The sequence below is a fragment of the Megascapheus bottae genome, chromosome 2, assembly GCF_031878675.1.
Source record: "Megascapheus bottae isolate mThoBot1 chromosome 2, mThoBot2.hap1, whole genome shotgun sequence".
Taxonomy (NCBI): Eukaryota; Metazoa; Chordata; class Mammalia; order Rodentia; family Geomyidae; genus Megascapheus; species Megascapheus bottae.
Window position 1 is genome coordinate 27,725,072 of NC_143510.1, and position 288,358 is coordinate 28,013,429.

The 288,358-nt window shown below is 36.2% G+C and overlaps 1 protein-coding gene, 2 non-coding genes and 1 pseudogene across 9 annotated transcripts; 1 reads left to right on the forward strand and 3 right to left on the reverse strand.

Annotated features, from left to right (window-relative positions):
* Positions 1–8,888: 8,888 nt before the first annotated feature.
* Cfap20dc (CFAP20 domain containing) lies at positions 8,889–192,610 on the reverse strand. 7 transcript variants are annotated; one of them, XM_090323162.1, is made up of 16 exons: positions 192,374–192,610; positions 189,843–189,932; positions 187,089–187,182; positions 175,240–175,312; positions 115,351–115,465; positions 112,024–112,180; positions 96,750–96,887; positions 83,128–83,264; positions 82,333–82,477; positions 80,273–80,389; positions 79,010–79,132; positions 75,179–75,513; positions 50,103–50,306; positions 41,723–41,784; positions 22,469–22,563; positions 8,889–9,736 (listed from the first exon to the last, which is right to left on the reverse strand). In XM_090323162.1, the coding sequence occupies exons 1-16, from the start codon at positions 192,392–192,394 to the stop codon at positions 9,624–9,626; spliced, it is 2,019 nt and encodes a 672-aa protein (XP_090179288.1). In that variant the 5' UTR covers positions 192,395–192,610; the 3' UTR covers positions 8,889–9,623. The 7 variants fall into 7 exon arrangements, with proteins under 7 accessions (XP_090179288.1, XP_090179281.1, XP_090179323.1 ...); XM_090323155.1 differs by having other exon boundaries at positions 8,890–9,736; positions 96,750–96,914; XM_090323169.1 differs by lacking the exon at positions 41,723–41,784 and having other exon boundaries at positions 9,621–9,736; positions 96,750–96,914.
* On the forward strand, positions 101,597–101,708 carry LOC150066622 (U5 spliceosomal RNA). Its single transcript, XR_016534706.1, has one exon. It is a non-coding gene; the product is annotated as a U5 spliceosomal RNA (small nuclear RNA).
* Positions 121,626–122,206, reverse strand: LOC150066623 (large ribosomal subunit protein eL24 pseudogene; annotated as a pseudogene).
* LOC150066624 (U6 spliceosomal RNA) lies at positions 148,919–149,025 on the reverse strand. Its single transcript, XR_016534697.1, has one exon. It is a non-coding gene; the product is annotated as a U6 spliceosomal RNA (small nuclear RNA).
* Positions 192,611–288,358: the final 95,748 nt, after the last annotated feature.

Below are 288,358 nucleotides of genomic sequence, written 5' to 3' on the forward strand. Positions count from 1 at the left end.
CCAGACCCAAAGAAACAGGTTGCATGGTTTTCCTTATTTGTAGTAATTAGAATGTGCTTATAAACCTACAAGTAAACTCAATAGATGGTGAAAGACAAATAATTACAGCTGGATATGATAAATTAAGCCAGACTCCAAACATTCACAGAATGAGATAAAAAAAAGGGTATTCTTAGGAGAGGATCACAAAGGCTCAATAGCTATGTATATATAATCGTATAAAATGATGCTTATCTAAACGAACTCTGAGTAACTGAAACAAGAGTTTTCTTAATTTTGCTTTGTGTTTTTGTGTTGTTTAATCTCTTTTGCTGCTGTTTGTGATTTTTGTATTTTTTTATCTTGTATTTAAGTGTATCTGTTTTGGAAAGGGGAAGAGCAAGCACAGAAATGGTAGGACAAAGGATATAGACACTCACTAGACACTATGTTGAACAGAAACTATACACCTTGTACGGAAGTGGTTTGGGAGGGAAAAACTGGGAATGACAGAAGAGGAATGACCTTGTTCAAAAAGAAATGAAATGTACTCATTACCTGACTTACGTAACTGTAACTCCTCTGTGCATCATTTCACAATACAAATAAATACCCCCCCCAAAACCCACAGAAAGAACATAAAGAAAAAAGTCTTTTTATTTTTTAAATATTTTTTATTGTAATTAATAAAAGGGTTACATGATATTTGCCAGATAGAAGGTACATTAATTCACATACATTGATACCCTTTCACATGTCTTGGTCCTCATTACCCCCCCACCCCCATCCCTCATCTTGTTTTCCCCCTTCCCTATCCAATTTCAAATAACCAAATACAAATATATTCAATATATCAAATAACAAAGTGAGATACTGTAACAATATGATGTAACCAAGGGACAGCAAAAGAGATGAGAGATAACATAGTACATTAAGGACAACAATCATTCATTATATGGCTTTTGTTTCAATATCCTGGAGGTCCTTTCAATTAGCTCATACTATATGGCCTTATGTATCAAGGTTTTGCTCTATTGCAAATCTCTGCTATTAGAGCCCAAGATTTCTACAGATTATGACAAATGAGGGAAACCATTGAGCCTAAGTTCCTTGGAGTCTGGCTTACTTCACTTAATATGATTTTTTCTAAGTCTTTCCATTTCCTTACAAATGGGGCAATGTCATTTTTTTCTGACAGCAGCATAGAATTCCATTGTATACAAATACCACATCTTGTTGATCCACTCATCAACTGAGGGCCATCTAGGTTGGTTCCATATCTTTGCTATGGTGAATAATGCTGCAATGAACATTGTTGTGGTAGTGGATTTAGTATGCCCTAGTTTCTGGATGGTTGGGTAATTGCCAAGTAGTGGAATCGCTGGGTCATAGGGGAGCTCTGTGTTTAGCCTTTTGAGGCACTGCCATACTGCTTTCCATAGTGGTTGAATGAGTTTGCACTCCCACCAACAGTGTAGTAGTGATCCCTCCTGGCCACATCCCCTCCAGCATCTGTTGTTATTAGTTTTCCTGATCCTGGCCATTCTAACTGGAGTGAGGTGGAATCTTAGCGTTGTTTTGATTTGCATTTCTTTTATGACCAGAGATGTTGAGCATTTCTTCATGTGTCTATAGGCCATTTTTGTTTCTTCTTCAGAGAAGACTCTAAATTTTTGGCCCATTTTTTTAATGGGAGATTAGTTTTGGAGTGATTCAATTTTTTGAGCTGTTGATTTATTTTAGATATGAGGCCTTTGTCTACTGTATGGTTGGTGAAGATCTTCTCCCACTCTGTAGGCTTCCTAATTAATTTACTAGCTATGTCCTTTGCCATACAAAAGCTCTGCAGTCTAATGCAGTCCCACTTACCCAGCCTTTCTCTGATTTGTTGTGATTCTTGGTCCTTATTAAGAAAGTTTCGACCTGTCAAGGAGGCCTAGTGTATCTCCTGTTCCTTCTTGTAAAGTTTTCAGTGTGTCAGCTTTTACCTCCACTTCTTTGATCCATTTGGAGTTAATTCTAGTACAGGGTGACAAAGAAGGATCCAACTTTAGTTTTCTGCAGGTGCTTAACCAGTTCTGCCAGCACAACTTGTTGAAGAGGCTGTCTTTCTTCCATTCTATTTTTTTGGTTCCCTTGTCAAAGATTAGGTGGCCATAAGTCTGTGGTTTAATATCTGGGTCCTCAGTTCTATTCCATTGGTCTTCAGGCCTGTTCTTGTGCCAGTACCAAGCTGTTTTGATAATTATAGCTCTGTAATAGAGTCTAAAGTTTGGTATTGAGATTCCTCCTGTGCTGTTCTTTCTGTAAGAAGTGTTTTTGCTATACGGGGTCTTTTATTATTCCATATGAAAGTTTGGATTGCCTCTTGTATTTCTTTGAAGAATGACATTGGGATATTGATGGGTATTGCGTTGAATTTGTAGATAGCCCTTGGCAAGATTGTCATTTTCACGATGTTGATTCTTCCAATCCAGGAGCATGGGAGGTTTTTCCATTTCCTTAGTTCTGCTTTAATTTCCTTTTTTAGGGTTTTAAAGTTTTCATCAAAAAGGTCCTTTACATTCTTAGTTAAGCTAATTCCTAGGTACTTTTATTTTCTTTGAGGCTATTGCGAAAGGAGTTTCTTTCCTGATTATTGCCTCGTTCCTCTCACTGTTGGCGTAGAGGAAGGCAGTTGATTTTTGAGGGTTAATTTTATAGCCTGCTACCCTTCCAAAGTTTTGAATCAGCTCAAGGAGCTTGGGAGTAGAGTCTATAGGATTCTTTAAATACAGAATCATGTCATCTGCAAAGAGGGATAGTTTTTACTTCCTCTTTCCCTGCTTGGATCCCCTTTATGCCTGCTTCTTGCCTTATTGCACTGGATAGGAATTCTAATACTATGTTAAAGAGGAGTGGAGAGAGTGGGCATCCTTGTCTCGTTCCTGATTTTAGAGGGAATGGCTTTAGCTTTTCGCCATTAAGTATAATTCTAGCTGTGGGTTTCTCATACACAGCCTTTATTATATTGAGGAATGTTCCATGGATTCCTAGTTTCTCCAGAGCTTTTAACATAAAGAGGTGTTGGATCTTGTCAAATGCCTTTTCCACATCTATTGAGACAATCATGTGATTTTTGTCCTTGCTCCTGTTGATGTGTTGAATTATATTAATTGATTTGCGTATGTTGAACCAGCTTTGCCTCCCTGTGATGAATCCTGTTTGATCATAGTGTATTTTTTTGATAAGTTGTTGTAGATGGTTGGCCAGTATTTTGTTGAGAAGGTTTGCATCAATGTTCCTCAAAGAAATAGGTCTACAGTTCTCTTTCTTTGATGAATCTCTGTCTGGTTTGGGGATGAGGGTTATTCTGGCTTCATAGAATGAGTTTGGTAAAGAACCTTCATTTTCAATTTGGTTGAAGAGCTTGAGGAGTATTGGTGTGAGCTCTGCTTTGAAGACCTTATAGAATTCAGCTGTGAATCCATCTGGCCTTGGGCTTTTCTTAGGTGGAAGGTCTCTTATTGCCATTTTTATTTCAGTGCTTGAAATAGGCCTGTTGAGTTGGGATAGTTCTTCTTGGTTCAGTGTGGGTATGTTCTTCTAGATTCTCAAATTTGTTGGCATAAAGGTTTGAGAAGCATTCCCTCATGATACTCTGGATCTTGGTAATTTCTGTCATGATATTACCATTTTCGTCTGCAATTTTGTTGATTTTGGTATGCTCCCTTCTTTTTTTGGTAAGATTTGCTAAGGGTTTGTCAATTTTGTTAATTCTTTCAAAGAACCAACTCCTCTTTCTATAGTTTTTTTGGATTCCAAATCATTTAATTCTGCTTTGATTTTAATAATTTGCTTCCTTCTAGTGGGATTAGGATTGGTTTGTTGCTCGAAAAAAGTCTTTTTAAAAGTCAACTCAATTCAACTGGCTGAAGTGTATAAGTTTCTGGGTTAAAAAAAACTGTCTTTAAACACTTTTGCAACTGTAGTGTAGTGTGTGTGTCCCCTCAATCTCTGGGTAGGCAGGGAGAAACTGCTGAGACTACTGTGGAACCTTTGAGAGGTGGGGTCTAGTGGGATCCCTAGTTATTCCCTCTATGTAGTTGTCAGAGTTGTAAAAGCCTGGTTTTGGCCTTGTTTCCAGTCTGCTCTTGGTGTGGGATATAATAACTTGTTTAGTACTTTTGACACTGTGATCCTTGCTATGACGTAGGGTAGACAAGAGATGGATGGGCTTCACCACAGTGTAGAGACTGGGTCATTTGGACTTAGAACCTCCAAAATTGTGTGTTAAATATATCACTTCTTCATTATATACGTGGCTAAAACCAAATAGTAAACTTTTGACTGCCTTTCCTTTTAAGATAACGTTGGTTTAGGAAGACCTCAGGTAAAATCAGGCCAATTTCAATCCCATCACACAATTCACTTATAGATTGTTGTAACTCCATCATTAGTAGAAGTTATCATTTAGACTCACATATGATCAGAGATCAAGAAGGAATAATTTCTCCTTCCAGATATTAAATACTCACAGATAACTTTCAATTATTAAGATACTAAGGACATTCGTCTCCTAATGTCTAAGAGAAGTTTTCACTATAGCAAATTAGAGGTAATTTCTCCCAATATGCAGATAAAAATATTGGCAATAGTTATTACTGTTAGGAACAAGTTTATATGCTTAAATCTCGCCAGGTTCAGCATAAACACTGACAATGATAAGTTAGGCTGATAAAAACGAATCAATACTATTTCCTACATTTCACTTCTGTAATGCTTGGCAGAATTACAGGTGATTAACTACAGAAGAATATGTCAGCAGTAAAAATTAGTGCTATCTGTGTTTCATGTTTACTGGTAATTTAATTCTTATAAGTCAAATTATTTTGACTTAATGTGATTATAAATTATATTAAAGTCACACAAACCATAATCAGAATATTCATTAAGATGTAAAGCTCCATTATTCACAATGAACCTTCATTTAGATTTATCCTTTGTAATGAGTTAACTGTATTACTTATAGTTCTACAAACTTATAAGTTCATATATTGTAAAATATGAAGAAGAATTTTTTTTTATCAGAGAGGTCCAAAGCTCCAGATCGAGGCAATATTCAGGCTTCAATATGCCTTGTTCTGGGTGAAAAGTGAGTCTGAAGAATAATCTTGCTACTGGTTAAAGATCTGTGAAATATATTGGCAGAGTGAAATTGCAAGGGTAAAAAAAGGCAAAAGGATACTGCAACTCCCACTCAAATATACACAACTCATCAACCAACAAATCACAGAACAAGCAACTGGAGGACAGTTCTGTGAGTTCCTATACGAGTCAGAATTCCCAGACTTTAGACAAGTGATAGTCTTGAGTGGCATTTCTCAGTAGTTCTGTGCATGGATCAGATTCTCAGATTCTCTATGGGAAAAGCATTTTGTAAACAAATACATTTGAGAAGTGCTGCACATTCCAGTTCTCCCTTGGGAACTTCTTAGGTATTTTCATTTATTAAAGCTAATGAAGCTTTAATAGGCATGGGTGGCTTATGCCTATAATCCTAGATACTTTGGGAATGAGAGCTAGAGCATCATAGCTCATAGGTATAGGCAGATAAATCCCCAAGATTCCCATCTTCAAAATAATAAGCAAACTGCCATACTAGGGGTATGGCTCAAGTAGTGGAATATCAGAAAATTTTAATGAAAGGAGAAGGAGGAGGAGAAGAGGAAGAGAAGGAGGAAGCAGAGGAGGAGGAGGAAGCCCTTGAAACCCTCTCCAGCAAAGATGAATGATCATCTATCTCACTTCTTTTACCTTCCAACTTGGATCATGGACCTGTTTCTCTATGGCCACTGCATTTATGAATTAGCAATGGAAGTCTTGTTTCTTGGAACATGTGATGGACAATGCTGACAAAGGCTGACAATTTAGGGAACAGAGAATTGGCACAGGGAGAAGAGAAGGAAATGCTAAGTGAGCGCCATACTATCTCAGAGTCCTAGCAGTATGTATTGTGTGGGTCTGCAATGTCCATCTGAGCCTGTTATTGAAATTCTCACTTAGTTTTCCCACAGTGGGAGAAGCATTGGCTCAGAAGTGAGGAATCAAGGATTCCATTTTGCTCTCTGCAACTGAGTGCCTTTGAAAAATGAGCTTCCCAATCTGAATCTCATTTTTCTCAATTGTAAAGTCTGAGGATTGAAAGAAATGGTCTTGATTGTCCTTTCTAGGTCCAATTAGATGATTCTATCTTAACTATTATACTGAGAAAAAAAAGAGAAAATAGGATTTGCTTGACAAGAATTCTCTTTATTGCCTAGCTTTCCTGGAATGCAAAAATGAATGATGTACGAAATAGAAATCCTGTTCTACAACTATACATGGTTTAGTAATTCTTAATTTTCATTATTCCCCCAATTTTGGTTGCAGATTATAGAGTCATTGGCTGTGACATAAAATAAATGAAGTTTTGGTGCCACATTCTCTGTGGCACCAGAGCTTTAAAAATAGGACAGAAACTTCTAACAGCTAGATCATTAATTAAAGCTACAGGGCAATTTAAAAATTAGTTCTTTTAATTAATTGTCCTTAGGGATCCACGTTCTGTGACTATACTACTTTTAGTTATTAAACACAGCTTGTACTTCAAAAAAAAGAGGAACATGTGGTTAAAACAACTGATTTAAATAAAGTCAGTCTAAAAACATGGAGAAGTACAACACAGCATAGTATTTTGCAAAAGTCTTTGTATTTTGCATAAGTTAGCTTTTTTTTTAGTGAAAAATCAAAATTAGTTGAGAGAGAAAACTTGTGACTCCCAGGGAAACGAAATCATTGCTCTAGTGTCACATATCACTGACCATTTGTCATAGTTCCTATTAATTGGGCTCTGAAAAAATGATAGTTTATAGACTGATGACCTAAAGTCATTTGTAAGTGGCACCTTCAGTATACAGAACAAGAAACTGAGTCAGTTTGAAAGCTGATCAAATTATCTTAAGATGTCTTTTCATACTGAGCCAATCTACTGCAATGGTAGGTTTCATCCATAAATACTATACATTTGATTAGATATAGAAACTATTAATAGAGATTCTTTCCCACCGGTATACATAGTACTAAGCAAAAATACTGGTCTCTCATAATTTGAAGTCAAACCTATAATAGGTTTCTCAACTTTGACAGCAATGCTCAATCTTCAATTGCTAGAAGACCAGGCTGCACTTAAGACCAGTCAGTCCTGGTTCAGTGGGTACAGCATGGGGGGTCATTTTCTGAGAGATTATAATATAGCCAGTTGAAAAGCAGCGACTACACATAGGTTAGCCAATGAATGAATTTCCAACTGGACGAGTTGCACTGTTTTGGTTTAAAGGTGGCAGTGTAGCTGGGTGCCAGTGGCTCGTGCCTGTCATCCTAGTTACTTAGGAGGCTGAGGTCTGAGTATCACAGTTCAAAGCCAGCCAAGGTGGGAAAGTCTGTGAGACTCTCATCTCCAATTATCTACCAACTCCCCTCCCTCTTCCCCTCTGGAAATGGTGCTGCTACTCAAAGTGGTAGAACACTAGTTTGGAGTGCAAAAGCTCAGGGACAGTACCCATGCTCTGACTTCAAGCCTGAGAACTGGCATCAAGCCCCCCCCACCCCACCAAAAAAAAAAGAAAGATGGCAATGTAAAGTACATCTACTCCTTCTGTAGGGAACTGCTCAATGGAAATAAACCTACCTGTTTTAAACGGCAAACAAAATGTAGAAAGTGGCTAACCTCCCTGTAGAAAGTGTTCTGGCAGGAGGCCTGAGTAGCTGACCACATTATAAGGACTCAGTTACAAGATCACTTAGAGATGTGCAGCAGAGAGGATTTCCAGACTCCCAGGGTAGACACTTGTTTTTGCCTGTCTACATCACGACAACTATTGTCAACAGCCCCATTTTCTTCTTCAGGGCCTCTCTCATCTTTATTTTGTATGGTCCTGGGGATACTGGAAAAGTTGGCTACCAATTTCTTACACTTTGAGCAGAGACTAGAGGGAGAAAAACATGGCACAGGTATTGGTCACCATCGATCGTTGTGAGAAACTGTGAAATGCTGTTCCAGGGATCCCTGGAGCTGCTCTGATTCCTGGGGCCCCTGGGGCTTTGTTGTTCTGGTGATCTTTAAATTCTGGGATGAAGGATATCTGCACTTACAGTTCAAGAACCTAAATGGAGTGCTCTATCATCATTGAGATCCTAGCTCAAATTCCTTTGTAGGTCTGGTAGCATTCTATACTGGGGTTCATTTTGGATCCTTCATTTTTTGCATAAACTAGCTCAAGGTATCTTTATATTTATGAATCTTAACTGATACAGACTTACCTGGCTTCTCTATTTATGGGGAGAGTCCTGAGACTTTAAAATCATAGTAAGGCCTTCCCGACTCCAGCCTTCAAGGTTATCATCAAGAAAACCCAACACTTAGCATTCTGCATGCATTGTAAAGCTTCATTTGTGGATTTTCATTTCATAAGTATGAAGATCTTGGAAAGAAATTCATAACAAAGGTGTATTTCGAGATGAATAGGATTAAAAAGCTTATCAAATACAAACATGGTTCTACATAATGTATGATCCTTTGAACAGGAGCCCAACTCTACTCATGAAAGTAAAAGCTATTATTTCTTCTATCAGGCAACATTAAGTAAAATTATAGTACTACCATCAAATTCAACTGTACACCAATAATTTTTCATTTCCTATGGTACTCTTCTTTATTAAAAATCTTTATTAAATAACAAAATATGCCTGCTACTACAATAAGTACTTCCTCGAGCTCAGTATTAACGACTTGGCATACAATTCAAGGCTGTCTCTCTGAATGCAAGAAACATGACTTTTGCCTTGTGATGCAGCCAACAGACTTGCACTAGTATAACAGTAAGGACCAAAGAAAGTCTTCCAGGTTTATCTAGGCCCAAGTCACAGGAACGGTAAGGGAGGGCAGGGTGTTCGATTGGTGAGTTCTTGTTTAATCTGGATCCACAGAGCTACATCATTAAAACTCCGTAGTATTTGGTAAAAGATTAAAAAGGGGGAAACAAAATGTACAATTCATAAGTAGAAGTGATTAACAGTGCCATGATCTTTGCACACTCTGAATGCACTAAAATTAAATGGAAGAAGTGGAGCCAGTGTCAATAAAATGTGACCCCCAAAGTCTGATTAGTTTGTTTACTGTCTATCAGAAAGGAAAATTCTGGAAAAGCCTGTGGGATAAATAGGAAGAGGCAGTTTAAAAGGTAATCCTTAGACTATCATACTTTATTTTAAATATAAATACATCACAAAACTAAAGGTACCAGAATACATTTTCTGTAGTATATCAAGCCATCATTTCATTAACACTGCAAAAATTTTGAATGAGTAACGCTTAATTTGTTTATATAAAAATATATGAAATAAAACATGTAAGATGAGGATAAACAAATAAGAACTGATTCAGAGTCCCTTCACAATTTCAAAAATCACACATGTCTACAGAAAGAATGTAGGTATTCTTAACATTGAACGTTATTTACAAAACAGCTTCACTTCTCTCCATTCCTTTCCATTCCTTGGGGCCATCTAGCCAAAGCACATACTGTGATACCTCTTCAATAGAGTTTGGACTCTGGAGGGAGGGGTCATATCAACTCATAGTATTTCCCAGTCTGAGGGTCGAAGTAACAGTTTAGACAAGGGTCGTACAACAGAGTCAACACTTCCTCATCCTCTTCCACACTCAGATCTTCTTCTCCTGTGGGAAAGGGGAACCACAGGCAAGTTAGCTGAAGACCTGGATTCCTAAATGCCACATGAGAAGGGCAGTGAGGCAGGAATTGCTATCACTTCTCTAGGAATCTTTTTTTTTTTTAAGCCAAGTGTTGGGCTGCCAAGGAGGAATGCTGGGGAAATGATGACACACCATACAGGTACTGTAAGATCCAGAAGAAATGCTAGTAATCCAAAAGCCCAGCTTCATAATTAAAAAGGACAAAAATAGCATGGAGACTTTTTTCTTTCATAAAAGCCTATAAAAGAAGAAAGGCATAGGGCCAAAAGACTAAACAGTTATGTTCATTAGGATTAGGGAAAGTATTCAAAATTAATTATCAGTACTAAACTTGCATATGGGCCAGAGCTATATTAAATTCAATTAAACACAGTTTCAGTGACAAAACAGAAAACCAGTCTTCATTCTCACATCCCCAAAGGCTACCAAACAAATATAAATTAATTAAGATAATATCATGGACAAATATAAGATATAGAAAGGAAAACTGTATGTTATGCCATTTGTGGTTTTAGTGGTAGAGATGGTCTCTATTTGCTGGGAATATAAACATGGCCTGGTTTTTCTTGTGATGGTGATTTAGGTGGATTAGATGAAGAGAACATTCAGTGCCTATGTAGTGAACAGTTTCACTAAATGACAAGAAATTAAAGAAATGTTTCAGGATTGGGGATATAGCTCAGTGGTAAAACAATTTTGTTTAATCCCTAGCACTAATAAAAAAAGGTGCTTGTGAGAACCCCAATGTTCCCGGTATTACTTTGATATTTGGAAGTGAGTTCTCAGGAATTCAGGGGGTCCTGACCTTCAAGCTAGAGAGAAGAATAGTAGAGGAAGAGCCTGAGTCCAAGGGCCAGTTCCTGAGGGCTTGGACAGTAGGTAGAAAACCAGCTACTGCAAGTAACACAGGCTTAACAAAACTGCTTCTGATAAGTGTGCGAATGAAAGCCAATGTTCTTTTTTCATAATTTTTATTGTAATTAATAGAGGGGTTACAGTTATATTCGCCAGATAGAAGGTACATTACTTGACACACAGTGATACCCCTTCTCATGTTTTTGTCCTTACCTCTCCCTCCACCCCCATCATCTTGTTTTCCTTCCTTCCCTTTCTTATTTTAAATAAACAGATAAACATATATATATAATATAATATACCAGATAACAAGGTAAGATACTGTAACAATATGAGAATAACCAAGGTACAACAAAAGAGATGAGAAGTAACATTAAGAACAACAATCACACATTAAATAGCTCTTGTTTCCATATCCTGAAGGTCCTTTCATTTAGCCTCATCCTATATATGAAATCCTATGTTTTCAGCAGTCAGAACATATATCTTTCGTCCTAGTACTCAAGAGGCTGAAACAGAAGAATCCTAGGTTTGAGGTTAGCTTAGACTATGGCTGTGTCTCAAAACCAAAAACCCATGATCTTAAACTTCATTGCTCACAGTAATGGAAGGGGATAGTGACTGGATCCCATTTTACCTGGTGCATGGGTATCTTCAGGTCATTGACAAACTGGAATTAGGTTCAAGAGCATGATTGGACGGTGAGGATTTGAAGCTAAACCACAATCATCCTTGCAATAACTTAAACATATTTAATGGGAACTTTCCCTGAACCAGGTATTGAGCTAAGAGTCAGGGATAGACAGATTTTAAGACACAGATCTTGTACTCAAGGGGTGAGTACTGAAGTGGTGAAATGTGCAATCAGGGGAGTCACCTTTCTTGGGAAGTGGAATTTAAAAGGAGTGTCTTGCTTTCTGTTATTTTATTGGTAGAGCCTTGATGGCTTAGTGCTTCCTCATGCACTAGCTCCTTGGAGGACCCGGAGGAGCCTGGGGAATAGGCAGGTGTTACTGTCCCTCTCTTAAAGATGAGGCATCCAGTCTGCAAGATGAGATAGTCCCTACAAAGTTGCCTGGTGACCTCAACCAAGTGTCGAGGGACAAACTCAAGTTTCAGTGTTTTTTTGTAATGTAATGTAATATATAAACAATAAATAGAGAAGCATTAATCTGGGCTGGCTCTGGTGACTTGGGTTCATACATTATAAGCAAGTGACATACCATCTCAATGTGAACAGTGACACAAAACCAGCTCAACCAGAAGCTGCCAAACTAAGCTCTCACTAGGGACTGCCATTTTAACCAATCACTAGCTGTCTAATCCATCTCATAATAGCTCCCCCCCCCATTCCCCTTTTAGTGGAACATCATCACTGTAGTCTGGCAATAAGTGATTCATGAGTTGTTGTGTGCTCCAATAAGCTCTTAAAAAATCTTAATGCACCTAAAATTATCTTTTGACACTATGCCTGATGTTTTTGTGAAGGGAGTGGTATAACACATTTAATTGGGAGCTATTACAGTAAAAGAACTTAAACATAGCAAAGAGTAAAAAAAAAAGTGTCCTACATATTCAAATACCAGATTTGGAAACAAAGGAAATTTGATTTCCTACATATCAGAATGACTGGTCATTGTGACACAGTGCAAATGAATGAGCAGAGGCAAAGAGTTCATTAAGCCAAAATAAACTGGGCTAATATTTTTAACTCCAGAGATGAGATAACTTGGGTAAAGTGATAGCAGCCTTTCTTCCTTCAAGTGGGATGTATGAAAAGTTAGGAAGAGTTTCCTAATGGAAATACATTCTCTACAGAGTGTGAACCAGGAACTGGGGCAAGCACTCATGCAGAATTTTGTGGATAAACCTGCACAGGAAAGGGAACAGATCCAGTGATCTCTCAGTGCATTTGATGAGCTTCTGTGCCGTTAGCTATGGCTGTTTATATCCTTGAAGTATGACAGGATCACAATGGATTAAATGAGAGGCTGACCTGAGCACTGGGCACAATTTCTAATTCAGATCAGGAAGTCAGAGGAGAAAGTTTGTTTTACTTTCTTTCCTTTCACTGTGGTGAGAGTGGTCCTGGAGGCTGGCTTCCTATACTTATTCCTCTAAGTGGAGAGGCTGGAAATTGCTTTCCAAATGTTCAGCTCATCCTAGGGATGACTGACCTCTTTCGGGTCCCCTTTGCACATCAAAGGAGACAATGCATGTTCTTTGCTTTCAACTGTGAACTCCATCACCCCTGTGACATTCGACTGCTTCAGAGAATGGAAATCTACTGTGTACTCCCAATGTGACCCAGGTAGTCATGGCTGCTGTGGCTGTGGAATGACCTTGACCTTACGCAGAACAAAAGCAGCCACTAAAGATTAACAAGTAGTGAGATGGGGAGTTGATACTGCAGAGATGCTGAGAGCAACTGCAGGCCCCAGGTTCCAGCATGTCTGGGGACAAATCGGGACTCTGTGGTGTGCTGCTTGTATGGCTGCAGCCCAGCTGTGGGTTAATTCACCTCAGTGGACCTAGATTTCCTATTTATGAACAATGCCTGTATCATAGGGTTTTGTGGAAGTCTAAATTGAACTTTTTGATAGGCATAGCAGTAATGGTTCAATAAATGGTAGTTTACTGTTACCGTTACTACAGAAGCTACGTAAAATAATCATGAAGAATAAGCTGTAAGTTACTAACTTAAAACAGCTAGAAGTATGGATACAGCTTAAAAGTATGATTTGGGAAGGGCTTTCTTCAGGCATGTGACACGACAAATGTAGACAGAGGCCAGGGTTAGGTCCAAATCCCATGTTTCCCACATCAATGCTATAGGACACGGGAAATTTACTGCTCAGAGCTTCTGTTTCTGATCTGTAAGTCCAGTCATGAATAGTAGCTGTCACAGATCTAAATGGGACTAAGTAACCTTCATCACACTGATAGTATCCAGTAAAAACAGTTAATAATAATCACAATGGAAAAGGCAGGCTATCTAAGGTAGATAAGGAGTGATATGTTTATTTATAAATTATTTCCTTATCCTAATTATCTGTTTTATGTTTTTTACTATTGAAAAAAAGTAGAAGTGGTTTGGAATGAAATCAAAAGCCCTCAATTAGTTTTATATAGAATACTATGATGATGATGATGATGATGATGATGATGGTGATGATGATGATGATGGTGTGTGTGTGCTGGTACTGGAGCTTGAACTCAGGGCGTGGGCACTGTCCTGCCATTTTTTGATTCAAGACTGGCATTTTATCACTTGAGCTTTTTGATGGTTCACTGGTGATAAAAGTCTCACAGATTTTCATATCTGGATTATCTTCAGATCTCAGACTCCTGAGTAGGTAGGATCATAAATGTGAGCCACCAGTGTCTGGCATTTTTTTTTTTAATGATACTGGGGTTTGACCTTAAGAGTCTCACACTTGCTAAGCAAGACTCTACCACTTGATCTACTCCACCAGCCTCTGAATTACTCTTAGAACAATAACAGTCCTTAGACCAACAATGATATATTCTTCAAGAAATATGACTCATTTTTTGCATCAGATGGAATGTTTACATCACTGAGGTTAATGATTGCGAGTCATTCTCTCTCAGGGATCTGCTACTTGGTTTTCTGTCTTTACTCCATCAACACTTGGACAAACTAACCTCTAGCACATAAGAAATAAACACTATATCCTTGTTTTTTACATTCTTTGCTTTTACAAACACACACATAAATATGTAAGTGGGTGCTAGTAAATGAGAAAACTTGCTGCATTTTCCAACCAGTCAGGAATCTTTCAAGATGAAAATAACTATTCTAACAGGCCCTGAGTCATTATCACCCAACGTTGCAAATGGGTCATGCGAAACCAATTCGTTAGTACTGGTTCTGCTACATAATGCATACAAACTCGAACAGTGACTGCTGTATAAATGCATTTGTTCCAGTGCACATCACTACAGAACCCGAACCTCATGCCTTGTAACCATGGGACTAAGATAGGCTTTGTGGGTGTTGGAACCAAAACTTTAAATGGATGTATTTAAAAACTACCAGTGATGGCATTTGTAAAAAATTGGGTGAGATCGTGTATAATTTTATGTTGAGATAAGTACTTTAAACATACATAAAAGGTTTCGTTTTCATTGTAACTTAATTTTCAAGGGCTCCAACTTACATCATTTTGCCAGTACAGTCCCTACGTAATGAAATTATAATATCATTAAGTAATTATGACTATGATGTCAAGCACTGGATATGTTTTGAAAGGTAATTATCCTGCATGGGTATGGGGTAATTTTCAATTATATTCTTGGATGGTGCAGAGTTTGTTTTTGCTCAAAATGCTAAATTGCTCTATTTAAAGACTGGCTACAGAAGCTCTAAAAGGACAAATTAACAAATAAAAACCATTTTCTGCTACCAGGCTAAGAGCATCTGGACGGGGGTCCAAATTACATTTTTATTCTTCTCCACATCAAAAAGCCATTCCTAGTGAAATAAAATTACCTTTCAGATACTAATCTGTTTACAAACTTTCAGCCTCATCCCCTTTGAAATTGGCTAACAACAATAAAGAAAATCCAACCGAGCCAGACCAAATGGAACAGTACTGCCCGTTCCTCCCTTCAAATCAGCTTCAGTGAATCACCCCTTGGATTCACCTTTGAGAGTCAATTAATAGAAATGTTTAATTATCTGTATTTATTGCATTTTAACTGTGGATAATGAAAAGAAACCTGTATGTGCAAAGCTAAATCTTCAGTTTGAAAATAAACCACGTGGCAGACAACTCTGAATCAAGACAACTGTACTTGATTTTCACTTTTCCGATGCTGCTATCTAGGGCTTACTTTTTCTTTAAAGTTAATGTATTTTCTCTCTCATATGGATCTTGAGAACCAACTGGCTATATTTTTTATATGCATACGAACCCACTATTGTTTAAATAATTCGCTGGTGAGTGATCATTTTGTACAGTTGTCAGCCTGAAGATCGATAAAGAGAACATTTGAGATAAGATTCTGCTGAAGACAGGGTGTTTGAAAACTATCCCCCAAAATCCCCCATAGAAGGGCAAAATGAACTTGCACTTGAATCTGGAAGGTCTACCATGAAATCTTGAATTTTTGGACCTCAGTAAACGCACATCTTCCGATAGGAGATAAATAACACACCAGAAATAAAAAAACTAGAAATGAAGAAAAGATACTTTCTTTCAGTGGAAAGAAAGTTATATTGTTTCTGGAAGGCAAATAACATGTCTGTGATTACAGTTTGTGGGCCATTGGGAAATAAGAACCTATTGCAAAAACTAGAGGCTATGTTTTGTTTGGAAAATGTCATTCGAAGGGTCATGTTGAAGATTTGGTTAATTAGGGGTTCTTGCAATTTTACTGGCTCCAGGTAGTAGTCTCTAGCTATGAAAGTGCAGTGATTCCAATGCGGTCTTGAGAGCGTGTGGTTTGCAGCACTGATCTCATTTTGTCACATGTGAAGGAAGGTCCCTAGTCAAGCTATGGGGCTCAGAAGACTTACAGTGGCTAAGAGCATGATTTGGTGTAAGGTGTCCACATTAAGAAAATGAAACTGCATCTCAGGTCTATCAAAGAGAGCTAGGCCCACATTCTGGGCCAGGATCTCTTCTGAGCTGTCTGTGTGGTATCTGGAGGTAGGAATAGCTTAGAATGGGGAAGAGGAAGCCTCAGGCACAAGCAATGTGCTGGTTTGCATTCCTCTGGGAGAGGTCATTTCTAGTGTCCCTAAAATGTAGGCCTCTATATTTAACAGCAGCCTTGATTTTCTTCTCTCTCATTACTTTCTCTACAGAGAAGAGACCTGTGGAGTCCTAATGGTTATTGTTATCTCTCTTCCCTAAAATTAAAGAGAACAAAAGGTAACTAGATGCCTACAGGGGAAGGAAGAGGCATTTCATTCAACAACAGCCTAAAGACCATGAACCAGTTTATAAACTAGGAGTCTAAGTGGGGAGGTTTAGCAGAGTACTGTTCAATCAGAAAGTTTATTAAAAAGAGCCACAGGCGGCATTTCAGTCATGTGGGAATTCTCTGGCCACATTGTGGTGTTGGATGTCAGGCAGGCCTTTGGCAGCATCCTTCTTTATACTTACTGGGTCTGTGACTCAAGATGGGGAAAATACATTATCTCAGGCTGGGAAATGTTGGAAAAAGCTATCATGGGGTAAGGTGCAGAAAAACTCCATGCAATGGCAGGCATATAACTATGTCTCATCAGTGTTAGATTTCATTAGTTTTTAAAATCACAATATTGACCTTGGAAGGGTTGCCCTTCTTTTTTTTTCCTGTGAGACAGTCTTGCTATATAACCCAGGCTGGGCTTGAACCTGCAATCTTCGTGCCTCAGCTTCCTGAGTACTGGCATTACAGGTGTATACCACTATACCTGGCTCTGCTTTGTTTGTTAAATAAATCTTTGAGGTACAAACATGATCCAAGCAATAGCTCAGATCATCCTCGAGTCTACCAGGGGCCAAAATCTCATGGAGTTTTGCTATGTCCTTGATAGCATGTTAGGCTCCAGGAGCAAATATGCTTCCTAAAGCAAGACTTTTAAGACTTTCTGGTCAATCTTGAGGCTTGAACTCAGGAATTGAGTGTTGTCCCTGAGCTTTTTTTATGCCCAAAGGTGGCACTTTATCACCTAAGCCACAGGCTCCACTTCCTGCTTTTTTTTTCCCCCCCAGTGGTTAATTTGGAGATGAAAGTCATACAAATTTCTCAGTCTCCTGAGTATTATAGGTATGAGGCTCCAGTGCCTGGTTTATTTTTAGACTGTTTAGACAAATGTCTGGGAATTAAGTAACTGTAAACAGAATGACTATGAAAAGACCCCTCTATTGGGATGGGACAACTGCCAGATACCACTTGTTTGGGTTTGCTATGAGGATTTGTGAAACTTCTGTAAATTCTTCATTAGTAATTTGGATATTACATCTAAAAAAGAAAGAATCACTGCTTGTTTGCATCTCCTGGGATACGGATTTTGGTTCATAAAGGAATATCCTGTGTGGCACTGTTATAAAGACTGTATTAGAATATTATTTTATGAGTCTTGGGCAACTTTGGATTGTCTTTCTCACTCAAAATCTGTGTGAACCACAAGAGAGGTCTACAGGCTGAAGAGAGAGGTCATTATTATTCCATTTTGGAACTGGTAGGCATGAATAATTTAAGGGTCATATCGGTAAAGGAACAAATGTCAAAAACAAATTGACAACTCTTCTTTGAGCAAAGTATGGTTCATTTTCAAAAGGTCAGTTTGGTAGTTTCCTTGAGTAAGTTCTGAAATCCTCACTTCTCATTTTCGCATTTCGCACGAGCTCCAGGAAAACACATTTTTAGTAAGTGTTAAGGGCACCCTTGGCTAGTAGTAATTGCTATTCAGCAAGTGTATTACAGCCCAGGAGGAACTGTGAAGAGCTGGCAGTTTCTCCATCCAGTGGGGTAGCAGGGATCAAAGTGCGACATTGTTCCTGCAGGCTGCTCTGCTCACTTAAATGTGGCATTTACACTTGAGACACTGCCTAAGCAGAGACTGGCTAGGACATAAAGTCCAATTGGATAAAGTAGGGCTGGAACCTCTGGCTCAGGGGCCCAATGTAACTCATGCACTTGAAAGTTTTCTAGATTATGCATTGGTCAGACTATCTTTTTCTGCTGTTAAAATGCAGTCCCACCTCTAGTTTGCACCAGTGCATTTTGGGTCTCCATCTCTGATGGAGATAAGATGGTTGGTGGTTCATTACGTTTCTCTACTAATCTAAGTGAATTATGCAGAGGTTAATAACAATGCTCACTGTTTGTAGTCTGTGGTTAAAACTGACAAGCACATGTGGGTCCAGGCAGAACACAGGAAGGAGGAATTAATGTTATCTCTTGTTTTTTTTTTTTTAATTTATTTATTTTTAGTATTGGGGCTTGAACCCAGGATGTTGCATTTGCCAGGCAAGTGCTTTGTCACTGAGCTACATCCCAGCCTGCTTTTGTTTTATTTTGAGATATGATCTTAGTATGTAGCCCAGCCAGGCCTTGAACTCATGACCTTCTTGCCTTAGCCTCCTGAAGGCTGGGATTGTAGATGTGTGGCCATCATGTCCGATGTGCCTATTGTTTTTACTCTAAGACTGAAAATGGGTGATCTATTTTCCCTGTGAATTAGCCTGCACAAACCATGCTCACAAAGCAGTGAAATGGTTAGCACAAAGACGTGATATGATGGAAACCTGTGCCCCATTCTAGTTTGAAGATTGACTTGACATTTGACCTAGGGCAAGTCACTGACCTTGTTAAGCAAATTGAGGTCACTAGACCTCACTAGTATTGGCAATTGGTTCATTAAAGGCAGAGTTCTGAGATCTTAACTCCCCTTTAGCCAGGGCAGCTCAGCTTTCATCTCCAGTATATTAGGATTTCATAGGAGCTTTTGCTTAGAAAATCTTAATATATTATAAAATTGTACATATAGGTGAAGTTTAAGAACTGCTGCCTCACATCATCTTTAACTTTCTAATTCCTGGAAATGTATGGGCTTAAGCCCAATATTGTGTTTGAACTCTAGAAATATGCCAACTCTACCACGACAAGAGGGGAAACTGAAAGGCTATGATATTCCCTATTTTTTATGGTTGCTATAAGAGATGACAGTTAAAGAAACTTCTAACCATCCCTCCCTTCTTTTCTCCCCTCCTGTTTTCTTCTAATGAGAATTTAGAGATTGTAATTTAGAGATACACTCCAGCAGTTGCATCAGGACCAGGGATCCAGGAGCAAGCCAGCTCATGGTCTCTGCTCTTAAACTCAGGAAGAAAGACGAGAAACGATTAAAAAAACAGCCAAGATTGACAGCTGTGAAAAGGGCCTTGAGGGAACTGTTAGAGGGGTAAATGAGAGGGCACTGTAGGTGTTCTGAGCAACTTAGGTGAGGATCTGTGGGAAAACTACTATAAGGAGACAGCTATGTGCAAGGACCTAGGCTGGGTAGAACCATGGTCCAATGACTGGGCTTTGTTCTGTCACCACCCTTTGGTTGCAGCTGCCATCTTGTTAACTGTGGCTATCATTTCTAATAAGCAGGAAAGTCCAGGGCTAAAGCAGAAACACCTGGTTTCTGTCTGTCTGTCTGTCTTTAAGAGTTAGGCATTTAGCACTTGAGAAAAATACCTATAGAAAAATACCCAGAGAAATACCTTTAGAAAAAAATGGTTTTCAATCACTAGTTCTACTTATGATTCTTTAAGAAGGTAATCTATTAATTGGCTCAAAACGTGGAATATACAAACATAGTTGCTGGACTCTGTGACTAGAGTGTTTTGTGTTAAAACCCTAGCTCTGCCTTTGTAGTTGCAGGACCTAGGGCAAATGACTTAAACACTTTGTGCCTCAGTTTCTTCAGCTGCAACAGGTACACAAGAGAACATATACGGCATTATTTTTCTAATAGCGATGATGTGGTGGTTAAATGTAGCACAGTCTCTGGCATACAATAAGTGCTACTTCAAGGAAGGGTCACAGACTGCCCACAGCCACACCCTCCTTTCCTTTTTGATGATGAGAAATGGAAATATAAGCCATTATTTTTGTTTGAGAAACACTTCATAGGGACGCATGGAAACCCTATCTTAGTATATAGGTCAGTACACACAGTACGAGTCTTTGTAAAACTACGCCAGAACTATGCATGATTAACCAAATAGGAAAAAAGGTTTTGGTGGTATCAACTAACTACAAACCATGCAAGCACATGAGAAGAGGGGAAGGGACCAGATGGAAAAATTAAGGGTGACAGGCAGAAGGGGATTCTGATCTGATTAACACTGGCTGGCACATTTCCACAATCCTCTGAATTAAATTTGTTCTCAGAGGAAGTTCTGTTTACTTTCAACATACTGGAGCTCCTGCTGCCACAACTGAGCTTTGAAATGGAGACCTTAAGATATTCTTCCAGACACTTATTACCAATACATATCTTGGGTGCCTTTGCTCAAGGACCCCACTCTCAGTTGCTGTGGCTTATTTAGGACAGTTTAACATAACATATTATTTGTTCTTTTACAGCAAGGTCTCCCCCTGACAGCCAAGATTCTATTTTTCTGTCATAAGTAATTATAAATGTACACCTCTACAAAGACTCCCAATTTGGGGAGCATCATCCACTTCACACAGTAAATCACAGAGACATCTTTATCCCTTGGGTGACCAAAATATACAACTCAGATGTATGAGCTTTCACTTGGAATTCTCCATACCTGAAGAAAAATGGGGAGGCTCTACTTTCTCCTTGTAGCAGTTAGAAAAAAAGAAAAATGAAAAAAAAAAACCAAAACCAAACCAAAACCGAACCCAAACTCAATAATCTGGCACTTTGGTTGGACCAATTTATATTGGTTCCTCCCTCTTTCTTTCTTTCTTTCTTTCTTTCTTTCTTTCTTTCTTTCTTTCTTTCTTTCTTTCTTTCTCTTTCTTTCTTTCTTTCTTTTCTTTCTTTCTTTCTTCTAAGCTTTGTTATGGCACTACAAAATTGTCTCAGTGAATTCTGCTCTGAGATTTTTTTGTCATTCCAATTATGTATACTTGATGTCACCCCTCTGCCTACCCTCTCAGACCCTCTGTTTTCACCGAAAATTCTTTTGTGTTCTTCTACCTTGTAGTTCTGACAGTAACCAAGTCTCCTCCTCATAACCAGAAGCTAATTCCATGTTCATGACTCATCCACAAAAGGGATGTCAGGGACATTTTCCTTAGTGTTTCCTTCCCACTCAGTGCTAATAACTTATCATAGTGATGCAGCAGAGCTGTGTCTGCATTAAGGAAAACATGTACAGGCACATGTCACTTAATGATTAGGACATGTTCTGAGAACTGCAAATGTCTGTCAGTTTTGTTGCTGTGTGGATATCATGGGGTGCTTACTGCTTATGGAAACCTACAAGCTGTACTTCAATCTCATGATTTATCTGGTCTCTTACACAGAGGAGAGGAGTTGAGACTGTTGCTGGTGTAGCATGGCATACTGTTTAACTAACTAAGCTTTTCTGTTTTGGAAGTAGGAGTACATTCTAAAATAATGACAAAAGTAAAAGGAGAAAGATTTATATGATCTGAAGAGAGACAAAAGTATAGCAGTAACAGTAATACATTATCATCATGTGTTACATGCTGTACATAAGTATATGCTAACATATACTTGCCACTGGCAGACAGCTCTGTTTATAACAGCATCACCACACACAGGTAACCAAGGCAGGGCAGTGTGATACCACAATGGCTATGCCATTGCTAGATGATGGGAAATTCTAAGCTCCAATAAAAGCCTAAGGGACCATTGCCATATATGATGTTGACTGAAACATCAACAACACTGTATCTTAGTAGTGTTAGAGGACTGGCTCTGCTTTATAATCATTTCAACAAGTAGAATCTTGTAGGTACCATTTTAAGTGCTTGAATACAGGAAAGCATAATTAATACTATGTTGATCTTCCTAAGAAAGTAGCAGAATGGGCACTATATCTAGTATTATTTTACATAGGTGGTAACTGAAAGTCCTAGATGTCACACAGTAGAAATTAGTAGAGCTAGAATTGAAGGTCAACCTCAGAAGAACAGTAGCCAAGTTCTCTATATTCTATGTAGGAAAGAACATGAGTCATTCTATGTAGGAAAACATGAGTCATAGGTTATCTCATTTTGGATGTATAAACCTAAATGATCAACATTTAAGGAAGACAGTGGTTTATTTTCTCTACTAAGAGTATTGTTTTTGTTTCTTTATGCATAGCATTTTTTTCATATTCCTACCTTGAGCACTCAGACTTCCAGAGGAATCCAGATGCTGCTCTGTTGGCTGTTGACTGGGAGGAACAATTGGTGGGCTCAACATGTTTAACCAGTCCCTAAAAAGAAAGTAAAATAAATGAGCAACACTGTAATTCCAAGAACACAAGCTCTCAAGATCAAGACAGGCCCCCAGTTTCTAAGAGTAAAGAACTTGGTTAAGTCACTTGACATTGCTATCCTTCATCTGAAAAAGGAAGATAATGATAATATTTCAGAGTCTAGTTGTCAGGATTAAGTGGATGTGAAACATTTGGCATGGATCTGGATACACAGTTACCTTTCAATAGATGTCAGCTATGGCACCATTTTCAATGAAGAGCACTGGTAATGATTTCAGCCTTCCCAACAATGATAAACCAAAGTGTGGTTGTAGTTTTGCGAAAATTATACCACTAAAATATTGAATGACTACCAATTCCTAAAGCTGAGAATGTCCTTGCAAGACATATTTTTTCCAGAATAAAAAGTATTTCAGTAAAAATTACTCAAGTCCTATTTGTAGTATTTTTGAGACTTTCATTCACCATAGCCATCACTAGATGATGGCTGTTGAAGTGAGGGGCGAGCATGCTGAGTAATTGAATTTTATCATAATACATGAAGGGCAGCAGAAAGGATTTGTCACTGATTTACTTCCGAGCTAATAGGGCATTTTCTGATAAGTACATTTTATTTCATCCATTTAATTAGAGCAGGCCAAAAAAATTTCCCACATTATAGAAAATTACGAGGTCATATACAAATTATCAGCCAGTGACCTCATCACTCAATAAAAGAGAAAAAAATGATACTATGTGATGACAGCTCAGCTTATAGCACAGGAAGTCTGCATCACAGCAGCAGGTGTGCCTGACTCTCTTGGTTCACAGAGTGAGGGAGATTCAAGTGGCCATTGTTGGGAACATGTTATGAAAAGCAAGATATTTACTTCTCAGGCCAATGATTTTGTTAGTGCTACTCCTCAATAGTAACTATGGAGATTATAGGTTTCCTTTTCTCTTGATCAACAAATAATCTCAGATTTATAGAGAAGTGGCAAGATTACAAAGACCTTCTGTATGTCTGTCACCGAGATTCCAATTTCGCCCTATTTGTTAGCAATCATAAAATGTAGTTAATTATTGTCTACATTGTAGTCTGAAAATTAATATAAACATTTACATTTTAAATGGTTTCTTTCTTCCCTTCTTGCTGATTTCTATTTTAAAACATAGTTCAGTACATAAAACATTAACAATTTAAAAATACACAAAAAGGTATATTCAGGTAAGTGTCAGATCATTTTATCTCTTCCTTTCTACATCTCCCACCCATCCCCTTATTCTAACCTCATCCATTCTCTAGAGGGGTTCATTTCATTTGTTCTGGTGTCTTCTTCCCATGTTTCATTATGCAAAAAAAGCACATGCATTTCTTTAAAAAATCCCCTTCTTCCTTATGCAAAAGGTAGTATGCTACGGTCATTCTTTTTAAATTTCTGTAGTTAGTGTTTTAAAAATATAATTATATTGTTATTATTAAGGTGAACAGAGAGGTCACCATAAGTTGGTAATGAGTACAATTCTTTATTACCAGTCCTGGGGCTACAACTCAGGGCCTGAGCACTGTCCTTGGGCTTTCTCAAGGCTAGTGCTCTACCACTTGAGCCACTTACCATTTCCAGCTTTTTCGATGTATGTGGTACCCAGGAATTGAATCCGGGTCTTTGTGAATGCTAGGCAAGCACTCTACTACTAGGCCAAACTCCTGGACCTACAATTCTTTTTGAACTATGTCACCCCTTCTTTCTCCTTCCCATCCCTGTCCACAAGTTATATAGTTCATTTTTCATATAGTGTGTACTGAATACCCTGTGGATTTTCCTTGTGTTATAGCTTACAACATGCTCTGGAGACTATTCTACACTAGTTCATGGAACTCCTTAGTCTTTGTCCCGTCTATCTATCTATTACTCCACCATGTGGATTTACCTTGATTTTCTTTCACTATTGCTGTTTGGACATGTTTCTAATACTTAATGATATTCATTTGGTTACTCTTCATGAGAGAAATCTGAATTTTAATTGCCTCTAATCCTACTATTCTGGATTCATGTAGTTCTTACATGAACTTATGAATCAGCTAATTGAACTAGATCTTCTGAAACTAGATCTGAAAAGGAGAGGCAGTATCCCGATGAAGATGGAGCTGAAAGAAGCGAAGCTCAAGATGCTCTTAGTGCCTACATTTCCTGTCATAGGAAGCTAGTTTAAAGAGAAAACAAAAGATCTTGCAATCTGGATTCTGGAGGAATAAAATAGTATAGACACCAGTGAATGAACTGGGCAACCATGGAAACGTGGGATGAGTAAGGCAGAAGTTTGGTTTAGAAATATTTAGGTATCTGGGCCAGGAGTTTGGCTTAGTGGTAGAGTGCTTGCCTAGCATGCACGAAGACCTGGGTTCGATTCCTTGGTACTACATACATAGAAAAAGCTGGAAGTGGTGCTGAGGCTCAAGTGGTAGACCTCTAGCCTTGAGAAAGTCCAAGGATGTTGGGAGCCAGAGTGGAATCAAACTGTACCTTGACTTGCATCAGATGATGGCTATATTGTCTTATTGCTTTCTGGCCCTATTCTATGTAAATGACCTGAGAATTAACATATGAATGTAACACCTGGAGGTTCCCTGGGAGAGGAGGAGGGAAGAAAGGGGAGTGGAAAATAAACGCGGCAGTCTCGGCAGTCTTTGCCTGGACTGCGGACATCCCGGACCCGGTGTGTCTGTCTCTCTTCTTTTTCTTCCTAGTCCTTGTCCCCTATTTCAGGAACCCCAATCTGCGAACCCTGGTTTGCTGCCGGTTGGCCCCGGCACAAGGACAGTGCCCAGGCCCTGAGTTCAAGCCCTGGGCTTGGCCCCCCCCCCCAAAAAAAAGAAATAGAACATTGTAAGAAAAGAGACAAAGGATATGGCTTTCCCTTTGAAGCCTGAGGATAGTGTGTGTAAATGAGGGGAAGCTAGAAAAATGGGCTGGAGACATAGTAAAGACTAAGCCATGTAAGGCTTTAAACCAAAATGTTTGAGGTTTTACCTAAAGCTTACTCTGGACTTGGAAAGAGTAAGAAAGAAGTGCTAGAGGAATGGATAGGATGACGACAATGGATTTAGAAATACAACAACACATTTGAGAACTAAGGTTAAGACTTAGTAATAGATACCTAAATATTTATTTTTTTTTCCAGTCCTGGGCTTAAACTCAGGGCCTGAGCACCATCCTCAGGCTTTCCTCAAAGCTAGCACTCCACCACTTGAGCCATAGCATCACTTCCAGCTTTTTCTGTGTATGTGGTACCAAAGAACTGAACCTAGGGACTTCAAGCATGTTAGCCAAGCCCTGTACCACTAAGCTGCGTTCCTTGCCCCTAGTTTATTTTTATTTGGCCTTCAGCTTAGCTGTTACTTCAGAGATGTATTGCCTGAGTTCTAGGTCTATCAGTGGACACCCTAGAAGGAAAACCAGGCATACTCAAGATGATTTGAGAACGATTAAGGAAGGACTCATTATAAAGGTAAGGAAGGTATAGAGAAAGCACAAAGGATAATGTAGACTACCAGGGTGGTTGCCTCTCTAGGCTTTCAGCGATAAGGAAAGAGTGATGATCAGAATCCGGAAAGCCAAGGACGTGGAGGGCCTCTTTGAACGAAGCTGAGATTTGGGGCGAAGGTTTGCAGTGAGCCTGAGTTAGTCTTATACAGAGGGAGCATGGGAAAAGCAACCCTAATTTCCTTCTTTGTTCTCACATTTCCATTGGCTGAGGACTATCAGAAACAAAAAGCAATGGAGTAATTGGTATAGTTATACCCATTAGCTTCTCTGGGGGCAAAGAGCAGGATACAGAAGGTGGGAGGATAAACCTACAGAGCTGAAAGAATGTGTCTAGACAAAATCCCTTGTGATTTCTGGACAGTCATCTTAATGTGTGATTATCCATTTAGCTGTGTGATTGAGTCATGTACCTCTTCCACCAAATCTAAGCTCCATAGAGCAGGCAGTCTTGTCTGTCTTCTTCAAGTATTAATTCTTAATTTTTGCTGAATGAATGAATGATTGTAGGAAGGCCAGGGCTATAAGAGAATGACATGTGAGAGCCAGATTGGACACTTGATACATTCTCTCAGGAAGATCCTGTAAGAGGAAGATTAGGATAACATGCTTTGAGAGTAATAGAGGAACAACAAGAAATCTGAAGAGGTAAATAGTTGAGGATGCTATGAGAATTATGCTCGCCCAAAATTTCTTCATTTCCCCTACTAAAAGTGCTCCCAGTACATGTTTACATTATGGTGACATATGTAATGGACTCACATCTCTTTCAAGGCAAAAGCTGGGATAGATGTATAAACAAGTACAATATTTTCATTTCACATCACTCCAGGTTTGTTTGGAGACATATAGCCAGTGCTTATACAAATGGGAAATCATTCTCCTAGCCTCTGTACAATCACTTCTCCTGTCCATATCTTTTGTCAGAAAATCTATAAAGCAAAGAGGATGCAGCTCCCAACAAATGCTCTGTGCTCAAAGAAATCAGGAAAAGCATTAACTTCTTTATACTCATTTAAATATGCTTTATATGTTCTCTGCAGAACTGAATATCTTTCTGGCTTGACAGTATTTTCCCTTGGGTTAAGAAAATATTGATGATACAGCATCATAGGATCATTTTCTAGACATTGCCCCATTAGATATGGCAGGTGATTCAACTCTGGGGACACAAATCCAGGCATCAGGCATCAAATTCAACTACAACACATGAGCAGTAATATCTACTAGAGACAGCATGGAAGACAGTTTTCTTTCTCTATTCAGTTAGCAGTTCTTTTGTAACTTTAAATTTAATATATGTTTCCCTGTAGTGTTGCAGACTTTATGAGGAATATTGAAGAATAAGATAAGACATACATACTTCCTGCCCTTGAAGAATTCACCTTATTGGAACAAATTGGAACACCTTATTGGAACAGACCAATATTTATGAGAGTTAAGTGTTAATTAGGAATTAGTCCAGGGAACATGGAGGCCTGGGAGACTAGTTCAGGGAAGGCTGATTAGCAAAAGTCAAGGAAGGGTTATTCCTGAAGGATGAGAATGTGTAAGAAAGATAAAGAAAAAGACACACTGTCCAGAGTAGAAAGGTGTAAGGGAGCTTGGGTACTTAAGGCAGTGTGAAATGATGATGGGAACTGGTGTATATATGCATTTAATGAAAAAAGCAGGACAAGTAGGATGCAAACTGGAAGGTTCTCGAGGCCCTGGAGATGAATTGAAAGGCTTTAAGCCAAAAGAGTCAGTTCTAAAGTCTTATTAAACTGTAAGACTGAGTTGGGGGCACTGTACGCTGTAAAACTATTAGCTGGTGAATGTCCTGATGATATCTATTGTTTTGAGCAAATGATTCCTCTACTAGAAACTTATTATAAACATGTACTTTTCCAGCTCACAAAGATATGTGAGTGAGGATGTTTATTATAGCACTATCTACACCTGGAAACCACCTAAATGTCCATTCACAGAAAGTACACTAAATAAATTATATTGAAATGGTGACATACTTTCTAGACATTAATAAAGAGTGTGTCTATAAGGTGCCAATTCAGAAACATACCCAAGATCTATTCAGGAAAAGTTTATGAGCAGGCTGTGGAATTGAATGATCTTATCCATTTTATGATAAAATGTATATAAAAATATTTTTAAATTTCTAATACATGCAAGGGAAGAATGTCCAAGAACCTTTTAGCCATTATCACATCTGCCAGTAGAAAAGTGGGGGTGAGGGTACAAAATCTAAGACTTGGTTTTTCGTTTGTATCTTTTGACAGTGATTGAATATTTTGCTTTGCATTTCAGTTACTATTTGTCTTGGTGTTGGGGATGAAACTCAGGTCTTGAACATGCTAAGTGCACTAGTATTAGGCTACATCCCAGCCCTAAGTACTTTATTTTTTAAAGGTAGACCCTCTTTCTCCAGAAGCTTTTATTTTTTTTTTATAGAACAAGTTCTGCAAGACTTCTGAAGCACATTTTAGAAATACCTAAAACAACCAATGTTTTAGGTGACAAGTGATTATTGGCCATAGGTGCTAGACTGATCTGGTTTCCCAGCTAATGGTGGTGGGGGAAAAGGGATGTTTTCCTCAGTGTCACCTAGTACCATCTGAGTTGATCTGAAGAAATGAACTCTATGATGAAGGCTAAATACTTTGGGTCTTTACTAATTTCAGAAGTAACGGTCAAGTTTTCCTTTGCCTGAACAAGTACTTTACCTATAGGTATGACTAAAGGAAAAAAAGAGGTTGGTTTACAAAAAATGCACATCTTCAAGAAACTAATTATGAAAAGAAAAGGGTTCCTGAGCTGAACTTTCCAATGTCAGATAAGACAATTCAGTAACACAACTTGACCAGAATGGTTGTTGTGGGAAGTTAGAAGACAACTTTCCCCATAAACACAGAAGAAACTGGGCTAAAGTTCTTTCTGTAAAAAGATATTTAATATGTTTCAATGTGTTTTTCAAAAGACCTTTTGCGTCCCCTCCCCTTCCTTTTCTAGTTGCTGGAGGACAAAAGGTCTCAGCCTCAGGGAAAAGTAGGCAGTGACTCAGTTCTTTACCTTTCACAAGAACAGAATCATTTCAGGATAAAAATTCTCAAGGAAGTCAGTTTACCTCCTCAAAACAGAAAAACCTAATCAAGCATTGTCTGATTAATTAGAGACACTTGGAAAAAAATGCTATCAAGGCCTACAGCTGTAATCAACTTAATCAACATGCAAAGAGCCAATCTAAGGTTTCCTTGATTAACAAAGCAGAATGTTAAACAGGGAAGTGCGACATTACAGTGCCATTTGCTAAAGCTGTAAATTAAGATTTTTCCTTAAATATTTAAAAGTCAGGTAAGGAGAAAGAAGCCTTTATATTTAATTTCTTATGATGGACACCACAGATATAGACATTTCAATTCCTTCCTTGATAATTCCACGTAGAAAAGAACAAGTTAAATTTAAGTAGTAGAAATGAGCAGTGACTTTGCATGATCCAATGAAGACACACACAGAAAGTCAATTCTTGCTGCACAATGTCGCACAGTAAATTCGCCACATGGTACTAGTTAGTTATTATTTGAAATGGCAGAAAATGATTCACTGTCAAGCAACTTTATATAACACCTTTTTTTTGTGGGTTCTAAGACAACTGCATATTAAGTGCCTTGTAACTGAGTCATTAGCAAATCAAGAGTGGGAAACTTTACAGCCTTTCTAAACTTTAACCAGAGAATAATTGCCTTAAAATTAGAGTACAAAAAATAAAATTATCCAAATCTTTCTGCGAAATGATGACACTTAATGGGGCAGGATGAGTAGGTGGGGTTTAACTTAATGCTTTAATTTAGATTTTGGGGCTTTTGTAAAGAATAACTACAGGGTATCATTTTCATCATTAAGTGTGTCAGATTATTAGATACCATATTTATGTTCTGATTTCCATTTTCTTTTCAAAGTTTGGTTATGCCTTTATGTTCAGTAGTCAACTAAAACAATTATATGCTAAAAAGAAGCTTTTGTGAAGTGAACGACAATTTAATTTCCTCCCAGTACTGGCTGGTTGCACAAGGAAATAAAGAACTAGAGAAAGTTGACAGGATATACAGTTGACTAGATTTATTTCCCAGCATTTTCAGGGTGTGTTGTTGCATTTCAGTTAATAAAAAATATTGTGATAGAACATTGATGTGGATGATAAATGGACTTTTAGACAGAAAGTGGTAGAATGCTGTTTTTAAACATCCTGAGAGGAAATAATCAGAAGTCTTTTGTTGTGTGGACCAGCCCCCCTAGCTTACTCTTAAATAAGGTATACTATTTTGAAACTTACTACTGGTCCAAATCTTCATGGGTTTTAACTCTGCGTTTTGCCCCCTTTATACTCATGTGACATTGAAAATTGAGGCCCTCAGTGGCTGGTTTTGTATATAGTCTAATCTCCAAGATTGCTTCTTCTTGCTTTGTCTCCTGGATCAAAGTCTCACAAGTTCTCATTGCTTTGGAAGCTATCAATGCCTTCAATCAAATGGTTTTCATTTTTTGCCTGCCTTTTCTGGTTGTTCAGAGGGGGAGGTTCAGTGTGGAAACCAACATGTCTGACATTGCTAGGGGCAGAAATCAAATTAATTGAAAAATCTATCACACCCCCATCATTGAATGTTACAGGATTCTGATCCCTGCTCAAGTGGAGCATGGAGTCAGGGCAGTATGGAAGTGGCAGTGTGGATCCCAATTCAATCAGGCAAAGTTTCACGGAAGAGGCAAGAGGGCCATTAGATTAGAAGGTGTTAGCAAAATACAAACTGCTAGATTAGAGTATACTGTAAGGCTGGGGATATCTTGTTTGATAATGTCCCCAATTAAATGAATGGAAATTCGAGTTCAAAGAAGGCAAATAGGCTATAAATTACACCCTGATTGATACTACATCCTGGAGTAAGTTATGGAAAAATTTTTTATGTTTATATTGGCACTCAGTAGGCAAGTAGATTGTGACTCACCAGCAATGTCTGCCATAGACAAAAGTCAGGGGATGGCTACAAAAAGATGTGAATCATGTCTCAGAAATAATGCTAATGACTGAGTTACCATGTATCAGATGTATGATAGCACCGGACTATTTCTTCATATTCTCCAGGATCTCTGATTCCTTTCAACTGTGCTTTTGGGGAAAATTTATTCCTAAAATTCTTGTCATTTTCTACTGCTTAAAAAGACTGTGTGTGCAAAATTTGTTACTTTTATTATTTCAATCCTTGTAGTAAATTTTGTAGTATTATGTATTTAGATAACTAAATTGAGGTTTGGAGAAGATGAATAATTTTCTAAGATTACAAAACTCAGCATTATGACTATAGAATCAACTTTATTTTTATGTACATACGTATGTATGTATGTATGTATGTATGTATGTATGTATGTATGTATGTATGTATGTATTTTGCTGGTCCTGGGCCTTGAACGGTGGGCCTGGGCACTGTCCCTAAGCTCCTTTTTCTCAAGGCTAGGACTCTACCACTTGAGCTACAGCACCATGTCCAGCTTTTTCTGTGATTAACTGGAGATGAGAGTCTTTCCTTTCTGGGCTGGATTCAAACCACAATTCTCAGATCTCAGCCTCCTGAGTAGTTAGGATTAACAGGTGTGAGCCAGGAAGAATCTGCTTTTAACCAATATATTATATATTCCTGAAACCATTTAAACTACATGTCAATATCAAATAATAAGCCATTTTGCTTCTAATTTATTGTCTAGAACTAGTTGGGCTGGTTGGTTTCCCCCTAAGAACTTTTGGTATGATCCAAATATATGCTTACAATCTGGGGAATGGTGAGTGTTTGACAAATAGCATTAATAACTGTTACAGATGATGAATATTCAAGGGTGTCAGAAATGTGTAAATAAGTTTTGCTATACACATTTCAGAATTTCTAGCAAGAGTAATACTACCTACCTCCTACGTTAGATTGTTTACTTACCCTATGTTGCAAGCATTAATGCTAGAAGAGGAAAAAGGTATAAAACATGTTGAATTTTCTATGTTTTCATTGTATTTGTAAAACACAATTTGAACTATAACCATGTCTAGGATTCAAAAGCCCTAAGTATGCCATATTTAGAATATTTGCACTTAGATTAGCTACAAGAATTTAGAATGTAAGTAATTATGTAATGCCATCATTGACACACTGAAAGAAGATACTATGAAATGACCCATGCCTTTCTTATTTTTTGAATGTGAAGATGTTAGAAGAATAACTAATAAACAACTTAAAGGAACTAGAGAAATTTTATTCTGAAAATTCTTGGCAAATCCATCCTTGTCAAATGAACTAAAATGTGCTATTCATATCTCAAATTTATAGATGTAAGAATACAAATTTCTTCAAACTTTTGTTTTCCCAACTATTTGCAATACAAACCCAAACAAACAATTCTTTTTGCTATGATTCAGAGTACTTGATTAAAAGGAGACCTACTTTTATCCACTATCTGTGGGAAAATATAGTAGGTTTAGTCATAAATATTCCATATTCTCAACTACCAAACCTAAAAACATCGTCAATGAAAACAAATCAAGTGTCTTTTAAGCATTTCACTGAAAATAGGTATTAGAAGATAATTTCTTATTGTGATTGAGATTCCTGAAGAAAACTTACATGGTACATTAGTACACTTCGAATGTAATTAACACTAGTGTTACCTATGCTACTTTAGGAAAGAAGCAATTTTAAAAGCCAGTGATGCTTCCTGTAAGGATAGAACTAAGGTATTCTTAATGGTGCCATTTCCCAATTTAAAAGCGACATATTTTAATAGAGAATAGCCTCAAATGTTTTTAAGGTCAAACCAGAAATATGTTGATGATTTAAAAAATGCAAGCCAAGTGCTTTATTATATTATACTAGCAGAATGTTATTGTACTTTAAAAATATCATTAAATCAGCACAAACCTGCACTTACCATTTCCTGCCCATTTTTCACATGGAGCTGCCTTCTGACTATGAGTAATCTGTTAATCTGTTCTTGGCCTTGCAATCCGTCAAAGTGACAGATTCATTCCTTCTCTAATACATAAGATCTTCATTTACTGTTGCCTGGCTGTAACTTTCTTTTTTGCTAGCACTGAAATGTGGAAATTCACAAGCAAATTTAGAGAATGTCACATGAGTATTGTTGCTCACTTCTTCCATTATTCTGAGAGGAGAAACTAAAACTTTCTTGGACTGCCAATGTGAATGAATAGTATTTCCAGAAGCCAGATTTAGTTTCAGTACAAGTGATGTTAAAGAGGTTGGAAAGTGCACACTTGACCCAGTCAAAACAATGGTTATCATGGAATTTTCTTTGAATTCTACTGACTAGTGATTTTTACCTTCTATTCTCAATCCTTTGTGCAAAGAAAAAGATCATTTAACAATTTAAGGATGACATGCTACCTTAAAAGATGAAAGCTTTATCAGCATAAACACCGTCGCTTAATTGAAAGCAATGCTGAGATTTCATTTAAAGTGATTTTCATTTTCATTTTGATATTGAGTGACCTGAGGCCAAGCCAGACTTCAGGGTTTTCATTTTACTGTCAAATGGGTAATACAAATGGTTCTGCTTAAAAATGATTAGATCAATATAAAATGTTTTACTTTTCCTTTCTTGCTTTTATTAGTTAAGTAAAACAAATGAAGGAATAAAAGTCATGAGAATATATAAAATTCTAGCTTTCTTACTGTATTATATAAGAGATCAACAAAGTTTATCAACTACAAATCACCATTTGGCTTCATGTATTATGCATTCAAGTGTCCATGTATTAATTCAAAGGTCATTGTGGTTAATCTGCAAAAATCAAAAGCAAAGTTGTTATTTATTGCAAAATATGGGGAATACTAATTAGTCTGTATTATCTATATAATATGTGGTGTATATGTATATATAAATATATGCTCTCTATATGGTATCTCTGTGCTATCTATATGATACATAATTTTCCCCCATTAATACATCCAATAATGTTTTTGTCCTGACCATCAAGTTGCATGTGATTCAATGGATGGTGGGAGGTTAAGTATTTTTAAAATCACTAGGTTAGAAAAGAATCAGTAGAACAATAAGGTTTGTGTTAATTAAACCAAATCAGCCCAAAGTTGTTTGTCTTTCACCTTGGAGTCATGTGAAAGAAGCTGCATATTTGACTTGTATAGTATTTATGAGACTGAGTAGGGTTTTATGTGGTAATGAACAGCATAATATGAAGCAGTAAATGTTGGCAAATGTAATATATTGCTAAAATGAAAAAATATGTTTTAACTTTAATCAATTTCAAAACACGTTTTTCATATTAACCAAAGCAACATAAAAGGAATCTCAGACAACCAATTGCTAACAAAAAGTAGAGCTGGCTCCTGGGCACAGGAGGCTGTGATTGTTCCTTTGCTAAACACAGTACTGCTCCCCTCCTGCCAAATCAGCATTAGCTGTCTTCACTACCACTCGAGTGACAGAGTGTAGGCCTGGTTCTGCCAGAAGGCCACAGACTCATTGATGGCACATCCAAGTCACTTAGAAGAGACTTCAGATATATGGAACATTGTTGAAGGAACTTCAATATATTTTAAATTTTTTTGTGCTCTTAAGGCTTCTTGTCTGAACATCAGGGATGCTCTTTTGCACTGGATCACAAAATGAATGGTCCAAAAATGAGTCTAGGGATGTGAGTGGCCCTTTGATAATAATCAAGGCCTTCCATTTCTTATGTCCAAGTCATTCTCCAGGACCTGGTCCTATGGTCCCTTCCTCTCCACTGTCTGTCCTCTCTCAGGAGGAATGGAGATGAATATTTAAAACCAGAATTAACATTTCAACTGGCTATAGATTCTGATTACTCTAGAAAGGGAAGGTGAATCTTTTAATTAAAATCTGAAATTATACAATGTTGGAACAGTAAACGATTGCTTTGGCAATTAGCTTCTTTATAGTGGAATGTGAACCACAGGTGATAAGGTTTCACCAGCTAGGTGGGCAGCAGTGACTGGGGAGGCTTGAGTAACTTGGGAACCCAAACTTCTAGTTAGATGTGCTAAGTTTTGTTCTAGAATCTGGCATTTCAGACGTGGAAGCTTTGCGGAGGTAGGGTTATGAAGACAGTCTGTGGTTCTGAAACTCTCATGGAGATAGATTTCATGAATTTTCAGTGTTAGAAAACAAGATAACAATTACAATATTGGTTACTGTTTTCCCAGTCTTGGTGAGTATAGTGCAAACATTAAAAGACAGACCAGGTGAAGGGCTAAGACCCAGTAGCCCATGAAAGGTCAGATTGTAGTGATAGCAGGCATCTCAACAGAGGGAAATGGAGAATGGCGTTGGCTGCAGTACAGGTAGGCACGTCTGAGAATGAACAGTGAAGCCAAGATAAAGAAATCTTGCAAGATGGACACCAAGTCTTCTGCCACAATGGTTGGTTAGGGCCTGAGATAGGCTGAGGCAGGTTACACAATCTGACTAAACTTGCTCAGGTGCATGAATGGATGAGAACCAAGACTAGAAGTGGCCACTAGAAGTGGGCAAGGACAGAGGAGGAAGGGGAAGTAATGGGACAAGGCACTGCCATACGCAGTACATCATCCCTGTTGCCCAGGGATAATGGTGCCTTCTTAAGTCATGTAAGGCAGAGGTCTTGGGTAAAGAGTGGTTAGAGGTGAAAAGCAGATGACATGGGAAATTAAGTTTGCTGTTAGGTATAAATGAAGCTTCTCTGGGGCAGGGCTGGACAGCTAGAAAGTCTGTGTTGGGGATTGAAGAAAAGGGCTCAGGTGTTTAAAAAGCATTTGAATAATCAGACAGGTGGATTCAAACCTTTATGATCAGGAAGTTACTTGAACTTACGAGAGCAGCAGGTTCAGGCTCTTGCCTTTCTGTATATATATCATATGTATACATAGTATGTACACACACACACACACACACACACACACACACACACACACATATATATATATATATATATATATATATATATATATATATATATATATACCCATCCATCTGTCTTTTCTTTCTTTTCTCACTTCCCTAACTATATTATGCCAGCCTGGTAAGGGCTGATGTGGCAACCCAAGCAGATGTCTACAAGTGGCCCACTAACTTCATGGAGTAGATATGAACAGACCAATACCAACGAGCAATTTCCAGTAAGAACACAGCAATCAAATTATGACAAACTATCTATTTAAAGGTTTAAAATGCATATTTATTAGAAATGTATGATTATGGCTAAGTTCCAATGGATATTTTAAAAACAACTCATGGAAAAGATTTTACTTATTAAAATAGGAATAGGTCCAGGTACCAGATACCCTCAAGAAAGAAAAGAATTGCGGTGCTTATGAACTCTAAGTAGCAGCTCATCACACAGAGATGTAGTTCATGCAGAGAGATGGGACATTTGCTTTTGAGAAGTGAGTTCCAGTGATTTTAATTCACAGTTGTGGAGTGTTTGCTGTGTGTGGGGCACTCTTTGAGAGTAAGATTACAGTGAAACAGAGATAAGGTTCCAGCTCATGCATTCTACATTCCACCATCCAGGAAGAAGGGGTGTACAGAAAACAAAGTTACAAAGAAAATATCAGACTGTGGCGTATTATGGTTAAATTATCAAGGCAGTGTAATGAAGGTGACCCTGGGCCATCTCTAATGAGATGGTGTTCATCTGAGTAAGTAAGGGGAAGCAATTATGTAACCATTCATGGTAAGAACTCCAGGCAGAGCTCCCAAGTTAGAACAAGCCTGAAGTGTTTCAGGAAAAGAGAAGACCATGCTGTTTGATGGAAAGATACAAAGTGATTTGAAATAGTCTGAGAGATGAGTTTAGGAATCAGATTTAAGCTTTGGTGTTACAACAGCCTTTCATAAAAATAACTCCTTGGTTGTAAACAAGGCACTATCATTGTCTTCCTATTTTCAGACAAAGAAAGGACAATTCTGGAAAAGATGGACTGAAATTTAACTAGCGACTGCTGATGAGGAAAGTTTTCAGTAGTGTCTGTGGGTAAACCAGCTGCCTTTCCCCCTCCTTCACCTCTGTTTTCTCTCAATTTAAATGCTGATGGAAACTGGGCATGCATGTTTACAACCCTGGCTATGCAGGAGGTGGAGATTAGAAGGATCACAGTTTGAGGCCAGTTTGGATGAAAAGTCAGTGAGTTCCCATCTCAACAAATAAGCTGAAGTAGGAGGCTGCCTCAGTCATGCTGGCTGAGCTAGTAGGAACTTGAGGTCAGTGGTTATTAATCATTTGTCAAAGTCTGCAGGGCTCTATCAGATAATTATAGTCATAAGTATGTTTATGTTACCCAAACATGTGGCAATGCTGAGAGGATTCGGGCCCTCACACAATCTGCCATGACTTTAAGAAACTACAGATAAGTGATAAATCATAAAGCAAACTCTTTACAAAACCAGGTCATTTCCAACTTCTTGGGGATTATAGAATTATTTTCTATACATTTAAAATTTTCCATATATATTTATAATCTTACAAAGCCTTTGACTAGATTTGCTCCTCACCTTAATTTTTCAGTGTTTAACAGCAAATCAAATAATCATTTGCAATGAAAAAACTGGTTATCAATGAAATGTACGTGAACAGACAATTAGAACATAATCACAACTTATTTCCTACAATTCATTTATGAGCAAAAATATCTGGTGCTATTCTGAAGAATCTACCTTAAACAAAGAAAAAGATGTGTCTCAGGGACAGCTCTGACCCCACAAACTAATAGATGGCATTTTCAAATAAATGACTCGAGGCTGCAAATGGAATCCATTTTGCTCTGTTTTCAGCATGCAAGTTTACATGCTAGGAAACATTTCTCAACATGAATGAACTGTGAAATTGTTTCCTCCTACCTTCCACTTCTCTAAATCGTATTAGATTAGGTTAGCTATTTTTGTACCTTGTCTTCAGGGTTGTCAGTGCCCCAAGAGGTAGCGCTAGTGGAATAGGAGGCAGGGGCCCCAGCATCTGAGATGCTGCCTAAATAACAGTGTGTTGGCAACATATAATGAGAAACAACACCCCCTGCCTGACAATGCATGGGAAAATGGCTTTCTCGCAAAGTTAGCCCTGCCAAGGATTGTGATGAAGCAAACCATATATATTTCAATTCCTATATTGTAATATTCTCAGGAAAATGATTTACCATTGCACCCTACCTTGCTCCACTGTCAAGCACTACCCTGTGAGTATAAGTGAATGGCTTTATTGTGAAGAAAACACTGTGTGAATTTATGCAGTGTTTTAGGTATTTTCGACTGAGAGCTAACTCTAAGCTTAAATTTATCTGCCTAGTACATTGTACAGTATCTTAATTTAATCCTGTATATATAAAATGATGAAGATAATGAAAACCTTTTTAGAGCAAAATGTAAATGAAAGACTTCAGGGACATTTTGTTCTGTTACATTAATGAAGCGATTTAAAAGCTCACTCTAAATATGTATAGATGTGGCACATGGGTACATGTAATTTAAGAATTCTAGATTCTTCATTGTTTGGAGCAGATGCACGTAGTTTACTTAATCTAATATAGTAATTTACTTTCCAGAGGCCATGTCTTGCTATCTTCTTAGTGGACATGTGTGCATATGCCTCCCCCATCACTGCTGTGTTGGTATTACAACCCCATGTTTTTCAGGTATCAAGTTATAGATATGAAGACTTCCCAGAGTCTATGTACATAGAAGTTCTCATCTAGGGAACTTAGATATTTGCTTATCTGAGAGGGTATATTCAGAGGCATGTCTTTTTCCATATTAATTCTTAGGGTCTTTTAGCTTTAGTTTTCAGTGTGAAAAATTATAGTTCTATAATATGAGATATAAAGCATGGTATATTATTTGCAAGAAATACACTAAAAATAAATCTTAAGAAGGACCATAGTGCTGAATTACTCATATTATATGATTTAATTTGTCCCATTTTATATAATGATATATGATGATCTCAGAATTTTATCATCTCTGCATTTATGACCCAACAATTTCTTCCTCTCAGTTCTCCAAGCTGCTGAAATACGAAGCCTGAAGCTAAGGCCTATATAGGCAGCAGTTTTCTGCAGTTATATAACACTTTTCTAGGAATCTGATAACCTGATAGCAAATAAAGTTGATAACATTTGTGCTTTGGATTAGAGTTTGTCCTTTTAATTTCATTATATAAAAACAAAAATTACTTCCTATTAAGAGTATGAACATTTAGTTGGTTTAATAAAATACATTGTTCTATTGTAAATTTTCTTATATTCTTTTTGATATTCTATCTTTGGTGATTAACTTGTAAAATAGATATTGAAAGTCATACTACCACATGCATCTAAATATTTATTTGTTCACTTATCTAATATTTATTAAGAATGTTTTTTAAAACAGTTCAGTGAGATAAAAATATGTAGTATCACCTTTCAGTGGTGAAATCTAAATGAATCTCCATAAAAGTAACAAAATCATAAAATTTGTATTGACTTTATAGAGCATATCATTTGGGTTCTTTTTTTAATATATTTTTTATTGTAATTAATAGAAGGGTTACATGATATTTGCCAGATAAATGGTGCCTTAATTCCCACACATTGATACCCTTTCACATGTCCTAGTCCCCATTTCCCTTTCCCCCTCCCCCACCCTCACCTTGTTTTCCCCCATTCCCTATCCAATTTCATTTGGGTTCTTTCTTTTACACATGTTGATGTTTCCATTATGAAATGCCATCTGGAAGGGTTGAGAGACTTGCTTAGATCATATGTTACATTAGTGGAGAATTCAGGAGGATTAGGGTTACTATCTCTTTTTATTGAAGGCAAGGTTTCATTTTCTAACACATATTATTATACTAATTTGGTGAGAATATTTTGAATTTACTATAATCTGGACCAAAGTTGGCTTTCCAGTTACTTTAAAGGCATACTCAAATATAGAAAGAAATCTATCAGAGAAATCTAGATGAACTACAAGGTTGAAAGTGACAAGTTTGTCTATCAAGAGAGATAATGATTTTAAGAATGTTAAAAATACCTTTCTAGGGGCTGGGAGTTTGGCCTAGTGGTAGAGTGCTTGCCTAGCATGCACGAAGACCCGGGTTCAATTCCTCGGTACCACATATATAGCAAAAAGCCAGAAGTGGTGCTGTGGCTCAAGTAGTAGAGCCCTAGCCTTGAGAAAACCCAGGGACAGTGCTCATGCCCTGAGCCCAAGGCCAAGACTGGCAAAAAAAATAAACAAAAACAAAAACAAAAAAAACCCCTTTTCTATATATAAAAAGGAAGGGAAAGCTCATAGTTTCTGAGGGTTCTTGGTGGTTTGGCCCTATGCCCTTACATGGTGCTGGGAGTATGTGGTGGAGGCTACTTATCCCAGGGCAGACAGAAATTGGACAGTGAGACAGGAAGGGGCCAGGGATAAGATACCCCCAATAGCTCACCTTTAGTGATATACTTTCTTTGTCTAGGCCCCAACCCCTAAACTTATCCATAACCATCTGAAATATTGACAACAGCTAGGAATCTAGCATTTAGCACATGAGACTGTGGGGATATTTCAGGGCCAAACAGTAAAATCAGGCTAAATAGTTTAATAATGAGATTCACCCTAGTAACTAGAACTCAAGGTGAACCAGCTTTTCATTTAATTTCAGTATATAGCAGAGATTAAGTGGTATTAATTTCAATGGACAAACTAGTTATATAGCTATATAATAAAAAGCTATAATAAACTATATATGTGTATATATTAAAATTAAATTCAGTTTTGCTTATTCCTAATTTATTTAAAATTATGTTTTTTCCTCATAAATTGACAAACGATTCAGATGCCAGTGATATTCTTGAAATATTTTTGAGATTTCTGGAAGAGAATGACTGTTTGAATTTATATTAGCTGTCTTGATAAATTTAAAGGCATGCACAATATTTAGGCCTAAAATGTTCTTAACATCAAATACTTATGAAAATGAATTATTAGTTCAAATGAAATAAGTTAACGCTGAGCTCATCATGTGCTAAGAACTAAACTGCGAAGTTTTCATACATTAGCCCATTTGAATGTCCTTAAAAATACCGACTGAAGTGATTAATTTTGCCTGAAGTTTTTCATGTTAAACGATTTGCTTAAAAGAAAAACCTGCTCAAAATCCCCATCTAGGGATTTAAACCTAGGTAAGCTGGATGCTGGTGACGCATGCCTATAAACTAGCTACTCAGAAGGCTGAGATTTGATGAATAGTACTTTGAGGTCATCCTGGGAAGAAGTTTGCCATCTCCAAAATAACCAGCAAGAAGGTGGTCTAGAGGTAGGGCTCAAGTGGTAGAGCAGTGCCATTTGAATGAGTACAAGGCCCTGAGACCAGGAGTTCAAACCCTGGAACCAACAAGAAAGAAAAGAAAGAAACAAAGAATTGAAGGAAGAAAGAAAGAAAGAAAGAAGGAGAGAAAGCAAAATAAAGGAAGAAAAGTAAAAGAAAAATGAATTAAGACTTCAAAAGTTCCTTGGAACTTTTAGATATGTTTCATAAAACCAAGAAAAATACAGCCTTCTTCAGATGTTTTTAGAAATTTCAGATTATTAGTGATCCTTACCGAGGATTAGAAGGAGAAGGTAGGTTCATTTCTTTCTGATAGTGGCGACCTTGGTTGACAGGCTGTAAAAGACAAAATGTGTGAGGTATCAATCAGCACAACTCTTAAAGTGTATGTTCATATGCATTTTCAGCTCTGTAATTGTTTTCTGAGACACAGGCTACAAGAAAGGTCTAGGTTTATTTTACAGATCAGGTAAAGTCTCCTTGGGATATCTAGTAAATAGCAGAGTGAATAAATAAGGATCATAGGTTATTTTAATGGCCAATCACTAGGCTTGATTGCATCTACTATATAACTAAAGGTCATATGCTAAAATCCTCCCTTTTGTGGAATTCTTATGCCACAGAAAATGCTTGAGGTTGGTCACTGGTAGCTCATGCTTATAATTCTAGTAACTTAGGAGGCTGAGGTTTATGGATCATGGGCAGGAGAGTCTATGAGATTCTTCAATTAAGTACCAAAAAGTTGGAAGGGACTTAAGTGATAGAACAATATCCTTGCAAAAAAGCTAGTCAACAGCACCCAGCCTTGAGATTAAGCCTCAAATACAGGCACAAAACCAAACAAACCCTAATGACTGATATTTCCAGAAACAAAATATAATAAGATACCTTGTAGAACTAATACTACCTTGTGAGCATGAGTAATGATGCAGAGACCCAGAGACACTGAAAATATGTTTATGTTTCACTGTTAGTAAGTTTCCAAGATAACTTGTACTGCCATAATGAAAATGATATATGTAAATCTTAGGTGAAGGTGGTCCTTTTTCCCAAGTGATTGGTGAGCTGAGAAAATGGATGCTAACACCTAATAGGAATGTGAAATCTCAATTTTTCCTTCCATAAGAAACTGTTACATTGTTATTTTATAACAGCTAAACATGTGCACACTATGTAGCCTGAAACTTTGCCTGTAATGGAACTTGATTTTTTCCTTGGCTTAAATGGAAAGAATTCTGTCAGTTAATATAAATTCTCCTTGGAATATCAACTCTAAGTATTTTACTCATATGATTCATAGCAGTACAATTCCTTTTAGCATTCTTGTTTTATTACATGTTAGAATTTGGTACATGTAAAACACTTTGGCATAATTTAAAAAAATCATCAAAATGTTACTTTCCTACCCAAAGGAGTTGAGCCTTATCACCAATAATAATGTGGCCCACAGTTTTGAACCCAACCATGGCAAATGGTGTGGCAGTACACACGCATATAAAGATGTCCATATTCCTTACTTCCCACATTCTCCTTATTTTAAAAGGTCTTAAAACTATTAATGACACAGGTGATGGAATTTTTCAGAGTAACCTGTCTTCCTCTATGAAGTGATCCTTTAATTTAAATCAAATATCACCTCTGATAATCTTGGTTAGTCGACTACCTATGATGCACCTTGAATTTAAATGTATTCAGATACTTTGGTAATTGAACCAATATCAATGCATCACCATCTCAGTAATAAGAAACAACAGCTGGGAGAACAGTGAAAGGAAAAACATGTCATAAGGCATATTTGATCTCACTAGAGAAATAAGACTTGCAGCAATTTGAAAGTGAAATTTACCTCTATGATTTAGGCTTTATTATTTCATGGCAGAAAAAAGAAATTAGCAAGCAGAGGGCCTTATAGGTTCTCTAGATCAACTCACACTGGTGAGGAAATATTCCCGGTAATAAATTCATTGGTATTCATTCAGTATTTCAGCTATACACAGGCCTCTAGTGAATGGACTTCTGCCTATTTACTTGCAGAGACATTTCCATAATTCTTGAAGAATCATAGTCCTGTTAGTCAGCCAAAGGTCCATTTCTTAATTTTATGCCAGTAATGCTATTTGTACTTATTACAAGCTCCTATTCCAAATGACTTATTCTATTCCTTGGAAAATGGCTACAAGTATTGGACTCAGGTCTCACTTTGGACTACACCAAGAGGACCCTCTCCATCTTTGCTTATGTTTATATAAAACTGATTCAGTGAATCAATGAAGAAAACCACCAAATCAGTGAAAGTTCAGAGTGATTATTTATTTTTATTTTTTATTTTGTTTGCCAGTCCTGGGCCTAGAACTCAGGGCCTGAGCACTGTCCTTGGGCTTTTTCAAGGCTAGAGCTCTACCACTTGAGCTACACCACCACTTCTTTTTTCTTTTCTTTTTTTCATATATTTTTTATTGTACCACTTCTTTTTTCTATGTATGTGGTACCAGGAAATCGAACCTGGATTTTTGTACATGCTAGGCAAGCACTCTACCACTAGGCAAACTCCCGGCCCACAGAGTGATTTTTTAAAAAAAAGTTCTTTTTTTTTTTTTTTTTTTTTTTTTTTTGCTGTTGCTGTAAATGTGATATAGAGAGGGGTTACCGTTTCATAAGTCAGGTAATGAGTACATTTCCTTTTGGACAATATCACCCCTTTCTGTGCTGTCAATGATTCTTAAGTGCTACAAAACAAGTAAAAGTATCTAATGGGACATGGACAGATGGAAGGATGAATGATTTGTTCCATGAAGCCAGATGTCTTCATCTACACATGGATATTGAGAGAGTTAAGGACATGACACCTAAAATGGCACTTGGAAATGGCAGCAGGAGAAGAATGGTTACCCCCATACGCTTTGCACCTGAAGCAGCCCGTAAGACCCTTGTGTGAGAGGTGTTCCCCGCCACACCCAGAAGAAAGGATTATCCTGCCTCTGAAAACTGTCTCAGGGAAAAACTGAAACAAAGTCTGTGCTAAGATTTTTTCAGTTTATTTCCATTAGATCAAATCCTTTTGTCTCATCATGTTTTTCCAGGACTTTCTACATTCAGCTAAACCTAGCATAAAAATGCATGTTTTCACCATTTCTTTAGGTCTTCACTTTCTATGAAGAAGGCTTATGTATCACAAACACTTAAGATGAAATAAATTTGTATGCTTTTCTGTTATTACCCTGTCTTTTGCTGTAGAGATCATAGCCACGAACCTAGAATGGGTAGGGAAAAGATAACTTTTCCTCCCATACTGCTTCTGCACTTAGGTTGCAGTCAATGTATTCTTAGGTAGGTAACATCTTATGATAGCAGAAGAAAAATAAAAATAAAAAATTGGATTTTAGCTATAAGTGGAAAATGCCATAAACAAATATAAAGAGATGGCTATCGATATCCACGAGTTAACTTTTGTTGTCTCATTTGTTCTTCATAGTAACACAATAAACTCCATAGAACCAAGAGCACCATATAATAGGACCCTCAGAGACTAGGTATTAACTAGGTTTCATATCCCTGATACAGTTGAGCCAGAATATGAACATATTTATTCCACATCTCACCCTCTTAACTAGTTAGTAGTACTTACTCTACTGTGACAATTCATGCAGTGTTGAATACAAAGACTTTGGATAACAATTGTGACAAAATTGATTCAATTTATGGCAGGAATAAAAGATGGCTCTGAAGTAAATGTATCTGAAATATAAAAGACTAACTCTCTACTATAAATTAAATTCATCTGATTTAATTCTGACATGTCACTGTATATTTAAAGCTAATAAAGGTAAGTCTTTCTGTATAGTTAAATTCAGGACAAATGGAAAATACAATAGTACTCTGAATAAGTAAAATCTGTTTGGTGGGGTGATTTTCATAGTCACTAAACACAGAACAGCTTGGACATTTCAGTATTTTCTCTTGACAGCACAGATAGTACATTGACTCTGTCTTCAGTTTTTATATATATTTTCTATAGTTGTGGAAGTATATTTTCTTATCTGATGTATGGCTTAGCACAATCCCTTTTTTAGCTTATTAAAGAAAACATATCCAAAGGGAGTTGAGAAGTTAATAAATCTGTAGATGAGAAGGAATTAAGACCTATTAGGTATAATGCAAATGAATTGCCAGTATATAATGTTTTAGATCTACAGGAATTATGTAAAAATCTGATCTCGAATTAAAAAAAAAGATAAAGCTCTTAGAAACCAGGACCTTCCTTTTGGTGGTGCTGTTGCTATGCAGTAGTGCTGGGAAAACAGCACTCATAAAATTTTACCACCAAATCTAAGACAGTGCTTTTCTATGATTACACTGCTAGGAATGTTGAAGTGAGGGAGAGATATGAAGGCTAAATAAAAGAACAAGAAATAAGATGATCCTGTTTTAATGGTGTTATATATAAAATCTATGAAAATGACAATAATGTGGCATGGCTAATCAAGACCATAAATAACTTGTCTGAGAATCTCATCATATGCTTGTAATTTTATTAAGTGCATTTTGCATCAGTTTTTTTCTCCAAATATCTCCTGCAACATGCTATGTTAGATGGATATCTGAAATGAGCATTTTTTTCCTTTTTCAAAGCAGATTTATGTGCTAAGTATTAGGTTATGCTTTGGGAATCCTTGACTTGAAGAAATGATAGCTCTGGGTATGTGTTCACATCTGCACATTAGGCATGCTTTTCTGGAATCTAGGTTCTAGGATGGCCAAGACAATGATAAAATTACCCAAGCTCTGTGGATGCTAATGTTTAAGCTCATATTTGAAACAAGCACAAAAAGCATCTCTTTATTCCCCTTACAGTATCTACAGCTATAAAGAGGGAAAAGTACAAGAAATATTTTCCACTCACTCAATGACCCTTTGAGGAGAACCATTTGTAGTCCTATGTGCAATAACTCAGCAACAGGGGTCTCAGGCTCATATATACCCATGTCCTTACTTAGGTCACACAGCAGCATGAAGAAGTCCTCTTATTAACCCCATTTTGCAGGTGATGCCAGAAAATGGCAGAGCTGGGATTTGGGTCCAGGTGGAGTTTATATTCTTTTGGTGATCACCTGAAGCTTCATCCATTTATAGTTGTTCCTCAAGAACACACACACACACACACACACACACACACACACACACACACACACACACACACACACACACACACACCCCTCCACAATTGTACTGTCAGTCACCATCAAAATATCTCACTTAAAAATTCATTATAAGTAATACCTAGCTTCCCTTGCCAAGGCTGCCTACAGCCCTGTTTTTGAATGTCTCATGAGGCCTACTCCTAACAGAAACCTTTGAAAATTGATTACTTGTAGCCTGTTTTCCACAGAAGTTGTAAAGTATTGTTTTAATTGAATTTGGTTCGAAGTTAGAAACTCTGAAAAATTTGTCTGTTAAAGGCCAATGGATTTCTCGGTAGGTTTGATTTATTTAACACGAGATGCCTACAAAAGGCAATTTTCTACGAGAAATATGGTTACACTTAATTACATTTTAAAATGACTGATTTATTATATCTAAACACCTTTTAAACATATTATTCTGAACTGTATAGATGCTGAGAAGAGCAGCTAAAGCATTAGAGCTCATGGTAAACACAACAGATTTTGCTGTAGACTTCAGTTCACTTGGTGTCAGTTTACTAGTTTGACTGTAATGTGTGTGAAATCATCAGTTAAAGACATTACACGAAGGATTATCTGTTGACTAGCTCCTTCCTTTCCCCCCTTCCCTCTCTGCCCCTCTTTTCCGCTTCCTCGCTCTCCTATTACTCATCAGGTCTTGGAGATTTTTCCTTAACATTCACTTAAAGGATTTTGAATATAAAACATGTTCTATACCATTCAAAATTTTAAAGCAAAACAAAAGTCATGTTTATTTTGGAGTTTTGAAAAAATGAATATACTTGGGTGTTGTTGATTTAATAGTCTGAGAGGAAATTGTGCATCTGACAGTGAGGACTGGAAAAGGCCACAGAGGTGTTGGAACTGTTTGAGGGGTAATCGGGTGTAAAGTATTAGGATATACACCAAGTATATTTAAGAAATTATCACTAGGATGAAAGCACAGAGTGAAAGGTGAAGAGCAGTGAGAGATGAAGTACAAATGGGGGAAGGTCTGAAATTATGGGGATCAGGATGCCAAACTAAAGAGTCAATGGGAGTCATGGAAAGCCTTTAGGAAGAGGAGAGATCAGATCACAAATCTGCATAATAGTTATAATAACAATGATCTTATTTATGTTTAAGTTCCAGATACCAGGGCAGTGCCTTACAAGGTCATAGCTTAGATTGGAACTGTGACACTCTGGCTTCCAAGAAGCGGCTTCCAACCATCAAGGCTGTGGTGCCTGGGCTGGAGGCATAGAGATATGAAGGACTATTGAAAGAATTTAGAGGACAAAATAACCACCATGGCTATGCTATTAAGAAGTGAAAAGAGAGGATCCTGTCTCTGGATTTAGAGTCCAGTTGGACATGGGGAATGAAAATGTGGAAGAAGGAGAGATCCCTTCCATTTTCTGGTTCAAGTACTAGGGTGAGATACTTGTGATATAGGATTATACTGAGATACGGAGATATAAGATGAATAGGTTATCATTGTGATAAGATTATGGGTTCTTTCCCTATCACCATCTTTGTACAGTTTCTGAACAGAGCTGGATGAACTCCCAGAAACACCACAGTGATGCTTGCAAATTGCTCTATTTAAACTCTATGTGAGCTCAGGATGCAGAGTTCATTAACAAATGTGATTTCCCATTTGTTGGTAGTTCCAGTATTGGAATAAATTGAAATGGTTATCATAATAAACATACCTTATGAATACCAAAGGTAGGATTTTCAATATTTTCTGTCTAAAAAATAGATGTTTCCATTTCTCATTTAGTTGAATGGAAGGGTTATTAAGTTCATTACAAGTGGTGTTATTTTGGGCTGTGTACTTCTACAGTTGGAGTAGTTGTCATGTAGGAGACTATAGTCCTTGCCAGAACAAGACAGTGATGAGCACACGGTATCCAGGACAACCAAGAGTTCAGGCTTCTCAGTCCATAAATAATCATTCCTCAGCTTGCCCTCTGTAATGCTGGTCCCTGAGCTGCTTCACAGCAGAATGAACTCTATCAGGAAGCCACCGTTCTCTTTCTTACTTATGGGTTAAAGCAGTGTGGAGGCATAGACAATGTTTTACTACTAGCACAGAGTGTGCTGACAAAAATCTGCATGTGACTCTTACAATTCAAGTTACTTTGGCTACATGGATGCTCTGTATTTAGACAGAGTAACCTGAATATGGATATTTTTCTGGATAGATGCATACTCTTGTGACAGGTTGCATATTGGATGGCTGTATTTAATGGAAGTACAATCAAGGTAAGACAAACCTGGGGGATGAACAGTTAGCAAAAGAACACACTAATTGGAAACTGCTATCATTTTTTTCCTTTCCCATCTTCACGGAGCCAATTAGAATTTCTTCTTTCATGAAGATTGTCTTGGGATCCATCTCTGAGCTGATGTTGAAATTTAGGCCCAAGATTCTAATGTGTGCACTTAAAAAACAGGAAGACAAAGACCTGTTCCAACTCTCTGCTAGGCTATGGTGGTGGCAATGGTCGTACTTACTGAAAACATAAGAAATTCAAGCCCTTGAAACAAGCAGAATGCCTGTCAAGACTCCTCAGATACAGGGAGGTATTAATCAGTAAATACCCAGTGACTTCTACAAAAGGTTATTTCAACCTTTATATTGAAGAATGCTTACTATACATTTATAATATTTTCTCTTTTGTCAATTTAATGAATGAATGCTTATTTAACAAATCTAGTCTCCTCCATGTGTGTCAGGGGTTGGGATAGGATGAGGAATGCAATTTAATACTCAAAACCTACAGTGAAACTGTTCCTTAAGTGTATGGGTTTGTACACTACTATGATTTCAATGTATGCTGAAAGTATTTTTCTTTAGAAGTTCAGCTGCCGATTGTGGGGACTGCTTTCATGAAGACATTAATGTCATGACTGTGGAAGTGGGTTTGTTTTCATGAGGATGGGTTCCTTCTCCTGGCAAATGAGTTTGTTCCTCCTGTCTGTTTTCTCACCATCCTTAATGGCATTATGTAGAACGAAGGTCCTTGCCAGATGTAGTCCCTCTGACTTTAAATTTCTCAGCTTCTAGAACTGGGACTTTTCTTGTTCTTCATGATTTTTTTTATAATAATCTAATCTCGGGTATTATATTAGAATAGTGCAAAAGTAAGATGGTTGACTATACTATGTACTCTTTTTATTCCCAGTCTTGGCTAACGTTTTAATGCAAGTGGGTTTCAAAGTGTAGCCCAAAGATCTTTATACCCCTTCAAGTATATACTAAGCATATATACAAGCACGCTTTTTGACTGTAAATAAATACAATTTAAGAAAAGACAGTGGTACTGCCTAATTTTTGCCCCCAGCTTTCAAAGATTATTTTGGAATGAGCTCTAAGTATTTCCTGCAGCGACTTCTCATTTTAACTGTAGTTTTCCAAGTCAAAGCTAGACTTTGAAAACTTGCTCCTTTTAAGGTCATGGGATGAATGCAAAACACAGCACTCACAGGTGGCAGGCAGGAGTTCCAGGTGGTTGTGTCATCACTGCTGGTACTGATGCTGACATTACAGTTGTCAACCTGGGATGCACTGAGGCCATGGGGTGCCCCGGTATCTTCCAGCTCTTCATTTTGTTGCCGCCGTAGGCTTGCCAGCATCTGCAACTCAGATTCACTCATCTGGCTGGGTTGATAGTTTCTCCAGTTGTACTCCTGACCAAGAGAGAGGAAAATGACAGAAAAAAGGGGCACTTTGCTTAATTTTTTATATGTTGCCTGCAAATGACACTCCTTAGCTTTAACCATTACAATGGTTTCCTCACTGACAGAGGCCAAAATCCATCACAGATCTTCATGAACTGCCTACCCAAGTCCTCCCCTTGCTCTTGATGGACTAGCCACATTAGACATCATAGAGTCCTCAAGAACAGCAAAATTGTGCATGCATGTGTACTTGCTAGCACTCCTCAAATCTGCTAACTGGTAGGCACCCTTTAGGTTCCCAGTGATGTGTCCTTTCCTCAGAGAAGCCCTTTTTTTTATGACAGTGACAAACAGGGTCAGCTCCTTTGTTAGTTGCTTTCTTGACTTTAAGCATTTTCATGTTTAATGTCTGTATATGTTCACCATTACAGGTCTAACCATAAGATACATGGTCTAAGGTTGTTTTAAATCTATGAATTCCTAATCTATAGATATGGAAATCTAACTCCACATTGCCTGTCAGAACTTTGCAATAAAATTAAAGCCAGCAAAATTTGACACACAAAGTTAAACAACTATACAAATCTGAAACGTTTTATAAAAGTAATGTCCAGGAGCCAGGAGTTTGGCCTAGGGGTAGAGTGCGTGCTTAGCATGCATGAAGACCAGGGTTGGATTCCTCGGTACCACTACATAGAAAAGCTGGAAGTGGTGCTGCGGCTAAAGTGGCAGAGCATTAGCCTTAAGGAAAAAGCATAAGGACAGTGCTCAGGCCCTGAGTTCAAGCCCCCTTCTTTTTGTATTATAAACATGAACTTGAAAAGGAGATATGCTTTAAATATGTAAGCACTGTGTTGATTCTATATCATACATTCATGGAGAAAATAAATCATATTTGGTGTAACTAGGGGAACTTTTCCAGAAAGAACATTGTCCCATTACAGATAAATCAGAACTCAGTAGATAGTCTAAAATGTAATGAACATGTATATTTTTTCCCATAAAAATGTTTATATTTAGCATTTATCACAACTGTATTTGAGTCATTGTTTCTGGAGTTCACAAGGTAGGCTATAAGCTCTGCATTGGTAAGCATCATGATTTCCTCTGTTGGGAGCCGAGTGTAGGGCCAGGTTGGCCCATGAATCTGCATCACTGAGTAAGATAACCACACAAAGAATGAGCTGTTGTATGACACCATGCCTATGAACTTTGAGCTAAATCGTCGGTATTGTGAATCACTTTCTGCTGAGACTTGATTACCATTGGGTATGGATGTGTTATTGCTTTATCACTCTCTGATGAGACCTACAGTGAGAATAAACACCTGGACCTCCCCCGCCCTGTCTAACTTTGTGCTGATAGGCTCCTGAACCCTATATTAGCTGAATGGACTTGCTCAATAAACGAGCTCCTGCCTTGACTGGTCTCCCTGATGCGTCTGATTGTCCTCCGGTGAGGGAGGGCTGGGTGTGGGCTGGGTGCGGGCGGTCAGTTGGCCCTCTCCTGTCTTGGCTGGTCCTGGTCGGGGTGTGTTCTCTCTATCCCTCCTGATGGTTGGGAGGGATGAAGGACTAAAAACCCCAACATCCCTCACCTGTCCTTTATTTCATGTCTGGTGCTTAGTAGGTACTCAGCTCATATGTGTGTGTGTGTGTGTGTGTGTGTGTGTGTGTGTGTGTGTGTGTGTGTGTGTGTGCTGGTTCTGGGCCTTAAACTCAGGGCCTGGGTATTGTTCCTATGTATTTCTGTTCAAGGCTAGCATTCCAACACTTAAGTCACAATTCTACTTTTGGCTTTTTGGAACTAGTGAAAAGTGTTTCATAGACTTTCTGGCACAGGTTGGCTTTGAATCATGATCCTTAGATCTCTGCCTCCTGAGTAGTTAGGATTACAGGTATGAATCACCAACGTCTGGCTCAATCAATATTTATGCTGTTTTTAAAATTTTTGTGGTGGTACTCAGGTTTGAACTCAGGGCCTTGCACTTGATACACAGGTGCTCTACCTCAGAGCCATTACTCTAGTGCAACCATTATGACTGAATAAAAAATACAAAAATTTGAAGTTTTTAAAAAAGGAAAAACCATTTCCCATTTTAAAAAAGCACAAATTCGCTAGGCACGGTGGCTCACTCCCGTAATCTTAGCTACTCAAGAGGTTGAGATCTGAAGATCAAGGTTCAAAGCCAACCTAGGCACAAAAAACCTGAGACTCCTATCTCTAATTAACCTCTAGAAAAACAGGAAGTGGTAGGGTGGTAGCCTTGAGCTGAAAAGCTCAGGGACAGTGCCCAGGCTGAGTTCAAGCCCCATGCTCCACACAAAGCACAAATTCATAAGGGAACTAGTGAATTTGAGCACTGCTGAACATGAAAAACAAATATATTTAAATTATGGTAGTACTGACAATGGCTGTCATCATTAAAAGCTGTCAAAATTTGGATGTACACTGGAAACACATGAGATTTGAAAGTCAGAAAGGCCTCAGAGCTAGAATAAACATCTCCTCCAATGTAGAATGCAATCAAGAATTCAATGTATACCCTGTAAAATTAAGAAGAGTGAGGAAAAAGGTTCATTGGGGAGGGATGGGTGTGAAGGTTGAAGAGGATGACTTTGATCAAGATGCACTGTGCTCATAAACTGCTTTAAGTGGCAACTTCTTTGAGTAACTACTTAAAGATAATATAACAAAAGGAATACTACTACAAATCTTTAGAATCTCATATAAGTATCAGTTTAATGCATAGGGCAAGAATTTCTACGTGGAAGCTTTAAAATATTTTATTTCACTCCTCTTTGTATCAAATCAGACTTGAAAGGAAGTACCAGTCCCAACACTGCATTTGAGCAGTGTGATTTACACCCAACATTGGCCTATAACTAAAAGCAGTTTTACAAATGTCTTGTACATTTGGAACTAATGGTATTAAAGCCAAAAAGATCTTTTCCAGGAGACACTGGAAGTTTTAGTCATTCAAATCTCTACACTTACTTTCTTGAAGAGCCCTTTGAGATAGCTACTGCTGTCTCTTGCCTTTCCCCACTTCTCCCCGCATAAGATGTCAAAAGAAAATGTAATTTTGAAAAGAATTCTTGGAGGTTCTAAGACATTAAATTCTTTTTAATAAAGCATTACCATCATCATAATCTGAGATTTTTAAAAGCTTATTATCTAATAATGTGATGTGGAGACTTTCTGGGAAATTGCCAATGGAACTTCAACGAAACCCCTGTGTTTATGGCTCCAGAGCGTGGCACCTAAAGAGACTAGACAACCTTAAGGAATCATGAGTATTTAATACACTTTGAGGGTCCATAAGAAGAGGAACAAATTTATATTCTAATGAAAAAGCACTAAAAAGAAGAAATGAGGAATATGTTAAATTCACAAGAAGTGGTTGAGAGAATAAACACAGGAAAAGATGCTCACCATCCTTGTAATTAGTGAAATACAACTCAAACCCAAAAGGTGACATTTCTCACATCCAGTAAGATGCTTACAATAATTAAAAAAAGACAATAACAAGTGCTGGCAAACATGGGGAGAAATTGAGATTCTCACACATTTCTTGAAAAATGGTACAGCTTATGGCATATGAATTACATCTTAATCAGGAGTAGTTTGGTAATTAGGGTGAGTATGAGATTATTAGAAACGTAATTTTGAGTGGAGCAGTGACCAAATAACTTATTGTCTTTCACTTCAGTTTTCTGTGGAGAAACTGAATTGAATGTTTTGTGACATGGGTATATCATTGGGCTTGTCATAGCTAATAAGTGAAAAATGACATTTTAATTTTTTTATGAAGATGAAATATTTAATATGCACTTAGAATGGTAGAGTTCTCCATTCAATTTGTTTATTTAATCCACATGTTTATACTGGGCCTGAACAGTAACTCTGGGTGCTAGGACAGAATGAGGATGAACTATGGTTTAAGTCAGCTGGGTCTAAGTCCAGACCTTAGTTCTGTCATTCTCCAGCTGTATACAAGTAGGAAAATTACCTAACCTTTCTATACCTCAGCTTATTCATTGGTTAAATGGATTCCCATACTATTCCATACAGAATTTTGGGTGGTCAAATTGCATATCGTATGCTTGGCTCTTGTATTTTACAAATAGCCACACTGGAGATGCTCCAACTTATGAAACTTTATCAGAAAATAGTGTTGGTTATTTTTTTGTCTGGGACAGCCAGTACAGCAATCCTCTTACTGTCTCTGAGATGATAGATGAGTGTTACTGTGCTTAGTTGAGATGCAATGTTGCAAACTCTTCTTCGCCGCCCCCCCGCCCCGACCCCACAAATCATGACCTCCTAATCTCTGCCTCTCACACTAATTATATTGTTATATATGTATGTAACTCATGTACAATTATTTAAAATTATTCCAAATAGTATACACAGTGTAAAACTAAATTTAGCAATTAAAATGGTTGAGATTACAAAGATACATGAAAATAGTTTTACATTATTTTCCTGAACTGGAATGGATTGTCTTTGGGATATGTATTCTAGGGTGAAATCATCCCTCTTAAGGGTCTAATGACTTTGCAACTTATACACATACTTTGTTATTATTATTATTCTTTTTTCATCTCATTTCCTGATTCTTTTCCTTTCAGTCCTTGGTCTGTACTATAGTAGCACAAAAAGCAAAAGCAAAACAAGACATATCTCTGTGAGGCATTTCCCAGTAGAAATTATAATGTGCTATGTGTATCCCAAGTAGATTTGTGGAAGCCTAGGTCTGGGATAAATGGAGATGGGAAGTGTTTGCTATGGGATATATGGCATCTTTTGGGGTGATAAGAATGTTCAAATTAGCTCATTGGGTCTAGCACAGAAGTGACTTTTCAGAACAATTACAGAAAGCTGAAGAAGTCTAAGGTTGCATTTGGTAGTAATTTTAAATTGTTGGCAGTGGAATTAGCCTTTGGAAGGGCTCTCTCCATCATTGGCAGTACTGAGCAGGGGTTGAGAAGTAGCTGGCTGGCCTCTTACTGTCATTTGATATGGTGGAAATATGACAGATTGAGTTATTAATTAATCACACACATACTGAGATTCCATGTCAGGTCCTGTTCATGCTAAGTTTGCAAAGAACTCTGTATTTCTATGATTTTATTTCCTACAATAGTAAAATGTATTCTGACAACATTGTGGAAGGAACGGCCAAAATGAACAGAGAATAAAGTGACTTTCTCCAGAGAAATTGGTGGCAGAGACAGGTAATTAACTTAGTTCTACAAGTTATTTCTGATTTGCAATCTCTTAAGCCATTTTAAAAATCACCAGAAAGGTTAAATCATTTATTAGTGGTATTTTTTTTAAATAAAAGCTTGCAATAAAGTCTTAACATTAAAATGGACTCCAGCATGTCACCTGACTAAATTACACAACTGCAGAGAGACAATAATTCTAACACTAGTGGAATCACAATGTTATATACATCCAGGTTGTACCTCAAAATATCATTGTACAAAGGGAGACATTAATAATTAGACTTGTTTAGAAAGAAAGCATTAATTATCTGGCTGCTATTGGCTCATGTCTTTAATGCTAGCTACTCAGGAGGCTGAGATCTGTGAATCTAATCTCAAAGTCAGCCTGAATAGCAAAGTATGTGGGACTTCCATCTCCAGTTTACCTAGCAAAAAAGTCGCTGAAAGTGGAGGTTTTGTTCAAGAGCTCTAGCCTTGAATGAAAAAGCTAAGGGAAAATGTCCTAGCACTAAGTTCAAGCCCCAGAACCAACACTGGGAGGCAGGCTATATATTCAGCTGTGCTCAGGATTCCAGGCAAAACCTTTGCTTACTAAGCCATTCATTTTTATTGACTTCTCCTCAGATATTATTAGGGGCCTGGCATAGGGAGGCTACAATGGCAGTCAAATGTAGCCATTGCTTTGGTAGGCTTTACAATTAGCAGAGCAAATGATACCCATGAAGAAATGACTGTGCATAAGGTAGAATAATGACTTCATCAAGTAGAAGCCTAATATTATTGATCACACAAAATCTTGATAATGATTAAAAAGAAAACTCGTAAGTACAGTAAAAATATAAACAACAAACAAAACTCCTATTTTAAGTTGAAGACATGTGCACACCCATTCTTCCCACGATTCGAGAACACAAGAGCTTAAGGAATCAAATATCAGCCTCCAGTATTGTATGAATCTTGAAAAGATCCTCTTCTACTGAACTAGTAACAAGAAAATTATAAAAGTCAAGTTTTTTCAGCTAATTTTGTCTTGACACTTTAATCTGAGGTTGAATCTTCTATTTCTATTTGCAGATAATGTTTAATCTCCATTTGACATTTTAAGTAAAAGCTGAAGGTAAATTGGTGTTCAGAGCATCTTCTTACTAGCTAGAATTCCTGAAAAATTGTTTCTAATTTCTAATCTATGAACCTCCCACAAGAGTTTGCCCTGACTCATGGGAGACTCGGGTTCACTAATGAGAGGAATGATGAGAAGACAGAGCTACAAACATGAACAATAAGTGACATATTCTTGGCCACCCAGGGTACTCATAATTTATGGCAGCTTTCAGCATTTGCTTCACCAGGCAAAGGGATAAATTAAAATTTAAAGACCAAGTCACAGACCTACTTGAAAAATTTTGCTAAATATAAGGGATACTATGTCAAATCACATAAATCAGAAGCCAGACCATTTGAAGGAACTGTCTGGTCAGAGTGTAGATTATGTTTTATGTCAATGGGATTCATAATGGACCTAGGCACAACCAGAGCTAATATTGTTAAAGATCTGTGACAAATCTTTCAGCATGTAACCTAGACACATTTTACAATCTTTGACTGTATTCATCCTTTACTATACACAGAAATCCTTTGAAAGGGCTTAGGAAGAGAATTCTTAGATAATTAAACTCATATTTAGTTTCTTGTAAGGGGATAGGCAACTTTTCCTCTCATACATGTGCCTTTGTGCCTTTTTTAGTGGAGGAAAAAGAGCATGAAAGGAATTTACTTTTCACTTTATTTTTTCACATTTTTTATTAGTATTAAGGATACCAAGGATGTTTCATGGTGATATACCCATATCTACATATTAGACTCACCACTTCATTTTCTCTCATCTCCCTTTCTCCCTTCCCAAGTCACTCTAAGTAAGCTCACACTTCCACTTTTTCTCAGGTGTACATAAAGTATTTTTGATCCTATTTGTCCCCACCCAATCTCTCCATTTGCCCTCCCCCTTCTTTCACTAATACCCAAAGCCTGGACAGAACCTGCTTTACATGCCTGTCATTATTTTATATTCAAATGAGAGGCGTTTAAAAAAGTTCTTTAGATCAATTTGTTGTATTTTTCACGGAATACCTTGCTAATCCATGGCTTCATTAGAAATATGCTTCCATACATCTTTCTTGATAGCATGCTAATTTTGAGAAACAATTCTCTGACATAAATAACTAAACTCTACTTATTAAAATGTTTAATTTTCTGGATAGAGAAGTGGGGAAATCAAGATGAGCAGGGGGAGGGGGAAGAGGGAGGGAACCATGTTATGAGAAAGGGTTTCAATGTTTGTGAAGTAATGCACCTTCTATCTGGTGAATATAATGTAACCCTTCTATTAATTACAATAAAAAAAGAAAAAAAATTTAATTTTCTAGCCCCTACCTTCTGATATAAAGTATCTTCTGAGTTTAACAATGAATTATATACCAGAACGAAACTAGTAAAACAAGTTGACCAGGTCTCTTATTATATTGAAGGGTATGCCACCTTCAAGGCAACAGGAGCCTAGGGCACAGATGAAGTGGTAGCCATCCATCAATGGTAACTTAAAGTATGAGGTAAAGAACCAGGAGGAAGGAAAACAGTGACTGACTGGAGAAATGAAAACAGCAGAGAAAAGCAAACAGAAGTTTCTGGAATGGGAAAGTGATCATTTTAACTTAGTCTAATCTGTTTTAGAGTAAGCAAAGTTTGTAATAACAGCACAAATATTATTATGGATGTGCTTTTGTACACCAAAATACTTAAAAGCTTCAAGTCACAGAAAGTTAAATCAACACATGATCCTTGAGCTTCCTTCATTGAAGCAAGTGGTTCATTTTGATTGGTGATTAGCTTTTTGAAGGAAACTCTTGTTTGATCCTGCTTTGTCACGTAGATGTAAGCAAGATGAAGCCTTTTTTTATTGTAATTAATAAAAGGGTTACGTGATATTTGCCAGATAGAAGGTGCATTAATTCACATATATTGATACCCTTTCACATGTCTTGGTCCCCATTATCCTCCCCTCCACCTCCCCCCCCCCCCCCGTCTTGGTTTTTCCCCCTTCCCTATCCAATTTCTAATAACCAAATACAAATAAATCCAATATATCAGATAACAAAGTGAGATACTGTAACAATATGAGATAATCAAGGGACAGCAAAAGAGATGAGAGATAACATAGTACATTAAGGACAACAATCATTCATTGTATGTCTTTTGTTTCAATATCCTGGAGGTCTTTTCAATTAGCTTCATACTATATGGCTTATATATCAAGGTTTTGCTCTATTGCAGATCTCTGCTAGTAGAGCCCAAGGTTTCTACTGATTATGACAAATGAGGGGAACAATTGAGCCTAAGTTCCTTTGAGTCTGGCTTACTTCACTTAATATGATTTTTTCTAAGACTTTCCATTTCCTAACAAATGGGGCGATGTCATTCTTTCTGACAGCAGCATAGAATTCCATTGTGTACAAATACCACAACTTGTTGATCCACTCATCAACTGAGGGACATCTAGGTTGGTTCCATATTTTTGCTATGGTTAATAATGCTGCAATTAACATTGTTGTGGTAGTGGATTTAGTATGCCCTAGTTTCTGGATGGTTGGGTAAATGCCAAGTAGTGGAATTGCTGGGTCATAGGGGAGCTCTATGTTTAGCCTTTTGAGGCACTGCCATATTGCTTTCCATAGTGGTTGAACGAGTTTGCACTCCCACCAACAGTGTAGTAGGGATCCCTCCTGGCCACATCCCCTCCAGCATCTGTTGCTATTCGTTTTCCTGATCCTGGCCATTCTAAGTGGAGTGAGGTGGAATCTTAGAGTTGTTTTGATTTGCATTTCTTTTATGACCAGAGATGTTGAACATTTCTTCATGTGTCTATAGGCCATTTTTGTTTCTTCTTCAGAGAAGACTCTCTTTAAGTCTTTGGCCCATTTTTTAAATCAAACAGAATAGTGAAGATGTGAAAAGTGATGGGGATAAAGCATAGAATATCCTGTAGAGTGCCTGGCACATGGGAGGTATTCCAAACCATAAAGGATTCTTAGTGAAAGTCCTCATATCTTAAGAGTGTTTGAGAAAAAGATGCTAGCCTTGAGCACAAAGAAGCTCAGAGACAGAGCCCCAACCCAGAGTTCAAGCTCTAGGATTGTAAAAAGCAAAGGAAGCAAGCAACCAGAAATGATGCTGAGGCTCATGTTGCAGAGTGTTAACCTTGAGCAAAAGAGCTCAAGGATAACACCCAGTCCCTAAATTCAAGTCCCAGGATCTGCACAAAAAAGGAAGAACAGAGGGGAATAGAAAGGGAAAGGTAAATGTTAGGAGCAAGTTCTACCTGGGAAATTTCTATGCTCAATTCAAATACTTTTTTTCCATATATTTTTATTGTAATTAATAGAAGGATTACCTTATATTCACCAGATATCAATTCAAATACTTATGCTGAATGTTACTTCACCAAATTCTGTAGTTTCAGCAATATCTCCAATAATACATGGAAATATAAAGCTGAGACAATGACCCCGTCTTTCCAGGGATAAGGAACCAGTACAGTTTTGACAAAAATAATGGGCAGGAGTGTCTATTTTATCAAATGAAATGTTCTTCCTGTGTTTAGCATTATGGATTATGAAATGCTACTAGATTTGCCCAAATTCAGTTCTTTCCATCACTCAATATATCATGCATCTACAATTTAGCTCTGAGACAAGGTAGCAACAGGAAGGGAGATCTTTGGGGAATGACTAGACCACCATTCCTGCTTCTGCATCTCTTTTCCCCCTTCACATTCAAGGTATCCTGAAGAAAAAACAGATCTGATCATAGCAGAAGGGAGATGTTAATCCATTCTATCTTACCATATTTGAATACCGAGTCCAAAAAGCACATAGCCACATAAAAACAAATATGGGAGATTCTCATCTCTAATACGCTACTCAGAAAAGGCCAAAAGTGGGGCTGTGGCTCAAGTGGTTGAGCACTAGCCTTGAGCAGAAGAAGCTTAGGAACAGCACCCAGATCCTGAGCTCAAGCTTCAGGAGTGGAAAAAAAATGATAGAACTTATATGACTCACTATAATTCCTTTCCTATAAAAGCTCTTTTTCTTTTCCTGAAGAGAGTTTCTCAATTTTTCACTAGTAACCTTTCAGCCCATTCTGTCTTTCTTATGAAAACAACCATTATGCAGTAAACTCAACCGTTTTCTTTAAGCAGCGGAGGACGACACAGACTTCTCTGTCTTTTGTTTTAGAGATGCAGTTAATGACATGTGCAGATTTAAAATGATTCATTTTTAATTGTTTGGATGCAGTTATATGTGTAGAAAAGTTTAATTACCAGCTATCTACATGGTTGCAATATTACCCAGAAGGCTGTACTTCTTTCTTAATTAAAAATATTTAAACTTAATAATAGAGAACTCTATTAAAATATGAATAAAACATTACAAGGAAGTTTACCAAACAGTTAGCAAATCAATTTCAGTAAACATTCGTTATGACTTACTTACTACTCTTTTCCATCACAGGGAATTAGACAGTTTTGTATCTCTTTTGGTAAAAGTTTTCCCTTCTCCTTCCACAAAATGTTGCTTCATGTTGAGAATGTTAATGGGAAGTCTACATACAATCCTGACTGTGGTGTCTTGATGGCTAAGTTGATAGTACTGTCTTTCACAGCTCAGGATGCAGATAGATTTGTTTGCTATATGCTCCCTAGCATTTCCATCCAGGATCCCCACTACAGACCTGAGGTAAGGTTCTGCCTGATCTTAGACAAGAATCTATAGCACTGTACATTATTATCTGACCAGTTTTTACAAGTTCCAAACCCAGAAGTTTTTTTCCTCAATTGCACCCCATTTCCTACCCCCCATATCAGTATAATGTCTCATACCATTCCTGCTCTGTTGTATCTATTCTTTTTATTTGCATGTGCCTCTCATTTTCCATATATTTTTATTATAATTAATAGAAGGGTTACATTATATTCACCAGATAGAAGGTGCATTACTTCACAAACATTGACACCCTTTCTTATGTCTTGGTCCCCATTTCCTTCCCCCTACCCCTACCCCTCATCTTGTTTTCCCCCCTTCCCTATCTGATTTCAAATAACCAAATAAGCATATATACAATATATCAGATAACAAGGCGAAATATTGTAACAATATGACATAACCAAGGGACAGCAAAAAAAATGAGAGATAACGTAGTACATTAAAGACAACAATCACTCATTATATGGCTTTTGTCTCTATATCCTGGAGGTCCTTTTAGCATCATGCTGTATGGCCTTATGAATCTAGGTTTTGTTCTATTGTAAATCTCTGCTAGGAGAGCCCAAGGTTCCTACTGATTATGACAAATGAGGGAAACCATTGAGCCTATCAACCACTATGGAAAGCAGTATGGCAGTTCCTCAGAAGACTAAATATAGAGCTCCCCTATGACTCAGCAATTCCACTACTTGGCATTTACCCAATCATCCAGAATCAAGGACATACTAAATCCACTACTAACACAACGATGTTCATTGCAGCACTATTTACCATATCAAAGATATGGAACCAACCCAGATGTCCCTCAGTTGATGAGTGGATCAACAAGATGTGGTATTTATACACAATGGAATTCTATGCTGCTGTCAGAAAGAATGACATCGCCCCATTTGTAAGGAAAGGGAAAGACTTAGAAAAAAATCATATTAAGTGAAGGAAAACAGGCTCAATGGTTTCCCTCATTTGTCATAATCTGTTGTATCTGTTCTTGACAGAGAAAATCTGTTGTAGATAAATCTGATTATCTCATTGCCTAACTTAAAACCAAACATTTTTAAGTTAGGCAAACATTTGCCATTGTTCTTGAAATAAAGGCCTGTAGTCCTTCTGGCCTCACCTGATCTGAGTTCTATGCACTTCTCTTGATTTTTCTCATTATCTTTTATTCTCCCCTCGACCACATGGCTCAGCTTCATAGGTCCTTTACTCTTCAAAGATTCTCATTTCAGGAGCACTGTCTCCAGCTGTTCTTGATGCCTGAAAGCATTGTTGCCAGGTTATCAAAATGTCTGGTTTTTCTTCTCTTTTGCCTTTACATCTGAGTTGAAATGTATCCTGCTCACATGGTAACTGTAGTGTCCACTATTCTGCTCAGTGCTGCCACTCAGCCATATCATTCTGTTTCTTTGTTTCCCTACTTGATCATATATTATTTCGTCTACTCATTTATTGTATGTTTCCTAGTAGATGTAAGTTCCTGAGGAGAGAGGCTTTATTTATCTTGGTTAGTGATGTATCTCTAACACTTAGGAGAATGTCTGTCCTGTAGGCACTCAATAGAAAAACAGATGCTCTTCTTTTTATTTTTCAGTCCTGGGGCTTGAACTCAGGACCTGGGCACTGCTCTTTGACACTTTTTGCTCAAGGTTAGTGCTGTGCCACTTGAGCCACAGCTCCACTTCTGGATCTTTCTGTGTATGTGGTACCAAGCAATTGAACCCAGGGCTTTGTGCATAATAGGTGAGCACTATACCACTAGCTATGCTCCCGATCCAAGAAATAATCTTCTTATCCACAAGGAACGCCATAGGCCTTATCCCATCACCTAGCAGGCCATCTATTTTAGAAGCTCAGCTTAGTTGGAAGAGCTCTACAACATGTCAGTGTTCTAAATAAATGGGCTAAAATGCTAGTTAGTAATGGAAATTTCATTCCTGCATTCATATTAACATTAGAGGAACTTCCAGTACCAAGACATTTTTCAACTTTTCTTTTGGCATTAGGGACATGTTATGACTAAACTCATATGGTTTGTGTTAAAAGTTCAGTAGTAAGGCATGAAAGTCAGAATGCAAAAGCTATGAAATGAGAAGAATTTCCACTAAAATAGAATCATGTTTTGAGGTAATAAGGCAAGAATAAAAATGTCACCCAAAGTGGAAAAGAAGTAAAACAATCTCTCTTAGCATGATCCTAAGTATAGGAAATCATAAGAAATTCACAAGAAGTAATAATCCAATATCACAATGTTTCAAAATATAAAATCAATATGCAAACATCATTTGCATTTCTATACACTAGCAAAGAACACATCAAAATGAGATGAAGAGAATTTCTATTCACAGTAGCAACAAAAAGAATACTTAGGAATGGATTTAAGGAAAGCAGTATAAAATCTGTACACTGAAAATGATAAAGAATTGCTGAAAGGACTTCAAAAAGACTTAACTATGGATTAAAAGGCTTAATAGTACTAAGATTATATAGTATTTCCCCAAAAGACCTTCATGTTCGATATAATCCTATCTTACTTGCCTTTCCATCACCAATGAAATATCTAAGGAAAGAACAACAGAGAGGCTCAATAAGGATGAATATTGGTCAAAGTAGTTTATATGGATGTGTACAAAGTGAACAATCAAAGCTGTTGAACTTGTCTTAAGAGAAAGGAAAAATAAGAGCAAAGGAGAGGGTGAGTTTATATACATACTATGTATGGAAACACCACAGAGAAAGCCTCCTTATCTAATACAAAAGAAACACACATATTAGTTGTCTCTTTGGATAATTCTTGAAGATAACCCACCGCTTTCATAACACTTTTCGCAACATTAGTGTGTTGCCTCTGGATAGTGCTTTTAGTCACACAATCCAGGTTCAAGTGGTGCCTTGTCAGCTAAACAGCAGTTATAGTCCTTGGATAAGCTGTGCAATATATAGAGCTTCAGTTCCCTTATCTAAAAAAAAGGGTGGAGGGGCACTAAAAGTGCCTATTACTCAGAGTTTTTGTGACAAATTTTTCACAGAAAATAATTTGGTAGAGTGATGACATACTTAAACATTCAGGAAATATTAACTATTTCTATTTTATTGATAAGGGTGTTTATGTCCATTATCTGTACTAGGAATAATCTAAGTTACTTTTTAAGTAATTTCTACTTTTTTTTGCCACCAGTACTGGGGCTTGAACTCAGGCCCTGTGATTTCAGTTTGCTTTTTCACTCAAGACTGGCGCTCTACTACTTGAGCCATCACCCTACCTCTGGCCTTCTGCTGATGAACTACAGATAAATCCCATGGAATTATCTGCTCGGATATCCTCTGATCTCATCCTCTTTATGTAGCTAGGATAGGCATGAGTCATCAGTGCCTTACCAAGTCACTTACATTTTATGTGACTGAATCAAAGCTTTACATTGTAATACATATATAGAATGTGTTGGCTATGACACATAAGGACTTTTATGTCTGAAAAAACGTGGAATGTAAGTATCATTTGTTCTGCATTATCTCATTTGTTCACTATCTTCCAAGAGGAGCCTGTGGGGAGCTGAATGAAAAAGTACTAATGCAGAAAAAAAATCAATCTGATGGTCATGAATGCAGCCATCAAACTAGCCTAGGGATTTATTTGATGACACTGCTTTACTGTTAACCTTCATTCATATCATTTATTATTTGGGGAACTGCTGCACAGAGACTAGAAAAGTGAATAGAATAATGATGTTTTTATGGCTCCTAATGTAGATTGTTATTGAAAATCTGTCAATTTTACTGGCAAGCTTTTGGCTCAGAAATAAGATCGTCATTTATAATTTGCAAACAGTGATAACTAAAATTATGGGAAGTAACTGGGAAATAAAAACAACTATTATGATGAAAATTACATAATTATCTTTCTCATTAAAAATAGGAGGCATTCCATTATCCTTGGGATATGAAATATACTCTTTAACAGCTGCTGTTACTGAACTAAAACACATCTGAATAGGAAGGAAATACATTACCGATAATCTAAATGATGAAAAGTAAATGGGTGCAAAGTGCAAAAAATCAGTAGGAAGTACTGCCCACCTATGTGAATGACAGAAAAGCCACTTACAGACACTTCAGGGGTCAATCTCAAATCCTCCCTCCCCTTAGATTTCCTTCAGGGAGGTTTTCCTTTCTGAAGCTGCCACTTGATGGGATGGTATGAGCCCTTGCTTTGATAAGGGGATCTGGAATTTTCTGAAAGGGTATGCTTCTTTTAGTGAGGTAGAAAGGACTGACTGGCGGTAGGTAACAACTCATTTGTGATGATTCATTTTGCTTGTCAAGTTGATTGAATTAGGAGATGCCTAGAAACTTCTTGGTTGATCACACTTCTCAGTATATCTGTGTGGATGCTTCTAGAGATGACTGACGTATGGACCAATGACTGAGTAAGAAGACCCCTAATGAATACAGGAGATACTGCCCAGTAGTCTGCAGGCACAGCGGGACAAGAAGCTGAAGAGGGAGGCTGGCACCCCTTTACTGTTATAATCTATGGACACGGGAACCTGGGTTCTTAATCCTTTCAATGTGGAATTTCTCCAGGGCTTTTCTAGGCAGCTTCCAGGCCTTTAGGCTTGGAATGGGGCTGACATCACTGGTTCCTCTGTTCTGAGGCTTTCAGCTTCTTGGATGCGCTGCGGGTACCCCTATCTCTACAATATGCAGGCGGCTACTGTGGGACTTATCCAGCTTGTGATCATGTAGGCCGATCTAATAAAACTCCTCATCTATACATGCTATGGCTCTATTCCTTTAGAACACCCCAACTAAGACACCATTTGGGAAGTCATTTCTAATTACCTCACTGAGGAATTCTGGCATTGTGAAAAGGAAATTCTATCTTGTCCACATTGCAGCTTTCCCCAGTATGCTCTGTAGTACTGACCGAGTTAACCTGGAGTTACTGGGTCTGAAGAACCCTGGATACTATGTTTATTCTGCATTAGGGAACACAATGCAAAACAATTTAATCATAATACATTGTGAATAAGATATTGAGTATAAAAATTCATATGTTTAGTGAATGAGACAAATATATACATATATTTTACCTTAATCTGTAAAGATGAATATGAACAACTAAAAATTTAAAAAGGGGATAGCAAATAATCATTTACTGAGATACCCTTATATTTGGTCTGGATGAAGCATGTATACTTTAAAAAAAATCCCTGGTAACAGTAGAGTATTTAAGAAATAATCACTCCTAGGATATGGAAACAAGAGCTTTATCTTGTGTAATTGTTGTTCTTAATGTACTATGTTATTTCTCGTCTCTTTTGCTGCCTTTTGGTTAATCTCATATTGTTACTGTATCTGACTTTGTTACCAGATATATCATATATACGTTTCTTTGATTATTTGAAATAGGAAAGGGAATGGGGAAAACAAGATGATTGGGAAGGGTAGGGAGAGGAAAATGGGGACAAAAACATGAGAAGGGGTATCTGTGTAAGAAGTAATGCACCTACTATCTGGTGAATGTAACTGTAACCACCCCTTTATACATTACACCAACAATTAAAAAAGGTATAGAAAAAAAGAAAAAAAAAGAAATAATCACTCATATTCATTCCCATAAAGTTCTAAAATAGGATCCATTGGAAGTTATCTAAAGCAACTAAGAATCACATACTTTGACTTCCTGATTGGCTAACTACATGGGAAGAGAAAGAACTATAATTTATGATACTTAACTTATTTACTTGAGGAAATGATATTCTAAATTCAAGTAGTATAGCCTTATTCCAGGCAGTTTAAAAGCAATAATGAAACATGTTTTGTAAGTATTTTTCTTGCATCAAAATCTTGATTATAGAAATTTAGAAGTATATTTAGAAAGTAATTACACAAATTCAGAAAGTATATTTTTCTACGAAATGTGAATCTCCTCTCAAATACAATTGCTTGGAAAGTTGAAAGTGAAAGAATTGTTGTATTATTTTACACATATATAGTACTGTGATTACCAATAGAAGATCTAAGTTAAAAATTTTAAGATCTGAGAAAGGAGGAATTATATAAAATTCTCCTCAAAAATAAATAATGGAAAAGAGAAATGTGGCATTATTCTCATGTCATAAATAATACATTTTATGTAATAAATTTTTATGCTATACACTAGTATGTTAAGGGAAGGACTATGTAACCTTTGTGTGTACTTATGGTAGATTGTTTTCAGTTGACTTCTTTACTTAAAAATAAAAGAAGCGAATATTAAATGATAAACCTAGGTTAGGGTAGAAGTGATAAAAATAAGAGTATATATTTAAAACAATGTTTGCTGTTTGACAAGGTATATTTTAACATTAAATTTTTGTAATCTTTTCCTTCAACTTCCATTTAAAGCCAAAGTTTGGCATTTGAAAGGTTATTGGATGAATGATTGAACTGTGAGACTTTTCCTGAATGGCTGCCTCTCAGACACACTCAATGAGATAAGTATATGGAAAGGTGAGAGTCTGCTCTAAGTTGAGCATAAGCTAAAGGGCTGGGAGTTTGGCCTAGTGGTAGAGTGCTTGCCTAGTATGCACAAAGACCCAGGTTCGATTCCTAGGTACCACATGCATAGCAAAAAGCCGGAAGTGGTGCTGAGGCTCAAGTGGTAGAGTGCTAGCCTTGAGAAAGTCCAAGGACAGTGCTCAGGCCCTGAGCCCAAGCCCAGGGCTGCCCCCCCCCAAAAAAAAATGAAGATAAGCTAAAGAAGAGATTCATCATTGGAGGAGGTCATGTTCTGCCTCTTCCTTCTTCCTTATAATGGGCCAAGTCTTACAAGCACTAATCACTGCAGACGTGGGGGACATAATGGTATACTGGTACATAACTAGGCTATCTAGGGACTGCATGGAAGAAAGGCGAGGAATTCTCATGTAAAAACTCTGCAGTGACACAGGAGAATACCAAAATGACATAAAATAGATGGCATGGGCATGGGTTTGGGGCTAGTTTCTATGCATATCCTGATAGTTGGTAGAGACAGGTGAAAGAGATACGATTATTAGGAATACTGAAGGGCTGGTGTTAAGGAAAAATGATGATGGCACAGCCAGACAGATTTGGGCATTCAATGAATGCCATACTTGATAACTCTATAATTCTCTTATAGGGAGTCTAAGGACCTAACTCTACTTAATTATGATGATTGGGTATTAATATTTCTGTCATTGTAATAGTCACAAGTTGGGTGTAAGTTGCAGGTACAGGATAAACCTTTCTTTCACAGGCTGCTTACTGAGCAAGCTCCTCCTTCGCTTCTCTAGGCACCTGAGGATGTTCACAAAGTCATGGCAGAAAAATCAAAAAGGCTGTCAAAGACACATAAAAATGTTCAATATACATCACTAGGGAATAAGTGGAAGTGATTCTTGCCATTTCTTTTCCACAAAGATACTAAAAGAATCAGTTTGATCTTGAGATAAGGTAAACAGAAAGTGTAGCAAGAACCCACTAAGATTTAGCTGTAAGAAAGTATTGGTAGAATGAGTGGAGTTACTTTTAAATTTATTTTGATTGTGGGACAGTGCTATCTCTTCAGTTTGTTAAATTTTCTATAATGTTATAAGCAACTAGCAGTGGGATTTCTGTGATCAAAAAAAACCCTCTACTCCTTCATTTTCATAATAAAAATTAGCCTAGGGATGTAGCACAGCAGTCGAGTGCTTGTCTGGAATGAACAAAACTGTAGGTTCTATCCCTAGCACTTGAAAAATATATTCAGTATATGACACAAGTGGGACTTACAAGCAGTAAACATTTATTCAATACATATTTATTAGGCTTTTGCTATGTGCATGGCATACTGCAGACACAACAGAAGATACAAAAAGAAGGACATGAACAGCTCAAGGGTACTAAGTTACAGGTAGACAATAGCAAGAAGTCTGGTGTGCTGCTGAACTACAGGGTAATGACTGACCATAATAATGTATTATATATTACAAGAAACTAAAAGAAAGCATTAAAAATTTCACTGTAAAGAAATTGTAACAGTTGAGGACAAACGTTTAGCAACATATACATACACATGTATTGAAACATCACTCCATTAATTAATTAATTAATTAATTAATTTTGAAAAGCTAAATAGCAGAGAAGATACTGCAAAGGTAATACTACCATAAAGTAGAAGGGAGTAAAAACTTTTCTGTTTTACAGCTTTTAGGTATCTTTTTGGAGAAATTCAAAGGAGATTGGAATAACAAGTATTTTGCAACATCATCTAGAAAAGCCCATAACAAACAATTCATTAGAAGTCTATTTTTCTGTTCATGTGCATTCTTTCTTCCAGTTATTTACTTGGGTGAAAATGTTTCTGTTTGTTTCACAAGAGTAGTGGCTATGTCTCTGGAAACGTTCTTCAAGCATTTACGTAGTCATTCATCTCACATTTTTCTTAAGCTGTATCCTGTTTTGGAGATCAGCTGTGAGGAGAGTGAATGTGTTTGAATAGCTCAGTGAGTGTTTTTCCATGAGACTGCTATTTTAAGTATATGGAAAGGACAAGTAGCTGGGGAGTCTACACAGAGACCAACGATGTGTGATGTGTGATGTGCGTACCTTGGCTGTTCCACAACCATTGACTGTGGTTACCCTCCAATTCAGGAAGAGGAACTGTGAGTGCTGAGAACGGTAAGAAAGTCCACATTTAACTAATAATTGATTTTAGTAGGGCTACCTATTTTGGATAGGAAATGGCAAATAAAAATTTTATGATGCAACCAAGGGTCAAGTGCTGGCAACACCTTATTCTATTCTTCAGCAATGCCTTTGCCTCTTTTATAAGGCATAGATGTTGTCTATTGATTTCACACGTAATTTATTTGGGCACAACATGCTTTTGGATTAATTTCTTTCTAGGCAAATTATCTGCATTTGTTACATGCATGAGAAGTTAGCCGACTGATCTGATTGAAAAATCGCCACCTTTTCCCTTTTGCTTTATCATTCAGCTACTGAAAACCTGTACAGCAATTGAATGCCATTTGTCAGAGTGGCAAAGAAATTGTCATGCCATTTTCATATTCCAATCATCTGCTCATCTGTTTCTCAGAAGAACAAATGCAAAATGCTTTTGATTTAACTTAATGTATTTTTTTAAATCCCAAATCTCTTGAACCATTTGTCTTCTGGGTGCAGAAACATTTGTTTGTTAAATATTCAATCATGCCCCAGTGCCAGGAACATCAATAGAGCTTGCCTGATTAACCGTAGCACAGCATATGTATGTTCAAGATGAGAATGATTTCCCCAAGGAGCATGCACTTCCTCTGCTGAACTCTATTTCTTAGAAGGACATGCAGATGGGCATTTGGACAATCATTTCTGGATGTACAAAATGATTGCTCTAGCTGAGTTGTAATTTTGAAAAGATAATTTTAATGACTCTTGAGGACCACCTACTTGGAACAGATGGGACGGGACCCAGGCTCTTTGTAACAGCCCTTTAATGCCGTATGAGTCGGGATAGAAGATTTGTATCAGCCTTTGTGAAAGTGGATGATCATTTTTATTTATATTTCAGACACATTTTTAAAATTCAGTCTACCAGCCTTCTATGATGTTATTAAAAGTTCTGTAATAAAATATACCTATAACATTCCAAACATAACGTTTGATGGCAGTTTTGAATGTGTAACTGAGTGGTTTTTTACTTGTGTCCAATAACAATTGACAGCACCTTTTAATTGGACACTAGCAAGCAAAGAGAGCAGATAACTTTACATTTGTTGATTAAAGAGGACAATTATTTGCATAAATTAGGACTAAAGGGAATCATAGCATAATAAAAACTTAATTTCTTCTTTGGTGCTAAGACTGCCCATTCAAATGTATATTACTATAACTTAAATGTCTTCATGACAACTATCCCCAGGAAGCACTTCAATTTTGGAGATGTTATAGGAAACTGTGCTAGGAATACAGTTTTCTCTGGGTGATGAAAATGATAGTACTATTTTATAATGTGTTTTTTGCCAGTTTGTAAATAAATAAAATGAAATATATGGGTGGCCACTGTAAAGAAGTAAATAACCTGTATGATGTCTGATATTAAAAGGGTTAGAACAAGTATACTTTGTAAACATCTTTACCTATAAACAATAATGCACTACAAAGAAATGAGACAAAATAGGTCTAGTATAGGATGGAAATACTAATATTTGGGGAAAATGAGATTCTTTCAGTTGATTAAGATGAATTCCATTTTTCAATAAGTTAGTTTTATGCTCTTTTAACTGACATTTAAAGATTTCTTGCAAAAATTATTGTCCACAACCAATATCAGCAAGATGTCTTTTTAGCAAAAAGTGGTAGGTAATTAGTCTATAAGTATAATCTTCATCACCTGCCTATAATAAAGCAAGCCAAATCACAGAAAAATGGGCCTTGTTTTCATAGAAGAGCTTCATTATTAGAAAGACATGTAGATGTGAACAACCTAAAAGGATGACTCACACAGAATAAATATTAAACTTGCCTAGAAGATTTATATTTTTGTAATCCATGAAATACAGGAATAAAAATGCAAAGTAATATATTAAAAATTGTTCTATCTTTTCCAACACATACGATGGCATTTAACTTTGTAAAGGCTACCCTAATATATAAGCAACATAGCGCAATTCAAAATACTTGAGCATGGAAAGATGAGTAGATTATAGGTGAATCCAGAAAGGTACAAAGTGAAATAAAAGAAAATGAAATGAAAAGTATTGAATGCTAAAATATCTTCAAAATAACACCACCAGGAGAAGACAAACACAGACCTTTTAATCTGTTATTGGTATGGTTGCCCTTGGTAGACTAGATAGCAGAAAGATAAGCAAGCTTTCTTGCTAATCTGAATGTGATAGATTATTAGCCTATGTAATTTGTGTCCACAAATTACATATGTGCTGACTGACTTTTATACGAGACAAACTGCATGGTGATGCCAGTATTTTCTTCAGTATGTGATATAAGAGCTTTTGGGGAAAAAGATGGCAGTACTTGTATTTCTAGGAAAATAAGTTGATGCATAATAAAGATATTAGCTATTTCAAATTTCAAATCAGATACATACGATAGGAGCCATGCTGGAGATAATGCCAAAATACCAAACAGAGACAATAACAGTAGCACATGTCTGTTTCTTTTAGATGCTTGTGATAGCGTGAAAGGCACTTAGTTTTAATAGCTCTCAAGATAATCCATTTTAGTTTGTCATGATATATTTCTGTAGTGTGTTTTTCAAATGAGAAACACACCTTCAAAATTATACCAGACATGTCGTATGTAGCACAGCATGGGAAATAAAATGTATACTAGCAGAAAGTTAGATGACAGAAAATGCAAAAATTCATACTTTAGAGGCTCTTCACATTGTTTCTGATGGGATTATTAGCAACTTAAATTGCAAAGACAGTTTATCATTGAAAACTTCTCTTAATTAGCCTTTACTACTATGTATACTTTCCGTCTACTGTAATAACATTATTTCATTTTACTTAGTTTTAATGCTATTGAATGCATTTGATTTCCTTTAAAAATACTCATTGGTTTAACATAAAACAAAGTCTTTTAATTACAAGTTACAAATTTCAAGCAAAATAAGTAATCTAATTATACTTATTTGCCCACTATTATTTATAGCATTACATTATGTTTTCCTTAACTCTAATTATTTTACTCTAATGATGGAACATTCTAAAATTAACTCCTTAACTCTAATTACATTACTCTAATGATGTAACATTCTAAAATAATCTAATGGTAAGGATCATTTAATAAACTAGACTTTTCTTCAGATGATAAATATGTAATTTAATATTTACTTATTTGTACAGCCAATAAACAGATAAAATTTTCCTACAGGAAAATAAATGAACTAACCCTTCCAAGGCTTCCCCCAACCCCAAATGAAGAAAATCAATCAGGTAAAGAAAGATAATAACAAATTGAACTTGTTTAAATACAGTAGAGCATTTTTGTTCATTGTATTTTGGTATACTGGTTCTGGTTTGTATCTTGTTCTCTAGAGAACCCTAAAACTTGATAATACAGAAAGATTTCTCACCTTATCTCCCTGGAGGCCACTCTGAGCAGGCTTTCACTATAGGGTATACAGGCAGGAGCTAATGCTACTGGTCACATCAATAGACAAGAAATAGAGGTGAGGGGGAGCCAAGCTACTATGCAATGAGAGTTTAGATAATGCTTGGATAACACATTTGTTTTCAGTTTTCATGTAGTTGGTTTTAAGTACATGGCTATGTAATAAACATCAAGGAGATCAGAAGTACAATTGCTAGCAGCAAAAGAAAGCTCATAAAATAATAACAAACTAAACTATTCAGATCTAGTATTGCTTCTTTTCTCATGAAGCTCTACTGCTGCTTCTGTTGCATATTCTTCACATAGATGAGACAGTAAGTTCCCCACACGGTGTTATTTGAAGTGTAGTTCTCCAAATTTCCCTCATTTCCCAGAGAAAAATCATTTCCCACCTGCCATGATTAGAATTAGTCATTTGGGTTAGGTAAAAAAGATAAGGCTGTGTGCACATGGGAAGAGGATGCACTTATTCCATCAATAAAATGGACTGGAATCAATTGGTTAGATCAGCCAATTTAAACTGTAGAATTGATGACTGGGATGCCTAAGATAAATGATCAATCTTATGGTCTTTCCAGCTTACTTTTAAAAGTATCCGACAACATTTATATACCAATTTGTGCACTAATTGGTGTATAAAGGAGTGTACAGTGGGCTGTGTTTGGGATTACTACTAGTTTCAAGCACTCTCAGAAGCAAAAATATGGTAAAAAGAGTACTTCATGTACTATGCTGAAGAAACTCATTAAAAGTTGAAAATTCCATATTTTCTGCCTAAAAAATTCTACCAGGTGCTGTTCAACTGGCTCTGAGGGTCAGGGGTATGGTTTTACTCTATATCCTACCATCCAAAGGGGATTCCTAAGTTATTTCAAAAGCTTTGTAAGCATACATACAGACATGTTTCTCATTATTTCTATAACTTGTACATAAAATGATTTATATACTTTTATTAAATGACTATATTTTGCTTTTAAATATTTTTTCAGTAAATTTGAGTGACATTAAGAATAAGATTAAAGAGATTTCATACATTGATTCTTTTTGCATGGGATAAGTTTGGCAAAATATAGTAGATTTTTGACAAAGTATTTTCAAATTATATTCAGTTTGATTTTCAACAAGTTTTTTTTATGAAAACTCTTTATGAATTTACTAACTCATCACATATTTATATTCTAGGTAATTCCAAACAGAACACCTTGGTTAAGGCAAGTCCCAGTACTAATTCCTGATTCATTATCTAAATTTTAATTGGTATAACTCTTGAAAGTCTGGGGCCATATGGAAAATAAATAGTCCTAATAGGTCCAAGGTGAAAGATGATAGGGAAATGCGGAAGCCAGAAAACTGTCAACTCAGAATGTTTAGCAACTGCAACAAAATTTCCCCAGAGATCTAAAATGTGTTCCAATGTGGGTCCTGCTAACATATAACTAAGTTGTACATTATTTTTCATTCTGGTAGACAAAGATTAAAATAAAAAAACATAAAAGAACCCTAAAGCTTGTTCCCCAAAATTAAAAATGAAATTTCTGTTAATGAAAAAAGGCAGCAATAGAGTTGCCATAACAACCTGATGCAACTGTTGACTGACAGCAATCTGTTGCATTTTTATAAATAGAATGTCAACTAGTTTTAGTGCTTATTGGAGCTAATGGAACAACTGTGATTTATGACTACTTTACAAATCAAATGGTACCTCCTCACTGCTGTCACCGCCATAGAAATCATCCTCCAATTGTGTGTCTGTCCTCATCGTACTGTTGTCCTCTTTTAGATCCAAAATAAAGGGACACTCCTTTGGGGACATATTCTGAGTCTTCCCATGAGGTGCTGATCGTGGTCTAGATGAAAATGTGAAAATGTCTTTTGGAATAATTTGGGTTCCATCTGCCTGCTGGTCAGGTTCATTGTTCTTGATGGCTTCTGGCCACAAGTGTGGAGTAATGTAGGAGTCACCAGCCAGGAGTGGAGATGGACTGCCGGATGCTGAGCAGGGAAGATGGCCATCATTTTCAGGAAATACCCACTCATCTGACATTTGGAGAAAATGACAAAAAATGAGAGTCGTGTTCCATAAAATTGTCATTTTAGGCAGACAGGTTCAAATTTCTTGTTGAAACAGATTTCTGAAATAAGACCGAAGCCAAAGAAGACAGTGTATCCACCATCTTGTAGTTTGCTAAACACTTAACCGACAGTTCAGTGCTCAGAGCTATAGGTAACTCATTTTCTGTCCTCTCCACTTGAGTTGAAACACTAGCCAAGAAATTTCTCAGAATGGATGAATTATCACCTGTTCCTTATTGTACAAACTCATTAACTTCACATTCAGAGGGGGGAAATATTCCAGAGTTTACAATTTTGAATTGCTAGCATCTTCTTACTACAGGAGGGCAGGGTCCGGTATTAATGAGTTTCTTTGCACAAAATATTTGATCATTGTTTGGATTACAAATGATGGAAGAGAAAAGCCATAGGAAGATGACAGACCATTTCTCCATTCTCCAGGATGAAATAAGGCAATTCACAGATTAAACTGAGTAGACATTTCAGCACCATTAGCATTGTTCATCTGAGTGGTGGCTTCCGCTTGCTAAAATGTGCCTTTATGCTTGATTTGTGGGAGAATATTTTGACATACAAAATCTTGGATATGCAAAATCTTTTTAAAAACATGGTGCCTATTGCTGAGAGAGGTAGCTAATTGAACATTAAGAAATTTCAATCTTTGGGGCTGGGAGTTTGGCCTAGTGGTAGAATACTTGCGACCTCAGTTTGATTCCTTGGTAACACATACATAGAAAAAGCCAGAAGTGGTGCTGTTACTCAAGTGGCAGGCCACTAGCATTGAGAAAGCCCAAGGACAGTGCTCAGGTCCTGTGTTCAAGCCCCAGGACTGGCAAAAATAAAAGAAATTTCAATCTTTTATATGCTATTGAGATAGGGATTTTTTGGTTGTAAACGGTTTTATATTGTATAGAGGGGTTACAGTTACATTCATCAGGTAGTAGGTGCATTACTTCTCACACATTCATTGATACCCCTTCTCATGTTTTTGTCCCCATTTCCCTCCCCCCACCCCTTCCCAATCATCTTGTTTTCCCCCCTTCCCTTTCCTATTTCAAATAAACAAACGTATATACAATATACCAGGTAACAAAGTCAGATGCAGTAACAATATGAGATTAACCATAAGGACAAAAAAAGAGAAAAGAAATAACATGGTACATTAAGAACAACAATTACACAAGATAAAGCTGTTGTTTCCATATCCCAGAGTTTCTTTCATTTAGAGATAGATTTTATAATACCATGATCCAAATGGTTTGGCAGCACAGCCTTTATAGTAAATAGCATTAAAAAGCATGCTTATTTTCTTCTTTAGAATGATAGTGGGAAAAACTGAGCATTTTCTCAATCTGTTCTATTTTTCTTGAAGATTTTCTTTTTCACTGCATGTTTCAATGGTAAAAATCTTACTAGATGCTCATAGCCTGTGTCTATAATCCTAACTACCCAGGAGTCTGAGATCTGAGATTCTCGATTTGAAGCCAGAAGAGAAGGAAGAGAAGTCTGAAACTATATTCCTGGTTAACCAGCAAAATGCTGGACTAAAGATGTGGCTCAAGTGCTAGAGCACCGGCTATAAGTTAAAAGCTAAGCAAGAGTAAGAGACACTGGAGCTAGGACATACACAAAAAATTCTTGTAAGCAACTTTTCTATAGAACCATGCTATGAACATAGTCATTTACACTTGGCTTTGTAGTTATTATGATCACAATAAATGATACTAAGAGAGATATAAGATTTCCCAGCTCCAAACCCTATACTACAAAAGCAAAATGACAAATAACAAAAAGTTTAATAAATATAATTGAGGTTTTTTTTTTTGGGGGGGGGAGATGCCAGTATTGGGGCTTGGACACTATCCCTTGGCTGTTTTCAGTCAAGGCTGACACTACTACTTGAGCCACAGCTTCACTTTCACTTCTATTGGTTTTTGTTTTTTTTTTTGTTTTTTTTTTTTTTTGGTGGTTAACTGGAGATAAGGAGTTTCATGAACTTTGTTGCCCAGTCCGGCTTCAACGATCCTACCACGATCAAACCATGAGTAGCTAAAATAATAATCATGGGTTACCATCACCAGGTTAATACAAATAATATTGATGGCACAAATAGGAAATATCTCATAATTCATCTGTCTTGTGTTAAAACAATATTGTACTGTGTCATTCAGAATGGCCTTGAACTGGAATATAGTCATTTAAATTTCAGGTCCTCCTGTTTCTTCTGACTCCTTAGTGGTAGGATTATTGGTGAGTAGCAACATGCTTAGCCTGGATTTGTTTCTTAACCTAAGGATATCATTATTAACCTTGACTAGCTTGTACACCGGGGATAAATATACATTTTTTAGAGGAAATTGATAAAGGCATGACTCTCCTAAATACAAAGAAAGATGTCTATTGGCATTTGGCCAGTGGTAGGTTGAATCTATTTCAACTGATGTGTTTCTCAGAGGGTATGTAGAAGGTCCTAAGTCAGTGTAGCTACAGGCAAGTAAAGGAGCAAGTTCAATGAGCACCTCTACTTTGGAAAGAAAATCCTTTTGAGTGTTGCTAGGCACATAGTAGGTACGTTGTAAACAGCACAGCAATGAAAATGTTAAAAAAAACCCCAATGGGTTGTGTTATGTGCAGGGAAATGTGAGAGTAATTGGAGAAAAAGATGTTGGGAATGGTTATTAGTCAATTAAACAGTATTTATGACCTTTTGCCAAATGTTTTGTTAACTGTCGAAAAGTTAAAGTAAGAGGAGGTTTTTATTTTTTTACACTAATTATCTTACTACTACCAAAGCTTTTTTGGAATTTGTACTTTTACCTCAAGTATTTCCATATCAATTGTAATGAATAATTTGGTGTGTTTTCTTAGGAAAATATGTAAATTACCGTGTAATCACAATATTGCAGCAAACAAGATAAATGCAAGAATGATCACCTAAACATCTAATTAGTTTCTCTACACAGTTAGATTTATGCTAGAGACACTAATTGCATCTAACATTTTAATGAAGGTTTCAACATTGCATAAATAAGACTGACAAACTACAAACCATTTTCATTTATTTTCCTTTTTTCCCCTTGCTCAGAAACAATTTGCCTTTGTAAAAGCAGCACACACCTGCTAGGCAAGATATGTTGATAGGCTCAGTGTTATTGGCTCCAACCATCTCTCTTTCTAAAAAGGATGGAGAAATGTAACAATAGATGGTCTTTGGGGACTGACAGTATCAGGGGAAGGCTTCAAAGTTTTAAGTTTTCATGATGAATGACACAACTCAGGCCTCAAAACTTGAAGAGAAAAATACTTTCATTTATAAAAGTCTCACATAACTCAGTTTTTTTTAAAATAGGAGATTAACAAAAGATGAGCCATTTCAGCCAATGGCTGTATCACGACTTGTAAACTGATTGGATTTGAACTATTTGGTGTAACTGCATTGTATTAACAGTTAAATGCGAACCTGAGAGATCAGAAGACTGGGCTCCTGAAGTATTGAGTTCTGCTTTCTCTGCTTTTTCTTGGGTCACAATGGTGAGGGTAGCTGCTGTTTCATCTCTATTCCTGTTACTTCCAGAAGAACCACCTTTATTGGAATAAATAACTTCTTTTGATATTTAGAATAAGTAATTTTTGAAGAATAACAGAAATTTGGTAAACTTTTCATTTGATTATTTAAATACAAATGAGAGTAATACATAATTCATTATTTTTTTTGGTAGAAAGTTTAAGAGGTTCACTTTAAAATACTTTGATATCTGCATAGGGGCATTTTAAGATTTAACTTCTACAAGATGTAATAAAAAAGAATTCCAAACCTCATACAATATTTAAAGTGCCTAATTCTTTTTGGATTCTACACATGATGGAGTGACTGAAAAAAATCAAAGTTCTTACAAAATGAGATTTTAAAAGCTGTTATACAGATGATATACAGAAGGTTAACAGTTAAATGAGTCAGGTAATACAATTCTTTTTGAACCATTTCTCCTCTTCCCTTGCTCTCTCCCAGTTCAAATTATGAGTTTTAACCAAGCCCTTTCCTTCGGCTCCTTAAGAAAACTAACATAGTCATTATTTGAGAACTAGATTTTCTATCTATTCTTTTATAAAACTAGCATAAAATTTAGAAGGCTGAATTTCAGCCAACCCAAGAAATCCTACGTTTTTAAGAAATCATGTTAAATGATGCTAGCTCCAGGATCAATTAATATACGTACATTCAAATCTACACAAACGTGCCTCCAATTCACTATTTACATGAATAGCTACCTATATTAATGTGTAACTAGTTACAAAGTTTAAATTTTAACCCATATCGTTATAACATGGCAAAGATTCCAAAGGGAGAGACTGAAAATGTTAACTGGAATTAAGGGAGCTTCAGTTCAAAAGAAAATACATAAATAAAATTTGAAAAAATTATAGTAAAGTCTACAGGCAAGAAGTTCCTATATCATATTTGAGCCATTTAAAGAAAACAATAAGCTTTATTCAACCTTTGAGAATAAGTAGGGAGTCCTTTATTTCTGTGTTATCATCTATTTAATCAGAAAATCTCAGTTAGGGCTCTAGAGCAATTCTTTTGCAGAAAATTTGATTTTCATAATCCCTGTAGAATAGACAATTATATTTTACATGAATTGGCTCATAATCCTTTGAAGTTTACAGACAGCTTGCCCCAAATAATACACAGATCTAAGGTAGTATTGAAATGGTGCCATACCACAGGGTGTCTCTGTCCGTTGTCTGCTGGTGCCTTTTAACCAGAATCTTCTTCGGTTATTAGGCTTATCAGTTGATGGTTCTTGAGGGGGATGTGGATGCATAATAGGTAGACTGGCTGGTTCATTTTAATATCAAAGAAAAAAAGCCAGAACAGAAATGACCATGTCACTTGAAATAATCCAGTAAATACAATTATCACTACAGTGAGAATACTCATCTATCATTCTGACAAAATATGAGGAAATATCAAAACCATAACTTAATCCTTCACAGAAAAGAGGTCTTTACCTTAATTCTGGTTATAAGGACATTTAGGCTTTAAAAATTACTAATGAGTTTTATTTGTGTAAAAGAATGTTTATAGGAAGCTAAGAAACAATGCTAATCATATAATCTTATATGTTAAAATTATTTAAAAATGAAAGTGACAATTTTTCCTTTAAAAGAGAAAATGTAGTTAAATATACTTTTAATAAGATCTTAGAGAATAGTTTCCCAAAGAACTCAAGAGAAGAGATCTTAAGTATAACTTAATCTTAAGTAATTAGCATTTAATATTCAATCCTTCGTTTCCTAGAGCAATATAATATACTTAACTGTTTTTCTCACTGAGTCTTCACAATGACTCCTTGAGGCAACTATTAATATTACTTTAAGAGACAGTCTGCTAGATGCTTTTCCTGAGTCTGTGAATCTAAAAATTCCCTAATTTTGTAGTCACCTTGAGCTCCCCAAAAGCTTAGATTCAGTGATAAGCATCATGTGTTGAAGGCAGACTGCCTCTCACATGTGCATTACCTTCTTAAAAAAAAAAAAAGCTAAAAATTCAGATCACCACCAGGCAACCAGTACCAGAGAAATGCTACAAACATCTTTAAAGTGAGAAAACAACTTTGAGTATGGAAGTGATGTGATCAAGGCTGCATAGATAGTGATAGAGTTGGGACTAGATAACCCTAAATTCATTTGCTTGTAGTAATTTTATGCTCTACGGAGAGGGGGTTATTATCTTTAAAAATGATTTTTAGCCGGGTGCAGAGGCTCAGCCTGTAATCCTAACTACTCAGGAGGCTGAGATCTGAGGAAAAGGTTCAAAGCCAGCCTGGGCACAAAAGGACCTGAGACTCTTATCTCCAATTAACCTCTAGAAAACGGGAAATGGGTCTTGGTTCAAGGGTAGAGCGGTAGCCTTGAGCTGAAGAGCTCAGGAACAGCACCCAGGCCGAGTTGAAGCCCCATGACTCCCCCCCCCCCCAAAAAAAGATTATTAATCTCTAAATCAAGTAAAATATAGTCAAACGTGTCTCCATTTTCAACAGTTGTTAGTTAGAGCAGGAAGGGTAGAATGACTATTAGGGAACTCTAAGCTTTAGATTCTGGACTTAAGCTTTCCTAATGATTACAAGCTATAAATCATATTGCTCCTTTATTAGCCTGGAACTCTCCATTTATAAAATGGGACAAAAGTCTTTTCTTACCCACAGAGCTGAAAGAGAAAATAAGGAGCGTTTTATCAGTTGAAAATGAAATTTAACAAAGAAAACTTAAAATGCACATGAAGTTTCCCCAAATACAGTTACGATGATGTTATTGCACTTCTGCATCATATCACAAAGTAGAAACATACAATACTACAGTAAACTGAAATAACTGAGTACACAGAATGATAGATTCCAGAAGATAACATATATCTAAAAATTCTAGATGTGTTTTGATATCCACCATTATTAAATGGGAATTCCCTGAACTCAAGGTATCTAGACATGAATATAACTTTTGCTTTATCTTTTTTTTTTTTGCCAGTCCTGGGCCTCTGAGCTCAAGGCCTGAGCACTGTTCTTGGACTTTCTCAAGGCTAGAGCTCTACCATTTGAGCTTCAGCACCACTTCTGGCTTTTTTTCTATGTATGTGGTGCCAAGGAATCGAACCCCGGTCTTCATGAATGCTAGGCAAGCACTCTACCACTAGGCCAAACTCCCGGCCCCAACTTTTGCTTTATCTTAACATTTTTCATTATGTTCACAAACTTTCAGTCTTTCTGCAAGATTCTTTCTTACCATGAATAGGTATACTCTGCTTTACTTGGCGAATATTTTCTTTATCTCCTTGTTCCTCAGATATTTCTGCACTGGTCACAACACACTTCTCTACTGTGGACTGCTGGCATGATTGGCTACTTTTGGACCCAACAGATCTTATTGTCTAGAAGGGAAAAGAAATAAATATGACATCTAAAATATAGTAATTATATTTATTTCCTATAGAATGTTTTATGGAGAAAAATGAACAAATAGTGAGGAAAAACTTAGAATAAATAAGATTTAAAAAGTGACAGAAAAATTACTGTAGGAAATTAGAAATTTAAGGAGAAAAATATTCTAACATTGAAGATAAGCAAATATCCTAGACACATAAATTAAAATATGCTTAGTTGCTACATACCATTTCAGGTAGGAGTTGAATTAAGAATCACTGTGTATGTCAGAAATTCTCAAGGTACATGAAACGAATATGTCATCTAAGAATCTGTTCATTGTGGGGTGTTTGATACTTCTTGAATTGCTTTTTTAGAAGGAAAAGAAAAGCACAGAAAGTACAGAAGCATAGAAAAATGTGCTTATATTTGCCTGTAAATTTCATTAATATATATAATGTATAAACAATGAATCTAATACACCATATAATGAAATTAGGCAAAAATGTTTATATTGTTTACATGACAAAAAGGTTTTGATGTCTTTTAAAATACAAACTTTCTGTTTCAAATTATTCCCATTTCTTTTCTCCAGACCTTATGCCTCATCCTTGACCTCACAATTCATTCTTGGATAAACTCTAAACTTTCTTCTTACCTCACTGGATAGTCTCATGTGATTCCTTCTCCCAGACAGTGGAGGCGGCCCAAGAACTTTGGATCCAAAAGCAATGTGACACACATCTTGGTTTTTACTGTTCCGGTTACTACCAGCTCCTCTATTGATGAACTGGTCTGTTTAAAGAAAGGTATGAGTTCATTAAAGTGTATAGTTATAAACACCATGTTATAACACTTCTGAAAGTAGCCTAGGTAGAATATGATTTGAATCACCAGCAACTCTTACCTTCAGCACTTATTAAAAATGTGAATATTCCCATCAGATTAAGGTGTTTTTAACAAGGTTGAAGAAGGGGGCTACAAAAGTTTAAAAAAACACTAGTTTTTCTCCTCATTGAGACCCACTACTAGAAACATTTTCCTTCAAAACAGAAAGGAAAATAGAGAAGCTACTCAAAGTACATCTTCTTTTCTCTTTTAAGAAAATAAAGACAATTATTCAACTTAACAAAATAAATATCTAATTGGATACCCTCTCAGGTAGTTACTAGAATTGTCAGTAGCACAAAATTGGGAAGACATTGCTTCCTTCACATAGTGTGAAGGAAGTAATAAGACAAACAGTTCACAAAGCAGCAGCAGAATAAATGGACCTTGAGTTACTGTAAAATGTCAAGAATGAGAGATAAAGAAATACTAGACAGAATGAAGAGCCTGAACAGAGAAAAGAGATGGGAAGAAAGAGAGGGGAGGTTGGCTGGAAAGAGAGGCTAGGATCATACTAAATGCCTATCCTAAATTTGGTGTAAAATGGGGAGGCCCTAAATGTTTGTGGGTGAAAAAACATCCAGGATATTACATCCAGGATAGTGCAGGTGTGTGCACCACATCTTCTAGACACACAGCAAAATTACATTTCCGAGCTGCCTCCACAGCAATCTGGACTGTAAGGCTCAGATCAGGCTTATGACATATAAGAAGTCACTTCCTGCTTCTTACTATCCTCTACATAACCCAATGCTCTCTTTGCTCATCACTTGACAAGATGCAGAGAGCCCTTTGTAGTACTCTTGGGTTTTCAGGGAAGCCATTAGATGTAAGAAGCTGAGTATCTGACCACACTGAAGGTACTCTGGGATTGAACTGGTTGAGAGGCTTTCTCATCATGATTAGCCTCTATTAGGGTAGACAAGGGTGATGGCTTTTACAGTGGCTACTAACTGGAAATGTGTCCCACATTTGGCATTTTAATATCCACTTGCATAATAATATTCATAGCTTTGAACAATAAGATTCCTGACAAAATCCACATTGCCATCTAGTTCCTGAACCTATATGAGCTACTGGCCATATCAGTTCTGACCTACTATCATGAAACAATTCCTTTAGCTAGCTAGTTGAACTCACTGCCTCTACTGTAGAGCTGTAATAGATAATGTTGAAGTGGCTTGTTTGCTGTCATTGTGTTGAAGCAGAAGTTTGAATAGATGTTGTGGTTCTCTAGGTTAAATGCCACCATCAGGTGACTCCCGAATGAATATAACTAATCCTCTTTTCTGAACTTCACTACTTATATTAAGTACACTTGTCCGCTCTTCTCTGAGACTTATAGCACTTCAAACTGGCACCCTGGCCTACAGTCCATCTACTGTGGGCAGTCAGAACTTAAGTGTCAAGTTTGACATTTCTGCCCTCTCCCTATCTGGTCCATACCCACTTCTCTTTCTCTTCCATCAGGGCCACTATCGAAGTGACCATTATCCTTCTCCCAGATGACCATAAAACCTGCCAAGGATTTACCATGTCTACTATGGTGCTCTGTCCTATTCTTTCTCCAATATGTAGCCTGAGAGGTCTTATACAAACACAAGTGTGGCTGTATCATTTCTCTTTCTCTACTTAAAGCTATTTAATGGCTTCACTGCTACTCATAGGATTAAGAAGAAAGTCCTTCATAGTGCCTAGAAAAATCTGTTCTTATGTATTCCCCTATATCACATTGCTCATTTTCTTTTCTCTAAATAGAAGGGTCTTGTCTTCAGTGACTATACATGCTACTCTCCAGGGTGAGGGCATTTTTTTAAAAGTATGTTTAATTTTTATTGTGTTATCAATGTGTTAACATTTTGCTTCTAGATCTGTTAACAGTAAAGTCCATTACATGCATCAAATCCCTGGTTAACATTTAGGGACATTTTTCCCTTCTGACATTTTTAACTGAGCCCACTTCATTACTGGACAATTCTTTCTGGATCTTCCTTGTTCAGGTATGTTCTCCCAGGCCAGATACTCCCATAAACTCTCTCTCATATCACAGGACTTTCTGGAATTGCACTTTTACATATACCTATGTCATCATCTGATTAATGTGTATGTCTAGTGCTCTGTTTCACCGAACTAACCAGTATCTAGCCCCAGGCTTGATGGAGAGTGGGAACATAATAGGATTGTGCTGAACAGAATGAATGAGTCATTAAATGAGTCAGAAGGCAAGTTGAATTAAATGATTCTAGAATTTCCAACTATGATTAGAATTGCATTTTAAGAAATATCCACATGGGGGTTCTAAGTGTAAGTCAAGGAGGAAGACTCGAGAGGACTGAAGGACTCCAGCATTTGAGACTTGACAAAAAAAAGGTCAATGACTTACCTGAGTAGTAAGTCTCAGGGCAGTATTGCTATAGTATCAGAATCTATGCCTGGTCAGGTCACATCTGCAGCTTCCTACTGTTACCAGACTTCGCTATGTGTATTTCTGTATTCTTCCTCACCCCCCACCCCCAGCCATTTATAAAACGTCCATTTGAATCAACAAAACAATATTAGTTTCTTAGTATTGATAATCCAAATACATTTTAGGCTATTTGATAAACTATTATAGGTACTATTTGCATTTTTTATTATGTAGGAAAAATTCTATGGGGTTGGAAGCATGGGTCAGTTGGTAGAGCACTAACTAATATCAGGTACTAAATTCACGTTCTGAACTCTTTTTTTTAAAGTTCATTACTGTGGATGTTCCCCAAAAGAAAAGATTAAACTAGGGGTACTAAAAAGGTATCAATGTCATGATGTGGTCTTACAGAGAAACTGTGGACTAGCACAGTCTCCAGTACTGGACACTACTGAGCTATCTGTGTTCAAATATTTTACAAGGATGATTTCCTGGATGCACTTCCCCCTCCATATGCTTTATCTAAATGCAAGTTCCTCTCAATACAGTTCTTTTGAGTGAAAGTCCATTTATTTGGTAATGTACTTGCTTATCTTCTGAGCATAGTTAGCACATGGTAGGTAATGGCTAAGTTTTACAAAAATTATGGATAATATGCAAGATTAAAAAGAGGATTGTAGCTGGGTACCAGTGGCTCAAGCCTGTAATCCTAACTAGTTACTCAGGAAGCTGAGATCTGAGGATGACACTTTGAAGCCAGCCAGTTTTCAGGGATGTCTGGGGGACTCCAATTAACCACCAAAAAGCCAGAAGTGGTCCTGTGGCTCAAGTGGTAGAGGTATAGCCTTGTATTTGTTTTAGTTTATTTTAAATAATTTTTGGTGTAGTTTTCCCCCACAAAGTATACAAATACTTTACTATTTAGAGTTCTTTAAGCTTGCTATTACAGTTAACATCAATTTCTAAAGCCTGGTTCACTTGAATAATTGTGTTTATAAATATATTAATTGTCATAATTATCTCATAAAATATAGTAAACTATGCATTAAAGTTTATTACAATAGGGTCCTAATTAAAACCTATAAGGAAAAATAATTTAGATCTTTGGTTCCTAAAATAAAAAAATGGAAGGGAAATTCCCAAACTCCATAAAAAGGGGACAGTTTCTATAATGAGAAAAATCTTAATAAAAGAAAACTACAAGAAGAAATGCTTGCCTTTAGAATTCTAAAAGGAGCTCTTTTGAGAGCTGATATCAATATGCACAAAAAAGGTTAAACATCAAGATTAGATTAAAGTCATGCTGTAGGCATTTCATTTTCTTGAGTTTGTGGAAAATGAACTTGGTGTAGGTCAGAGATGTTACCATTAATTATTTTGCTATTTTACTGAGGGGTACATGCCTTTGTAGTTAGATTGTAAAACCTGAGGGTCTATGCTCTAATTGTCTTTTAGAAAAATAAACATTCATTTTTGTCTCAAGATACAATGTTCTAATTATTATAGCCATTTATGTTTGCAGGGTTTTCAAAGCTTAATCAGAAAGACCTGCTGAATTTTCAGCTCTAATCACTAAGGGGTCATGCTCAAGACTGAGATCTATCATCTAAGAGTCACATCAGAATTAAAGCTGGCACCAGGTCCAGGTTTTGAATTACATTAATTTTTACTGTAGCATATTAAATTATAGAGAATGTAAAAAAACACAAAGGCACAGCAATATTATTCTAGATGAAGCACTTAACTCAAAGTCTCACTTTCTTCTATAAGATTGAGATAATGATCTTAAGTCATAGCATATTTTTGCTAGATTATAGGAAATAAATACTATATGTGTAATGCTGTTTCTAGTAGTTAGAAAATGTTCAGTAAACAGTTGTTAATACTTTCCATCTTGAATAGTAATGAACAATGTAAGAGGTCTGTTCATAGTTTTTTTTTATTCCTTTTGTCTTCCATTCTTTCAGTGGTGTCTGGACACTTGCCCTGGCAGGCACTTAACAAGGCAGGAAACAAGTGGATTGCTATCTTCTATAAGGTGCATAAAGTCTCACGGGGTGATGGATGACAAGTTCATAATTAAAAAGTAACCCTTTTATCATAACTGGGATAAAAGCTATGAAGGAGCTTTAGCAGGTTAGTATCTAGTCTTTTGTGTCAGGAAAATAACATTAAAATTGAGACCCAAAATGTGGAGATTAGCACATATGTTGTGTCTCTATGCAATTTCTACTCCCTCCCCAATACACACCAATATTTGTGATAGCATCATTCCATATCTGCAGAAGAAGAATCTAAGTTTACCAAATCCGTCCATATTCAGAGCTGGGCTTCAGAATCCACATGTCCCAGCATCTCACTCAGTATGCCTTCTTTGTGTGTGTGTGTGTGTGGGGGGGGGTGTCATGGGGCTTGAACACTGGGCCTCGCTGTCCCTGAGCTCTTCAGCTCAAGGCTACCACCCTACCTCTGGGCCTGTGCATTGTCCCTTTCCAATTCAAGGCTACTGCCCTACCCTTGAGTCACAGTCCTACTTCCTGTTTTCTAGAGGTTAATTGGAGTAAGAGGCTCAGGTCTTTTTGTGCCCAGGCTGGCTTTGAACCTTGATCCTCAGATCTCAGCCTCCTAAGTAGCTAGATTTACAGGCATGAGCCACCATGCCCAGCTCTCAGTGTGCCTTCTTATCACAAGTGAATTCGCCTTCAGTGGGACAGGAAGGCATTGCAGAAGTTCTCCACATTAAATATTTATTTTGGTTTAATTTTATAAAGCCATTTAACTAAAAACTTTTGTTTTGCTATCTGAAAAATGGCTATTAATGATTGTAGAAATAGGCACAAAAATTCTTGAATAAAATAATTTAGTAGGAACTAAAAAGGTTCATATAAAACACATTCTTTTAATGTTCTTCAAAGGGAAGTCAGGCATGGGGAAAGCAAGGGAAAATGGAGTGATTTCAGCCCCAGGCCAGTAACCCATATCTGAGAAGGCACATGTGGAATGTGAGGAGACCATGGCTTATTTTCCCAATGTAAATATTTTAATTAAAGCTTTTTATGACTGTTGGAAGACTGTCAGCCTAGAAATTCTGGATGGGAGGAAGGGCAGATAGCTTTCAGGAAAGGTTCTGGGTGATTACAATCTGTTTTCAACTTATGCAAACAATTAAAACCACTATTTAGCCTTATCCCATTAGTACAAAGAAGTTTGAAAGGTAGTTCTCCACTAAAGTGGAGTAGGGCCTTAGTGTAAAACAATGTCATTTGTATATAAAGTTAGGATATGGGGGCTGGGAGTTTAGCCTAGTGGTTAAAGTGCTTGCCTAGCACGCATGAAGACCTGGGTTCGATTCCTCGGTACCACATAGATAGAAAAAAGCCAGAAGTGGTGCTGAGGCTCAAGTGGTAGAGCTTTAGCCTTGAGAAAGTCCAAGGACAGTGCTCAGGCCCTGAGCTCAAGCCCAGGACTGGCAAAAAAAAAAAAAAAATACGAAAACCATAAAGTTAGGATATATTGACAAGATAAAAAGTAATAATGCACAGGGTATTATTTTTGTTCACAAGCTATTAATTTATGAAAAAGTTAAAATTAGCCTAATTTCTGTTCCTTATTCTCAAGCAGCAAAGAATTATTTTTCTAAAAATGGTTTTATTATTGTTATTTATTATTATTATTATTATTATTTATTATTGTTATTCTGAATAATGAGCATGCCTTGTTTATAGGTAATTTCTATCCTTTGGATTTGGAAATAGAGTTGTTTCCTGTGAAATGACTAGGCTTCTTGGGTCAATGATCTTTCAAACTATCAGTGGGAGATTGCTCAAAGAGAACCAATAGGTAAAATGCATCTCTGGTTATATTCTAGCTCTACCAGTCACTAATTCTCCCTCTTAGAGAGCCCATTTCCTCATATAGTATGATGGTTGTGATGGAATCTCTCCATAAAAGGTGTAAGGTAGGGTTAAATGAACTAGCTATATAATGGGTTGTTAAGTGCTCAGAACACAGGGAAACTTCAGTGTTAACGCTTTGATAATGACTGTGATGATTCATTGCTAAATATTATATTCTTATGTGTTCATATCACTATTATCAAATTTGTTCATTTATTTGATTATTTAAGTCAATAAAATGTTTAATTGTGCTCTGGTAAGCTTTAAGTATTTATCTAGGAGCTAGGAATATAACTATAAATTGGATCCCTGAAGTTTTTTTTTTTTCTTGGTAGGTCATGGGGCTTGAACTTGGCCTGGGCGCTGTTGCTGAGCTCTTTAGCTCAAGGCTACCACCCTACCCTTGAACCAAGCCCCACTTCCCATTTTTCTAAGGTTAGTTGGAGATAAAGAGTCCCAGGTCCTTTTGTGGCCGGGCTGGCTTTGAACCTTGTGGATCCAAGAAGTTTTGATAAGCATATTCTAGTGGGAGGGATAAAAACAAGAAACAAATAAGAAAATGTCAGATAGTGTAAATACTTTACACTATGATGATGTAGCTGTTGGAGTCACTAATGGTCATTGATGATTAAATTTACTAGTGAATATGGATCTGAAAAGTCACAAAGTATTTAAAAATCAATAATGATATATTGTAGAAAATAATATATACACATATATACTTTTATATATTTCCTTATTCCATAATGAAATACTTAATATTTCATTATGAGTAGATTTTATTTTGCTAGTAATTTTAGATTTTTTCCTAATATGTATATAAAACACATATTATTTATGCTTTTTTCAAATATTTTTCTTCTTTCTATTTCTTATAACATGTTTTGCTATTTTTTTTTTGTTTGTCATGGGACTTGAACTCTGGGCCTGTGAACTGTCCCGGAGTTCTAGCTCCAGGGTAGTGTTCTACCACTTTGAGCCACAGGACCACTTCTGATTTTGTGGTAGTTAATTGGAGATAAGAGTCTCTTGTGGTGGTTAATTGGAGATAAGAGTCTCACAGACTTTAGTACCCGGCTGGCTTTGAGCCACGATCCTCAGATCTCAGCCTCTTGAGTAGCTAGGAGTACAGGTGTGAGCTACCACAGCCTGGCATGTTTGTTATTTTTGAGATATCTTATTATGTAGCTCTTTAATCTTACAATTCTTCTGCTTCTGTTTTCTCAGTGCTCAAATAATAGGTATGCACCAATATGCCTGGCTGCCTGTAGATATTTTAAATAAAAATAGTGACATTAAGCAGAAAATATGCTTTAACTTTATAGCAAATCTTAGGACTTTAGAAAATACAGAAAATATAAAGAAACCAGAAATGCCAAATAATTGTTTTAATATATCATTGACATAAATTGTGCATATAACTATGAAATTAAAGTTCTTTATCATAAAAACATATAACGAAGTGAAAAATTTACTTCCAAAGTTAATTAAGGTTCCATGTTTCCTCAAAAAAATTCTTACTTATTAGTATCAAAATTGGATCATATCAATGGGGCATTCTAGGGTCAATTTTCACTAATGTGGTTCTGAGACATTTCTAGACCACCATAGGCAGAGCCAGTCATTCATGTTTAGTTTTATGATATCTTACTGCATGGTTACCAAATCAATTCTATACTGTACACAAATAGTTTGTCTCTAGGTGTTTGTTATTATGAGCAATGCTGTCATAAACATCTAAAGGAGAAATATAAGGCTGGTATTAGTCCTGTAAGAGTAATATGATTAGATGTTTCTTTTATATTTAACATATTTTACATTACTAACACTTTTCAATATTTGCCAGAAATTTCACAGAAAAATTAAAATTTACTCTATAAGTGGCTTGTGATATCTATTATAAAGGATTCCAGAGATATTAATCAATATCCATTCTCAATTCTTTTATTCTTAAAAGTTTTTCATTGAAGGAATATGACTAATTATGTATTATTTTTATTAGAGATGGAGGAAAAGGATATAAAATTCAAATGTAACAAGTGACTTGACTGTGAATTATTATCTAACGTTGGAACTAAAATTGTGGAATTTCCTTAAAAAAAACAAGCAATCCTAAAACAAGGATTTAAAAAAAGTCAAACGAAAACATAGAATGTTCTAGTCCCTCTCTCTCTCTCTCTCTCTCTCTCTCTCTCTCTCTCTCTCTCTCTCTCTCTCTCTCTCTCTCTCTGTCTCTCTCTGTCTCTCTCTCTGTCTCTCTCTGTGTCTCTCTCTCTTGAACTCAGGGCTTGGCACCGTCCATGAGATTCTTTTGCTGAAGGCTAATACTCTATCACTGGGGTCACAGTGCTACTTCCCACTTTTTCTGTTTATATGGAACTGAGGGATGGAACCTAGGGCTTTATGCATACTAAACAAGCAGTCTACCACCAAGCCACATTCCCAGCCCTAGTTTTCCTTAAGTTAGAATCTAATTACCTTTCCTCTTAGGTTCTCTTGTTTCATATTAGATTTTGTCTCTTGGCTTGGATATTTCATAATATGGAATCCAAAGAAGAAATTGTAGTATGGTTTAAAAAGTGCCAAAGATCTTGCCCATTATTTCATGATTTCAATTAGATGTGTTATTTTACTGATTTGTGCTACAAGTTAGGAATGTCAGCTCTTTTTATTAAAAAAATTAGTGATAATCCAATAAAAATAATGTTGTAAAAGAAGGGTACTCAGGAAACCTATGTTTTAATTTTTTCTTTCTAATTTTTGAGTAAATTACTAGCTTTGATTTGTACTTAGTGGACCACCGCATCTTGTCATTAGTGGATGAATGCTCTACTATAATAACCAGATCTGATTCTCTGGTTCAGTTAAACTGGGCTTCCATTAATGAAAATAAGACCTCAGCAGACCAACAGTCATTAACTAATGTGAATTGGGAATTGACAAAGCAAACAGCAGGAAATCATTGGCCTTTTGGAAACACAATTATTTTATTAATGCCATTTATTAATGTCAATGCTTTTGATCAAGCTATATGACAGTCAATGAGACATAGTCAAAAAAGAGTTACAGATTTTTAAGGTTTCCTTTTTTGGCCTTTGTGGAAGTGCTAGAAAGCATCCATATGAAATACTACTTCTCTCCAGGCTTCATTAGGACCTCTCAATATGTACATTTATAATAAAATATCAAAATTTACCTAAGCACTACATAGTCAATTATAAGAGCAGCTGTTTTCTCATGTAATTCAAATTTCCTCACAAGGGGGGCCGGGAGTTTGGCCTAATGGTAGAGTGCTTGCCTAGCACGCATGACGACCCAGGTTCGATTCCTCGGTACCACATACATAGAAAAAAAGCCAGAAGTGGTGCTGAGGCTCAAGTGGTAGAGCTCTAACCTTGAGAAACCCAAGGACAGTGCTCAGGCCCTGAGCTCAAGCCCTGGACTGGCAAAAAAACAAAAAACAAATTTCCTCACAAGGAGTTCACTGGTTAGACACCAAAACAAATAGCTCAAATAAAGAAATATCTCCTGGCTTATCTGTGATTAAAAACTACTGTTCTTGGATATATTAAAATAAAATATATATTATATATGAAACACTAATTATTTTTATACCACAAATATCAAGTGAAATGCATTTGTACAATGAGAACCATAAAGTATAGTGTATACTCTTAGCTGTTATAAACATGCAGTTTGAGATATACAATAATAAGCCTATGTTTACAAATGGGAACAAATATAATTCGGATTGTCTGTAAGGAAGAAATCTGCTATAAGATGGTGGTTTTTAATTTTCTATGTATATAATTCAAGTTAACTATGGGGAACTGATTTATATAATTTTCAAAACAGATACTAATATCCTATTCTGTAAGTGGCATTCTAATATGGCCCAGGAAAAATGTTCCTGTTTGATTATAAAACACTGAATTAATGATAAAAATGAATATTTATCTAACTTTCTCTTTAACCTGATACATTTTAAGTATCCTTGAACTTAAAAACAAAACACAAGGTATTTGAATATAAGCTTGTACTGGGCCTTTAAAGACATTAGTTCCCAAAACATTAAGCAACTGGAATAAGGAGCAAAAGGACATTCCCAATCACAGTTATATGATGTGCTTTTCAGCTTAGTCTGTTCTGAAAGCTACCACCACAGTACATTAGATAACAGTATTTTTTCTTGAATAAACCCATTTATTTCAGCCTCAGGGAAAATCTTCCTTAAGGCTGAATTGTGACTTGATATATTGCCTGTGTAATGACATCATTTTCATCATACATATATATATATATATATTTGGGGGTACTTTAATGATTATGGATTGCCAGCAATCTTTTAAACAGTATATAATAAATACATAATTTTTCACTTCACTGTCATCAATGCCTTCATTGTATCAAAAAGTCTTACAGAAATTTGGTTAGCTGTGAAGCAGGTGAAAGTATATAAGAGCTGTTCATTATATTCTGCTTTTCTGCAAGTTCAGAAATGGCAAGGCAAGGGTTAAAAGTACAATGGCTATTTGCACATAGTCTTCGAGGATTACACTGAAAAAGTAACAAACAGATCAAATTCTCTAGGAACTTGCAACTTTGGTCATCTATTATTGACAGGGATTGACATATAAAAGGAACCCTACGAATAAATAAACATGGGATAAATATAGATAATAAATGAGTTCATTTTTCAGTATACACAGTCTATTTTTTGTTTTGTTTTAGCTCTTAGTTTCTACTTTGATGATCATCAAGTCCTTGATTATTCCTATCCATCTGTTACCTGAGAATCCACTAGTACTGCCATTTTTGCCTACAGTTTTTTCAAAGTCAGACCTTCCACTTTCAAAGTCTTTATTCGTTTGAGAGTTTGCCTAGATTGCTGCAAAGCATCATAATTTTACTTCTTAATCTCCTATATCACATGGATTCAAAATTCACCCTGAATCCTGTTGCTAAATTCAACTTCCTAAAACTTTTCATCCTTCTGCTTGAAGAATGTGAGACACACTGTGTTTTCCTAATACAGGTTTTGTGCCCACTTGGTCCATTCTTCCTGTCAATCTCATGGCCACTGACTCCAACATTTCACTGTTTCCTCCCCTTGGGTCAGCCTTCTGGCCACCTTACACTACATAAATTCTATACTTATTGTAAATAATTGGTTACATAAATATGTATTGCCTTCCAGTAGCTATTTTTTGTGGAGGGGGAATACCAAAGTTTTATTCTGAGTTTGCAAATGAACTCCAGCCTCCATATTCTAGAGAGGGTCAGGAGAGCATCTTCTAACATGGTGGACTAAAATCAGCAGGATTACCCATTGCTAGTGGTTTTAATGATTCCAGGGTGAGAGTTTAATCCCATCTATGAGCCTGGGCATCCTGTTTCATGTCTCAGGACTATAAATAAAGTGAAAACAAAAATCATACATCTGTTCCCAACAAAGCCTTTTGTGAAACTAGAATAAGTAGCAATGTTTTATTAGGCTTTTGTAACAAGGCCATAAAATGTTGGGCAATATTTTCATTGATACCCAAGGTGTGACTGTTGTTCTAACTTAATACATCCCTACAGAAATCTGGTATATTTCTATGGGAAGATAACTGCACTTCTGGTTTTCTTCCAGTAACTATTTTTAACACAAATGCCCTGTGACTTTCATTTTTACCTTCCCTCAAGTTATTTCAGTGTTTATGTCATCTGAACCACAAGACCTTTGTGGGATTGGGTAATCCAGTAGTTCTCAAAGTTGACTGTAAAGTGCGTAAGAATCACTAGGGAAGTTAGAAAACCAAAAATCAAACCCAAACCAACCAACCAACTAATCACGCCAAAATCTTTTCCTGAGTTAAAGTAACTCAATCTCTGAGAGATATAGATATCCAAAGAAATATTTTTTATATTCAAATAGTTTTTAAAAATCTTCATTGATTCTAACAGGAGAAATTGAAAAAAAATCAGATTTCTTGATCTGTAATTACTGTTCAGCTATTTGATTAACAGTTATGCTATTCCATAGGTAGAACACTGGCAGCTTTGGCATGTATTTTTGTTTGGGGGGGGGTTGGTTTGTTCCCAGAGTGTGTGTGTGTGTGTGTGAATGTATGTATATCTTTTTTGTGTTGGTCATGGGGCTTTAATTCAGGGCCTGGATGATGTCTCCTTTTTTGCTCAAGTTTTTAGTGCTATACCATTTTGAGCCACAGAGCCACTACAACTTTTCTGGTGGTTTAGACTTTTCGGACTAATGTGGCTTCCAACTGTGATCCTTAATCTCAGCTTCCTGAGTAAAGATTATAGATGAAAGCACTGATGCTTGGTTTAGATAATATTTTTAAATTAAAGAATGTACCATAAAGATTCAGATTCCCAGTTCTTTTTTTTTTTTTTTTTTTGCCAGTCCTGGGCTTGAGCGTTGGGCCTGAGCACTGTCCTTGGATTTTCTCAGGGCTAGAGCTCTACCACTTGAGCCTCAGCACCACTTCAGGCTTTTCCTATATATGTGGTACCAAGGAATCAAACCCAGGTCTTTGTGCATGCTAGGCAAGCACTTTAACCACTAGGCCAAACTCCCGGCCAGATTCCCAGTTCTTGGAATAAGAAAAGTCAGATTTAGTGAGATAAGGCTTGTATTCTTACAAATCAATACTGGCTAAAACTGAATTGTAGTTATCCCTAAGGGAATGAACTTCTAGATGGCTGTCATCCCCTCTACTCCTTAAAACTCCCTCTCAGGGGCAAAGTAGTAATTACCATTTATTGAACCAGTTTCATAGTTTAAAGTTTTGTTGTCAGTAGTAGGGGAAAAGCACATTTCATCTCAACTCCTGCTCCATCAGATGAGCTCACTTTTGAAGTAGAAAGTGCCTTCTTATGTCAAGTGTCCAGCCTAATGTATTAATTATCCTCCTATCTTTAATAGTGAAATGAGATTGCTTGCAGCCTCTGGCCTGGTATATGGCAAGTTCGGTGCTAACAATACGCAAGTGGATGAAGTACAGTGATAGTTATGGAGGAAGCACACTTTGTTGAGAAGTGTAAACATATAATGCTCATCAATTTATTTGCTTTAGTGCATACCTGATTCTGCTGATCTCAGAGGATGACCTCCAAATTTTATTTCTGTTTGGCGGAGTTTAGTCATGTTCAACAACTGTGTGACATGTGGAACATCTGTTGTGAGTTGGCAGCTGCGTGGAATAATGTCTGTGGGTTCATCTGTTGGAAAGGAAACGCCACATACAGCTAGAAATAAAGACAAACATTTATTCCCAACTGAACAGACCCTATAAATGAAACCAATTAAAGTAAAACATTTTAGAGTGTGACTTTAGATGGCTTACTCAACCTTTCTGCCTTGATTTTCATTACCTGTAAAGTGAGCATGGTAATTTTACTGCTTACTTCCAAGTGTCTACAGGAAGAATTAAATGAGATAAAGCATGACATAAGACGTAAGTTCACAGAGCCGTGCAATAAATGAGAGAACTCATTGAAAACACCTTATATTCATTTTTCAATACCAGAAGTGTGACTTCAGAGAATTGGTTAGATGTGATCCATTTCAGATTTCTGGGAATATACCAGCTCTTTAAAGGAACAATAATGATACTTGATTAACTTAAGTTTTCACAACCATTATATGAATAATATTTTCAAGATAGGGTCTTGCTATATACATCCCAGGTTAGGGCAAAATCCTCTTCCTTAAGTCTTCTTCAGTACTGGGATTCCAGGGAGTGCAAATTCCAAGTTGCTGATTTCATTTGGAAAAAAAAAAAAAACCTTAGTATTATGAAAAAGTTTAAAAACTGTACAAAGCTTCCCATTATATCCTTTATTTTCTTCTAATGCTAGCATCTTACCTTGGAATACTCTGAAAGAAAAATAGTTTATTGGCCGAGAGTTCGGCCTAGTGGTAGAGTGCCTGCCTAGCATGCACAAAGACCCGGGTTCGATTCCTTGGTACCACATACATAGAAAAAAAGCCGGAAATGGTGCTGAGGCTCAAGTGGTAGAGCTATAGCTTTGAGAAAGTCCAAGGACAGTGCTCAGGTCCTGAGCTCAAGCCCAGGACTGGCAAAAAAAAAAAAGAAAAATAGTTTATTATACTTAAAATACATTACAGTTAAAATACATTTAATTTCATTCATATCTATTTATGTGAGTATTTTATTTTATGTTCAGCAATTCCTCTAGTGTGTTTTTATCTTGCTTATTTATATGGACCTCTTTTATTTTTATTATTACTTTTAATAATTTTTTCATATATTTTTTATTGTAATTAATAGAAGGGTTACCTTATATTCACCAGGTAGAAGGTGCATTACTTCACATACATTGATACCCTTTCTCATGTCATGGTCCCCATTTCCCTTCCTTCTCCCCCCCATCGCGGCTCATGTTGTTTTCCCTCCTTCCCTATCCAATTCCAAATAACCAATCAAGCATATATATATATCAGATAACAAGGTGAAATACTGTAACAATATGAGATAACCAGGGAACAGCAAAAGAGATGAGAGGTAACATAGTACATTAAGGACAACAATCACTCATTATATGGCTTCTGTTTCTATATCCTGGAGGTCCTTTCATTTAGCCTTATGTATCTAGGTTTTGTTCTATTGTAATTCTCTGCTAGGAGAATGTATGGACCTCTTTTAAAGAAGACATATTAAGTGTTGTTATTTGTAGCAATTAGAAATAGAAATTGGCAATCACTATTATAGAAAGAAATATTACTACAATTATGTATCAAAAGCATTAAAATAGCTATAGTATTTTAATAATTCCACATTGTACAGGAATTTGTATTTGTAAATGTGTCTTATTGGGATGGCTAAAAGTAGAAGTTAGATGAAGATAATAGTCACACAACTAATCCAAAAATCTAATATTTGACCAGAAGAATTGTCCTATATCGTCATAAGATAGTCCTCTGTGTCTTTTTTTTGTTATGTTTAAATAAGAATTTACACCAGTTACCTTATACCTTTTCTAAATTACATATTGGGTAACTAGGAACAGAAAAAAATTTCATAAGTCTTAAGATTTAGATGAACTGTATTCATGGAGCTACAATTCAGAAACTGCACCCAAATAACATCTGCTTGGATTTAAAGTTGAAATGCCTCACTCTGAGATGGTATTTTAATAGGAACAGGGCATTTGAGGAGCCCTAGGGGAGCTTGAATATCTCAGAACATGGGAGAAATGTAAATAATGTATGGCCAGGTGAGTACTGTTAATACAATATATAGATTAGAGAATCAGCATGTAGCTTGCTTTTTCCTTTTCCTATCTCCTCTTTCTGTATAACTGACATGTAATATTACATACTTACAAAAATATGATATAATGCTTGAATTCAATTATCCATTGTATAATGATCAAATCAGAATAATTAGTATATAATTCTTAAACTTAAAAAAAGAAAATAATAGCCACAAAATTATTAGTGTATAAAAGATGTATCAACAGCCAAAGACTGCAAAGGAAAGATACACAAAGGAAAAATAACTAGGTGGTTAGCTTAATCACAGTTTGTATAGTTCGATTTTGGAATTAAAATTTCTAGTTTTAGAATCTCGTAGAAAATGTACCTGATGAATGTAACTGTAACACATCTATACATCACCCTGACAATAAAATAAAAAAATCTAGTGGAAAATTTGGAAGTAAATGTATCAGCAATAAAAATTTATCCAATCACCCTTCAAAAGTCATCTTATAGGAATAAACTATCACCACATTCACAAAAAGCGTATAGTGTCAGGTTTTTACACACTCTGAGACACTGCATTTTCCTAGATTCTAATGTCCTGATCATGAAATAGGAAAAGAAAAAGCTAAGTAATCAATATCACAGTAATGGTTTCTCCCTTCTAGTACTTTCTTTTATATATATATATTATTGTAATTAATAAAAGGGTTACATGATATTTGCCAGATAGAGGGTGCATTAATTCACATACATTGACACCCTTTCACATGTCTTGGTCCCCATTACCCCACCCCCCACCCCCCCCATCTTGGTTTTCCCCCCTTCCCTATCTAATTTCAAATAACCAAATACAAATATATCCAATATATCAGAAAGCAAAGTGAGATACTGTAACAATATGATATAACCAAGGGACAGCAAAAGAGATGAGAGATAACATAGTACATTATGGACAACAATCATTTATTATATGGCTTTTGTTTCAATATCTTGGAGGTCCTTTCAATTAGCTTCATACTATATGGCCTTATGTATCAAGGTTTTGCTCTATTGCATATCTCTGCTAGTAGAGCCCAAGGTTTCTACTGATTATGACAGATGAGGGAAACCATTGACTTAGAAAAAATCGTATTAATTGAAATAAGCCAGACTCAAAGGAACTTAGGCCTTCTAGTACTTTCATCATCTAAATTTTCTCTAGACTTACCAATTTTAGTTTTCAAGTGTTCTTTATCTATCCATCCCTTGTCATTCACATTTAGCATGAAGCAACTGCATAAATGAACTCACAAAATCAAATCATTTGGAAGAATTACATATAGCATTTCAAACTCCTCTGAGTTTGAAAAGATATCTTTTTTCCTTTTAGTGGCATCAGAGTCTGAATTCAGGGCCTAAGCCACAGTACTACTGAAGGATGATTGTTAAGGCAAAGACAGAATGGTGGGAGAATACCAGTGATGTATTTGGTATAGTTCAAGGTATAGTTCAAGGGAGATCTTTAGTGGATTACAGAAGAGATAATTTTTAATATTAGCCTAAATTAGATTAAACACAGCTGCTGAGTCTTCCATTTTTCTTCTTTGGCTATTCACTGCTCAGCTACATAGTGACAAATAAGTACTCTTGTCTATTTTATTTGGCTGTCACTACTTTCTCCACAGATGGCAACAAATCAGATGCTAAGGGAGAAAAGTCTTGTCTGCACTTTTTTTTTTTTAGATAATATCTATCTTCTGGCAGGGTTAATAGATGGAAATAGATAATTTCCATAATTACGGTCTGGGTAATGATATAGTCTAATCTACTCCATGTTTGCTAGTACATCTAAACACACATAATATCTGTTGAAATCATCAGTTTAGAATGTCAAAATATACATTAGAAAAAGGGAGGCTAGGAATTTGGCCTAGTGTTGGAGTGCTTGCCTAGCATGCATGAAGTCTTGGGTTCGATTCTTTGGTTCCATATACATAGAAAAAGCTGGAAGTGGTACTGTAGCTCAAGTGGTAGAGCTCTAGCCTTGAGAAAGCCCAAGGACACTGCTCAGGCCCTGAGTTCAAGCCTCAGGACTGGCAAAAAAAAGGAAAAGAAAGAAAAGGCTATGAAAAAGTTCACAGATTTAGCTGCATGTTGCATTCAAACCAAACAAGATGGTGGAGTTTTTTATGTCTTTGCTACCAGTATGAGATTGTGTAGTTTTAGAATGTTTGAGTGACTCTGCAACCCTATTTGGCCATAAAAGCACCATCAAATGAACCATGTGTTTATGTGTGTTTATATCTCTGATGAAAATCTTTCTAGTTTTAAAAAATTAAGTCATTCTGTGCTTAAAGAACCTCATACATTCTGCTCCTAAGTTACTTATGCTGATCTGAAACTTCGACAAAGTAGCAGAGTATAAAATTAACCCACAAAAATCAATAGCTTTTCTGTATGCCAATGAGCACAGTAAGTCTGAAATAAGGAAAGTAAGCTCCATTTTCAATAGCCTCAAAAAATAAAATATCTAGGAATTAATCAAAGATATGAAGGCTATGATGAAAACTTTAAAAATTGGAAAATGGAAATTAAAGCAGATTTAAGAAAATGGAAAAACCTTCTATGCTCCTGGATGGGAAAGATTAACATCATGAAAATGGCAATACTGCCCAAAGCTATCTACAAATTCAGTCCAATACCCATCACAATCACAACAACAATATTCTAGTTTCTCTTCAGATCATACAAATCTTTTGCCTTTTACTAAAGATTTCTGTGGAAACAACTAAAAAAATCACAACAGCACTCTTTAGTGGTATAGAAGTAATTCAAATATTCATATGAAATAATAGAACACCTTGAATGGCAAAAACAATCCTTGGCAGGAAGAAAAGTGCTGAAGGACTGTCAGTACCAATCTTCATACTCGTATAAAACAACAGCATTAAAAACAGTTTGGTATGGATACAAAAATAGGCCTGAGGACCAATGGAATAGAACAGAAGACCCAGAAATGAATCCACAGACCTATAGCACTTATAGCCATCTAATATTTGATAAGGGAGCTAAAAACACCGGATGGAAGAAAGACAGCCTCTTCAAAAAATGGTGCTGTTAAAACAGGCTATAAATGTGCAGAAAAACTGAAGCTAGAATCTTATAGATCACCTGGAACCAGAATCAATTTCAAATGGGTCAAAGACGTCAATGTCCCAAAAATATTAAAAGGGAGGGTTAGAGGAAACACTAGGGCTCCTTGGCACAGGTCAAAACTTCATAAATAATCATCCAGAACCTATGCTGGGCATGGTGGCTCATGCCTGTAATCCTAGCTACTCAGGAGGCTGAGATCTGAGGACTGAGGTTCAAAGCCAGACTGGGCACAAAGTCCTTGAGAATCTTATCTCCAGTTAATCACTAGAAAATGTGAAGTGGGTTGTGGCTCAAGGGGTAGGGTAGTAGCCTTGAGCTGAAGAGCTCAGGGAGGGTACCCAGGCCCAGAGTTCAAGTACCACAATCCACAAAAAAAGAAAAAGAAAAGACGATCCAGAGTCTCAACAAGTCAAAGAAAGACTAGATAAATGTGACTGCATCAAACTGAAGTTTCTGCAAGGCAAAGGATATAGTTAGCAAGATAAATAGAAAACCCACAGAATGGGAGATTATTCCTAGTTATGCAGCAGACATGGGCCTTATATCTAAAATATACTTAAAAGTTCAAAAAATAAAACCCTCTGAAAACAAAATTCTCAAAGAAACAACCCAATTAATAAATGAGCTAAAGACTTAAAGAGAATTCTCATAAGAATTAAGAAGAAGCAGTAAGAATAGCCAATAGATGAAGTAGTGCTCAACATCTCTGGCTGTAAAAGAAATGGGAATAAAGACAATATTGAGATCCCACATCACCCTACTTAGAATACTTATCAAGAAAACTAACAAGAACAGATGTTGGCAGGGACTTGGCCAAAAGGGAATGCTACTACACCATAGGTGGGAATGTACACTCATTCAAGCACTCTGGAAAGCAGTATGGAGCTTCCTCAAAAAACTAAACACAGAGCTTCCCTATGACCCACCAATCTCAGTGCTGAGCATTTATCCAATAGAACAAAACCAGGCTACACTAAAGCCACCAGCATAACCATGTTCATTGCTTCATTGTTTACCATAGCTAAGATAATATGGAATCAACCATATCATCCCTCAGTGGACAAAAATGGACCAACAAAATGTGGCATATATACACAATGGGATTCTATACTTTCATCAGAAAGAAAGATACTGCCCCATTCATAAGGAAATGGAAGGACTTGGAAAAACTTAAATTAAGTAAAGTAAGCCAAATCCAAAGAAACAGGTTGCATAGTTTCCCTCATTTATTATAATTAAAGTGTACTTATAAATCTATAAGTAAACCCAATGGAAAGTAAAAGACAAAATCACACTTGGTAATGATTAATTAAACAGGACTCTAAGTATTTGCAGAGTGAGATCAAAGTAGGATATTCTTAGGAGAGGATGACAAGGGCTCAACAGCTATGAATATATGATCACATGAAATAGTGCTTATTGAAATGAACTCCAAGTGAAGTTTTTTTATATTTTTTATTTTATATTTTGCAGTTCTTTTCTGTTTGTCTGTCCCCTTCCCCCCTTTATCCCTGTTTTTTATTTCTGTACCTTTTGTCTTTTATGTAAGTTTATGTCTGATTTGGGGAGAGGAAGAAGAAGCACAGAATCAGTGAGACTAAGGGTTGACTAATTCTGTGGTGATACTCACTAGATACTATGTCGGAAATAAGCTATACAATCTGGGGGAGAGGTGCATCAGGAAGAAAAAAAAGTGGGATAAAATGAGGGAATGGGTGACACTTGAAAAAGAAATATGCTTAATACTTATGCAACTGGAACCCCTGTGTATATCACCTTTACAATAAAAATTTAAAAATTAAGTCATCAATTTGAATGCATACATAAAGCATTTTATGCACTACAAATAACTGCCAACATTTTATTTATAGATAATGTTTCAATTTATGGCTTTTCATAATTTAAATAAAGAGTATTGTATGATAGTTTGCTGGTCCCAAACTCATCTATATTCATTTTAGATATGTGGTGCACTCTGCAGTAACTAGCACAGTGCCTATTTAGAATCAAATTTTACCTTTTGTAAACACAAGTCTTTGCCGAAATAAAGTCTGTTTATTTCATTTGATTATTAATTTGCCATATTACTATCCATTCTCTCTAGGCCTGGCATGGATTCAAGTCTCTGTCCTTATAGAGTTTCCTGTAAGTACAGCAAGATAATAAGAAGCAAGTATATTATAGTGGTTATAAGTGCAGATTTTAGAGAAAGCTGTTCCTGGTTTATATTCCCTCTCATCATTTAATAGCCATGGAACTTGGCATAGAAATGATAGGTTCACTGTGTCTTGATTTCCCTAACTGTAATACATAGATATAAAAACAGTGCTTCCTTTATAGTAATGATTAAATGAGGTTTAAGTAATTATTAATATATGTGAAGGAATAAGAAAAGTTCCCAATACATAGGAAGTGGTACATTAAATAATATCAAATGTCTAGTATCATTTTACAGTGATGAAAAACCACTACACATTCATATATGTTTTTGATGAAAAATACTGCATTCCAAAATGACAAATAAACCTTGGCTATACCTACAGTTTGCCTGTCTTGAATGGTCTGTACTCTTAGAGATATTCCCCCACTAATTCTGGGGCTTGACTCTAAGCCTGGGCACTGTCCTTTAGCTGCTGCTTCTTTTTTTCTTTTTGTTTTTCTTTTCCCAGTTCTTGTGCTAGCACTCTACCACTTGAACCATAGCAACACTTCAGCCTTTTCTGTTTATGTGGTACTGAGGAATCAAATCCAGGGCTTTATTCATGCTAAGCAAGGAATCTACCATTAAGCCACATTCCCAGCTTCCTCAGAGCTTTAAAAAATACTTTTATTAGAATAAATTAATCATACATAGTGGCTTCATTGAGATAACATGCATATAGTGTACTTCCATCAGACTTATTATATCTATTACTCTTTCTTAAATCTTCTTCCTCCATTTTAAGTTTTTAGCAAGTTTCATTGAGCATTAAGCTATTTTCATACATATATAGGATGTGCTTCCATAAAATTTATACACTCACTTTCCTTCTCCCCCTGCCCTCAAACCTGTCCCTTAATGATCCTCCTTTTAGTCATATTAGGTTTTTGTTTTGTTTTGTTTTAGGTCTGGATTCATCATGAGTAAAAACATTATATTTATCTTTTTGATCTGGGCATATTTCCCTTAACTTAATGATCTCCAGTTCCATCATTTTTCTGAAATGGTATAATTTCATTCTTTATGGATTAGTACCATTTTGTCTCATTTTCTTTATCCAGTCACTGGTTGTTGGGCACCTAGGCTTGTTTGACTATATAAATAGTGATACTATAAATGTGTGCAGATATCTTTCTTACACGTTGATTTACAGCCCAGGCTGTTATAGCAGGATCAGGTGATAGTTGTATTTTTAGTTTAGTTGCTAGACTAGTTTACTTTTTGACCAATAGTGAATAAGGGTTCTTTCCCCATCGGCTCCAATCCTCTCTACTAGTTGCTGTTGTTTTCTGGATGATAGCCACTCTGATTGGAGTGGAATAGAATCTCAGCACCATTTTGATTTGCATTTCCTTTATAGCTAAGGATGCTGAACATTTCTTTACATATATATTTCTCATTTATATGACTTTTAAAAACTGTTCATTTCCTCATTAATTAACTGAATTATTATTGACTTATCTGTTCTTTTGGTGTTTGAGCTCTTTATATATTAATCCTTTGTCAGATGAATATGCAAGCTTCTCTCCCATTCTGTGGGTTATTTATTATTTGGGGGAATTGTTTCATTAGATATGCAAAGACCTTTTAGTTTGCCACAGCCTCTTAGTCAATCTTTGGTCTTTTTTATTTATTTATTTATTTTTTGCCAGTCCTGGGCTTGAGCTCAGGGCCTAAGCACTGTCCTTGGACTTTCTTAAGGCTAGCACTCTACCACTTGAGCCTCAGCACCACTTCCAGCTTTTTTCTATGTATGTGGTACCGAGGAATCGAACCCAGGTCTTCATGCATGCTAGGCAAGCACTCTACCACTAGGCCGAACTCCCGGCCTCAATCTTTGGTCTTATTTGCTGAGTTAATGGAGTTCTTATTAAGCAAGTTACCACCTATACCTTTATCTTCCAGTGTTTTCCCCTATGCTCTCATGTACTAGTTTCAATGTCACATGGCTCTTTAAAGCTTTTTGAAAAAGAATATTTTATTGAGGGGAAAGTTATATTAGTACTAAAACTAATCATTTTAAAGCAAAATATCCAGTGGCATTTAGAGTATTCACAAATTATATTTCTGTCACCCCATCTTCTTTTAAAACATTCCAGAGAAAACTCCCATATGCATTACCAGTTTACCCCCAGTTTGTTAGTTTGGTAAATATAAATCTACATCCTATCCCTATGGACTTGTCTGCTCTGGACATTTCATATAAATGAAACCATACAATATATGACCCTTTGTATGTGTTTCTTTTTTTCTTTTTGGTTTGTGGTGGGGCTTCGACTCTGGGCCTGGGCACTGTCCCTGAGCTCTTCAGCTCAAGGCTACCACCCTACCCCTTGAGCCACAGCACCACTTCTGGCTTTCTAATGGTTAACTGGAGATAAGAGTCTCGTGTTCTTTTATGGTCTTTAGTTCCTGGGCTGGCTTTGAACCGTGATCCTCAGATCTCAGCCTCCTGAGTAGCTAGGATTACAGGCATGAGCCACCGCACCCAGCTATGTCTTTCTTTAACTAGTTTAACATTATAGGGTTCATCCACACTAGTACATGAATCTATACTTTATTCTCTTCTATGACTGAATACTGATCAATTGTTAGACATATGGCATTGTCTTATTATTCATTTGTTAATGAATAGTTGGGGCTGTTGCCATATTTTGGCTACTGTAGATAGTGCTGCTAGAATCATTTGTACTTATACTTGTTTGCTTACTTATTATTTTGGTCTGCTTTTCCTTCTCATCTGTTGTTGCAAAGATGATGCACAAAGGGGTTACAGTTATGTAAGTCAGGTGATGAGTACATTTCTTTTTGAATGGTCACTTCGACCCCTGTTTTCTCTGCCAAACCCCTCCCTGTGCTTTAACTCTTTTTAGGAATATATTATAGCTTAAGTGCTATAATATAATTTTTATATATTATACATATAAAAGCTATATATAATTTTAGTATCATTGGTTAAATGAGACAGCAATACATTCCATTTATATACTACTATAAACGGAACTGTCCTCAAGGTTTCTGAGAAACAAGTTTCTATTCTATTTTATAGCATTTAATCATAAAATACTATAGATTTTCTTTAGAATAAAACTGTGAGTCCTGAAATACATGACCCATTTTTGTGGGATGTATTGACTCCTGTACATTTACAGTGAGATAATACTCCCTTTCTTGACCTAGGGTAGTTTTTTAGCCATGGAAACTTTAAATACCATTTGACTTCATAAGAAGTGAGAAGGCAACCTTTGAATTTAAGGATATACTCATCTGACCTGGAAATAAAAAGATATGTGGGGAATATTCTACATATTCTAATATTGAATATAAATGTTGCTTGTAGTAAATATTTTAAATACTAAACCATTCTGTTTCTTGAGGAAGGTAAATTGCTGCTGCAGATAGAACAATCAAAGGCTTTTCCTTGAGTTTCACTTTGGTGACTTCCGTGTAAGACATTTCAATACCATGTGCCTTATTTTCTTAAGCCCCTACTACCTCAATGAAGCTACTAGATGTGGTAGTTTTTAGATAGTTTGTGTAGCCTTAAAATTACTAATTCACATTTTTTTTGCCAGTCTTGGGCTTGAGCTAAGGGCCTGAGCACTGTCCTTGGACTTTCTCAAGGCTAGACCTCTACCACTTGAGCCTCAGCACCACTTCTGACTTTTTCCTATGTATGTGGTAATGAGGAATTGAGCCTGGGTCTTTGTGCATGCTAGGCAACCACTCTACCACTAGACTAACTCCTGGCTCCTAATTCACATTTCTTAACACTCAATAAAAATTTTCTGAGGAGACAATGAATGAATGAAAGAATGAATGAATAACTGAATAGACAGCCAATCTCTTATTCACTAATTCATCAAGTATTTATAACAAGTACAAGAATACCAGGTAGAGAAATGCTAAGATATTATAATATAATGTAGACTTGGTCTATACCTTCAATAGGCTCTCAGTCTGAAATTATAACTTTTTCTTCTTGAACTTTTGAACATAGTATATTTATTCTTCATTACTGATACTTTAAAACTGAACTGTAAAATCAGGAGATCTATAAAATTATCATTGGTCTGACATAATGGATCATTTGCTTTTTGCCTTCTCTCTCTTTTGGGCTCTTATTTAATTATCTACACATACGTATTCTGGTTTTTATTTTCAACATGGAGTGGTATGAGTTAATCAATAATTCAATCATACAAATACTTAAAGAATGGCAGTCTTTGTCCCCTTAGGGGCTATAAAAGTAATAAGCTAAATTAAATAAGCATGCTTTATTTACTTGTCTAGGGTCAGATGTTCTTCTGGGCAAGTAAAAACTGGTTAATTGCTTGTTGCAAGTTTCCAATAATTCACTTTCTACTATATCCTATGGTGTAAATAGAAAAAGCAAAGAGGTTCTACCCTGAGTGAAATAAGTTCTAAAGTGAAATGGCATCAGTATTTAAATGAGTCCAGAATAACAAAGAACAGAGCTCACTTAAGTATTTATTATTTTAAAATCAAATCTCAGTAAAGAACTAGGTAACGTTTTCTATGAAAAATGTCTTCAAATTGTGACTTCTATGTCTTTGCGGAAGCAAAGTACTTCTTTAATAAGACAAAAGGGCATGTTTCACTTATTATAATACAGACATCCTAAACACAGCCAGTGACCAAATCTTGACATTCTGATTCCATGACATCATTTATATCATTCTTAAAAAAAATCTCCACTCTTAGTATTCCATGATAGATATCACACTATGCTAAATTACAGCCCTGTTGGTGGCTTGAAATTTGACTTTTAATAAGTAACATTTGTATGACACGGGTCACATTTAAGTTCCTCTTTCGCATTTTCCTACCCTATTAAATAAGGATAATAGCAACATCCATCTTCCCTTGTAAAGGGCCTATGACAATGCCTACATCTTATCAAGAGTTAAGGCTGAAATCATCAATAGCATTAACAACTCTGATTATTATTACCTCCATCTCTACCACCATTAATCATCATCATCACCCATATACTGTCACACTCTTGGATCAAGGAAACTCAGTTTTCTCGATATATTATGTTATGTTATTTTGTCCTCATTTGTATAGTTGTCTTCTTTAGGAACTCTTGGCTTGTTAACTTTTCTGGTGCCTGTGTTTACACACAGAGTTCTAAGAAGAATCACATTTAACATTTCCATGTCATCCAAAGTTTGCAGCCTTTGGCCAGGAGTTTGGCCTAGTGGTTAAAGTGCTTGCCTAGCATGCATGAAGACCCGGGTTCGATTCCTCAGTACCACATACATAGAAAAAAGCCAGAAGTGGTGATGAGGCTCAAGTGGTAGAGCTCTAGCCTTGAGAAAGTCCAAGGACAGTGCTCAGGCCCTGAGCTCAAGCACAGGACTGGCAAAAAAAAACCAAACAAACAAAGTTTGCAGTCTGAGAACACATTATAACTTCTACCCTGCCATGTATCATACTGAACTTCATTGTCCATGAACATGTCAGTTCCTTCATAATGCTGTGCACTCCTTTCTTCTATGCACTTTCTTTTCCTTCTCTCCCTTCTTCCCTCTCCCAGACTCTCTCAAATGTGCAAGCACGTGTGCGCGCACACACACACATGCACACACACAGACTTTTTCCATGACATGATTTTTTTTCTTGTCTCATTTTTTCCTTCAAGACGCAGTTTGGAAAGTTAATTTCCTGGGTTAGTACATCCCAAAATGTGGTCTGTGGTCTACAGACATAAACAGATCCAGGAAGAACATTCACTAGCCTACAGTAAAAATGTCAGCTTCAATCTGAAATTAAGGTTTTTATTCTTTGTGCATACTTGTGTGTGTGTGTGTGTATGTGTGTGTGTGTAACGTTTGATTTAATGAACAGAACAATTGTGGCTTTTCTTGTTTTAATCTGATTTGACAAGGCCAAATGTTGGCAACCTAATATGATTCTCATATATTATATTATATATAGTTTTTGTGGGGCAGAAGATTGAATTTACACATGTGCCTTACACACGGTAGACAAGGACTATATTACTGAACACCTAGACTCTTCAAATATTTCTTAAATTGACCGGCCTAAGAAATACAAGTGCTTCACCAAATGTTTTCCCTATATAAGGGATGCCTCAAACTATTTCTATAGTTTTCTCATACTCAATGTCTAACATAAACTCACACTTATTCATAGGTCAGGTAGTGGTAGCACATGCGCTAGTAAGAAGGCTGAGACATGATGGATTGGGATTCAAAGCCAGCTCAAATAGAAAAGTATGTGTATCCAATGGAATTCTATGCTGCTGTCAGAAAAAACGACTTTGACCCATTTGTTAGGAAATGGAAAGACAGAAAAAATCATATTAAGTGAAGTAAGCCAGACTCAAAGGAACATAGGCTCAGTGGTTTCCCTCAATTGTCATAATCAGTAGAAACCTTGGGCTCTACTAGCAGAGATCTGCAATAGAGCAAAACCTTGATACATAAGGCCATATAGTATGAAGCTAATTGAAAGGACCTCCAGGATATTGAAACAAAAGCCATATAACGAATGATTGTTGTCCTTAATGTACTATGTTATCTCTCATCTCAAAGGACACTTTGGGTAGCTCATATTGTTACAGTATTTCACTTTGTTATCTGATATATTGAATTTATTTGTATTTGGTTATTTGAAATTTGATAGGGAAGGGGGAAAAACCAATACGGGGTGGGGGGTGGAGTGGGGGGTGGGGTGGGGGGAGGGTAATGGGTACCAAGACATGTGAAAGGGTATCAATGTATGTGAATTAATGCACCTTCTATCTGGCAAATATCATGTAACCCTTTTATTAATTACAATAAAAAAATATAAAAAAAAAGAAAAAAAAGAGAAAAGTTTGTGTATCTTCCTTTACCAGCCTCCCTAGGTAGTTTTAAACTACCTAGGTTTCACAGACCAGGCATAGTCATGTCAGACTTCACTCAGAAGTAAGAAGATGAGGTCTACTTCTGAACATGAATGTGGACATCCAGTGTTCAAGGATGCTGTAAGTACAAATTCTGGAACCTTTTAGAGGCTTTTAGAGTCTGCATAGTTACAGCAAATAAGTCAGAAGAGATGTTCCCAAGAGAAGTCTTGTGGTAGAGGATGAATTTTCTTCCCTCCCTCCCTCCCTTCCTCCCTCCCTCCCTTCCTTCCTTCCTTCTTTCCTCCCTCCTTCCCTTCCTTCCCTCCCTACCCCCTTTCCTTCTTGCCTCCCGTTCTCCCTCCCTCCCCCGCTTGTCTCTGAGCTTTTTTTGCCGAGAGCTAGTTAGTGCTCTACTACTAGAGCCACAGCTCTACTTCCAGTGTTCAGGTAGTTAATCAGAGATAACAGCTTCATGGGCCTTCCAGCCTGGGATGGCTTCAGAACTCAATCCTCAGATTTCAGCCTCTTGTCTAGCTAAGATTATAGGTGCAAGCTCCCAGCACCTGGCTTTGGTTGTAGATTTTAAGTCTAATTTAGGAGAGCCCAAGATTAAATAAATATTTTTTTCTATTTTAATCACCTAGGATTCTGTTATTTGCAACTAAGAACCCCAAGTTGGGGGTTATGTTACCATAAATGAAAAAGATAACAAAACCCACAGAAGAAGATAGCACATTTCTGAGACAGTCAGCTATAGTAAAAACAAACACAAGATCTAAGATCAACATGATAGTGAACAATATCTTGAGCGGACATGAAAATCAAATTTTTCCATGCTCCTGTACTATCCCCAAAGCATAGCTAATGTTAAAAACATACCAGAGAATTTAAAACTCTTGACGGCCAAACATACCATCTTTATCAGCAGTGTCTTGAGGCTTTGATTTTAAGGTGAAGATCTTCCGTAGTTTACAGTTTGCTGAGACAGTAATCCCATCCAATGACTGGAAAACTGCTCCCTTGAATATCTCACTGGTGAATGCAACTAAGTCAATACACAGATTGCACCACTGAGAGAGAGGCAGAGCAAAAACAAATATGCTACCTTTGATAACCAGATAAATGAACATACTATATACAAAAAATCTGGAATTGAGACGGTTATCTAGATCAACTTCTCCTAACTTTTTCTTACATATTGCTTTCAGTTTTTCCCCCCAAATATCATCATATTGTAATATATATTGGCCATCTGACTAAAGAGTTCTCATTACAAGACAAGGTTAAGACAGCTTTGGGAAATAATTCTGTATTTGTAGACACTATGCTGGTTGGAAGCTAATTGCAGGTGCTTTAGATCACTTAAGTCTTAAAAATCAGAGATAAGTAGCCAATTGTTCCTTTGAGGGGACTAATTTCATCACAATTAGACACTTAGGCTTGATATTTTTTGAAAAAAAGGCATGGATGAAATCAGAGGCTGGGTTTAAATGGTAGCCAATGCTGTCTACTTAAAACTAATTAACCTACTATACAAAAATAGATTGTTCTAAAGAATTTATAATTATGCCTTGTATTTGCTAGTTTCTTTCAGAGACAAATTTCTTCCCATTAAACAATTAGATCCCTTAATACTTCATCAAATGAGTCTCCAAATGACTTGAGTTAAAAGAAAATATTTCTGTGGGAGAAAAGGAAGACACATTTAACACAGGGACAAAAGTAGGATAAGAATTTTTAAAATTAAAACAAAGGTAGTATTAAAATTCATATTTCTCTTAAATATTAGGCTCTCTCATTATTTGTTTAGGTCATATATAGTCCAATTTGTAATTTTCTTGAAAGGCAAATTTTCCTATAAAGCAATGTAGATTTTAATATAGAGATGAACCTGCTCTTTTCCAGAGCAGAAAAGAGTTTACAGTATACAACTGACTAAATCATCCCTTATATTTTGAGAACATTTCAGCAGTAAAATTCTGTTCCCAGGCCACATGGATATCAATGGTCTCTTTGCGAGTAAAGATACTAGAGTAAGCAAAGACAGAAAGTAGGACCAAGTATAATAGTTATCAGGAGAATGGTGCTGGTGGGGAGTGACACATGTTCTGTGAGACTGGCCAGTGGGCCAAGTTTGGAAGAAATGGAGGATCAGGAAGAGAACCTGTGCAGGTGTCCATAGGTGTCCATGGTCCTTGGAAGAATAATATGCAAAGGCAGAAGTTTGGTGCAGAATGTTCTTAAGTGGCAAAGGAGGTCTATGAGGGATATGGTGAGGCTGAGGAATAAAGAATAAAGACTGAATTTCTGTCTTCTAAGAACTAAGTGAGAAGTGGTAGCTAGAAATGTACATGAAAAGTGAAATATAAGGAACATATGCCATAGGGTGGAATGTCATGGCTTGGTGAAATCAGATTATAGGGTATGAAGGTATTAGACTTTTGTCCAATAATAAAATATTATGTTAGCATTATGGTTGGTTTATAAATCTATTTTCTCTCCCTAAAAGATTGACATCATACTCCAATCCCAATTATTCCCTTTGCTTTTCCCATTAGCAGTTTCCTTTATTCTTCATTCCCATATACTAAGTACTTATCAATACTGGATGGTAGCAGATATTGGTATCTACTTAGACTGTTAATCAAAAGAGAGTCTATAAATTTTTTTCTCACAACTTTTTTACCTTTTGATACTCAATAAGTGTATAATTTCAATAAATGAGTTATAAGTGAATATGTAAGTATGTTATTTCAATAGTTTCTATATTTCTAACTTTACTTTTATAAATATCCCCTATGATTTAACCTGCTGTTAAGCATATTTAGTGAATCTCACATTTTATACATTGCTTTTTCTGGTTTCTGGAATGCCGATTTCATGGTTTGCTACTTTTTTTTTTTTTTTTTGGCCCCCTTCTCTTTCTGGCCCCGCTCGCGCTCCGGCCCCTTCTCGCTCCGGCCCCGCTCGCTCCGGCCTCGCTGGCTCTGGCCCCGCTCGCTCCTCCGGCCTCGCTGGCTCTGGCTCGGCTCGCTCCCGCAAGCTCTGGCCACCACTCGGTTGGGCTCCGCTTGCTTGCTTTCGCTCTCTGTCGCTTGTTGCGGTCTCGTCTCTGCCACTTCCGGCTTGGTTGTGTATGTGGGATACCAAGGAATCGAACCCCGGTCTTTGTGCATGCTAGGCAAGCACTTTAACCGCTAGGCCAAACTCCCGGGCCCTGGTTTGCTACTTTTATTGAGGTTTTTCCATTCATATGTTCCTTTAAATTCTTGAACATATTTATAATAGTTGTTTTAAATCCTATGGTTCCTTATCTTGTTGTTCCTGAATGTTTCTTTTTTTTCTCATGGCTTTTCTCTTTTTGGTAGCTTTCTTTTAAAATAATTTTAAGAACTCTGAATAAATTTGCTGTTTTTGTTTCTTTTTGTCTTTTTTGTTCATTTATATGTCCTTGGGAAGGTAAGATGGGATCACAGAAATGGAGACTAAGGGGTGAATAAAATGGAACAATGGTACTCACTGGACATTACGTTCACAATGAATCATTCAACTTGTAGATCAAATGGGAGGGAAAAATTGGGAGAGTGATGAAAGAGGGGACATTGTCTAAAAGGAAATGTACTCTTTGCCTTACTTATGTAACTGTAACCCCTCTGTTTTTTAGCATTTTCAAATAAAAACAAGAAAACCCATTCCTGTAAACAAATAAATAAATTTAAGCACAAAAATGAGTCTCTTTAAAGGAAAGAATAAATATTGAGAGCAATACCAAATCAAAATCAAAATAAAGTGAAAAAGGCTTGTCAATTGAACTAAGCCCTTTACAGATTACATAACCAGTCTGAAATCTCCATTCTATGTCATTTTTGTAATGCAGGACTGGTGTTTTAAAATCTAGTAGCAGTAGTTTCTTATTTTCCATTCTGCAATCTCCATGCAGTTTCTTTTGCTCAAGTCTTGCCTGGCTTCTTATTTCCTCCTGTGAAATCTCAGTCCTTTATTGTCCATACTAAGTGCTAATTCTTCTGGCAGTTCAGTGGGTTTCTCTGCCTTTCAGAGTACTAGTAGCACCTTCTCTCCCACTGTACTGTCTATAGTGCATTATAATATCCTCTCACCTAGTAGATTTCAAGGGAGAGGAAGGACGGCACTTAGAAATGTTCCTCACTCCCAGAGTAGGCCCACATTAATACTTACTGAATTGAATTTAACAATTTAGGCAACATTCTGTGATACTTACAATTTTGCGCTTGATCATGAAGAGTGGGATTTTTGCATGAAGAGGGGTTGAAGACAGTTCCTTATGGACTGTCGATAAATACAATCTTCTTTTGATGTTCCTTAAATCAGTAATTCTGACAAAAAGAAAGAGAGGAGAAAAATATTCCTATCAATTTAATTACCACTTTGGGTAATCATCAAAATGATCTAATTCATTATATGGACCCTGTCCAACAGGGAGTTTAAATACAGAATTTTTAAAATTTCTTTGAAGAAATAATAAAATTTCTTCCTTAAATTCAAAGTGCTCACAAGGCAGAATGTATAAATTTACTTAATATGCTAATTTATTTCTGTATTCTACGCTAGGTTTCCACAGTCTTCCAGCCTATGAGAAAAATTCAATTTGTATGAACTGAGAAACTGCTAGGCTCGTTCCAACCCCTTAAGCTTGTTATCTTGGGACATACTGTCACCTACTAAATAGGAAAACATTATGGGTTTCTTTCCCTAAAAATGCACCTGTCATTTTAGATAGGCTCTTAGTCTGCTTTGAGACAGGCACAAAACACTGACTGTCGGTTTCACTTCCTAAGCACATATCTTCCAACCAGAATTATAATACACAAGTTTATTGCTCACTATTCAGGTCAACCTGCAGTGATACCAAGGACACTGAATTTGAACATCTTTAATAGATTTAGACCACAGCCATGATCACAAGGATTAGGTTTGCTTCAAATTGATAGAGGCTCATTTTTATATTCTGCTTCTTTTAGGTCTCAGAGGTAACACAGCAAGCTCAAAATCTCCAAATCTGTCTCAGGCTGCCATAGTGCAGAATTAATGCATTCTGAGAAACTCTTTTTTTCTGTGAGAATAAGTAGCATTTTTGTCCTCATGTTCAGAAGCTCTGTCTTGACGTACTACAGTGCTAATTTTCTATAATTAACAATGCCCTAAGGAGTCATTTAATTAAAATTCACTGTCAATATTTATAGTATAATTGAATTGACTATTTAAAAAATCAACATATGGGGGGGTGGGGAGAGGGAAATGGGGACTAAGACATGAGAAAGGGTATCAATGTTTATGAAATAATACACCTTCTATCTGGTGAATATAATGTAACCCTTCTATTAATTACACTTTTAAAAATATATGAAAAAGATCAACATAGTCCTTCCAGGCTGCCTCCTCCCAACTTCTATTCTCATTATTTCCTACGTATCTTGTTGTAGAAAATCAATCATCAAACAATGTTACAAAATAAATGGAGTAAAAAATCTATTGATAACCATACGTTCACTTAAAAAGCAAGAAATATTTTCAACCTATTATCATATCTAAGGCTTAAACCACAAAAGAATCAACTCTATGGAAGTTTTAGGCTTGGATGTGTAAGTAAATGAAATATTTCATTTCAACATTTGTACATGTGCTAGGTATGCACGTGCAATGTACATGAACAAAACTCTAGGTGTGCACAGGTATTTTACTAATGGGATATAGGATCAAACATATGTGGAAACTATTGTTATTAGGGATGCTGTTAAATATTGTTCACAGAAAGTACTAATTAAGAAGAAGAACAGAGTACATTGCCTCAAGCCTATAATTCTAGATAACTGAGTGGCTACTTGAGATTGAGATGCCATAGTACAGGGCTAGTCCTGGCAAAAAATTGTGAGATTGCGTCTCGGCCAACAACTGGATGTGGTGGCATGTGCCTGTCATCTCAGATACAGGAGAAGCACAATAACTAGACAAATGACATATTCCTGTCATACCAGCTACCTAGGGAAACACAATTTAAAGATCATAGTTCAGAGGCTGGTTTAGGCATAAAGCAAGACTGTAACTAAAAAAATATCTAACATATGAAGGTTCTAGAAGTATAGTGTGTATTCAGCTAAAGTGAGACCCTGAATTTAATCCCCAGCACTGGGGAAAAACAAGTTCTGATTAGGGCATGGAAATAAAGCAAAAGGAGGAACTGTATATTAGCCAAAGACTGATCTGATGTTATCAAAAGTTTTTTGTTTATAGGGATAAAACTACATATTTTTATGTAAATTATTTAAGATCTAACTCCAATCAGAATGTTTAAGTATACTGTCATATATAACTGGCTAATGGGACTATAAGAACATTCATTTATTCATTCACACTCATACTGAGCTATGATATATTTCTTGGAGTATATCAGTGATATGATAAAGATAAAGTGTCCTGAGTATCCTAGAGGAAAAAAGCAGGCAAAAGGGTGCAAAGACAATATATAAAATATATACAAAAAGACAATATATAAAAGATTAAACTAGGGGCTGGAAGTGTGGCCTAGCAGGCACCAAGTCCTGGGTTCAATTCCTTAGTACCACATACACAGAAAGATCCAGGAAGTGGTGCTACTGCTCAAGGGGAGAGCACTAGCCTTGAGAAAAAAAGCCTGATGACAGTGCCCAGGCTCTGAGTTCAAGCCCCAGAACTGGCCCCCCCCCCAAAAAAAAGGTACCAATAAATGATCTGCTTTAGACAGTCCTGCTGTTAAGATTTGTACCGTGAAAGGAACATGACAGAGAGAAGCACAAAAGCCAAATTTTATAAGTCTTCTATACCAAGGCAAGAAGTTTATAAGTTTATTGTTCACAGTTGGGAAGCTAGTACAGGCCCACATTCTTCCTTTCATGATTAAGCTATGTTGTAAAAATAAATAAGGTCTTGCTTCATCACTGGAATAAAATTTGCACAACTCTAGTGTTCATTTTAAGATAATATATGTTACTATCTTATAATATTATCAGATAATATGTAATATATAGATAATACATTACATACTTTGTTTATTGGAACTCTAGACTAAACCCAGGGCTATGCGTATGCTAAACAGGTACTCTGCTGTGCCATTCCTCCAGGCCTTTCTATTCACTATTTTCTTAATTGTATTGTCCTAGTGTTTGAACTTAAGCCAGGGTGCTGTCCCAGGGCTTTTTTGCTTAAGGTAATATTCTACCCTTGAACCACAGCTCCACTTTCAGCTTTTTGGGGGATTAATTGGAGATAAGAGTTTCACTGACTTTCCTGCCAGGCTGGCTTCAAATCACAATCCTCAGATCTCAGCCATGCAGATAGGATTACAGGTATGAGTCACCACCTGACTTTAACTTTTAATTTGAGACTAATTTCCAACTTAAAGAAAATTATCAAGTAGTATGCATAAAATAATTGTATGAATTTTATATTCACTTATGCGATGCATGAAATCAGTTGGTCGTTACTAATACTTATGCTTTGCATATCCTTCAAATAAACTCCTTGCCTAGCACAAAGTTGAAAAAAAGTTTTATTTTCTTCTAGAGCTTTATAGCTTTTAGGTTTTACATTCAGTCTGTGATCAACCTCAAATTAGTTCCTCTGTGTTGTATGAGATGACAGAGGGGTAGTTATTTCCTTTTTGTAGTTTATTCAATTGTTACAGCACCATTTATTAAACTCATTCTCCCTTACTAAAATTATGTTACTTTGTTGAAAATCGTTGATCATACTGCATTAATTCATATTCTGTAAGCAAATCTCATATATTTCATGACATTTATTTATGGAGACTCAAGGGCATGGTACTGGCGTTGCCTGTTCTGTGGTGAGGATCCCTTGGTAGATGGCATCATAATGTCAAAAGACTATGTAGGAGAAAGGACGCTAGAGGACAATCCAGGAATTGGGCTCACTCTTATAACAACTTAGCAAGAACTGTCAATTTCACAAAATCTACCTTAATACTTTCTGAAGGTGGCCCCTCAGTACTGTAAGGACCTTGGACCAGGTGTCATCACTTAAGGGTCCATGCAATGTCCCAAATCACCACCATATCAGGTAGATGAAAGTACCAGCACTATGTTCTAATGACAACACCTATATATGTGTGTATGTATATATTTATGTGTGTAAATATATACATATATAGCCACTATATATTTGTATATATATATATTTGTGTGACAGAGATCCTTACATACTCACACACAATATGTATATGCACACATTCATACATTCAGTCATACATACATACATACATACATGTCTGTTTGAGGATATATATCTGGATTTTGTCTTGATGTATTGTTCAGTGATTCATTTATTCTTTCTTATACCAACCATACACTATTTTGATAGGTAAAGAAACTTCAATTTGATTTTGTACAAGATTTGTTTAGACTTTACTTTTCTATATAGATTTTAAGATCCATTTATCATTTCCTATTAAAAAGTTTTTGAGAGTTTATTGGCTGTGTTAAATTGAATCTAAAGATCAATTGTAGGAGAACAATATTGAACCTTCCAATCCACTAACATGATATGTATCTCCATTTATTTAGGCCTTATCTAATTTCTCTACGACTGTTATAGTTTGCATGCGCGAGGTCTTATATATCTTTTGTTAAATTATATCTAAGTATTTTGCTATATTACACAATTGAAAATGAATTTTCTAACTTAATTTCTGGGACATTTGCTACTAGTATAGAAGTACAATTGATTTTTATATACAGATCTTGTTTCTTGTGACCTTGCTTAATTCAATCATGAGTTCCAGTAGCTCTTATATATTCTGAGAAATTTCTACATAAACAACCATGTCCTTGGTGAATTTAAGGCTGCTTTACTTTTGCTTTTTCTATCTTTACCTTTCTTTTTTTTTACTTGCATTACTGCACTGGTGCTAGGATCTTCAATATATACTAAATAGAAGTGATAAGAGTAGACAGCCCTTGCCTTGTTGCTGTATCACTGATGGAATAACCTTCCGACTAAGGATAAGATCACACTTAGCTTTCTATGATCAGCTAAGACTGTTCTCTTATACTCACTTCTATGTCTACTTTTCCAGAGTTTCATTAAAACCAAGAAAATGTATATAATTTTTCTGTATTGATTGAGATAATCTTATTTTTTTCATTTGCCTCTATGTTGAATATTCTAGATGATTTTTCAAACATGATATATTGACTTCATAAAATTATTTGAGAATGTCAGGTGCCGGTAGCTCATATCAATAATCCCAGCTACTCAAGAGGCTGAGATCTGAGGAATATGGTTCAAAGCCATCCCAGGCAAGAAACTCATCTCTACTTAACTACCAAAAAAGCTGGAAGTAGAGCTGTGGCTCAAGTTGTAGAGTGCTAGAGCAGATGAAGCTTAGGGATAGTGCATAGGCCCTGAGTTCACCCTCTGCCCCTCCAAATGATTTGAGAATGTTTCCGAAGTCTTTGTAGGCAACATTTTGTTTAAAAAGGTGCTAGTTCCTTTAAAAATCTTAACACTCACTCATCAATGTCTGAAGTTTTTGTGGAAAGGCTTTTCAAATTTTATTTTATTGTAAAGGTGATATACAGTAGGGTTACAGATACCTAAGTAAGGTGAATACATTTCTTTTCTTCTTCTTTTTTTTTTTTTTTTTGGTTGATTGTGGGGCTTGAACTCTGGATCTGGGCTCTGTCCCTGAGCTCTTCAACTCAAGGCTAGCACTCTACCTCTTGAGCCACAGTGCCACTTCCATGAGTACATTTCTTGTTAAAGTTATCTTCCTTCCTCATTTTCTCCCACTTTCCCTTCTGCAGAACACAAAGTTGCAAAAGCAGTTACTTTTCTTTCTGTATCTCTATCATATTTAGTTCTCCCATTCAGTCTATGATGTTCCTCTGTCTTCCTCCCTGACAAGTATAGTTCATTTCCAATGTAGTGTCTTGTGAGTACTGCTGTTATATTTGTTCACCCTTTGTCCTTTGTCTCACCATTTTGCTATCCCCCTTGCCATCCCCAAATCAGATAATGCATATATAAGACACAGGGTACCAAAATAAAAAACAATGTCAACAGGGGATAAACCAAAGGAAAAACGAAAGAAAAAAAGAAATAAATTCACACAGTACATTAAAAAAAACCCTTGTTTTCACTTCTTGGAATTCATTTCAATTAGCATCAATTTATATGATCATGTATACAACTATTGAGCTACTGTGATCCTCTTCTAGGTCTATCCTAGACATATACTAATTATTACAAAGAGGGAAACCCTGGAGCCTATGTTTCTTTGGGTCTGGCTTTCTTAAGGTTTTTGGGGAAAGACTTTTGCTTATAGACACAATTCCTTTAATGGACATAATTTATTATGTTTATTTCTTCAAAACAGCAACTTAGGTTGTGTAAAAATTCTGTACTCTTTATTTTCTGGAGTTTTATTGATCGTTTCCTTTCTTATTTTAGGTTCAATTTGTTCTTTCTTATTGCCTTAGCTTCTTTTTTTTTTTTTTTTTTTTAAAGTTACAGATAGATCTTTATTTCAAAGTCTGATCGGCCAAACTAGTGTTTTCCACCAACTCGGGGAGCAGAAACCTTGACAGGCTTTACAATTTTTTGCTTAGGTGCAGCCTTTGTGGGAGCCTTAGCTGCAGCCATTGCTGTCTTCTTGGACGCTTGCTTAGCCTTTTTTGCTTCCTTGGCACCCCGGATAGCTTGCTCTCGCTGAGCCTTTCTAACTTCTGGTTTCTGATTCCTCTTGGCCATTATATCAGCAAGGGATGCACCAGTGATGGCCCTTTGGAATTTGACTGCACGTCGGGTTCTTTTCTTCTGAATTTCTTCCGACTGTCCCTTTTTGTGCTTTCTTCTATAGAGGACAGTCCAGTTTATCCGTCGAGGATTCTTCTTGGAAAGGAAAGCTGACTCGCATTTTGCATTAAGAAATTGGAAAACCTTCCCGTCGGTCCTGGCGTAGCGCCTCCCGTGCCCGGGGTAGATCTTGTACCCGCTGAAACTGCAGAGCTCGACCTTCATGGTGGCAGCGGGCGGCCGGGCGAGAGGAAAGATGTGGAAAAGGGAGAGAGGATCATGGGAAGAGCTGCCTTAGCTTCTTAAGGTGAAAGCTTCGATAATTAATTTTAAGACCATCTCATCTGGCATTTTTGAAATTATAAATTTAGTTCTAGGTACAGGTTAGTTTCCTCTTCCAAATTCTGATAAGTAGTGTTTTAATTTTCATTCAATCTGAAATGTTTTCTATTATTTCTCAAGAGTTCTGCTTTGAATCTTGGATTACTTAGAAACATGCTACTTAAATCCCAGACATTAAGGTCTTTTCCATATGTTATATTATTACCAACTCTAATTCTATGATGATCAGAGAAAATACATTTTTTAAATTTTCTTTTAAAAAATTTAGTAAGACATACTAAATGCCTCCTTTAGAAATTCTTTTGGCTCCATTCTGGGGTCCAATCTTCCACAAGATTACAAATCTATGACTTCCAACCATTATCCCAAGAGTGAGGTACACTGTGCTAATTTATCTAAATTATTTATAAAGTATGGAAGCGAATTCCAGTATCTAGTTTCTGAACCCGTTTCCTTTTGTGTTTTTTGAGTTGAACAGTAATGATAAATGCAGGCTCTAAGAACCCAGTTTCCCATTTCTTGGTGACCCTCACCTCCAGCCTCCAGCAGCATCAGCAGGATGCTGTCTGCCGGGTCCTGACCATCTTCAATGTCCAAGAGCTGAAGAATTTATCCACCCCTTAGCTTCAGTAAATCAGCTTGCTTGCCTGGGAAACCACCACCTGTGTATGGCTAAAGCCTATATAAATATTGCCCTATTGGAGGTGGAAGCTGCTCTTAGCTCTGGAAGTCCAGGACAAGGCAGTTGTGGGCCAGCTAAAAAAGGCTCCTTTGTCACCTTTGACTGGGCTTCCGTGGATTTCTCACCTCCAAGGTTATTAAACAGACTAAGTTGATCTTTCCTCCAGGGGAGGAACAGCCGATGGCTACAACTCCTCCCCTACAGTGTGTTGGCTGGGCATTGCTCATATTTACATTTTGTGTGTGAATCTTTTCGATTGATGAAACTCTTCCTACAGATTTGTAAATAGGCTACGATGTAAAATGCAAGAAGACCTCAGTAGGGAATATGGAGGTATGATTTTATATACATAGTTAGAAAAGGATGGGAAATGGAAGGGAAACATCTAAACCCCTATCATCAACCAGAACTTGCACAGCATTTTGACAAAGTCATTGCATTTATTCTTCCTAACAACTCTTTGAAGCAGGACTTAATACTGGTCTCTTACCATTATATTTAATAATGTTCAGCGGTCTTAAGAAACTTGGTCAAGTCTCATAGCTAGTAAGTGGCAGAGCCAGGAGGTCTCCAGATTAAAAAAAAGTCAAGAAGAATAATGGAAAATGGCAAATTATTCGTAAGTCCATCTAACAATTCTAGAAGCTAGTAACTGCCTGTGGGGATTGGCACTTGGTCTAGGCACTGAATTGAGCCACATCTCCAGTGTGTGTGTGTGTGTGTGTGTGTGTGTGTGTGTGTGTGTGTGTGTGTGTGTGTGTGTGTGTGTGTGTGTGTATTTTGGTAGTTAATTTGAGAGTATAATCTCAAAGACCTTCCTGCATGGGGTGGCTTTGAACCATGATCCTCAGACCTTAGTCTCCTGAGAAGGTAGGATTACAGTTGTGAGCCACCAGCACCCAGCAGCAATTCAGTGTTTTTGAAAGATTACATGCTTACAAGGAAGGAAAAGGAGAGCAGCAGGTCTGTAATTATTTATTAGAAGACACATTCTAGAAAAATAAAGTGACCAACAAAGCTCCTAACAAATACAATTGACTTCCCAACAAACACACTAATGGTATTTATGGGAAGAAAAAATCTTAATGGAATGTTCTTTGTATAACATATTCTGGTCTGTCTAGAACTGTTTATGGCAAACAAACTATCCAAGAATCCATGAGCTTATGGAGTCATGGCTGCCTGGAATATATCTTATAAGCTATAAAAGTATAAAATGACTCAAATAACTATCTTTGGATAAGTGATATTTCCTCTGGTACTGCTTGGAGAACTCATCTGTTAAATCTGAGTTAAAATACAAAATTTAGACAGAACTAGAGAGCTGCAATAGCAATTCCAGATCTTTCTTTCCCTAAAGATTTATATCCTTAGCCAGTGTCAGTAGCTCATGCTTGTGATTCCAGCTACTAAGGCTGAGATCTGAGGATCACAGTTTGAAGCAAGCCTATGCAGGAAAGTCCACGAGATTCTCATCCCCAATTAATGACCAAAAAGTTGGAAGTGGAACTATACCTCAAATGGTAGGGTGCTAGCCTTAAGTGAAAAAGCTCTTAGGCCCCAAGTTCAGGTCCTAGAAACAAACTTATTAATAAAACACAGTACTGGGCTAAGGTGCCCTATTTTCATGAGTCTCTTTGGCAATCCAATTCTGAGATAAGGAAGTAGGTGTGAGTAGGCTGAGAGCTGAGTCCATAAAGTGAAAGTGAAGAGTAGGGAGGGTAAGACAATAAAAGGAAAAACCAAGAAAGTGTTCACCTCTAGTGACAATGCTGTTTCATCAGGACTTGTGGAAACATGTATACATATCCCACAAGACTGACCACCTGAAGAGCAGAAGGTGAGAACACATAAACCATTGACTCCCAATTCCCAAAAGGTAGGGCTGCCTCGGAAGCCCAAAATCCCCAACATATCCATAGGTAGAATGGGTTCTCCAGGCACCAAAGAAAGTCCTGGAGTACACTGGAACAGGTTTGTACCAAATCATCCAGTGCAGATGCAGCTAACAGCAGTGGTGGGTCTACAGCAAGCCAGGCTTGGGAGATTTGAATCCTGGCTTCGCCACATCAGCTGCAGTATACTATACCTCAGTTTCTTCATCTATAAAATATGAAAAGTAATAAGGATCTACAGGACTGGTTTAAGAACTGAGTTAGTGAATAGCTGAAAGCATACTTAGAGGAGACCTGATATACACTCAGGAAGCCTCCTGAGTGCAAACCCTCATCAGCCTGGGTGGCTGTGAATTTTTTAATGAATTCCAGATTTTTGTACTTTCAATTTTCTTTTTTTTTGTTTGTTTTTGTTTTTGGTTGATGGTGGGGCTTGAACTCTGAGCCTGGATATTGTCTCTGAGTTCAAGGCTACTGCTCTATCACTTGCAGATAAGAGTCTTATGGACTTTCATGCCCGAACTCGCTATCAACCTCAATCCTCACTTTCAATTTTCTAATAACTAAAACTTGAGTGGTTAATACATGGCCACAAAATCATGACACAGCCTCCATACTGAAAAGAAGAAATGGGTGTCATTATGGACAATGAACTATTTCATCGTGCTGCAGTGAGTTTTGGTTTAAAAACAGCAATGTGGGTGTCAAGTAGCATGCTAGCTACACTACATTTATTTTGCTAGTATGTAAACTTCCCAGAGGCTGAGACCTGATTTGTCATGTTTTTGTTTTTTTGTTTTTTGTCTTTTCCTCACAGAAAGGGGTTTAGCGGTTTGCCATTAATTAGGAAATACTGATGAGCTGTCTTTTTGGAAATCCTACCAAAGTTATATATTTGACCATTTACTGAGAATCTATATATTTCCTCATTGCTAAATGTGGAAGTAGACACTAGGGATACCAAAGTGAATAAAACAAACTCCCCACCCTCATGAAGCAAATATTCTATTGGAGAAGTTACAAGTAAACAACTATAGATATGGAATGCTAACTCCTAGTTATATCCTAGTAAGGGATATAAAGAAAGCTAAAACACACAAGATAATAGACAAGATGTTGGGGTGGAAGGTATAATTTTAGAAACAGTAACTAAGGAAGGCTTCTCACAGAGGATAGTGTTTGAGTGGAGTAAGCCAAGCATACATGTAGAGGAAGAGAATTCCAGAGAGAATTCACAAAATGATGTGAAATTTCACACACAAAAAAGATTTGTTCTTGAGCTATTTACAGTAGATCTGGCTATATGATCCTATATATTTACCAGGAAAACTGGGTTCCTGGGCAGTTAAACACAATAGGAACCATACAATAGGTACACAGCATGACCTCTCTCATCATATAGGTCTGGATTTGGTTCACACAAAATAGTTCTCAGTTAAATGTAGCCTTTATGGCTCTGATATCCAGAAGAATCTCCAAATGATCATGTACCCAAGCTTAAGACAGAACTAGATGAGGTCATGTAAATGGTGATAGAGGCTTATTCTACTGTCTTTGCAAAAAATAAATATGCAAACTTTCACCATTTCAAAATCAAGGATAGTTGGTTACAGAGGAAAAAAATCATGTGCTAAACTTAAACGGTTCTGAAAGCAAGCTGAGTTGCTGCTCAAAAAATTAAGATTAGTCATTCACGAGAGAAAAAATAAATGCATATGTGTGACTACATAAAAGCTTCATTATGCTTATATGCTTTTGGGGGGGAACAATTTAGTTGCTATACAGAAGGCTGCTTGTAAAACAGCTTTTCCCTCATAATGCAGGCCTGATTTTCACCATCTAAAACCTCTTGTGACCTAACAAAAAGGAAAAAGATAAACCACACTAGCTATACTCCTCTTATACTTAAAAGCATGCACTTTGTAAACCCACATATAAGTTAGTATATTGTTATATCCATAAGTGAGCCAGCATTCATATTTAAGGGTCAGCAATGGAATAGAAAACATAATGAGACCATGTTGAGAAAAAATGGGGTAGTCAACAGGAAAATCAACCTCATTTATAATCATATTCTAGTGATCAGCAGGTAGATAACTTCTAGCTATGGTCATTAACAACATTCATTTCAAACTTAACATCTACATTTACAAACCACTTTAAAGTAAAATTACCTTTCAATTTACTTTTCAATTTGTCTTTATTTATGTTTGATTGACAGTATTTTTCTCCCAGAACGACAACCTCTGTGAGAATTTGACTCTATTGTAGCAACCATCCAAAAGTGTACATAAACTCATCTATTCAGATTATCTATTCACTTTTCCTTTCTATGTCCAATCATTTACAACCAATTGTGAGTGTTCACTTTTCGTTAGAATGAACTTGCAAAATTGATGTCAGACTTCCGATGATTGGACTCATTTATTCTAATCATTTGTTCTTGGAGCCAAAATGAGTTTTCTTTTTCTTTATCCTAACCTAAAAATTGCCAAATTTAAATGCATATTTTCAGGAGTTACAAGAAACTAGTGAGAGTGTAAAATAATATCTTTAAAAATGGTAATAGAATAAAATTAAAGGAAAACTGGAGGTGGTTCTGTGGCCTTCCTTACACATTCATTCCAAGGCTTTACAGTTAAGGAATGTTATTCATTTATATTTTGTAGAATGTTTTGATCTCTTCCACAAAAGTTTAAATTGGTTGAAGGTTCTTTCTTTCTTTCTTTCTTTCTTTCTTTCTTTCTTTCTTTCTTTCTTTCTTTCTTTCTTTCTTTCTTTTTGCCAATCCTGGGCTTGAACTCTGGGCCTGGGCACTGCCCTTGGGCTTTCTCAAGGCTAGCACTCTACTACTTGAGTCACAGCACACTTCTTTAGTATGTGATACTGGAGGAATTGAACTGGGGTCTTTGTGCATGCTAGACAAGCACTTTACCCCTGAGCCAAACTCCCAGCCTAGTTAAAGATTCTTTTGTTTTTAGTAAAAAGGAGTAGCAATTCTGCTTTCATGTGCTGTTTATTATAATACAAGATAGTTTTTTTCATTTCTTAATTATCATTCATTACAATGCATACAGGACACATAGGGTTTTAAGTAACCTATGTTCATGGAACTTTCTGAGTCTCATCTGATACCCCTTTTAAAAAAAGCTCATTTAGGCATAATTTACAATTCAAAAATGTTAGTGTATTTAAGGAGTTAAACAACTATCACCAAGATCTAGTTGCAGGATACTGCTATCATTTCAAAAAGATTTCCTGCTCTTGCACGCAGATAATCCTTGTTCAAATCTACTGTCCCAGAGAATATTTCATCCAGTTTTGATCTCTAAATATTTGTGTCTTCCAGAATTTTATGTAAGTGCAATAAAACTTTTCAAAAGAATCTGCATCTAGCTTTGTTCCCTTAATGTTTCTATATTCATGTTGTAGAATATAGCATTACTTTTTAAATTGCAGAACAATATTATAAGGACATACCATGTTTTGTTTACTCATTCATCAGGTGGGGCTATATATTCCTCTCTGAATAATGCAGTAGGAACATCCATGTTCAACTGGTTGTATATATGTTTTCATATAACTGCATTTTTATATTTCACCAGCAAAGTATAGTAATTTCAATTTATCAACAGGTTGATCAATACTTGGTATTGCCGATCTTGTTTATTATAGCCAGTAGAGGATAAGGCATTACCTCATTTTCCCCTTACTTAGCCTCTCCCTAATGATATAAAATGCTAAAAATAGTATCATGTGCTTTGTAGCTATTCATGCATCTCATTTGTTAAAGATCTCTTCAGATGTTTTGTCAAGTTGTAAATTTGGTGGTGTTATCTTTATATTGAGTTTTGAGTTATTTTAAGATGTTGTCTATAAGAATTTATCATATACATAATTATCAAATATTTACCAGATTATAATTTGTTTTTAGTTAAACCTTTCCAAACAAAATTTAAAATTTTTCATGAAGTCCAATTGATCATGTTTTTCTTTTTATTAACTTTGTTTTAGTATTTGTGTTTGTAAACTGATTTTCTAACCCAGGGCTATTAAGATTTCCTGTGTTTTCTTTTTGTGAAAGTTCCTGTGTTTTCTTTTTGTGGTTTTACTAATTTTTACATTTATGTCTAAAATCTGTTTGGGTTTATTTTTGTATAGGGTCTGAAGTAAGGGTCTAAATTAATTGGTTTTGTGCCCAGTTTAGGGCTTGAATTGAGGGCCTAACCACTGTCCCTGAATATTTTAACCAAGGCTGGCACTCTACCATTTGAGCCACAGTTTTACTTCTAGCTTTTTGTGCTTAACTGGAGATAAGAGTCTCATGGACTTTGCTGCTCAGGCTTGGCTTTGAACCACAAAATTTTCACATCTCAGCCTCCTGAGTAATTAGGAATATAGACATGTGCCACTGGGTTCAGCTATCTAAATTAACTTTTATACACGTGAATATTCAAATGCCCCAGAATTATTTGTTGGAAAAATGATTCTTTTAACCATTTAAACAGCCTTAACACGTTTTTCAGTGATCACCTGCCCATAAATATAAGGGTTTATTTCTTGACTCTTTATGCTGCTATATTGGTCTGATGTCTTCTTCATACCATAGCACACTGCTTGAACTTACAATAAAATTTTGAAATAAGTAAATGCAAACACTCCACCTTTATTCTTTCACTAAATTATTTTATTTTACCTTTGGATTTCCATACAAATTTTGAATCAGATTGTCTGTTTCTACAAGGACAGCATCAACAACAAGGACAACAAGTACTCACTGGGATTCTTTTCCTACCAAAAAAAAGCCTAACTACAGGGAGTCTGGCCTAGTGGTAGAGTGCTTGCCTAGCATGCACGAAGACTCAGGTTCAATTTCTCGGTAACACATACATAGAAAAAAAAGCTGGAAGTGTTGTTAAGGCTCAAGTGGTAGAGCTCTAGCCTTGAGAAAAGTTCAAGGACAGTGCTCAGGCCCGAGCTCAAGACCAGGACTGGCAAAAAAAAAAAAAAAAAAAAAAAAAGCCTAGTGAAATTTACAGGAGAATTAGTATCTTAGCAATGTGGTCTCTGTTGGAATACCATTTACAAATCTTTTTTTCATTTTTTTCATATATTTTTATTGTAATTAATAGAAGGGTTACATTATATTCGCTAGATAGGAGGTGCATTAATTCACATACATTGATACCCTTTCTTATGTCTTGGTCCCCATTTCCCTCCCCCCCACCCCCACTCCTCATCTTGTTTTTTCCCCTTTCCCTATCCAATTTCAAATAACCAAATACAAATATATCCAATATATCAGATAACAAAGTGAGATACTGTAACAGTATGAGATAACGAAGGGACAGCAAAAGAGATGAGAGATAACATAGTACATTAAGGACAACAATCATTCATTATATAGCTTTTGTTTCTATATCCTAGAGCTCCTTTCATTGAGTGTCATACTATATGGCCTTATGTATCTAGGTTTTAGTCTATTGCAAATATCTGCTAGGAGAGCCCAAGGTTTCTACTGATAATGACAAATGAGGGAAACCATTGAGCCTATGTTCCTTTGAGTCTGACTTAGTTCACTTAATATTTTTTTTTGTCTTTCCATTTCCTAACAAATGGGGCGATGTCATTCTTTCTGACAGCCGCATAGAATTCCATTGTGTACAAATACCACATCTTGTTGATCCACTCATCAAAAGTTTGGCCTAGTGGTAGAGTGCTTGCCTAGCATGCACGAAGACCTGGGTTCGATTCCTTGGTACCACATGCATAGAAAAAAGCTGGAATTGGTGCTGAGGCTCAAGTGGAAGAGCTCTAACCTTGAGAAAGTCCAATGACAGTGCTCAGGCCCTGAGCACAAGCTTAGGACTGGCAAAAAAAAAAATGAAGTACCATTTACAAATCTTTAACTCACAAAAATATGCTAGAAAACAGTTCGTTTGGGCATGAATTAGAAAATATTTTGTTATAGGTGAGGATTATTTTATTACGTAGTAGAAGCCTAAAATGGAAGACTTCCAACCCATGAAGGCAAAACAATGATTAGAAATTAACTATTTGGAATAAACAAAAATGTCATTTTAAAAAATAATGCTAAAAAAGATTCCCAGATCTAGGACTTTCAAACAGGCCTCACGCAACTTTTTACAATGACCATGAGAGAAGTACAGATAGGGTTGTTCTGATAGGGCCATAGCCCTGTGGGGAATCAATAGACCATCCTTTGAGGTAAGAGCACAACAATTTACGTATAGTGAGTGGTTTATCGAGTGCTTAGTTCAATATGAGAGGACATTTTGTCAATAGCCTCCTAATGGATGCTATACATGACAGTTCAATGCTACAATATACAAACTGGAAAGCCATATAATAAAATCTATATGTCCCTGGAGTCAGAAGATGATCATTTGTAGAGGACCTACGAAAAGCATCAAGAAATATATTGCAGGACTTAGTGATTGTCACGGTTATGACAGATTTTATTAATACAAAATATACTGGTGCCATATTATACATTCCTTCATTTTAGAATACTCTAGAGTAAATGAAAGGTAAAATGAAAAAGCTTTTATTTTTACATGAATTAGGCTGGAAGATTATCAATGGAAACACATTTCTCAATTAAGTTAGAAAATATGCAAAACTCACCACCTGAGCAAAATTCCATTGGTTTGAAATAAGCTTGAGAAGTGGAGGTAAATTAATTAATTTAGTTCTCTAGTCAGTTCCTAAATTTTCAACACAAGAGTTAAGTTTTTGTAAGAGCTATCTTCATGTCACTGATTAACACTGGGAGATGTGATTAAAATGAGTGTTCAAATAGTTTGTAAGGGCATTTAAACAGAACTTAAATAAGTTCTTTGGTTCTTGTCTCCTTCAAAAAGAAATTTTCTTTGAACCATGTCCACTTCTACTTTTTTTTCCTTTTGGTATTATCTTATATCATCTGTACAGTGGGAGATTTCATTATTATTTTTCCACACATTTATGTATTGCAATCAAGCCACTTCTACTCTAATTCAAATGTCATCTATATGTTGATAAGTCAGTCTGTATCTCCAGTCCTGAGCCATCTCTCAACCTCTAAATTGCTTACTTGAACTTTTCCCTGTTTCAAATAAAACACATAAATTTTTTTTTGAATCTTGGAAATGGAGATGTGGCTCAAGGGGTAGGGCAGTAGCCTTGAGCTGAAGAGCTCAGGGACGGAGTCCAGTACAGGGTTCAAGCCCCACAACTTCTCCCCCGCCCCCCCAAAAAATAAAAACTTAATTCTCTGGCCAGGAGAATTCTCTGGGTTCAATTCCTCAGTACCACATACACAGAAAAAGCCAGAAGTGGTGCTGTGGCTCAAGTGGCAGAGTGCTAGCCTTGAGTAAAACATGTTCAAGGAGTGTGGAAAAAAAAAAAGAAATCTTAATTCTCCAGCTTCACTGATTCCCACTAGTTTATACAAGAGACCTAAGTCATTCTTGGTTCATACTTCCTCTCTGAAAGTCTATTGGTTCTATGTTGAATCCATTCATTTCTCTATTTCCTATGTTGTCAGAGTGGTCCAGGTGTCACAGTTCCTTGCCCACATAGCTCCCAACTGGTTTCTGTGTTTCCATTTTTATTTCCTTTCCCTCCAATCTCCAGCCGCAAGAGGATCCAGAGTAACCATCTTAAGTGGACATCAGATTAGTCTGTCATATTTCAGTGGCCTCACACTGCCCTAAGAACAGAATCTAAATTCCTAGTTCACGAGGTCTTTAAATTGTACTATACTCAACAGGCCTTATTCTCTACAGTTTGGGCCTGAAAAAAAAACAGAAGTCCCCTCACATGGCTGAAATGAAGAGATTACTGTGAAATGATTTGTTACAGAGGTCAGGACAGGTTTGTGGGGAAAAAAATGAAGTTACTCCTCCCCTTCCAAAATAACATTGGGTACCTAATATCATTCTAAAATCTACAGGGGCAAGAAAAGGAATTAAGAATTTGAGCTATTGTGTCCTTGTGGAAAGGGCCATCTGCAGGAAGCCTAAACAAAGAAAAGAAGCAAAGAAATAGCCTACTTCCTTCCTATTGTCTGATCTCTTTTTTTCATATATTTTTATTGTAATCAATAGAAGGGTTACATTATATTCACCAGATAGAAGGTACATTACTTCACAAATATTGATACCCTTTCTCATGTCATGGTCCCCATTTCCCTCCCCTCCCCTGCTCATCTTGATTTCCCCCCTTCCCTCTTCTATTTCAAATAACTAATTAAGCATATATAAAATATATCAGATAACAAGGTGAAATATTGTAACAATACGAGATAACCAAAGGCCAGCAAAAGAGATGAGAGATAATATGGTACATTAAGGACAACAATCATTCACTTTATGGGTTTTGCTTCTATATCCTTATATATCTAGATTTTGTTTTATTGTGAATCTCTGCTAGGAGAGCCCAAGGTTTCTGATTATGTCAAATGAGGGAAACCATTGAGCTATGTTCCTTTGAGTTTGGCTTACTTCACTTAATATGATTTTTTCTAAGTCTTTCTATTTCCTTACAAATGGGGAGATGTCATTCTGACAACAGCATAGAATTCCATTGTGTATAAATACCACATCTTGTTGATCCACTCATCAACTGAGGGACATCTGGGTTGGTTCCATATCTTTGCTATGGTAAATAGTGCTGCAATGAACATCATTGTGCTAGTAGATTTAGTATGTCCTTGATTCTGGATGATTGGGTAAATGCCAAGTAGTGGAATTGCTGGGTCATAGGGGAGCTCTATGTTTAGTTTTTTGAGGAACTGCCATACTGCTTTCCACAGTGGCTGAATGGGTTTGCACTCCCACCAACAGTGTAATAGTGTTCCCTCCTGTCCACATCCCCATCAGCATCTGTTCTTAATAGATTTCTTGATCCTGGCCATTCTAATTGGAGTGAAGTGGAATCTTAGAGTTGTTTTGATTTTCATTTCTTTTATGACCAGAGATGTCGAGCATTTCTTCATGTGTCTATAGGCCATTTTTATTTCTTCTTCAGAGAAGACTCTCTTTAAGTCTTTGGCCCATCTTTTTATGGCCATTTCTCATTGGCTGGGAAGCCTAAGGAAATTTGAAGCCTGCGGTTAAAGGAGTTATGTGATTAAAAAGAGTAGGATATAGGGTGGTATGGAGGGGGTGCCTCCCAGGATACAGAGCAAGTGAGAAAATGAAGTGAAATAGACCTGGAGGATTGTGGGAGGAAGATTAACCAGTATACATGCAAATCCTAGCCATGTCCTTGTTCCTCCTCTTCTTGCTCTAGGCTTCATACTTAGGGTGGTCTTACAAGAATTCCCACAAACTTGTACGTTCTCTGATACCTTCTGTCTTCTACTCATCACCATTTTTATGTCCCTTGAAATCTTAATCTAGATTCTATAATTTAAAATTATCTAAATAATATCTCCTTGGATAGCCTTTTGTCTATTTCCTTCAGAGCACCACACTTTGTAGTTACTGTATTTATTTGTATTTATATACTAGAGGAGGAATGTCTTCTCCTCTAGTATATAAGGACAGTGACAATCTGTCTAACAAATGCTTCCCTCATAGTAGGTACTCAGTAAAGGTTAACTGAATGCACACTGGGAAAATTATGTAGCAAAGTCATTAAGACTTTGTCTATAGACAATATATTTACAGAAACATCTGTATGAAATCTACATTGAGAGCATCTAAGGAAACTCGATCTTTATTTTTCTACATTGCATGATTATAGCTAGGAAAAAAATTTTTTTTTCTTTTTTGCCAGTCCTGGGCTTGGGCTCAGGGCCTGAGCATTCTCCTTGGACTTTCTCAAGTGGTAGCACTCTACCACTTGAGCCTCAGCACCACTTCTGGCTTTTTGCTATGTATGTGGTACCGAGGAATCGAACCCGGGTCTTCGTGCATGCTAGGCAAGCACTCACTGTGCCAAACTCACAGCCGGAAAAAATCATGTAAAGTAAAACTCTGCTCTGATAGAGGTTCCATTTCTTATTTACTTAAAGGACAATGTCTGTTGTAGCACCACTGATTTAAAACTGAATAACTGATTCATTTGAAAGCAAGGATAATGTTCATTTCTTTTACTTCTGTTTCTACAGCTATAGCACAAAATCATTAGTTTTGTTCCTTGATGTTCTTGGTACTAGAACATTAGTCATTTTGACATATTTTTCCGTTTTCTTTTTTTAAATTGAAAAATGTAAACAAAAGAATATGAAGTACTTTTGAATGTAGGAATATTCAGCTGTAGATAGCATTTTTAGATAAGAGATGGCAATTGCAAAGCAGTCTTCAATGGTGACAATATTTCCATATGACTATATTTAAAAAACCCAGTGCACATAGACAAAATCTATGACTCTATAGACATAATGTTTTATTACATAGATAAATACGTATCTATGACATCCAAACCCTCAGTCTTATTTTAATTATGTTCTAAAAATCTAAGTGCCAGTGATTGTATGTAGAGATTCCCTTCTTGAATACTTCTTTTTTAAAATACGTCATTTGAAATATGATGTAAAAAATCAATATTAATAAATTCTTTAATAAAAAAATTCCTAAAAAAAATAACAACTAAGTGCTTGTCTCATGTCCTCTGAAAGAGCAGCATCAAGTGATATTAATCTCAAAGCACTGGAACCCTCACTGTGAATGACAAGCGCTTATTTATTTCAGTAAAACCAATCTGTAAAAACCAACCTTTGCCCTCATTTGTACCCTATGTGTGTGTATGTGAGAGAGAGAGAGAGGAGAGAGAGAGAGAGAGAGAGAGAGAGAGAGAGAGGACAAGAGACAGAGAGAGAGAGGAGAGAGAGAGAGAGAGACAGAGAGAGAGACAGAGAGAGAGACAGAGACAGAGAGAGAGGAAAGAGAGGAGAGAGAGAGAGAGAGAGAGAGAGAGAGAGATGAGAGAGAGAGAGAGGAGAGAGAGAGAGAGAGCGAGAGAGAGGAGGAGAGAGAGAGAGAGAGAGGGAGAGAGAGAGGGAGAGAGAGGGAGAGAGGGAGAGAGGGAGAGAGAGGAGAGAGAGGAGAGAGGGAGAGAGGGGAGAGAGGGAGGAGAGGAGAGGAGGAGGAGGGAGGAGAGGGAGAGAGGTGAGAGGGAGAGGAGAGGGAGAGGGAGAGGGAGAGGGGAGGGAGGGAGAGATGAGAGATAGAGGAGAGAGGAGAGAGAGAGAGAGAGAGAGAGAGAGAGAGAGAGAGAGAGCAGAGAGAGAGAGAGAGAGAGAGAGAGCGAGAGAGCCTGGGGGCTTGAAATCAGGGCCTGGACACTGTTCCTCACCTTTTTCACTAAAAGCTGGCACTCAACTTGAGCTACTTCCAGTTTTTTGGGTGATAAATTGCAGATAAGAGTCTCTTGGGCCGGGAGTTTGACCTAGTGGTTAAAGTGCTTGCCTAGCATACATGAAGACCCAGGTTCGATTCCTCAGTACCACATACATAGAAAAAAGCTGGAAGTGGTGCTGAGGCTCAAGTGGTAGGGCTCTAGCCTTGAGAAAGTCCAAGGACAGTGCTCAGGCCCCTGAGCTCAAGCCCAGGACTGGCAAAAAAAAAAAAAGAGTCTCTTGGACGTTTCCTGCCTGGGCTGGCTTCAAACCACAGTCCTCTATCCCAACCTCCTGAGTATTGAGGATTACAGGCATGAGCCATTAGCACCCAGAGTCCATCTATTTGTTAAGGACAATTATGTTTATAATGATCAATCTTTCCTTAAGATCTATGTCAAGGTGGTATATTAGGAGACTGTGGAACCTTTGAGAAGTGGGGCTTAATAGGTCCTTAGATCATTTGGGCACATACTCTGGGAAAGGACTGTGAGACATATAACCTTCTCTTTTCTGGCTCTGCTTCCTGGTTTGTGGTATGACTTGATCCTATGTGCTTCCAGAATGGTGTACTTCCCTTGAAAGAGGTCCAAAACCAAGGGGTTGCCTGATCTTGAACTTAAATCTCTATAAAACTATAAGCTAAATAAACATTTTCTCTGTATAAGTTAATTACTTCAGGTATTTCGATGTAGCAATGTGAAGCTAATATACCAATCAAGTTTTGTTCATAGTCAATGAGAACTACACATTGATTCAAATACTTGGCCATATTCACAGCTTGTAAGAAATATACTACCTTTGCTAACCCAAAATGCACAAAAAGATAATGGTTCTGAATCTGACAAAAATGAAATTCAGGTTCTGAATTTCTATAAAAGAGTATCAATTCTGCTTTCAGCCTGGTACCTAAAAAATGTTGATACTCCCTTAAGCATAGTACCGAGTTTCAGTACTTTAAGCGTTTATCTAAATATTCAACTAAAAAGTGACTGAATCTGGCATTTGCCAAGTTGTTGCTTGAGATGTCTGATGCCCCATATTCTGAGTCCTATTAGACTCTTCAAATAAATGCCCTCACAAAGTTGAGATTTAATGTTTTGTCCCCGGTTTTTCTCTTTTCTTTTTTTTTTTTATGGAGAATCAATATAAGAAAAATCCATTTGAAGAAAACTTTTATAAAAATCATATCCTGGACAGCAAATTGGTTTCATCTTAAGTTCCTATGCCAAATGATTGGTAGTGATTGTCTGGAGAGCTCTGTTAAGGACTGCAAGGTTGCTATGATCGATTAGCAGTGCCTGCCAGGGACTGGAATGAGGAAGTGTGGTGACTTTGTGAAGCAGTTAGACATCTACCATCACACAGCTGAAAGTATGATGTTACACAATGTACTATGACTCATGCAAGGCTAATCAAATGTGTGGCTCCATGTGTAGATAAATGACATGGGCCTCTCACCATTGAGCCTGGTTCCTGTAAGCATGTAACCCTCTGTGTTGTCTTCCTCCCATAGTCAAGTCACCTTAAAACTTGAATAGGTTATCCTAAAAGTTACTAAAATTAACTCACAAAGGATTAAATTAAAACAAGATGTTTCTCAAATCAAAGTAAAAACGTAGGACAAAGAAACCTAGTACGGCCTAGAAAATATAAATGAAAGATAGTAGTACTAACCATATGCAAATGAAAAAGAGCATCTCAACAAAAGGAAGAAAGCCAAAGAGGGGAAAAATAACATACAAAGTGTTCAGACCAGGGACTATTAGGATAATAGTGGTACTTCAGACAGCTCAAAGTGATAAATCATTATATTGTGTTTTAAAGAATTCTTTGCCAGTACCATTTTAGTGATATTAAATTGCTTAAGTGGCCATCTGTGAAGCAATGCAGCAACTGGGTGGGTTTTATGGACCAGTCTGGAGTATCCACTAAAATAGTTACACCTGTTATGTGGAAGCCATTTGTAATGCTCCTTTGCCAATGATAAATCTTGTTAACGCCACTTCCTTCTCATTTTAATTCTGTAGATTACTTAAACCAGAAGGAATGTGGGTATACTAAATTGTTTCCAATTTAACAATGTAACTATCTTTTAAAACCACAATCATACTCTATTTACATACAAGTTTTAGACGGTATGGTTTAGTTTTTAACTTCTCCTTTTGAAAGATTTTTCAGAATGAAGTGGGAACAAAATACCATAATTGAAAGCATAAAAAAAAGAGAACAGAAAAGACAGCCTCTTCAACAAGTGGTGCTGGCAGAACTAGTTGAGCAACCTGCAGAAAACTGAAGTTGGATCCTTCTATGTCACCCTGCACCAGGAGTAATTCCAAATGGATCAAAGAGCTCGAGGTCAAAGTAGATACCCTGAAAACTTTAGAAGAAGGAATACAAGGTACATTAGGTCTCTGGCACAGGTCGAAACTTTCTTAATAACTACCCCCAAAACACAACAAATTAAAGAAAGTTTGGACAAATGGGACGGCATTAATCTGCACAGCTTCTGTATGGCAAAGGACATAGCTAGCAAGTTAAACAGAAAGCCCACAGGGTGGGAGAAGAACTTCACTAGCCATACAACAGACAAAGGCCTCATATCTAAAATATATCTACAGCTAAAAAAATGAATGTCTCAAAAACAAATCCTCAAAGAAACAACCATTCCATTAAATGATAGGCCAAAGATTAAGAGAGAGATTTCTCTAAAGAAGAAATAAGAATGGTCTATAGACACATGAAGAAATGCTTGACATCTCTGGCCATAAAAGAAATGCAAATCAAAACAACTTTGAAATTCCACCTCACTCCAGTTAGAATGGCCATAATCAAGAAATCTATTAACAACAGATACTGGAAGGGGTGTGATCACCACTACACTGTTGTAAACTCTCTCTCTGTGTCTCTCTCTGTGTCTCTCTCTGTCTCTGTCTCTGTCTCTGTCTCTCTCTCTCTCTGTGGTAGTGAGGGTTAGAATTCAGGACCTCACGCTTCTTAGGCAGGAGCTCTACCACTTGAACCAAGCCTCCAGCCCTATTATTGCACAAAGTTACCTCACTTTTTGTCTGGAGTTGAGTATGGACTGTAATCCTTGGACTTTATAGTTCTACCTGTAGTTTGGATGATAGGCACTCACCAGCACACCCACCTTCTTTCTTGACATTGAATCTTTCTCGGTTCAGGAAAGCTGGAATTATGATTCTCCCAGTTTCAGCCTCTTGCATATTTGGGATGTGGGGTGCCATTGTTTCTAGCTATTGATTGAAATGGATATCATGAACTACTTTTGCCTGGGCTGTTTTGTCTGATGATTTTCCCTATCTCAGCCTCTTAAGTAGGTAGGATTACAGGTGTGAACCACTGCACATATTCTACTCAAAGACGGACTTATTGGAAGTAAGGTATCAAATAGTCATCTAAGTTTGATTATAATCACTATACCATACTGAGATCAAAGTAATTTTAAATATAAGTAACAATAATATCTCATATATAGGAGGCCTACTCTATACCCGGCACTGTTCTAAGTGCTTTATTGATATGATTTAATCCTCTATAGGATGTGCTCTCTTGTTAGTCCTATTTTATGGAAAGGAGCAACTCATCTTGGATGTCCTAAACAAGAATCAAATCCAGGCAGTTTGGCCCCATATTTGATACAACCTCTCTTCAACCTAGACTAGAAATTCTAAGTTTAACATGTGTAAGGCATCATTTTTGAGATGGTTCTGGACTATTTTTGAACACTGCAAGTGCATCTCAGTGTTTCTTTGGCTCATTAGAGTTTAAGGGTAAAATGAAAAAAATGTGAATTTGGGTGACTTGAGGAAAGGGAGAATCTAGTTGTCAGAATAAGTCAGTGGAAGCAATCTAACTTGTTACAATGAAATCTTCACTACTTATACAAAATCAGTCTTTTGAAGAATCCAAAAGAACTTCACCTGCAACAGACTAATAATTATAGCTGGCTTTCTGTTTCTGTAACACTATATTTATCAGAACATCCCCCAGGTGGTCACTTTTGTGAAAGTAGGAACCAGATTAGTAATGATGGAGGGTATGAACTCCACCTTACTCCTGCTGCCCCATCCAAATGCATGTCAACTTCAGCAGGCTCTGACACATGGTTAAGCAGAAACATCACATTGAAGATAGATGTAGCCTAATGACATGGAAAGAGGTGCCAAATCATATCCAACTTAGAGGGTCTGGTTTTGCAAAATTTAATTAGCTTACAGTTGAGAAGTAATTTGAAGCTTCAAATTATAGTTATTTAGAGACTCCTGAATTGCTCGTCATTTCACTTTATAAAACTACAATATGAGGCTTAGTTCTATGGGAACAAATGATTAGAATTTAAAAAAAAAGAAAAAGAATTAAAAAATAAGTGGGAAAAAAAGAGAACAGTTTTGAAGTGAGATATCCCTGAGAAATAGCACCATAGCTATAATGGTGGGCCTTTACAGGTGTAGGTGTGTGTGTGTGATGGTACTGGAGTTTTAATTCATGGCCCTACCCTTGCTCAAATGATAGAGTCATACTTCCAGCTCTGTCTGCTTTAATTATTTTTCTGAAAGGGTCTTGTGTTTTTGCCTCGGTTGGCCTCAGGCTGTAATCCTGTGTAGCTGAATAAGTTCAATTTATTTTTTGAGATGGGTAGTATGTATGTGTTTGTAGGGGATTCACCTTCTTCCTAAACTGGTCTTGAACCATGATCTTCCCAGTCTTAACCTTCCAAGTAGCTAGGATGACAGATGTCAGCCCCCTATGCTTGACTGTGATTAGATTTCTTTGAGTCTGTTTTTCTCATCTAGAAATCATCATATCTAATGGAACTGTGGGAGTTAACAAAGTTTGTAAGGTCCTTGGCTCACTAAATTTTGGCTTGTCACTTTTCCACTTCTCCATTTACACTAAGTGAACAATTTCTCCAAGAGTCCCCATTTCTGAATTTTTTTTCCCCTTGCTGTCCAATCTTGATCTGATTAGCCATAGAACTCTACTCTAGTGTTTCATGTTTTTCTCTCAGCAACTTCATGTCTTCAGAAAAGTGACCACCAATGCTGTCTTTCTAATTTATACAAGTCATGAGTCCTGATACTGCAGGATAAACACATACCTGTGCCTATTTCTCTATGTTTGTCTATCATCACTTCTCCACTCATTCCTTATTTTCCAGCTAAAAAACCCAAAACCATTATACTGAACACCAGTGGCATATGGCCTTTGCACATTTTTCCCTTTCATTCCAAAATGGCTTCTTTAATTATTCTATCATTTTTTTAGAAATATCCTCTATTCTATCAACACATTTCTAAAAAGGCAAAACTTGGAAATACATTTGTTCCATAGCATTAAGTATGCATGTCTATTAGAATTTCTCTCTTTGCATACTACTTTTGAAAAACAGTAAGCTTCTCAATTTAATTTATCAAAAACCTTATAGAAAGGTAAAGAAAATGATAAATTATTCTAGTTCGTGAGCATATGTATCTAGAATCCCAAAGGATAGATAACTGAATCAATATATTAAGAAATTATGTATGAAGACCTTCATAGCTATTTCTATAATGAAATGATATTTAAATGAGCATTCTATAATGAAATCTACAAATTTAACAGCTTAAAATGGAAAACATGTGATCAATTCAACAAATGTAGAAATTCAACCTCCATGAGTAAAAATTAACCTTATCAAACTAGGGAAGGAAGCACTTTAGTTTATGACTGAGTTACATATTTAAACTCTGCGACGGTCAATATTGGACCGCAATAGTCTTTACATGTTAAGCTTTTTAACATGCAATAATATTACATGTTACATTATATAATATTTTAAACTTTTTTATATTTACATAACATTACATAACATTTTTAAACATGTAATAATATTATATGTTAAGATGTTTCATGGGGATAGTAGGAGGTACCACTATTCTAGTAACTCCAGCCCCCAGGCTGGTACCTTCTTCCATAATCAGTAGAGTACTGAGATGGGAACATGGTGACTGCCTGGTACACTTATCTACAACTTGCCCATGAAGTGACACACATCACGTATGCTCATCTTTATTGGTTAAAACAAACCATGTTCTACCATGTTCCCATCTCAAGTATGAAAAATAAATTTCTTCTCTTCATAAACCTACTGGTACATGGTATCTTGTCATAACAGTACAAAATGTACTAAGAATATTCCTATACTTTCTTGGACCTATAAATGTAAAATATTTAGCTATCATTATCTCTAATTGTTCAATTGTTTTATTCAATTGTTTTATTTTAAAAATACTTCCCTTTTTAGTAATTAAAAAACTGCAAATGGAAGCCTGAAGTCCAAACAGTAACTTGTCAAAAAGTATGTCAGTATCACAGTTCCAAGTGTTGTTAGTAATCGTCCATTAGCAAACCTTTTGGGCAATCATCATTCCTAAGATACTTACGTGATGTGCTTTTTCTTAAAACTGTCAATTAAGACAACAGAATATGAAATTAGACTAGTGTATTTGAGCAATATTAACTGTCGATGTAATGAGAAACTGCCTAACATTAATAAAGGGAAATAAAAATAAAACATTCATTACCATTTTAAAGTCTTTCACGACTAAAATCAATCAAAAGTTAAAGTTCAGCTGGATGATGGTGGCACATCCATACCACAATCCAGATGATCGTGGTTTAAAGAACATAGGGGGGAAGAAAAGCTGAGAAATTTCATGTACAAGATAACCAGTAAAATGTAGTCTGGAGACATGCTCAAGTGGTGGAGAGCCAGTAGCCCAAGTGCAAGGTCCTGAGTTCAGATGCCAGTACTGGCAAAATAAAAATAAAAATTATGCTGTGAATTTTTTTCATTTTATTCACTAGCCAAAATCAGAACAAGCTAAAATCAGAACTAGTTAAAATAGCTAATTGATCATGTATAAAAAGCAAAGAATCTAGGTCATTCTTTCATAAAAGGCTTTACCTCTACAATACTAATAGCATAACTAAGTAAAAGAAGCAAATACACATAAGATAGCAAAAGAGCCAATGTACTAAAAAAGAACATGTTGTTTTTAGAATTGCTGCTAATTATGATTACATTTTAAATTCTTCCTAGAGTTTCACTAGATACAGCATTACTCATCTCCTGTCTTTAAGAAGTATTTAGAATCACAAAAGTTTGTAAAGAAGACATAAGAGTAGCTCATGACTAAAGACTTTAAGATTCATTAATGAGTTTTTTATATCTTTCCACTCTACCCAAGGACTATAAGATTGTGCAATACAAATAAAAATCTATAAAATGAACTTGCAAATAAAAAGGTTGAACTTACATGCTTTACAAGATGATTAATTTTCAATAGCAAAAGCAAATTAATTTTTACAGTTTGTATAAATATTAATAGCAAGATTTTTGATTAAAGAAAGATTTTTTAACATCAATGCTTACTGCATAGCATTCCATTTTGATAAGAATATGAAATGAGCTACTTTCTTATTCTTAGCAAAACACAAGACAAATCATTAGATATAAACAGAAATGACAAGAATTATGACCTCTGAGAAAAGTGGCAGTTGAGTTTCAAAACCACTTAGTCCCATGGATAAAGTATAAAAATTACAGTCAATGAAAGCAATTTGTATAAAGAAGATCCCAATGGATTGAAATGCCTGGTAAGTAGTTGTAGTACATTGATGGATAGAATGTAATGAAGCCAAGAGCACAAGGAAAACATTCTGTGCTCTGACAATGCCTAGGAAACTGAGATACAGCCCTGATCAACCCTCAGACAGGTCCTGGGAGGATGAAATATTTGATGAAGAAGTTAATAATCAATGAGACAGATGTACTAAGTAAAGTGAAAATACCTACAAACTTTGTCTCATTCAAGAAAGGATAGTAGCTTCTGCTATGAAGATGTGAAATATAGCTAGCATTCTGATCAATTCTTCACAGAAATAATTACTTCTGTAATAATATTGAGCTGTAGTTGATTTTATATATGATATAAAAGCTGTTGAATTTGCAAGCCCACTATAAGATACAAACAGTGGGAGAAAAGTCACTGCTTGTACCATTTTTGAGGACTCTCTGTAATTCCTGGTAGGAGGTACTGCATAGAATAAACAAGAGCTTTCCCACCTGCCTGGGATGCTTGTCTCAGTTCTTTGACATAGCTTCCCCTTCTGGTCTTTTGGGTCTCAGTTCAAATATCACATCCCAAGAAATCCTTATCCTTATTGATTTTCCTAAAGAGATCTTTCTCGGCACTTCTTTATTACTTCATATGTTTGCTTCTTTGGGTTTTGCTTTTTTTTTTTTAACCTGCTCTCTTTCCTGTGTCCTTAGTATTATAGAAATAGATTTTTATCTGCCTGATCACTGAAAATATTCTCAGTGACACAGAGTGGCAATAATAAATGTTTTGATATATTTATTAAATATAAAGTACATTAAATATATTTTATAAGTTTATAATCATAGACAAATGAATTAATGAATTAATTCTATCAAAAGAAGGCACTGATAATTTTTACAATGTGGTCTAACTACATAAAGTATAATCGTGATTCACATTCACAATCTATAGTCACTTCTGTAAGAACCAAATATTCATCAATTCTCCCAGAAGAAGTACTAATACATAACCTACTAAAGAACAGAATGCATTACTAACAGTAGCATATCACTAATGCAGAACTGTTCATGATAGTTCATTACTGACAACTCAAAGAACTTGTCTGTATACTATAAAGCATGTCAATTTCAGTGTTTCAATGGCTGAGTATAATAACTTAAGCTAAGGACCTAACAATAACATCTTTGTGACTAAGTAAACAATTACTAATCCAGATGCAGATTCACATCTATAATCCTAAATACTCATGAAGATGCAATCTGGGGTTCTCTGTTACAAGCCAGAATGGACAAACACATTCTCAACACCCTTATGTTCAGTTAACCAGCAAAAAGCTAGAAGTAGATGTGTGGCTCAAGTTATGAGCAGAAAAGTCCCAGACAGTGCCAAGCTCTAAGCTCCAGCTCCAGTAACAATGCATACAATTATGTCTCCATATTTCATCAGCTATGACCTTTGACTGAAACTCAATGACGGACTGCTTACCTCTTTATAGGATGAGCTGAATGTGAAAAGAAATGCTCCACATATATAATATATGCTCAATATTAATTGGTCGAGTTTTCAAACCTTTTACAGTATTCATACTTAAAAAATGAGCTACATTCATCAAGCCATATTCTTGATTTAGATTGCTTTCAAGATCCCTGTTTGCTTAAATTGAATTAAGTTTAAAACAATGCCTTAAAAGTGAATTAATTTTAAAACAATTATAGGTTTTGAAACATTAAAACATCTGGAAACTTCAGGAAGTTCAGAATATTGTTGATTTCATAACATTATCACTGCTGCTGAATGGCATAATAATGGGTCAGCATTATTAGGTTATCATGGTTATAGTCACTTCAGCAATAAGGGACCTGGCACACAGAGATTAAATGATGTGCCTGAAAACAGCAATTCTTTTTTTTTAATCTTTTTTCATATATTTTTATTGTAATTAATAGAAGGGTTACATTATATTTACCAGATAGAAGGCACATTACTTCACCAACACTGATAACCTTTCTCATGATGTGGTCCCCATTTCACTCTCCCCACCCCCGCCCCTCATCTTGCTTTCCTGCCTTCCCTATCTGACTTCAAATAACCAAATACGCCTATATACAATATATCAGATAACCAGGTGAAATACTGTAACAACATGAGATAACCAAGGGACAGCAAAAGAGATGAGAGATAACACAGTACATTAAGGACAACAATCACTCATTATGTGGCTTTTGTTTCCTTATCCTGGAGGTCCTTTCATTTAGCATCATTCTATATAGCCTATGTATTTAGGTTTTGTTCTATTGTAAATCTCTGATAGTAGAGCCCAAGGTTTCTACTGATTATGACAAATGAGGGAAACCACTGAGCCTATGTTCCTTTGAGTCTGGCTTACTTCACTTAATATGATTTTTTCCAAGTCTTTCCATTTCCTTACGAATGGGGAGATGTCGTTCTTTCTGACAGCAGCATAGAATTCCATTGTGTATAAATAGCACATCTTGTTGATCCACTCATCAACTGAGGGGCTTCTGGGTTGGTTCCATATCTTTGCTCTGGTAAATAGTGCTGCAATGAACATCATTGTGCTAGTGGATTTAGTATGCCCTTGTTTCTGGATGATTGGGTAAATGCCAAGTAGTGGAATTTCTGGGTCATAGGGGAGTTCTATATTAGTTTTTTGAGGAACTGCCATACTGCTTTCCATAGTGGTTGAATGAGTTTGCACTCCCACCAACAGTGTAGTAGTGATTCCTCCTGGCCACATCCCCATCAGCATCTGTTGTTATTAGAATTCTTGATCCTGGCCATTCTAACTGGAGTGAGGTGTCCAAACCTTGACATATAGTGTCATGTATGTGCTGTTAATCACCCGCTTAGTTTATCCAGTCCTATCCTAAGACACCTCAATACAAATGTGTTGTTACCAGACTTAAATAGAGACTTCTCGGAAGAAGAAATAAGAATGGCCTATTGACACATGAAGAAGTGCTCAACATCTATAGCCATAAAAGAAATGCAAATCAAAACTCTGAGATTCCATTTCACTCCAGTTAGAATGGCCATGATCAAGAAATCTAATAACAACAGATGCTGGCAGGGATGTGGCCAGGAAGGATTACTACTACATTGTTAGTAGGGGTGTAAATTCATTCAACCACTATGGAAAGCAGTATGGTAGTTCCTCAAAAGATTAAACATTGAGCTCCCCTATAACTGAGTAATTCCACTACTTGGCATTTACCCAATCATCCAGAAACAAGGGCATACTAAATCCACTAGCATAATGATGTTCATTGCAGCACTATTTACCAGAGCAAAGATATGGAACCAACCCAGATGCCCCTCAGTTGATGATTGGATCAACAAGATGTGGTATTTATACACAATGGAATTATATGCTGCTGTCAGAAAGAATGACATTGCCCCATTTGTAAGGAAATGGAAAGACTTGGAAAAAATCATATTAAGTGAAGTAAGCCAGACTCAAAGGAACATAGGCTCAATGGTTTCCCTCCTTTGTAATAATTAGTACAAACCTTGCACTCTCCTAGCAGAGGATTACAATAGCTCAAATCCTGGATACAAAAGGCCATATGAGATGAGCCTAAATGAAAGGACCTTCAGGATATGGAAACAAGAGCTATACAATGTGTTACTGTCGTTTTTAATGTACTATGTTATTTCTCATATCTTTTGTTGTCCCTTGGTTATTCTCATGTTGTTACAGTATCTTACCTTGTTTTCTGGTATATTGTATATACGTTAATTTGTTTATTTGAAATAGGAAAGGGAAGGGGGAACATGATAAGGGGAGGGGTTGGGGCGAGGGAAATGTGGACAACAACATAAGAAGAGGTATCAATGTATGTGAACTAATGCTTCTTTTATCTGGCAAATATAACTGTAACCTCTCTGTTAATTAGAATAAAATTTTTTTTAAAAACAAGTGTGTTGTTACCAGAACATAACTACTTAAATACCAGAATGGAGTCAATGCTCAGTAATTCGGATACCAACTTGACACTGCCACAACTTCTGAATATGTGGTCATTTTACTTGTTTTAGTTGGACAGAGGGGTAGGGGTGTTCAAAGGTACATGATGAATCTCACATGGTACAAAATAGTTCCATATTAAATGACATTATTGGTCTAAAATAGGAATTTAAAAGAAATACCTAAAAAAACAGGGGTGAAAAGAAAAATCTCATTTGAGTTTCCAAGTGACTTGAAAATTTTTTATCTAAACTAACCCTATTTGAATTTGCATAAGATTCTTCATCTCACATGAGAAAGAATACTATGAATATCACTTTTATTCTGTCCTCATCACACAAGAAATACACAAAGATTATAGCATTTATTTTAAACATTGAAAAATGTAGCAATTATTTTAATGTGCTAAGCATATTATATAAAGGCATCTCAGTGTGAAATATATAAATAATGTGGTACCATTACAGTATGAATGTATATATAAACACCCACCCAGCACTTGAAGTTTGTTTAGTTTCTGTAAAAAAGTCTCTTTATAAGAGATCAAATATAATAAAAATATTTAAGATTATATTTCTAATTTAGAAGATACTTCCGGTTACTATCACTCAAAATCAATCTTCTAATTGATTCTAATACCTTGTTTTGGCTTTATAATGATTTTAGAAATTGCTTCATATGGGAAGAGAAACTATAAAGGAAGAAAACTTGGAATAATTTCCATCTGATTGAAGAAATAAAAAATAGGTTTAAAATAGTGATAGTGATATTGAATTATCTACCATCACAGAAAAAAGAGAGATATTTCATAGATACTAATTTGCCACATAACTGATAAATATTCTCTTTTTAAAGGCTTTTCTGTTTTTGAAAAATGATGCAACCTTAAAAGGAGTATTACTTCCCTACAAATATTCTTCCAAACTTCTCCATAACAAAGAGTATCCTGACCATGATCAAGAAAATTTTTGCTAAAGTCTGTAAACTCTGAAGCGAAGTCCTTGCACAGCATTATTGACTGAAATATAGAAAACAATTTATACCCAGTTCTGGGCTCAAAATTCTATGGGACTTCTCAGGTCTGTTTTCTTTCTTTCTTTTTTTTCCCCTCACAAATTTGCGCACCATCCTTGTGCACGGGCCATGTTAACCTTCTCTGTATCATTCCAGTTTTAGTATATGCGCTGCCAAAGCAAGCACCTAAGGTCTCTTTTCTAGTAATCTTCATAGTGTTTTTCTAAGAACACGCTATTGGCTTCCAATATCTTTTCTTTTTTCTCCTTTTTCATTTTTACAAATCTGTCTTCTTGGGTAACTGCAAAGCACAAGAACTCCTGTGCATGTGCTTTTTCTCTCTCTTTCACACACACACACATACACACACACCACTGAGCCTAATTTATACACAATTCCAAATCAATGGGCTTTGCCTTTCCTTTCTATGTAGTGTTCTAACTCACAGGCACTTTCCTGCCTGCTTCTGCAATTCCTTACAGATGGCAGAGGCTGAGGCTGGAAGTATGATGGCTGGATAAGTGGGGCATTACTTGATCTTCTATCATTTTGATAAGAATTCTATGAGGCAGAGAAAAAGCATATGCCATTATCCTTGTGTTCTTCTTTAAAAAAAATAAGAAAAGAAACTGCAGCACACAAAGAAAGTTAAGTAACTTGCCCAAGGCACCAAACGAATTAGTGTCAGAGAATTCAGGTCTTTAAAATCAGAGCTCTTCTCATCAAATGCAAAACAGCCTTTCTCCTTTTTCTAGTATTTCCCATACATATTTTATCCAAGTGATATTATATATCTAAATTATGCTTTATATGTATGCATTTCTAGACACTTCAACCAAATCATCAAATTATAATTTCCTATTATGTTTTCTTTGAAATGTCAGTGTTTGAAATGATACCATAAATCTTTCAAATATGAAATTAGCAAGAAGAGGAGAGAAAGGATGATTGGAAGCAAAACATAAGAATAACTCCAATGACTTTGGGTAAAGAACCAAAAGATTAAAACAACAACAAAAACAATCCCCTTGTAAGGGAAAAAGTTCTTTATGATAGTTTTACCTCTGTATGCAGTAGGTGGAGCTATGGTACTATTTGTTAGGGTTACAGCCAGGCCATATATCTGAAAAAAAAAAAAAAGTAACAACCCAATTTGCTTTTAGGATATCCATTTTCTTTTTCATTTTCAAATGGTCCTTTCCTGTTTTTAAAACATTTTTTTCCTCCATGCCCTGAGAACCTTTTTGCTACATCCCCTTTTCTCTAGAATGACAGAGGGTTACCATCTTCACAGCATATTCTTATGATGCCCTTTCAAGGACAATTTTGGGAAACACGGCTGTACAAAGCAGCCTGCCTTCCTCTGTGCCATCACAGTCATCACTCCAAAGATTTTCCCATAATCTACCAACTCTATTTTTTTGGACTGAAATAGGACTCTCTTGCATTTGAAAAACTTCCAGAATTACCGCAAACAAATGCCTCAGGTTTTCAATTATTTCCTGCAGAAATCATTGTCCATAGTCTCCTAAAAATACACTATTTGTAGAAATAAAAGGTGAACAAAAATTGTTTGAAAAACATGGAATGAGGATATTTCTAAAAGTAGACTAATTTTGAGTAGTACAAGTATTAATTTTTGAATATTTAGGAGTAAAAAAGTTCCTCTTTAAATAGTAATCAGTGTCTACTATTACTGTAATGGTTAACTTTCTGTTTCTGTGTTGTCGTGATTAAGTCACAGGATGCCCCAAAGACTTGGTTACACATTATCCTAGATATGTCTGTGAATGTTTTTGATAAGATTAATACTTGAATTTGAAGGTTGAGAAAAGGCATTGCCTCCCAAATATGGGTGGACCTAATATAACCTACTACCTGAACAGACAAAAAGATAAAATACAGAAGTTTATTCTCATTGCCTGGCTGTGTTTAAGCTATCAGTCTTCTTCTGCCTTGGGACATGGACCTAGATTAGACTTTACAGTTACTGGCTTTCCTAGTTCTTGGACCCTGGGCTCAGACTCACTATAAGAGCATTGCTCGTGCTCCATCTTGCTTTGTATACATTAGTCTCCAGTTGAGCCAATTCTACAACAAATATCTAATACATACACATACACAAAAAATTCACAATAGGTTATTTTTCTCTGAAGATCCTGGATATAAGTAAAGCAACAAGAATTATTTATCATACTAATCCTTTCTGGGTAACACAAAATTTGGGTTTTCTTGTTAACAAAGTTCATCAGGTCCTAATGTATTTATATACCTAAATCTCACCAGTAAAAATATGTACTGTTTTAATATTTGATAGTATTAAACTATGCTAATAAAGTGGTAAAAGAAAATGAAGACAGCACTTCTCTTTCTACTATCTGGAAAAGCCAGTCTTGTACTTCATATAGCAACCTTATGACTGTCTTTCAAGAAGGAGGTATTGCTCTATAGTCTGAACTGGCCTCCAACTCTCTTGCTTTAGTCATCTGAATTCTGTGAATATAAGTATGTGCTATAACATCAAGTCACATCCCTTCCTTTATTTATTCTTCTTATCAGATAACCATTCAGAGCTTTTACCAAAAGTTGAATGTTTAAGATCCAGAAAGATTACAAACAAGTACAATCTAGGTATATATGACACACACAATGTCAAATCCATGAAATTTGTTAGCAGGAAATACATTTATCTTGGTAAAGTACTTTAAATAGAGAGCTATTTCAGGTTACAGTATATAAACAAATTTACTGACTTGTCTATTTCATCCTAGGCCAGGAAAATAATAAGTATGGTCTGCAAACTGTTTATTACTAATCTTCAAGGATGACAACCCAAATATTACTCAGGTTTATCAGCAAGAACACATTGCATTTTTTCCTAGCAAGAATTTTTCAAAGGAACAGTTCTGCATTATATTGTGGCCCAACTTTCTTATCTCATTGTGATGGCTACTTTTAACGGCATTGTTCTAGAAAATTCTAGGTGCTCTTGTGTTATTTTCGTTACTTATAACGTTTATTTACTTCTTATTTTTATGATCAATACCTGTAATAAGTGGTTTAATCTTCATATAAGCTTTGTAAAATAAAGACTATTATTATTTTCACCATATACATAACAACAGCTAAACTCAAAGTTTGTAAAGACAGTGAGCGTCAGCAGTCTGACTCTAGAGCAGGCACCATTTCAGTACACTTTCTTAAAGTTGAATCTTCAAGGCAGTCTGATGAAGGGGCTGTTATTGTATCCATCTCAACAGTTGAGTGATGATGCTTTAAATTTCTTCCAAAGAGACCGAGGAGGTATCTAATTTATCCCATCTATTACCTCTGGCAACTTCTAATGATGCCCTGAAGTTCACAGACATTGGGGATAAATGAAAAAATATGATAAAATATGGTCTCTGTTTTCATGAAGTTGGGATCTTCATTGAAGAAACTACTAATCAAACAAAGTACCAGGGAGAAGGGCTTGGGAGAGTAAAGTACAGGTCACCAAAATCTTTTAAAACATACCCTAAACCCTCTAAGCCACAAAAGTAGTTAGGTTTAGTCATTATAGCATTGCAAGTGCCCATATATCATAGTCTATTATTTGTACAGTAATGAAAGGAAGAAGGACAAATTTTAAAAAAACCTCAAAAGTCAATATTGATGTCCAGATAGATGTCTTGTGGGGTCTAATTTTGCCTTGGAGAGAAGAAATGGAGGTCTAACAATGACTTATATAAGCAAAATTCCATAGAAGGGAATGACAGAATAGTATGTACATTTAGCTCTTCAATCTAGGGACTGGTCGCTTTGGAATACTAATAACATTCACTTGAACAGTCTTCAAAGGGTTGGCATCTTTATTACTTGAATAAAGTATGCAAAGCACTAGCCCAAATTTGAAGGTTATTGTAAGGAAACTCACTAGCTGAAGAGTCTTCATAGGTGGGGAGAACTACAGTGGCATCAGTGATATAAAAGTGAAACACTGCAAGGCTTTAAGGATTAGGAAGTATTATAAACATGACTCTCAGTTAGTTGACTCTCAGTTATCTGAAGGTATTCATTTTGTGAATTATAGCAACCTAGTTGCTTCTCTCATGCACACAAGATCTCTCTCTCTCTCTCTCTCTCTCTCACCCTCCCCCACCAACATGACATGTAATGGATGCCCTACAGTGCAAGGATGCACTACAGTTTTGATGAGACTGAATGGGAGTCTTTATTAAGCAGAAAACAAAGAAACAAACTTTAGTTTTCAATGATGTATGCAAACTAATCTATTAGATTCAGCAACTAAGAACATTTGGCAAATTAAATGTAACTTCATCTATTAGATTCAGCAACTAAGTATATATGACAAATTAAATGCATTTCAGAATAGGAAGTCATTGGCTACTTCTATAGTTGGATCATATTTATAGTAATATCATTTATCTTTCAGAGCAATAGTCAGATATATGCCAAGCAAGATCTTTGATGGTATTGCCATCAAAGATCCAATTTGGGGAATATCAGACACAGTGCTGGTGCTGGTAGTGGTTATAAATCTCCCCAGAAACATGAAATCTCAATTTACTGGAGCAAAAATCTGAAGACACCTGTTATCTATTTTGTAGAAATGACATGAAAATGGAACTGGATTACTTACATAAATGATGAACAATGTCTGATGATAGTAAAGAATTAGTCAATCCTTATCTTACTACTGTACAGCATTCCAGGAGAGGTTGAAAACTAACCTGCAGGAGGAATGCCAAGGAGACTAATAAAATAGAACATGGTATCTACAACAGGAGGGAGGTTTTCTAATTTCACTTTCATTTCTCCCAATTACTAAGGGCTCTTTTCAAAACTGCTTTTACTTAAACTAAATACAGAAGCAGCTCACTGAGCAGGCACACGGAATTAACTGACATTCTCCTTTTGTTAAATACACCTACTTCTTCTGCCCCTGGCTATTCCCACCTAACAAAGGTCCTGAGAGAGCTGCTTTTACAGGACTCCAACTCTCAATACTTGCAATAAATACAAGCCTAGGAATGTGATGGTGACCCAGCTTCAAGACAAGAAGCTCAAGTTGTAAGGAAAAATATGATAAATTTGAGACCAGAGATCTTTGTTTTGTTCACTGACATAACTTTTTCCCTTTTGTGTCAGTACTAAGGCTTGAACTCTGGGCTTGGGCACTGTCCCTGAGATTTTGTGCTCAAGGCTAGCATTCTACCACTCTGAGCCTCAGCTCCATTTCTGGCTTTTTGGTAGTTAGAGATAAGAGTCACACAGCCATTCCTTCCCAGACTGGTTTTGCATTACAAACCTAAAATCTCAGCCTCCTGAGTGGCTAGAATACAGGCATGAGCCACCAGTGCCTGTCAAGCTGACATATCTTAATAACCTGGATCAGCCTCTGGTGCATAACAGATGCACTAAATATGTACTAAACAAGTAAAACCGTGTATGTGTAGCATCCAGCAATCAGAATCAGAAACAGGAAGATAGCTTTTCCAATGTCAACCTTACATATTTCCTGGAAGCATAAAAAGATAAATTAGAGCAACAATTAACTAAGATGTTTTATAAGCTCTTTATAAAAACAAAAAGCATTTTGATCATATAAAATTTATCAAAATGGAATGGAAATGGAAACAAAAAATATTTATCAAAATGAAATGGAAATGGAAACAAAAGGGGTTTTCCAGGAAATGGAAACAAGAGGCTCTTTTCTTTGTTCTTTGTTTTCTTTTCTGTTCTTGTTTGTTCATTTATCTGTCTTTGAGAGGGTGTGAGGGGCAGCACAGAAATGGAGAGACAAACTGTGAACAAATGCAGCAGTGGGAGTTAAAAGACACTATGCTGAAACTGAACTATACAACTTGCGGGTGGGGGTAGGAGGGAAAACTGGGAGAGAACAAGGAAAGGGGTGATCTTGCCCCAGAAGAAATGTACTCATTACCTCACTTATGTAACTGTAACCCCTCTGCACATCACCTTTGTAATCATATTTTCTTTTAAATAGCATCAAAGCCAGACATAATATCATGTGTATAATCCTAGGAATTGGGAAGCTGAGGCCAGAAGATCACAAGTTCATTTCCAGCTTTGGCTACATTACAGAAAGGCACTGTTTTTAAAAATGTATATACAAAGCCAGACTCAAAGGAACATAGGCTCAATGGTTTCCCTCATTTGTCATAATTAGTATAAGCCTTGGACTCTCCTACCAGAGGTTTACAATATGGCAAATACTAGATACCTAAGGCCATACAAGATGAGGCTAAATGAAAGGACCTCCAGGATATAGAAACAAGAGCCATATAATGCATGACTGTTGTTCTTAATGTACTATGTTATTTTTCACCTCTTTTGTTGTCCCTTGATTATCTCATAGTGTTACAATATCTTACCTTGCTATCTGGTATATTGTATATATTTTAATTTGTTTATTTGAAATAGGATAGGGAAGGGGGGACAACCAAGATGAGGGGAGGGGTTGGGGGGAAGGAAATTGGGACAAAAACATGAGAAGGGGTATCAATGTTTGTGAAGTAATGCACCGTCTATCTGGTGAATATAATGTAACCCTTGTATTAATTACAATAAAAAGAATATTAAAAATAAAAATGTATACACACATATATATACAGATACGTAATATATACGCATATATGTAAAGTGTCATACTATTTAATAATTACCAATAGTAGTTACTGTAAGCTGATAATGTTCCTTGCCTTTAGAAATAGTGAAGAAGTACCTAGCTTTACCTAGACTAAATGCTAAAGCTCTGTATTCTAAATTTTCTTCTAAGATTTGGGCAAGAAGTTATATACATTTGAAATTGTTTTCCTTAAAACTCTTTTAACATTGGAAGATACCACCTTAAAACATACAATTTTTTTATTGTCTTAATCTACTTAAAGGTAAAAATGAAAAATTTTTGATGCGTTGTATTCTTTATACTTTTTTTAATTTAAATTTTATTGTTGGGATGATATACAGAGAGGCATTACAGTTACATTCATCAGGTAATGGGTACATTACTTCTTGTTACCCCTTCGCATGTTTTTCTTCCGCTTTCCCTCCCCCTACCTCCTATCTATGTAATTGTTGTACTTAATGAACTATGTGAAGCTATTTCTTTCCTCTTCTTTTCCCGTTAAGGTTTATCTCATGTTGCTACTGTATCTGACTTTGGTACCTAGTATTTGTATATGCGTTTATGTATTTGAAAATGAGAAGGTAAGGGAAAAAAGAATTTTTTTAAAAAAAATTAGAAGATTTGGCCAATACTGGGCCCTACTTTCCTATTGGGCACCAGTCAGCTGACACTAAATAGAGTGTGCTAACGCTTTAACTATAACAAAAGCTCTCCAGTCTGCATAATTCCCTTAGTCTGACCTATGCTCATATTTACTTCTTTCTTAGTGCCAAAGTCCCTTTGACAGAACCTTGTATCTAAGTCACAGTTCCAGGCTTTCTTAGAGAAATTATCTTATAATGAGGTTCTTAAGTACTGTACCAGTTTCCTTTTGATAGGGTGATAGATTGAACCAGTTCTTCAGCCTATATTCTACTTGTATCTTTACTCAGTAACTCTGTAATGACCTCCCATTTCAGATGTATTTCCTATCACATGAATTAACATATGAGGAGACAAAACATCCATGAAGAACCAAGCCCAGCCATATCCACAGTTCAAGCATATTTACTCAGCCACACTGGTCAAAATCAGCCACCCAATTTGCCCCATAGACAGAAGAGAAAAAAGATATAATGCTTTTAAACTACTAAATTTTGGAAGAATTTGTTTTGTGGAAAACACTAGCAGATACAAAGTCACCTTACACAACGTTGTGTTTTGCACAAACGTTGAAGACTAACATACTCAAAGTGGGTCTTGGATGAATAATGCCGTCATACATTTTTTGTGTGAGTAAAGCTTTCTATCTCTTTTTAAAATATATTTTAGATAATCTAAACTGATATAAAATAACAGTGATTATACATTGTTTAATCCCCTCATTGTATTTCTAGATAGACAATAGCTGTCATAGAATTATCATTAGCTCTAATTGTCATGAAAGTTTCAGTACATTAGTGTAATTAAATGTTTTCACCATCTGATTCTTAATCTTCTTTGGTGGTCAATAGAGACTACATTGTTTGTGAACTAATCAAATTTAAGTATTGATTACTCTCCTTTTGAGATTTAGTGAGGTTTAAAAGACAACGTGAGTAGTAAATCCTCATTTGTTACAACCCCCTTGATATACAGAATTAGATGAAAACAAATTTAGTATTCCATGATAAAAACATTATTTCTTTAGGAAACTGAATCTATTTCCTTCTAAATATATAAAAGTACTTTTTGTTAATTTGTGGATATAGGAGAAAGGAAGTAATTCATTAACTAGAGTTGTTCACCAACAAATAGTGCTTTTAGAATTTCCATATTTCTATGTGTTTTGCTGTATATGTGCTACTTTGTGTGTATTTATATATTATGTATCTTCTGGTAGATATATATTACATATGTATACACGTGGATAGATGTACAAACAGATGAACAGATATGAAAGAGGGTGGAGTATAGTATATTAGTTGTAAAAGACTGTTGTTCTCAGAATGCTGTTCTCAATACTAAAAGCTATAAAATCACAATTTAAACAAAAAAAAACCTCATCAAGGAACAAGACATACACAAATGAAACCCATTAAGAAAAAGGAGAGACCAAGAGCTGTTCTTGTTTTTAGCAGGGCAGGAGAAAGAAGATACCAGGCATGGATGGTATAAGAAGAGACTAGTCTAACTTCTTGCATATGCACTGAAGAAGTGGCACCTGTAGCTAAGAAGCCTGCACTATAAGGCAAGTCTGAACCTGCTAGTTAATTTCTTGACGTGGGTCTTCTAGTATTGGGAATTAATCATTTAGAACAGGAGGCCAGATAGGTTATCTGAGGCACTCTAGAATTTCAACTATCCGAGGCTAAAAGGCCAAGAAAGAGGAAAAAGACCTCTCCACAAAAAGTTCCTGCCTTTGTAGAACATAGGGTATCCTTCCTTAGTGGTCTTAAGTTAGAAGAAGAGGAAGAACAAACTACTAGAAGCTCAGAGCTCTAGGAGCAGGACAGAGAATGCAGAGAACTGCATGGTTGACCTATATAGTAAAGCAAGAAGCCCAGCGTGGACAGCCGGCTATACATTTGGAAATCTGCTAAATTTTACTTATAGTTGTAGTTCAAGGCCGGCTAAACGGAACAACTTAATCTTGCTCTAAAAAAATTGAGGTCAGTAAGGAACGGCATCAAACTAAAGCTACAATAAAGCTTAGACCGGTCAAGCCATAGAGTAAAATAAATCAAGCCTCTTTGTCCACTGTAATCTAAAAATAGAAGTAAAACACATAGAAGCAGGCCAAGTAGTATCAAGGGTTAATAAAAGGAGCTACAGAGGTGATTCAGGTGGAATTATTAGGTAATTGATGATTATCATTTAATCAGCATCAGCCTTTTCTTCATAGGAATACACTTTATAAACAGATAAGTAATTCTAATCAATGAGAGGCACAGATTATAAATTTGTATCTTCTTGTTAGAATAATTTATCAAAAAATAGTATTTACCCTTTTCCAAACACTAACTTAGATATCAGAGATGACAAAGTACAGTTCATCTCTTCATGGAAGTCCCAGCCACTTTGGGGGTATTTGCACGGCACCCCCCCAGCAACAGTCATCAGCACTCAGTGGATTGAGCTAGGAATCATTTTAATAGCAGCAGAGCAACCACTCTCCACCTTCAGGCTGATATAGAGTTTCAGTGGGGCTGAGCTTTTAAAGGTAAACACCACATGCAGGTGATCATAATTACGCATGGGTGAGCATCACTGTATGACGTCACCTTGATGCCCACAGTCAATGAAATCACACGCAGCTGGTCATAACCATTCACAGGTGGTAGAACAGGTTAAGCATTTTTACAAAACCAAAATCAGAATTTGGCTCAGAAGCATAAAAAAATGCTTTGAAAGAAAAGGAGTTGAAGTAGTTATTAATTCAATGTGGAAGAGTCTGCTTCTGAGGGAAAGACATTTTAACTTAGTTTTGAAGACTCAGATTTCACAGATGGAACTGAGAGAATCAGCACAGAGTAATCATGTGATTGAAAGTATAAGGTGGTGTCAGCACTGGCAGTTCAGTGGTCTTAGCATGGGGCTGAGGGATTTTTTTTTTTTTTGGCCAGTCCTGGGGCTAGAACTCAGGGCCTGAGCCCTGTTCTTGGACTTTCTCAAGGCTAGAACTCTACCACTTGAGTCACAGCACCACTTCCGAATTTTTCTATGTATGTGGTACTGAGATATCGAACCCAGGTCTCCGTGCATGCTAGGCAGGCATTCTACAACTAGGCCAAACTGCTGGCCACTGAGGGAATATGTTGAGGGAAATAATTGAAGGGGCTATAGATATGTTTGTTGGACAGATGAAGCCAGAAAGGAAGATTATTTTGAACATCAAAGACCATAAAAAGCTTTCAAACAGAGAAATAAAACCAGGCTTATATTTTTGGAAAATATTTCTAGAATTTAACATTGCACATAATTGTGTATAAACTGGCCTCTTGTAGAATATAAACATTGAATGGTAAGATGATAGGAACTTATAGAGGAAAACAAATTCTTAAAAATCAAAAAGAGAAATAAGATTTTTTTGTTGTTGTTGTGGGTCATGGGGCTTGAACTTGTGGCCTGGGCACTGTCCCTAAATTCATCAGCTCAAGGCTGCCAGCCTACCCCTTGAGCCACAGCCCCACTTCCTGTTTTCTAGTGATTAATTGGAGTTAATAGTCTCATGTTCTTCAGTGCCCAGGCTAGCTTTGAACTGCAATCCTCAGATCTCAGCCTCCTGAGTAGCCAGGATTACAGGCGTGAGGCACCATGCCCAGTGAGAAATAAGATTTAAGAAAGAAGAATTAAAAAAAAATCCCTGAACCTTTTCCATGGTTACAATTTTCATAACTATAGTTGTTCATTAATACTATTGTTATGTTTGTAAATAATGAGGTATACTAAGAAAGCAAGTTTGTTTCAATTTATTCCTACATCAGACACAAGTAAAAGTTTTCTTTTTTACATAATTCCAAAGTAGAAAATGTTTTAAAATAATGTATGATTTCAGGAAAACACAAATACAGGAATGTATTTGTTAGGCTACAGGTACTACAAACAAATAGTGGCTTAAAGAAGAATGAGATTTCCTTCTCCATGTCTAGGGGTAGACAGTTCAGAGCCGGGTTAGTGGCTTTTGTTTTTATTATTACCATCAGGGTCCCAGCTTTGGTCTCCATGGTTCTAATATGCCTTCCCTTGTAGATTTATGCTGCAATTCTATGCATTACTACATTATGAAAAAAAAAAAAAAGAGGAAAGACCAAAGCACCATAGACCACTGGACTACAGATAAGTAGTCTAGTCTTTCCCATTTGCAAAGCTTTCCATGGAATCCGGCCCAGAAAATTCCACTTGTATTGCAGTGGCCAGAAGTAGGTTATATCAGGATTTCTAGCTATGAGGGAATGTATTTTGCTGAGCCCATTATTTTCATAATCAAAATTTTATTTTAGGGGAAGAGAAGGAAAATGGATATCCACAAATAATGAGCAGTGTATGCTATGGAGAGTAGCCTAAAATTCTGTCCACCTTTTCTGTGGGAGCTGCTAAAAGACACATGCTGCTGAACAGTGCATGCCTTTAAAGGGAAAAAAACAATTTTGGGGGGGGGAGTCAGCTCACTTATGCTAATAACACAGGCTTAGACCCATGTCTTCTACTTGAAAGGAGATCACCAGTGTATTGTAATTTGAAGAATAAGTTTAAAATGCAGATAGTAATACTGAAAGTTTACCTACCCATATAAAAGGCTCTTAAAATTCACTCCAAATGGATGGCACTTGATAACATATATCAACTGTCAGTGAGAGTCTGAACACTTGTTATAACTCTACATAGCAGAAGTACTAACACCTGGCCCTATTCGCTATCCTAGATGCTTACCAGGAGTGGTACAAAAAGCCAGCTGCTATTTTCCTTCCTGACTGAATATTTTCCAAATATTAAGCTATTTTTTTGTTATTGCAAAGAGGAAACAAAATTCACAGAAGCAGCATTTAACAATTGGCTACTATATTTATGGCAGATGGCTATGTTTACTATTAGTAACAGTCTTCCTACTGTTTAGGTATAAAAACCAAAAAATCTACATAAATTATATGTTCAGTTGCTTTGTTTATAATTTAACGTAAGGTAATGAGAATTAATTTTATCAAATTATTTTAAATATTTGCCAGCAGGATAAATTCAGTGATGTACAGAAGGATCATACTAAATTTACTGTTTTCTACTTCTTGCCACTAAACAATGTATCAGCTTGCTTTTCTACTGAAATGGAATAAAACAGATAGGAGAGCTAATTTAAACAGTTGTTTGAACATTCAATATTTATAACACAAATCTTGCATGACTGACTGAAAGCAATGAGTTAGATGGTTTAGCTCAGCTGCTGCCTGAAGTGATGGATGGCCTCGAAGAATTTCTTGTTCACTGACCAGATCAATCACATAACAGAATGTAAAAAAAAAAAATCAGTCCTAAATTAGATTCTCAACATTTTCATCAGCATGTAAAACTGCTATAGGAAGAATTGTATCATAAAATATAATGTGAAACTACTTGGAAATAATAAAAATCAACCAAGATGATGTAGAATGCAAATAAAAGAGACAAGGTGAGTGAATGCTAATCTACTTTTTAACTGAATATTAACTGAAACTTTATGACATCTATAATACAAAAAGTGATATCAATTCAAGTGATATCAGGATGGAGTTCAGACTCAAGGGAGGTAGAAGTTTGCATATCATTGCAAGGCTTGTAAGATATTTAATAGTATTTAAAGTTAAATTTTATTTAATTAAAAGGTAGTATTGTGACAATTATTATATATTACTTCTTTTAATTATTTTAATGGTGAACCTTAAAAATACTGGTGAGTGAACAGTAACCTGTCTAAAGTTACAGGAATGGATTACTAGTGGTTAACACCAAATATCTGCATTAGTAGTAGCAGGCAGCAGTGCTACATAGGAAACTCCTCCTTAGTGCTATTTGAGGACAGATTTGACTGATTTATTTGTAAGACTCCACTGTGAGCACTATCTCTTCACTGAGTAATGCCATGTTCGAAGCTTGACGCCAACCATGGCAATAGTACTTCCTGGAAACTGGCAAATGCTACATTTTGGGGTTCCTTAGTGTCTATTCCTACTGAGAGCCAACATTTACCACCACACAGTAGTGTATGCTTATTTCTAGTCTTCAAAGACTAGAGAAACGAAGAGTATAAGGCTGAAATCTCTGATGAATGGGAGCAAAAGATGGCAGACTCAGTCTGGAAACCCTTGGCTATCCCAAAGTATCTGGAGTTAGTAGCCAGGATGGCAGAAATGGCACTGACCACATGTATAGCCCTCAAGTACTCATCTTCTCTTCTCCAGCAATTTTATCCCTGTGAAGAGGAGACAAGTGGAGAACAAAAAAAGAAAAAAGAAAAAATCTAGACACAGAGGCAAAAGGCAAAAATAATTTCAAGCTTAAAGTTAAAAATACCTCTCACTCATATTCACCAATTATTGACATTTTGCCACAGTTGCTTTTGCTCTATGTGTATGTGTGTTGTGCGTGCCACTGTGCTCGTTGCTCTTACATCTTCCCTCTCAAAACTATTTGGAGAGTTAAGTTTCAGACTTCATCTCCTTTAATAAGGACAAAGACATTCACTTAAAACCAATGGACAATAATATAGTGCTATTTAATATGGTGTCAACATACTGTCCTTCATAGCAATTATGTTCTTTGTTCTAGGAATATACACTATATGTCTGTGTTTACATGTACACATGTACACATGTATACATTATATATATATATATGTCTCCATTTAGTCTCAATTAATTTGGAGTGGCTCCTCAGTCTATGTGTTTTGCATTTTTAGAAAGTAAAGGTCAGGGTATTTTTTTGTTGTTGCAATGTCCCTTAATTGAATTTTGTCTGGTGCTTCCTTATGATTAGATTTATGTGTACATCTTTGAAGAAGCAATATACAAGTGATGTGTCCTCAGAATAGTTTCTCAGAGACAGCTGGTTTTAAGTAATGCCAACTTTGATCACTTGCTTAAAGTAGTCTATCTAGTTTCCTTATGGTAAAGTTTCATTTTACTTTAAAATTAGTAGGTCATTTGTGGCGATATCATTTGAGGATATGTAAAATATCTGTTCCTTATTAACTTTGTATACACTTGTTTAACATAATGGCATTTGCTTGAACTATTTATTACTATAATGATTTCAAAATATTTTCTAGTGACACATGTAAGAACAAAACATTTGTAAGTCGTCTACCTACCTTATTTAGCTATGTTTTCCTCTTCTTAAAATTATCTAAATTTTGTCTGAGTCACTTTCCCTTTGCCATGTGTGTCTAATAAATTGATTATAAAATAGATCCTGGAATGGTCTTTAGTGAACAGTTCAATTAGTATATTTCCATTTATTTAGGCACATTTATTCTTTTAGGCCCAATGGGACTGATCAGTTTGGGTGAATTTTAGGACTTTGAATTTGGGATGCTGAACTTGGAGGCCCCTATTAGCAAGTGGTAGTCATCCTGTGATTGAGAGAATAAAGCCAATGCCAGTTACCAAAAGGTGAGAAATACAAAAGATTTTGAACCATTGATTAGTCCCTAAATCAAGTCAATTAATTCCAAAGTTCTATGACTTCCAGTTATGTGAGCTAATACATTTTATTGAGTTACCTTCAGTGTGATTTCCTTTTAATTTTTGGCATAGAGTCCTGCTGCTCCTAGTAACAAGTAGATACTATGCTTTTTGTACCTGCCATTTTAAAAAAAATAGAATAACATTTTGTTAACATCTAATAAAAAGAAACAGGTACAGAGTTTTTTTTGTTTGTTGGTTTGTTGGTTTCTCTGCCATTGTGGCTAGGCACTGCAGTATTACATTGAAGTGTATGAATGTGCAGTGTAGCGCAGTATATATAGCAAGGCCAGGTTCACTTTTCTAAGCCAATAGGAGTAAATGTAAACACAATGAGGCCATTAAATACAGGTGTGTTGAGGTGTTAGCTGAAGCTCAGGGCAGTGAGGTAGTTGGGAGTGGTAGTTAGCAATGAAACCTGAGCTTTTTTTTTTCTTTCCTCTGAGCTTCTGAACCATCTGTATACTAATGAATAACACAATCACATTCTCTGGTTAAGTTTTGTGTTTTTTGGTTTTGCCTGATGGACCTGAAAATGAAGGAGAAATGTATGTTTTTAAATACCATTGTCAGGAATGAGATGGCCATGTTAGGCATATTTGGGGGCTCTCTGTTCAGTTCATTGATCTCTGTTTCTCTTTATACCATAGCATATTTTGATGACTATGACTCTGTAGTATATCTTGGTATCGGGTACCATAATAGCCACAGAGTGGTTCTTGTTCAGGATTTGCATGTTGAGTTTTGTATCCTGCTACTTAACTGGATTTGTTTATTAGTTCTAATATATTTCTAAGTTGAAATTTTTGGGTTTTCTTTTAATTTATGCAAATGATATTAGTATCGTTAATAGTTCAAGTGATAATCGTTATAATATAATAGCTGCATTGTGATAATTTCATAGATGTGTACAGTGTACTTTGAACAAGGTCATTCCTTCTCTACATTTTCTTCTCTCCCTATTTATCCAGCAGAATTTGGTGGTATCATTATGCTATTTTTATCCATATAATTGTCATGTATATTACATAACTACAAAACTATATATAGTAATATACAGTATATACAATGTGTGTGTGTGTATCCAAGATCCTTTTTATTGCTTAATCTTTGATTTTTCCCTTTTCCTATCTTTTCCTTTTTTCCCTCTAAGCCCCCTCTCAAAATTGCTCTTTTATATTCATGTCTCATTAGAGGCAAAAACAGCAGCATGTTGGGTCTATATTCTACAAATGAGCAAAAATGTGATATCTGTCTTTTAAAGCCTGGTTTATCTTGCTCAATATCATTATCTCTCTTTGGCTGAAAATCACATCATTTCATTCTAGTTTTAATTAAAGTAGTCTTTGGGGAGTTCTATTGTAATGTAATAAAGTTATTATCTACAAACCAAGTGCGGTTTGTTCCAGCATTGAAAATCTTTTCTTGAATACATACTCATACCATATATGACCATTCTGAGAAAATTCAGGAAAATTTCTCTGCTTCTCATATACATTGTCTTGCATTCCCTTATTCTTTGATAGTTATCTTGCCATAGAAGTGAAGCTATGAGAAATGTATCAATGTATGTGAATTAATGCACCTTCTATCTGGCAAATATCATGTAACCCTTCTATTAATTACAATAAAATATATATATAAAAAGAAATGTCTATACACATGGCCTGACAAGTAAAAAATAACTCAGGGCCCAGTCATTAGTTTTTCAGAGACAAAGTGTGGAGAAAGGAAAGATGAATACTTAAAAACCTAATTCTCTTTATTTGCTTTCTTACTATTTTCATCATCTTTTTCTAATAAAGCAACAAAACTTATATCAACATATTTTAATATCATATAGTACAATATAAAGGTATTATTAAGAAGTCATCCTGCATACTATACCTCTCAGAGCTGTGGGGATCACAGTAATGAATATCATATAGTTTCTAACCTCAAAACAATCCTACAAGCAACCATGAAACACTTAGAGAAGCGGAGGCTATTACTAGAGGAAGTATTCATGAAGGACAAGCATTTAAGGTTATAAACAGTGGAGAGATGGTATTGGGTTGGACAAAATAATTTAGTCAATAGCATGGAAAGAGGTGTTCCTCTCTAAGGTGGCCAGGAGGAGGGCTAGTAGTATTAGTTATGGAGAGAGAAGTGCTTGAGATGAAATCTAGAAAGTCTAGGGTGTGAGCTATCTGGATAAAGCAGCTTGGGTTACAGCAAATCTTGACAGACCCATGTTGCCAAACATCAAAATTTATAATTAAAATTCAGATGGCAATAATTTAAAAAGAATACATGTTAGAATACCTTGAAATTTAAACATGACTAAAATTTGAAATGTCAATTTAACCAGCTATTAGCTAATTGTAAACAGAAGATTTTAAATCACATCAGTAGGTCTTAACCTTTTTATAGAGCAATGGCATCTGGTAACATTTAAATATGTTCAACCCCAAATGTACATAAGTTGGTATTCTATTACATCTTCATATAACAGAAGTGTATAGGCCCAAACAGATAAAGCAATGGGTAAATTTTACAACTTTCTATCTAGCTCTAAGTCTCATTTCTATGAGTAAAAAATCTAAATACCAGTATTATAATCTTAATCAATTTTGAACCACCAGTATCATACTCGTTCTTCCTCCCAAAAGTATAATACAGCAAAAATTTAAACTGACTTAAGACCATCACAATGCAAACAAATGAAACAAGGAAACTAGCACTTACTGATGTGTGTCAGATGTTAGACCAAGTCTCTGAAATAATATAATTCAATTACCTCTGCTGCTATTTATTGTTACATTTGGGCAAATGGCTGTTAGAAATTCAAAGGACAATGATGGAGTCATTGAAATGGTGATGCCTAGCCCTTGAAAATCTTATGGTCTAGTTGGAGATAAAGGGTTGGTGGTGGAGATAACTAGACCACTGTGTACTAAATGGCACAAACATATATTTACTACATGTATTTCAATTTCTATGGATTCAAATAAAGATTCTAAAATATTTTTAATCTCTACATTAAAGAACTCTACAAATTTAGTAACCAAAAATCAGCAAAAATCAGGAACCTTAGGAATACTATTTTTCCTTGTATAGGATTTCTTCTTGTACTTATTATTGGCCAATTTGATCAAAGCCAAATGATTCCTCTGATGTACTATAAATGCTAATAAAGGTTCCAAAATATTATAACTGTTTAAGAACGCTCCATTAATTAATATTTTCTAAAATACCATCTACTTTATAAATTAATCTCATGGATCCCATAACAAACATACTCTATTTCACACATTTCACATTCTTAATTTTGAATAATTAAAATAATTACCATAATAAAAAATTGAAAACACACAGTGAAAAGGACTAAGAACCAAACCAGAGAAAGCAAAGGACTAAGAACCAAACCAGAGCAGGTATTTCCCTGGAACAAAAATAATATAATAAAAGCAAGCTACCTATGATGATAATGAAGTGACATGGAAGACAGGGTTTGGAAGACCTGTGACTTGCTATGAGTCCTGTTAACTCATCCCTGTTAAAGAAGAGAAAAGACAGTAAAAAGTAGCAAAGGACTGTTCATGATGTTCTAAGTAACTGAATGTCCACCAGCTTTTTGTCAGATACTATTAACAGATGAAGCATCCTCTCTGTGGTTCTATACTTGGTTTTGTCACCTGTCACTCCCTTCATACTAATATTCTGACACTAGGAGTTCCTGCAGTTGTTAAAAAGATCACTGACATGTATACTCAGGCAATACAAGTCAACTCTCTCATTTTGATTTATGCTAATCCACTCTTTACTGACAGAAAACCTGAGTCTATAGATACACAAACTCCTGAGAAAAAGCTGCTTTTCTATTTCTTCTGAGAATTTCATATACATGCCCAACTTGTCTTGAAATCTTTCAGACAAGCAATTTATAAAAATTAAATGGCATTGTACTCTTATACCTACAGAGATGTAAAAACTGTAATTCAACATTCACTGAATATTTTAATACATGGTAAGTAGGTATTGCCAGGTGCCAGTACCTTGTACCTATAATCCTAGCTATTTAACAAGCTGAGAACTGAGGATCACGGTTTGAAGCCAGCCCAAGCAGACAAATCTGAGAGACTTTTATCTCCAGTTAATCACCAAAAACGGAGACATGGAGAGGGTGGCTCACGTGGTAGATTTCCAGCCTTCCAGCACAAAAGCTCAGGGCCAGTGCCCATACCCTGAGTTCAAACCTCAGGGATCAACCTCCTTAACCCACCCACACGCACACAAATTGCCATCACTGTCTTGTACACAAAACTGTGACATGTGTTCTTCAATTTTTCCAGAACCATTATATGAGTAAATGGCAAAACTAGTGACTCCCAAGCCTGAAATAACTATTTACTGCACAATGGTTAAACAAATGCATGGTCTTTTATTATGATTTTTACATAGTAAGAACACTATAAAATACTTGTATGTGTGTAATTTTTCTTTGATATATTACTTTAGCTTTCAGCATGTATCTAGGTTATCTAAAAAAACATACTGTAAAAGAAAATTTAGAAAAGCAAACTAAACCAAATTAAGATTTAAAAAAATGACTTTTTAAAGACTTATGTTTAACAAATACTGCATTTGGCATCTGATTTATATACCTGCCACATGTGTTATCTAAGCTGTCTACATAAAGCCTATTTTAAGACATGCAAATTTAATATATTGGAATGTCAGTATGCAAAGTATATTAAAGTGCGCTCTCTACTAATGCATGTAACAAAGTATACTGATTATGCAAGTACATTTAATTGGATATCATTAAAATAATGAGATTTAAATACTGATGATTTAAAAAAGAAAAAAATAGAAGGTAGAATTCAACATGAGATGCTTTCAAAATGTTAATGAAACTTGCAATGTCATTGCTCTTTTAGTATCCAATACTTCTAGTTTAAAAAGAGCTACTACTGGCCATTTTACTCAGTTTTAAGCATAGTTTAGAGATACACTCACTTGACAATATAAAAAATTCCACTGGGGAAAAAAGATTTCATTGAATAATACTATAATAATAATTTGTATTTGGACAGCACCTCTTTCACAAATAACTTCATAGCTAGATAGAAACCATTATTTTCTTTAAAAAATGCCATCAAAATGACCAGGATTTTCTCTGAAAGGATAACAATTTCAAGAACCTACACAAATGTCATTCTGACCTAAAATTATCAAATTTAGATATTCTCTCCTCTCTGGTACCTTTAACAAGGCTGAAGAAGATGAACTACTTAAGAAAAGCTAAAAGGAACTTGATAGGATTGATGGTGAGGCAGAAGCAAATTCAACAAAGGGCCTGAAACTTCTACTAAATTTATTTTCTGGCTCCTTTGTCTAGCTAACTGGTGGCAGTATGGAAGAGGTGATCTAATAGTAACTTCAACTAACTTACCTTCAAGCTAAGTATTTGTTTGGTGGAGTGTTCTAATTTCCTAAAATACAGAGATGGAAAAATGAAGTTTTAAGGTTTAAATGGTCCTAAACTTTCTAGAATTTCTTTGGGAAAAAAAGTGAACATTGTCTTCCATCTATTTGACAATTAATAAGAGATCACATTACCGTTTACTGTTGAAGAACTCAATATGGGTAGCAAACAGGGCAAAACTCCTACTCCGGGGCTGGGAGTTTGGCCTAGTGGTTAAAGTGCTTGCTTTGCATGCACAAACACCGGGGTTCGATTCCTTGGTACCACATACATAGAAAAAAGCCGGAAGTGGTGCTGAGGCTCAAGTGGTAGAGCTCTAGCCTTGAGAAAGGCCAAGGACAGTGCTCAGGCCCTGAGCCAAAGCCCAGGACTGGCAAAAAAAAAAAAAAAAAAAAAACAACAACAACAAAAAAAAAACACATTTGGGGCCGGGAGTTTGGCCTAGTGGTTAAAGTGCTTGCCTAGCATGCACGAAGACCCGGGTTCGATTCCTTGGTACCACATACATAGACAAAAGCCGGAAATGGTGCTGAGGCTCAAGTGGTAGAGTGCTAGCCTTGAGAAAGTCCAAGGACAGGGCTCAGGCCCTGAGCTCAAGCCCAGGACTGGCAAAAAAAAAAAAAACCCAAAAAACAAAAAAAAACTCCCACTCCGGAATGAGTATCATAAATCCTAGATTGAATTCCAGGTTGAAATTGTTAAATTCCATGCACATAATTTAAATTCAGACTACTGAAATGCAGAGCTCACAAAGGATTTATTAAAATTTGTCAGGATTAGGTGTACTTTTAGAGCTACTTTTGAAAGAATTTTGTTTGCTTCATACCTTTTATCAGCTTCCAAATACAAGCAGTGCTCTAAACAGCTAAAGACTCAACATGTGAGGCCTTGCACCAATAATATTCTCTAGGACCCATGGGCTAAGAATCCCTGCCCTCTCCAAACAGCACATCATGTCTACCCACACAGGCTTTCATCATTTTTTCAACCTACATATTGGAAAAAGCACAGCTGAGCTGAATGAAAGTGAGAAAAATAATGTCACTTCACCAGAGAGGTAACAGTACAAACTGGTTCTCAGAATTCATTGAGATAACGACAAAATCAGGATAGAGAAAGGAACTAATGCAGCTCAACCACACTTGGTAAAATCAATACAATCCCTGTCAAAAACATAATATTCCAAAATCACTTAGTATGATTGGCGGTATCAAATATAAAGCAATGGATTTCTATTTCAAGATGCGACTGGTTCTTTTCCAAGAGTACAGGTTTAGGGATTTCCTCCTGTGCACCAGCTGCCTGCCCCCAGGCTCTCAAACACCTACCAACCCCACATAGGGGACCTGCCTTCATAATGCCGTTTGGAAGGTAACACAAAAATGAAGGAATCTTTAAAAGCATGTTTATGTACTCATTTATCTTCACATCAAACACAGTTGCACTGATACACTTTGGAAAAGAAATCTGCAATGAATAGCAGGAAATCAGCAAGTCATCATGACTTTAATAATTAAAAAAAACAAGAATCCTGTGTGTTCATGCTTCAACACTGAGAGATTAAAAGGATTCTGTTATTTCATTGCTAAATATGTTAGTACAGGGAACAATCTCCTTATTAACTTGCAACACAGAATGTGTTTGGGTTATTTTTGGTAAGTTCATGAAGCTGAGCATCCATCTTACCCACAGATACCTGATTTTGAATAATACAAATTTTAGATGTTAAAAATCAATAAAAGAGATGAAATTGTTTCTTGTTTTCATTAAAACAAATCATTATGAATGTTATCACAATGAAAACACAAAATGCAAAAAAAATAGAAATAGACAAACTCTCAGGCATTTATCTCTCAAAAGAGTAAAGATACCCATCTCAGAATGAAAAAAAATATTTCTTTCCTGGAACTCTGATGGTAAAACTGAAGAAGATGCAAAAACCTTAGCACTTGCATCTTATACCAAGATCCAAATGAAACATTTACTATACATATATGGAGGTGTGCATGTATAGATAGAAAACTAACAGTTGCAAGTAAGGTAGCATGGCATGGTGGTACATAGCATAGACTTCTAGGTTTAGATCTGAATCCTAGGATCAAAGAGTTACGATATCTATAAGCGCTGGCAAATTCTTGAAGCTTTCTAGACTGCAGTTTCTTTAGTGACAAGATCAATAATGACTCTATTTTACAGCTTATTGTGAGGATTGAGCCAAACTAATTAAAATACTTAAAACAATCCAATGTCTAGATACATCTTAAGTGCTTTAAAATGTTATCTATTATGAATGGATGTTAATTTCCTCATTTAGTGTTTGTGATGTAAACACTGGACATAATTGTTATGACATGGTATTATTTTCATCTCATAGGTGAGTCAAGTTAAGTAAGCCTCCTAAGACCCATAGAGGTAAAGTCACAATTTGACTGCAGATCTGCCCATGCTCCTCCATCTGCCTCATACTTCATATGTGCCCTACAGAACATTACGTTATCCTAGCAATTATCAAAATGTAAACTGGTCTTTCTTCCTGAAACTGTATGAGGACAGAGATGTGGGTGTTGCCATTCATTATTCTACCCTTCATCCTCCTCATTCATCCATATTCAGACTCTGTTCTATGCCAGGCATTGTGTTTAAGTCTGGAATATCATGCTTGGTTAATTAGGTTCTCTGTCATCATGCAACTCAAAGGATATCTCAAGGATACATAATTTAAAATGAAGAAAAGGAGCAGGGTACTAGAAAGTAGCATGAGATAAACTTTATTTAGCTGCGAAGAGGAGGGTCAAAAGGGCCTTTTGGAAACAGGCGCACTTTAGAGTAGGAATTCCTGAAACAAAGATAGGGAACAAAAAGAATTGTGCACAGCACCTGGCTTGTGAGAAAGAGAAAGATCCATGAGTTTGGGAAAAGCCAGTGAGCCTGACAAATTATGAGCTAACAGCTAAAGATATGAGAAGAAAGAGATGAGAGACTAGACTATACAGGAAGTTGTAGGAGTTTATCCTCCATTCAGTGGGAATTCCTAGTTTGTTTTAGAAAGATCACCCAATTGCAGACACTAGACAAAAAGCCAGGAGTCCAATGTAAAGCTGAAACAATCGGGAGAACCTGTGATAGTGTTTTGGAACTAGAATAGTAGGAGTGAGTGAGGAAGATGTGTTCAAATTCAGGGTGTTCAATCTTTCCTGTCTACCATGCTGCTTGACAAAAAATAGGATCTTAGTAACATTCACTGTATGAATAAAAGTGATTCTTCAAGCAGAGCTGTTGCTGGCTCTACAGCATCCATGAACCCACATGCATAACCTCCTCCTGAGCAATGTAATCATCTAGTGTGCCTGAGAGACACAGGAAGGGGCTGAAGAAATGATTACTAAATTCATAAACCAGCTGGCAAGACTCCACTTATGAAAACCTCTTGATGTATAAAATGAACCTTTGTGAAACAAAATGCATCTTCCACTCTGACAATGGAAAATTTAGAAGCCAGATATTTTTCTTTCTGCTATGTGACTTTCCAAGCTTGTTAGAGAAATGTATTATTTAAAATAGCCTAGAGCCATGCTACTAGAAACACAGCAAAACACTAAAGGTGCTGAAAGAATGCCCTATCATTTAAGGAAAAAAAAACAAAAGCTGTGGCTAGAGAAGCTATACTCATCAGCTCAACATTCTAGTTTCCTTTGGGTGAAAGCAGTCTTTGTTTTTTCTAAAATAGCAAACTGCTCTGCTTATTATATAATCTGATAAATTTACAAAGCCAGGACAGAGAAAAAGAGAATATCATCTCTGTTATTTCTTTATTTCAACCTTTTTGTCCGGAAGATATTTATTTTGCTAAAACTAGAAAAGCATTGGGATAATTTAAATGTCCATCTGGGTATGAGAATATATGAGGAACACAGGAATCAGTGATAATAATGAACTGATATCAAAATTGGATCATTAATTCCAACACTTCTCAAAACACTTTCCCATATGTAATAGTCCAAGAGCATGAGTAATGGGAACAAATACGTAGTCAAGTTTATTACATATCAGCTGTCTTACTTGGACTAAGTTAAATACTTGCTGACTTTTCAATAACTAAAACTTTGATACCGAAGTAGTCAAAATAGTAGTAGTAGATTGCCTAACCTATGGTGATAAATTCAAGTGTTTGATAGTATAAATAAGCTTAATAATAGTTCAGCAAAAAGAGAGTTCATTGGCAAAATTCAACTACTCTTCTTGTGCAGCTTTCATCCAAAGTGAACTAGCAGTCTCTCCACAACTACTGTGGAAGCTCAAAGCACAGGTGACAGAACACAAGAATAAAGGGTACTAAACTGGATTTCTATGTAAGGAGCCTTAAAAGCTTAAAATATAATTTGCCTTGTTCCATTTTGGAAACCACTTTCCTCTGCACTGAAAATAAAGCTTTATGTGGTACACTTTGTACCTTCTGAATGTCTTTGGAGTCTTGGAAATGCTTTTTTCTGCAGAACCAGAAAGGGGTACATAAGAGCATCAAATAATGCTTTGGTCTTCTTATTCTAAGACCTACTTTAAAGAACCTTGATGACCATGATAGAGGATAAAAGAAGATCCTGGAAGTTTAAAGAGGTTCAAGGCTGAATAAAACAAAGATATAAATTGTTCCATCTTTCCTTTATCATCCAAGAAAATAAGATTCAGTCTTATTAGATAAATTCCATAAATTAAGAATAGTCAAACAAATCAATAATACCTCAGTTTATATAGACCAAGCAATGGCTAATCTTGTTTATTACATACTCATTAAGAAAGACTCTTTCTCCTTTTTAGTTTGCATGGGTAAAACTAGTATAAAACTATCTCTATTAGTTAGAAAAGTCATTGTAGAACAGAAAAAATAAAAGACAAATCTTGTAGCATTATCAGTTATAAAAAGAAGTTAGAAAATAGTCTACTTTAAGTACAACTGCTAATTCAAAGCATACAAATTAGTGATAGTTTAGACATTATTTGATCTAATTTTAGTCGAATCCATAACTCAAATATTATTTTCAGTCACAGAATCATCTTTATCATCTCACATAACAAAAAAGCTCAACTGAATAAAAATTGTACATTTTTATTTTTGCTAAACAATCTAGCAAGTCTATTTAGAATTACTATATTGTAAGCTGTCTATGTAAACAGAGGAGGAAACAATGTATTTAAATTATTGTAAATATTAATAAAATGAAATGTATCAATTTTAAGACAACCACAGTCTTGAGCAGCAACCAAGGTAAAATATATTGTCCTTCACTTGAACCCAAATCTCAACCTCTGAATGCTGTTATTTCTCTTCATTACAGACCATTGTTCAAGTCATAATCCGTTGGTCTTGGTTTCCCTCTCTCTCTCTCTCTCTCTCTCTCTCTCTCTCTCTCTCTCTCTCTCTCTCTCTCTCTCTCCTCTCTCTGTGTGTGTGTCTCTCTGTCTCTCTCTCTGTCTCTCTCTCATCTTGGCTTCTCTCTCTCTGTCTCTCTCTCTCTCTGTCTCTCTCTCTCTGTCTCTCTCTCTCTGTCTCTCTCTCTCTCTCTGTCTCTGTCTCTCTCTCTCTCTCTCTCTCTCTCTCTCTCTCTCTCTCTCTCTCTCTCTCTCTCTCTCTCTCTCTTTCTTTTTTCTTTTTTTTTGGCAGTCCTGGGACTTGTACTCAGGGCCTGGGGACTGTCCCTGAGCTATTTTGCTCAAAGCTAGTTCCCTACCAGTTTGTGTCACAGCATCACTTCTAGTTTTCTGGTGGGTAACTGGAGATAAAAGTCTCGTAGAATTTCCTGCCTGGGCTTGCTTTGAACCATGAGCCTCATATTTCAGGCTCTTGAGTAGCTAGGATACAGGCATGAGCCACTAGTACTCATATAACATTTCTTTAAAAAGATAAAATTGCTTCCCTTCTTTAGAGAAATGCCAAGTACAGTGATATCTAAGAAATATGATTAAATTACTTTAATTACTTTGGGTCAACTTGATAAGTCACTGCTATTTAATGCAAAAACTGCCACTTGTAATTAATAACTATTGGTACTGTTTCAATTGATCAAATGTCTAATACACACAAAACATTCAAGAAGTTCTTTATATCTTACAGCAATTCGGTGGAGAAGTCCTGTCCCAGGGGTATGTAAATTTGAAGCACAAGAAACCTCTGGATCAGTCCAACTACAATGAAAGGAAGGAAATATATATATACAAATGTGCAAACCACTTATATGTGAACAAAAACAAACACAATCCCATGCCATCAACAATGAAGCTTTTTGTATTTCAAAGAATCATATCTACCTGCAGCAGCACTATCTATAACTTAAGACCTCATTATGAAAGAGAAGAATTAAAGTCAAACCAAATGCTAGCAACAAATTTTGGCCTTGAAAGCCCCATCTGTGGACTTAAGGAAATTTAAAATAGTAATTTTTATTTACAATTTTTATTAAGCTGCAAGAGAACATACATATAAACTACATTCAATAGAGTTGTATAAAATTGAACTATAGATTCTCATCAAAGTGACCATAAAAGCATGTGGCAGTTATTTTTTTCAGTGGCAGTTTTAACTGTTCTAAACAACTCAGTAAAAAACAACAGATCAAAAAATAATTCTGACAACTACAACTGAGAGTTTCGTGAGCCATATCTAGTTCATATGGTTTTAAATATGCCCACACTGAATGAATCATCTAAGTTTAACATACTTTAATATGTCATTACTAAGTAAGAACTGATAGCTTTGAGTCCTTCCTACTAGTTTCACCTGCATGAAAATATTCAAAGAAAAATAAACATCCACTGTATTTTGGATAGCTCCAGTCTATAACTGCTTAAAAATTAATTGGTTCAATAATACCTGTCCAAACCTACTCACTTGTGCTTTTCCTCTTTGGTTCTGAACTTTTGCTTGATATTTCAATTATGATGATCTTTAAGGTGCTTTAGTATCGTATTTCCTAAAATATGCAATTTAGGAACTTTCCCCCCTCATATATAAGAAACAGATACGTTGATCTTGTCTGTCAACCCTCTATAAAGCCAATAGTACAAAACAACAGGTAGAGAAAAGACTTCAAAGAATGTAACTGGTCTAAAACAATGCTATTTTCTCTTCTGACTTAGTAAGCTCAACAAAGAAGTATTTTAAAAGTACCAATACACCAGGCACTGGTGGCTCATATCTATACTCCTAGCTACTCAGCAAACTAAAGTCTGAGGATGACAGTTGAAAGCCAGCACAGGCAGTTAAGTCCCCATGAGATTCTTAACACCAATAACCACTAAAAACAAAAACAAAAACAGAAGTAGAGCTGTGGCTCAAAGTGGTAGAGTAATGGCCTTGAGCAAAACAGCTCAGGGACAGTACCCAAGCCCTGAGTATAGGCCCCACAACTGACCAAAAATAAAAAAAATGCCACTACAGTTATGTTAGTATATAAATACTTCCAGCTTATAATTCCTATGGTAAATTGTTTTTGCAACATTTATGAGCAACTTAAACAGTTGCTGTTTAACCCAAACAGTCTCTAAACAATAAACATTTGGTCAAATAGGCTAACAAGATTTTAGTCAAAAAATGCAGAGGAATCTTTCATTGATAAGGAGTAAGTTTGTAAATTGGTCCTCAGAGCAAACAATTGAGCAGGTAATAGAACAGAAATAAGAGCTAACAAGTTTGACCCTAGAAAATTCTATAGGAATCCAACTCTTATCATATTTATGGGGAAAGGTAGTGAGATAATGAGAGTTATGATCTACAAACCAGAGCAAGATAGTCAAATGAGGCCACTTTACATAAGCCATCATTAATCTCTCCCATCTTTACTGATTATCCTGTGTGTTAGCCATGGCACAATGGCTTCAGTAAACAGAGCTAAAAGAGCATCAGAATAAATATGATCAGTCTTTTAGAAAGGTCTCTAATTTATGACACAAACCTCACTGAATCAGCACTGTTCCCTTCAAGCACAAAGAACTTCCTTTATACGGCATTTTTGCATGAGCATTTTTTGAAATGAAAGATCTCTACTTTCACAAAAAGAGCTTTATAATTCACTCTCATTTATAGAGGCCCTAGTTTCCAAAAGGTTTCACTTCTAAAAGTTTCACTTAAAAAGAAGTATGATGATACCATATGGTGATGATCTAACAAAGGAAAAAGTACTTTAATAACATTTGACACATAGATTTTGTATGTCAGTAATACTAAATAAACATCACAGGAATATCTGTTCCAGTGACCTATTAACTTTAAACACACTTCAGGGCTACATTAGATTTAAAATCACTCTAATATTGAATCTGAAACAGCTGAACTAAAAAATGCCTATTAAATACATAAAGATTTAGTCTTTTGCCTGAAACATTCAAGTTTGTGCAGTTTTGTCATCTTTTGAATGAGACAAATGCCTTCTTTTTTTAAAGGCTCAGGCCATGGTTGCTTTTTTACACCTTCCCATTCCTCGAGACTGAATTGGAGGCCCGGGTATTATGTTTGAGCATTTTTGCTCAAGCTAGCTCTCTACCACTTGAGCCAAACTCCACTTCTGGGGGTTTTTTTTTTGTGTGTGTGGTTAACTGAAGATAAAAGTCTATTGGACTTTACTCCACAGGCAAGCTTCAAACGTAATCCTTACTTACATACCATTAGAATTTTTTTTAGATTTTAATAACATTGATTTTTATATCATATTTCAAATGTCATGTTTATCAAACAAGTATTCAAGAAGGAAATCCATATACAATCACTGGCACATAGATTTTAGAACATAATTAAAATTAAGCTGCGGGTTTGTATGTCATAGATACATATTAATAAAATATTATGTCTATGGAGTATATAGCCCATCATAGATTTTTATGTCTATGTAGTTATGTTTATATCTCCAAGACCATGTCCATAATCTTGGGTACCCAAATATTGAGATTTTTAAACAGTGGTTTTATGCTTGTTTTGCTGAAACAAATGATAGATTGTACACTTCACATGTATTTTTCAAGGGTTGTATTATCCAAAGAGTTGGAATGAAAGTACAGTATAGCTATCTTTCACCAGTGCCTGAAGCCATAGTAGAAGTTATTACATGGTTCCTATCACAGCCCTGGCACAAAAACTATACTAAAGCGTATCTTTCCTGTCTCAACTCAACAAACAAGAATTAATTATGCCTTCCTTGTGGACTATTCTAATCCTTTAGAAAAGTCAGTAGGCTGTCTAGGCACTTTATTTCCATTCTATGAAAATGGTCCAATAGTTTAGATTTAACGTAATAGGATATATGTATGGATTAAATTAGCCCCATTATCTATCATGTAAAACAAAATCCTTTGTTAAAATTTATGCAGTAAATAAGACAAACATGGTCTCTGACTTTTGGAACCTTTATTCTAGGACCATAGATGAGAGTCAAGGTTCTATAGTAGCACATACTACAGTGCAGTAAAGGATGATAAGTGAAGAAATAACACTTGAGTTCAGCTGCGAAGGATAAACAGGAATTGTTTGGGCAAGGAGTCATAGATGTAGTTTGGAAAAGACACAAATGTAGAAGGCAAAGGAAATGCTCCATCCTGTGATGGGAAAGAACACAGTAAATGGAAAGAATGTTGTTTAATGGGTTGGTAAAAGATACAGAAGAGGAAAAAGAACAGGAGGTAAGTTAGATTCCAATCACATGTAGTCTTGAGCATGTGACGAGCATAGATCACTCTAAAATCCATGGGAAGTCACTCAGAAATGCATTTGTTTAAGAGACATAGCCTTACTTGTGTGCTACTGTGTTGCAGGCCTTGATCCTGGTGAATGAACTGATGCAAATTATCTCTGCCATTGGGGTTTACTTTCTGGTGATAAGAAAAAATAAATGAACCTAATAATTGCACAGCATGTTAAATGGTGATTTAGGTACTGTGGGTTGGGTGTAGAAATGAATAAAAAGGATCAAGAGTGGAGAAGGAATATAATATACAAGTTGTAACAAGTATGGATGGAGTGAGGTTGTTAAGAACGTGATAATACAGTAAAAGGCTTGAAGAAGAGGAGAGGTGAGCCTCATTGTTCTTTAAAGAAAGAAAACTAATGCACAGGTGCTAAGATGAGAGGGTGTCAGCCTGATTTTCAAAATAGCAATGAGGGACAGAGTGGGTGGCCTGGTGGTAGGATGCACAAAGACCCAGGTTCAATTCCTCAGTATCACATACATAGAAAAAGTTGGAAGTGGTACTGTGGATTAAGTAGTAGAACTTTAACCTTGAGAAAGCCCAAGGACAGTACTCAAGCCCTGAGTACAAGACCCAAGACTGGCAAAAAAAAATAGCAATGAGTATTATATGACTGGAGTATAGTAAGCAAGATAAAAAAAAATGATAGACGATATGACTAATATTAAGAAGTTACCAGATACTTCACAGTCCTATATACACTGGATTTTTACTCTGCAAGAGGTGAAGCATTTTCAACACAGGAATCACATGACTTATATTTAGAAAGTAAAAATAGTGCTCTGGCTGCTAATTTGACAACAGGCTATAGGGTGGCCAACTTAAAAATGGGGAAACCATTTCGAAGACAACTGAAGTAATATAAACATGAGATAGTGGTAGTTTTGACTGGTAGTAGTAGCACTAGTCTCAATCTTTGAAAAAATATACTGGTTCAGGCTGGGAGTTTGGCCTAGTGGTAGAGTGCTTGCCCAGCATGCATGAAGACCTGGGTTCGATTCGTTGGTACCACATACTTAGAAAAAGCCTGAAGTGATGCTGAGGCTCAAGTGGTAGAGTTCTAGCCTTGAGAAATATCCAAGGACAGTCCTCAGGCCCTGAGCTTAAGCCAAGTCTGGCAAAAAAAAAAATTGCTTCTATTGATGAGATCTTCTGAATGGAGTGAAATTTTTTAAATGAAGAAAAGTAGAAGCTTATTTAATTAAGAGTTTGGGGTCTAACCAATAGAATAGGCAAGATGCCAACAATCAAAATGATATTCCAGGAACAGGAAGAATTTCTAGGAGCCAAGGGCTAGGAGTGAGGCCTTTGATACTCTTTATATAAGCTGTTGAAAATGGCATGTTTGGAATTTGAATAAAAAGTGGCTTTCAATTAACACTTTCAAATTAAATTCAATTACCATTATATATTCCTGTTTTAAGAATGAATAACAACACAAATTTAGCATTAAGTGTGCGCTTCTGACTATATAGGTATATCAAAAGAAAAAGTTAATATTTAAGTTTGCAGTTGAGAAGTCTGAGCTGGAATTATGAGCTGAAGTGAGACAATACTTAAATTCACAAGCTTGATGCCAATGGCCAAGGAAGTAAATGTAGGTTTTGAAGGACAAAGACAAATCCAGGGATACTGCAACACTAACTTGGAAAGGAAAGACTAAGAAAGACCAGTGTTATGGGCAGAAAAGTAGAAGATTGAGCATCCTGGATGATGGATAAGGAAAGTAAACTTGGATGGTGTCTGTTTTCTCAAAAAGCTGCTAAGTATGTTGAGAACAGACAACAGGGTGGCTGGATTCAGGAACACAGATCATTAGTGACTGAAAAGATCCCTTTAGTGGATGGTGAGATAAGAGAAGCTTTTCAAACAGAAAAGTCATGATTTAAGAAAGAATACCAAGCAACAAAGTGGGGCATGAGGCAGCCTAGCTTTGTGAAGATGATTTGATTCTGAAGAGTGCCCAAAACTTAGATCATCTAAGTCCTCAGTGATGCCATTTGATTTAGAGGTCAGAGCAGAGAAACAATGGCTTCAAAGGTGAAGACTATTGAAAGGGGTGACACTGATCAAAATACACTGTATTCATAACCTGCTTTGTTAAATGTTGACTCCTTTGTACAATTAGTTAATGATTTAATAAAAGCCTCAAACAGAAGGTCTTAAAAGACAGTCTTAGAAATGACAGATGTTTACGTGTTTCAGAGATGTTTTTCATGAGTAACGAAGTCCAAGATGGTGAACAGGAGGGACTTATAATAATAACTGGCTAATAATTCACTCAAGTCTCATCATCATGGCCAAATGGTAACAATTAGAAGTTATAACTCAAATGTCATAGTTTCTTACTGTGATAAGTTTGATAAACCTACTGAACATCAACTGTGTGCTAGACAGTAAGAATATTTATGATCTATGCTGTGGGGAAGTATAATCTAGTAATTAATATTACAAGTTGTTTATTTTATAAAACATAGAAAATGTTATTTGAAAATTTGGTATATTTAGAAATCCTCAAATGTAAGTTAATTCAGAAATACTACTATTTATAAACAGCCACCCATAATTTCATTGTTAAACTTTCTTCTGAAATATATGTAATCAGAAACACACATGAGATACCTACTATCAAGTTTGCATAAGTAAAGTGTATGTCTACTTGTAAATTAGGAATACATAATGTTAACTAATTTAGAAATGCTGATTGAAAGCCACTTTTCTTTTCTAGACATGCCATTTAATTTAAATTTAACCATATCAACATCACCCAGAGGTCATTTTATGTAAGTAAAAATAACTATAAATTTCTGTTATTGAAAAATCCCAAATAACTAATCTCAGGAGCATTTGTATAGAGTAGGCAGTAAAACCTGTTTCTTTTGCTGCAGTGCTGCATATGCTACAGAAAACCCAGATTAATTTTTAATTGCAAGGCATTATGCAAAAAATACATTAAAAGATTTTTGTTTCTTCCAATTGAAAGCCAGCATCCTTTTCACTTGAAAAGGTAATTATAACACATTAAACTTGATTTCTGAGGGTAAAAACCCTTAGACAAGATTAGAAAGGGAGAGTTTATATTTAATCATTTTGCCTTTGGTAAAGCCAAATGAGAAGGTTATTAAAAGTGATTGGTGTTTATAACTAACATGAATATATGCATAGATGTGGAGGGCATTAAACAAAAGCACGAGTAAGCTTTATCAGTTGAACAGTACGAAAATCCCCAAAGAACTAAGTGGCTTAGAACAATCATGCTCCTATAAAGTCAGTGTATTGAAATCAGAGTCAATATTTTCAGTCAGATGGACTGTGTTGCTATAAAATAAACTATATAGTTTCAAACATGTTTCCATGGCTCATATTAGTTTAGCACATTTATAATGATAAATTTATGTGGAAATGAAAAAAACTGCTTTATAACACATATAGATACTATCAGAAAATTATTATTTAATAATGGCAGTATAGTAATTTTTTAAAAATCCTCTTAATGATTATCTCTTCTCTATTGTTTATCCTTAAGTTGCTCAGGGGTAAAAAATGATCAGCCATCAGCCATAAGGCCCAAGAAATAATTTTCTGCCTGAAGAGTTAAGATATATATGCTTCTCATTGCTCTCCTCGGCCTGTATTGGTAATTTTATATGACTTATGACTGATGTTGAAAACATCCAAGCAGGCTTTGGCAGGAAAAATGGTTTCCCACCTCCGGAAGGAACACTGATAAACCAATTTAAAACAAACTGTCTTCTGTCTGTAACTTACACATCTTGGTTTGAGTCTTAGAAACCTAAAATATGCATGTGGTAGCAGGAAATAGCACATGAAAGCTTAGGAAGCTGAATTGCAATTAGAAAATCAGGTACCAACAATAAGTCTTTTCATAGTGCCTGGTATACAGTAGGCACTCAATAAATGTTCTTAAGAATTAAGAAAGAGGGAAAGGGGGAGGGAAAGTGGGAGAAAACATGGGAAAGGGTAACAATGTTCAAGAAGTAATGTACCCACAACCATATGAATGTAACTATGACCCCTATTTTTATTATCACTATGATAATAAAAATTAAGTAAAATTTTAAAAAAGTATTAAGAAAGCGATTTATATAGATGGTAAATACAAAATATAACTGTCTCAATATGCTAAATACTTATATTTAACATACAGGACACAGTAGAAGGACAAGTTGATTAAATATTTTGACAAATTAAATTTCTTAAATCCTATCAGTTTAAATGAAGCCTAATTTGGTGGCAGTCTTTAATATTATTTAACCTGCAAACAACTGGGCTTCTTAACATAAATTTAGTTGATCTCACAGGGCTCCTTTAGATGGCTCATATCCATAATTCATAGATCACATCAAGATATAATCGATACTAGATTTTTATTTTTCAGTACTGGAGTTTGGGCTCAGTACTTCACACTTAATTGTGTAAGGGTTTAAATATGCCATACCTTCATCCCATTTTGCTTTAGTTATTTTTCAGATGGGATCTTATGTTTTTATGCCTAGGACCTGTCTTAGACTGCCATCACCCTACTTTTGCCTCTCAAATATCTAGTATTACAATGTGAACCATACCTATGATGTCCTTTTTCTTTTAGATTTTTAAAATTTTATTGAAAGAATGATGGGTTACAATTACATAAGTTAGGTAATGAAATGAGTACATTTCCTACTGAACAGTGTCACCCCTCCTTCATTCTCTTCCAGTTTTTTCCCCTCCCAGCTTCTCCCCACCCCCAAGTTATACAGTTCATTTCCTACATAGTGTCTAATGGGTTTCACTGCTAAATGCTTCAGTCTTTCTCTCACTGTTTCTGTATTTCTCCTTCCCCTCCCCAAATCAGATAAACTTACATACAAGACAAAGGGTACTGAAATAAAAAAAAAATCTGAGGCAGAAGGGATTAAATCAAAGAAAAAAAGAAAAGAAGAAAAAACACAAACAGTACAATAAAAACAACTCTTGCTTCCATTTCTTCTCAATAAGCATTATTTTATATGATCATATACACAATATGCATATAGCTAATGAGCCCTTGTGATACTCTCCTAAGAATATCCTCCTTTGGTTTCACTGTGTGAATGTTTAACTTCTTTTTAATCATGTCCAGGAGTAATTATTATTATTATTATTATTATTATTACTACTACTACTACTACTATCCATTGGGTTTACTTGTACACTTATAGGCACATTCTAATTATTACAAATGAGGAAACCATGCAGCCCATTTGTCTTTGGGTAGGGCTTCTTAGTAAAATGTTTTTCAAATCTTTCCATTTCCTTATGAATGGAGTGATATCATTCTTTTTAATGGAAGCACAGAATTAAATTGTGTATATATACCACATTTTATTGATCCATTTGTCCATTGACGAGCATGGGGATTAATTCCATATCTTAACTATGGTAAACAATACTGCAACGAACATGGTCGTGCTGGTGGCTTTAGTGTAGCCTGGTTTGTGCTCAACAGGATAGATGCCCAGCAGTCAATAGGGTCAACAGGGAAGCTCTATGTTTGGTTTTGTGAGGACCCTCCAACTGCTTTCCAGAGTGGTTGAACTTACACACCAACAGGTAGTAGTGATCCCTTCTGGTCACATCCCCACCAACGTCTGCTATTGTTATTTTTTTGTTTGTTTTAATAATGGCCACTCTAATTGGGATGGGCTGGAATTTCAATGTTGCTTTCTGTTGTTGTTGTTGTTGTTGTTGTTGTTGTGCTGTTGTCAGTTGCAGGGCTTAACCTCAGAGCCTGGGTGCTATCCCTGAAACTCTTTGTGCTCCAGGCTAGTGCTCTACACTTGAGCCATAGCATTATTTCTGGCTTTTGAGTAGTTAATTAGAGATAAGAGTCTCATGGGGACCTTTCTGTCTAGGCTGGCTTCAAACCAGGAGCTTCAGCTCTCAGCCTCCTAAGTGGCCAGGGCTATGGGCATGAGCCACTGATGCCCGGCTCAATGCTGTTTTGATTTGCATTTCTATTATGGCCCATTTATTAATTGGGTTGTTTCTTTAAGGATTTTTTTATATTTTAGATATGAGTATATTTTAGCATATTTTAGATATCAGGCATTTGCCTGATGTATAGCTAGTAAAGATCTCCCATTCTGGGGACTCTCTGTTTATCCTGCTATGTCCTTTACCATTCAGAAACTATTCAGTTGATGCAATCAATCCCATTTATTTAGCTTCCTTTGATTGGTTGTGTTTCTGGATCTTTACTTAGGAACTTTTGACTTTTCCAAGGAGCCTTAGTGTTATCCCTATTCCTTCCTGTAATATTTTCAGAGTATCTAGTCTTACATTGAGATTTCTGATCCATCTGGAGTTGATTCTGATTCAGAGTGACATATAAGGATCTAACTTCAGATTTCTGCACTTATACAGCCAATTCTACCAACAACATTTATTGAAAAGGTTGTCTTTCTTTCATTCTGTTTTTTGGCTTCCTTATCAAATATTAGGTGGCCATAGGTCTGTGGGTTCATTTCTAGGTCTTCCACTCTATTGGTCCTCAAGCCTATTGTTATACCAGTACCAAGCTGTTTTTATTACTACAGTTTTGTAATAAAGTTTGAGGCTTGGTATTGATATTCCCCCAGCACTGTTCTTCATGCTAAGGATTGTTTGTGTTATTTGGGGGTCTTCTATTATTCCACATGAACTTTCGGATTGCTTCTTCTACATTTTTTGAAGAATGATGTGGTGATTCTGATGGGTATTGCATTGAATTTGTATATAGTTTTGGGCAGTATTGCCACTTTTCAGGCTGCTATTCCTTCCAATCCAGGAACATGGAAGGTTTTCCACTTCCTTAAATCTACTTTAACTTCCTTTTTCTGTTTTTTAATTTCCTTTTTCCAGTTGTTAAAGTTTTCATCATAGAAGTCCTTCACATCTTTAGTTAAGTTATTCCTAGGTACTTTGCCAGGTTGTTCTTTGAAATAGGCTGACTTTTGCCTGGTCTATCTTCATACTGTGATCCTCCTAAATCTACCTCCTAAGTATTAGGAGTACAAATAACATATATAGTATTTTGACACATTTTCCCCTCATAAATTAATTTCCTATAATTTGGGAATATCTAGATATTTAATACTTAGATTTTTTGTGTATAGATGAATATATTTGTATATGTACAATCTCAGTATATATAATCTGTATGTATACAAATGCATAAGTATGTATGCATATATACATATATATGCTCACCTTAGTATATATAATCTCACACAATCTTTGTATATATAATCTCAGCATCCTGAGTAGCTAGAATTACAGGTTTGAGCCACCAGTACCTAGCTAAATTTCTTTTTAACAATTGTATGGTTGGCACACAATTACTTTTCATATTAAAAAAAAAAAAGTTGCTGGTGGTTCATGCCTATAAAATCAGTTCAAAACCAGCCTAGGCAGGAAAGGATATAAGACTCTCTTTGTGTGGGGGGGCGGGGGGCAGTCATGGGGCTTGAACTTTGCCTGGGCACTGTCCCTGAGCTCAAGGCTACCACTCTATTGCAGGGCCTGAACAGGTGTCCCTGAGCTCTTCAGCTCAAGGCTAGTGCCGTACCCTTAAGCCACTTCCCATTTTCTAAAAGTTAATTGGAGATAAGAGTCTCAAGTCCTTTTGTGCCTGGGCTGGCTTTAAACCATGATCCTCAGATCTTAGCTTCCTGTGTAGCTAGGATTACAGATGTGAGCTCCCACATCCAGCAGGACATGAGATGCTTATCTCCAAAATAAATTATTCAGTAAAAGCTAGAGATGACACACTGTGGTTCAAAGTGTTAGAGTGATAACCTTGAACAAAGGAAGCTTAGTGATAATGCTCAAGCACTGAGTTCAAGCCCCAGAACCTCCCTATCTCTCCCCCACAAAAAATAATGCCCAATGCCACACAACTGTATCCCAGAGCTACACAGGTTTGAAGCCAGCCTGGGTAGGAATGGCCATGAGATACTTACCTTCAATTGACCACCTAAAACTGGAACTACAACATGGCTCAAAGTGGTAGAGAACTAGCCTTGAGCAAAAAAGCTTAAGGATAGTGACTAATCTGAGTTCAAGAGCCAGAACTGGACCAAAAGAAAGTCAGATTACTTCACATCAACATATGCCAGCAAAAGTCATATTAATATTTCTGCTCATAAGTTGTAAAAGGATAATTTTATTAAATGTAAAGTTTCAATATAAAAAAAATCTTACTTACGGATTTGCTTATTTTCCTTTGGTAACTGAATTTTGTTTGTTTGGCTGCTACCTTCCAGGACAAACACAAAACTTTTAACTTCTTTATCAAACTCCTAAGGAACAAAATGAAAACAGTGGTAACTGAAGCATATTTTATTTGTCTTCTTTTATAAAATTGGAACTGAAAATTTATAGGAAAAATGTTTCATATTCAAATGAATTCAAAGTAGACTAAGGCCTTGATGATATTCTTATCCTGAGACCTTCGAATTGGAATATGAAAGCCACTCTAATCCACTTGGCAAATTCCCTCCTATATGAGCACATCTTTCTTGAAAAAATAATATAAAGTTGTCCAACTTCAGGAATTGCAGGTCACTAATTTAGAGTTTTTAGAGTCTAACTGCTCATCATTGCTATTCATTTATTGCTAACAACACTCCTATATGTACAAGAAATCAACTAATGTACATATATCCACTCTGTATATAATCCCTTGGTTTGGGGCTATTGCTTCAAACAGAATTAATTTCTGCATCATTTTTTGCCTAAATTACAATGAAATTTTAGTATATAATTCATTGTAAATTAATATGAATAACATGTTACAAACTAAGGTTACCTTTAAAAGCTAACAAGAGAAGCAGTAAATAAACCTAGAAATGAAAAGCTAATCTCCCTCAATCAAAATGCTAGTGAAAAGAAATATTGTAATTTTACTAATTTCTGTGCTACTGAAGACAGGAACCAGGGCATTGTGCAAGCTTGGCAAGCTCTACATCCTCAACCCTTTTGTTTGTGTTTTGTTTTTGAGATAAGATCTCACTAACTTTGCACAGGCTGGTCTGGAACTCATAATCCAATTTCCTGCCTCCCACTCCTGAGCAGCTGGGATTTCAGAAGTGTACCACTAAACCATTTTTAAATCTTTAAGCATAAAATTTCCTTTTCATATTAAAATAAGTACATTATCATGCAAAGAATTAAGTAACCAATAAATGTAGTAAACCCATCATAGCATCATCTTTATTTATTTGAAAAGAATATACTTGCACAAGGTATGTTATTTATTCCATTGATATACAAATGGCCATATACTTAAAACTTTTTCAATAGCATATAAGAATCTTCACATGGTTATAAACCACTGAATACTTCATGTCTAGCCCAGCTTTTCAAATATCATCTCCCATTTTGTTCTTTCCCTTATTCTCTTTCTCTTAGCCTTGATGGCCTTCTTGAAAATTCTAAGCTCTCCCCTAATACAATGGTTTTGAACAAGCTATTCCTTTTTCTGAAAGGTTATTCTTTCCACCGGCACCACTGGGTACCTAACTGATGTACAGAAGCCAAATGTCACTTCTTCAGGAAAGCCCTTCCTGATCTATATACTGAATAGACAGAGTATTATTTATCTCATTCATAGCAGCAGCTTTATAATTTTAGGTTTCTCTTTTCTATATCTTAAGTTTCTAGCCTATCAGTTGGGGAATACAGGTAATTATCCCACAAGGTTATCATTTAGATTATACAATATTCCACAACATATGTTATATGCTTAATGTTATGCTTGGCAAAGAGCAAGTGGTTAATTAATGAATAGTAGCTCTAAAACAATTCATAAAGGCATTTATTTACTGGTTATACAAGAGACAAGAGGAAATGACAGAGATAGAGGTTTTTAGATGTGATAGGTCCTATTTTGCCTATGAAGTAGTGGGTAACAAATAACTTGTAGTGAATGAAGAGGACAGGCTTGTCCAGAGTGTGAGTTGAGGATGAGAATCTGAAGCCTAATGGCTAGAAAATGGAAGATGATAGAGAAATGATCATTTTGAAAACTAAGGCAATGTAACAGTAAAACTCCTTGGACTGTTCAGGATACATATATAGTGTTAACAATCTGAAAGCTGTGGATATTTTCTACAAAGGAACTGAAGAGCCACATACAGGCCAAGAAAGGACTGGCTTGAAAATTATAAGGAAAAGGAGCTAAGGCACTCAGTGACGCAACCAGAAAATGATTGAAAGGTTACCTTGGTTTTAAAATTGTGGGGAAAAGGGGCCAGGAGTTTGGCCTAGTGATTAAAGTGCTTGCCTAGCATGCATGAAAACCCGGGTTCAATTCCTCGGTACCACATACGTAGAAAAAAGCCGGAAGTGGTGCTGAGGCTCAAGTGGTAGAGCTCTAGCTTTGAGAAAATCCAAGGACAGTGCTCAGGCCCTGAGCTCAAGCCCAGGACTGGAAAAAAAAAATTGTGGGGAAAATTAAGCATAGAAAATAAAGTAAATGAAACTAAATATAATGGAAAGGTAGAGGGTCAATGGCTAAAAGGTCTCAATTAGACTGAAGAACAAACACAGTGGAAGAAAACTGAACAAGCAATCGTAAGAATTAAAGACTGGGGTCACAGAAAGATGTCTCCATGTTTCACTTAGTAATTTCATAATTCCTACAGTTTGTAGTGATGAGATCTAGGGTGTGACTGTAGGCACGATGCTATAACAGAATGGAAGTGATTAAAAATAAGAAATCAAGCTGATAAATAAGTCACTTACAGCAATAACAAGAAGGGGTATGAACTTTGTGCCAAAGTCTTAAATAATGGAGGAGCAGTATCTAGAAGGGCTGCAAGTCAACAATGTCACAAAAGGATTTTGGAAGGAAAGAACAGGAAAAAGAGTTCTGAAACCTGATCATGGCCTTTTTACTACCTCCCCCCCCCCACACACACATCTCAGGATTTAGGTAGGTCTAACTTATGATACTTACTTTCCAAATCACAGATGGACTACCCAGGATCTTCCATTTTGCTCCAGGATTTTTCCCCTGGGCACTAAAGATTTCAACAAATGCACCTCCCTAGAAAATAAAAACAAGATATTTGAAGTGAAATTTAATGCTAAGCATGAAATAGTATCCATCACATAGTGTAAAACCTGTGTTCCAAACATCTGTCATTTAAGTAGGTCTGAGAAGAAACTTTATCCCTCTTTTTATGCCTTCATTATACCTTGATTATATCTAAGCTACAACTATTCTGATTTGAGGTCACCTTGGATTAATGGTTTAAGAAACTTATTTTTAAATCATGTTAAAAATTAGATAAATTATGCTATATAAATATTATGTATACAGATCATGTTTGTAAAATATCCTTTGCAATCTAGCTTAAATTCAATTCTGAAACCAAGCCAATAATTCAGATCATTATCTGTGAAATATAATCTTCCTAAATATACTGTCCAAAGCTCCAAAACTGGCTTTTTTTTAACACTCTGACATTGGATTTCCATTTGTAAATGGGTGTTAGGTTATCCATTTATGTTAGTAAACAAACATTATCAAGTACAATTCTGGAGATATAGCCAGGGTTCAAGAGGGCTATCAAAGATTATTCAAGAAAAAAAGAGAAAAATTAAGTAATTTAGTACTGATCAATAAAAAATGACTACAAAGGATTTAAGGGAAGATTTTATTTTAAGCATTAGCACAAGATTTTTTATTTATGCAAATCAATTTGGTAATGCTTCGGTAAAAGGCTAATTTCTGCAAAAAAGAATCATTTGTATATGCAGGTTACTTGTTCCCTGATGTAAACCTGGAAACACAGGGAAACGGACTTGTGTAAAGACATAAAACTGTTACTAAATGTCTATATGCTTTAATTATAAGAACAAGAGCAATAAATGATTATCCTCTAATGGGGATTTAGTGCAAATACTGAGATTCCTCCAAAGATCCATGTGATTTGAATTGCATGTATCATGAGAAGAAATCAGCCTCATTTTTGTAAAGAATGTCCAGTGTTTCATACTTTTCTCTGGAATATAAAGATATTTCATTTCTGAGACTTAACACCTAATCACTTGAAGTTTTGACATTTAATTTCTTCTTCCCTGGGCAATATCATGTGCAAAATCATATACAAGATAGCTTCTAAGAGCAAGTCATAGTTCAGTGTGAATTTTAAATTTGAGACAATTGGGTTTTTAAAAGGGAAAACCCCTCATACTTGGTGAAACAGCCAATGTTGTCTCCCTGATTCTTTTTCGTTTTCCCATGTTTTGTAAGTTTCTCCCAGCAGGCTTATGCTATATCACAATGGTATAACTTACCTATATCACATGAGTACACGCTAAATTTTAACTAATAATGATTTGTTTAACTGACATGGAAGAGAAGTTTATAATACTCTGTGCATAGGTAGTGTTTGCAACAAGACAGAAACATCAAAGAAGTAGGGTTACTGTTTAGGCACAGTGACAAAGGCCCTAACAGCAGGGCTGAGATGGTCAGGAGACTGTAAATAGGGAGTGTCATCTCAGGATGTGGTGAGGAGGGCAGGACAGGAAGTTACCACCAAAGAATAGCAGCAAGTGAACTGAGGAGAGCAGGACTTCCAGGGAGACAGACACCCCAGGATACTTAAGGTGATGGGAAATACCCAGAGGCAGGGTTCCTTCTCCATATGTGATCCAGGACAAAGAATCACTTGAAGGAGATGGTTTTAGTGGAACAGTTAACAACCCTATGGATGATTTCGAGTTACTAGATCTGGGGGGGAGGGAGGGAGCAGAAGGAGAAGGTCCAGAAATCTGCATTTTTATAAGTATCCCAAAGTGATACTAAGGTGAGACTCAACTATCCCAGTCAGGGTATAAATAACAGCACAGGGCCAAAGTGCTTATTTCCATTCTGAGTTTAATGGAAGCACCATTGACTCTCCCACACAGTCTGATATATCAGGGTATATTATAGGCAAGTATGCCAGGTGCTTGTTGAAACTCAACATTTCTGTGCATCCCTTTTTTCAGGACTGGGGACTGACCCAGCAGGAGATCTGGGATGAGGTTTCAGCCCTGTAAAACATTTTCATACAATTTTATGGTTATTATTAAAATGTTGTACAGGAGATGTTATCATTTCAGAAGTCAGGTAATTGAGTGCACAGATTTCTCAGATTTCTTTTTCGTTTCTTTTCTTTTTGGACAATGTCACCCGTTAACTATTTTAATCAGAATCTACCATCTGCTTGGAGAAACATCTCATTGGAGTATACATGGTCATATGCCTAGACCTCGGTTGCTTTTTTTTTTTTTTGCCCTAAATTTTTAGGTTAACTCATCTCTGCATTCTTTGTCACCCTTCCCCCAAGCCCATCCCTTAATTCTCTTTCCCCCCCGCCCCACCCATGGCCTTATGACTTGAGGGAGAGAGAGGGTTATCCTTCACCCAGCTCACGAGCTACCTCACCCCCAAGGAGAAACCTACAGACAGCTTGGAGAGCAGTTTCGGGTTACCTGGTACTCATTTTTGAACATTCCCGCGTGGGGGAGTGGAGCCCAGGACTCGGGGGGGACACAGAGTCCAGGGTTTCCAGCGAGTGGCGAGACCCTGGGCGGCTCGGAAGCTGCGGGCGGGTGGGCGGGCGAAGGGTTTCCCACGTTCCGCACCGATTCTGTCAGGCTCTTCTCAGTCCCCCGGGTCAGCTCCACTGCGAGTGGCTGACCCGCAGCATCATCACCACGGGCCCCGCCTTCGGGGGCGCCGGGGTTTGGTGAGGGAGCCTGAACCCGGGGCGGGCTCAGGGACGTCCGTCCCTCAGGGAGTGAGAACGCCCGTAACCTACGAGATAGGGAGGTGGCGCCTCAGCAGAAAGCGTCCCGCGCGCGCCCGCGCCCAGAAAAGGCGGGAGACCGCCTGCGCCCCGCCCCTGAGCACTACCGGAAAGGGGCGGGGCGCCGCGGGGCTCCGGACGCTCCCATTGGCTCCCACCAGGTCCGTGCGTATTGCGTAGCCCAGGCTTCTCAGGAAACCACCCCGTGTGCGCCGTTGCCCTGACAACAGAGAACCTCTAAGGGAAGAGGAACCATGGCTGGCCCTGTCCTTCAGTAGTTTGTGAGCCTCACAGCTGACATCTATCTACCCAGGTTCGGGACTTTTTCTGGTGTGACTGTCACAGTCGACATAACTCGAGGTTGATTGGGTGCCTTTTAGTTCCCAGGTTCCCAAACTTGGTTGCTGTGGCTAACAACTGGGGACAATTTTTTCCATGGACTCCCTGCAGTTCAAGTGTAGTGTCTGGGTTGGTCCCCTTTCAGATCCTCATACTTCCCCTCAGTGTCAGTTATGGCTTGGTATCATTCTCCTTCATCCAGAAGCCCCAACTATTTATTGTCCGTATCACATGTCTAGCGCTATGTGTCAGGTGTGTATAGAATGCAGAAATGATATCTAGGCTTACTCCTCGGGGCTAAGAGGAGATAAAGCAACATTTTAGCATGGAGCATCACACAGCTATGGATTGCATTGCAATTTCTTAAACCCATTATTCTGATTTTCAGATTTTGAATCTAGTATACTCATTTACCAACAAGTTTTTTGTTTTCCCTCCCAAAGCTCTGTTAGAGACTTCGTTAATTATGATCAATAGATACCGTCTCTGTCTTATAAACCTTATTATGTACAGTAACTGTTCAACCATTTAAGCTTCCAGTTCCACTTCCTGATATGTGTGTCCTTTTGTATAATCATCTCCTAATGGGACTTTGAAAGATTGATGTTTCATGAATGGCAATATGATGAAATTGTTGAGATGCACTTTTTGAAACTGGGTTACAAAAAGACTAATGTCGATTTTCTGTTTTTCCTTCCTCCTTTCCCTCTTCTATCTTTCCTAATTTTTCTTGCCACCTCTTCTTTGTTATCTTGGCCTTCATTTTGAGGGAAACAAGATGCTGTGTTGAGGGTGGTCCCACTAAGAGGCCTACATGAGAGTAAACTCAAAAATAGTCCCAGTTAGGACCCAAAGCCTGTCAATAGCCAGCCTACATGAGTGGTCAATAAAGTCTTGATGTGACTCCATCCTTGGTCAATGCTTAGATTGTAATCCTGACCTTAAGCAACTACACATTTAAGTTACACCTTAATTTCAAACACAGAGATATTTTGAAATAAGTATTTATTGCAACCTTTTAAATTGGGGCATAATTTTTAAATAGCAATAAAAAACTAATATGTTCCTCACATATACCCAGATGTACTTATTTATCTAAATCATGAATAAATGCATCTTTCCTACACTATAGTCTATATTCTGATTTATATATGGCCTTCTCTTTTCTAAGTTTTCCTTTTCTTGGCCTCCTAATTAACACCATGCTGACTTGCTTTCAAATCATTCTGCATACTACAGTCATACTCATTTTTATGAAAGCCACATCCATTCATACTAGCCCCCTGAATCTACTCTTTTATGACTATAAAACTTGGACTCTATATCTTTCTTACAAGATATTTTTTCTTACCAATTTCATTATGCATTATGAATCCTCTTTCATTTGAAGCACATTGAAAGATTCTAAGTTCATCATGACCAATATATTCCTTCCACATGAGACCTTTGTAGTTTTCTTTGCATATATTATTTGTTTCTTCCTTTTTTTCTTGATTAAATGCTCTCATCCTATAAACATAGAGGTTTTATTGGGACCCCCTATCTCAGAAAAGCCTTTACTATATCTCAAAGGTAATTTGGGGGCACTTCACAAGCTCCCTTATGTAAGCTCTCATAGCAGCTTAGCACTTAAGATTATTGAAATCATTATTTAAATTTTATGTGTCATTTTAATAATGTTGGCCATCTTTATTGGACTGTAGGTTTCAAGATATATGTCTATTTTGTTCACTATTGAATCCCTGGTGTCCCTGCTACTAGTTCAACCTTGTACCTGATGTAATAAATAGTTATTGAGTGAGTGAAGGAAAAGACAACCAATCCATAGATTCTAAAAAGGCAGCTGGAAGCTACAGACATTGAGAAAAGTAAATCAGTTGAAAATTCATTAAGGTAAAAAGATAAATTAACAATCTCAATAACTTAAGGGAAAATTTTGTGGGAAAGTTAGTGATTAATCCTTGGTTCTCAGTAAATGTTACAACTCAAGTGGTTTTGTTTTTCACCACTTCATATGCACTTTAGAACTGGAAGGAACTAATGTGCAATGTCCTCACTTCTTTTTTTTGTCAGTCATGGGGCTTGAACTCTGGGTCCAGGCACTGTTCTTGAGCTCTTCAGCTACCACCTGAGCCACATTGCCACTTCCGATTTTTTGAGGATTAATTAGACATGAGTCTCAGGGAGTTTCCTGTTGGGGCTGACTTTGAACTACAATCCTCAGAGCTTCGCCTGCTAAGATGCTAAGATGCACCCAGCTCTGTCCTCACTTTTTAGAGATAAAATAATAGCCCCGATTGATAGTCTTCTCCTAATCCTCCTAGTTCCTAACAAGGCCAAGAGACTTACAGTTGTATTTTCTTTGACAAGTGTGGCATGGGGCCTATTTAGGCCATGGGAAAATCTGAAAGCTGCTCAACTCAAATTAATATTATTAGTGGGGCCAACACCCCTTAAAACTGACTATAACCATAACAAATAAAAAAATCTATGTGTCTTAACAATGAAAACTCAAACTGAGTTAGAAGCTGTGAACCAAAACTTGAATTTGACTTCAATGTCTACCAGAATTTGGGATTAAGGGGAGGAGAGAAACCAGTCTTCGAAAATAACTTGGCTTAAACCAAGTTATGCTCATTTTAAAGACAGTGAAACTGTTGCTTTAATTGCTATAATTTTTTAAGAAGTCAGTACATTTGGTAATCGCATTAAATTGCTTAACTTAATTTGACAACATTAAGAATTAGTCACTTTGCAAGCTTTAAAGTGCTTTCTTTGTTCTACAAAGAAAGTAATTTAGTAATATATTAATATTATTAAAGGATATTGGGTGGTATTTAAAGTGGAATAGACTTTAAATAGCTCTCAAAAGGTGGAAAAATCTCTGTTCTAGTGTATGCCCGTATAATTCAAATTAGATTAGTATGATTATTGATTTGATAAGAAATACTATCTTTTGAAATAGAAGGCACTGTATTGACCACAAAATAGCAGATTATGTTTTGGCAGCAGTTCACAATTGAATTATTTTTCATAAAAATAATTTAAAATAACCCCTGATTTTAACATCAGATTTTTTCTACTGAACCAAAACTTACAAATATATAATACTTGGAGGGTTAGCTAGACTTATTTCACATTCTAGAATAATTTCATTAATTATAACCATGCTGCATGAATAGAACTTTTACACTGATTGCTTGATTGTTTTAAATTATTTATGAGAAAAATTAGTGATAGCCAAGCCGTCCATTTGATGGTTGTTTTGAGAGAAGTTATATCTTCTTTTTCAAGAAGATCTAATATAGACATGCTTTAGAGTTTGTAAGTTTTCCTCTCAAATTGTTTTCTCTCCTCTCTCTACTTTGACATTATATTTTTTTCTAACAAGTGTTTTAAGAAGCATCCAGAAATTTGAAAATCCCAAATGTACTTATTACCTGAAGGTTTTCTCAGGAAAACAAAACAAAAAGACATTAATGTATTCCAGCAGTTGGATAGGAATATTTTTCTAAATAAAGTAGTTTTACATAGAAAACATTTTGGTTTAAAAATATGAACACATTTCCAAAATCCATCTTTGAGAAGATTACACTAGCTGAAAGACTATAAGTGAATACTAATCAGCTCTGAAGCCCCAGAGATGGAATACACATGGGTTTCTGGCCTTGTAGCACAGTCTAAATTCAGATAACTACATCCCTCTCAAGATGGTGGTGTCTGGTTTCAGCATATTTTATGTTCTCTGGGAAATGATGTGAAATCTTTTCCAAAGCCAGATTACTATGCAAATGTCAGGTTTCGTGCGTAATTAGTTTGTAAGTCTGTAAGGTTTGTGAAGCTTTCTATTAGCTAGGATTGCCAATATCCATGCTGATAGAGTTTTCTAGAACTTTCTCTTTGACCTTTACCTCTGCAGAAAGAAGACTTAGTTAAATGGTTATAGACAGGGCAGAAAGTACTAAGATAGGATATTTTGCTTCTCTTACTATGTTGTTTTTTTTTGTTGTTGTTTTGTTTTTTTTGCCAGTCCTGGGCTTGAGCTCAGGGCCTGAGCACTGTCCTTGGACTTTCTCAAGGCTAGAGCTCTACCACTTGAGCCTCAGCACCACTTCTGGCTTTTTTCTATGTATGTGGTACCGAGGAATCGAACCCGGGTCTTCATGCATGCTAGGCAAGCACTTTAACCACTAGGCCAAACTCCCGGCCCCCTGTTGTTTTTGGTTTTTTTTCTGGGCTTTTTTTTTGTGGCGGGGAATGGAGCTTGAACTCAGGACCTCCCATTGACTCTCACTGGGATTTTTGTTATTGTTGTTCATAGGTGGCACTCTACCACTGGAGTCACACCTCCAGTTTCAGCTTTTTTTTCTAGTTAATTGGAAATTAGACTCTCATAGATTTGTCTTTACAGGCTGGGCTTCAAACATCAATTCTTAGTTCTCAGACTTCAGAGTAAGTAGGACTATAGGCAGAATGAGCAACTGGCAACCAACTCCAACTATGCTGTTGTCCCTAGACTATGCATCTTATTTAAAAGGTTGCCATTTTCCTCCTTTTGTTTCCAGTGTTCTCCTGTAATCATATACCTTGCTATGCAGCAACACATCTGTTGATCTGATTCTTCTTTGTGGAGCAGCAGTGAGTGCAAAATGCCTCTGTTCAGCCATCTTGTGTGATGCAACTACTTTTTAATATTCATCAGGTATATCTAAAGTATACGCTAGCCACATTGTTGGGTCTACTACTGTTCCTTGATGAAATTTTGTATTCATCATGTCAAAGCAGAGATTTAGGGTCTGTTAAAATTTTGTCACTGTAGCCATATTCCCAATTGAATTTCCAGATGAAAGAAGTTGATGTTCTGACCACAGCCTTCAGTTCCTCCTCCTCCCCCCACCCAGTGATTGATGGGGTTTTTTTGTTTGTTTGTTTTTTTCTCTGATCCTGGGGTTTGAACTCAGGGCCTGAGCACTCTGTCCCTTAGTCTGTCTGTGCTCAAGGCTGGCACTCTACCACTTGAGCCACATCACTACATCTGCAATGATTGGAGTTTTTGAAATTCCTTCAGTTTCAAACACTAGCATTCCCCACTTGAATCTGTACCTCATTTGCGGGCTCTTCTTCCTCACACCCTCCAATAAGAAGTACTTCTACAGGTGTTCTTCATTCTTCCAATCATAGCGAACTTGACAACTAATAACTGCTGGGTGCCATGTTAGCTGTGGAAGCCAGGTTCAGCACTTCAGTATAGTTTTTGTGTTCTTTCCAATTAAAAGAGCTAAACTTAACTGAGAACTTATTTTGTATCAAGTCCTAATCTCAGTGCCTTATGTTTATTCATTCTCGCAGTCCATTCATCCCAAAAGATAGATACAAATTTAATCTTTTATAAATTACTGCACAGAGAGAATAAGTAAGTTGCTGAAAGTCATAAAATATCATGCTATTTAGTGAGAAAAATGGAATTTCCTAAAAAGTACCAAGAGAAGTATAAATTAGGCTTTCTGGTAGGAAGTGACACAGCTTGTAGAATAAATTAAATCTGTAGATGTGGCTATGAACATAGATGAGTATTAGGAATAAAAGATGTGCCCTTTGTACATAATATGCTGAGATCTCAAAATCATCTCCTTTTTTGGCAATTGCTATCATCAGCTATATTTGTTTTATGTATCTACAGCGCAAATAGGATTATTTTTAAATGTTCTGTGCTTCAAATAGAATAAATTCAAAGAAATGTTGTTTTGCTTATCTGCTGAGGCATTGATATGTCCCTCCCTGAGAACATTGGCTCTGGCCTGTCTTACTCTTTTCTCAGCTGGTATGATAGTTACATAGTAAAAGCAGAAGGCTACAAATAACCTTTCAAATGGATAATCATAGAGAATGCATTCAGCTAAATTAAAATTAATAGTACCTATGTGTCCATAATAGAATGCTTGTAGTGGGCGCAGTGGTTCATACCTATAATCCTGGCTACTCAGGAGGCTGAGATCTGAGGACTGCGGTTCAAAGCCAGCTAGGCACTAAAAAGTCCATGAGACTCATCTCCACTGAATCACTAGAAAACCAAAAATGGTGCTGAGGCTCAAGGAGTAGGGCAGTAACCTTGAGCTGAAGAGCTCAGGGACAGTGCCCAGGCCCAAAGTTCAATCCCCATGACCAGGGGAAAAAAAGAAAAAAGAAAAGAGAACAGGCTGAGACTTCTGCAGAATAAAAATTTTAACTCTTAGGAAAACTGCTACTCTCCTGATCTGGGATTAGAATTAAGTTACTTCATACTGAATTGTTGTAGCTGTTAGTTAGATCACTCTACATCTTTGTTCTGTTTATCTTCTTCATTTGTTCATTTAAACTTTTTCCAATCCTATCTTTCACAAAATCTCTTCTAATTCTTTAAGCCTAAAATGAAAATATTAAATAGAAATATATTAATGTGCAAAAGGAAATTTCTTTTCTGCATTACATGCTTGCTTAGGAAATCATTCACAACTTTAAGGGAAATTAATTCTAGAACCACTAGAACTAGTGTTGAAATTATGGTTTTCTTTAAAAATATAATATAGCCATAAGTAAACTTTTCACTATATAAGAACATCTAGACATTGTTACAAATAATGTTGATAGAATATGAAAATTACATATCTGATTGACTTAGGGTTGGAATATGCCAATAAATATTTTACTAATGTTCTATTCTTTTGTTGCCATAGTCAACAAAAATGCAAGTTGCTATAAGAAAAGCGATTCCTCTTTTGCTTCACACAGTTGCTGTTAGTTGTGGCATACTGTAAATTGAATAAGCTTAATTTTGAATTTGTTTTTTTGTATAAAAATATTCAATATGTGATATTAAAATCAATTTCTATAAAATAAAACCCAAAGGATGAATTTTGGCTTTTTAATCTAGAACAAATTATTTTAATTTGAGAATACATACAAATATGAATAAATATAATATGCGATCTTTGTGTATTATGTAATTTTAAATAGAGTATTTGGAATTGCAATTTCTCTTGTTGAATATTAAAACAATGGCATTATTTATTGAAATGTGAGAACTATACAAAAATTTAAGCAGAAAGGATGGTTCTAATTTATATTAACCTCAAATTCATGTAGATTTATCTTAGTTATAAGTAAGAATATATCAGGTTTTTACTATTTTTATTTATTTTTTTTTGTAAATTTGTGCCTATACTAGGACTTCAACTCAGGATCTTGTACTCTCACTCAGCCTGTTTGCTTATGGTTAGTTAGCATTTTACTAGTTGAGCCACGCCTTCTGATATTTTTCTCTTTAACTAGAGATAGAATTTAACAGACTTTTTCTGCTCAGGCTAGCTTTGAACTTTGGTCTTACTGCTCTGAGGCTCCTGAACATTTAGGATTATAGGTGTGAAAGCTACCAGCATCCAGCTTAGGTATTTTCTTAAGAGAAGTTTCTTTCTAATTTTTAGATTTTGGAATTGAGTATAATTAAGGAAACAAAGTATTCATTTGTATGCTATGACCTCATTTATATGTTATGGCCTCTTGTGTATCTCAAAACTCAAAGGACCAGTAATGGTTGTAATTATCATTTTAGTCAACTAAGGATATTTATGCTGTAGAAACAATACTTTCTAACCTCAGACGCTTAAGACAAAAATGGTTTTATTTCCTCATCTTATACCATTTATTACATTATTTAACTGCAGCTCTCTTTGCTGTTATCATCATTCTGGGACCTTTGTTGTGAGAACAGACCCAACATTGAAATTGCCACTCTCAAGGAAATAATGCTCTACCATAAGTCAACATCTCCTCTGAACTGTTTATTTCTTTTGTATGCAAAATATGCTGATTCTCTATTCAGAAATTATAGTAGGTATAAATTCCAGAGAAGTGAAAATGTGTGCCACACAAAAACATATACTTATTTTTTTTAATTTATTTTTTTGTCAGTTGTGGGGCATAAACTCTGGTCCTAGGAGCTGTTCCTAAGCTCTTCAGCTCAGGGCTAGTGCTCTACCACTTTGAGCCACTTCCAGTGCCACTTCCAGTTTTCTGGTGGTTAATTGGAGAGAAGAGGCTCATGGACTTCCTGCCCAAGCTGGCTTTGAACCTAAATCCTGAGATCTCAGCCTCATTGAGTAGCTAGGATTACAGGCATGAGCCATTGGCACCGCTTTTTACCTAAATATTTACAGTAGCATTAATCATGTTAAGTACAAAGGAGGAATATACAAATATTCAATAATATTTTAATGAGATTCAAGTTTATATATCTATATAATAGAATATCATTCCACAATAAAAATAATAAAATACTGAGACATTATGAACCTTTCTAAGTGAAAAAGGTATACACTAAAGGCCATATAGTATATGTTTCATTTTTGTATGAATGCACTAATTAGAAATGACACTTCCATGCATACTAATAGAGTACAGTAAAGAAGCAAATTAACAATAGCCTTGCATTTTTCAAAAATTCTATTTTTCATCATAGACTTTTTACATTAATTCATATCCTTTTAAGATTGTATTACTATATTATTTATCTTGATTATTGGTAGTCTTTTGGAATACATTGTTAGACGTTTTTTACCTATAGATGAGAGCATTTGGTTTATTTCATGCTAATATTGTTCCTGAACCCAGTGCAAGTATTTCACCATTTTAAAAAAGAAACTGACAATCTAAATTTTGTTGTGAAATAGCACATATTAAAATGTTGATTCATTTCTGAAAGAAACACGTTGGTTAAACAAAGCATTGGAAATTCTACTATAAAGCATACTAGCACAATGAGAGGCTTCTAGAACTGGCCATCAGAAAATTAAAAACCAGAAAACATTTTTCTAACCTTAAACTTAAAAAGGATTTTAGGCTCTAAGCCTCATTATTTAAACATTAAATGGATGGCTAAGAAAGAGTAATAAAGATAGAGTAAACTTGCTCAAAGTATTTTATATCTGTGTTGTAAATATCACAATGAAGTCATTGTATAAAATTAATTTATGCTAATATTTTGTTTTCAACAAGTAAACTTCCATTATCCAGCATCAGGCACAGTAATTAGAATTTTGTGTGACACTAGCACTAAATTCTATGGATCACAAATACGTTTGATTGAACAGTATGTTACTGATAATGAAGCATTTTTTTAATCTCCAAATAACATGAAACCAACCTGATAGGTTGGTTTTTCAATCTATTGAACTTGAGAAGTATGACAAGCCAGGCAATGATGTGTTGAGCCATATTAGGGTCTGCAAAAAAAAGCAAAACAAAAAACCCCTGAAAATGTTTCCTTGTACTGGATAATACAAAAAGGAAATTGTTCAGAAGGCTCTAGCCAGAGGACAGGCACTAATGGAATCCAGATCATGACATGACTTTTTGTCCTGTCCTAGCAGAAGGTAATTTGATCTGAGCTTTTCTTCCCAGGGACTCTCACCTACTGCACTCATTCTCTTTTCAGCCTCCAAGATGCGTATAGGCTCATAGGTCCACATGGTTTCTAGTGGATCTGAATGATTAATATTAATTAAGCCTTCTATATTTTTGTAGCAACATAACTTTGAGATAAACAGCTTACATTCAAAGAGAAAAGAAATTGATGCTCTTCTAACGCTTACTCGCCTTTTTTAAATTTTTATCCAGGAAAGGTAACTGAGTTTAACATTAACCAAACATAAAATGGAGCTGTTCACCTTCTTCCAATCCGAGTACAAAACCGCCCATGCACACCAGGTGTAGGAATTTGTAATGATTATCTCATTAGTTTAAAGTGGGTCTTATAGTAAGCCACAATGTAATTTCCCCCTAATCCCTTAGGTAATTAATTCTAAGCTACAGCTAATGCATGCAATCCAGATGTACATTGATTCCAGGCTGGCTTACTTGTACACAAGTCCTAAACCATTTGTTTTACAGTAATACATGGTGTGTATGCATATCGTATATGGAAAGCACATAGAACATTCTCATATATACTAGGATGATAGAATTAAGAGTGGAGTCAAGGGCCGGGAGTTTGGCCTACTGGTAGAGTGCTTGCCTAGCATGCACGAAGACCCAGGTTCGATTCCTCGGCACCACATACATAGAAAAAAAAAAAAAACAACCCAGAAGTGGTGCTAAAGCTCAAGTGGTAGAGCTCTAGCCTTGAGAAAGTCCAAGGACAGTGCTCAGGCCCTGAGCTCAAGCCCAGGACTGGCAAAAAAAAAAGAGCGGAGTCAAGAAATATAAGTGTTCAGTACACATTTGCTGAATATATATTGCAGGCTTATTATGTGCATGATATGTGATATCAAAATGTAAAAATCCCTTGGTGTAATAGAGAAGTATAAAAGTACTGGAGAGTATGTCCGTTTCATTAAAAATAGACTCAAGTTAAAATTAAGAGTACAATAGGTCTTCCAAAATAATCTAAAAGTAGATGAAACAGTCTTATTTTCTACAATCTGAAATTGGGGTTTTCTTTGGCATGTGATTATTGCTGTGCGTTCTAAATCAGGTAGCAATTAAGATAACCACTGTTTTTGAGTTTGGTACCTGTGTCTTGTATATACGTTTATTTGATTTGGGGATGGAAAGGGGAATAACAAAATGGTGAGACAAAGGACAAAGGGTGAGCCAACACACACTGATACTCACAGGATACTATATTGGAAATGAATTTGACATGAACTTTAGAGGGGAGGGGAATTAGAAGGAGGAAAAGTAAGAGAAATGAGGGTGGGGATAATAGTGTTTGACAAGAAATGTACTCATTACTTATGTAACTGTACCCCTCTTTACATCACCTTTACAAGAGAGAGAGACAGACAGACAGACAGACAGGCAGACAGACAGACAGACAGACAGACAGACAGACAGAGAACATTAAAAACAGGATCAAGCTGGTCACTGGTAGCTCACACCCATAATACTAATTACTCAGGAAGCTGATATATGAGGATCGAGTTCAAAGTCAGCAGGGGCAGGAAAGTCCATGAGATTCTTATCTTCAATTAACCACCAGAAAACCGGAAGTGGAGCTGAGACTCAAATGATAGAGAAGAAGAGTTCAGAGACAGCACCCAATCCCAGAGTTCAGACCCCACGAAAGACTTTTTTAAAAAAATACACAAAAAAGCAGGATCAGTATTAAGATATTTATAGTTCAGAGCATAAACTATTTTTTAGATTAAATAACTTATATAAAAGCCTTAATTGATCTTCAGTATAACAACACAATGTGGAAAGGAAAGGAGGAAGTTCTCCATGAAGGATATTAGATGAAGAAAAACACAGCTAGAGCCTAACTAGGAAAGTCTGGACAGAGTTGAGAGGATATAGTGGATATGTGAGGTCACATATTTTCATTTATCTCGCACATCCTTCAGAGTAGAATTGTTAAATAAGCTGGTAACTCTATCCAATAATAATATCCAAGTTGTTATTTAAAATGATCTCAACATACTAATATATAATCTCCTTCCACATCATACCAGGTTCAGCTATAGAATATAATAAATAGATCACTTCTGAACTTGGTTATAAGAATTGGCCCTTATGGACCCTCTCTTTCTCAGATCACTCATTTTGGACAAAGTTAGATTCTAGTTCATAAGACCCTCAGCAAGCTCTACAGAGATGCCTACATGGTAAGTTATCAGATTTCCAGTCAATACCCAAAAAGGAACTAGGAACTATATGCAACAGTGATGAGCATTAGCTTGAAAGTGGTTCTCCCGGTTCATCAACCCATCCCTGGATTCCTTATTTCTTAGACATAAGATAATACATGCCTGTCATTTTGAGATGTAAAGTATTAGGCTAACGTGTTGAGCAGCAGACTATTATGAGTACACAAATACTGCCTCTCCCAGGTAGACTTATAAAACTCAAATTCCAACCTGCTGAAAAGCCATGGCATAGGCATGAAAGCATGTGTTTTAAAACCCACTAAGTGCATTTTCTAATCTTATGGTTTGGATATGAGGTGTCCCCCAAAATGCCCATGTGTTGAAGGCTTGTTCCACAGCCAGTAGTGCCATAGACAAGTGGTTGGATCATTGTTGGGAGCCAGAGTGGAATCAAACTGTACCTTGACTTGCATCAGAGGATGGCTTTATTGTCTTATTGTTTTCTGGCCCTATTCTATGTAAATGACCTGAGAATTACCATATGAATGTAACACCTGGAGGTGCCCTGGGTCTGGAGGAGGGAAGAAGCAGGAGTGAAAAATAAACGGCAGTCTTTACCTGGACTGCGGACATCCGGACCCGGTGTGTCTGTCTCTCTTCTATTTCTTCCTAGTCCTTGCCCCCGATTTCAGGAACCCCAATCTGCGAACCCTGGTTTGCTGCCGGTTGGCCCCGGCAGATCATGAGGGCACTAACTTCATTGTTAGTGTTTATAGCAAACAGGCATTTAGAAGTAGGACTTGGAAGAAAGTAGGTGACTTGAAGGGTAAATGTTGTATTTATCCACTCCTATTTTTCTTCACTCTTATGAGGTGAGACGCATTATACTGACATATCCTTTTAGGTTCTGCATTACCCATGTCCAGAAATGAAGGGATCAAATAACCATTGTCTAGACTCTGCAACCATGAGCCAAAACAAGCCAACAGTAAAGTCCACCAACCAACGCTGTTATCTACGGAAATACTTAGTGGATAGGGAGTTTTATTTTTCATTTCACTCTCATCATTATATGGAAATATTTCAATGATTATAAGTCATCACACTTTACATTATGGCAATCTATGACAGGGAAGTTTTTTTTAACAGTTTAGATTTAGAGAAATCTCAGTGATAAATGGTTGAAATAGAAAATCTCCATCAAGTGATAACAGAAAGTAATTTGTAATATTCACTTAGTATGGTATAACACATTCCTCAACATTTGCAGATGACCTTTCTGGTTTATATACCTGATTCATTCATTCTAATTTAAATTCTGTGGTAAATTTTTGCTAATTACCACATATAAACTTTTCATGGATGATCAGCTTATGTATTAGAGAAGAAACTCCTATCTTGACTTTATTTAGTCAGTTTATTTTTCTTTATATGATAGGAAATATCAGACAAAATATTTATAAAAGTGTAATTGATGAAATCATTTACTTTATCATGTTTTCTGATAGGTATCTTTACAGGAATAACTTAAAAATGTTTTAATGTATACAGTAAAAATATTAATGTTAAAATCAAATCTTCAGAGACATCAGAATATCATTATAAACTTATTTTTTAAAAGTCCAGCAGTGATATGACATCTAGGTATGTTGCAGAAAAAATTAGTCACATAATGAACTGTGTTAGTGACAGGATTCCTTTAATTCTTCTGAGGTCTTCTAGGATATAACTTTAATGTTACTAAGTTAAGACTCCTAGTTTAGCAATTACATTTTATCTCATGTGAATTTAATTTTATCTCAAATGTTTAAACTTTATAAAAGTTGAATATTAGTTATTCCTTTGAGAAATCACCTATATTAAGCATTTGCTAAGAGTAAGCATAAGCTAAGAGTAAGGGTGCTGGGCTCACATCTATAATCCTAGTTACTCATGGATGAGATCTGAGGATTGCAGTTCAAAGCCAGCCTGGGAAGAAATCCCTATGGGATTCCAATTAACCACTCAAAAACTAGAAGTAGAGCTGTGGCTCAAAGAGGTAGAGTGCTAGCCTTGAGCAAAAGAGCTCAGGGATAGCGCCCAAGCCCTGATTTCAAGTCTCACAAATGAATGAGTAAGTGAATGAATGACTAAATGAATTGAGATGCCAACAGACTCAAGGCACTTTCAAAATTGCCAGCCATCTATCATTTCTGTATTTGTTATCCTCAGTTTCCTTATACCATTTCTAATCCAACCACAATCAATCAACTTGCTATTATAGCTTTACCTATTCTGCATCTTTCTTGTATCCTACAGTATAAATGCTTGTGACTGATGTCCTTCATTTTCTGTAATGTTCTCAAAGTTCATCATGCTGGAGCATGTATTTATTTTATTTGTTTGGACTACTGAATAAAACCCTATAGTGGGGATATACAGCCTCTGTCTTCCTACCACTTAATGGATATTCCAGGGTTTATTTTCTTCTCTTTTGAATTTTTCTATGTTTTGGCTATTGTGAATAATAATGCTCTGAGTATTTATGTACAAATTCATGTGTGGTCACATATTTTCATTTATCTTGAGCATGCTTCAGAGTAGAATTGCTGAATCAACTGGTAACTATGTAGTGAAGTGTTAGAGGAACTGTCCCACTGTTTTCTGAACCACTAGGACGCCTTCCCTTTCCACCAGCTGTTTGTGAAGATTCCAGTTGCTCTACATCCCTGCCAGTACTTGTCATGGCTTGTCTTTTTTTTTTATTATAACAATTCCAGTGGATATGTAGTCAATGGTATCTTGTTATTTTTCATTTCACTCACAGATTACAATATTGAATGTCCCTTTTTTTTCCAGTCCTGTGCTTGAGCTCAGGGCCTGAGCACTGTCCTTGGACTTTCTCAAGGCTAGAGCTCTACCACTTGAGCCTTAGCACCACTTCTGGCTTTTTTCTATGTATGTGGTACCTTTGTATGTGGGCCTTTGTGCATGCTATGCAAGCACTCTACCACTAGGCCAAACTCTTGGTCTGAATGTGCCTGTTTATTGTAGCTTCTTAGGAGAAATGCTGGTTCAAATTTTGGCTATTTTTAACTTTTTTGAAAATATTAGGGTTTGGTCTCAGCGCCTTCATGTTTACTAGGCAAGCACCCTACTGCTAAGCCATACCCCCAGCCCTTTTTGTCTATTTTCTTAAAAATATTAGGCTATATATAATTTTATTATTCAGTATTAAGCATTCTTTGTATATTTTCTTTCTTAACTGTATTATTCAGATTGTATAATTCAATGATTTAGACATATGATTAATTTTGTTGTATTCTGATTTATATCCTGTATTCACTTATTAGCTCTAATAGATATCTTCATGGATCTCCTACCTTCAGAATTCTGTGTCTATAAACAGAGATCATCTAGCTCTTCTTTTACAATCACTGTTTTTCTTTTCTGTGAACCAAGGAAATTGAGAGAATTAATGGGTTTGGGAGAGATAGAGGAAACTTCTGCAAAAGGTGACATGGATCAAGATGAATTATACTCACAAAGGGACATGTTGAATTGAAACTCCTTTATACAACTCCTTAAAGATAATAAAAAAGAAAGGAGTCTGTGTTGAAGCATGACCTTTAGATCTTGCTCCGGATCTTAAGAGGAAATCTCTGAGTCTCTCACTATTAAGGCAGTTGTGACTTTTTTCCTAGTATTTATGTACTTGTTTATTCATTTTATTATTTAATTTTACAGCCTCATTCTGGCTAGGAAAATCTGACCCTTTCCCCTTTTTGTGGTAAGTCCTCCACAACCTTGCCTAGTCCAGACTGGAACTCAAGATCTCCCTGCCTTTCCTTCCCCAATAGGTTGGCTTACACAAATATAACATAGCATTTAAAAAAAAATAAGAGAAAAGTTTCTCAGATACTAGTCACACTTTTTCCAAAACTTGCCAAACTTTCCTACTTTAGTGCTTTTGCTATTCTGATTATCTTGTATATATTGTGTATGTGCTGGTCCTTGGCCTTGAACTCAGGGCCTGGGTACTGATCCTAAGCTTTTGTGCTCAAGGCTAGTGCCCTATCATTTGAACCACAGCTCCACTTGAAGACTTTCTGATGATTAACTGGAAATAAAAGTCTCATGAACTCTCTTGTCCAGGCTCTCTTTGAGCTGTGAACCTCAGATCTCAGCCTCCTTGAGTAGCTAGGATTACATGTTTGAACTTCAGATACCTGGCAATCAATGTGAGTATGTGTGAGTGTGGGCTGATCCTTGGGCTTGAATTCTGGACCTGAGCTTTGTCCCTCAGCTTTTGGGCTCAAGACAAGTGCTCTATCATTTGAGCTACAGCTCCCCTTCTGGCATTTTTGGTGGCTAATTGGAGATAAGAGTCTCATTGGCTTTATTGCCCAGGCTGGCTTTGAACTGCAATCCTCAGATCTTAGAGACTCCTGAGGAGTAGCTAAGATTCTAGGTATGTGCCTCCAGCACCCAGTAATCAATTCTTTTTTTTTTTTTTAGACAAATATGCCTAACCCCACTGCTTCAGAAAGATAACAACATTTAGTTGTTTTATGATGTTCAGGCTTCCAAAATATTTCTAAGATTCTTCTTTTGAAATTACTGGCTTTACTATAGCTTGTGGTATTTTCTTAGCATCATATGTACATAAAATTGTACATGCCTGTACATGTGTGTGTGTGAATGTGTGTGGTATTTGGGACAGGACTTAGCAGGGCCTTGCAAGCTAGGCTACAATGCTATCACTTGGTTATGCCAACAGCCCTTTTAGTCCTATTTTATTCCTCAGATAGGGTTGATAATTTTGTCCTATCTTAACCTTGAACTCACATACCTCCTGACTCCTGAGTAACTGGGACTATGAAATGTGCCACAATGTCCATTTTTGTCATATTAATTTTTAATTGGTGCTGATACTGGGGCTTAATCTCAGGGTATAGTGTTAATTCTTAAGAAAATATGAATTGTGCAAAAATGAAATCTAAATCTTTACTGTGAGGAATATCACATAAGTGGATTTAGAATGACCATTGACATTCCTCAAGTCTATAAAGAAAGAGCTTGTTCATTAAGAGAACTGTTATGTTTCTAACATGTTTGGAAAACTGAGTGTAATACTACTGGAATTGAGATATTTAGGTATGTGCAAAAAGGAAAACCATATATGGCTTTAGTCTTATATCTGTATCATAGATTTCTTTGCAGTCAGCATGTAAATATGAAGGAAATGATTCAAAACAGACTTCTGAGTCCTCACACCCAATGCTACCCTAACACCTACACTCTTGGATTACTGGTAGGTTATTTGAAGTAGCCAAGCTTTAACTTCTCTCCTGCACATTATCTGCTGGACTGGTTTTTGATGAGTTAGTTAAAGTAATATAATTGTGCATGCTTATCCAGTGCTAGGTATGTAGTAGCCTGTCAATGAACAGTAGCTGTTACCAATAAAATCACATAGTAGCCCAACTTCCTATCCCCCTCCATCCTACCTTCTTACAGCTAAGAAATAAAAAACTTGGTGGTTTACCAAGAATAAAGACAGCTATTAAAAAGCCTAGACTCAAATCTGAAATCTCCCGCCTCACAGTCTACTTCTTTCCATTTTGACACACCGAACAAGTCTCAGCTTGCAGAGTGTAACAAGGAAGCTCATTTCATGGCTATCAACTAGGCAGAAAGAAATGCGGCATGTGGACCTCCTAATGAAAAGTAAACAGAAAGACCTTTTAGTCCTCTGGTTGCAACTCACAATCCTTTTGTGCAAATTGAATTCATTTTCTTATTGCTTGAGGATAAAATAAATTCCATTATTATGCTCCATCACTATTTCTACATTTTCCTGGCTATGAATAGATTCCATTTCTTAGAATTAAAACAGGACACCGTGGTTGATCACAAGAACCATTGAGAAATTATAGGGGAAAGTAATAAAAATAACTTTCACTGGTACAAAAGGAGTAAAAAAATAACCTCTAAAGTAGTAGCAACAATTTCATTTGAAATTTTCCATAAAATTAGACTGGAGAGTTTTTGTGTCCATACATAAATCATGTATAACCTTTGTAATGATTTTATATTACCTAGCCTTCCAGGAAAATCATTTTAATAATATAAAATTGGTTGAGACCAATTTGAAGGAAATTTGAATTTTTAATGAGTATGTTCTGTTAGGTATTTTATTTTTTACAACTACTGATTATATCTTTTACTAATAGAATTTGACCTGAGGGAAATGACATTAAGAAAAAATTAAGAAAGATCATTTTTACATTGTTCTTTGTGATTATCCAGTGTCTAGTTAGGAGAGAGCCAAACTTGTAACATTGATACTTTAATAAAAGGTAAGGTGGTAGGAAGGAAATACGATCCAAACTTCTTGGCTTTCCATCTTCAAAAGAATGAGATATCTTTTATCTTTATAAAAAGGCTCCATGTTTTTACCAACCTTGAGAAAGAAGAAATTATCCAGCTCTAGAAGCCTTTCAGGATAATAAACATATTTGATCAGAAAAGAAGCACTAAAGAAATCTTATTATTCAGACATTAAATATAAAGAACAAAAACAAAATAAATATTGAACACTGATCAGAAATGTGACAACTCACATTAAAAAGGAAATTTGAAACCACACGCTGGTGGCTCACATCTGTAATCCTAGTTACTCAAGAGGGCTGAGTGTTGATCAAGGTTTGAAGTCAGCCTCTCACAGGGAAGTCTTTAAGACTCTCATTCTAATTAACAAGCAAAAAATAGGGAAGTGGAGCTTTTGCTCAAATGGTAGTGTTAGCCTTGAGCAATAAAGCTCATGGACAATGCTCAGACCCTGAGTTCTAGCACTAGGATGGGCATGAAAAACAAGAAATAAGAAATTTCATAAATAATAGTAGCTACTTTTCATAGAAACTCTAAAACTCACCCTGCATTTCTTTTTTTCATATATTTTATTGTAATTAATAGAAGGTACATTACTTCACAAATATTGATACCCTTTTGTATGTCATGGTCCCCATTTCCTACCTCCGCTACAACTTGATTTCCCTCCTTCCCTCTCCTATTTCAAATAACCAATTAAGCATATATAAAATGTATCAGATAACAAGGAGAAATATTGTAACAATATCAGATAACCAAGGGATAGCAAGAAAGATGAGAAATAACATAGTACATTAAGGACAACAATCACTCATTATATGGCTTTTGTTTCTGTATCCTGGAGGTCCTTACATTTAGCGTCATACTATATGGCCTTATGTATCTAGATTTTGTCCTATTGTGAATCTCTGCTAGGAGAGCTCAAGGTTTCTACTGATTGAGGGAAACCATTGAGCCTATGTTCCTTTGAGTCTGGCTTACTTCACTTAATATGATTTTTTCTGAGTCTTTTCATTTCCTTACAAATGGGGCGATGTCGTTCTTTCTGGCAGCAGCATAGAATTCCATTGTGTATAAATACCACATCTTGTTGATCCACTCATCAACTGAGGGGCATCTGGGTTGGTTCCATATCTTTGCTGTGGTAAATAGTGCTGCAATGAACATCGTGGTGCTAGTGGATTTAGTATGTCCTTGTTTCTGGATGATTGGGTAAATGCCACGTAGTGGAATTACTGGGTCATAGGGGAGCTCTATATTTAGTCTTTTGAGGAACTACCATACTGCTTTCCACAGTGGTTGAAGGAGTTTGCACTCCCACCAGCAGTGTAGTAGTGATCCCTCCTGGCCACATCCCCTCCAGCATCTGTTGTTATTAGAATTCTTGATCCTGGCCATTCTAACTGGAGTGAGGTAGAATCTTAGAGTTGTTTTGATTTGCATTTCTTTTATGACCAGAGATGTCGAGCATTTCTTCATGTGTCCATAGGCCTCACCCTGCATTTCTATATGGCCATTATACCTATGTGTCCTCCTTTTCAAGAATTTCTATATTTTCTTCCTGTAGTATTGCATCTAGTATCCAGTACATACCTTAGTCTTGGAGTTGTCTCTGCTAGAATATGTTTAGCTATGAGTATCTTTAATAGTTATTTGAATCTTCAAATTATCTTTTTCATTGAGTAAGCTTTATTATTAAATTTTATGTTTTGTGAAACTTATTTGTTTCATCTAAAATTTGTCCATAACTATTTTTCCTACATTTGTAGAATAAAGATTTTATTACCTTTCTCATTTCTGGTATTTGTAAGTTTTGTCTTCTCTACTTTTCCTTTTGTTTAGTTATAAGTTAATAAATATTCTTATTGGTCTTTTTAAAGAGGCTTCATATGTTCTCCAACTGGTGTGTCTTGCAGATTGTACTCTTAGCTGCACTTTTGCTAAGTTGTCCAAAGTCTCTATGTGAGCTAGGGTAGCTCCAGCTTAGCCATATTTAAAAAACAGTAGAATAACATGGCCTAAAATTAGCTTCTAGAGCATAAACCTGCTTTGCAAGAATTATCAAATACTCACTTTGCATACATATATTTGGAAGAAAAAATTAACCCTACATAAAATTTCCAAACTTCAATCAGTAGTGAATTTACTTTACTTATTCAAAAATGCAGTGCAGCTATTTGGTGATATAATAATGGAAAAAATGCCCCTACCAATTGAATAAATAAGAAATTTCAGAGAGAACTGGATAAACGATAAAGGAAATTCAACCCATTGTTACATGCTATGACTGGATGATTGCATGCATATTGTGTGATTAGCTATTAATGTACAGTACTACATGTTTTGCATTGATTATTGCAAACTTGCCTAGTGTTCTCCAATGGGGTACTGAGAAAAGCTAATTTTCTCCCAACCATATGGTTATTTCCTGGCCCCACTGTTTTCTATTTACCCATTGAAGTTACCCTATGCTAGTCGAATTTGCCTTTGTTTAGTGATTGTTAGTTTCAATAGATGGGTCCTTTTGGGTGGCTGCTCAAGCTCATTATGCCTCTATTCCCAGCTCAGGAAGCATTAGCAGGAAAATTTATTTTAAAGTAAGTAAAATTTCCTCACTGTATTGCATTATAACACTTTGCTTGTATGTATTCTATATGAATTCTTTTTCTTTGTGACTGGAAGTATTTCAGGGCTTTTCAATGAATAACCAAATCCTTTCAATATCATCCGTATTTGGTTAGTGCTTTGTGTGTTAATCATGTCAGCCTAACTTCACAGATTAATAAACGTATCAAGCTTCATTTTTCTGTTGCTTAAAGATACATTTTCTCCTCCCCCTCCCAGTTCTGGGGCTTGAACTCTGAGCTTAGGGTGCTGTCCCTGAACTTTTCTGTTTAAGGATAGCACTCTACCTCTTGAGATAAAGCTTTACTTCTGAATTTTTGTGGTCAATTGTAGATAAAAGTCTCAGGGACTTTTTTTGTCCAATCTGGCTTCAAACCATGATCCTTAGATTCAGCCTAGGATTACAGGCATGAATCACTGGCACTGGGCTACTTAACGAAATCTTTAAGACTCCCTCACTCTAAGAGGGGATGGTATGAAGGTTATGGGCTTATATATCTGGAACTTTTAGTGTCTGCTAGAGTTACTGATGGGGTTTAATATAGGTTATAAAACAAAGGGAAAAAGAAAGAAAAAAACTGAACTGAGAACAGTACAAGAAAAAATCCATTTGTTTCCATTTCTTATTTTATATGTTCATATTCATTGAGCCCTTGTGATCCTCTCCTAAGAATAGTCTCCCTTAGTCTCGCATTTAGACTCCTGTTGAATTAATCATGTCCAAGTGTAATTTTCCACTAGGTTTACTTACAGATTTTCAGGCACATTCTACTTATTACAAATGAGGGAAACCATGCACTCTGTATTTCTTTGGATCTGGCTTACTTTAATATGTATTTTTTCAAGTCTTTTCATTTCCTTATGAACAGGACAATGGCATCCTTTCTAATGGAAGCATAGAATTCCATTCCATATGAATACCATATTTTCTTGATCCATTCATTCACTGAAGGTTCCACTGGGTTTGATTCCCTATTTTAACTTTGGTATACAACACTGCAATGAAAGTGGTTGTGCTGGTGGCTTTAGTTTGGCCTGGTTTGTGTTCTCCTGGATAAATGCCCAGGAGCAGGACTGCTGGGTCATAGAGAAGTACAATGTTTATTATTTTGAGGAACCTCCATACTGCTTTCCAGAGTGGTTCTTTTTGTGTTTATTTGTTTAGTGGTAGTATTCTTGTCTCTCAGCTACCTATTCTTCACTGCATACTACTCTTAATTGTTTTCATTTGTGTACAATCAAGTCTCTCTTCCATTCCCTTCTGTTCTCCTCAAAGCAAAAGCTCTATCCCTTCTTAGCCCTATCTCCCATAGATAACCAGCACAGAATTTTCTCCACAGATGTAGTAGAAATCAGAAGGAACACCCCAACTCTAACAGCTGGATTATCTTATGCTTTTATTCTTTACTCTTATTTCTCCTATGAAGCCATGGGCCTTGCTGTCTCTAAGTCTAATCCTTCCTATACACTGGATCTTTCTCCTTTCCTTCCTAGCCCCTTTAGCCTCCTATCTTCAAATTTTTATTTTCGTTTGCTATCTGCTTTACTCAAGCTGGTAGACCAAACAAAATGAAAAAAAAAAAAAAGCCCAACCTTCTCCTCTACAAATCCTTATTACCCTCTGATACATCCATTTCATTCATCTTTTTCCCTTAATAGGCATACCTCTTTTAAAAATTATCTTCTGGGGGCTGGAGTTTAGCCTAGTGGTAGAATGCTTGCCTAGCATGCACGAAGACCTGGGTTCAATTCCTCGGTACCACATACATAGAAAAAAGCCAGAAATGGTGCTGTGGCTCAAGTGGTAAAGCTCTAGCCTTGAGAAATCCCAAGCACAGTACCCAAGTTCTGAGTTCAAGGCCCAGGACTGGCAAAAAATAATATTATCATCTGTCATCTACTTCTCATTTTGCCACATTTCATTTTCTCTCACACCAGTAACTTCCAAGTGACTAAGTATAGTGGATAGTTCTTAGTCTTCATCTCAGCTGATCTTTTTCCTTCTGGAAAGCATCCTTTTATTTTGTTATCCAGTGACATTTTTACTTTTTTCTGCAACCAACCTGGCTATTCATCTTTCTAAATTCTTCAGGGGTCTTACTATAATTCATCACATACATCCTCTTCAAAATCTTCAGATATTATTAAATGTCTGTGTTTCAAGCCCAAATATGTTTCATGAATTTACCTGCTCCTCTGCATACCAGAACTTGAGAATTCTTTAGGTGACAAGGCTCACACATCTAAAGGAAGCTAAACATTTGCCTCCACTGAAAGCATCCTCTTGATGAAAGATGCCATTGGCTTCCTAGAGCTACACCAGAAACTTGAGGGGTGGTTTCAGGGTGTTTCTTCATTCCTTTGTATCTCAAATGAGGACTCTTAATAAGAATTTCTGACTCTATTTCTCCAGTAGTTCACAAGCCCTTCTATCTATGTTCATGTTCCCTAAACAGTTAATCTTTCACCATAATTGTAACAACAAACTGCTAATTACATTCTCTACCTCTAATCTTGTCCCTTTTTAGCTACTGCAAATGTTGCTTGGATAATTTCCAAATGTAGATGGGAACACCTTGTTCTTTTCAGTGGCTCCAGTGTCCATAGACAAAGATCACAAAATCCTAATCTTAAATACCAAGGTCTACTGGAATCCTGGTTATTTATAGTATCTTTTTGCTTTGCTAAACTCAAATTCTCTCTTGTCTCAGAAGCATTATTTTGTTCTATTTATTTACTTATTTATTTATTTGCCTAGAATACTGTCTATCACTCTTCTTCAGTTCTTTCAGATAATTCCTCATAGGCCTGTCTTCTCTGGCCACTTCTATATCTTCATCAGGATGGATGAGATATCTCTCTTCTGTACTTTCATTAAATCTCTCAGCATACCAAATGCTTTGCTTACTTGTTTGCTTCCTCATTAAGTGGTACTGAATGTATAAATGAAATCCTTGGATTTTCTTAAAAGTCAGAAGTCATTGCCATCTCTACTGTTGTTTACTTAAATTTGTTTTAGACAAAAGTGATTTAAAGAAGATTTTATTTCAGAACATCTTGTCAGGCACATTTCCTGTGGAAAAATATGTTGTTAAGGTAGTGGGATTTTCAAATAATCTAATATCCTAATTAATTCATAAAATGGCCTCAATTAATTTATAATTCCCTTTAGAGTTTTCTTATGTATTTTCTTTTTTTTCCCAGTCTTGTGGCTTAAACTCAGGGCCTAAGCTCTGTCCTTGTTTCTCAAAGCTAGAACTCTACTGCTTGGGCCATGGCACAACTTCCAGCCTTTTCTATGTATGTGGTACCGAGTAAACGAAGCCAGGTCTTTGTGCATCCTAGACAAGCACTCTATCACTAGGCCAAACTCCCAGCCCTCTTATATACTTTCATAACTCTATGATATCTCATTTTTGCATCATTCCTCTTCCCTATAGATCTTTCACTTTCTGCCTTGGTAGCATTTCAACCACATAACAGGTTATCAGGCTCCTGTGAGTTTGTATGAGACCATTTTACACCTATTACTTGAATAGTGGTAGTTCTTAGCAAGAAAAGAATATTGTAGCACAGACAATGGCTATGCCCTGATTGAATCCATATTGTTGACAATTTCTTTGTTCATGGAAACTACAGAGGGAGTGTTAAGTCCCTGTCCTAATACCTGTGATCTAGTAGCAGTTACTAAAATGGGATGGTAATTTCTCCATATGTATTTTCTCTAGCCCTTTGTTAAGGTCAACTATACCTACTGAGAAAAATGTTTTAATGGTTTCTGTCTATGCCAGGCCAACTATTTATATGTACAAATTCTTATTATTCAAGTTTATAAAACTTGAGAGAGCACACATACACAAACTCACACACCTTTTATGATGAAAAAAGATCTTGCTAAGATTGTTGCTGCCTTGGCTACCAATGTGCAAGAAAAACCTGCTGTGAGGCAAAGTCCTTCTGCTTTCAGTGTGACTCCTTAATAAGAACCATTCAATTAAAAAATCCTTCAAACTGAATTTCCAATTTACTTGTACCTAAGCGCTTAATGTTCAAATTTCATTCAGATGTTGGACATAGCCCAAGAGTATACTTGGACTGTCTTCTGATTAGCAAACAATATTGTAACCTGTGGCTATTTGCTTTACTGCCCTTCAACTGTTGAGGCTACCTAATGCCTTTGCTGAAACAAAGCAACTCTCTGGGGCTGCCTGGTACCAAGGTTACCTGTCTGTGCATGTTGATTTCTGGCAGTCAACAGGCATGCCACTGTGCTTCTCTGTGTCCTCCTGCAGAAAGCAAGGGCTTGGTCACAGCTGGTCAAACATGAAGGTTGTATATATCAGTCTATCATGTCTATGCAACTCCTTTGTTGCTCTGCTCACCTAAACCTAATTGGCTAACAAATTTTTCAGTACACACTCTTGATGTAATTTTTCAATCATATTTATGTCCTGTGGAGTTCATGTTCAAAGGGGAATCATTTGGCCTTCATGTCTCTGTGGCAGCAGTTTATCCTAAATTATAGCTTATATTTTAAAAGTTTGTTCACTAAGTTGTGAGAATATTTGGTTTATTCACAAGCTTATCTTATTCAGCAGAATGTGAGATGTGCAAATATCAATTACTGGTTTGGTCCAGAATGTATATGGAGGAGGTGATGGTGTTTGTCACAAGGATTACAATTTGTAAATTATTACATACTAAACCTATGAACTGCTTAAAGCATACCTATGTTTATTATGAAGAAGTTAAAGATTCTGTCTTTAATTTAATTATATACTTGTGAAATGGTCCTAAATCAATACTTTTGCAATCCTTCTTTATATACAAGCCCATAAACTGGGACTGTAGTATGTACTCTGATTGGAAAAAAATCATTCAACAAATTCAAGAAAAAGATTATTGAGTGGCTACTTTATGCCAAGGCTGTGCTAGATTAGATACCAGGGATAAGAAGATGAACCCATATGTTCACTTGCCTCAAAATCTCCAGATCAAGACAGGCTTGTGAAAATGACATGGGCATACTGCCATAGGAATGCATAGAAAGTACAAAGTGTGTACAAGTGTATGTGTGTATGTGTGTGTGTGTGTGTGTGTGCGTGTGTGTGTATATATAATTTTCAGAAGAATGAATAGAATCCATAAAAGTGTTGGTATGTAGCCCTAAACATAGCTTGTAGTGTTTGGTTTCCAGTTACCTTGGGTAGAAATGACTCATTATAGCAAATGTTATCTCAAGTCTTCCATCAACAGACTAAGTAATTACAAATTACCATTTGTAATGCAATAAAGAATGAAAGCTGAACTTTGCAAACTTTTTGCTTATCTTTAGGAAACTGGTAAAATGAAATGAAAGGCCGTACAATTCCATTTGAAAAGAGTGTGTGGTCAAATATGGCAATATATTTTTTTTTCAATTGTGGGATTTGAACTCTGGGCCCAGGCACTATCCCTGAGCATTTTGGCCCAAGGCTATCGACCTAATCCTTGAGCCACAATGCCACTTTTGGTTTTCTGGTGATTAATTGGAGATAAGAGCTTCATGGACTTTTAGTGCCTGGGCTGGCTTTGAACCTCGATCCTTAGACCTCAGCCTCCTGAGTAGCTAGGATTACAGGAGGCATGAGGTACCACCCTTAGCTGAATGAGGCAATATTTTTAATACAAATATTTGGAAATATAATTAGGTAGCACAGGCACAGCCAATAATGCATTGACAACACAAGAAAACTTTTTCATGATTTCTTGCATTAACTGAACCCATGTCAAAGGCTTGTGCCATTATGTTGTGCCTCTCTGCCGCTCTATCAGTCCTTGTCTTTGTCTATGTCTGCTGCTGTAAACAAAATAGTCTTGGTGGTTCATAATGGCCAGAGGTTTGCCTGGGCATGGTGGCATATCATGGTGGAAGTGATGGGAGGATTGTGGTTTGAAACTAGCCTGGCCAAAAAGTTAGTAAGATTCCATGTCAAAAAAAACATATGAACACGATGTAATTGTTTGAATAAGGGGATGAAACAGTGATGGAGAGGGTAAATTTGATCAGGGGATATTATGATGCATGTGTAGAAACAAAAGAAAACATGTAATCAGTGTATATCAATAAATAAAATTTAAAAACCATACTGGTCATCAGGTGCATATCTGTAATTTAATTTACACAGAAGGTGTAGAGGGAATACTGTCTAAGACCAGACAAAAGAGTGAGACTATACCAGAAAAAAAATCTAAGCAAAATAAAAAGAAAGGCTGCGAGTATGAGTCCAGTGATAGAGTCCTTGCCTCTATCTTGCATAAAGTCCCAGTGCCATGCGAAGTAGAAGCTTATTTTTAGCCTTCTAGGCTGAGAAGTCCATGATCAAGACAGCCATGACTTGGTATCTGATAAAGACTATAATTTTTTGCTTCTAGGATGATGCCTTGCTGCTGTGTTCTCTGAAGGGAAAGAACATTTATTTTCTCATATAGACAAGATGAAAGGGAAAAGAGCATTTAAATAAGTTCCTTCTTTTCCATCAGGATTATTTATAATGTTATTCACAGAAGTGGAATCCTCTTGCCCAAACCCCCACCCTCTTCAATAGTGTTTCTTTGAGGGTTAAGTTTCTATATGAATTTTGAAGTAGGCACAAATAGTCAAACTCTTGACCTTCAAAGTCTAACAAAAAAGCATATAACAATCTACATACATATTAAATTTCTTAGTAGTAACATTAAATAAGGTAGAAGAGATAAGATTAAGTTTACCAATATATTTCATATATATTAAATTTAACCCAACATATTTGAAATATTGTATCCACATGTAGTCTACATAGTTATTTAGGTAAGTTATTTAGTTTTGCTAATTCTAGGTAAACTGTCTCACATTTTATGTTAACCAGCTATATTCCCAAGACATCAATAATCATGTGTTACATGTGGTTACCATATCGGCCACCAAAATTTATAGATCTCTTACAGATGTAAATACACCTCACATTTAAGGGTCTATATGTGAGGTGTAGAGCTCTGCAACATTTTTTGTGTATATGTGCTTATGGTGGGGCTTGAACTCAGGATCTTGTACTTTTGCTTTGTTGTTCTTTGCCCAAGTTTGGTTCTCTATCTTTGAGCAACAGTTCCACTTCTGGCTTTTTGGTGGTAATTGGAAATCAGGATTCTTATGACCTTTTCTGCCTAGGCTGGCTTTGCCTTGCCATTCTCTAACTTCATTCTTCCGAGTAGTTAGAATTACAGGTAGGAGCCACCAGTGTCTGGCTCAGTGCAGCATTTTTTCTGGGTCTCTCCATTCCAAATATACTGATACTCAAAAAATGCTCTTCAATTGGCTCCCTGTGCCAATGTCTGGCTGTTTTGTCATTCGGTTATCACGTAATTAATATTTTTAAGTTCCTAGTGTATACCAATTTTATGCTAAATTTTGGGATGCTACTGTGATCTACATAATTAAGACTCTTCCTTTCAGATAGAAGATAAAAAAAACAAGCAAATAAAACCACACATAGTTACATGAGCTGAGATGAAAATATCAGGAGATATGAAGGTTCCTAACATGAGGACTTCTTTTAGTATGGAGGGAATGGGATTACTCATCAGTGAAGGGGCCTTAGATATGAAATCAGAATAATTGTTTGTGAAGGGCTCTTGGAATGTTTGAAGATCTAACAGGAGTATGGTGTAATTTCTGTGTAAATAAGGCAAGTGGGATTTACAATGAAGTTGGGAAGGTAGGCAGAGGCCAAAGCATGAAAGGCCTTTAGCACTTTTAGGGACAAGGACACACTCAAACTGATTAACTTATGGTATACATGCAAGTGGATTTCAATCATGTAATCCTTTGGAACAATTAACAGACAATTTAACAAAATGAATACAAAGATGCCAAAACATGTCTTGTCTTAGTGGGGGATGGGGATGAAAGGGAGGAGGGCAGATAAATGGAGAATGGTAGCAAATACAGTTATAGTACTCAGGGCACATGTGTGAAATGGAAGTAGGAGACTTGAAGAGATGAGGTGGGGGAGAATGATGGAAGGGGTGACCCTGCATTGTACATGTAAATTGATATGTTGAATTGGATTTATAGAAATCTGTTTTTAGCTATAAGAATGTCCTACATTGATATCTTTGAGAGAAGTTTTGTAGGTAAACCTGATAGGTTCTGGTGATCAGCTGAGTATAGGAAGTCGATTGTAGGGCATGAGGAAAAAGTATGACTCCCAACTTCAATGAAGTGTGGAAGAGTATTTAAGAGCTGTCTTAGCTCTCTTGTGGCATGCTGAAGGTTTTAGGGTGAAATATCCATCACGTAAGATAGTAAATACAATGTTAGTTTATCTCCTTTGTTTTTGCTTAAGTCAGAAATTTATAGTTATTTGATGCCACTGGTAGGATAACAAAAAGAAAAAAATCAACAATATTCCATCCATATTTCTTACTCTTTTACTTACTGAGTAATCACAGTGTAAATCACTTAACAGTTTTATTGCTTTGAATATTGTTGTCTTTTCTTTATCAATGATATGATTTTTACATTGACACAAAACTATTGCCATAAAACTGTCATGAATAGAGGTTGATGACAGTCTTTTCAGAGGAAGGCTAAAGGGAAACAATAAAAAGAAATAACTTGCCTTGATCTCCAAGTCTCTTAAATCAATTAGGAAGGCACAACAATAAAGCTTTTATTTTTTGTAAGATTTGTAATCATCCTTAGCTAGTCATTTCAAAGTTGTATTTTGCATTGCTCTTCCTCATAGCATTAGTTATTCAATGACTGACATACCTCCTCTTCAAATTGAAATATTGAAGTGCCAGATAATTCAAACTGCTTTAAACTCATGTTCATTCATTTATTCATCTAAGGGATTATTATTAAGTATCTAGCTTTTTTAATAGCATAGGCCATCCTCTAGAAGTTCACAGTATTGTGGTCAAGGCATAAATGAATATAAATATGAAGAAAGATGATGTTAGTAGTGATGTCCTTAAGAAAACAGAAAGGGGTAAAAAGTTGTCACACAACATAGAAGATATCATAGATCCTGATGATGGAAAAAGCTCTCAGTACAGGATATCTACTTTAATTAACTAGTGAATTAATTAGTTTGGTTTCTGAGTCTCGTTGGGTAGCCCCAGCCAGCTTGAAACTCATTTGGTAGCCTCCAAGTTCTGATCCTCTTCTTTTACCCTTTTGAGTGCAATCACCATCATTGGCCTAGAAATCCAGTTATACTGATAATGTGGTTGTCTGGAAGCTACAAAGATGTTAACCAGGCAAAAAGTGTAAGGAAGGGTAACCTACGAAGAGGAAACACATGCATTTATAAAGTTCCCATGGTATTGGAGGGCAGGATACATACTGACAGGTATAAAAAATATAAACTCAGGGCTGGGAGCGTAGCCCAGTGGTAGAGTGCTCGCCTAGCATGCACAAAGCCCTAGGTTCGATTCCTGGATACCACATATATAGGAAAAGCTGGAAGTGGTGCTGTGCCTCAAGTGGCAGAGCTGTATCTTTGGGCAGAAAGTGTGTCCAAGGACAGTGGCACAGACCCTGAGTTCAAGCCCCAGGACTGGCAAGCAAAAAAAAAAAAAAAGTGAACTCAGACTCAGAGGGTGAGGGTAGTATTGTGCAAGATGAAGGCAAAGAGTCCTATAGGAAACAGATAAAGGTTTACAGAAAATCACTGGGGAATAGATGGAGCCCAGGAGTGGGCATGCAGTAAAAGGATACAAACAAGGAATCAGGAAGACCAGACCAGATGATCTATGGATGGGAGGCTTTAGTTTGGACAAGGAGCACAGAACTAGCGTAAGTTCCTCTGTTGAAGGTAGTAGCTAAAGACCAACACTGACACAGATCAGCAGAGTTGTTAAAGTGGAAGGCCTGAAATCAGATGCAGCTAAGCTTCAAACACCTACTGCTTCCACCTAACTGCTGTGTGAATTCACACAAGTTTTGGTAAATTGGATGTAATCTTTACCACAGGTTCCTGCAGGGATGAAATCAGACTATGCACAACAAATTTAGTGAGCTCCATAAATAAAACATTATCACTTTGTAATTTAGTGACTGACTTAAAAAACAAAGCAGCATTTCTACATTTATGGGAAATCTTCAGGGGAAAAAATAGTACACACACCCAAATTTGCTGGATCCCTCACTTTCTGCAATCACTTGTACAACAATAATACTGTTTATGGATTCTATTTTGATTTTGAGATAGGCTTCACAGAAAATGGGCCCTGTGTAATAATATTGACTATATGTGAAATTTATGATCTTATCAGCTGCCTATCTTTATATAATATGTACAGCAAACAAACAAAAACATGCTGTTGGTAAGAATCCCTTAGACACAAATTACATGACATCATTTTCTAAACTTCATTATTTACTTACCATTAAAGGCTTATATGGGTCCATTAATAGCCTGTGAATCACAAATCAATTATTTTACAATGAAGCATAAAATTAGTTTGAGAGACTCATACATAGGGAGTGTATGGTATATTGGCTTCTTTTCAAAAGAAGATTAAATAAAAATTTATAAGGAGAAAAAAATACAGATGACATGTTAGGTGATGGGTAACTAATTGTGCTTTAGTCTAAGAGCAAGAACTACTTGCCTGGAATTGTAAAAAGCCTGCGTTAGCATTTTAATTTAAACTTAACAATAGACTTCACAAACATAAAATTATTCTCCAAATATGATTAAATTCCAAGGGCACCCTAATTTTGGACACATAAATAATATATAGGAAGTGTCAATTACTGTGACTGGCATTTTGTGTTTGTTGAAGGTGCTCTCTGTAATACATTTACCTAAGTTATTCAATTGTACATTTTAACAAAAATGTCAAACTCCTCTTTCCCTTAATTACTCTTACCTATTATCTTTTGAAATTATATGTATGATATGTGCTCACTTCAGATAACATGGAAGACACTGAAAGCAGCAGAATGATCACCTGTGATCTCATCTAGAGAAAACCCCTAGTGTGCAGGTGCTTTTAGCACATTATTTCCTAGAATATTGAATTGGGAATTCATAACCTTGGTGTTATGAGTCTCTGTCATGCCTATATTGTTAAGATCAAGAAGAGGCCTTAATTGGCAATTTGCTAATCTGGGGACACATTATGTATTTGTTCAAATAATACTTTAAAACAAGCTTTATTTTTTAATTAAAAATTAATATATTTTAATTGACACATAATAATTATGTATAATAAGCAGATAGGGTAATGTGTATAACCTCAGCACATATATGATATCTTTGTGTTAGAAATATTTGAAGTCTTTATTGATAGCTAATTTGAAGTACTCAATCATTGCCAAACACAGAAATGAGCTTTATTATTTTTTTAAATGTGTGTGTGTGTGTGTGTGTGTGTGTGTGTGTGTGTGTGTGTGTGTGTATGCATTTCCTGGGGCTTGACTTGAACTCAAAATCTAGGAGTTTTTCCTGAGCTTTTGTGTTCAAGTGCTCCATCACTTGAGCCACTGCTCCACTTCTGGCTTTTTGCTGAGTAATTTGAAATAAGAGTCTCACTTACTTTCCTGCCCCGGCTGACTTTGTGCCATAAACTTCATATCTCAGCCTCCCGATAGCTAGGATTACAAATGTGAGTCACTGGCTCTCAGAAGAACTTATTTTTTCTTTTTAAATTTAGATTTACAAAAGATAAAATCCCAAACTCAACAGTGTGAAAAGTAATTAAGTACTATCTAGTTTCTTCTATTTTAATGTTTTCCATTATTATAGTATTTCTGTTATAATTAATGAATCAATGTTGATTTATTATTATTAATTTTCATTCATCTAGAGTCTACCTAATGTTCTTTTTCTGTTTCAAATAGACATTAGATAAACTCTAGTTGAATACAAAATTACCTGACTATAATTGAATACAGTCTATTATGTTGTTCAAATTGTTAGTTTGTCCAATGTAATAAGCTTTTTCAGTTATCTAGTGTGTCTGATGCATGCTTATTTTTAGTCTTCCTTTTAAATATGTTGCACACTATATAAGAGGAACAAATAGTGATATTTCTAAAGCTGGAAACTTTTTCTTACCAGCTCTCTTATTGAGTTGTAAGTCTTTGAGATACACATGCATACACACACACACACACACACACACACACACACACACACACACACACAGAGGTACATACATAAGTATTGGTATGTTAATTTAATTATACAGAAGAAAAAGGTTTTGTTATGACATTTCTGGTATGATATATAGGAGAATATTTTACTCTTAGGAAAGTATTGAAGGGTAAAGTATTGCAGTGTCAAACTTTTATGCATATGTGTGTATACATCCATATTTATGCATTTAGAGAGATCAAATGCAGCAAGATACTAAAACTGGTGAAGTGTGGTAAAAGAATACAGATATTTTCCTTTGGCTCTGTTCTTTCCTGATGGTTTTGAACATTCTAATAAACAAATGGAAAATAATCAATAGAACCAGAAAAATCCATTAATGTATGTTAAACACATCATGTTCACATAAAACATTAACATGTAAGATTTTAAAAATTCTTTTTTAGGAAAAAATTCTTCTTTTTGAGTAAGTAATGGTTGGAGGGCTGTATCTATCTTATATAAACCATAGTTAACTTAGTACAAAATGAAGTAAAATCACTTGTAAAACAATGAGTACAGAACTCTTCTAAGTTTCTTTTTTTTTTCTTTTAATGGCATCCCTTTTGTCCCTTTTGAGATTCCTTTTCCTATTGACACTCCTAAGGTATTCCAGCTTGTTTTTATAGCACAAGTAATTATTCTCACATTTATGTTTACATCAGTTTACATATGTAACTAACTGCAATAATTAAAACAGGCAGAACTTTTATTAGCAAGTTTGGTGACAAATACAGCTGACTTGGTAAATATACAACTGAAGGGATGTGAAAATGTACATGGATGGATACCAGAGTACTCTATCAGTTGCAAGTTTTCAGTATGTTGGAGTACCAGCTGGGGTATTTTGGAGTGCAACTATGCAGAGCTAATTTCATAGGTTGATTGAGTAGAGTTTAGTTAGAATGTAGTATAGCAAAAGATTCACCAAACCTGTCTGAAAATAGGATTCAATATTTTTTATACACAGTTAAATTCTGTCCATAGTAATCTGCTTTGGATCCAGTTAGTTTATGAATGATTCTGTCTATATTACTACCAATGCCTTCCTCCAGTGAAGCTAAATTAACTGGATTAAGACAGTGGTCAGCACAGAGAGATATGAGTCACTTTCCTTTGTTGAAAAAGTGTTTTAATTCCAGGAAAGTAGACAAGAGATTATTTTTCTTTGGTGATCTTGTTCACCTTGTTTGTTCGCTTTATCTGAGAGCACAGAAATGGAGAGAACAAATGCAGCCATGGTACTCATTAGACACTATACTGGACATGAATGATACAACTTGTGGGCAAGAACAGGAGGGAAAACCCTAAAGGGAGTAAAGGAAGGGGTAACATTGTCCAAAAAAGGAAAGTACTCATTAGTGGACTTATGTAACTGTAACCCCCTGCTCATTACCTTTATAATAATAATATTTTAAAATTATCTCTAGTTATCAAAGGAGGTGTCATTTAACAAAGTAGTTTATGAGTACAGTGTATCTTGACCAGTGTCACCCCCCTTCGACATTCTCACGCTTTCACCCAACCCTTCCCTCATTCTCCTTCTGAAAGTCTGTGATTCCCTCCTATTCTTATGAATCTGAGGGCGTTTATTAGAAAGGATAATTAGAGGATGCTACTCAGGGATTTTCTCATCTGCAGAGAGAATGGCATAGACATCTCTATCCTAGTGCTGTTAAGTGGTGCTGGTTATTTATGAGGCACTTGTGCTGCAGTTCTGTTTCTGATAAAGCAGTATTGACAATAGATGGTATTTTTGGTATTTTGCTTCTCTGATGGATGAGGCTCTTTGCAAAAGGAATGTTGATTTTTCTGCTACATCATCCTTTCTAGGGGAAGAAAGTGCTCTCGCTTTGTGAGCCCTGAGACTTCTGTCTCAGGGAAGGTTGGTATCTCTGTCTTTCTTGTAAGTGACATAGCAGACAGCTGAATTTGATTTCTCTCTCTGTTCATTGAACTCGAGGCTTAGCTCTCTGAGGGGGTGAAGGCAGAGAAAGTATACAGGGAGGCTTTTTTGGCTCCCTGTATAAGATCCAGTATTTTTCTTCTCTTGAACATGTTGCACTTAAATGCTACTCTTCTCTTAGGGGCACCTTTCAGGTTTCTGGCTTTTTCAGGCAGAGCAAAGAACCCTAATTATTTCACTTTCAATCAATTTTGAAACCTCAAAGACCAAATTGACTCTTCAGATCTACTCAGATGCCAAAGAGATATGGACAAGAAATTGCTATATGCCTGCCAGCAGTGGCTATATTCTAAGCCATCTCTTGATTTTATTTTCTATGTAGTGGTCAAGCATTGTTGCCAACACTCAAATCAGTAAAACAAAATGTTTCAGCAAATACTTTAGAGAATAAAGTCCATTTGGCATTGAAAAAGTCTCGGCAGTCTTTACGACTGGCAAACAGATTTTTACTATTATTTCTACCGCCATTGAACTCAAATGTGGTCATGGAACTTGCCTTTGGCCAGTGAAATGTCATTGTGTATTTAATTCCCAGGGTTTGAATTTCTACTTCTCTTTTCTTTAGCTTGTTGGGAAAATCTCACCTTCATGAATACTTAAAAATAAAGTGCTTATCAGTCTGATGACTTGTTCTTTTGCTAACGTAATTTGAATTATTACCTGGTACATATAGTTCAATTTATTCAATAAAGCATTTTCAGAAAGAAAACACTGATAAATGGAATATCTAAATGTCTCCTATGCCCTATTGAAGGCTTAGTGACTTCTTTATAAAGCAAATATATTAGTATTCATTTTTATACATTGACTAAAGCAGAACAAATAATCTATTCTCTTAGCCATTTGGTGGCATTATTTTCTAGCAGCTTGCCATTTTGCTTGTCAAACATATACTATTGAGCAGCTTCTATATTCAAGGTAATATGCAAACTATGTTTATGGTAGTTATAATAGTGTCTAAATATTGTGTACAGCTTGCCACTACAGACTGAATTATGTCTCTTTAAAATGTATGTATTTGTGGCCTGGAGTTTAGCCTAGTGGTGAGAGTGCTTGCCTAGCATGCATGAAGACCCGAGTTCGATTCTTTGGTACCACATATGTATAAAAAAGCCAGAAATGGTGCTGTGGCTAGAGATATAGCCTTGAGAAAGCCCAAGGACAGTGCCCAGGCCCTGAGTTAAAGGCCCAGGACTGACAAAAAAATAAAATGTATGTATTTGGACTGGGTTGTAGCTCAATGGCAAAGTACTTGCCTAGCAAGTGCAATGTCCTGGGTTCGATCCCCCCCCCCAAAAAAAGAAGAAAAGACAAAAAAAATAAAATGTATGTATTCAGTCCATAATCTCCCACATGACTGCATATGGAGATGGGACTTTTAGGCTGTAATTAAAGTTAGATGAAGGGTTATAGGTATGGCTCAAGTAGTAGCACGCTTGCCTATTAAGTGGAAGGTTATGAGTTCAGATACCAGCATTGCAAAAAAAAGATAAAAAATAAACACATATCAGTGAAATCCTAAAAGTAGGATTATAATTCAATAGGACAGATGAACTTATAAGAAAAAGTTATCAAGCAGGGTGTGGTGGCCTATTCCTGTAATCCCATTGGGAGTTTGAGGATTATAAATTTAAAGCCAGACTAGGCTGTATAGCAAGACACTGTCTCAATAAACAACAAAATCATAAAAAAAAAAAAGACTGAGGACTTTTTCTCTTCTTTCCACCATATTTAACACTAACAAAAGACCATGTGAACATCACTTTGATCTTAGAATTCTAGCTTACAGGACTTCTATCATATAAATTTATACTGTTTAAGCTGCCTAGACTGGTATTCTGTTATGTCAGCTTGAGTTGGCTAATCCCTTTGCTGAATCTAAGAACTTTACAACTAGAATCTTTATGAAGACTGTAAGGAATAAATGAAGGGCAACAAAATAAAATATAACTATGTATTATATGGCTGATCATAAATTTCAGAAATGTGCAATCCTAAGAGGTATTAAAGGGAATAAAGCAAATCTAACAAGTCTACAGACAAGACTGAAAATAATTCATACCTGTCAGATTCATGAAGGCATATGAAGAGAAAACAAAATACCAACCAATCAACCAATGAAATCAGGCTGTTTATTTATTGGAGAAGTGCTTAAGATTGTCCTTCAACATTATAGCTCTGCTAGGTCACAATCCTGTGGCTATGCTTGTTAGTCAGTCCCCAGACTCTTTCCATAGTCATATTCCATTTCTTTTGTATGAAATCTTGTGATCTTTATTTTAAGTGAGTCATGAGTGTACAGTAGTCTGGCATCATCTATTTTAGGTATTATGCATTGCATAAGAAATAATTAGTTTTTGTCACTGCAATGAGATGTTTGGAATTAATATTCATGAAACAGAAGGGAAACCTCTATGGAATATGATGAGTTGTCCAGATGTATGATACAGATTATAGGGTATCAAGAGAGAGGAGGAAGTAGCCCCCATAGATCCATTTACTGTGGAAACTCCATGTATGAGAGATAGCATAGGTGAGCAAGAACAACCTGAGACCAGGAAGGTCTCAGAGACATAGCCACTTGAAAAGTAAGAATGTTTTCATCAACACTTTTTTGGAAAATACCACAAAGTAATAAAATCATTTAATAAGAATAGAAGAGGAAATAAAAGTGGATGACAAATGTTTGAAATACTGAAAGCAGATAGAGGACTACCTACACTAAAGATATTTTGATTCAGCTCAGCCACCTCTGGAGATTCCCATCTTGGAGTAATCAGGTATTACAGTAAAAGGAGTTGAGTTTTATATGCAGGGCTCCAAAGGTAGGAAATGTCTCTGTCCTTGCTAAGTATGGCCTTTTTTGCAGACTTGTACTTCTCAGGAAAAACAGGTTTCATTCCTGAGAATTTGAATTGAAGGAGGCTTAAAGTTGACATTTTTAAGCATAAATAGGGTAACATCAATATTGGATGGAAGAGATTAAGCCAATTTACCTAACAATGGGATCAACCCTACTTCCCACTCTTAGGAATTTCATTTCAGTCCCTCTACCTGCCCCCCTGAAATCTAAATAGCATGGATTTTTAACTGAACAAGAATTGATACACAAACATCTTAAGGCAGTGCCCTCAAACTTTCGAGAGTATGAATGCAGTTAAGTAGAATTTCAAGAACAAATTGATTGTTTTTCCAGATGTGAAAGTACTCAGAATATTTGTCCTCTTGAAAAATGACTAGAGAAATTAATTTACAAAAATAAAGGGATAAACAAAAAATTAAACGTCGATTTTGAACATGAGGATTTGAATACACAAGAATTGCAAAGGAAATTTAGGATGTCCAGGTCAAGGATACAACTAACTTTAGAAAGCATCTGGAAGAAATTGAAATAGAAGTACTATGGGAAGTTAAAATGGACAGGATCAAAAAACTAATAACAACAGATGCTGGAGGGATCACTACCACACTGTTGGTGGGAGTGCAAACTCCTTCAACCACTATGGAAAGCAGTACGGCACTTCCTCAAAAGACTAAACATAGAGCTCCCCTATGACCCAGCAATTCCACTACTTGGCACTTACCCAACTGTCCAGAAACAAGGGCATACTAAATCCACTAGCACAATGATGTTCATTGCAGCACTATTTTGTGGGGAATGTCACATTAGGAAAATGGGCTGACTGGCCTGTCACCTCTTGGGAGGTTTGGCTATGGTTTGTGATGTAAAATAAGGCTACCTCGAACCCTGGGATTGGCCCCGCTGCCCTCTCTAACAGCACCTACCTCACCTTGCCCTACCCACCTTTATGCTGATAGACTCCTGTGTCTTACTTTAGCCCCTTGTACTTTCCCAATAAACGAGTTTCTACTGTGAGAGTCTCCCTGGAGTGTCTGTGTCTTCCCTCTGGAGAGGGAGGGCTGAGTGAAGGCGGCCAGTCGGCCCGGCCCTAACCTTTCTCTGTCTCATCTTAGTCAGGGCATGTTCTCCTTGTCGCTCCTGCGGGTCAGGGGACAAGGAGTGCTAAAAACCCCGACACTATTTATCATAGCAAAGATATGGAACCGACCCAGATGTCCCTCAGTTGATGAGTGGATCAACAAGATGTGGTATTTGTACACAATGGAATTCTATGCTGCTGTCAGGAAGAATGAGATTGCCCCATTTGTAAGGAAATGGAAAGACTTAGAAAAAATCATATTAAGTGAAGTAAGCCAGACTCAAAGGAACATAGGCTCTATGGTTTCCCTCATTTGCCGTAATCAGTAGAAACCTTGGGCTTTCCTAGCAGAGATTTGCAATAGAGCAAAACCTACATACATAAGGCCATATAGTATGACGCTAAATGAAAGGACCTCTAGGATATAGCAACAAAAGCCATATAATGATTGTTGTTCTTAATGTACTATGTTATTTCTCATCTTTCTTGCTATCCCTTGGTTATCTCATATTGTTACAATATTTCTCCTTGTTATCTGATACATTTTATATATGCTTAATTGGTTATTTGAAATGGGAGAGGGAAGGAGGGAAAACAAGATGAGGGATGGGGATGTGGGGGAGGGAAATTGGGACCAAGACATGAGAAAGGGTATCAATGTATGTGAAGTAATACACCTTCAATCTGGTGAATATAATGTAATCCTTCTATTAATTACAATAAAAATATATGAAAAGAAGTACTATGGGAAGAAAACTGAGGAAAAGTTGTTGGTGTTCTCAGATCTTCTAAGGCTTTATTTTATAATGCACTAATTAACCTATTAAATAGTGCTCCACCTTTACTTCTTTCCTACTTTGGTTGGGCCAATGTGAAATAACATGACTTTATACTTTCATTTTATAGTTTCCATTTTTGTCAAAAGATATATACCGCTTTTAGAAATTACATAATCAAAAATGATCAAAAGTGATTGAAGTAACAGCACATAATTACCTATGTTATCTATCCATAAAGTTAGGGAAAAAAACTACTAACATTTATATGCAGAAAGGTAATTTTGTGTTTCCTTTATTTATAGATATTTTAGAAGTTTACTACACTATTCTGTAGATTATTCACTAAGTAAATTAGATAGGATGATTTCCCATTTTGTGGGAAAAAAAATCCCTGTAACCACCATTTACAGGGAAGAATTTATACTAGGAAGCCTAGCACAAATAATACAAAAAATTTTGAAAATGTGTTTATTTACATCCCAAATATGACTTCTTTCTAAGATGTTCAAAGTCTCATTTTCACAGCTGCAATTAAATCACTTTTTAGGACAATGTTTCATTTGGCTGTATTATGTTAATTATCAGCTAGATGATGTATATAGTTTTCATCTTTATGTACTCATGAATTATTCAGAAGTGTTCTCATGAAAATGAAGAATAGAGAAAGTCAGTTTCTTTTTTCCCCCCAAAATGGTCAGATGTGCTTTACTTAGAAAAGAGTGGGTATGAAGTGGATGTAGGTACGGGGGGAGAAGGGAGAGTAGAAAAGTAAAGAGAAAGTAGGTTTTTCTCTCGTTCTCTTTTAAAATCTTTTCAAAATTTATTCCAGTTGAAAATCGCCTAACTATCCAATAATGAGAGAATGCTCAAGTGTACTATAATGTATTAATTTGACAAAAATGGTGAAGCTATCAGAAACTAATGGTTGGAAAGACAACATAGCTATATGGGAAAACATTCACATGAAACTGAAAAATGAGGATATTAAACCATGTACATTATAGTGATAATTGAGAGTAACCATAGGAAATATTCAGAAGAAAATCTAATAAAGTAATGATGATCCTCTTACTATGATCAGACCATCCATGACGTTTCTATATTTTACAAATGGTCTGCAATGCGGTACTATTATCACAAGAGAAGCAGAGCAAATAAGCAGACTCTTACTGTTGATTTAAATGTCTGTTCCCTACAGACTCATGGGATAAGTGATTCTTCAGCTGGTAGAACTTTGGGAAGAATATGGAAAGTTCTGGAGGTGGGATCTAGTTGGAGGAAGGAGATCACTATTTTGCCTGACTCATCCTCTCTATTTCCTGCCTTCCATGAGATGAAAGAGCCTTTTCCCCACCATGCTTTCACCACCACGATGTTCTGATTTTCCCTGGGCTACTCAAAGGATCCAAGGCTTCTGCACTGAAACCTCTAAAGCCCTGAGACAAAATAAAGAATTCGTCTTTTAGGTTGTTTTTTTTTCAGGTATTAGTCACAATGATGCAAAAAACACACAATGATGTATTAGTTTCTGCTTGTAGTTGGGCTGTGTGTTGAGGATATCAAGAAGAAAAGATATTCTTAGTAATAGATAAATTTCCCTGGTGATACTCAGGGTCACTACTGTATATTTAATATAAATTAAAGTGGGCAATTAATATAAATCTCATTGAGATCTTAAATGGAAATATCAGTAGTTAAATACTTCCTGGGTACTTGTGATTTTCATGTGTAATTTATTCAACCCACTCAACAATTGTATGAAGCCTGTGATCTTCAGATCTCAACTTCCTGGTGTGAGCCATTAGCATGTGGTCCTGTCAAGAACTAGGAGAAACAAATTTTATCATACTACTTGCAGGGTAATAAGTTAACATGATTTAGATCATGACTACTAAACATTATCCTTGTCATCTTCCTTGTGAGATAAAATTTTTTGAATTAATTTCTGCCTATAATAGATGACTTATAATTGTTTTTTTTTTAAATATTATCCTAGGGCTGGGAGTTTGGCCTGGTGGTAGAGTGCTTGCCTAGCATGCATGAAGACCTGAGTTTGATTCCTCTGTACCACATACATAGAAAAAAGCTGAAAGTGGTGCAATGGCTCAAGTGGTAGAGTGCTAGCCTTGAGAAAGCCCAAGGACAGTGCTCAGGCCCTGAGTTCAAGCCCCAGGCCTGGCAAAATATCAACCAAGACATGTTTATTTTGGAAAACACAAGTTATAAAAAGTTTTAGCTTTAGGAGCAACATTATTTTACTTTTCTTGTTTATGGAAACACATTTGGAAGCCAAATGCAATAAGCTGCTATTCTTGGTGGAAAACCATGATTTTTTTTTATTATTATCTGTCTCTACCTAAGAGAATAAAATCTGTGTCGAAAGGGAGTTTCTGTAATTTGACAGTATATTTTCAGCTCTTAAAATAATGTCTGTTATGCACTACCTATATAATTAAGTAGGACCTATATGAATTTTTTGTGCTGCAGATATTCTTTATGCACTGAACATTTTTGATGCTTTCCAAATGTATGGGTTGATGTACAGTGCTGAATTAGTGCTTTGTGCAGATTAACTTTTTTTATTAAAATAGATTTTATATTTGATAATAAAACCACAACAAAATATGGAAGTACAAATAAAATGAAAATAAAGAGAAAACATGGATTTGAATTCTCATTCTCATTTTTTAAAAGAAAAAAGTTTTTTTTCTTTTTTTATTGTAATTAATAGAAGGGTTGCATTATATTCACCAGATAGAAGTTGCATTACTTCACAAACATTGATACCCTTTCTCATGTCTTGGTCCCGATTTCTGCCTCCACCCACACCCCTCATCTTGTTTTCCCCCTTCCCTATCTGATTTCAAATAACCAAATAAACATATATACAATATATCAGATAACAAGGTGAAATACTGTAACCATAGAATTCCATTGTGTATAAATACCACATCTTGTTGATCCACTCATCAACTGAGGGGCATCTGGGTTGGTTCCATATCTTTGCTATGGTAAATAGTGCTGCAATGAACATTGTTGTGCTAGTGGATTTAGTATGTCCTTGTTTCTGGACAATTGGGTAAATGCCAAGTAGTGGAATTGCTGGGTCATAGGGGAGCTCTATGTTTAGTCTTTTGGGGAACTGCCATACTGGTTTTCATAGTAGTTGAACGAGTTTGCACTCCCATCAACAGTGTAGTAGTGATCCCTGCTGGCCCCATCCCCTCTAGCATCTGTTGTTATTAGATTTCTTCATCATGGCCATTCTTAGTGGAGTGAGGTGGACTCTTAAGAGTTGTTTTGATTTGCATTTCTATTATGACCAGAGATGTCGAGCATTTCTTCATGTGTCTATAGGCCATTCTTATTTCTTCTTCAAAGAAGTCTTTGGCCCATCTTTTAATGGGATGGTTGTTACTTTGGAGATTAGTTTTGGAGTGATTCAATTTTTTGAGCTGTTTATATATTTTAGATGAGTCCTTTGTCCATTGTATGGTTAATGATCTTCTCCCACTCTGTAGGCTTTCCATCAATTTGCTAGCTATGTCCTTTGCCATACAGAAGCTCTGCAGTCTGATGCAGTCCCACTTATCCAGACTTTCTCTGATTTGTTGTGTTTCTGGGTCCTTATTAAGAAAATTTCAACCTGTGCCAAGGAGACCTAGTGTATCTCCTATTCCTTCTTGTACAGTTTTCAGTGTGTCGGCTTTTACCTCCAGGTCTTTGATCAATTTGGAGTTAATCCTGGGGTAGGGTGACAAAGAAGGATCCAACTTTAGTTTTCTGCAGGTGCTTAACCAGTTCTGCCAGCACCACTTGTTGAAGAGGCTGTCTTTCTTCCATTCTATTTTTTTGGCTCCGTTATCCAAGATTATGTGCCATAGGTTTGTGGGTTAATATCTGGGTCCTCAGTTATATTCCATTGTCTTCAGGCCTGTTCTTGTGCCAGTACCAAGCTCTTTTGGTCACTATAGCTCTGTAATAGAGTCTAAAGTATTGAAATTCCTCCTGCGCTTTTCTTTCTGCTAAGAATTGTTTTTTTCTATATGGGTTCTTTTATAATTTTATATGAAATGTTGGATTGCCTCTTGTATTTCTTTAAAGAATGACATTGGGATATTGATGGGTATTGTGTTGAATTTGTAGATAGCCTTTGGCAAGATTGCCATTTTCATGATGTTAATTCTTCCAATCCAGGAACATGGGAGGTTTTTCCATTTCTACAGTTCTGCTTTCATTTCCTTTTTCAGGGTTTTTTCATCAAAAAGGTCCTATACGTTCTTAGTTAAGTTAATTCCCAGGTACTTTATTTTCTTTGAGGCTATTGCAAAAGGAGTTGCTTTCCTGATTGTTGCCTCATTCCTCTCGTTGTTTGCATATAGGAAGACGGTTGATTTTTGAGGGTTAATTGTATACCCTGCTACCTTGCCAAAGTTTTGAATCAGCTCAAGCAGCTTGGGAGTGAATTCTACAGAATCATGTGTGCAGAAACATGTCATCTGCAAAGAGGGAAAGTTTCACTTCCTCTTTCCTTATTTGGATGAGAGGACAGTTTTCAATAGATGAATATACCTGTTTTTATCTCAACTCAAACTTATTACCATTACCTGTTATATGTTTTCAAAAAAATTTTTGTAGGTAGAAATACATGATTCAGTAGCTTTTGGTATATGTTTCTTGAATTAATAATGATTTTATTGTCTTTGGCAAGAGTTGTGTTCATTCATATGCCTTTCCCAGTAGAGTGCTCACTGAATGAGCCAGTTCCCAAGGTCTGAGCAGAATGTTGACAGCTAGGTTTTACAGAGTATTGTCTCATGCTCTGGAGAGCCAAGATGGCAGTGTCAGAAAAAGTTCTCCCCAGGGTAAGAGGTAAAAACGTGTTGGGGCTCTTTGGAGCTCACTCATGCATGGAAGATTTCCCTGCTTAATGTAGGGAGCCTCAGGGAGCCACCTGGGGTGACAGTCTCTCCTGAAACTACCTGCCAGGTGTCCAGCTATTGGATTCAGTGCCATGTACATAGAAAATAAACACCCAATTACAATGTGTTATGCATATGGTAAAAAGTGTGTCAAGAGACAATCGTGAAAAAGGAGTATTATGAAGTCTAACTTAGAACAGGGAGAGCCTGAAGAAATCAGATTCATAAGCCTACAATGTCATATCTCTGGTAAAAACCCAGTAGAAGTGCCATTATTATGACCTATGAGGGCAGCCTAGCTATGGAGCTGTAATATCCTGTGGGTCTGGAAGTTGCTTTCATCTTGGTATCAAGATGGCTGTGCTAGGTCAAAGAGGTGAAAGAACATTCCTTCTTAAATTCCTAAAATGCTGTCCCACTTAGGGGATTAGAAAAAATACCTGTTCTTGTTTGAGGATTAAATAATAAGATAGGAGCTGCATGCCATTTTTCTCTTTCTTTCTATATGACTGCACTGGTTAACAGTAATTAGAGATCATGGGAACTCACTCCCTCTTGATCTTATGAATCATGCTGTAAAAACAGCGACCACAGCATTATACACAATACACTCATAAAGCAGTGAGCATAAAAGCAATCATGAGGCATATAAATGCTGCATAAAGAGTTCCTGTCTATACATAGCAGCTCACATAGTACACAGGAAGTGTGAAAATCAGTATCGTGCAGCTGATTTCATTTGGCTTTCTAAGTTTGATTCTTCCTTCCATCATACTTGTTTATCTGTATAGGTTTATTCTCATTTAGATGGATGTTTGAGGAGTGGGGTGTGTGTGTGTGTGTGTGTGTGTGTGTGTGTGTGTGTGTAAGTCTCTTTCAGGGCCTTTTTGCTATTTATTATACCCTAAATAATTTTCCAAAGTCTACCCAGGAGGAAACAATACAACACTGTGCATAAGGGGAACTTATTCCCCGAGAATTTAACACTTCATGTTCTACACATAACCTTCTGGGAGGCTGTGTGCTGTCTGAGGAAGCACCCAGGTACATCCCTTTTCTGTGCTCTTTAGTTTGTCTGAATCAGTCTTGGGTTAATTCTTTCCTGCTCTCTGCCTCCTCCTTTTTGTTTCACCTTTGCACTCTTTCATGTTGTCAAAACTGGGACCAGAACCATTACTCTTCCTGGGTCCATTCTGAAGGATGCTGAAGAATGAGAGGTGGCATCTCACAGCCTTCTGTGAAAACTGGCTTAAGCTTTGTAGTATTTTTGGAATGAGATGGATGTTACATAAAACCAGCTTTTGGAGGAAGAAGTGATTGCCCTTATGCTATAGCTTTAATTGTGAATATGCCATAAGGTCCCCCACACCACCAAAAGGGAGAAAAAGAGGGCTCAGGTGGTAAAGGTTGGATTTCTCACAGCAATTCTCCCATGGTTCTAGATTCATTTCATTATATGGAAGGCCACTCCTCCAGAAATGTGTCTTCACTAAAAAACAAAATAGCTTTGTAAGCTTATACACAAAATTTCACAGACCCTACCAAGTAGTGAAATTTAGTGAGGCGAGAACAACTAAGTTACCTGACCATCAGTAAATATGGGCCTATTTCTTTTCTTTGTAATGTGTTCAAAGAAATTATGAATCCAACAGTGATACATCTTTTTATCCATTAGATAGCAAGGAAACTTTATTTCCCCTTGAAAGCTATTGTTTACTAGTCTGGAAGGCTAGCTGACAACTTGAGTGGTACTGACAGAGAACTGTTAAGTTGACAGCACAAGTAACCAAACTTAACTTTCATCCACTCTGCCTAGCTCCCCAGGAGCTCACCACAAACTCGAGGTGGAGAGCTGAATTATGCATTCTCATACATAAGATACTAAAGTGATTTTGAGTTTTATTTCTTCTAATTTGATCCATGATGGGGTAAAAAATATATCTGTGGTACAGTTCAAACAGTCTACAATCTTCTTGCATTGAAACTAACTTTTGTAAAATAAAGGCTGTTTGTCTAAATGGTTTAAATATGTGTGCATGAATGTCTAATTTTCTCAGTTTTTCTTAAAAGTGGCATTTTAAAGTTATGACACGATAAAGATTTGTACCCATTTCTCTTGTAATTATTTTAATTACACCAGCTATAATTGTTGCTTTTCAAAGAGACAGCCAACCAAGCTTTTTACTAAGCTTTTACTCCAGGAACCAAAAAACTTTTCTTCATTGTAAACTCTATTTTTTAAAAAGAAGCTACATATTATGTACTAAGAAAAATAGTTTATTTTTCTCTCAAAGTACCAAAGAATCTCTTTCATCTTCTGCTCTTCTATCAAGCTCATTACCACTTTACATTTGAGCTTCTCTCTGCAGGCTCATCAGGGTATATTTTATCATCTTCAGGTAGAACTTAAATTTTCCTAAAGCTTTCATGGATTTTTCTTTTAAAAGATTCTTCTTTGAGATGATAAGTCTTTTCAAAATCAAATGTTAGCTTTCTTTTATTTTAAAAAAGGAACAAACCAGCAAAGCTGATCACCCTTTAAACAGCAATTCGCATTTCAATTTTATTCATGTGTCTTTGTGTCTATTTGTGTTTATTTCTTTTATAACTTCTTTACCCCACTACTCCCCCCCCCCCACCAACATAGGGGCAGGAAGGGATATTCATCTTCCTTAATACCTCGTTGGAAACAAAACGGAAGTCCCCAGGGAGACCATATTTCTAATGCTAGATGCAACTGAAAAATGTACTTAGGTTTGGAAGTACTTTAGTAAATTCACAGCTCCTCTACTACCTTAGCTTATTTTTTCTTCCTTAGCCTACCTTTGGAGAATTTCTCCCATTGGAACTTTTCCCGTCATGGAACATAGAGGTTTTCTGAGTGCAACTCTGTGGATTCTTCATGCTGAACTTGTCTTTGAAGGGAAAGGAAAGATGGGCTTGAGGTATGTTTAAGCATCTTCAAGCTGTGCCTTCTTCAGCCTGAGGACCCTAGCTAGCCCTTTTAAACCCAGTGAGTATGACACAAGCAGAATCTGGTAAAGTCAGTATGGCCAATCCATTTTCAGGACCCCATTGTTGGGGTCCTGTCTTTCTGAATAGGAGCCAGGGCTGTTCATGCTGAGTCTATTCTGAGGCACAGCTGGAGCATTCTCATGCAAAGAGCAGCCTTCATCTGTTTAACTCTCTCTTCTGGAGCATTTGTTTAGATAGATTAGAAGAGTGCCCTTCTCCACCAGCCAGGTAGGAGAACAGCAGTTTCAAAGCTTCTGGCTTCTTTCAAAAATGTACCTGGGTGGTTTGAATGTTGTTTTGAAGACTATGTCAGCTGGAAAAACAAAAGGGCCTAACTAGGTTCTATCTTCAAATTGCCACTAAAGGAAAGTATCTTAGCACAATCTTCATGATGAGAATAAAGCAGCCTCCAAATTCAAAGGGAACAAAAACATGTCTAATAAGTAACTATATTATATACTTCACCTGTTTCAGAAGTTGAGTAAAACAATTTTTTCATGAAGCAGTTTCTCCTAAGCAGGAACAAGGCTGGAGAATCTCACAAATAGTTTAGAGAAATCATTGCTCTTCAATAAATGACGCCCTGCTTACAAAGGTTTTCATTTCCTCTCCTAACCATCTCCAACTCCTTTGATTTGTCATGTAAGTTTCTGTCTGCTCTGGCAAACGTTATATTTTCTCTCCAAAGAGCTGGAGTTAAGGAAAGTGAAAAAACAAGGGTTATAAAAAGAGGAACAAAGTGTAATACATTTTTTAAAAACTCATTTTTTCGTTATTGTTCCTTACTCAAGTTCCTCTGAGTTGGAATTCCTAAGCATAATTGTGTATTTTATATACCTAGCTGACATTTATGTCCAGCTTCTACCATTTACAGGGCCTTTCTGAGGGAATTAAAAAAAATACAAAACATGACCACTAATTTTCATATGTAAATTGTAGGTAGGAAGTATACTTGAAAGGAAAAGTAGTGTAATAGCTTCCTGTGCCATGCAGGGAATCAAGCTAGAGAGCAAAGCTAGACACTCCAAAGTTAAGAGTTCTAGTTTTTTTGATACTATTATTGAGGACTTTAATAACATTTATGTCTCCTGCCTGTTCTAAATCACTCCACCCAAATTAAAGAACCCCAAATTGCCCATATAGGGGTAGTTTCACTGGAAGGCTGGATTTGATTTCTGATGGAAATTGACCTACCAAGGGTGAGTTATAGTATTGGAAACTTAGCTAGGATATTGCAAGTGACTCTTTAAGTTTGGTTGTTCTTTCACAATGTGATATTTAAGGGACAATGTTAGTATTGATTTGAAAGATTTTTTTTCTGTATAGTTTTAAGAAATTTATCACAGTATGGTGACATGCACCTGTAATCCCGAGACTGAGACAGGAAGATCACAATTTTCAGGCTAGCCTGGGCTATATGGTGAGATTCTGCTGTCTCAAACAAAAGAAAAATGTTTGTTAAGTTACAAAATTGTAATTGTGTTTTTAAAAAAGCAAATGATACAGTTGCATGTATACACATACATGTTTATGTGTTATATCACAGTTCAACAATTTTTTCCATTTTACTTTCTTCACCACCAGAAATGACCCATTCTGCTACCCATATTTTGTGCACACCAATGTTTTCAACAACATAAGCACAAACACATTGTTTGTTGTTGTTGAAATAGAATCATATTGTATGCACTTTGCTTTTTTCCATGTATGTGGATTTCCTTGCAAACTAGTAGCTACAAATTTCATGTTGCTCCAGTTTTGTTACATATTTGTGAAAATAAAATTACATGTTTGTGAAATTCAATTTTAAGTTTATTTAAGTAGGATCATAACACTGCTTTTTCATTTTATTACAATTTCCATTATAATGATTAATTCTCATTTGTATAATGGTTTGCAGATTATGCATCTTTTTCAATATGTGCCATCTTATTAAATATTGAGACTTCTTGAGGTAGTTATTATTACCTTAGAGGAATTGATGCCTTTCCTCCATAATAAAACTAATAAATGTCAAGTTAGCATTCAGCCTGGGCTTGTCTTACTCATGCTATTAGAGAGCACTTAATCCTCTGATGATGTTTAGAAATGTTGGAAGGAAACTAGGTAAATCCCTACTGGATGGCATTTAGAATTCTCTTTCACCATACCAAAAACCTGTCAATATCATTTAACAATTTTTGTTTATAAGTTTATAAAAGCACAACCTTTACCTTATCTACCATATCTTTTTTATTGTTGGGATAACGTGTAGAGGGCTTACAGTTATATTTGTCAGGTAGAAAGTGCATTACTTTGCACACATTGATAACCATTCTCATGTGTTTGTCCCCATTTCCCTCCCCCTCCCAATCATCCTGTTTCCCCCCTTCCTTTCCTATTTCAAATAAACAAATAAACGTATACACAATACACCAGTTAGCAAAGTCAGATACAGTAACAATATGAGATTAACCACGGAACAAAAAAAGAGATGAGAAATTACACAGTACATTAAGAACAACAATCACACAAGATAAAGCTCTTGTTTCCATATCCTAGAGTTCCTTTCATTTAGTCTCATCCTATATGACCTTATGTACCTAGGTTTTGAGCTATTATAATCCCCTGCTAGGAAAGTCCTAGATGTGTACTAATTATTACGAATGAGGGAAACCATTGAGCCTATGTTCCTTTGGGTCTGGCTAACTTCACTTAATATGATTTTTTCCGAGTCTTTCCATTTTCTTACAAATGGGGCTATGTCATTCTTTCTAATGCCAGCATAGAATTCCATTGTGTCTTATCTACCATATGTTTGTTTTGCTATGCCTATTGTAAAGAATTGTAAATTCTATGAGAGATTTTTTTCCTTAATTCAAGTAGTTTCTTATTTATTAAACTCATGCATTGTTCCATGTAAAATATATTTCCACACTTATCATTTGCTCCTAACCTCATTTTATCTACATATTCTTTTGACTGAGCTCAATTTGCTAGCTATTAGTTCCAAAGCCTGAGTGATTCATCTGATTCCAAGTGCATTATTTCTCATTTCATTTTATACTTCACAATTTAACCCAAATAGTAAATTTCCTTTCTGTGCATCTTCTAAATTATTAGCAGAGAAATACACTTCTAAATATGAGAACGAAAGCTTGCCCTTGACCTCTTGGTAAGTAGAACATTGGTCTCAGGAATGACATGGCACTGTTCATTCCAATGGTATTTCTGCTCCTTTTTTCATATATTTTTATTGTAATTAATAGAAAGGTTACATTATATTCACCAGATAGAAGATGCATTACTTCACAAACATTGATACCCTTTCTCATGTCTTAGTCCCCATTTCCCACCCCCACCCCACCCCTCATCTTGTCTTTCCCCCTTCCCTATCCAATTTCAAATAACCAAATATGCATATATCCAATATGTCAGATACCAAGGTGAAATACTTTAACAATATGAGATACCCAAGGGACAGCAGAAGAGATGAGAGATAACATAGTACATTAAGGACAACAATCACTCATTATATGGCTTTTGTTTCTATATCCTGGAGGTCCATTCATTTGCATCATTCTATATGGCCTTATGTATCTAGGTTTTGCTCTATTGTAAATCTCTGCTAGGAGAGCCCAAGGTTTCTACTGATTATGACAAATGAGGGACATTATTGAGCCTATGTTCCTTTGAGTCTGGCTTACTTCATTTAATATGATTTTTTTCTGTCTTTTCATTTCCTTACAAATGGGGGGATGTCATTCTTTCTGAAGCAGCATAAAATTCCATTGTCTATAAATACCACATCTTGTTGATCCACTCATCAACTGAGGGGCATCTGGGTTGGTTGCTATGATAAATAGTGCTACAATGAACATCATTATGCTAGTGGACTTAGTATGTCCTTGTTTCTGGACACTTGGGTAAATGCCAAGTAGTGTAATTGTTGGGTCATAGGGGATTTCTGCTCCTTTTAAAATTTATCTTATTATATTTTTTATTGTCAGGGTAATGTATAGAGGGGTTACAGTTACATTCGCCAGATAGTAGGTGCATTGCTTCTCACACACTGATACCCTTTCACATGTTTTTGTCCCTATTTTTCTCTTCCCACTCCCTCCCAATTATCTTATTTTCCCCCTTCCCTTTCCTATTTCAAATAAACAAATAAATGCATATACATTATACCAAGTAACAAAGTCAGATACAATAACAATATGAGATTAACCAAAGGGCAATAAAGGAGAAGAGAAATAACATGGTACATTAATAATAACAATCACACAAGATAAAGCTCATTTCCATATCCTAGAGGTCCTTTCTTCTAGTCTCATTCTATTTGACCTTATGTGCATAGCTTTTGAGTTATTGTAATCCTGTGCTAGGAGAGTCCCAGTTGTGTATGAATTATTACAAATGAGGGAAACCATTGAGCCTATGTGGCTTTCGGGTCTTGTTTACTTCACTTGCTATGATTTTTTTTCCAATTTTTTCCATTTCCTTACTAATGGGGCAATATCATTCTTTCTGATGGACGCATAGAATTTCATTGTGTATAAGTACCACATCTTGTTGATCCAATCATCTACTGAGGGGTTTGGTTCCATATCTTTGCTATGGTAAATAGTGCTGTAAGGAACATCGTTGTGCTAGTGGCTTTAGTATGTCCTTGTTTCTGGACTATGGGTAAGTGCCAAATAGTGCAATTACTGGGTCATAGAGGAGCTCTATGTTTAGTTTTTTGAGGAATCATCTTACTGTTTTCCAGAGTAGATGAACAAGTTTACACTCCCACCAACAGTGTAGTAGTGATCTGTCCTGGCCACATCCCTACCAGAATCTGTTGTTATTACATTTCTTGATCATGGCCATTCTAACTGGAGTGAGGTGGGATCTCAAAGTTGTTTTGATTTGCATTTCTTTTATGGCCAGAAATGTCGAGCATTTATTCATGTGTCTATAGGCCATTCTTATTTCCTTTTCAGAGAAGTCTCTCTTTAAGTCTTTAGCCCATCTTTTAATGGGATGGTTGTTTCTTTGAAGATTTGTTTTGAAGAGATTCAATTTTTTTAGCTGTAGATATATTTTAGACTTGAGGCCTTCGTCTGTTTTATAGCTAGTGAAGACCTTCTATCATTCTGTGGGCTTTCTATTTAATTTGTTAGTTATGTCCTTTGTCATACAGAAGCTGTACAGTTTAATGCAGTCCCATTTGTCCAAACTTTCTTTAATTTGTTGTGTTTCTTGTTCTTAAGAAAGTTTTGACCTGTGCCAAGGAGACCTAGTGTATCTCCTATTCCTTCTTGTAATGTTTTCAGGGTATCTGCTTTTACCTTGAAGTCTTTGATCCATTTGGAATTAATTCTGCTCCTTATTTTACTTGTCAGAAGTAATATGAATGAATTAATTATAGTGCTAAGTTTTCAGTCATCAACCAGTTTGCATCTGGAGTAGAAGGCCTAGAATTTTCCAACCATTTCTCATTTTAAACTGGATTTGATCAGTTAGTCATATTTGTTTACATTCGAGGTTGATGATCAGTTCCTTTGAGGTTGACTAACTTTTGGTTGCCAAATGTATCCATTGCCCTTCAGGGAATATAAGACTATAATTCTCTGGTCAAGCAGTTCATTTTCACATATTTGTCTGTCATAGACAAGATGTTTATTGAAGGTAAACAAGACAGGTGTGTTGGCTTTGATGAGATAAGATTCTAAATGGATGGCAGTAGATCTGAGCATTCAGACACTGAGTAACACATGAAAGTGTCATATAGGACAGACCTATGTTTGAACTGAAGCCTGAACAATACAGAAGCCAGAATCTGCCAATCTAGGAAATAATACAGCACAATGCTTTGAAGTAGGAACACAAGAATCAGTGTGGTAATAAAATCAGTTTCTAAAATGACTCTCACCAAAGATAAGAAAATGAAGTAGACTGATTCTTTTGGAAGCTATTGTTATTCACTTGACAGGTAAGGAACTGAGAAAATACATTTGGATAGTATCTCTTTTTAGGTATCACTTGTTTAAGGTTGGTGAATTCTTGCCCAGCCTTACAATTGAAACATCAGTCAGGATTCTAATTTTCTATCCTACAGAAGAGTTGTTTTTTTCAAGAACATTGGAAGAAAGAGGGTGTCTTTGTCTGAAGGGGAAGACTAGTGAATTTAGAGAGGTGAAGCCAATTTTATGTCTGGTGTATACCTTTTGTGTTAATTAATTTCAACTGAAAATGAAAGGGCTGATCTCAACATCGGTCCTTTAGAGCTTTGTCTTGTCACTTCAGCCAAGCTATATTTTTTTTAATTACCCCTGAAATTTAATGTCCAAGATAAAAATACCCAAGGTTATCAAATCTCTCTTCATCTCCTTCTCTAATTGGCATATGGTGAGATCACAACATTTTGGCTTAGGACCTCTAAAAATGAAGCTAGAAATACTCAAAATACAACTATTTTTTAATAAAAATCATGTGTCTTAACTAGGTTAATGCTTTTCCTGGATCTCTAATTATAGAACATCTTCATTTCAGGCATGAACAGCTTACATTTACATTTCCTGACTCTGAGCTGGAAAAAAAATAAGAGTAATGCAGTTCAACCAGATTCTCAGATCTTTTTTTAAAGTAAGTACATCAGAGAGAGAGAGAATAAGAGAGAGAGAGAGAGAGAGAACCAAGGACAGAGAGTATGAGGACAGAAGGTAAAAGGTTTTAAGGGCCAACATGAACATTGTCATTAGCAAACTTTGTAATATGTCAAATTTTGATTATAAAACTTTATCACAGTACTAATTATTTCTCTAGATTCTTTGAGCATAAAGTTTTAATACCAAGACTGAATACAAACTATCAGTACCTTTAACATATATTTCATTCTCAACACATTCAACAGAAATAAATTATCTGTGGGAGAAGAAAAACTAACAACGCTCCTACTGATGCATTAAACCAGTGCCATCTCATTTTCTTATCTGAATTTTTTTATTCTTAACACTGAAATTTGTCTGCAAGGCATTAGGATAATTGGCAATACCAGAAATGGAAATTCATATGTTCTTACATTTAAATAATGTTATAGATCAAGATTTCTAGGATTGGTCATTGGGTAGACCCAAATCATTGTAGTTCCTCAAGTGTTTTTTTGCTTAAAATTCTTAAGAAAACAAAGAGGAGGGGCTGGGGGTTTGGCTTAGTGGTAGAGTGCTTGTCTAGCATGCATGAAGATCCAGGTTCGGTTCCTTGGTACCACATACATAGACAAAGTCAGAAGTGGTATTGTGGCTTAAGTGATAGAGCTCTAGCCTTGAGAAAGCTGAAGGACAGTGCTCAGGCCCTGAGTTCAAGCCCAGGGACTTGTAAAAAAAGAAAAGAAAATAAGAAGGAATCAGAAACATAAGTAATCTATAGATGTGACATAAAGAGGAAGATGAAAGTCTAAAGCATATAGGCAAAAATTATGTTTTATTTTGTGAAGCTAATTAACAATCTTAGAAGGTTAAAAAGAAAGATGTAAATGCAGAACAGAATCTGAGTAGCTTATCAGAGATATGAGACATAACTATGTAGCCTAAAAAATATTTAACCTTTTTTCCTGGTAAATAGTTTGCAAAGGAAAATTTAAAACTGACTTTGCAACTGATTTGATCTACATTTTAAAATCAATCAAAATAGTAGAAAGTTTCACTTCCACCATCTTGAATCCCCCTCCCCCTTTTTTTTTTGCATTTTTCTTGAATTGTTTATTGAAGATGAGAGTCTCATGGACTTTCCTGTCTGGGCTGACTTCAAACCGAGATCCTCAGATCTCAGCCTCCCAAGTAGCTGGGATTACAGGTGTGAGCCACCACGCCCGGCTGACATCCCTTTAAAAAAATTAATGTAAACCACCCTGTGGTGAGTCACACTATACAGACTTCATCAGAGTGTGTACAGACGCCTAGAGTATTTACAAATGCTATTCGTTAGGTAGTAAAGTTTTTGTTGCAATTTTTCCAGCACATATCCACAGTCAAAGAAAAAAGGGGTGTATTTGGTATTCTCATATAAAAATTCTTAACAAATAGAGAAAAGCAATTTTTCCTGAGAGAGGGATTTGTTCTTGACATGAGTTTTCTTCAGACAGTTGGAATCTCTTCTTTTTTACAAACCAAGAAATTATATTTGTTTGCTATATATTAACCCCAGTGCTTCTTTATGGAAAAATCCAAGAAAATTGCCATTACAAATTCAAATTCCCCCTTTATTACCATTGTGATAAATTAGACATGTTTATGGAGCATACATATATAACATATCACTATTGTATCAAGTTCACATATTCATGGAGCTTGGATTCAAACTTAGCTTTCTTTCCATGAATAAACATCCAGTTAGAATTCTGTGGCTCTTAAATGACTAATTCTATTTTGATTGCACATATGAATTTTCATGAAATATTTTCAAAGTAAAAAATGACTTTTCTGACTGGCATTATTTATATAAATAAAATAACACAACTCACGTAGTAGTCTTAATAACCTTCCTGTTTACATTTTGGAATCTGTGATCTTTCTGAAATACAAATTGTACCCCCACCCACTGAGATGTTTAAGAATCAATAAACTTAAGACCAATTCAGTGGTATAATGGGTTGAAGGTCCCTTCCTATACTCAGACTGGAATTTACTTGCCATGGTAACTAAAGATGTGGTTAGAGCATGAGAGCTTTGAATAAATGCTGCTAAAGTGAATGTGGGTTAGTAAGAACAGGAATGGTCTCTTGATAAGTGGACAAGGGTTGGCCCTTATTCTTTATCTTGAGGGATTTCTTACTCTTTTAACTTTTACTGTGGGAAGTTGAGAAATGAGGGACCACCAAATGCCAGCATACTCTTAAATTTTCTAGCCTCCCAAAGTAAAAAATAAACACTGTTGTTTATAACTTAGCCTGAAGTATTTGTTATAGCAGTTATCAAAATGGGCAGGACCAGCATCATGTATCTTGGCATGATTTTTCTGTGGACTCAAGTTCCTTAGTGGGATACAAAGCCATCAGTGGCCATCTGCATCGAATCTCAGAAGCAGAATCAGTTTCTAGCACCTAATTTGGGTGGTAAGACTGTATACCATATTGGTTCACATGAGCAAGGGGTTGGAGCATGCTCACAAGTGTCCTAGGTCTTTAGTAATAGAACAGATGTTCACTTTTTTTCTGTATCAGTGAATTCTTCTTATTATGTCCAGTTTGCCACTTAAAAATCCTACTTAAAATCATAATGCATGAATGCATTCTTTCTCTTACATTGAACTACATTGTTTTCTTTATCCACTAGATTTGCTTTTCCACTAAGCAATATGTCTAAATTTCTGTTATCTACAAATTTATAATTTTACTTCCCTTCCCCACCCCTTATTCTTGGTTCAAACATCCTGGGATTTAGTGTGCAGGAATCATTTGTCCATTGTGTCAGGCATTAGTGGTGCACACACTGTGGAAAAGAAAAATAAGAGCAATTGCTTGCCCAGGTGAATTTAGAGAAAATGTCTGGACCATAGGAAGAAATTACTTCAGGAGAGAGGAGGAAAGGAGGGATGAAGAGGTAAGGCTGTAGAGTAGTAGAATTATCCCATTTGATATTACAATAGGGGTCTTATGTAAAAATGCACATTCTTCTTACAACCTACAGGATGGACACTACCAAGAATCAAAAATGGTGTTATTAAATTAGGTAATAAGCATATTATCAGAATTGGCTTGTCTATTTTAATAAGTATATGAAGTAATGCAAGACAGTACACATAGGAGGAACTGTGTGTGTGTGTGTGTGTGTGTGTGTGTATACACCTTATCTCTGCCTGATTATCTCTTTCACATTTGTTCTTTCATTTCTCTCTCTTTCTCTCTCTCTTTCCCTTTCCCTCTTATATGTAAGATAATTTTTCATGCTTACTACCAAATTTTAATCTAAACTAAAACCTAAAGTCCAGTCATTATATTTGGTGGTCCTGGGATCTAAACTCAGGGCCTTAGGATGTCTAGACAAGCATTCTCCCTCTACAATCACTCCTATAGTATTGTGTGGCTTTAGTTTCTACTTGTACTTTCTACCTTGAATCAGCCTTGGACTGAAACTCTCTTACCTATGCTCACCATGTATTAAGAATTACATTTTGTGCTACCATGCCTACCCAATTTGTCACTTACTCTTCATTTGCCAGTTGGCTGGGATTCCAGGTGTGTTGTCAACAGGCTTGGCCAAAAGTCTATTAATTTTTTTTAAAAAAGCAATTTTATCTTTCAGTATTTTGATTTTTATATCCACAGATTCTAGTTAGTTAAGTCTCTAAACTATTAGTTAGAGAGTAACCTTAAAAGGGAAAATAAAACAAATGCCATTGAGTTTTTTAATCTATATTTATCTCTGTAACCTTATTAGTTTTCTGAGCTTCAGTGCCATTACCTTTTCTCTCTGGATCATTACATGTTGAACTCCCATTTCTTAATGGCCTTTGCAAGACACATTACTCTCCTTTATCTTGTGGGTTTGTGAGTTTAACCTTCCAAACCCCAGTTAAAGGAATGTCATAGAATATAATCACATTATGACCTCCCCAAAACAAACTTTACATTTTCCAGTGTAAACTATATTTTTAAAAATAATTTTATAGCACTATCTGAGTTCTCTAAGAATTCTTTAAAAATGTTATAACATTTTGGTACAGTATTATCTGCGTATGGTATTTGTCTCCAGTTTAGGTCCGGGCAGCAAATTTCTTCACTTTTATAAGAAGAGCTCTGAGTTCAAACTTCATTTTGAAACTCATCTCTCTCTTGAAGCTTTTATCAGAGATAATGAGAAAGATGCTTTTGGATTTTACTACATGTCCAATATGCAATGGGTTAGGAGCACTTGCAGACAGGACCTAGCAAAATGACATATGTATACGTGTGATGTAACCCATCAATTTCACACAAGATAATATGATTGGAGATACTTATCCATGGGGGAATTAAATTAGAAGCAATCTGAATTCATTATATGCTTGAGGGAACAGTTGTATGTCCTCTAGCCAGTACTTCAATACATAGTGCTGTGAAAAAAGATTAAAAACAGTGAGCTATCTATGAATTTTAAATGCTTAGTCATAACATAGCAATATACATTTTAATACAGGTATATTCTGTAATAGCTAAAAGTTTTATATTAAACATTCTTATCTTATAGTTAACAAATTCATATTAACTGGTAGAAATGAGTATGAAGATGGGGTTGGGAGGGAATTAATTTAAAAAAATATGTAAGAAAATGGTCCTGCTTAGACCAATAAAAAATTTATTAACCAATAAGCCCACCTGGCTATTGGCAGGAATCATTGAATAATATTTCTGTATTCAACAAAGTCATCATTTTAGTTTCCACAAGTAGTGGGTACATTACTTCTTTTTAACATTTTTTAAATTATTATTATTTTTGCTGGTCCTAGACCTTGAACTCAGGGCCTGAGCTCTGTCCTTGGGCTTTCTCATGGCTATCGCTCTATCACTGGAGCTACAACACTATTCCCAGCTTTTTTTTTTAATATATATATGTGGTACTGAGGCGTCAAACCTGGGTCTTTGTGCATGCTAGGCAAGCACTCTTACCACTAGACCAAACTGCTGGCCCTACTACTTGAACACTGATACTCCTTCCCATGGTTTTCTCCCACTGCCCCTTCCCTCACCCTCTCCCAGTCATCTTATTTTTCCCCTTTATTTCCCTATCTCAAATAAACAAATTAACATATAGACAAAGTCAGATACAGTAACAACATGATATAAAGCATATGGGGGAAAATAAAGAGAAAAGAAATAACTTCATATAGTACATTCTTTTTTTTTCTTTTTTTTTGGCCTGAGTTCAGGGCCTGGGCACTGTCCATGGAATTTCTCAAGGTTAGAGCTCTACCACTTGTGCCTCAGCACCACTTCCAGCCTTTTTTCCATGTATATGGAACCAAGGAATCAAATCCAGGTCTTTGTGCATGCTAGGCAAGCATTCTACCACTAGCCCAAACTCCCGGCCCCAACGTACATTCTTTTAAATGACAAGATTACCTTTTTATCTGGCTGAGCAATATTTACCTGTGCATATATACTACATTTTCTTTTTCATTAGTTATTTACTTTGGGGCATCTAGGTTGACTCTATACTGTAGCTATTGTGAATAGTATTGCAATAAACATTGGAGTTAAAATATTTCCTTTCCTTTGGGTGTATATCCAGTAGTGGATTTGGCTATAACATATGATAGTTATATTTTAAGCTTTTTGGATTATTTTCATATTTTTTTCATAATGACTGCCAATTTTCATCACCAGAAACAATATAAAGAATTTTCTTTTCTCTGAATCCACACTAATATTTGTTATATTTTGGCTTTTTGGTGGATAGCTGTTCTAAAGTGAGATGATATCTCGGTGGTTTTGATTTGTATTTTCCTGTTGATTGGTGAAACAAAGGTTTTTTTTTTTGTATTCTTGGTCAGTTTGTATGTCTTCCTTTAAAAGTTTCCTATTTAGGGCCCGGGAGTTTGGCCTAGCGGTTAAAGTGCTTGACTAGCATGCACAAAGACCCGGGTTCGATTCCTCGGTATCCCACATACACACCCAAGCCGGAAGTGGCAGAGACGAGACACAACCAAAAACCGGAAAAGTGGCAGAGACAAGACTGCGACGGCGACAGAAAGCGAAAGAAGCGAGCTGAGCTGAAGTGAACAAAGCCCAACCGAGTGGTGGCCGGAGCGAGCGTGGCTGGAGCGAGCGGGGCCAGAGCAAGCCAGGGCCGGAGCGAGCGAGCGTGCGGGAGCGACCCCGGGCCGGAGCGAGCGGGGCCTGAGCTAGAAAGGGGGCCTAGCCGGGCCGGAGCGAGCGGGGCCAGAAAGAGAAAGGGGCCAAAAAAAAAAAAAGTTTCCTATTTAGAACTTTAACCCATATATTTCTTTTTTGATCAATTGTGGGACTTGAACTCTGAGCCTGGGCACTATCTCTGAGGGCTTCAGTTCAAGGCTAGCACTCTACTACATTGAGCCACAGTGCCACTTCCAGTTTTCTGGTGGTTATTTGGAGATAAGAGTCTCATAGACTTTCCTGCCCTGGCTGGCTTTGAACTGTGATCCTCAGATCTCAGCCTTCTGAGTAGCTAGTATGAGCCACTAGGGCTGGCTAACCTATTTTTTTTTTTTTTTGCCAGTCCTTGGGCTCAGGGCATGAGTACTGTCCTTGGTTTTCTCAAGGCTAGAGCTCTACTACTTGAGCCACAGCACAACTTCTGGCTTTTTCTTATGTATGTGGTACCGAGGAATTGAACCCGGGTCTTTGTGCATGCTAGGTGAGCACTCTACCACTAGGCCAAACTCCCAACCCACGGCTAACCTTTTCCTAAAACTAGTTTTCTTGTTCTGCTTTAGAGTTCCTTATACATTTTGGACATTTATCATTTTTGGACAAATTGTTTGCAAATTCAAATATAGCATCCCATCATAATAAGAATAAAGTACAATAAGAGCAATCTGATAAGTATTTTGACTATAATAAACAGAAATCATTTACATAGTGAATAATAATATATTTAGATTTCAGATGAAAGAAAATCATATGCTATATCACATTATGAAAACTCTAGCTTCCTGATAAAGGCATAAAATCATAAAAAGAATAATCTTATTAACTCAGATTCAAGATGACTAAATAGAAGAGTCCTGAACAGGACTCTGCACAGGCAAGAATCAGGAAACCTACAGAAAAGAACAAAGGAATATGGAAGTTCCTCAAAAGACTAAACAGAGCTCCCCTATGATACAGCCATCCCACTCCTTAGCATGTACCATAGCTAAGATATGGAACCAACCCAGATGCCCCTCAGTAGATGAATGGATCAAAAAATATGGTGTATATAAAATGGGATTCTATATTTCCATCAGAAAGAATGATGTTGCCCTATTTGTAAGAAAATGGAAAGACTTGGAACAAATCATATTAAGTGAAGGAAGACAGACCCAAAGACAGACCTTTCATTTGTGATACTTAGTTTATGTTTAGGATAGACCCAGAAGAGGATTCTAATAGCTTAATAACTATATACATATGACCATATAAGATGATGCTAATCGGAATGAACTCCAAGATATGGAAATAAGGTTTTTCTTTGTTGTTGTTTTTAATGTACTGTGTATTAGTATTTCTTTTTCTTTCTTTATTAAAACTTTGGTTTATCCCCTGTTGTCACTGTGTTTGATGTTGATACGTTATATCTTGCATTCATTTAGCTGGTTTGGGGAAGGGAAGGAAAACAACAAAATGGTGAGACAAGGGACAAAAGGTAAACCAATGCAATAGTTTTACAATATGTTGGAAATGAACTTTATAATGTTGGGGGAGGGAGAAGGAGGGAAAGTGGGAGAAAAATGAGGGAGGAGGTAACAATGTTCGACAACAAATGTATCCATTATCTTATGTATGTGACTGTAACCCCTCTGTAATCACCTTGACGATAAATTGAAATAAAATATTAAAAAAATGGGAAACCTACAGAAAAGAACAAAGGAGATTTAGGAACCTAAGAGGTAGAGCTTGAAGTAATGATAAATGTATTAGACACTAAGCAAATGATTAAACAGTAACATGTTTATAAACTTTTGAGAAAATTAAGAAATGCAGAGGGAAAATGAATAATGTTGATTTCATAGTTCATCTGTGGATGGTGTTCATATCATTCTATATCAACACCCATGATAATTGATCTTTTCTGTGGAGCTATAAATTGGTGAGAACATGAACAGCACTGAGTGCATGGTAGAAGCAGGAGTAGGCAAATCCTTGTTTTTCTTTATAGGAGAATATAAAGTGAAAGAAAACAATAGCAATATGCAATATTATGAGTATAATAGCAATATGCAACTTAGAGATGGGGATGGATATGCTAATTACATACAACTAACTGCCTTTGAAGGGGAAAAAATAACAAGAGAGGGAGCCAAGGAACTGGTATTTTGCATAAACAAAAATCCCAAAACAGTGAACAATGTCATTTTCAGATTAAATTTCCTGGGTGCCTTTTGTTCTATTTTAAGTTACTATATGCATGATTACATTGATGTCACTTTAGAAAGTGTTTTTAAAACTAGCATAAAATTCAGTGACTCTTCTTGTCCTTAATGATAATGTAATTGCAAAGTTCAGAAAAGTCTTTCTTGGATTTTATGCGTGCTTCTTTCTATTACAATGAAGGTGCTTATAAAAATGTCTTAAGAAATGTAAATGAGGCCACATTTTCCACATGCAAGGTAAGTCAGGGTTCAGATAAGTAGTTCTTCATTTTGGCCCAGATTTAAATGGAAGAAGCATATATAAAAAGCATCCCTGCTATATTTTTGTCTTTGTTCCATTTCTGGCCTCAAGCAAAACCACTAAAGTCAGTGAGTTCTGAAATTTCCAGTGCCAGTGCTCAGATTCAAGACTTTTAATAAGTTCAAGTCAGTTTGGGGAAAAGCAGCTCAACTCTGATTCAGACTTCTGTCTTGGAAAAGGTTGACTTCCTGCGTTTTATCTTCTCACATCTTTTCTAAAGGTATTTTCTTTCTCTCTCTCGCTCTCCCTCTCCCATGCCTGCCGTTTAGTGTATATCAAAGCCTGCTCTACTTCTTTCAAAATGGATCTATACAGTGAAGCATTTCAGGGGCAAGTGACCACCTACTCTTTTACACTGTCCTATTAAGTGTGTCTCTGTGTCGTCTTTATGCATCCCTGTGGGCTTTTAAATCCAGAGTCCTTCAACAATGGTGTCTTTGTTCCATTCCTCGGATGATGCTTTGTGTTGGAAGGCAGCATTACAGATATGTGTCAAAAGGACGATGCTCATTTATGTAATTCAGAATTGAGAGGGAAGATCTTGCCCTATAAAGGGATTCAAATATGAGGTAAATGTGTTGTATTTTAAGGGGATTATGATACCTTATTTCATCTCTTATTGATAAACTCTGTGTGTTAATTTTTCATATGTCTTTTGTCAATTCTGCTTTGGACTTTTATGGCGATGGTTGTTCATGCTCTTTTGATTTGATTATTTCTTTACCCTCATGAGTTCCATTACTTCTGTGTAGGATGTATTTGTTACTTAGAAAGACTTAAAGTCTAAGCCATTAAAGCATTGCTTTTGATGACTAAAATTACGCTACTGAGGAGACAAGTGGCTCTAGGTTATGGGCTTCTCCCTGTTGAGGCGACTGATGATAAGTGAATGTTTCGCTGTAGTATCCATACTCTTTGATTCTTTTTCTTGTTCCAAATTCTGATCTGCATTGTGATACCCATTTCTCGCCTTGAAGATGTCATTGCTACCTTTCAGTATTTGTCCACTGAGTTCTAAGTTTCCATCAATTAATATCTATGTAAAGTTTCAGGCCTCTGAGTTCCTCTGCAGATGGTTCTGTGGTTCACTACATCTCTGTGTCCTTCCTCAGCAACCAAAGTTTGTACTGGCATTCTTTGGGGGTTGTGTTTTTGTTTGTTTAGTGTTGTTTTGAAAGGTCAACTTACTTATGCAGTTCTCCTCTCCTTATTCAGTGGAAGGAATCTCTTCCTACAGCGTATCTGTTCTCAACTCCAATATGAACACTTCTTGTAAGTGAGCATTAGCTCAAGCCAATTATTCTTCAGTAATGTCTTAGTTTTTACTTTTATTTGGCAGTTGTAGGGGATGTAGAGCTACGTGTTTAAGCATGAAAGTAATGTTAGTATAGTTTCCATAGATACAGAGGCTCTAGGCTCTGGCCATTTTTTTTTTTTGTGGGAGGAAGCAGATTTGAGAGAAATATAAAGGCAGGCAAATTCTCAGTTGATCACACAATAATTAAACACAACTGATGATAATGTGTTTATTTTTCAGACACAGTTGATCAAAACTGTGTGTAATAAATATGGAAATAAGGCAGGCTTACTATGTTGGCTTATGTGTTTTTGTTCATTATGGTGATCTCTATTTTTTTTAATGGAGACTTTCTACTTAAAGTAATAGCTAATGAAGAGTAACTTCTGTAATTTTGGTATTTGGTTTCAATATGCTTTATAACTTTTTGTCCTTTATTTCCTCCATTAATATCTTTTGTGTTTAGTTTTTTTGAAGTAAAAACTACTGACAAAACCAAGCTGTCTCCATGCCAATGATCAACCCTTGTTATAAATTTCAGATTTTTCTCTCATCTTTTCTAATGGATTTATAATGCTCTTCCATGTAGTTGCTTTTGAATATCTAGTTTTTAATAGTTGGCTACCTAAATTTGGGGAAATGAAGGATGCCAACCTATTAATCCCTTCAGATATTATTTCATTCTGTGGGGAAGGATTACAACAATGAAAGTTGGTTGTAACAATGGCAACCTACCTGTTTATCAACCCTTGTTATCAGAAGTGGCAATCAGCTACCAAAACACAAATCTTTAGTAGTTGAAGAAAAGATCTTTATTTCCCATCTTATTCCTGCAACATGAAACATGTTGCATGGCTCCCTGGCAGGAGGTGGGGTAAGGGGTGGTTGGCTACTGTTGATGTAACAAGTGAAACTGAGCAAAAATTAATTGCAATTCATTCTTTAAGTCTTTAGGTGGAGGTTGTAAGCCTTTAATAGAGTCCAGACTTCCAAAATAGTTACATTTTACATATTCTGTCTCAAAAATTGTTGTATAAGTGGGCAAACAGATTCCAAGTGCGTCTTCCTCAGGAATTCCCAGGATTGTCTGTCTATATTATATTTTATGTTTAATTGTGTCACATATTATGAGTATCATCATAAAGTAAGTGCATTGGAGGCTGTGACCAACTATGGCAATAATGCCTCAACTGCATTTGAGTTGATTACTTGCTTTTGGTCCTGTTCCTTTGCTTCCTTTTCAAGTTAATTGCCAGCTACATTGTGTGTTTCTACTTTTCTCATTTAAAATGTTTCTAGGTTTCTCACATTTAAAACCTCTTTTCATATAAATATGTATCTCCACAAAATACGTTCCTTAGGTTTGTCATTAAGTCACAAGTCTCAAGACACAAGCCTGAAACTTATTTTATTTTGTGTACTCTCACACCCTATATTTTCCTCATGTTCAGTCTTTCAGCTGTATCTCAAACTCTTCTGTTTTCCGACCTGTCTACCACTACTACCTTGATCTAGATTATCTATTTTGGTTGTCTTCTCTGTAGAACCATCTTTGAATTGGTTTTTCCTCATCTTCATCGCTCCCTTCCAATATAGTTTTTTTTTAAACCAAGTTTCCCCTAATGTCTTTCCCTAGAAACTTTCTAATTACTTAACATAAATTTATTTCACTGCTTAATATAGTTTGATATATTGGGTGAAGACCCATACTCCTTCTGTCAGCAAACTTGGTCCTGACTAGCTGATTTTCTTCCGACTTCTCTGATTTCCTCCTGAGCCATGGTTCCTTCTTCGATTGTTTTAGAGACATGGGCGTTCGTTCTATCTTAGAAGAAATGAAGCTTGCCCAAGTAGCACATGCCATATTTTGTTCCCTATGACTAGAATACTCCCTCTAGATTCTTTGAATGGTTAACATCTTATTCTATAAACTTCAGTTCTACTCTGGGTTTCTCAGCTGTCCTTAGGCCCCTACTTCTTGCAACTGGGACCCAACTCCTAATAATCCACTTCAGTGTGAATTCATCATAGAGCATTGATGAAGCTGATGCCTTCAAGAGCTCCTCAGTCACCTCTCAGAAAACTACCAGTTAGAGATATGTGTGTGTGTGTGTGTGTGTGTATGTGTGTGTATGTGTGTTAGGGAAACATGTACACATTAGGCTTTTTATGTGAATATTAAATATATTAAATACTGAATATATAATGCTTGATTATATGAGCAAAAGGAGACCAGCAAGATTTGCTAAGTGACATCAGAATTCCCTTGCTTTCAAAGAGATACATATTTGCAGAATTATATATATATATATGTATAAATGAATTAAACTGTGAGGAAAAAATTAAATATTAGTGATTATGAAATTTCTTTTTCTTGTTTGCACTGTTTGCCTGAATCATAAACTTCTCACATTTGTGTCCTGTTATATATTTTACTTAAATGTTAGGGACTTTTTTTGAGTTTAGTAAATGGTATTTGGTGAAATAGATCTAAATACACAGTTATTGCAATAATTTGCTTTGGTTATGGTGAATTCTATTAGCAAAAATAGCTAAGAAACTCATCCTCTTAAATATTTATTGTCATATAATAGTTTAGATTTGAGCATCCAGGAAATAACACTGGAGCTCACAGAGAAATTAGAACGCTCATGAAATTCAACCTTTAATGGTTTATACATAATTTTGAACTGACTAATGTTAGGCAAAGCATGTACATTCAATTAAAATATTAAAAGTTATTGAGGGAAAATTTTTACTTAAAAATTAAGTTTGAAACACTTTCTAATTATGAAAAGAACCTTCAAAAGTACAACAAAAACTCTATGTCAACTCTAGATAAATGAGCTTTATAAAAAAATTCTGACTCATCTTGGGAGCATTAAAATAAATAGAACTTAGGATGTTGAGGTCCACTCATTTGTGAATATGTTTTCAGTAAGTATATATCATATACATATATATAACCACTATGAATACACATTGAATTTTACCCCATAAATATTTCAAGGGATTTGATTCATAATTTTATAAAATGAATACACAAAAGAACTAATATAGAACACAAATCTTATTGCAGACAAATACATTGTGCTATATTTATAAAACATTAAGTCTACATTCTAAAGTAAGGGTTGAGGTATGGCTCAGTTGCAGAACACTTGCCTAGCAAGTGTGAGGCTCTGAGCTCCAACCAGTACTGCCAAAAATATAAATATATATAAATATATAACCTAGTAATTGATCCATCTAGATCAATTACTTGATAACTGCCACTTAAATACACAAAAATATCTTCTCTAGGCCATCAGTGACTTAGATAACTTCACCTTGAACATTGATAGGGTACAGAATATTGATGATGTCAAAGATTACTTTACAAATTTACCTTGAGAGAGGGAGAAAAGGAAGAATTTGGGGGGCTTGTTGTGAGATCAGTGGTGTATATTTAGTATTTCTTAGTTTGACTATAGGTCCATGTAAATTCTGCCATCAATTTCTGGCATGATGAAGTTACCACATACAAGGGTGTTTATACATTGAAACTAGTTGGCAATTTGGTGTCACTAGGAGACTGCTTTATGCACTATGGTCACTTGAGTATACATTTATCAATGTCTTGTCAAAGAAACATGTAAAGAAACACCTAGAAGGGCTGAAGCAAAATGTGATGTCAGGATAATTTGTTTCTAAGATTTAAGCTCAAATTTTAGATCTTCTTTACACCTTCTCTAGTATAAAGAGAGATATTGGAATACCAGGATTTCTACCTCGTAAAGTAGAAATCTCCAGTTCTACTAGCTGGTTCTAAATCATGCCTTTCTTTAACTGAGGATAGAATCTGCCTTCCTGTTAGAGTGCTAGCCTTGAGCAAAAGAAGCTTAGGAATAATGCTCACTCCACGCCCTGAGTTTCAAGCCCCAGAACTGACCAAAAAAAAAAAAAAGAAATTGCTTTCCAGATTCCTCTTCTTGGCCAAATGAATTAAGACTGAAATTAACCCATTTTTCCCTACAATATTAGAGACAGATAAAACTAATTTCTAGCTTTGGATTTTAATGAAATATTACCTTTAATTCATGACACTGAAAGGTAAAGTGGCAATAATAAAATCTTAATAGTCAGATTTCATAGTCTTAACTTTTCCCCAAAATTTTTACCTCATCTATGAAATCCAAGGATTAGTGATAAAATCCCAAATGTGTAGATTCTTAGGACATTTGGTAAAATTTAAAATCAGTTCAATAGTATATGTCTGTAGATACAAGAAATGTAAAACAATAAGTAATCTTTCAGGAGATGCCCAACTGCTCCAGAGTATTGTAAAGTTTTTGAAAAGTAGATTTCCAGTATATATATATATATATATATATATGTATATACACTCATACACACTTATTCATGTGTGTATAGCCGTGTGTGTATATACACATACATATGTATTTATATATGTATTCTTCAAAATAGATTACTTTAGCTTTGTGCTGGTGTAATCCTAGCTATTCAGGAGGCTGAGATCTAAAAATTGTTGTTCAAAGCCGGTCTGGGCAGGAAGGTCCATTTTATTTCCAATTAATCAGCAAAAAACAAGAAATAGAGGCGTGATTGTTCAAGTAGTAAGATGTCAGTTTTAAGCAAAAAAGCTAAGAGACAGGCTTAAGCACCAATACCAGCACACATGAAAAATAGATTACTTTAAAATACTTCATTTTTTAAAAAGTAACAATAGAAAATAATCCAAAATACTTTAGTTAATAACACAAATAACTGACATAATTTATAAACTGGAAATATATAGATAGAGATTATTTAAATATTTCCTATTTCATTGTAATTCTATATGGAGAATTTTAGTTGTCATTTTTTGAAGCTTTTTATTGTAATTAATAGAAGGGTTACATTATATTCACCAGATAGAAGGTGCATTATTTCACAAACATTGATACCATTTCTCATGTCTTGGTCCCCATTTCCCTCCCTAAACCCCCACCCCTCATCTTGTTTTCCCCCCTTCCCTATCCTATTTCAAATAACCAAATACGCATATATACAATATATCAGATAACAACGTGAAATACTGTAACAATATGAGATAACCAAGGGGCAGCAAAAGAGATGAGAGGTAACATAGTACATTAAGGACAAGATAGTTAAAAAATTCAGTTCATAAAAGAATTACGTTGTATGCCCTAGATGTTTTTTATTGATGTCTTTTCTCTGATTATTTTGCTTGTTTTATTATCTAAGATAGAATTCTAAGACTTTGCCTCAATCTCTTATGTTTTAATGCAAAAATTAAAGTAATTCTTTTTGAAATTATGATGACAAAAGCCATGCTGAAATATTTATCAACACATTCATAATCTCTTTATTATGTGACTTTTATTTAATAACTAAAACTTGTTTTAGGCAGTCAAAGATAGAAATAACTTCTTGAGTGTAGAAAATGAAAAAAAATATACATATATTACTATATAGGTTCTTAAAGTTACTAAGGAATATAAATGAAAAGACATGTAAAATAAGTGGAGAGAGCGTCTATATTTTGAGAATGATGAACTGATATATTTTTTTCTTTAGGATGAGTAGATTTCTTTCATACAGTTAGCTAGATATGACATCCTGAATTAGGAGGAGTTATTGGGAGGTGTTGTTTCTCTTGGAAATGAAGTATGAAGTTTACAAGGAGGTTTAGAATAGTCATTCAGTCATTTATCATTTGTTCAGCATTTATTAGCATTGGCCATGTTATTAATTTAGGACAGTATTGAGGTTTGATCTCAAGGCCTACTTCCTTATATGATATGCACCATATTTTGTCTTGCTGAAAACTTATTTATATATATGAATCATTTATAATTTCGTTGAGGCACATTGCTGTTTGTGTCACCTATGAGGCCAAACATATTCAGTGTGATTTCTTTTCCCCTGGAGTTCTGATAATGCCACTAACTGCCATTCCCATGTTTTTTTTTTTTTTTTTAATTACACCTTAAAGCTGGGCGCTGGTGGCTCATGCTGTAATTCTAGCTACTCAAGAGGCTGAGATCTGAGGATCACAGTTCAAAGCCAGCCCAGGCATGAAAGTCTCTATCTATCTCCAATTAACCATCAGAAAACTGGAAGTGGCGTTGTGGCTCAACATGGTAGAGCACTAGCCTTGAGCTGAAGAGCACCACACCACCACCACCACCACCCACAAAAAAATCTTAAATTATTTCCAAAGTTAGATTTTTGAATTTCAATATAAGTTTATTTAGTTTGAAAGGAATTTGAAACAATATTTTAGAATTTTTTAAGGCCCTATGGAAGAGAATTCTTGGTTATGTGTTCCACTTATGGTTGTTTTCTGAATAACACATAATTAAAAAATATCTTGGAGGGTTGTAAAGATGGCTATTAAGGGCTTAGTGGTAGAGTGCTTGCCTAGCATGCATGAAGACCTGAGTTTGATTCCTCAGTACCATGTACATAGAAAAAAGCTGGAAGAGGCTCAAGAGGTAGATCTCTAGCCTTGAGAAAGTCCATGGATAGTGCTCAGGCCCTGAGCTCAAGCCCAGAGCTAGCAAAACAAAAATTAAGATGGCCATTAAATACGAACGCATATAATGTGAATGATTGGTAAGAGAACTTTGACAGAACAAAATATATTTCTTCAGCTCCCAAACTAATTTGAAAAGAATTTGGAATACCTATCCTACCTCTGATTTTCTGAATTTTGCAAAGTACATTTCTCAATTTGACATCATTAGCAACCTGATTGGAAATCACTGTCTGCTCCAGCAAATTCAATGAATTGAAAATCAGAACAAATGGGTTTTGAGACAACAATGTATAAGCAGAGTTTTGTTATCGAAATCACAACACCAGATAGAGGTACTTGCTAAAAAAATACTTGGAAGCAAATGAAATAGATTTGTTCATGATAGTGAGGTTTTTTTTAAAATCTAGATTCATTGATAAAACACACAATGAAGGAACTAGTAAAAACTTTAACTCAGAGAAACCAAATGACAAAAATCAGACTAGATCTTATTCACAATAGATATAATCTTAAGTTTTTAAATAATACAATATAGGCTATTTGTGAATGGAGACTTAATTGATGGCAGATATAACTAACTCAACAGGGTGATAAGACTACACAGTTGTACAATCCAAATGTGTATTGATTAGAAAATAGCTTTGAATCAAGCTATAGGATTATAGAAAGCATAATTTTTCAAGAATGATTTGAAAATCAAGAATTAGCAAGAAGGTTGTTATATTGAGCATTGCAACAATTAATTATCTACTTCCATTCTGATGACCTATGAATTATTTTCAGATCCATCTTTTGCTATAGAAAAGAAAGTATATTTCATTTTTCAGACTTAGAGAGACAGTCAAATAAAAATATACACATATACATAAACAGATTAAGAAATGGTTTGGAAAGGTTGTTTATGTAGAGTCACGGAACCCAGTAATGTGAAGCCCCATGGGGGAGAAAAACATTATAAAATTCCCAATGTCATGCTAATTCTGGTGGTGAGATGACAAAGAAATGATGAATGAATTGTCTAGTGTATTTTAATGTGGAATGTTAAATGGCAGAGATTAAGGAATAATGACAGGAAGTAAGGGCAGAGGGAGGAGAATTGTGGCTGCCAGATTAGATATAATGGCCATGAAAGGCAGGGTCTTCTGTTTATTTTTGTGAACAGTGATACGAAGGCCAGAGTCAGATGAGAGGAGAGAAGGTGACAGAAAAGAAAGGCACAGCAGTAAAGAAACTGGGTAGAATCATGTCTAGTCTTAAAGTCCATTGAATAAATTGGGCTTCACTTATGAGTATCATAGAAAGTCATTGAAAGATTTTGACCTGAAGAATCAAGATTTTGATCTAATCTTATTTCAGTTTCAGCACCATGGGTTATGTTATGCTTTATCCTATTATGTTTTATATGTTGAGGCCTTAACCCTCAAAATGACTATATTTGGAGACAGAACATTTTGGAGGTAATTAAGGTCAAACAAGGTTATAAGGCTGAGGTTCTAATCCAACAGGATTTTTAGCTTCCCATTTTTTGTTGTTCTGTCTATCCTTTTTCCCTTCTGTTATATGACACAATGAGTAAAAAGACAGATGTCTACAAGCTGAGAAGAGAGCTCTTTAATCTTAGACTTCTCGGTCTCCTGAATGTTGAGACAACAAATTTTTGTTGTTTAGGCCACATTGTCTATGATAATCTACATATGCTAAGACACTATAGACCCTGAACGATGTTTTACACTTGCAATTGTGTGTGTGTGTGTGTGTGTGTGTGTGTGTGTGTTTGTGTGTGTGTGTGCTGACACTGGCTTGAATTCAGTGCCTTATGCATCTTTTTCATTCACCTGCTACCCCACCATTTGAATCTTGCCTCTGGCCAGCTTTTTACTACTGATGATAGACTCTCAGGAATATTTTCGCAGGTGCTGGCTTCAAACCTTGATCTTTAGCTCCTCATATCTCTTGAGGCCTATAATCCTGAGCCTCTGACACCCAGCTCTTAACTACATCTAGTTCACATATAAGCAATGAAATGAATCAACTGGTATTTAAAGCTTAATATTAATATAGTTTATCTTGCCTATTTAAACAGGTAATATAATTCATATCTGTTAGAAAGTAAAACTTGACATTGCTCTGTTCCATTTTGAAGGACATATGGGAAGAGAATTGTCTTCATTAGCTCCTGAATTGGAACTTCTCAGGCCTTTTATTTATTTATTTTTTAAAGAAACACTTTAGTTTTCACAACCTGCAGGGAAGTAATGTTTTCTCCTTTGTACTATATTTCATGTTAAATGGGCTTTAATAGACTCCCTGGGAGCATTTGTTGTATTATTTCTGTGGAAAAAAAAAAGCAATCTGATTTCTAAGCCATTGACTTACCTGCCTGTGAACTTTAGGAACACAATCCATTAACAGTGTGCAAATGGCCTATACAAACAGATACAAACAGGTAGATAATGGCAATCATCAACGTTTAGTAGACCACATGGTTTTAATGACTTTTTCAAATAGAACAATCTTATTCATGCATTGTAAAATGCCTCCAGGGATTTAGTATTCATTCCTTGGGTATGCAACCAAGTTTTTCTTGGATAGATTGAAATTCAGACTGCTTCAGAGATTTCATTTTTAAACTGTAACCTCATACTCAAGACAAAACATGATTCAGAGGAGTTAAAAACAGAGAAAGACTCCCTCTTTTCATTCATCTAGTCTGTATCTGTGGAACTATTCATGGTGCCTTTTCTGGTGGTACTAAGATGAAGACTTCTATTCCTAGGCAGATGAGTTATGGAGAGAATGAGAAATGAGAATTTTAGCAATACAGAGAAGAAATGATACACTGACTTGCAGAACAGATGCTCTGGAATTCAGTAGAGTAAATCTTGAATCTCATTTCTGCAGCTGATCAGTTATGGGAATTTGGGCCTTTCCCATAACTTCTCCTTTAGAACTATTGGTTCATCTTCAAAAGTAAGGATTCTACTTTTATGGACAAAATAATATCTTTAACGTCTACAATATAGCAACACATGCTAGTTAATTGGTGCAGGTGAATTATTAAAATGATCATGATTTTATAGCATTTCCTCTTATCTATATCTTTTGAAATAGAACTTTAAGATTCCTGCCATCAAGAACCCATTTCTCATACTTTGAGTATGAAACAGTCTTCTGATATATCTCAGCCAAGGCAATACTGTGATTCCAAAGGTAGATCTCATGTTTTACTCTTCATAACTGCAAGGAGGATACTGAATTGCTGGAGAATGAGAGACCACGTGGAACAATCTGAATTATCTCATCTGACTCCATCCCAGATGAACTAAACCACTAGTCATGTTTCAGCTCATCATTGTGGCACAACTGAGCAAAAACGTAACACCATTTAACTCTACCACAAACTAGTTGCAATTGTTGTTATTGCTATTTGAGGCATAACTGATATTCAATAAACCATGAATTTGCAATGTGCAATCTGGTATGTTTTATACGTATAGTAAGGTTGAAATGGTATGTATATAACAAGTAAATCATCTAACTTTCCTTATGCTGCCTTGTAATTGCTTTCTACCATTCTTTCCTCCCATTCCTCCAATCCCAGCTCAGCATTTTTCTAATATCTGTCACTTTAGATGAAGATGTATTTCCTCCTATTATGTATAAATGAGATTGTGCAGTATGCATTGTTTCAGAGTAATTACTTTGAAATTTATTCACATTGATTGTTCTGTGGGTATTGCTGAGTAATGTTCCATTTATTAGACATACCACAAATTGTTTATTCACTCACATATTGATATATTTTGGTGGTTGTTAGCCTTTACAGCTAAGGCTATTATAAATGTTTATAATGAAGTTGTATGGATATATATTTCCATTCCTCTGAGAGAATCTCTAGAACTGAAATGGCTGGGTCGTAAGATATATACTTAAACTGCAAATGTATGGTTATATCATTTTGTATCCCTACCAGCTCTGCAAGCCAAGCAGAAGACAAAGCTTTATCTAATTGTTATACTTTGTTTTTTTTTTCCAATGGAGTCACCTTCAAAATGTGAAATTTCCATAACTCACAAAAGGGCTACTTAGAAGTAACCCTCTTCGAAAAGTCCATAATATATTTACTGTGTCTCTCTTTGATTGACAGCCTTGTGATATTCTTAAGGCTGAGTGACATAGATTCACATGTAGTGATTTTGTCATCAGGGGCTGAGTTCTTTCCTGGCTTTAGCAGGCTACCAGTTGGCACATGCCATCCTTAGTTAACATTTTCAGTTTTCCTATTAATCAGTTTCATGGGAGCTAAGATCAATTCCCTAAGTTTCAAGGTTGTCTGTAACTTCGCCAGTGGTAGTAGAGACTGCCCGTACTGACAAATGTCCTCCCATATGCTTCAAAATTAATAAATTTATAAAAAAATTAATAAAAGGAGAAAGGAGCAGGAGAAAATAAACATGGCAAGTACAACCTGTGCCTTGGGAAGGAAGGTACATTTACTGGCAAGTGGGAAAAAAAAGAAGAAAAGAAACACTACCATCCGTACCTCCTTCCTGACAGAAAACAAGGAACTCTTCAACTCTACTGGGCCGATCAGTCCAGACAGAGGGAAGGGGACCCTCTGTGTATCCTGAAGGAGGAGTGCATCAAAGGCATAGGATATTGTAGTTAAATAAAAGTGCTAGAATCTTAGCCAGTGGGTTTCCTGCCTTCCTTGTGGTGGATGGTGTCATCCGTGCCTCCCTCCTTTCCTGTGACTGTCTTGCTTCTTTCTGTAACAACAGTGACCGTGGATCTTTCTTCTTTGCCTCTGCCTGATTTGGATGAGATGCACATAGCCTTTAAAAAATTTTAATATTGAGGTAGTTGTGCAAAGGGTTTTTAATTGATGGTGTCAGTGTATGAGTACAATGTATCTTGATTGGTGTCATCTCTTCTATCATTTCCCCCATTCCAGTTATTAGGTTCTGTTTTCACATGTGCGCATTGAATATTAGGACTGTAGTCACCCACCCTTCTTCTCTCCAGTCATCTGCCCCTTTCTCTCACTGACTTATCCATCACCCCATCCACACATGTCCCAGCTTCCTGTACTCATTTTGTTAAATTGTTCATTAATAGCTCAGAGTAATTTCTATTCCTTCTCTCTGTATACCACAGTTTACCCAATTTGTTTGTATCTGCATATAACCCTGTATAGATTTTCATATGTATTTATAATTTATATCTAACTTCCACATTTGAGAGAAAACATGCATACTTTTTCTCTCTGAGCCTGATTTACTTTATTTAACAGAATTTTTTCCATGTTCAACCATTTCCCTGAAAATGGCATGTTATTCTTCCTTATCCTTGAAAAATGTGTAATATATATGTACATACACATACATATATACATATGTATTCCATATACATGTATATGAAATATATATGGACTATATATATTTATCATTTTAATATCTTTTTGTGAGATGCTGGTCCTGGGGCTTGAACTCAGGGCTTAGATGTTGTCCTTGAACCTTTGTGTACTCTACCACTTGAGCAACCATTTCACTTTTGGCTTTTTGGTGGTTAATTGGAGACAAGAGTCTCATGGGCTTTCCTTCCTGGGTTGGCTTTGAAGTGTGATCCTCAGATTTCAGCTTCCTGAATAGCTAGGATTACAGGTGTGAGCGACTGGCACCTGGCTCATTTTAACCATTTAAAAACAGTATTGTTATTATAAAGATGATGTACAGAGGGATTGCCAGGTAATGAATGCATTTCCTTTCATACAGAATCTTCCCCTCCTTCTCTCTCATCTGTATAGTTTAGTTTCATCAGTGTCTAGTGAGTTCCACTGCTCTCCTTTTTATGTGTTATACCTCCTTGGGCTTTCTCAAGGCTAGTACTCTGCCACTAGAGCCACAGGTCCACTTCCGGCCTTTTCTGTGCATGTGGTACCAAGGAATGGAACCTAGAGCTTCACAGGCATGCTAGGCAAGCCCACTCCTGGCCCTCTTCTTTGTTCTTAGGATCCTCTATCTGTTTTTATTTTCCTTGTCGTTCTCTTGAGGTGAAGTGCATGTTAGGACTCTTTAAGTCTCTATTTGATCAGAGAGAGCCAGGGTGATTCTCTGTTGCTACTCCACTATATTTCTTCTCAGCCATTTTAACCCTTTTTAAACGTACAGTTTCAGTGTCACTAAGTACATTCTCACTGTTATATAACCATCACCAGAACTGTCACCAGAACATTGTTAGCAGACTGAAATGCTGTCTGTACCCATTAAGTAACCCAATTTTTCTCTCTCTCAGCTCTTTGAAACCATTACTCTTATTTTCCATCGCTCAGAATGGGACTCTTTTAGATATCTCATATAGGTAGAATCATATTTGCCTTTTATGGCAGCTTTATTTCACTTAAGATTTGGTGTTCTACTTGTGTAGTTGGGTTGTCCTTGTGAAAGAAAATCAAAATGGAAGAAACCAAGAAGGAAGGAAGCAAGTAAGGAAGTGAGCAAGAAAAGACTAGAGAATTTTATTTGCCAATGAGATCAAGCAAAACCCAATTTGTTCAATAATACATTTCCAGAGATAGTGAAAAAAATAAATTAATTAGCGCCCAGGCTCCCTGGACATGGGGCCTAACAGGAGGAAACCAAATGCAAAAGAGACATTGTTTTGGAACATCTTGATTGTCTCTTGCTAGTACTTTCTAGTTTTGATAGCCTTCCCATGTCCTGGAGAGGGGATTTGCAGAAAGGGCCTGATCAGTATTTAATAACCAATGAGAATTCTGTAGGACCTCCTGATCCAGAAAGTATCATCTTCCAAAAACACCTAATTATAAACAGGGCATCCAATGAGCCAGGGTGTAAAAACCTCTATAACTCAGAGTCACTGAGAAACCAAGAGTCATCTGGGGAAAAGATGATAGACAGAAAGACACGGAATTCAAGAAGGTTACAGTGGCAGTGGCCTGCAGTAGGAGCTACAACACTGGAAGGAATTGCATGTTGCTGAACTCCAACACTAAATAGGCATTTCCTGCTAAAAGGCTGCAGTCTTAGTGGTCCTAGCTGTTGATCTAAAAGGGCTATAAGGGTTCAGCCTACCACATACAACAGTCAAAAATTCAAAATCAAAAGATTGTTAGCAGGTCTGTTTTGAGCATTCAATTATCATGTGTAAGTAAATTTGTGCGGATTCTTGTGTGGTGAGTCAAACCGATTAGAGACTGGCTTTTCTTTTCTCCCAAAAATTTAGAGCCCCAAAAGTTACTTGAGAGAAAGAGAGAGAGAGAGAGGGAGAGAGAGAGAGAGAGAGAGAGAGAGAGAGAGAGAGAGAGAGAGAGAGAGAGAGAGAGAGAGAGAGAGAGAGAGAGAGAGAGAATATCTCAGTGCTTAGAAAATTGGAAAGAGTATAATGTGAAGCTAATCTTTGGTCTATACATTCACAGCAGGCCTAGGGAGAAACTCTCTAATGGGATGGGTGGCCTATTGTTCTTTGTGCTGAAGTTTTCTTCCAGCTGAGCCAACATGAGAAAAAAGCAGCCTTATTTCTTCTTGATGGTCTGATCTGATGGTCCCTTCAGTTAATTTTAGCTTGCATTTAAAGATATATTTTCATGTGATTTTTTTTCTTTTATCACTTTCTTATCCTCAGATGGTCATCTGAAAAGACCCGAAGAGTCTGGCAAGAAAAGGCACAAAAGCACGAGGCTCTACTATTTTCCTAAGGTCATATAATCTTTGGGGGTAGACTTATGAACTTCTTAGGAAGAAATGAGGCAAAATCTTCACCTCTTATCTTAATAAAATATCAAACCAGAAGGAAAGGAAACTCTAGAGAGAAGCAGAATGATCATAGAGCTTTGTTTCCCACCAATAAAACACATAGTCAAAAAGAAAAAGAAAAAAAGAAAAAAAAATCTGGAGGCATATTGTGCCTATTGTGCATATTGTGTTGTAATTAGGGAAAAGTCACGCAAGGCCATGGAGAGTGAATACAACTACAGGATATATTGGCTTCTCTCTTTGATGAATTTTATTTTTGAAATGGGTTTGGGGACTATGGGTTTGTATACAGTATACTGAACAATGCTCTTACAGTGAAACAATTTATTTATACAAACTGGTGGAGTTGATGAGATGATCAAATTTGCCCCAAGAGAGGAAACATAAAATGTCCCAGAAAAAGAAAGCAAATGAGAGCTTCTCTCTTAGAAGAGACCTCTTGCAGAAGAGGAATATATTTGTTCAGAAGAGCTAAAAGGGCTTTTCAGGCTGCATTTGTAGCGAGCAAGACCAGTTGAAGCAGACATTGTCATGTTTCACTAATACGAAGAAAGAAAATGTGGTATAGTTAAACTCTGATTTTGCTTAGACTTCCCCCCCCCCCCCGCTATAGAGGAGAATGAACTTAGAACAAGATGGATCAACTAAAAACCAGTTCTTAAAAAATAGAATTAAAGTTCAAGAGAGATTCTGAGAAGAGCCCTTGGGCTTTTACAAAGAGCCTAGATCAAAAGTCACAGTTTTGATCAAAGAGCCAAGTGAGTTATCTTTGAGAAATCAGAGTATGTGGGAGAGTTCCTAGAACCTTAGGGAAGGGTGAACATTCCAGTTTTCAAAAAGAAAGGATGAAGCAGCTGGCTAATAAACTTAACCTTGATCTGAAATAATTAAAAATGACTATGAATAAATAGGAAAAATGATAACTTATTCTTAAGTTTCTTAGGTTAGGTTCATTTTTTTTTCTTTTGATTAGTCATTAAATCAGTGGTCTGAGGAAATCCCATAGGTTGTGCACTGCCAGCACTCACAGCTCCTCTTCTAGGTGATCATCTCCTTAGAAAGACCACTCCTGAGCAGCTGGTGTAGAGCAGTTACTTGGGCAATAGCCATAACATGTAATCTTCCTGCTCTTATTCAGAATATTTATCAGTATCTAAAAATTATATTCCAGTAAATTTATCTGCATTCTAAACTAAAATTAGTTTGTAGTTTACACTAAAATGTAAACTCCATGGAGTCTCACAGGTGTCTTAGCCTTTACTGTATACTTACTGTCTTAAATAGTGCCCACCACTCATGAACTTTAAGCACATGTGGACTAAAATGTCCATTCAATCAGCAAATGATTATATATTTGGGGATGTAAATGTGAGGTGGGGTGATTATTTCATCAAGGCATTTGATCAAAGTTGTTCTTTATTTCCTTGCTGATAAGATGGGAAAACATTGGATAGGTTTTATAGTACAAAGGTACTTAGTAACCATTTTTAGTAAGAATAAAAAAATCTCTTTAACTGAAAGAAGGAGAAAGCACCTTGGTTTCCAGGTGCTTACTGGTCAATATACTTTTCTTTTTTTGCCAGTCCTGAGCTTGAGCTCAGGGCCTGAGCACGGTCCTTGGACTTTCTCAAGGCTAGAGCTCTACCGCTTGAGCCTCAGCACCACTTCAGGCTTTTTTCTATGTATGTTGTACTATGGAATGGAACACGGGTCTTCGTGCTTGTAGGCAAGAACTCTATCACTAGGCCAAACTCTCCACCTCACAGGAACAGACCAGCCATGCCTCACAGGACAGAAAAAAAAAATCTCCCTACATGAGGACAGATGATGAGGATGTGGCACCCTTGAGCTGGAGGAATCATTTCATAGGAAGCAGATTGCACCTCAAAAGGGGTGACAATGTAAGGTTCATCTTGAATCTCTCTCAAAGAACCAAAACTGAGATAATAATCAACCAACCTGCCTGTGCTTTGCCCAGGACTACTTAATCATGGATAGGTTTTTCTCCTGCCCCTGTCCTTCCTCCATTTAAATGTAAAGATCACATCTGCATCCTGAAGATGGGCTGAAATTCTAGTTTGCTTCTTCTTGTGGGCTGCCCATATCTCACAATGAATCTCCTTTTCTCATCACCACTATTGGTCTGTTTATTTGGCACTCTGGGGAGAGTGGCTGGACCTAAAGTTGGGCCTCTAGCTTGGAATTCTGGTTCCAACAGCTAATGTCATCTCTATCTGCCAATTACAGACCTTTTGGAGCAAGAAGGTACAGTGGGGTATTCCCTAAGTTGCAAGGTAGGCCAGGGACAGAAGCTAGCTTCTGACTTACTTCACTTCTTCATTCATTATTCTTCCTGGACCACGTGAAGCCCATCCAACCAACAGCACAAGTAAAGCACGTATGAAAATCTCAGGAATCTCAGAGCAATGCTTCAGTCCAGCACATTAACTGTCATTTCCTTAAGCTTCTGTATCATGCTGTTCATACCTTTAACTGCAGTTTGTTTCATTCTTGTTTTATTTATATCAGTTTAATAGGTTTGAAATTCAAAAGGTTAAGAAACACATTGAAAAGCTGCCATGATAGAGTTCCATCAATTGCCCACAAGAAACCAATGATATCAATTTATTTAATCTTCCCAGAGATAGTAGGTCATATCAGAACACACATTCATGCTATATATGTCATATATGTTAATTTCTATTATCTATTTTCTTGTACCTTTTTCTTACACAAATGATAGCAGACTACACATATACCCTTATATATTTTTTTCCACCAAATATTTTAGAGAACTCCTCATAATAATACTTCAAAAAGGTCCCAGTTCAGGATGCATGCCATTGTCTTTTAGCTATCTCTAATGATGGACTCATATTTTCCTATCTTTAACTATCACAATACTGTCATAAATAACCTCATGTTATAAAGGTTTCATATATAAGCATATGAGTCATTTGTGTTTTGTTTTCATTATGTCTTTTTTTAATTAAATTAAATTAATTTTTTTACTGTCAGGTAATGTATAGAGGGGTTACAGTTACATTTGCCGGATAATAGGCACATTACTTCTCACACATTGATACTCTTTCTCATGTTAATTTGTCATATTAATATTTTAAGATATGTATTAATTTTTCATCATTTATAAAAGTACTTTCATATACAATGCATCTTCATCTGTGTCATCTTTTCAATATTTTCATCCCCTTTGACCCACTGCTTCCCTTATTTTTCTTAACTTTGTCCCCATTTCCTTCCCCCCTCCCAATTATCTTGTTTTTCCACCTTCCCTTTCCTATTTCAAATAAACATATACACAACATACGAGGTAACAAAGTCTTTATTTACTTTTTTCTGGTTCTGTCTGGAGTTTAAACTCAGAGCCTCTCACTTATTTGATTTGCTAGCTCATATCTGGTGTTCCCCACTTGAGCCACACTCCAGCCCTATATTTTGCTGATTATTTTGGAGATGAGGTCTCACAGACTTTTCTGCCAAGGCAGGAGTCAATCAACTGGATCTCAGTTTCCTGGTTAAGTAGGGTAACAGGCACTGAACCACAGTCACCTGGCTCCGTTTGTGTTTACTTGACCTGCCTGTTTATAGTATTTGCTCATTTTGTATTGTTTACTAATGTTATTTTTTCAGAGTTCTTCATAATTTCATATTTGTAGTAGGGGTTAAAGATTTTCTTTTATCTTCTTGTTAAAATTTATTATCATTTCTGTCGTGAAACAGTAGAGTTAAATATATCTGAGTTATTTACTACATCTCTAAAGCCAGATTTTGGCAAGTTACATTATCTGTTCATTTCTTTTTAGAGACAGGATCCTAGTCTATAGTCCTCATTTACTTGCAACTCTCTGTGTAGCCCAGAGTGGCCTTGAATCCCTGGTCCTGTCTTAACATATTTATTGAACAGCTATTACATGCCCCAAACTGTTTATAGGTGCTGTGGCTATAACAATCAACAAACTACATCAATTTACCCACACTGGATGCCATGTAAGCAATGACAAATGAATTAAATGAGTATTATAGACTCTATGGAGCGTTCAAATAGTATAATTCTCTAGAAAGGCTAAGTCGAAGCTCAACAAAATAAGTACCAGGAAATGGGAACTTGCAAAGGGAGAAGGGTAGATGATGGGGAAAGGGGAGAAGTCAGGCAATAATTCATTGTATAGATCACAAAGTTAAGAAAAATAAGGGAAGCAGTGGATCAAAGGGGGCCGAAAGTGTTGAAGGGATGACACCGATGAAGATGCATTGTATACGGAAAGTACTTTTATAAATAATGGAAAAATGAACACATATCTTAGAAAATTAAGATAAATGAGGGAAGGGGTGGACTGAAAGTGATAGATGAAATGCTGAGAGAGGTGACATTGACCAAGACACACTATTCATAACTGCTTCGTTGAATGGCAACTTCTTTGTATAATTACTTAAAGAAAATGAAATATCTTTTTTAAATTGTGATTTCATTTGAAAATGACACTACTTGACCTTGGACTGAAGTTTATAAAAATCATTTCTAATACGTTCATTTGTTGACTAGGGCTTAACATTAACTCATTTTTGTTAAGAATGAGAACTTTAAAACATTAAAAATTTGTATTATCATTTAGTTTCCGCAGTGTTCAGTAAGACAAAAACTGGCCACATGTACCTTGGGATATTTGACATCTGATTAATCTGAATTGAGATATTTTGTGAGTGTAAAACACACCAGATTTAAAAGATTTGCTATTACGAAAGGAGATGCATATCTGAAATAATTTTACATTGATTATCTGTTGAAATAATATTTTGGATATATTCAGTTACATGAAACATTAATAAAATTTTGACCCTTTATTTTTCATTTGTATTTATGTGGCCAGAAGAAAATGTAAAATGATGCATCTAGCATATATTTTATTTCTATTGGACATTAGTCTTCTAGATATTTTTTAAAGCATAGCTGGAGCTTCACATATTCAGATTTTTATTTCATAGGAAAACTGAGTTAAGAAAAGCTTTAAAAGTTTATTTTTTATTTCAGAGTTCTTAGTACATGAATTAGTAATATGATTTGCCATGAGGGTAAGCATGTTTGGGGTGGGGTGTTATCTTTCCTTAATATGTTTTACTAGGAGCCCACTTAAAACTCTCAATCCCCTTTGCTACTCCCTATCAAAGTTGAAATACAGTCCTGAGATCACCTTTAACCCTGAGTGACAGGCATTGAGGGCAGGGTAGGCTTTTAATTCATGAGGCCAATCTTCAGATCATTTTTTGGATTCTTTATTGCCTTTCAAAATAAAATCAATACAGATGTTTTAAAATATGAGTCTATTAGTTGAATAGAATTCAACAAGTCTTGAAATGTTTGGATGTTAAAATAGAAAAATGGAGATAAACTTGGATTTGCTGAAGTGATTCATTTTTCAAAGTACAGTTTTGACAGCAATTTCTTTTTCTCATTTGGTTAGTAACACAGAGTGAAATCCAGTGATGAATGGTACCTCATCATTAGTTGATAAGTCATATTTTTGTCAGAAGAATACACCACTTAAAAGCCCCACGTACTGGGAAATGATGAATTCCAGGAAGCAATTGAACTGGGAGTCACTCCAGACATAACCGTTACCATTTATATGTTTGGAAGTCCTTGTTATAAAGGCAACCTGCAGACATGTAGGTGTAAGCCACAGAGTTATAAGCCTCTAATGAGATTCCTCTTATTCGACTGTTCCAGTGTTTCTCCCCACAAAGACATCAGCCTCACACTTTTTGAAATCAACAGAATCAAAGACCTGGCTTCTAAACTCAGAATGGTTCTCAGACCTTCATCCAAACATTTCCCCCAGTGTTAAACCCATTAGTTATCCCTGGGACGCACTACGGTGTTGACTTGTGCTAGAGTCTGCACAGACTTTTTGTTAACTTGACTTCTGGCAGAAACTAGAGTAGCATCCTAATTACTTGTCTTAATGAGTCACCTGTGGTAGCCACTCTGTAGTAAGAGAAATCCAGTTGCTATATTAAATGTCTCCTTTTTATCTTTCCTTGTGTTATCCAGATCTTTTAGAAATTATTTTTCAAAACATCATATATATATATATAATTTTTAAATTTTTTTTGTGCCCATCCTAAGGCTCAAGAGCCTGGACACTGTCCCTGAGCTGTTTTGTTCAAGGCTGGCACTGTACTACTTGAGCCCAAGCTCCACTTCTTGCTTTGCTGCTGGTTAATTGGAGAGAAGAGTCTCACAGGCTTTCTTCCCCTTGCTGGTTTGGAACTGCAGTCTTCAGATCTGAGTAGCTATGATTACAGGTATAAGCCATCAGTATCTGGCTCATTCTTACAGTTTGTCCTTAGTTGTAGAATGCTTAGCCATATAGGAATAAATAAAGGTAAGTGGACAAACACAGGACCAGGGAAGAGCTGAGTGAGTGAGCTCTCACTACTAAAAGTTGCCAAGCTGATACATCTGTTTTGGATGTGGCAGTGCTGATCTGAGGGTTGGGCTTCCATAATTGGGGAATTTCTTCAAAATGAATTGAGCACAGCAGTGAGCAAAACTGACCATTCAGCCAAGCTATATCTGGTGAGCCCATACTCACAAAGAAACTATTTCAAAGCCAGTGGAATAAAAAGTGGATTATATGCTTCTTTCCATTTTGATGATCATTCAATAGACCAAAATGAAGTCTTGCTTTGTGTTTGTGAGTAAAATGTATTATGGATGTCCTATTGTGGAGTGTGTAGACACCAAGAACTTAATTGCATTTAAAGTTTAGTCTATAAAATTGTGTGTGTGTGTGTGTGTGTGTGTGTGTGTGTGTGTGTGTGTGTGTGTGTACGTGTGCATGAATGTACTGTGGATATACTGGTAGACACTGAGGCCATAATTGAAATTTTAGTCTCAAATTGGAGCTTATTGTTTTGCTGTAAAGATGATAATTTCATTATATTTATATATGTTTGTGCTTGTGCGTGCATAAGCATATCCTTTTAATGAAAACTCTGAACTGTTAACATTTAACCTAATAATTAAATTGCTGTAAATCTGATCCAAGATGACTTGTTTTGTTTTCATAAGGAAAGCAATTTTTTTTCTTTTTTTTTTTCTGTGGGTCATGGGGCTTGGCCTCGGTCTGGACGCTGTCCCTCAGCTCTTCACCACCCTACCACTGGGCCTGAGTGCTGTCCCTGAGCTCTTCAGCTCATGGCTACTGCCCTATCACTGGGCCTGAATGCTATCCCTGAGCTCTTCAGCTCAAGGCTACTGCCCTGCCCTTGAGCCAAGCCCCATTTACTATTTTTGAGAGATTAATTGGAGATAAGAATCTCAGGTCCTTTTTTGCCTTGGCTGGCTTTGAACCTTGATCTTTGGATCTCAGCCTCCTGAGTAGCAAGGATTAGAGGAATGACCCACTGCATCTGGCAGGAAAGCCATTTTTGAGTGCATTTCTACAAAATGATGCAATGCACTGTAGAAAATTTAAAATTGCAAATAAGTTAAAGGAATAAAACAAATTATAATATTTGCTCAGAGATATAATCTCATTAACATATTGCTATCTTTCTAGACCTTTTCCTTACCATTAGTATATGCAGAAGTACTAGATATATAGATATCTATATAAATATAAATATTTAAAATTTATATTTATAAACATAAATATTCATAAATGTAAATATATTGTGTTACATTACAATTAAAATATAAATATATTTATATATTTATATTGTTCTTACAGTTTATTGGCTTTTTGTTATAGGTTTGAATTACAAAATTATAATGTGTACACTTTTTCCATATATTTTTATTATAATTAATAGAAGGGTTACATTATATTCACCAGATAGAAGGTGCATCACTTCACAAACATTGATACCCTTTCTCATGTCTTGGTCCCCATTACTCTCCAACAACCCCCACCCCTCATCTTGTTTTCCTCCCTTCCCTATCCAATTTCAATTAACCAAATAAACATATATACAATATATCAGATAACAAGGTGAAATACTGTAACAATATGAAATAGCCAAGGGACAGCAAAAGAGATGACAGATAATATAGTACATTAAGGACAACAATCACTCATTATATGGCTTTTGTTCCTATATCCTGGAGATCCTTTCATTTAGCGTCATACTATATAGCCGTATGTATCTAGGTTTTGTTCTATTGTAAATCTTTACTAGGAGAGCCCAAGGTTTTACTGATTATGACAAATGAGGGAGACTATTGAGCCTATGTTCCTTTGAGTCTGGCTTAATATGATTTTTTTTCCAAGTCTTTCCATTTCCTTACAAATGGGGCGATGTCGTTCTTTCTGACAGCAGCATAGAATTCCACTTTATATAAATACCACATCTTGTTGATCCACTCATCAACTGAGGGGCCTCTAGGTTGGTTCCATATCTTTGCTATGGTAAATAGTGCTGCAATGAACATCGTTGTGCTAGTGGATTTAGTATGTCCTTGTTTCTGGACAATTGGGTAAATGCCAAGTAGTGGAATTTCTGGGTCATAGGGAGCTCTATGTTTAGTCTTCTGAGGAACTGCCATACTGCTTTCCATACTGGTTGAACGAGTTTGCACTCCCTCCAACAGTGTAGTAGAGATCCCTCCTGACTGCATCCCCTCCAGCATCTGTTTTTATTAAATTTCTTGATCATGGCCATTCTTACTAGAGTGAGGTAGAATCTTGGAGTTGTTTTGATTTGCATTTCTTTTTTTCATATTTTTTGTAATTAATAGAAGGGTTACATTATATTCATCAAATAGAAGGTACATTTCTTCACAAATATTGATACCTTTTCTCATGTCATGGTCCCCATTTCCCTCCCCCTCCCCACACAACTTGATTTCCCCCCTTCCCTCTCCTATTTCAAATCACCAATTAAGCATATATAAAATGTATCAGATAACAAGGTAAAATATTATAACAATATGAGATAACCAAGGGATAGCAAGAGAGATGAGAAATAACATAGTACATTAAGGACAACAGTCACTCACTATATGTCTTTTGTTTCTATATCCTGGAAGTCCTTACACTTAGTGTCATACTATATGGCCTTAAGTATCTAGATTTTGTTCTATTGCGAATCTCTGCTAGTAGAGCCCAAGGTTTCTACTGATTGTGACAAATGAGGGAAACCAGTGAGCCTATGTTCCTTTGAGTCTGGCTTACTTCGCTTAATATGATTTTTTCTAAGTCTTTCCATTTCCTTACAAATGGAGCAATATCGTCCTTTCTGACAGCAGCATATAATTCCATTGTGTATGAATACCACATTTTGTTGATCCACTCATCAACTGATGGACATCTGGGTTGGTTCCATATCTTTGCTATGGTAAATAGTGCTGAAATGAACAATGTTGTACTTTGCATTTCTTTTATGGCCAGAGATACCGGGCATTTCTTCATGTGTCTATAGGCCATTCTTATTTCTTCTTCAGAGAAGACTCTCTTTAAGTCTTTTTTTTTTTTTTTGCCAGTGCTGGGAAATGCTCAGGGCCTGAGCATTGTCCTTGGACTTTCTCAAGGCCAGAGTTCTACCACTTAAGCCTCAGCACCACTTCCAGCTCTTTTCTATGTATGTGGTACTGAGGAATAAAAATCCAGTCTTTGTGCATGCTTGGCAAGCACTCTACCACCAGACTAAATCCTGGCCCCTACCCGTACACTTTTTGTAGCACATATAAACCATTTTTTATTAAGTTAATTCCCTATTGCTAGATTAGCACTTATTATTAGCACTTATAGGCACCACATATGTTTGTTCACTTGCTCAATTATTCCACTGGCTATATCCCTAAAAATGCAGTTAATGAGTCAAGAAGCAATATGCATTTTTATCTTTTCCATATTTCATAAAAATCAATCAGTTGTTCAAGTGGTTTTCATTTTGACATTGAATTCATAGATGTATTCAATGTACCTTAACCAGACTCATCTCCTTTGGGATGAGTATGGTTTTTTTTGTGAGTCTATTTTTGGCATATGCCAAAAGTATCCTATATAGCACATAATTAACTGAGCATCTACAATGATTCCTATAGTGACGGAAGCAGACAAATCCCTGAGGTCAGAAATATGACAAGCTGGAAGACTAATATTTGCATATGAACATTGTTTGAGCAATTATTGTCATTTAGACATAGTAAGCTTTAAAAACAGTAAGCACATCTCACTTTTGTTTCTTTTAAATTAAGGCAGTAGCATAAAATTGTTTCTTTAAGTGAATCTGATTTTTATTCCTATTTCATGGCTAATTTCTGCCAAAACAACACACTTAGCATAGTTATCTATGAATTGACCATTAACACTGATCAAACCCTCAAAAACATGTATCCTTTTACATTGTTTTTTGGCCACCAATTATACAAAAACACAAAAATATGTGAGCAGAAATTATTAAAGGAATAGGGCATCAGCAGAACATTAAAACCATTCATACATCTCTTCTCTCACAACCTAAAAGGTGATCCTTATGTCCTGACTCTTATCATGCAGAATATGCTTAGTTTTATGTTGGAAATTTACAACTTGTTCACAATATAGTCTATGGTCTGGAAATGCCTTGATAAATCCTATGCAAACATCTGCATCTAAATACACTTTATTCTAGTTATAAGTTCTTCCATTTTCAAAGATTATACAGTATACTCTTAATCACTGACATAATACTACAGTGACTATTTGGTTAATATTAAACTAGAGCATCTTCACATTGCATTATTATTCATTTGTATTATTTTATTTTGTTACTTTTTACTTCCCTTGTAATAAGCCTTACCCTTGTAATAAGTACTTACTGCTAAGAGGTCATTTGTGATTAAATATATAAACATTTTGTCAGGCACTACAAATGAACAATGTTTTTCTTTTACTCTAAGATTTTGTTTTTATGGTTATTCAGACACTACACATGAAATACAGTCATATTCTGTTTTATTAAAAAAGAACTAATAAGTAAATGTATCTGTTTGTCTTCTGCTTATCTCTTGTATCTGTTTAATACTTGGGGTTAGGCAGGGACCTGGATAAGGAAGAGACCATATTTTGGCTCCATTTTAATATCTAAATTCAATCTCAAAAGGGGAACAGAACTCTGACACATGCTACAACCTGAATGAATCCTAAAGACATTGTGTGATGTGAAATTGGCCAGGAAAAAAGACAAATACCATTTGATTATCTTTGTATGAGATACCCCAGAGTATCAAATTCACTGGGGCCAAAATGTAGTAGTTATTAGAGATTTAGGGGAGGGGCTATCAGAAGCTGCTGTTAGTGGGCTAAGAGTTTCAGCATGATTAGAAAAGTTCTAAGATGGACAGTGAGCACAGCTACACAACAATGGGAATGTACATAAAGATAGTGATCTATCTAAAAATGGCTAACATGGTAAATTTTATGCTGCATATTTTGTAACATAAAACATGATGAGTTTTCAGATATCTAACTCCTATATTAGTCTTATCTGTTTTGTGCTCTGTAAAAATTGGACTATACTTTAGAGTATCTTTTGTGACTGCCCGTTTTTTTCATATATTTTTTATTATAATTACTAGAAGGGTTACATTATATTCACCAGATAGAAGGTACATTACTTCAGAAATATTGATACCCTTTCTAATGTCATGGTCCCCATTTCCCTCCTTCCCTCCCCCCGCACAACTTGATTTCCCCCCTACCCTCTCCTATCAAATAACCAATTAAGCATATATAAAATATCACATCACAAGGTGAAATATGAGATAACCAAGGGACAGTAAAAGAGATGAGAGATAACATAGTACTTTAAGGACAACAATCACTAACCTCAACATTGTGGTTTGTGAAATTTTTCCATGCAGTTATGTGTGATAGTAGTAGCTTGTTTAATAGCTTTAAACTACTTTTCCAAAGGCATAAACAGTAGCCTCCTGTTGATGGATATTGATCTTATGTGTTTATTTATGTATGACTTTGTTTACTTGCAATTTTCAGTGAGACTGCCATGAATGCATTTATATTTCAGTATTGGTGAACACATGAATGAGTATATTTCAGTGAGTATCCATAAGTAGATATGAGAGGAACTGCTGTTTTGTTGAGTTTGCTCCATGATTTTATCTATTACAGTACTGGAGGACTCTGCCCATCCCACAGTATCATCAATTCAGAGCCTCCTTCATTTGTTTAGCTATGGCAAAGGGTTTATTGTATTGTATCATTGCCATTTTAGTGTAATTTAGATTTTCCTTACAATTAATAATGTATAATATTCATTCGTAATATCCATTCATTTGGATGTTTTGTTTCGTAAAGTAACATTTACTTTGTTTTCAATTGGATTGCCTTTTTAATTTTCTTACTGATTTATATGAGGTTTTTGTATTTTGGAAATTTTATAAGATATATATCTTCTGGAAATATTTCAAATCAGTAGCTTGGTTGTTTGTTTTCTTTAATTGTCCTAATGGAAGCAAATTTCATAGAAATTCAGTATTTCCTTCCTCTTTCTGGATTCCCTCTTCTGGATGGGTTCCAACCCTGAGCTCCTATCCTCCACCTCAGCCTTGTAAGGTAGCATCAGCACCATTCAGCTCTATAGGCTTGCAGCTTAGTCTTTATACATCTCTGCTCTTCCTTGAAAATGCCTGAAAGGGAAAAGCACCAAGGGCTAACTACTACTCAGATTTCATATTTACCTCTAAGTTTTTGGCCATCCCCAACTGTACTATCTTGGTAGCTCTCTGATGTCTTTGAATAGATGTTTATTTGATATAATTTTCAAGCCTTTATCATGGCTTATGATAGCAAGGTACATTTCAAATTGTCTGCCATGTTTGTGAATTATATGTTGTTTTCTGTTTTCAAATTTTCCTCAGACTTTTATCTCTCTTTGATAATAAAGGAAACAGAATCACATGGAGTATTTGCTTCAAATAGAATGAGATCAGAATCAAGGTTTGCATAAGATATTGATACTGATGCCTTTATCAGGTATACAAGGAAAAGTAACAGTCGGACTTTGTATATTTTGCTTAGAAGGAGAATTCTTTTCTATTTATGAGTATTTAAATTATTTTAATATCAAGAAATGTGCTACATTTTGTTTGGACTCAAAAAAAAACCTCAACTTGTTTTGTTCCAGTCCTTGGACTTGAACTTGGGGACTAAGAACTGTCCCTGAGCTTTTTTGCTCAAGGATAGAACTCTACCATTTGAACCACAGCTCAATTTCCAGTCTTTGGTGATTGATTGGAGATAAGGGTCTCCTAGACTTTCCTGTGCACACTGACTTTGAACTACAATCCTCAGATCTCAGCCTCCTGAAGTAGTTAGGATTACAGGCGTGAGCCACTGGGCCCAGCTGATCTTAATTTTAACATAATGAAGGCTCATGACAGAGATTCATTAACTTGCTCAAGTCACACACACTGTTAGTGACAGAACAAGTACTTGATTGAACCTGTGTGGTATAATGGAATGAATGGAGGAGTTTGGAGGCAGCCAGAACAGGCTTACTGTTCTATCATTGTCACTGTGTGATTTGGAGCAAGACCTTCTTAGAGTTACTATATCCTTATTTAGTAGTGAGGAAACTCTAGCATTAATATGCTGAGAAGAAATTCAAATAATATGTGAGAACACACCTAGTAGTTACAGGTCTGTCTGGGAGAAATGGGCCCTACCCTTGGCTTTCTACCCCAACACCCTGGAAATCCCAGCTCAGCACCAGCCTGTAACCCAACTCAGTGGACTGACAGGCCTAGGGGCAGTAGGAGTTCCTCCAGACCGAGGTATGTCCCCATCCTCTGAGGTCACCTCCACTTCTGCTATGGTTACATCCCTCCCCCTATATAATCTTTTTCCTCCCACCATAGGGCTCTTGCTCCCTTGACTCCATCTTGGGCGATTGGAGCTCTGCTCTCTTCCTCACACAGTAAAACTTCTCTTGAAGGTGTGGAGTTTCCTTTTGGAAGACCTTATAGTAACAAGAGGTAATAACTAAATGCAAAAGCCCTTTGCTTTTCCCAGTATCACTTGAAAAGGACTTTAAGATACACAAAACGATTTCATTGATAGCATCTATTTAACTTTTGCTTGAATTCTGAGTGGTATTCCAGGCAGATAGAGAGGTGGAAAGGAAGTAACGGCTTGTGATTACAAAAATTGCATGTAAAAGAGATAAGTTTTGTTCATTTCAGTACTCTTGGATTAATGCCATCTATATTTCTTATGATTAGAGTTTGGAAAAAAATTAGTTAATATTTCAAATGCACAAAAAGTGCCATTTTGCTATATGCACAATCTGCTGCTCAAGGATCCCTGCAGTGATTGCTTCTGTGAAGTCAGACTAATTCTGGAAATGTAAATTATGTCCTCCTAATTTATCTGTTTCATAAATTTGGCTTTTGCTATTTCCTTAATTGTGTTTGATATTGACTTTTCCACCCTCAAAATGTCTTCCTGTTGATAAGATATTGTTATTTCATTTCTAGAATCTAATTAAAGTTGATAGTACTCTGAGGGACAGCAAATGTCAAAATCCACTAGGGTTAATTGTTTTGATTGTCTTTTGAAAGTAAAGAAACATATAAAATCAATGAAGCTGCGATAGCAAAATTAAATTATGCTGTGATTGTTTTGCTCAAATGTATGATTCATTTAAACTTTTAATGATTTTGTCCAAAAGAGACATTTAAGCTATAGTAAATGTCCAGCACAGAGAGATACTGTGATCAGACACATTAACTTGGCTGGCCTTCTTATACAGGTGAGGTGGTCTTCTTGTCTAAAAAATTCCTTGACTTTCATGAAAGCACATCAACATTGTCTCACTGCATTCACTTGATTAGAAGATTTATCTTCCATATTCCTGGCAGAGGACCCACTCTCAAATTTGTCTTTGCTTTCATTTTACCAAACACAACTCTTTTACTATACTTATAAATGCACAAAGAATCTTTGCCCTACCCATTTATCAAATTCAGTAGCTCTCAGTGTTTTGCCTCAGACAAAAGCAGAGGAAAACATGCAAAGCACAATACTTTTGTATGACATGTGGACCTGTGCTCTTTTTCAAGCATATGTCTTTTTAATTTTTTTATAAAAACTCTGTGCTATTAGCTATAATTTTTCTCTGTTTTGGTTGTTAAATAATAAAAAGACAAATTTCCTTCACCTTTCTGAAAACAAAATAAACAAAACAACAAACAAACCTACAAATTGATAAATCAAAAACAAATCTCTTCCCACTTACATGGTTTGGGTTCACATTGTTTTCTACTATTGTTAAATCCTTCCTTCCTTCCTTCCTTCCTTCCTTCCTCCCTTCCTTCCTTCCTTCCTTCCTCCTTCCCCTCCTCCTTTCTTTTTTTAATATTTTTATTGTAATTAATAAAAGGGTTACATGATATTTGCCATATAGAAGGTGCATTAATTCACATACATTGATACCCTTTCACATGTCTTGGTACCCTTTACCCCCTTTCTGCCTTCCTGTTCTTTCACCTTCCTTCCTCTATTTTTTCCTTTTTATTTGCTTCTTATATTTTTGTGTATATGAATTTTTCTAAAACCATTTAGAATGATGTGTGTATAAAAATTAGTGCATTATTTTTTCATCCATGTGTACTTTATTTTTTTTTATTTTTTTATTGTAATTAGTAAAAGGGTTACATGATATTTGCCAGATAGAAGGTGCATTAATTCACATACATTGATACCCTTTTACATGTCCATGTGTACTTTAAAAAATAAAGTTCTGCTGGACACCAGTGCCTCATGGCTGTAGGGGTATTGTAGCTCAAGTGGTAGAGCGCTAGCCTTGAGAACAGAGAGGCTCAGGAACAGAGCCCAGGCCCTGAGTTCTAGCCCCAGGACCAGAAAAAATAATTACTGATATTAAAACTCAGAAACTCAGGACCCTGCTCTCTTATTTGCCTTGTGCTCTACCATTTGAATCACATTTCCAACATGGCTTTTCATAGGTTATTTTAGAAATGTAGTCTAGTGAACTTTTCTGCCTGGACTGGCTACAAACTTTGATCTTCTATTTCTCAAATTCCTGAGTAGCTAGGATTATGGTCATGAACCACAGGCCCTTGGTCGTACATATTTGTAATAGTAACTAATTATTAAAGATTCATGTTATTTATGTAGCTTACATCTTAACAATATTTCTTAGTTTTTTTCCTGCTCTAATAAAAAAAAACTTACTAGGGAGAAATATAATTTACAGTTGCAAATAGGTTTTATTTATTAAGATCCATTCCCCCCAAAAATCGTAGGGGAGAGAAAGTTCTTTTTATTATACTTACATATTGTCTGTCTCTCCACTTGAATCCAAATTCCAAAAAGCAAGGTATAGCTTAGTGTTTAGAATATCTAACTTCAAGTATTTTTTTTTCTAGTCTGAGGCTTGAACTCAGGGTCTGAGCACTGTCCTTGGTCTTTCCTCAGAGCTAGCACTCTATCACTTAAGTCACAGAACCACTTCTGGCTTTTTTTTCTTCTTCTGTGTATGTGGTACCAAGGAATTGAATCCAGGGCTTCATGCATGCTAGGCAACTTCAAGTATTTTTGAATGAATAAATGAGTAACTCATTAATTTTCTAATGGTCACTGATTATGAATACCAGCATTTATTTATTTATTTATTTATTTATTTAGTTAGTTAGTTAGTTAGTTATTTTTGCCAGTCCTGGGCATGAGCTCAGGGCCTGAGCACTGTCCCTGGATTTTCTCAAGAATAGGGCTCTACCACTTGAGCCACAGCACCACTTCTGGCTTTTTGCTATACATGTGGTACCGAGGAACTGAACCCGGGTCTTCGTGCATGCTAGGCAAGCACTCTACCACTAGGCCAAACTCCCGGCCCCAGCATTTTATTTTTTAATGATTTTACACATATACATATTTATAAATGTCCATTTTGCACCTCTAT

Coding starts and splice junctions, on each gene's coding strand:
- Cfap20dc (XM_090323155.1), bottom strand. CDS start 192,394: ATGTTCAAAAATGAGTACCAG. Junction 112,181..115,350: donor TCATGATCAAGCGCAAAATT/GTAAGTATCACA, acceptor CCTCTCTCTCAG/TGGTGCAATCTGTGTATTGA. Junction 50,307..75,178: donor GCGGTGACAGCAGTGAGGAG/GTACCATTTGAT, acceptor TCTCTTGGTCAG/GAGTACAACTGGAGAAACTA.